Genomic DNA, 288,358 nt, shown 5'->3' on the forward strand with positions numbered 1-288,358 from the left:
ATGTGGGTGGCGTACGCACGATATTGCGCCGACTACCTTCATTTCCTTTTTGTCCCGCTACGCGCCGGTTTCCTTCTTCACGCCGTTTCTTCTCGCCAGCGCAACAGAGGGCGCTCGCGGGAGGCGTGCGCGGCGACACCTGTGGGCCGGATTGGGCGACGGGCAAGCACCGCGGTCCCGCTTCCTAATGACAGAGCCTGGAACGAGCTATAGCGCCAGCGGCCCAGAAGTGTTGGGTGTTGGACCACTTCTGTGGACAGACGGCGTCTCCGGAGGGACACTCCGCCGACCCTCGCGCGAGGCCTCTCCGAGGAGGCAAGGCGCATGCGCGGTTGTTTGCCTCAGCCCCGTGATAGAGTCGTGCGCGGGGTTCCCCTGTAATCATAACAGTCCCGGCTTTGGGAGGAGGAGGAGGAGGAGGGAAGGCAGGAATGCGACGAGAGAAAACGGCGTCGTTGTTTTCACGCTAGAATGGCGAGGGAAACGAGGTGTCGGCGGGATTCGAGGAAAACACGGGGTTTCTTCTCTATATACGCGCTTTCGAAACCGCGAGTGTCCCCCTGCCTCGTCTCCATACGTACGGTAGTGACTTTGTTATTACTGGTTGTTGGTCTCTTTCATGGTTCGCGAAATTATATTTAGAAAAGCCACTGTCTTCATCTTTTCTTTCTCTCTCCCTGTTCCAGCAACAAAAGAATTTCTTTAAAGAGAAGGAATGAAAAACTGCAGTGGCAGAATCTGGGAGAAACTAAAGAAAAGAAACAAAAAGAAAACAAAACGAAATATCCTGCTTGAAGCCGACAAAAGGTGCGCGGAAGACAAGGAGGGACGACTGCGTATATACGTCGGCGTTCCTGTGTCGGCGTCCACGAAAATTATACATTTCTCGCCTTTTTGCCGAGCGGCGCTCAATTCTGAATCCAAAGAAAGAGCGGAAAGATTTCTTTTTAAGATACAAGCGAAAGTGGGCGGGAGCATCAGGGTGGTGTATACCGACAACTTCAGCTGGCCGCTTGCGAGATAGATAACTTTAGCAATAGACGCAATAAAGAAGATTACGGTTGCCAACTGCGCGGACTTCTTTTTTTTCTGTGATTGAGTGGGCGGACTCGTCTGCGGCTTATACCAGGCGCCGTTATGGGCGGCCCAGCATTTGCGCGTGATGAGTTTGAGTGGGTTGTGGGCGATTGAGAGAGAAAAAAAAAGAACCTTTTGTTTCTTTCCTTTTTTCGTTTTCTTTGTGGACCTGGTGTTGCGTAGAATCACTGAAACCCTCCGTCATAGATCTTTCGCAGCCGTTCTGCGGTTGCGTTTTCATTTCGCCGTGATTTGCGATACACCCTCATAGTGAGACGCAGGCGATGTGCGACCGACGGCTGCAGTAACGCAAGCCGAGAGGAAAAGACAGAGCCCCCCCCCCCCCCCCCTCTTTCTATCTTTTCGGCGACCCGCATTTTTTTCCTCCCGTACTAGTTTCTCCGAGAAGAGTGATTATAGATAGCACCGTCCATGTTTCTTAAGTATATATTTTTTTTCGTATTGAATTTTAGTTGCCCTCGGCGGACGCTTCATTCCGCTTCCGCGCGCGGACTTATTTCCATTTCGTGGACTTTCTCCACGAACTCGCGCACTCTTGTCCGCGTAATAACGGTAGTCCCGCGTACGTAATTTCTTCGATGTCTCTGCGCGCAAGCGGACAGACCGGAAGTTTGTAGAGACGAGAGAGAGAGCAAACTGAAACAGAAAGAAAGAAAGAAAGAAAGAAAGAAAGAAAGAAAGAAAGGAAGAAAGAAAGAAAGAAAGAAAGAAAGAAAGAAAGAAAGAAAGAAAGAAAGGAAGAAATTGGGTCGCCCTGAAAGGACGTGTAATGAGGGCGCGGAATGAAGCTATCCCAACTCGTGCCTCTATAATCAGCGGCCGGACGGACGAACTTCGAGTGCGCGGGCGGCCGGGCGAAGTCCAATTTCAGGAAGAAATAAAAAAAAAAAACTAAATGTCTCGACAGGGACGGTCGCGCAGAAGCGGGCCCGGACTTCTAAGATCTCGCCGCGTACACCGCGGACTGGTGTAACTACGCTTCGGGAACGCTTCATTTCTTATGCATGCTGGGCCATATACTGCAGAGGGCGCTGGTTTCGCGAGTCCGAATGTACGCATAAAATCAGACACACACGCGAAAGTTCACTGTATAGTCGTACACTCATGAGCACGCCACGTGCGGTCCTGATATACAACTTCGCAACTTGTAGACGGTGAGCATTCGGTAACAAACGCTTATTATCAGAACGGCGCTTAATGCATTATCTTTAGTGTGTCGTCTGGGTAACTTCATAAGTTCTCTGCAAGCGTATGCCGTCGTGTTGACGTCCTCGAGCTATTCGACAAAGCTGAGAAGCCAGAAGCCCTGTACATGTATATATTAAACTTTGTTAAACAGTGCAGCAGACCAGCGCAGCTGGATATGTTACTTCTTGAATGTGAGGGGATTGACTTCTGCCGCACCGTCGTCGTAAACAAAAAAAAGAGAAACGAAATAAGTCGTCACGTCGCGCACACACGCACACCACTTGGTGCTTATACATTACGATGCCTTCGCGAACTGTAATAACAGGCGCCAACCTGCAGCGGTGGAAGTCTGCGTCGCCCGTCCATATGGGAAGAGCCGTGCAAATAACGACCTTCTTGGTCTCGCATAAATACGTCTTATTCTCGACCGCTCGCCCGTTAAGGGCCTCGCCCGCTGTCGAGCGATTGCGGGTCGACATGCACGCGTGCGCTCGGAGCTGCGGTCTTTGAGCGGCGCCGTACAGGTGTCAAGCATGTGTCGGGCGCCTACTTCGTCGCGCAATCATCCGCTCGCTGCTTGAGCCAAGCTTCCCGCAGGGACGCGATGTGTATCGCGTTGAAACGACCGGACACTGTCCGAAGTGGGGAAGCAAAAAAGGGGAGAGAGAAGCGACAGTATCCTGGATCTGAGAGAGTCGCGTCGAGCATGCTCCAGAGACGAAGCTCGCAGTATATATATATAGTCGCAGACTTAAGTCCCGTAATCCAGCAGTGCGTCAGCGGCGGATTATCGAAGACACTCGTCGTTAATCCTCGCGTGCCTCGCCCGTCCCCTCCCCTGCCTTCGGGTTGCAGCAGAGCAGGAAGGCTGCGCGGCGTTTAGGTTATATCACCCCGTGAGCCGGGCCATCGAAAACGTAATCTGCGACGTTGCCTTCGGGCGTATCAGTGTCTTCTTAGCCGCTTGGCCCTCTGCTCGCGACGTATTTATCGTTGCAGCTTGTCCCCCGCGCAAACGTTGGGCTTGTTCTTGCCTCCGAGAAGAAGGTGGGACGCGCGGTTCGCTGAGCAATTGTGTGTCTTATAAATGTGTGTATAGCCCGGCCGTCCTGGGCGTAGCCCCGGATTACGAGACGTATGCCTTTTCCGCCCGCTCTCCTTATCACTTCGCACTCCAGATATACCTCTTATGTTTAATGCGACGACGAGGCCGATAGAGAGGAGCACACTCCCACGGATATCGGAAAGAGGAATGAAATTGTTCTGTTATCGTTTCTTACTTAGCAAATATCTCCCAAGTTGTTGTTTCTACAACATGAACTCCGGATGTACTTATATTCTTATGTGACGGCGATGTTGATCGGCGGGGGGGGGGGGGGGGGGGGGAGGTAGGGTAGTAATACTCGCGGATATCGGCAAACGCAGTCAAGCTGTTCTGCTATTGCTCGGTCCTTGCTCCTTAAAGATATCCAGTCGTTCTCGTTACTGTAACCTAAACTGCGCAAGTCATATCGCCTTCCCGCTGCCCCCCCGCTCTCTAATAATAGCCGCTGGTAATCGTAAAAGTCCTCGAAGTCGCGTTGTCGAGCAGCATATCCTGACAGATGGCACTACACTGTGCTCCTGACGCTGTTCGGATGCTCATATAAGCTCGGTGCTGGATAAGTCAGTCCGCCAAATGAATACCGTCGACGCGCTGTTTCTGGCAGCGAGAATTTACCGTAGCCCTCCTTACAGTGCAGGCCCGAGTCCTGATGACGCGGCAATCTGTGTTGCGCCGCCGCAGCGGTTCGGATCATCCTCTTCCTTCCGCGGTTCGATACTAATGCTGTTACTCTGGAGAGCGGCGAATGAGCCCTTCTGCCACCGAGTTGCACTTCCCTATAATACCGTTCCCGAAAGTCTGGGGAAGATAAAGCAAGGAAACGACGAAAGGCAGACGAAATGGTTCGTAATCCGTTTCTGAAGGATGTCGAGTCAGCACTCGCAACTAAACGCAACGTTCACACATATCCTTCCAAGCTGCTCTCTCCTGATACTTAGCACGGCAGTATACCCCGCCGTATTCTCAGACAGCCGCGTTTGTAACGCACTTTGTTCGGTGATGCCTCGCGCCCCGGTCCAGACGGCGCCTATAAGTATCCGCCGTCTGTCGCGCTCAGCAGAAGAGCAGACGACCCGAGACGAGATGCCTATATGGCAGCCTGCATTCCTGCGCCTCGTCGGCAGGGGCGCGAATTCCCCCACGTCGTCACCGGTGCACGCCGCTGACAGACTGACGGATGTTGCATCTCGGCCGCGAGGAGTTTCTTCAAAGGGCTGAAACACAAGGCTCCCTTAAAAGCGGTATCCCCCCCCCCCCGCCCCCCCACATACTCTCTGTCTTCGTCACCTCCTTCCGAAAAAGCGAGGAAGGCCTCGCCGTCCCCCTTCAGCGCGCGGGCCCTTCAGCGCGGTCAACCGAGCCGCCATTTGTCACCGAGGCTGCAGAAGAGCGAGGAACCTGGCTGGCATCTCGACTCTGCCGGGCTGGATATGAAGGAGCACGGGCGGGAGGCAGTTTCCGATAACTTTCGGTAGCACACCAGCGGGCATCTGGCCTCGCTATAAACGGATATATATATATATATATATATATATATATATATATATATATATATATATATATATATATATATATATATATATATATATATATATATATATCAGAAGAGCCCTCTTCTGTTCTCGCGTTTCCTTCCTTCCTTCCTGGATGTTAGAAGGTGAGCGGGGAATAGAGAGAGAGAGAGAAGGACGAAGAACGGGAAGAGCAGGAAGCAAGAAAGCCATGCCCGAGACATCTGCTGTTCATGTATACGTCGCTTTCTTGCTGTGCTCCTCCTGGGATCCTGCGGGGTGCGAAGAAATCGTTGCGCAGATGAAACTGCGACGGCCGCATGCCGCCAACGGAGCGCGCTCGTACGCGCCAACGAAGTCCTCCCCGCGTCTCCGACGAAGTAATTTCCGTTTCTTCCTTCACACGCCGTGCGCACCGGGTGAGGGGGGCTTATTCAGTGGTAGCGGAGGCGGCGTGCCATCTCTCATCTTCGCGTCGTCTTCTGGCCTGCGCGTTTGTTTGTCCTTCTTCCTTTTTATTTTATTTCTGTTCCTCCTCCTCCTCCTCCTCCTCCTCCTCCTCCTCCTTCTCCTATTACTCCGTTTATCCAGAGCACTCGGTGAGGTCGCAGTACCTACCTGTGTGGCGGCTCTAGGCGCCCACGAAGTGTTGAGGTAAATGCTCTCCTTTGGCAGACGAGATGAAAAAATAAAACTATGTGAAAGAGAGAGAGAGAGAGTTAAAGTCGCGTTACAGTGGAGCTCGATTTCTTCTCTCTCTTTTTTTCCTCCGCCAGCGTCATCTGCACTATACCATCTCGCCCACCATTCCGTGTCGTCGTATTCGAGCCTTCGACTCTTATCGAAGCTCCTCGAAGTACCGAGTAACGAATCTATTTCTCGCCTTCGTCTTCTACACCTCACCCATTTCTTTATTCGCCCCCGAAAAAAAGAAAGAAAGAAAAGAATGCCTCAGCTGCACATGCAGCAGCTATCTAATGTCGCGACCACAGCGACGAGGCAGGCGACGGTGAGCCCCCACGACGACCCGCGAACCTGCCCGCAATCGCCTCTCCTTACGCGACACGAAAGTGGCGAAAAGAAAGCTGCGGCGCTTTCAAATCCTCCTTCTTCTTCTTCTTCTCTGTGCCGTCTTGCCGTGCAGTAACGCTTCTTCATCTCTCACGCGTGGAAAAAAAGTGGGTGGGTGGGGAGATCGCTCGCAACAAAGGAGATAAAAACGGTCGTGTCGAACCAGAGCGACCTCGTAGTGCCGCCGTGCGTGTAGTATGATGGTCTCATAAGACAAAGAGGAGAAGGTGAAGTATCGCTCTCTGAAACACGGCGGGCTGATAAAAAGGAGGGAAGCAGGCTCTTTTTTCAGAAGCGTGTGGCGGCCGCCTGTAAAGTGGACCGCGCCGTTCGCGCCGAGTGCTTGTAACGAAGACACGTCGCTGGGTCATAAATCAAACGCGTGGTCGCGGCTGGCCGACTCCCGCGGCGACGCGGCCAGTTGTTCCGTCTTTTTCTTTCTCTCTTTCTTTTCTCTCACTCTCGCTCGCATTCTCGCATTTTTTTTTTGTATGTCCGAAAGAGACTCGCGCAATCGACATGGAGAGAGACCCTAATCTATAACCCCTCTCTCTTGCGGTTCCTTGACCTCTAAAGAGATACGACGCAATCGTTTCGCATTTCAACTCGTCCACAGCTCGTGTGCGGCTACCAGGCACCGGGCGTTTGGAAAGAAACGATATATTCTCTCGCTCCGAGAGGCGAAAAATGAGCGTCATTTTTATGCCATTCGGGGGCCCTCTTCACCTCTGACCCCGACACCAACTTTAGGCGGCCCCTTTTTTTTTCTTCACCTGTATCACGGACCGCATACCGAGACCTCTCAAGCGACGGCAACTACGTTGGTGGGCTTGACTTGACCGCGGTTATCGAGGCTTGGTTAGCGAACGTTATTGACGTGAAAGCGCGCGCTTGCGATCACTCAGACTCGACGCGGGCTTGCGTATCCGCGCACTCGAAGGAAGCGTTTGCACCGTTTCGGTCTTTCCTTGCTCCTCGGCCGCGATCTATCCAGCGTGCATTTCTTTTCTTTAAGGCTGCGTTGCCAGTACTTCAAGGTCACGAACTTCAAGCGCACGATATCAACGTGGCGCTACGTTCCTGACAGAAGAGCAACAAGCGCAGAGTGTTAAAAATAAGGAATGCAAGCCAGACAGATTATTATGGTTAAGGGGACAATTAAAAGCCGCAAACGGTGTTTTGAACTTCACTGAAATGTGTATCTCGTCGGAAGCATTACGATTTTGATTGGAAGTTGAGTAATACAAAAAAGGTTGACGAAGCATTTTCGAGTGTCGTTTACTAACGGCGCGGTATGACGTCTGTGCATTGACCGAATAGTGAGTTCAGCTTCGGGCACCCGTAGCGCGCTGCCCGGCCACCTTACTCATTCTCGTCCTTATACTCATTCTTAGTTAGTAAGCCTGTGGCCACGATCGCGAGGGAGAAACACGGGCCCCTTTTATGGATGGCTCTCTCGCTCAGCTCAATATAGACCGTCCCATTTCTGTTTGTTTTGTCTCTAGTCACTTTTCAGCTGAGAACGGAGAGAGGAATCAGCCGGGAAAAGAAGGAAAAAGGAGGGAAGAATGCGGTTATGACTCCCACGCCCCGATAAGGCGCCCACGCGAACGCAATATATGACCCGAAGCGCCTTCTATCACTCGGTTATCTGGAGAGCCATAAATACGCTCCGTTCGCTGGGAAGGAACGCTCGAAGCGCACATAGCGTTGGCCTTAGTCACCGCAAAGTTCCAAACTCTCGGCCCTTCACAATAGATGCCCTCCTCTCCCATCCACCATATCACGCGCTCTCCTCCGCTTCTGATGCCCCCCCCTCTCTCTCTCTCTCTCTCTCTCGCTCGACTCCTTGCCTCGACTCTGTACAGTTCCGCTGGTCGAAAGGCAAAACAAGGAATGCAGAACCGCTGGCAACAAGGGCAAGAGGACGGGCCACCGTGATTATAATGGCGGGGTCCCGTATACCGGCTCCAGATGGATGAAAAACAATCGTATCCTTGCCACGGGTGCGTAATGAAATACCGGCGGAGCATGCCTGCCTCAAGCTCAGCGCGCGTATACAAATGCGCCTGATACGAGCAGCGACAGACTCCTCGCTTCGTCGCGCCGATATCCATTAACCGGTATGCACGGCATTTTCCCGAGAAAAAACAAAACAAAACCAAACAAAATAAACAGGCACAGAGGAGGCAGCAGCAGCGCATAACAAGGTATAATCGCCTATAAGATTGGTCCGGCACCACTCTCACTCACATCGGCCGCCTCCTTTCTTTTTTCTATAGCTGACCGGTGCTCCCCGAAATAATGAACGCTGCTTGGCCCATAGCCGGTGCATGGGCATAGCTGCGCGACTCAGCGGACAGCGATTCGCCGCGCGACTTTCTTTATTATCCGTGTTCCTTTGCTTCTTTCAATGGGCAGGGAGAGTGGGGGGGTGGGGAGGAAGGCGCTGCCGCTGCTGCTGCTAATTCACGCACGGTTGAGCATCAGCCATGAACCGTTGGTGCGCGCTAGAGAGAGAGAGAGAGAGAGAGAGCAAAAAGCTGTGTGTCGCGGGTCTGCGGCGATTACATGCGAAACGTGTTCGTCGGTGAAACAAGAGCCGCAGAAAAGTATCTCGGCGCGAGCGGAGTTAATGCGCCGTGCTGGCGGCACGTACGTATAACACCGCCGCGTAGTTATATACGAATGGCGAGTCAAGGGGGCTGGCGTCCCCTTTCCTCTGCGTCTCGTATCCTCCTTTCCCTCGCTGCCCTTCTCGGTCGTGCCCTTCTCTGTAACTACCGGTTGCGCCAGCGAACATGATATCTATCGAAGCTGGCAAGGAAGCAATCCCGCGCGCATGCATCCGCTGCATTATAGTATATTCTGCACGCGGCCAAGCGCCCGTAACACTACACACCACGAACAAGTTGAGAGCAGCGGATCTTCGCTTATACAAGGTGCTCGATTCCCTCTCCTTCTCCCCCCCTCCAACCTCTGTACCGACCTTCTCTTTCCTGGCCGATTCAACAGCCCTCTTTCCCTCTTCACCCCGATCTCACACCACCAGCCAGTGGAATCCCCCCAAGGGGGCCCAGCGGCGGCGGCCAGTAGAGGAAGGGGAGGGGTCCGGGGTCGGCGTGTGATTTATGAATCGATGGAACGCATCGAGAGCGCTGTCGAGCATCCCCTTCCCCTTGCTCCTTCCCGCATCCATCTGTACGCGCGCGCGCGTTCGTGTGTGTGTGTGTGTGTCCGGCGCTTTCGGCCTGCCGCCTATGCGGTGCTCTCTTTAGATCTCTCTCTCTTTCTCTCGTCAACTCCCCTCCTCTCCCTGAGATCGACGCCGCTGCCTGTTGCGGCGCCCGCAGCATTGCTCGGATCGTTTCCCTGCTCGCGTTATAAATAATTTGTACCGATCAACCCGTAACACCCCCTCGCGCTACCTCGTTTAACTAGCATTTCGCGCATGGGGTCTCCCTTGTACGCGCATCTGCGCGTGTCGATCCTACAGCTCGCGCAGCTAGCTGCTCTCGCCTTTGCAGCCTCCGCTCATCCCCCTCCCCTCTCCCCCGTGTTGTTCTTATTTAATAACTCGTTCTCTATAGCGGCGCGTAATCGATGACCGCCGATCGGTGCAACAGGCGGCCGTGACCCCTTCCCGCTCGCATGCTACGCAGAAAGCGCGCGCTCGGGAGCGCTACGCAAACGACGGCGCGTGTGTATATGTTTATACACGGCGTGGCACGACGAGCCGGCTGGCTTCGGGACTCGGAAATCGAGACGATGCAGAGCGGAGTGCGCGTGGAGCCGCTATACGCGGAGAGCCGGCTGCCGCGCGCGTGGTTGGGCGCAGCTGGCGCCACTGAATTGAACCTATGTGCTCTGAGAAACGTTGCAACAGGGTTTGAATCTGAGTTACTTGGGTACACGTAGCCGATGCTAAACTGACGCCTGAATCGAGGAACACGAGAGGGTACAAAAGGGCGCAAATATTCTTTCGTGTCCCGCGATTCCGCTGACAGTAGAAGCTGACAGCTATATATCTAACGGAGAAAGCAGTTGCGACGTTCCCCTAAACGCATTTCTAGCATTCACAAACATTTCGTAGCAAAAATGCAGATTCGCGGGCTGGTTCTTTTGTTTCTAACCAATGTTTAGTAGCATATGTGCGCGCTCATGCGAATATCTTCCGGTTATATTATGTTATGATCGTGTGTCTTTTTCACTTCAAATTCTTACCGCTCTGCCCCGAAAGAGTTGGTAGTCCACGCACCGTCGATGACAGTAAAGCGGCACCCGCTGGCTTATCATGAATTTCGGACACTGCATATTCTCGCATTGGTACGCAGCAAAACGTAGGCGAGGTGCGCACGCAATCGCACTTCGACAATGCATACCGACCGTCATGCTTTTCTTTTTTTTAGCTGCAGAGCTTCGCGGAAGAGCCACGCGAACACGTTTTCGAAAGGTGACACCTGCTGCTCTTTTGTTTGCATCTGCTACGAATATTTCCCTTCAATACATGCTCGCCCGAGGCGGTATTGCGTGCGCTTGCGCACAATATACACTATCGCTGTCGTGCGCGGCATTCCCCCGTCCACTGCTTGCGTAGCGCGGTAGCCCGCCTGTACAACAACATCAAGAGGCAGAAAGGTGATCGAACATGCATCGCCGCTGACTTGCCGCCGAGTTCGAATCACGACGCGGGCCCGTTGACGTCCCCAGTGCGCAACCATTTGTTACAGGAGGTAGCACCAGTTCCGTATAGAGAGCACTCTGTATACCCCGCCGAATCTATATAGGGTGCGGTGAGTGCGCGCTGGTGGAGAACAACGCATCATCGTGTATACCGCGCGGACGAGCGATCTCTCGTTCGAGCTTAAGCGGTTCGCGAGCGCATTTGTCACGTTGGCCCGCGTATAGTTTCCTCCCGTCGCGCCTCCCGAGGCGATGTATGGCTCCGTCGAGCGGGACCCGTTCGCGGCAGCGCCTATATAGGTCCATTCCTCACGGTAATGAACATTTGTGCCTCGTGACAGGGACGCCGTGGGGTCATTAGTTATAGACGCGCGCGACGCAAGCGGCCGCGCGGAGGACGCGATTTTTCGTTTTGTCCTCTTATACTTTTGTTTCGACGGCGCCGAAACATATGGAATCCGGACGCGGCGACCTATGTTCGTCCCCCTCCTCCTCCTCCTCCTCCTCCTCCTCCGTCAAGTGGTTGAAGGGGAAAGGGGAGGGAAATCACGGCGAAGTCGTTACGCGAAGCAGTGCTTGCTCTCCTTGTTGTGTGGCTCCGATGCTTGAACGGCGAGATTTATGCAGCGCCGCATCTCGGCTGTGCAGGGGAGAGGATGAAACGGAGAATATGCTCTTGCTCGGCGCGACGAGTCTCTCGCGGCAGTGCATTACACACTCTGATGATGACAGATGAACGCGTTTCGTATACTCTGCAAAGAAGGAGGAGCAGGTATGTAAGACTGGCATATACGCGCGTGCCGAGAGAGAGAGAGAGAGGCAAGAATTGGCGAATAGCTTTTCAGGGCGGAGTTTCCTAACGAGGTATTACTTTGGAACGCATATAGGTGTTGTATGTTCTTCTTCTGTAACGGATCACACGATCATAGGTAGACTGGATACTGTTCCGAACTATAAATGCTGACAGAAAACAATAACAAATGTTGCTGTAGTTCAGTATAGCCCCGCAAACCTGTCCTGCTTTTCTTTCTTTATTTACCGCTTTTTTTTTCCTGGCGAAAAGAAAAAGGGAAAGTAGTGCGTAACATTCTAGTTTCCCTAATTGGCTCGGTTCTCGCAAAAAAAAAAAAAAAACGAAATCAAAGCCGGTGACTCTATACAAGAAGACGGCCACCCGTATCGCCCGTCCTATAGCCGTTCCTTGATGTGAAAGATGAATGGACAGGAGCAAAGAAAGAAAAAAGAAAAGAAGAAGCGAAGATTTTATAAACTTAACATAGCTCAGGGACTTCTATTCTCTAGCAGTGGCGCGTGCCGAAGCTCCAGTTAAAAAAAAAAAAAAAGAGCGGCAACGCGAGAGGGCGCGGAGCTCCGCCCGCACACGGACGCTCCAATGCCGCCTCATTAAAACCCAGATTAGAGTTCATAATCCGTATTGAGCCCCTCCAGGCGAGTATTTTTCTATTCGATTTTTTTTTAATCACTGCCGCACCTTCTTCTGGGCTCGACTGCTTAGTTTTCCGTTCGAGCGCGTTTATTTACTCCCGCTTCGAAGCCGCACCTCGGATCTGCTTAGCGGATCGACCCACGAAATTCGGGAGCTTACTTATAAGCTTCCACCTTTCTCTTTCTCATTTCGTCTGGACTTTTTCTCTCTTCTTTTCAAAATCTCAAGACCCAAAAGCGCGTAGAAGCTTTTCTTGCCTTCTTCAGCCATATCCTGTTAGCAAAGACTGAAAAAAAGAAAAAAAAGAAAAGGAACCTCCGAGCAGCGCGAGGCTTTGCGGAATCGCGTGTATGCGTCGAACTCGCCGCAAGAGTTCTAAATAATCTTCCGGAAATCGAAGCAGCCCGTGTAGCAAGAGGTATATAGAGATTGCGCTTACGGTGCCCGATCAGTCACGAGGCTCGCAGTCAATTTCGGTCGTTGTGTAATTCCGTCGGCGTGCTGCTGCGTTCTATTACCGGCTTTGTTCCGTTCGTCCCGCGGCACGACTGCATCGTTCCCCATGTATACACACTAAACCACGCAAAGCCCCCTCCCGTGAGCGCGGATCGTTCGATACTGCGGTTTGGTTCGATGCTGAACCTGCGACCGATCCCTTGTATATTAAGGAGTCTCGGTGGATGGGGATCGAAGCGAGGGATTTGATTATACCGCTGCATACTTTCGTTTTTTCCCCCCGCTGACGCGTCCTTGTCTCAATCTCTCGCAGCTATAGGTGCATTTCGATTTGCTCCAGATTTTGTGGGGTTAGTGGGGAAGATGTGGTAGTTAGTCGAAATCTCAACGCACATGTATTCATATAAGGACCGTGTGTACTTTCTTGAAAGCCGCGTCGTCAAAAAAAAAAAAGAAGAAGAAGAAACGGCTGTTTTGAAAGCATGATGCGTTTGGTTTTAGAGGGTCGCGAGTTGAGATCCCACGTTTGGCGCCAGTACAGTTTTGAGGTTAAACTTGCACGATGCTCGCCCTTCGAACGACGGTCTGAAAAGGGCACGACGCTCTTGCAATCCTCAGCGCACGAAGGACGTGGTATACGTGTGCATACGGCTGGGTCTGTCGATTCTCCGACATATTGTGTCAAAGAGACGCTGCAGACTTAAGTGTCAGGCTGCAGGAGCAATGTTGCCATGGCGAGAACACTTCTGGACTCGCGAATAGCCTATAGTTTTACCACGAAGAGTGGTTCCCGGGATAGGCCGGAAATGACGTATAAATGAAAAGCGCGTGGCGCGATGCCGGCTTGGTGCTCTCGCGAGTCACGCTCTTTCTTCTGGATAGTTAGCTGAGTGCTCGCCAAGAAAGCAAGAATATAGACTACGTTTCATTCGAAAGCATTTAAGGAACTACTGCACTTGGGACGATTTACACGTAACAATGCGTAAAGGCCCAATAACGCGCCCAAGCACACCTCTCTCGGATTGCACCGTGGGCACACCACCGTATATACAGAGCACAAATAGTGCCTTCTCTATACTTGCCTCTGCGAAGAAACCCCGTTTATCGTTCTAGTATCTTTCACAAAACCTAAGTCACTCTGGCGGTAAAATTAAATTATGGGGTTTTACGTGCCAAAACCACTTTCTGATTATGAGACACGCCGTAGTGGAGGACTCCGGAAATTTCCACCACCTGGAGTTCTTTAACATGCACCTAAATCTAAGCACACGGGTGTTTTCGCATTTCGTCCCCATCGAAATGCGGCAGCCGTGGCCGGGATTTGATCCCGCGACGTTGTGCTCAGCAGCCTAACACCATAGCCACTGAGCAACCACGGCGGGTACTCTGGCGGTGCACTGTCGCTGCGTGCGAGGGATTATTCAGCGTCGTAATATAATGCTCAACAGAATGGAACGCAGACAACTATCCATTAGTCGCGACGTTGTTCGCGCGTGACTGTATATACACTGTTGTTCGGCGATTTCGCTACGTCTGCAACTCGGCGTATACACGTATAACGCTCTCGATCATTCAATTGTCCTTCGACGTTTCACCTTGGAACCCGGTCTCACAGTGTGTAACCACAGCGCCGTCTCTTTTTGACCCGCAGCCGGAAGCTGGGCCGTGGAGGTCACCTTCCGCGTCACCAACCGCAACTACTCCCCGGATCTGGTCGACCACTCCAGCCGGCCCTTCAAGTCCCTCGCCTCGGAGGTGGCGCGCGCGGTGAGCGGTGTTCGATCGCCCCTTTCCTTGTTCGGTACAATTGTGGTGTGTGTGTGTGTGTGTGTGTGTGTGTGTGTGTGTGTGTGTGTGTGTGTGTGTGTGTGTGTGTGTGTGTGTGTACTTGTATGCGACAAGCTCTCTCTCTCGAAAATGCGCGCCGCCGAGTGCTTCTTCAGGACGCGTGCTACGAAAACCAGCGTTGTGTGTGACTGTCTGTATACATGCGCGTATATATACGCGAGGGTCGGAACTATACACTTTCATTCTTGTCCCACATATGTTCGTAAAAGTAAGTGGAACGTATGTGAAACGAGATGAAGTAAATAATAATAATAATAACAACAACAACAACAACAACAATAATAATAATAATAATAATAATAATAATAATAATAATAATAATAATCAACTGAGTTAGCCAGGCATCAATTGCCGTCTTACATATGTGCGAATGGAAATGTCACTTTCGGCACTGTGACCGTCTTATTTTTCTGTAATGATGTTGGCGATATGTCTTTGCGGTTGACGCGATGAATATGAATTGTCTGTAAGACCTGCTTATGACGAAAGGTGCGGTTTCGACGTTAAACTATTGCTTGCCCCTGGACCGCGCGCTCAGCCCCGGCCGTCGCTTTCGCTTCGTCCCAGTGAGTTCAATTAGTCGCCGCGCACTGATCGCAATTTGCGAAGGGTGTGGATGCCACCTCAGTACGTCGCGAGCAGTTTTAGATGTGGCACCGTCGGTGGTATCCGAGAATTAAAGTCGAGGAAGCTGAGAGGCTTGGAGGCAGGCAAATGGCACAGGGCTCTCGTTTTCTTCCTCATCATCCTGGCAGCTTCGCCAAATTTTCCGGTATATATGCTGTCTATAATCAGCCGCAACCTAAAACGAGCGGGGGTAGACACAATACATGCACAGCGCCGCGATGATACTCCCTGTCAAGCGTTCACCCTATCCGCCGTGCATCGACCAACCCTTCCCTAACTCGTTCCGACGTCCCTGCGGAGAGGCGTACATCACGGCGATATACTAGGTCGAGGCGACGGAATAGAAAACGTTGGAAGATGAACTGGCGGTTCAAGTGTTAACAAGAAAAGAGCTACGCACAGGGATGGAGAAAAACGCCTGCCAGATAAATGGACGACGGTGTAGAGAAATCTGCGAAATCATCCCGCACCATACATCTTTGAGAGCGAAGTCTTTGTATCTTCTTTTCTTTTCATTTCTTTCTTTACTTCTTCCTTCTTTCTTTTTGCGCTTTTACATTTCAGTTTCTCCATCTAGAGGAGTCACCATCTGTCAAAAACGGAAGATGAGGAAACAGGAGGTTGCGGAACGTATTTTTTTTTCTCCCTTTTTCCACCCTACGTAGCTGTTTCCGGCTCGTTTTAAATTTATGATGAGAACGTTTGTTTCTTTTCACACACACACTCTCTCTCTCTCTCTTTCTTTTTTGCTTTCACATTTAATTTCCTCACCCGAAGCCGACGACTTCTGCACCGCACCCGCTTCTGAAGCAGCTCCGACGTATAGGAGCCTGTGTGCGTCTCCTCCTGCCTCCTCCTCCTCCTCCTCCTCCTCCTCCCCTAGGAGTTCTTCCCTCCGTCTTTTCGTCGCGCGTCGAGGACAGGATATATAAGGATCAAGAGGCGTTTCCGTCGTAGAGTGTGGCGACACGCAGGGAGCAGTGAACGAGAAAACACGAGAAAGAAAGAAGTGAAAAATTAAAAAATAAAATAAAGGCGGACGAGCGGAAGCTGGCGAAAGCCCCCCGAGACTGAAAGTTCGGCTTCCTGCGATCGAAAAAAATGTAAACAACGCGTTGATCCAAGTAAATCCCGAAGTCCGACGAACTTCTGTCTCCGCTTTCGTCATTTATCTCTCTCTCTCTCTGTCGTTCTGTCTCTCCTTGTTTTCAATTTTCGTGGTTTTCGTAACTGCCACACTTTTGCGGCACCGAGGTTTCGATCGCTTTTAGTATAATTTTGACACGTGGCCGTCTCCGGCGTGAGCGTGTGTATCATTGCCGCTGTGCTATATTTTAGTGTGTGGACGTTGACTCGAAACCGAGCCGCCAGAATTCTTTTTTCTTCGCTATTAGTGTGCCACCCGGCGTTGGATGTTTAAACTAAACACGTCCCGAACGTCCTTCCGCTTTTTCATGTGAAAACATTTCATGTGAATTGCTCCAAAGCGTCGCGGCCGCATCTCCGCCGCGTGTTACATTTCGGAATGCAATTCTGGAGCCGCACTTTTGCAGTAGAATCGGGTGTTGGGGCCGAGTTGGATGCCACTTATCGTAGTCAAGCAGCTCAACACTTACAAAAATTAAATGGATCGTCTACATGTAAGCTATAGTTGTATTGCAGATAGCTTCTGGGGTCTCCTAGTAGGCATATTACTTCTGCCTACATAAAGTCTATATTGCCACGCTTCGTTGTTTTACTATTCGCCGATGTTCGCTGTCACCGGTTTATCGTTGTCATCAAGCGATGCTTCGTTGATGCCAGCAAAAGTGGGCAGAAACTGGAAGACCTATAACGCGACCACGAGTAACAGAAACTGCGAAAAAAATTGGCCCTGTGATGAAGTTTGGATGCTTCTACTTCTGGAAGTGGAGTTGGAGCGATGGGTGGGTGGGAGCGAGGGCGGGAGTTGAGAGAGAAGGCAGCTGGCACAGCAGGAAGTCATCGGCGCTTTCGCACAGCTCGGTCTAGGCGCTCAGTGCTACGGAAACAAAATCCAGCAGGATACCCAAGGCGACAGAGCTCGTAACAGCGTCTCCATATCTCAGATATGCGCGCTGTCACAGGGACCGATACGAAAAAGAATCGAAAAAAGAAGAAAAAAAAAGAAGAATGCTAGCACATGGTCTTACCAGTGCGGCGGTGGACAGAACGTATGCTAAGAGAGAGATGGCGGGGAGGGGGGGGAAGAAGAGATGTGGAGGAGGAGGAGGTAAAAAAAAAGGAGAGAGACAGCGAAATAACCCAAGCTATATAGAAGAAACGAAGAGGACCGCCTGAGCGAAAGGCACGGAGTCAGACGGGACGACTTCGCGCATATTCGAAACGGACTTTGCAGCCGGGGACGATTGTCGGAAACGGCGCGACGCGTATCGGGAGAAGATCCATATGCCGTGTTCTCGCGCGTCACACACGCACACGCACTCGCACACACACATTTTCGAAGCCAAGGCGTCTTGCCACGCTCGTCTCCCTGTAGCTGCGTGCGTGAAAGGTATTTTACTCGTTTCTTTATTTCGTTTTTTCTTTTTCGCACGCGCACCATCCCTCGACTCTATACGGTTCAGTTTTCTATACCCGTTCCGATAACGTCTTCGCAGAGAAACTCCCGACGAAAGTGGGTATCGGGCGAGGCGATATTGATATTTGCTTAGACTCTGCATCGTACCCGCACTCTATCTCTCTCTCTCTCGCCGTATTCGCTTCCCGATCCGGCGGAACTTCTTCGCGATATCGGCCTCCGAGAACCTGCTATACCGTGAGCCAGAAAAGATGACAGATCGAGCCTCCTTTTGTTTGCGTATATCTGCCATTTTTGTTGTCCTCACGGTATACACGTCGGCTTCGCCCGCACACGCTCCTCCAAAAGGTATTGCGCAGACGCGCCGATTTCTTTTTAAAAGTTATTGTTATTATTTGCCCTTTTCGTGTTCCGGCGTTCACACTTCAATAAGCGAGCGTCATTTCTCGACTGATCCGCTTTAAGAAAGAAAGAAAGAAGGAAGGAAGGAAGGAAGGAAGGAAGGGAAAGACGGAACAGGTGATAGCCAAGATCAGTTTGCGAATGCAAAGCGGCATGCAGACGACAACGCGGAACACACGGTCCTCGCTTCGTCCTCAACCAGTTGCTCCTTTCCCAATCCCCCATATAGTTCAAGAAAGCCCGATGAAAGTTCCTGCGCGCTATTCACACTAGACAGGGCTCGCCCGTGCTTCAAACTTTAATTCGTTTCAGAGCTGCTGCAGTGCGAAAGCGTTAAAGAGGCCTGTGGCGTCTTCGAGCGCGTTTGTCTGAAAGGTTATTTCGAAGGAGCGCACAATATTGCTAACGACAGCGCGAACGTTAATCTGCACTCCGAAGAATTCTATTAAAGAAAAAAAAAGAAGAAAAGAAAGAAAACTGATGCAACGCGTCGCGTGAAATTGCGTATAGAAAAGCACCGAGAAGCAAGCTACGTTCTCGAAGCTTCAATCTACTTACGCCGTGGTTAGACTCAATAAAGGTGTTGGAAACGAGAGATCTGAGCACACTATATAGCGTCGCGCCAAGTGTCTGGATGCATTTAGTTGTTGCTATAGTTTTCTTGCTGCCTTTTACCGTTTCTTTCCTTCTTTCTTCTTTTTCTTCTTTTCCTCGTGTTTCCTATCATGGCGTTAGTGCTCGATTTCTGTTCAAATATTCAAATGACTGCGTTAATACTAATGCTGTTCATTTAGAAAAAGAAATGGTAGACAATGTCGCCGACATGCTAACTTCTTTTGCTGTCTCTCTTATACGCTACCGCAGAAAAGATATAACTTTTGCCTATGCCTGTAATTTACTAAAGAACAATAGGTTTCTAATTTCGCCGATGGGAGCTACCGCTGCGGTCAGCCTCGGGAAACAAAAGAACTTTTGTGGCCTACCTCAACCTGTGTCGGCACGCTGAATTAAAAAAACTGAATCTAATCAATAATGCTTCGTTCGGGGTCTCCTCGTTAACCGCGCAACTACAAGAAAAGAAGAAGAAGAAGAAAAAAAGCTCGATTACAATGGACTTTGCTTATACCCGCGCGAAAGATGGCTGCCGTGACCACCGAAGATTTTCTTTTAGGTTAATATGCTAGCGAGGGGTATGCAATGTAATTGTAGTCAGGTTCAATCTCACAACTGCGCGAATTGCGCAACTTACGCTATACGAATTGTTTCTCTCCGAGTTCTTTTTTTTTTTCCGCGAATCATTTTTGTTCTTCTTCTCTCCCTCTCCCTCCCGCGCTCTCACGCGGCGCCGACCAAAGTACGCTGGCGCGCTTGCTTCAGTTCACTCATGTCTCGCTCCAGCTATCCGGGAGTACTAGTTACACGCTACATGTTAACGCTCCAACTATCTTTCGATCACCGCATTCATTATGCACGGCGCTTGCCTCGGAAAGTAAAATCAGACGAGAGCGAGGGGAAGAGAGAGAGAGAAAGAGAAGGCCCCTGCAACAACTGTCGATGTCTTGGAACGAAGGAGCAAGCAAGTGCGGGCAAATGAGAAGCACATCCTAGTAACTGCCGTCCTCTTGCGGCACGCCGTGCGGGTACGCGCATTATTATACTATGTATATGTGTAGGTTGTCGTTCATTTGGGAACTTCGTTACAGCGCCAGGGGCTTTGCACCGAAGGACCGGCCGGCCCCAGGGTTTCTCGAGAATTCTTCGGCGCGCAAGAATTTAATGGCGCGTCCCTTTCATACCGCGCGGCCGGCTGTCCGTGCTCCGGGTACGGTCTAGTTCTGCGCAGTACGGCGGAAGCCAAGAGGGCCCAGGGCGAGCGCTTGCTCTTGCGCGACGCGAAGTAGTCCCGTAACAGCGTCAGTCTCGTGGTCATTGGTGACGGTCCGTGTGATGTGCGGTGTACATAAAGTTTCACGCTTTGCCTGTAGACATAAAAAGGCATCCCTGTCTGTAACCTCGGGAAAACTGAATGCGCGGAGTATTCGCGCGTCGGCGGATGGACACAATAAGAGGAGTCGGCCATTTGCCTTGAATTTGCGATTCGCTCGGCGGAACAGCAAATTCAGCTAATTGGTATTCGCTGAACGTTACGCACTGTGCAACGCGAAAGATGCAAGATGAAGGCAAAATATGGACGGAGGGAGAATCAGAAAGGACAGGATGGTTTCGCAGCATATCCGAGGTGCCTCAGGAGGGAGTGCGGGGGTGCGTGTCCGTGATCGCGCGATATGAAAAGTAGTTCCAAATTTGGCGATTTGCGTGGTGGAAACTGTGGACGCGTAACACACCGAATGAAATGATTGAGCGGGAGGGGGATGCACTTTATTACAATTCATAAAAGAGTACACAGGTGGTCCGCTCCGTGCCGTCTGCTCGTAATTGCGGCCCGGCTCTAGCTTTTATTGTGCTGCATGGAACTGGGTCACATAGACGACACACGGCTATGCTTGACGAAACTGCGTCGACTTATCAAGGAGCAGTGTGCGTGTCCCCGTAGCAGAGGGAGATAATTAGGCTCTCTCGCGTAGCACTTTCTTTGTGCGCCGAAATGTTGGCGCAGCAAGAAAATAAAGTAATGAAGTGAAATTAAAAATTTATGTTAAGAAACGATACATAAAGGATAGAAGAGGGGGCGGCAACCGTAGAGAGGCGACACGGGGTCAGTGAAAGTGAATGTGTATGAGGAAAAAACGGGGAGAAAAAATTTAAACGAGTGCTTGCCCTTCCTTCTATACGGGCAGGTCCGCGTCGGCGGCACCCATCGTGTTATGCAATAGGAGCGCGCCGCCCCACTAGCGATCCTACTCGGCTGTGCATGTACAAGGTTTCTTAAGAATGGCGCCCACAACGCGTACAAAAAGCGACCGGTGACGACAGCTGCGCATGCCCTGAACTGCGCGTGCGAAGTTGGGGGGGAGGGGGGGGTGCAGCGGTTACAGCATAGTGATAAGATTATGGTATAATATACGCTGTTAAGCTGAACCTTTACGTGACTTAAGATCACATGCACGACGTAGTTCGTTCTTTCGTTCCGCAAGATCTCGTTCCGTGTATTGGTTGCATGCGGATCGCGCATACAGTGCCGTCTGCTATTGATCCATGGGAACAACTCATTTCCATTGGAGCCCGCTCCTGGCCCATATTTACTCAGATTGGCTAGACAGTAATATTTCGTATATATGTATATTTACACAGTAATGCTGATTGACAGAATGTTGGAATTGCACGAAATACAGCGTTTTCTATCAGCAGGCCACGGCGACTGAACATCATCTATGCCATGCTCAAGTGGAGAGCTTCTTGGTGCATAATTAACTCTCAGGTTTGGATGAACTCGCCGGGAACCCGTATGTCGTTGCCTTGAAAACAATTTCGCCGTTCCCTCTCGCATTGCCTATACGGGCGCACGTTGAATCGAAGTCGCGAATGGGACTGCTGAGCAGCGAGGGGATCGAGAGGCCATCAGTGGCGTGGATAAAAACGCGAATGATTTACCCCCGTACTAAAACGCGCGCGGATTTCGGCATATAATGCAAGCTCGATTCCGATTTCTTCGTAATTGTGACGCGGCACCGTTATTGTTCGAGCTAAAACGGAAAGCGTGATTGCCGAGTGATGGACCGCACGCACAAAGTCGGTGCATGCGGTGGGTCCGCTTTTGTGACGAACTCGCGGTCCCCTTCATTTGCATACGCGGTGCATTATTCGCGCAAGGACGTCGTTCCTTGCGTCTCGACATTTTCGATTTCCCGTAATCACCCTGCTGCGCGACCGGATCGACGACTTACATTCGGTGACGTCGTTGCAGGTCGGAGACGCGCGCACGGTTCCTATATTGTGCGAGCCTCAGAGTGTATGCGGATGCAGTCATGCACGTTCCTCCGGCTTAAAAATTTACGAACGGCGTAAAGTATGCTTAAGTTCTGCGAAGGACGCCCGTCGTTTGAGCTCAATTAGGACGCGCTGTCTGGTTAACGATGTGCTCTCGCGAGGCTTCGATGTGTTTTCGTGTACGTGCGGCTTCTGAAGCCTCTGCTATATAAGTAATCCATTGCGCTGTAGGTTTGTACAGAGGGTAATTACTGGCATGGTCTGTTTCAGTGCGAAAGTTATTACGCCTGGTTGTGCAACGACGTCGAAAAATTCAAGGTGTACTTATAATACTGACGTTTGTTATATCGTGCACTGTCCGTTGGCACGTACCCTTTGACAGAACTTATAATAGGTCTCCCTTACTGGTGTAGAATAATTGCGTATACCACCCAGGACACACAGTCTTCGTCCCCTGTCTGTGTAGCAGTATCCATTCAATCATTGTGTATGCGGGAACTAGCTTGCTGCATCTTGCCCATGTGCCAGGACGACATAATGCCTGTATGCTGCACTGGTGCGTTCTTGCTCGTGTACCAGGCTTGCAGGATATCGGTGCACCAATTTCATACGTATTGTCAGTGCTCTGCGATAGCAGGATACAGACTTATCTGTGTACTATACGTACGATGATACACTATATCATTTTACGAGCATAGCACACTTTAATTGTGCACCAGGGCGGTCACGTGCCTTCAGCTCCCGGTGCGCACAGATGGCAAACTTGCAAGCAAGCTGTGCTCGGGGACTGCATTCAGTTCCATCCAATCACGTGGCGCTATAGGGCGGAGTTAGCATTATAACTGCAGTATATTCTTTGTGTGACAGTGACCGATTGTGATTGTGTGTCTATGCTCCTTCCTTTCCTTATCTCTACTTTGTTACCACTTTACCTCCCCCTCCCCTCTCTCCCCAGCGTAGGGTAGCCAACCAGATTTTTTTTCTCTGGTTAACCTCCCTGCCTTTCCCCTATCCCTCCCTCTCCCTCCCTCACCCCCCCCCCTCTCTCTCTCTCTGTGTGTGTGTGTGTGCGCGTGCAACCGGCGTCTACCGTGGTGATCGCTGCGTACGCCTGTGGGGTTCGTTGCCTTCGGGTTTTTTGAAGGTATAGATCAGCGTCACTGCGAGCTGGCGGCAAGAGCGCTTGCCGAGTCGCCGCCGCCCCCTGTTTTCCCTTTATACACGGCGTCGTCGATATATAACCACCGCGTGCCGGTGTCGTAGGTCGCAGTGGCCCCCCTTCCATTAGCGGACGATCGACTTGGACGACGACGACAAGCATGCGACATGACCGCAGGCCTCGTGACGATGAGTATACACGCGGGTCGCTTTTCGTCGTCGACCACGTCCAATGGGCTATAAATGGCCGCCGCCCAACCGCTGGACATGCTTATTACACACCGACCACCAGCCCGGGGGCGTCCTGTCGCGTTTCCGACGTTGGCAGCGTACGTGAGTTGCTCAATACCTGGGAGGTATACAGCCTCGCTGTTTTGACGAATTAGTCGATTCCTAAATGCGCGTATTTTCTTGTTCTCTCTCTCTCTCTGCATTTTTTTGTTTTAGTTTTCTTTACGCTGGCGGTCGTTGCTTGGGAAACGATGGCGACATCGCCCTTCCTGTCGTGTTCCCAGTCGTAATGATACCGCGCACGGCCCGCAGCCGTTGTTTCGTGGAGAAAGGGCAAGTCGGCGACGATGTTTGCGTACCGCGGAAAGATCTAAGCGCGCGTTCGACGAACGGTGCACTTTCGGACTCCTGGAACAAACTGTACGAATCCTGCCTGGGGGTGGCTGCCTAGAAAAACTGCAAAAGGCTGGCCAATCGAGCGCTGAACTGCCGTCGCATACCGTTCGCGGTTTCTCCGCCAAGAAACTTCTCTTGCGGTGCTAGCTAGTGCACGCCGCACAATAAATAAATAAATGAATGAATGAATGAATGCGTGTGGCAGTCAATAGAAAGACGCAGGTTACCGAAGGAACTAACAGCTACCGCGGACATGAAATGGGTGCCAGAGAGGGACAGAACTTAATGTGATCAAAATGGGCAGGAAAAAATTGAGTTCCCAGGAAAGGAAAACCACATCTCTTGCCCTGACTCCGAATGACGTACGAGACCACCAATTTCCCGCAGGTCAACTTGGGGCTACAATCTCATCTGCTACCGCATCCCGTGATGGTGGCATCAACGAGTCTCCTGATCGCATATAGTTGCTTGCTCCCTTACCCACTGCGGTTAAACGGAGGACGGGATATAAGACTTTAAAGAAAGCACATATCAGAGTAAAACGGAAATTGTACAAGAAAAATTAAAGTAGATTAACTAACTTTAGAGACGTTCACTTTCCCCATCCACACCACGTGGATCAATCAGGGCACGAAGCATCGTCGTCGAGTATAGAGCCAAGCTGCTCTGTCGTGCCATTTATTCGCCATTTGCGAATCTGTCGTGCTCCGGGGAAAAGAGAAAGCCGGCCGCAGAACGTCGTGCTCTTCGTGCACGCAAGGGGTGCCGGGGTCGGGACTCCATAATAAGGCTTCTCTCTCTGTGTGTGCGTGCGCGGTACGGTCGAGAAAAGAAGCGAACGTTCCTCACGAGATGCAGCGGAGATGCAGCCGCCCGAAGAATGGGACCAAATAAACTCCCGGCCGGGGCGACAAAGCCGAGAAAAAAGGAGGTTTCCGTCCCGTCCCGTCCTTCGGAGAGTCGGCGACGCGGAAGCACAAAGGAGTCGACGGTGGGCGAAGAAGCCGCCGCCGCCACTTGCGCTGCCGCAGTTCATACGGCGGTGAAGAGAAGGGGGGGGGGGGGGGCACTGCCCGAGAGAGGCCTCCACGGTTCAGAGCGCTTTGCTTTCGTTTTCGACCCCGCTCTTGTCTGCTTGCTTTTTTTCTTGCTTTTCTTTGATGATAAGAGAAAGGGAGCAAGAAATAGAGTGAGAGAACTTTCCATCTATTTCGCAGAACTCTAGGCTCCCAACGTTTCTTCTTGCCAGGTCCCCCGAAGAGAGGGGTCCCTGGATCTTGGCGTTTCCTTTTCCTCACGTCCGTACTCTGCAATGAGAATCGGAGAGGGAGGAGGCGCTTGTCACCCGCTTCAAGGCGGGGTGTGAGGGAGGCCGGGGTAGGCCGGGAGCGTTTTCTGCGGAGTCCGCGTGCGGAGTTTGTGTTGCCGCACTGTTTCGACCGTATATATACACACACGCAGCGGCAAACTGGGCCTGTCACGGGCGCGCATGTTTGCCGGCCAGAGAGGGAGACGCACAAACACAAACGCCGCGCTCCCAACAGCGCCCGGCGCGCCATCCATTCAGACACCACGCATACAACGGGGGCGTTCGCCGTCGTCTGCTACAGAATACGCGGAGCAGAAGAGAATTTGAAAGGAAAGGGCGGGCAGCAGCAGCAGAAGTCGGCGCTGGAAGAAACCGGCGGAAGTAGCCGCTTTGAGAAAGCAGCCCGCGCGGGGCGTGGGCCCTTCGTAGAGGGAGGGAGGAAGGGAGGGAGGGGGGAGTGCGCACAATCAGCTTCAAATCGCCGTCCCAAACGAATGCGTCCCGACTTTGCGTTCGTGCGTGCTCCCGGCTCCGACAGACTCGTCGCTTGCCCCCCTTGTGCTCTTCTCGGCTGCAGCGGCAGGAGCGCGGTTGCTCCAGGCTATAGCAACAACAGCGGCAACTAAGCTGTATGTACGCGTCCCTTGGCAAATCGGAAGAGACTCCAACGAGCGTTCTTTTCTGACCAGCGGGACACCGACCTCCCTCCCACCGAGAATAGCAAAACAATGAGGTCCTTAGTGGCGCCAAAGCACCGTCCAAGCTGGCGCTATAGGCCAGGCATAATAGCGGCTCCCCTGGGATGCTCACTAGCAAGCACGCTGCTTGTCGGCGAAGGGGGGGAAGAGACAAGTTTGCTTTCAAAACGTGCTCTGGACGAAGGGAGCCAGCCACGCTCGCCTGCGGCGCAACTCGGGGAGATATTAAACCGCAGCAACGAAGCGAAAGAAAGAGTCGGACGGAGCACGCCCGAACGGGAAAAAAAGAGAGAGACGACATCGAGCATCGCTCTAAACGTTGCTCTTGTTCGTGACGAGCGGCGTGCGACAGAAATTGCCGAGGATTGTGCGGGAAGAAATAAAAAAATGAGGGCGGGAAGCACGCAGCCAGGCAGCCACCTGCTCGAGTGGATCTGAAGTGGGCTTAAACGAAGAGTCCGGGTGACGAACGACGACGTTGACGGCGAAGCAAGGCTTGACGAGGCGTATTTCCGAGCGGAAAGGACAGCCCTCTGCACACGTACGCGGTATAATAGTACACGTGACTCGCTGCTATGGCAAATGAACGGGACGAGGACTGCTTTCCGCCATGCGCGCTCGGTTCGGGCGTGACTCGGCGGCGCCCGAAAGGACGTGACTTCACGAGACTGGCCGCGCGTCGCCTTCAGCGGTGACAGCCACCTGAAGTTACCACTTCACGTTATGTCCGTGCGTATTAAATGTGATGAAAAGAATAATGAAATCGAGATTCTGACGAAATATTCTGACCAGTGAGAATCACGTACAGGGAGCCACGGCCCAGTCAGGCCTGCCGCCTTTTGCCTTGGTTTCCCTTTTCGTTTGAAAGAAATAGACATCAAATCAAGTCAAATCAAGTAGAAGTGTATTTCCTATACAATAGAGAACATGAGTAGCGAGACAGGAACGAGACATACACCAATGGAGGTTCTCGGAAAGTAAATGGAACGGTGCTTTAGTGTCAAGGCGCTATGACGATTGGATCTGCGGCGCTGTACTCAACCACGAACGTCCCAGTGCTTATGCTGTGCGTTAGCATACTGCGCAACCGCTGTGTGGAGCGTCGACGAGTGTAAAGTGACAGGCAACCACGCGAAACTCATTTCTGACGCTAAGTTGCCCCGTCCATGCCACGTGATACCTGCTCGAATTCTAGTTGAAGTCCGGACATAGCCTTCGAGAGCTTAAGAGCTCGGACGCCATGTTTCGAGTGGTATTTTAGGCGGTTGTAACTTTGTTTCGTCGAATTATTGTTACGGATGTGTGAATTTTTTCTTCGCGGACTTTTTTTAGTTTCACTCATGCACGTAAGCACAAGGATGTCGAGGTGTTAAATGTGTTTCTCTTTTATCTTTCTTTCGTTTACAGCTAGACGAGCTATTCTACTTAGGACCCTTATCACAAGACTACAACATGACGCAAGTTATAGAATTCAGGTGAGTTCCTTTTTCCTTTTTTTTCTTCCAGTTGTTTCTTGTGTCCATTCGCGCTTACAGCCTCCATTGGGTTCTGTGGCTCCGAATTGACGTTATCATGCTAACATTCTGAGAGATATCTATACCTATCGTGGGACTGTATTTCAATGAAGTCTATTGGCTGCGCGGAGATTACAGCACCTAACGTCACATTCGTTCATAGCTACTTCTGTCGTCGCAGCGTTGAAAGTGAGATGTACCCGCGGAACGAGCATTTTCTCCACACCCTGCTTACGCGGAGTAGGTCTGCGAATTTTGTTCTTACCGAGAAAGCCGGTTCTAATGCCGTTGAACTACTTCGGAAAGAGGAACCGTGACATCACAGATCGAGCTGTAAGCTCTTATCACTTGCGATTGACATAACAATGTAAAATTAAGAAATGATGACACACATTTCCGAGTTCTCTTTTGCAGTCGTTTCAAACCACATCTTTGCTTTCTCTGACTTTACGGTTCTGGAAGAAGTAAAAAAAAAATTAATATCTGTTCGCGTGGCCCGCACGTTAAGTTTACAGCGCTAACGTGATTGATGCGCTCCGTCATGTAAAATGTGCTTTAGCATTACTCGTTCTCTGTGACGTCATCAATTAAAGCTGCTTTTACTTTGCCGGGATTACCTGCTGTGCCCGCAGGAAAGGTTTCACGCGCGTGTTAATGATATCCGTCACACGATATCATTCCAAAATGTCCAGTCGGGAAGCGGTTGAGAGGAAACGACATCTATAGTGCACCTCGCAAGAAAGTGAACTTGGGGCAGGTACCTGTGTGTATCTTGTGGTGGGAACGGCGCGAGAGCGTGCCCAGCTTGCATAATATGCAACGAACAACGTGGACGGTGGCAATCCCTTTCTCAGTCGACGCTTCTCTCTCTTTCTCTTCTCGTTCGTGGAAACAGCGCCAGCGACAGTAGCAGCATCGGCGTCAGCTGCCGCATCGTGCTCAACCAGCCGCTGACGAATGCAGCGCACCACGTGGGTCTCGCGTTCATCCAGGTGCTCGAACAAGGACACGGCATCCTTCCCGCTGGGAACCTCCGCGTCGACATACGATCCTTGCACTTCACGAGTGAGTATAATAGTTGGCATTCGCTTTGCCCGATGTTGTTGCTCGCCCGCTTTACGCAGTTAAAGGATTCGGCGAGGCCCGGTGCCAGTGAGAGGTCTCTTGCGAGGGTCACACGTCAATCACACGTGGCACTTTCGATCGCTATCGAGCACGATCAAGATCGAGTTTCTCAATCGCGATCGGCTCCTTTGCGTAAGCTGCGGAAGGAAGACAGTCGCGATCTAGAAATTCTATCCCGTTCGATCGCGATCGACGGTTGCCCGTGTGATTGAGGTGTTAAGCTTGCATTTGCTTTCACTGTTACACATAGCCTGAGTCAAGATAAGTTCTCGCGCGCTGCGCGTAACGGCAGCAACTGCACGAGTGCTCGCGCTTGCCGAAACCAAATTGGAGACGATCGCGGGAGTGCCGGCGTTGCGATCGCCGCATGCGTCGATCGACGTGTGCCGAAGTCAGAGTTTGCTCTTTTGCAGCCGGTCCGTGCCTAACGCCTAAATTATGTCTATTTTGCAAGCAGCGGCCTGGCATACGGCGTTTGCGACGTATGCCAATTCGTGCGTAGCGAGCTAAAGAGCGTCCGTCAAAGCAGGCTTCCTTGCAAGCACAGGCTTCGTGAGGGGAAGCCCACTTCGCTCGTTTGTTTGACTGTTCCCAGCTTGTTCAATCACAGGGAGTGTCGTATTTGTGCGTGTTTAACTGGGAGTTTTACCATGGGAATTATATGCAGCTTTTATTTTAGGAAATAAGTAGATAAACTCCTATGAGCCGATATTAGACCTGATGAACACTTTGAATGTTGAGGCCAGCGTTGATTCGTGCCATCAGCACATTGGGTACTTGCAAGGGTGAAGACGCATCCTGAGGAATGTGAACAACATTCCGGACACTGGCTATATAGTAGCGTCAAGTAGCCTGTAGTAATACGACAAGCGGGGTGCGGCATCGTTGCTGAAAGAGAACTCGCGCGTACATTAATTATATGCAAGGGTATGGTGTTACGGCTTTTAACTCCAAATGTTATTTCTTCTTAGCCGTTAAGTTTATCTGTCACTATAGCACACCACGAGCAGTACATGTATAATTTCAGCGCCTGCTTGACAAGCTGCTTTTATGCAATTACTCGGGCTTCAGCCATCGGCGCTAATTGACATGATTATGTTACTTTTGTCCAGATGTCAAGCCTGGCGCTATCCCTCCTCCAGTCATGGTGACACATGGGCCATCCTACTTTGACGGTAAGATTCCATCTCTGCAGACTTCCGCCGCCGCGATTTTGTAAAACGAAGTCGCGAAAGCAATAAACCTCGTGTCAAGCACTTCTTTCCGTGCCAATGCAATTTCATGAATGGCTACGTAAAATTATTAGGGAACGGTGGGGGGCCACTGGTGACGTCCTAAGCGGATTGCAAGGATTCCGCGTGCTTACTTGAGGCATTCAGCCCTTCTGGACATCCCTTGGCATTTGTTTGCGCGCATTATTCATCGTGTGTTTCGACCCCACCCCCCCCTCCCTCGCTTTTATTTAAATTTGCATACAGCGTCCGTTGATTGTCTTTCCTTTCACGTCATCTGAATATGGTCTGCAAGCTGTAGTAGTAAATGAACCCCGTGATGTTAGCACTGCTGGCATGTTTGGTTCTGACGTGTGTTTCTCCGCCCCCCCCCCCTCCCCCGCTTTTTTAAAATTTGCATACAGCGTCCGTTGATTGTCTTTCCGTTCACGTCATCTGAATAAAGTCTGCAAGCTGTGGTAGTAAATGAGCCCCGTGCATGTCAGCACTGCCGACACGTTTGGTTCCGACTGAAGCCTCTCTCGTCTTGCGCGCAGCGGCCTGGTCCCCGTGGTCCCCGTGGAGCGACTGCACGGGCCACGACGGCCTCTGCAACCCGAACCGGCTTCGCTCGCGAAGGCGCGAGTGCCGCTCGCACTACGGTCGCGGCAGCCTGTTGCCCGACAACCTGGCCTGCCTCGAGCAGGGCGGCAAGGAGGTCGAGTTCAAGAGCTGCCTCTGCCCGACCAGGGCGCCGCCCCACACGACCACGACCACCGGCGCGGACGCGGTCTCGGAGGACGGTGACGACGGCGGCGACGACGACGGTGGCGACGACTCGGAGACCGAGGGCGCGACGGCGGCACCGCCGTCCACGACGCGCAAGCAGGCGACGGCGGACACTGCTTCGCAGCCATCGATGCCCGATGACTGTGAGTCGAGCCTCGGAGCTCTCTTTTCTTGTTCGTAGTGTCCATATATAGTCGCGGGGCGCTGTGAATGTCGGTAGGCTTGTTGCATGACTTCGGAGATGGGGTCGGCACGGCATCCGCCGCCCGATCTGCGAGGCCATGCTTGTTAAGAGCACGAATGTATACTACGATTCCAACGCTAGCTGATTGCTCTTCTTTAAAAAAAGAATAGAAAGAAAGACGGTCACGTATGAAAGGCCGAACACATAATGCAGGCGCAGGCTCATCGCGAAACTCATTGAAAACGGGCGCTTGAACACATTATGCGAATGCATCTGCATAGGTGTTTGCTGCAGCGGACTTTGATGCTTGAAAGAGGATGTAACCGCTCTTCGCCCCCTTCTCTGGGCATTGGAGTAGCAGTAGCGCAGAGACACGGATGCGTTGTTCTTCACGGCTCTCTGACCCGTCTCCAGGCGTGCGCATGACGTATCCGCGACACGAGAGTTTTGCAAAGCAACGATTAGGTAGCCGGGCGAGCAACTAAGGCCTAGTGTTTTTACTCTCAGTGTAACGAACATGGCTTCAACGACAAACTGCCCTGTGGTGGGCGCGGTCTTGCAATGATGGCTTTCACGTTTCACCTGCGCGTACCACTGTGCCGTGCGTGAGCGCTGTGGCGGTGCGGATCGAACGCAGAGCTGCGTGTTCGGTTTACGTCTACTTCACGTAGCAAAGTGCCGTGTGCTCAACAGGTCGGGCATAAGCCAAGTTTCTTGGTCGGCGGAATGACAACTGTATACGGGGACAGGTGCAGTTGCGGCGTTAACCTAGAGCTTTCCTTCTGACCGGTTCGCAGGGAGGCCGTGCCACCAGTGCCAGCCGGGCGAGATATGCTTCATGAGCGGCGAGGAGACCAAGCCGCACTGCGTGACGCCAAAGGACCCGAAGGATCCCCGGGGATGCGGCGGATGGTGCTCGGGTCCCAACGAGCTTTGCCGACGCCTCGACAACGCCACCGTCCACTGCGTCGACGACTCCGGTGAGTGGCGCGACGCCCGAACGCGGCGCTCGCGAGTCGAATATTCCCGATGCCATATCAGGCAGCGTCACGACGTGTTTGTTCCGTGTTGGACCTAGCTGACCTGGGATGAAAATTGTGGTGGGCATGGATCTGAAAACAGAGCACCCAGAGTGATTTTGGTTTTCCTGGGTGTGCGTCATGCGCGTATGTCTGAGTGCTTGTTATTCTTCCATCACTGCTGATTAGCGATTATTTCATTTTTAGTAAATTGGTCTCCGCTATGCGGGTACCACACGGCACGTTTTCGATCGCGATCAAGCCCGATCTGGGCGGTACATCTCTGTCGCGATTGACTCCTTTGCGCGAGCTGCGGAAGGTAGCCAATCGCGGTTGAAAATTTCGGTTCGGATCGGGCTTAATTGATTGCTATCGAAAGTGGCCGCGTGACACCGGTGACACGAAAGCCTGAAGGCAAGAATTGGAATACTGTTACGCAATACGAAAACGTCCGTCGGCTGGGGTGCTGTATTTGACGTTTGGCTTTCGTATATGTAGGCGTTTAGTCCTTTCTATATTTAGATTACCCCGGATGTCTACAAGTCAGTAGAACCAAGTCTCAGAGACCAACAAACTCTATGCACATAGACCGCCTCGCTTGCTTCGACGATTAACTTATCTTTGCTTCTTCTGTATCATTTCAGAGTGCCTCCACGACGAGTGGCGCTGCAAGAACGGTCTCTGCATCCCCGAAAAACGCCGCTGCGACGGGCATTTCAACTGCTACGACATGACGGACGAATACAACTGCGGTGAGTGTAAGCTACGACGGCCTACAGAGCGGCGAGCGGCATAATTCAAATTGATGTGACACTCCAATAACCGAGAGCTTTTTTTTAAGCCGGTGGTGAAATAGCCGAGTGTCAAAATGCAGATGGTGGGACTTTATTAGTGAGAGACTTTATTATTATTAGACTTTATTATTAGAGAGTCGTAGAAGAGGGGCCCCTAAAGAAATAGCGCCAAAGCCACTGTGCATGCGCGAGACGCAAGCCGCATTTGGGTTTTGCGTCCAGCATGCTATTTCACTGATTTAGCGGAAGGCCCGAACACTGCCCCAAAAGATTTGTGCCAAAAAACATGGCATCACCGATTGAAACGACGGCTCTAACTTAGCACCAAACTGGACTCGATTCGTGTTAATTTGTGAAGTTCGCAAGCTAGGGGAACTGTGCTTATCGCTCTCTCTCAACTAGCATGTGTTATGAAGGTTGATTGATTAGATGTCGTTGATTCTGAATTCGGTTGTCGATTTCATGGTTCACAGGTCTGACAAGCCTTAACTTGGTTGGCGAAGGCACATAAAGTTAGTTATTCAGAACTAAGTGCAACTAATTGCTTGCTGCTAATAGAATAGCCTCTAAATTGTAATGAAATGCCGAAACACGACTGTCAAAATTACTCTTGTCATGAAATTGCATATCTTATTTAATTATTTCTAATTGCTTTTATTTGACGCCACAGTGGCGCTGCAAGCGCAAGACGGTATCCGCAAATGCAAAGCCCTGTTCTAAAACTCTACACTCCTGCGTGCCCCAACGCTAACACCCGCAAATCTCATTGCGGCCCCAAAAGTATTGTAAAACTCTATATTAATGTGACAGCATTAAGAGCCCTGTGTCGCAGAAAGTCGCCGTCCAGTGTCGACCGTTGTTTTGGTAGAGTCATTTCAAACCACGGATACTCAACCAAACAAACCCTCCATGTAGCTCAAGGAAGTTACTGAACTAATTGAATTTCTCAAAGTAGAATCCATCAGAAAAATCGTAAAGTATGACTTACACACAAACTACAGACATGATAACGTCGGATTGTAAGTTTAATGCGCGAGAAAACGTAATTCTGTCATGCGGAAACTCAAAACACAAGCCCCCTTTCCAGCATTTCTATCATTGATAGAAAGACCGTGGCCTCCAAGATTTGCAGGGGGTGGTCCTTCTTTTACACATAGTGGCTTCACCTGTGACTGTTGTCTAATGCAGTAAAGTTAGTTTTTGGATGCAGGCACTATGGCCAAGGTAATTGCTCTCAAGAAGATTTCCACTGCTAGATGAAAATAGAAAGACAATCTTCGTGCCTTTACTTAAGCGTTCACATAAGTTGAAAAGAGCCTTCATATGAAGATCTCAGTGGCAACTGTAGCTAGCATGACACCGCATTTTTGTTGCACCTAATCTGTAAGGAAAAGTAGGTCCATGTTCCTTTTTTGTTAGCTGAAACATTTCTTGAACAAGCATGTTTTGAATGTGCAAACCGTTTTCCGTGTTGCAGAATGCGGAAGCGACGGATTTCACTGTAGTAACAACACTTCGTGCCTCCCACTTGATCGCCGCTGTAATGGATTTGTTGACTGCTGGGATGGAAGCGACGAGGCCAATTGCACAACTCGTAAGTATGCGCTCTGCTGTGCGCTATACTCTCACTTGTAGTAGGTTACATGAAAGGATGGCTCAGGCAATTGTAGTGTCAATATCTGTGCAGCGTTTCCAACACAGCCTCACGAAATCAAATTAAGATGGTCTCAATTAATGCTGACCATACTGAAGTGCAGTTCACGACACATTGGTCGCTGAGGCTGCAACGGAGTAGTGACTGTGCCACCGTGGCTTACGTTGTAACACCAGGCTGTTCGTGGTGCAGAAAATAGACTCCAAGTAAAGGAAACGGAAGTTGCTGAAGGATTTCACTGTGACAGTGACCTGTTGCGACAATTCACTGCGGGTGGCAGTGTCGGTCTCACTTTCTGTCAGTTATCTTACTTATTCTGCCTGGCAGGTTTATACGAGTTAGTAGAATATTCTTGCACAAGAGTTATCAGGCAATCTGGATTACTTACTTTTGTGTGCGTGTGTTTCCCTTCAATGCTTTAAAGTAACTACGCAAATACTGTTTTAAGGGAGCTATTATTGTCGTGGTATATAGCTCTAAATCAAAGGGACTCTACTTTTAGTGGGACAATAATTTTTTTACATAGCAACCTGTTAAATGACTTTAGTGTTCCATGAATGTATTCGAGCTTCAGGTTTGATCATCTGATGGACCTTCTCGTCCTGCCATTTCTTTTCTTTTCGCAGTCTGTCCCACCTCTCAGCACACCTGTAACAGTGGCCAGTGCATCCCGATGGACAACTTCTGCGACAGCTACCGTGACTGCGATGATGGATCAGACGAGCCGCCTGGCTGTGATTCGCCCTGTCTGGCACACCAGCGCCAGTGCCAGAATGGCCGCTGCGTGCCAGGTTCTGTCTGGTGCGACGGGTTTGACTCATGTGGCGACGGCAGTGACGAGGCCAATTGTGGAAGTGCAGCACCATCTCGAGATCGCAGCTCTGTGGTGCCAGCTCTCCCACCTGGCCATTTGCTTGGCAGGCTACTGCCGAATACGCACAGGAAGGCGGCACATCCGCAGACGCCAGTGGCCAGAAGTCGCAGGTGATAGGCTTGCTGTTATGACAACAATGGACAGTGTGGCACAAACTCTGGTGCAAGCATGGACACTTTGTGAACTTGTTGGTGGGAACAAAGAAAAGAAGAGGAGGCCTTCCTGAGCATCCTGTGGCCTCTTTTTGGCTGGTTGCGAGGTCCTCATGTGACGCTTTGGCAGAAAGGCAAAACGTCTGTTGCTTTGAGCATAATTGCCAACTTACAAAACAGTCTGCCAAGCCAGAAGACACGGCAGGCAGAACATGAACAGGTGCACAGGGACCTGCTGGGATTTGTCATGGGAACAAAGAAGTATGCTTTGCAGCGCCTTGCTGCATTTCCTGTGGCTCTCTGTGTGGCAGGTCATAATGTCCCTGTCCCAGACAGAAAGAAACAGGGACTCAGATTAGCGTTTAGAACCCTTGCTGGTGCACTTATGAATGTAGAATTTGTACATAAGCCAAGCAAAAGGCTGCATTCTGCATCGAGTGCGTACCAGTACTTACCAGTGCTTGATAGGATGGAATAGACAGTGCATGACATTTGCCTGGAGTTTCCTTCACCCTAAAGGCACTGGTCCAATGTCAATGCTTTAACGGAGACTTGCCTAAGCCTCCTCTCCAACATCGCAGCAGTTGAGTGGTCTGCTTTGTTGTTACGTATGAAGTTTATGTTCCTTTTACTATTGTACAGAGCACCTTACCTGATATATATACCTGACACTTGCCCTGGAAGTGATGCACCTTGTGGCCAGCCAGCAGTCAGTCACAATCCTGCATTCCAGTGATCTTCAGAAAAGCTGCAACTCACCATACAGGGAGAAGAGGCACGTGCGTCACATTAGGAACTGCTGTTTCATCTAGTGAAAGGACCTCACCTCCAAGTGTAGCCTGCATCAAAAGTTAACTTCTACAGGGAGTCCCATCTGAGTGACGGCAAGGAGCAAAGTTGTCTGCAAACAATGTGTGACTGTGGTAGATGTGTTTTGATATAAGGACAATGCACACGGACAAGTGTCAGCTTTCACGTGACAGCGCTTCAAACTGTTCTGCTGAGCAGGTGCATTGTCTGGACACATGATGTGCTAGTGTGTGTTATGAATTGTGTACAGGTTTTGGACTAATTATTTAAGACAAGAGACACTTCTATGGCATTATGTACTACTGTGGCTCCTAAGGAGGCCGCCTTCAGCAACAGCTTACAGAAACTAGTTTTTGTTTACCATGTTTAAGAGCCTGCCACCTTAGTGTATGTAATGCTTGTTCATAAGACTATCCAATGTTCATGATTCCTCTTAGTATAATATGACAAGGTTGGTGTGTTCCAAAACTAGACAATGTCATGAATCTTGGTCATTTACGTTTCATTACTGAAACATTCCACATTTAATCTTGCTTTGCCTTTTAGCAAGCTCAAAAGGTTTGAGCTGAGATGCTATTAGGTTCATTACTTCAGTAGAACAGCTGAATCGTTTTTACTTATATAACCCTTAAATTTTCTACTGTTCTGTGTGGTCACATTATACATGAGCAGCCTACCTTAATGTCACAGCACAGTAAAACTTAAGCACTGTTCTGCCTGCTGCCACTAGTATGCTAGTCAAGTTTTTCAGCAAGCAGAGTTTGATCCACAAACATGTTTAGGGCGTCTTGTCACACATGTCAGTTTGCAAGTCTGCCACAGCTGCATTTGGTGCTAATGAACACAGATTGTTATTGCTGAAAGCTTAAAGCTAAGCAATGTTCTTCAAGATACCTTTGGAACTGAGTTGAGGATACCAAGATACGCTGGTTGTTTTGAGGCACAACCGTTAAACTGAAGCAAAATTATATTTAGCAAAAGCAATAAGTTCAAGTGACGGGGCACAAATGGTGCAGATATGTGTCATATCTCTGTTACATGAGCAATTTCAAGCGGGCATGAGTTGATGCGTATTGAACTTGAATCAGGTTGAGTACCACTGGCACTGGCATTTTCAAGCATGGTTAACTTAGATCCTACTATAGTCACTTACGCTTCATGCTCCAAATATTCAGTGTAGATTGACTCTGTGTATTGGAAGTGCCCATGGAACAGCGGTATTAACTATCTGCTTTCTGTCCCCACACAATACTTGACAATGCCGAACATGTATATGTGTAATATAATAGTTGTCGTGCTACACTGAAGCACTTGCACATAGTTGAAGCCAGAGTCTCACATTCTAAAAGCACAGCTGCTTGAAAGACGATGTGTCCGTCCCTTGGTGCCACTTGCACTGGCAGTTGATGCATTGAAAGCACAATTCACTTTCAAGGGAAACGAGTCTCGTTCCAAAATGTAGTTCACGTTGGAGTTTTAGGGTATGTAGCAAAAAAGGTTCCTATGCAAGAGTGCTTGAGCAGCTTTTTTTGCCACACACACATACACACATACAGAGATACGCCACTCCCCCCTCTCCCGACTTTCAAACCCAGAAATTTTTGTTTGTGCAGTGTTGTTACCATGTTGCTGAAGATGATGCTGAGAGAGTTAATTTATTTTTATTGTATCTCCCTATCGGCCACTATGGTGTAATAAATGCTATTATGAAAGCGAAATCTGTGCTGACCTCTTGGTGAAATTGCTGCCTTGCATGACAAGTGATTCAAGAGCAGGGCATGCAGTGATTGTTTCTCGGTGATGTTTCTTCCATGGCAGGGCAAGTACAATTCTTGAGTATCGTGTAATTATACCATGCTAAAGAACAGAAGCCTGGAGGCCGATCCCGAAGTGCGTGCCGCGAACCGGCCGAAACACATCGGCAGCGCCGGGAGGCCAACTCCGAGCTGTGCGCCAGAGAAGACCAGCAAAACACAGACAGAAACCTTACGCGCAAAAAAGAAAGGGGAGAACCGAAAAAAAAAGAAGCACTTCTAAAGCATGATTACCACGCGAAGCATGCAAAAGCGAAAATGAGGTGAAAGAATGGTCCATCAATGTAGATATTTGGGCTTGTTGGTGTAACAGATGTAGCACCATGTGTGTTTTTTGCACAAGAAAAACTTCAGAAATAATGGTGAAACAAAACATTTACAATATGAACTGCTTGTGAAGTTTGACTTGCATGGTGTAACACTCAGTGTAACTAACACAGCTTCACTATTCGACCATCTTCACGGACTGAAAAAGGATTTTTTTTTTACTGTGGCAAACTCGCATCCGCCACAGGGCAAGATATTCAACTTAAAAAGGAAACAACTTTGCCTCCCAGATGAGGGTTAATAATTTCCTGGAAATATTCACAAGAGAATTCTCCCCTGCACTCCTCTCAAGGCTGACTTGCATCCATATACAGGAGAAAGCAGTGGGGGGGTATTCTGTAAGAGTCCACCTAGCGGACATGTCCGTTTCGTCTTCGGATGAAGTTCTGATTGGCTGCGCTGCGCATCCGCTGGAGCGAGGCACCACAGCCAATCAGCACTCCAGCAGCAGACGAAAGAGAGAGAGAGAGACAAAAGGGAAGGAAAGACAGGGAGGTTAGCCAGCGTAAATACTGGCTGGCTACCCTGTGCTGGGGAAAGGGATAAAGGGAATAAAAAGAGAAGGAAGACAGAAGAAAAAGAAAGAGAAAAAAATGCACACAGTAACGCGATGTTGCGCGCAACAATAGTCAAAGGCGTTCGCACAAGTCACATGTCCTTGAGAACTTGAGCAAAGCCCTTAAGGCCTTGAGTGCCGAAACCCGTCTGGACCAGTGTCCTAGAAACCGTGTTCAAGCAGCAGACGAAAGTGACATGTCCATTAGGTGGACTCTTACAGAATACCTCTCCAGGAAGCTGCAGGCACCACAGTGCCAGCAAAGGCCGTTCACATGTGCTTTGAACGTAACGAGATTCGCCTGTTTACCTTCCATGCTATTAAACACGATCCTTGACCATTTCAATTGATTTTTGGCTTGATCACAGAAGCTGCACGTAAAGACAGCAAAATGCAGTAGAGTTTCGTTGATACAGACTTGTATAATACGGTTTTCGGGATAATACGTTTCCCCCACCAACGTCCCATACGAGCAATGTATTTTAGTACGGTTATTGCGATCGCGTTTTCACCTAAAATTGGATGATGCGACAGCAAAGTGGGCTTTTACTGGTACTTCTAAAAGTTGGCTTTATATTTCTGTACCCGCGAACAACGTGTTAAGCCTCAGCCACACTGGAGGAAAAAAAACGCGCGCGGCGCGCCACCGGCGGTAAAACGCTGCTGCTCGCGGGCAAGTAAGCGTGTTGAGACGCTTGGCGCCTTTCGATCTGGCCACCCCGACAGGCTGAACCGCTGCAATTGGCAATTGTGTGTGTTCGAAGAGAATAATAATAATTTTTCTTTAATATATGGGGTTTTACGTGCCAAAACCACTTTCTGATTATGAGGCACGCCGTAGTGGGGGACTCCGGAAATTTTGACCACCTGGGGTTCTTTAACGTGCACCTAAATCTAAGTACACGGGTGTTTTCGCATTTCGCCCCCATCGAAATGCGGCCGCCATGGCCGGGATTCGATCCCGCGACCTCGTGCTCAGCTGTTCGAAGAGAATGTGCCCGTAGTTGCGAGTATGCCGATCAGTGTATCATAGCGACCACAAAGCCATTGTGACCGTTGTTACTAAGTGCACAATGAGTGATGTAATAAAGCCTTACCACAAATTTTCTTGCCAAGACATCCACAGCTCCGCTGGTCATCCACCTTCGCAGGGCGGGATGGCCTTGAAAATTTTGGTGATGGACTTGCAAGTCCATCACCAAAAGGTCAAGGGCATGCAGTGAGCCATGTAATGGTTGTGCAAAAGCTCAACTGCCTGAGAAACGGTGACACCCACAATCAAACAGATTGCGCTGGGTGCAAACATGCTGCAAGTTATATGCTCTGCGTTCTGCTCAGTACTGTATGTAGTAATCAGCGGCTTGTGTATAACGACGTTATTTGGCAATAAACCACCGCAACCCCTGTAAATATATGCAGAACCTATCGACGATGATTGACAATTAAGCGAATCGCCTGAAGAACTAAGGCATGGAACTCTATGACCCGAACAAACGAAGCGACGAGCGAGTGAGGCGACAGGCTACCGTCCTTGCCGCCAATCCCTGCAACTCGGTTGGCCGAGATCACGCACCCTTTTTCCCTCGGGGCCTTCCATCGCCTTCCCGGAGTTCCTTCGTGGTAGCGATGGAGAGCGGCGCGTGGACTCGTCCACCGCATCGTCCACGATGGCCTGGCCACCACCAATTTAATTTCCAGCGATACGGGTGACGAACGAACCGCCCAAGACTACGCGCCTACCGCTGACAGACGAGGGCTACCCGCCGTGGTGGCGTAGCGGCTTCGGCGTCGCGCCGCTAAGCCCGAGGGCGCGGGATCGAATCCCGGCCGTGGCTGCTGCATTATGATGGGGACGAAAGGCAAGAAAACGCCTGTGTACCGCGCATTGGGTGCACATTAAAATACCGCAGACGGTCAAAATTTGTGTGGAGTCGCCCATTACGGCGCGTGCCACATAATCGCATCCTGGTTTTGGCACGTAACACACCAGAATTATTATTTTTTCTCGGACAGGTGTCATAAGGGCCCTCTCACCAATTCGTCCTTCTCTCTCTTTGTGTCCCCCTTCCCCAATGCTCCCTAAAAACAGTGCCTCTTCCTCTTCACAGTCTTTCTCTCCCTCGCCTTGCCGTGGCGAAATAGTTAGCGAGCTTACAAGGCGACAGCGCGTCCCTCCCACTTTCTTCCCTCCCCGTCACTTGTTGGGCGAGAGCTCACTAGCGACGATCACCCCCCCCCCCCCCTCCTCTTCCCAACTCGGTTGCCTGACAGCAGCGCGCTTCCCGCCGGCGCATTTCCTCGCCTTTCCTTGTTCAAGTCCGGCCACCGTCGTACCTCCGACATACCCCGAAAACGGCCGAAAGAGCAAAACAAAGCTGTTTGCTTTAAAACCAAGTTGTCGAACCGAACCCGAACCAACATTTCTTGAACATGCCTATAAACCCGAACCGAACCTGACCCCACAAAAATTTCAGTGGCGATTTAGCGGTAAATGCGAAAGAAATGCGTCGCACCTCCTTTGAGGTACCGAATCTACGATTTAAACAACGTTCACCACGTTGTAAAGTGTTGTTCAGGAGTTGAGTGGTTGTAGGCTACTGGTGGGATTAGCCTTGCAGTTGCTGCCGGCAATTGCTCCACCGTAACGACACTTAAGATAAATAAATCACATAAATCAAACACAGACCTCGCAATTACAAATAGTCACTCCTAGGTCACCATGTGGAGGCCAAATCCGTGTCCTGCAGGTAATTTAAAAGAAGGCGAGGAACCTCCTTCCTACACAACTGGTTCGCGCGCGGGAAAACAATGTCCTGAAGAGAACTGTGAGGAACTCCTGTCTTCTTGAGGGACCCGAATAACGCACTCCTTTCCGCGTTATACAGAGTACAGCACATAAGGCAATGTCCTATGTCCCCGCACACACCACACGTTGAACATAACGGAGACAACGCCAGGCCAGTCTTATACATCCACGCAGGGGTACGAGCAGAGCCCGTGCGAATGCGGAGCAATAAAGTGGCTTGGTTTCTTTTTGACCCTTGGTCACACATGGCTTGTGAGGTGAGCCCCACAAAGAACTGAAGTGGCACAACACCGCTTCTCTGAACAGTCTCTTGTCCTCTTGAGGCACTTTTCTCAATGTATTCCCAGACGGCGCTCTATGGGCGAGGCTGTCCGCCATCTCGTCGCCTATGATACTTATGTGCGAGGGCACCCATTGGAAACGTATGGAGAAGCGTTTGGTATGGAGCACCGAGCGTAGGGAGTTAAGACATAAGGCATAAATAGGGAACCCATGCTCTAACCTTTGAAGGGCAAATTTTGAATCTAAGAATGACAACAGGTTGAGGCGTACAAAACCGTAGCTTCTTTAGAGCTACCTCAATGGCTACGCTTTCGGCCGTTGTGGAGGACACGACTGCAGTGAAGCGAACAGACCAATAATACTTCAAAGAGGGAATGTGAAAAGCAGCTCCACTAGATCTTCTGTCCTTGTCCACAGAGCCATCGGTACAGGAGCTCAATCGACACACGTCCTGCCTCTTCGAAGACCCAAGTGAAAATGACGGCGGTCTTGAACAGTACGCCAGTTCAATATATATATATATATATATATATATATATATATATATATATATATATATATATATATATATATATATATATATATATATATATATATATATATATATATATGTATATGTATACACACACACGCACGCACTTCCTCTACCACGTGACGTGACCGGTTTCCATCACTTCATGCACATGCAGTTCCTTTTTTTTTTACAATTTGGCACTCCCGATGCTAATACAGTAAAAATAATAAGTAAATTACCGGTTCAGCACCAAACGGTTCAAGCATATGAGGTGACTACAGGTGCTCAATAGTTTGCACCATTTGGTCGTAAGGTCAAGGTATTACTAAAACAAATTATATAAATACGGCAAACAGAAAAATGACGACCATTCCACTCTGTGAAGATGGAACGGCAGCGAAAGCTGGCGACAGTCAAAGCTCTCAAACGAAAAGCAAACTGCTTTCGTTGCCATTCCATCTTCACAAAGTGGAATGGTTGTCATTTTTCGCGTTGCGAGTCTGGCGCCGTTGCTCGTTCGGAGGTGCTCGGGCTCGCGATTGTCGTTTTCGTTAAGCATCGCGCGAACGTTCTTCGTCGGTGGTCGTTTCGCGCCGGTGCCCCTTACATTCCCGCTGCTGTTCCCTCCGGCGCTCCTCGTACGCATGTTGTTCTTCGGGTGTGCGAACTATACGTGTCCGGCCCATCGATAACACAGCAGTCGTTAGCGCCGATACCTTTCCTGCTTAAACACTGCGATAACCGTGAAGTCACGCTATTGTTCACGGTGAGCGTTCTAATCTGTTCCACATTCTGACATCTGCGCCGCCACACTGCACCCGTATGGGTTTGTTAGAAATCGCTTGTTCCGTTTCTGCTGCCAGACGCCGAAAAAGTTAATGAGGGTTAGTCATATATAGAGCTTTCTCTGTAAAAATAAAAACCCCTTACTTAAAGAAAGGTGGTTGAATACGTAGCTTTCCCCCAATGCAAACTGAATCAAAGTCAAAGTCCAAAGCCAACGACTACGCAGCGAACCCATGAAATGCTCAGCGACCCGATGCTATGCATATGCGATTTGATAGCTTGTTTAGGATTGTATTTTTTTGAACGTTGAAGTTGAACAAGGTACATTTCGTTAAGTTGCATAGACTTTATTTTATATCATGTAGCCGTTGCCGACACACGGGATCGGCCTTACGGTGCATGATCGTGCTCGCGCTTGTGTTCGCGTACGGCAGCCTCTTCTGCCGTGCGCTGCACCCGTGGCCGACCCATGGTGACGGCAGAGAATGCACTGCGTGACGCGCGTAATGTAATGCAGACATGCACAGTTCGTCTGGGTAGCGTGGCGTTCAACCATCTTTCTTTAAGAAAGAGGATTTGATATATTTCTTTTTGCAGATCCTCAGACAGCCCGTGTTCACGCACGCGCACTTGCTGCATCGGATAAGCAGGGAAGCTCAGTTAATCGCGACAGGGGTGGTGTCATGCTTATATCAGACACAACTTGCGCTTCCAGTGAGCTTTGTGCGTATGCGCTACTCTTGCTGATCTCCTCGCTTCGCGCCGCTATCAGGCACTGACCGGCCGGCCAGTCGACGCGGGCGCGGTACTGGCGGTACTGCGAATGTAAACTGTAGCCTTCTACGTAGATGTGTAAGTTAGCTTAGGTACACTGCGTTTTCGACGCTCACGGACGAATCAGTGGGACATATATAAAGCTTCGCCTCAAAAGACGATGTCCTCGAGGAGGGTTCTGGAGTTCAACTGCATGACTTATAGTAACAATAACGCTGCAATCACTAATGAGTGCCGTCACCGTCTCAGTGCGAGGAAACGACGGCTGTAAACGGCCTGCGAAACGTGCCACGGCTCGACACGTTTGGTGCTTAGCAAAGCAGAGTGCAACACTCTCAGTTTTAGAAATTACTCATGGGGCCCAATGTGCGTGCTTTCGACTTCTTTGTCCGCCCTTAGCCAGTGCAAGACTGCATGCAACGCGCACATGCGCAAGAAAGCTCCACATGTGCTTCAGCACAAACCGTCCTTGTTCACCATTTAGAAGCATCGATGTCTTCACCTGCTTCGAATACAGGAGGAAACTGAGCGATGTCAAATGCTATATAGCTTCGTTCTTTTCTACAGACTAACTACTTTGAAGCTGCAATTTGTGTAATGCAATATGAATTTGCGGTTTTCGGCACCCATAGATCGTATACATGCGACAGTTCACTCACCACTGGTCCTGTAGTAAAAATCTGAATGAAAACGAAAATACTCGACTCTGCTACTGTGCTGCTGTCAATGTAACGAGCGTGGAAGCCATGCATACTTTATGATGAGGCAGGAACTCTCGCTAATCAACTGTCTTTAATACGTTCATGAAAATTCCCCCATATCGGTGCAATTCCTTCGTAAATTTCTGCCCTCTCTGGATGAAAGTTGTGCGTGCGCCATGCGGACAAGTCGATAGTACTATGCAGCATATCGCCGTGCGGCAGAATAAAACGGCCTGTGCGGAACTGATTCGCAAACCGTTATAGACTTTTCTTTCTCCGAACTGGAATCAAATAAAAGCACGTTGAACCCGAACCGAACCGCTTTTTTTTCAGTTCGACATCCTGTTTAAAGCTCACAAAGATCTCAAAAGCCATGTTCGCATATAATTGTATCCAGGGTAGTTGTTGTTGTAGCCTGTGATGCGTGTGGCTCCTACCCACGATGGGGGATATCCAGGGTATGTCGCCCAACCACAACATCCTACCAAAAGCCACCTGGCTGTGGTGTCCTACTGCTGAAGAAGCTGTGGATCATCCAAGGGGGGAAAATGCCACGGTGTAGGGAGAATGAAGTCTCTTGCTTAAGGAGCATATATGGGGCACTATCTGGGATGGATGGATGGAAACAACTTTATTCTGAATCCGGCAAATTTGACGACCCGGGCTCAGGTCTCCCATGAGGGGACTTCGAGGCCTTGCCTCGTCGCCGCCTCTCGGGCTTGCTGGATAGCCCACTCTTGTGTCTTGAGGTTAGAGCTGCGCAGAGCGGCGGCCCACTTCGACGCAAGAGCCTCCGGAGCTACTGCCATTGTAGCTGATGTAACCCGACACTCCCACAACATGTGTGACAGCGTCGCTCTAGTTGCCTGACATAATTTGCAAAGAGCAGTCGGGTATTGCGCGGGGAAAATGTGCTGCAATCGCACCGGACTGGGGAAGGTTTGTGTTTGCAATTGTCGCCAGATGACTGCCTGGCGACGTTTCAGCATGGGGTGAGGTGGGGGCAGCAACCGCCTGCCTAGCTGGTAGTGCTTGGTGATGTCATTGTACCTGACCAGGCGTTCTCGCGTGTTTTGAGCCAGCAGTTCTGAACTCGAAGAGGCGGTCTCCGATTCTGCGCGGCGGGTCAGTTCTCGCGCAGAGCGGTGTGCTACCTCGTTCAAGTTAATGAGGCCCTCATCGGTGGGGGTGGCGACGTGCGCTGGAAACCATATGATGGCGGTGTTATCTAAGTGCTGTCGACCAGCTTTCCTTAGAATCCGGAGAGCTTCGGAGGAAATGCGCCCCCGCGCGTAGTTGCGAACTGCGGATTGTGAGTCGCTAAAAACTACCTCGCAGAGGGGGTCGGTAAGCGCAAGCGCAATTGCTACCTCTTCTGCTGTTTCGGGGTACTCTGTTGCGACACTACACGCGTGCGTAAGCCGGGAGCTAACGTTTACGACTACCGCCGTGAACCGGTGTTCTCGTGTGTATTCTGCGGCGTCTACAAAGCGCGTAGTCCTCTTTCCACCCAAGGAGCGCAGCAGTGCCTTGGCACGGGCCTGGCGTCGGCCCCGATTAAATTCGGGGTGCATGTTTCGAGGTATAGGGGCGACAATCAGCGTGTCGCTGAGGTCAGGTGGAATGACCTGTTTCTGACCGTGTTGGACGTGGTAGTTGAAGCCGAGTTTCTGCAGGATGTAGCGGCCCGTGGCTGTCAGAGACATGCGTTCGAGTTGAGAGGTTCTTTGCGCATCCACAATTTCCTCAAGCGTGTTGCATACCCCCAGCTGTAGCAGACGAGCAGTGCTTGTGGACTCCGGTAGGCCAAGGGCGATCTTGTAAGTCTTGCGTATAAGGGTGTTGATTTTCTCCCTTTCAGTGACATTCCAGTTGTGGAAGGCAGCCACATAAGTGATGTGACTGATTGCGAAAGAGTGTGTGAGGCGCATGACACTGTCCTCCTTCATGCCCGTGTGCTTGTTTGTAATGCGTTTGATCAGGCGGGTAGCCGCTGTAACCTTGCCTTCGATTTTGCGAATAGCTTCTATGTTTGACCCGTTGGCTGTTATATGCATGCCTAGGATGCGTATCTTCGGGACTCGGGGAATGCAGGAGCCGTCTTGTGTATAGAGGATTATGTCGTCACATTGGCGCGATTCGGCTGTAGGCTTGGGCCGGTGGCGCGAGCGGTAGACGAGCAGCTCCGATTTCAGTGGAGATAGTCGGAGACCTGTGTCTTGGAGGTAGGTTTCGACTGCAGAGACCGCTGCTTGTAAGGTGCATTCTATCTGACCACCACTGCCCTTGTTGACCCACAGGGTGATGTCATCTGCGTACAAGGCGTGATGGAGGCCATCGATCTGGTCGAGGTAGGCCGGGAGACCCAGCATAACGAGGTTGAAAAGGAGCGGCGATATGACCGATCCTTGAGGAGTGCCGGTGCTTCCTAGTGTATGTTCGTCGGATGTCATACTGCCGACCGCGAGGGTGACTGTGCGGCGCGACAGGAAGTCTCTGACGTAGTTGTAGCTTCGCTCACCCAAGTTGAGCTTGTTTATGCGGCTCAGGATTGCTGCATGTGCTACATTGTCAAATGCCTTTTCCAAATCTAGACCGAGGATGGCCCGGTTGCCACTAGTTGGGTCATTGATAATCTGGTGGTAGAGCTGGTAGAGCACTATCTGGGCAAGAGTTTCTCAAAGTGACGCGGTATGCCCTTGACGTGACGGGATCATTACAGGCATAATGTTGCGTTCTGCAGGGTAGCGTACTCCACCTCTGCCGAGTTGTTGCGACGTCTGTTTATCGAAGCTCGACCGACGTTACTATTGGGTAGCGTGGCGTTGTCGGCGGGCTGCAGGCATCCGGCAGACCATGGCGACCAGGCAAGGACGAGACGATTTCTAGTGCGAAACTTGCACGGTTTATTCAATGGTTGGTGATAGATGAGAAGAAGGGAACAAAGTTCAAAAGTACATTGCGAGGCCCTTTAAATAGGCCCACTAAAGTCGTAGGCGGGATCTTGCGCACGTCAACGTCACGTGATATGCAGAGAGTTCTACGGTGCTTGGCGACGGCACACACCCATCCGGCGACCTTTCACGAGCCCACCTCTGCAGGGGCAACCCGCAGGTCCGGGATAGTAGGCGCTTATCGTTTCTTCTAGGCGACGTTGGTTGGCGGAAGTTCTCCTGTAGAGCTTTACAGTTCAGAGGATAGGGTTCCTCTAAAGTTGCACGGACACAAAGGGGCCTGTAACCACTGCGGGGCGCCCGTCAGACCGGCAACCCCTCGAGACAACCACGACAAATGGGGAATTCACGCTTCGTTTCGATGCGGCATGGTGGTCGAGCATGCTTGCTGCACGGGATGCTACACGTCAACCGTAACAATGGGTAACCTTACGAGGTGATACAAGGGAGAGGCAGAATACTAGATTATGATTTAAGACTACTTTGCTCGAACAGGGTGGCGCCTATTTGCTGCCCCCTCAGCTCAAAGGGGATGCTATTACAGGTAATCATCATAAGGGTCATAAGAGCTGCACCACTTCTCTTCCTCTCCTCCCTTTCTTCCACATTAGGTCAAAGGGAATGTGAACGATGGGAATGTGATCATTCTCAATAAACATATTGTTAATTCATGACAATGATGACAATAGACAATACAAGGAATGATTAATACAGACTCATTCACACAAAGCGAGAACAGTTTTTTTGGTTGCGTACCTTTGATGACAGCAACAACCTTCGCTTCATGTTTTTGCCTTAAATACCAATTTTTATTGAAAGGAAAAAAAAAGTCACAGCATTTCACCGCCCCAGTGGCAAGAACGGCTACGATGAGCAGACAATCCTCTTCGTCGTGACTATAAAGACAGCAACTAGCAGACCCCAGATTATATGATATGGGCACTGTAAAAGAGAGAGAGAGAAAAGAAGAGCGCAGTAATGAGCACCTGCTTGTATCAAGCAAGTCAATGTCATGTAGATCATAAATTGGGCTGAACATGTAACATGAACATGAACAAGTAACAATAATTTCAGTAGTGTATTCACAACGGATGACGGTTGTCTGCCTTCTTTTTACATGTATTTACCTTCCATTCCCGATATTGTTATTTCTGAGAATGGTATACGTCACTTACTGTTAAAAATTGATGAAAAAAATATTCCGGTCCAGATGGCATACCAAATACATTCTTAAAACTTTATGCCGAGTGGTGTGCGAAATATTTGGAAATATGGTTTAGTAAATCGCTTCAGGACGGCATGCTACCGGATGACTGGAAAACAGCAATAATCAAACCCTTACACAAATCCGGAAGCAAGAATTGCATAAAAAATTATCGACCAATTTCTCTGACTTCGACAACATGCAAAATATTTGAACACATAGTCTATAAGCATGTAATCGGTTTCCTTGATGAGCATTGCGTATTGACAAACACTGAGCATGGATTTCGGCAGGGCTTTTCCACAACCACTCAGTTAGTAGAAATAATTCACGATTTTGCCAACACAATAAATGATAGAAAACAAACCGACGCTATATTGATGGATTTCAGTAAAGCATTCGACAAAGTAGCCCACAGCAAATTACTTCATAAATACAGTTTTATACTTAGAAATGATAAGCTATCATAATGGATACAGGTGTACCGAACCAACCGTTTCCAATTCGTTAGAATAAACCAGACTTCCTCCAACACATTACCTGTTGCCTCTGGTGTTCCGCAGGGATCCGTGCTGGGTCCTCTTTTATTCTTGCTTTATATTAATGACATTGGCAATAATCTATCTGTAAAAATTAAACTTTACGCGGATGACTGTGTACTATATTGCGAAATTTACTCACCCCAAAATCAAATCAGGCTAAATAGTGACTTTGGCAAAAGTGTTGCATGGTGCCATCAATGGCAAATGGCTATTAACTATGAAAAAAACCGTCTTTATGAGAATAACACTAAGAAAAAAGCCCCTTCTCTTCCACTATTTTGCCCAAAACACTTATATCGCCGAAGTATCTCACTATAAATATCTCGGTATACACATATCCCACAATCTTTCCTGGTCAAAACATACTGATACTGTAATGGCTAATTGTCTTCGCAAATTGTTCACCCTCAGACGGTCGCTAAAATTCTCCACACCAACTTTCCACCTCCTGGCATATAATACAATAGTTCGTACTACTTTAGAATATGCAATAATCATTTGGGACCCCTGCACAAAATAAATATTGAGAAATTAGAAATAATTCAAAGGAAAGGTGTCCGATTCACCTACAATTCTTACGGTCGAACTTCTATAACAGATCTCCTTAAACGTAGTGGCTTCGATTACAGAACAAAATCGTGTTTCCCGATTAAAATTCTTTTTTCAGCTAATGAATGGCCATTACCATATTGACACCTCACACATATTAACACCTTTAACTGGTTATGCTACTCGTCATAAACACCCCTTAGCAGTAACCCCGTTAACAACGCAAAACAACTGCTTAAAATACTCTTATTTTACAAGAACAATAGTTGATTGGAATAAACTTCCTGATGAAGTCGTTACACAAAATTCTTTATCCCGTTTTCAGGCGCACCTGCATTCATGACTCAACCGCACGTACTTTATTTGCTCCTTTCTTCATGCATTTTGTCCTTTTGCCATTTTGAATTCAAGCGTCGGCATGATTGCTTGAACTGTATGTTTGTATGAATATACTTATATGTTCCCACCCTGCTAAGATCTTGTAAAAGATCGCAGTATCTATAAATAAATAAATAAATAAATAAATAAATAAATAAATAAATAAATAAATAAATAAATAAATAAATAAATAAATAAAGCATGCGATACAATTAGAGAGCAGGCAAAATCTCCCTCAATGTCACTCGTCCCCTGTGAGGTTTCCATGGAAAACGCATTGCCAGCAGAACCACTGAACAGTGCCAGCTGTAAAAGATCTGTTTAAACACACGAAATCCGATTCATAGCTCATTTTGTATCCCACTGGTTTACATAGAGCATGTTATTTTCTTTATTTTTTTCACATTACCAAAAGAGGAGTTATTGTGCTAGTCAACCTCGGGAGAGTTCATGGTTTCAGATGGTGGTTTCAGATAGGTCTGCTAAACAGAAGATGATAGCTCTACCTTGCTTTGCCATGATGACCAGAATAAAGTCAGAAGCCAAGGGTACGTGCGTAACCAACATTGAAATGGAATGTCTGTCTCATTTTAGTTCAGCGCTTTAAAGACCCAATGGTGCACAATGTTTGGCTTCTATTGGTCGTTGTGTTTTACTGCTGAATAAAGGTATGCTCTTAGCGGTGAGACCAGTTTGAGTAGCATATTGAGTACATCAAGCAGATCAGCCAACATGAATTCACGGCAATGAAATAATCTAATGCTTTAGCTACTGCAATGACCTGGGAGAAGTTGGAAACATTCATCATTATTGCGATAGCAATTCGACAGCGATTCTGGCAGTGTCTCTCAACAGTGACACAACTCCTTGAAACAGCTGATGATTTCGCAAACTCATTAAATGATAAGAAACAAATCGACGCCATTTGTATATATCCATCAAAGGCCTTTGATACGAGTGCCTCATAGTGAATTGTTTATAAAATTAAGAGATGTCGGAATTAACAGAAGAATCGTTAAATTGATGAACGCATACCTCCGGGGCAGGACCCCATCCGTCAAAAGTGATGGTAAAAAATCATCACCTTGAAAGTAACGTCAGGAGTACCGCAAGGATCAGTGTTGGGCCCTTTGCTGTTCTTAGTCGATATCAATGACATTTCTTCTAGCATTAACAAAGGAATCGCTGTGCGGCCTTTCGCTGATGATTGTTTATTGTACAAAGTAATAAATAGCAAAGAAGACCAACAATCGCTTAATGAAGCCTTAACAAATATTGAAAAGTGGTGCAAAAGATGGAAAATGAAAATCATTGATGACAGAACTTTTGTATTACGCATAACAAATAAATTGAAGTATGTGCTAGAGTTCGCACGTCCAGGTAGCTTGGTCTAAAAATAACAAAAAAACAAACGTAGCTTGGAAATACCACATCATGGACGTCTGATAGAACGCAGAAAGATCTGATTCCTTCGACGGAAACTGCAATCAGCATCTGCAGTCAACTAAGCTAACGGCACATTTAACATATGTGAGGCCAACGCTAGAATATGCCAGCATTATATGGACCCTATTCAGATTGGATTTACCGACAAATTAAGAAACGTACAATACAGAGCAGCCAGGTGTATACTTTCCAGGTAGGCTCAAGCAAACTCAGTGTCCGAAATGCTAAGACAGCTAAACTTGCCTGCGCCAGCCGAAAGACGGCGTGCAGCTCCACTAAAACTTTTTTCCTCCACACTAGACAGCGATTCGCCATTCGACAGTACGCCAACATCGACAGTACGCCACGTTTAACAGCACAAGGTCAACAGTGAAGGAGAGACAAGGATGGCCTTTTTAAACAAGTGCAATCGCATCTAGCAACCTACGTGTGCGCTTTCTTTCCAAAAACGATCAAAGAATGGAATGATTTACCTGCACCGGTGGGTGAAAGCTCCACCATAGAAATGTTTGAATCTACAGGTTATCCCGCTCAGTTTAATCTAGGTGCCAGCCAATTTAATCTCAGCGCTGGCACTTTTAATCCAAGTGCCAATAATTTAATCCAGGCGCCACCATATTTAATCCCAGTGCCATCCAAATTAATCTGCGTGCCAACTGATTTAATCCTTGCAAGCAGTCATATTAATCCAAGTGCCACACATATTAATCCCAGTGCCAGTCAATTTATTCCTTTGTGGAATTGACTGAGGAACGAATGATTGTTGCAGAAGAGCTAGTAACATGCGTCAGGAATGCCGTCTGTTAATTGTTGTCATCACTGTATTGGTGTCAGCAGTATAGGAGCACCGTTTGCACGCTACCAGTGCCCTGATGGCTGCTTCAGAAACAGGTCCGTGCGGTATATCGTTCATCCCCTCCTTTTTGAGTCACGTTTCCGTGTGACAAAAGTGACTCATATAAGTGAGTCACAATCATGACGTATTACACGACTTGGGTTGCGACCATGACATGCGATTTCGTTCCCTATCGTCATGCATGTCGATCGACATGGTTGGCAAGGGTAAAAACTTGCCGACCGTTACTCAGGCACTTGACAAAATCACTAAGCGATTCATTGTAGCTCACTAAGCTTGTATCTTGCATGTACTCCTATGCTTCCAACATTCATATCAAACGAAACGGTTCTGAGAGTGTTATAGCTTATTCTTGAATGACATGATTAGGTCACCAGTGGCTCACTCAGCGTCACCACCGTCACACCTTTCCTAACCTGCCTACTAGCATATCAAACGAAAGGGCTTTGAAAGCTAAAAACCTGCTCACTATCACTTACTCAAATGACTTGTCCACTAGTGACTCTCATGACGTCACCATGCTTCTCACGCATGTACTCTCCGAACCTGCCGACATGCATATAAAACGAAGTCGCTTACAAAGGGGAACAACCGGCTCACTATCACTCAGTCGAATTAGGTGATCACTAGTGACTCACGTGACGTCATAACGATTCTTACCCAACCATGCACTCTACTAACGTGCCGACATGCACATCAAACGAAATGGCTTTCAATGGGTAACAACACCAGCTCACTATCACTCAGTCCCAGGATGTGACCACTAGTAACTCCTGTAGCGTCACCGCGGCCCTCACCGACGCATGCGTGGTCCCGATCTGCCAACATGCATATCTAACAAAATGGATTTCAAAGGGCACCAGCCGGCTCACTATCACTCAGTCCCATGAGGTGATCACTAGTAACTCATGAGACGTCACCACAGTCGCACGCGAGCATCAACTCCCTTACCCGCCGACACGTATATCAACAGAAATGGTTTTGAAAGTAACAACCTGCTCACTGTCCCAAAGTCAAATGAGGTGATCACTAGTTACTTGCATGACGTCCTCATGGTTCCGCACGCATGTACTGTTCTTACCTACCGACGTACACATTAAACAGAATGGTTTTCAAGGGGTAATAACCGGCTCACTATCATTCAGTCCTATGATGTGATCTCTAGTGACTCACGTGACATCACCACACTTTTTACCCAGCCATGCACTCCCCTAACCTGCCGACATGCATATCAAACGAAATGGCTCTCAAAGAGTAACAACGCGCTCATTATCACAAATTCGAATGAGGTCATCACTAGTGACTAACGTGACGTCAACGCAGACGCACGCGAGCTTCAACTGGCCTTACCTGCCGATACACATATCAAAAGAAATGGTTTTGAAAGTGTCTATTGGAAAGTATTCAATGAGTTTGTCGCCGACGTTTCCGCCCAGGTTGACTCTAAGGTGCCGGATACAGAGGCCTTCACTTTCGTCAAGCTCCCACTCACGCGCGCAGAACAGGCAAATCTGGCCAGCTTGAACGATTCCATCAAGCGCCTGCCGCCATACATTCCTTTCTTTAATTCAATCGAGCAAGTTTTCTCGAAGTTCAAATGTCAACTTAAAGAGTACTTCCGTCAGCGGCGCGACGTAGTTCTGGTGACTCCACAAGGAGTCACACAAAAGTTGCAGAGGCGCTCGTTGCTTGTGAATGCTGCACAACACGCAATGCCATATTTTTCAACGCGTGGATTGCGCGGTATTCGATAGGCACAACTTTTCTGTGGTTGAGGCTGCGCTCAGAGAGGAGGACATGTAGTCGTTCTTGGTTTGTTTCGATAGTCCCATTCTCTTGTGAAATCAAATACCGCATCGAATAAGTTACAGCTTTTCGTTCACGAGATCTTATCGTATTTTTTTACATCTGGTGTCGAGCGAAATGTCTCATTAAACACATTACGACGCTGTCTTTCAGGTTGCTCTTCTTGCAGGCCCCATGCTCGACCTTTTTCAGGAAAGAATGCGTCCTCAATCCCACGCATCCGAGATTCAGCTAGCCTTCAATTTTCCATTTATATTTGACTAACGAGCGGCAATCATCAAAGTGTAAGTCAAAGTGGCAGTTATATTTTATTATGAGGTCAGCAGCATAGAAAGATTGCTGGTCATATTAGAACAATGATTATATTATGACCAATTCAGTTCATTCGTAAGAAAAAAGTGTGACTAAATTCGTATATCTCGCCCTTTCAAAATAATTTATTTTGTACCACTGCTGCCCCCACTGGAGAGTGCGGACTAAGTATTCTTCAAGGTGACGTCGTGTGAGTCACCATGGTAATACGGATTGCGCCTGTCAATTTGCGTCTTCTCTAGCACGGTACCTTGGACGAGTTCCTCGGAATAACGCAGCGTGAGCCACTAGTGATCACGTGATGTTAATGAGCGACCGTGAGCAGCTACCTGCTCTTTCAAAACCATTTATTTTGACATACTTGAGTCACTACATACGTGAGACCTACAGACCTGACATACGTGAGTCACTAGTGATCACCTCATTTGACTTTGTGATAATAAGCAGGTTGATACTCGTTGAAAGCCATTTCGTTTGATATGCATGTCGGGAAGTTAGGGGAGTGCATAGTTGGGTAAAACGCATGGTGACGTCACGTGAGTCACTAGTGATCACATCGTGGGACTGAGTGATGGTAAGCCGGTTGTTATCCCTTATCCATTTTGTTTGATATGCACGTCAGCAGGTCGGAACAGCACATGCGTGCGAGAGAACCATGGTCACGTTACGCGTCACTAGTAATCACATCATTTGATTTTGTGGTAGTGAGCAGGTTGTTGCTCTTTGAATACCATTTCTTTTGATACACGTGTCGACAGGTAATGGGAGTTGATGCTCGCGTGCGACTGTGGTGACGTCACGTGAGTCACTAGGGATCAACGAACACGACTTTCTGATAATGAGCAGGTTGTTACTCTTTGAAAGCCATTTCCTTTGATATGCATGTCGGCAGGTTAGGAGAGTGCATGGTCGGGTAAAACGCGTGGTGACGTCACATGAGTCACTAGTGATCACCTCATTCGACTTTGACATAATGAGCAGATGGTTACTCTTTGAAAGCCATTGCGTTTTATATGCATGTCGGCAGGTTAGGAGAGTGCATGGTTGGGTAAAAAGCGTGGTGACGTTACGTGAGTCGCTAGTGACCACCTCATTTGACTTTGTGATAATAAGCAGGCTGATACTCGTTGATAGCCATTTCGTTTGATATGCATGTCGGCAGGTTAGGGGAGTGCATAGTTGGGTAAAACGCGTGGTGACGTCACGTAAGTCACCACGTGGACTGAGTGATAAGAAGCCGGTCGTTATCCCTTGGAAACAATTTTGTTTGATATGCATGTCAGCAGGTCGGAACAGTGCATGCGTGCGCGAGAACCATGGTCACGTTACGCGTCACTAGTAATCACCTCATTTGATTTTGTAGTAGTCAGCAGGTTGTTACTCTTTCAACACCATTTCTTTTGATATACGTGTCGGCAGGTAAGGGGAGTTGATGCTTGCGTGCGACTGTGGTGACGTCACGTGAGTCACTAGGGATCAACGAACACGACTTTCTGATAAAGAGCAGATAGTTACTCTTTGAAAGTCATTTCGTTTCATATGCATGTCGGCAGGTTAGGAGAGCGCATGGTCGGGTAAAAAGAGTGGTGACGTTACGCGAGTAACTAGTGATCACCTTATTTGACTTTGTGATAGTGAACGGGTTGTCACCCATTGAAAGATATTTCGTTTGACATACATGTCGGCAAGTTAGGGGAGTGCATGGTTAGGTAAGAAGCGTGGTGACGTCACGTAAGTCACTAATGATAACATCATGGGACTGAGTGATAGTGAGCCGGTTGTTGCTCTTTGAAATCGATTTTGTTAGATATGCATGTCGGCAGGTCGGGACTATGAATGCGTCGGTGAGAACCGCGGTGACGCCACATGAATCACTAGTGATCACATCATCGGACTGAGTGATAGTGAGCCGGTGTTGTTACCCATTGAAAGCCATTTCGTTTGATATGCATGTCGGCACGTTAGTCGAGTGCATGATTGGGTAAGAACCCTGATGACGTCACGTGAGTCACTAGTGATCACCTCATTTGGCTGAGTGATATTGAGCGGGTTGTTACCCTTTGTAAGCCACTTCGTTTGATACGCATGTCGGCAGGTTAGGAGAGTACATGCGTGAGAAGCATGGTGACGTCATGAGTCACTAGTGGTCACGTCATTTGAGTAAGTGATAGTGAGCAGATTTTTAGCTTTCAAAGCCATTTCGTTTGATATGCTAGTAGGCAGGTTAGGAAAGGTGTGACTTCGGTGACGCTAGGTGAGCCACTAGTGACCTGACCTACCATATTTTCGCGATTCTGAGCACCCCCCGATTCTAAGCACCCCCCCCCCCTTCTATTCTCGCGAAAAAATTGGGAAAAAAGTTTGCATGCGAATCTAAGCACCCCCCTATTGGTTAGGAAGAGCGCGTAGCCAAGGCCGCCAAACGCGTTTGCTCACTCTGTCATCGAGCCGGAGCCGTCGGAGTCCCGAGGTGGTCCGGCATCCGCGGCGCGATCTCGCCGCACAGCCCGACTGTACGGCTGTACGGCGAAACCTGCAGAAAGCGTCCCCATCAACCATCCCAAGTGGATTCGGACGCTTGGAAGCGGGTCCAAGTGGACGTTGTGGTCAAATCATTTAAGTGCTCAATCACAAACCACTTCGACGAAACGGAAGACGACCTGCTGTGGGATACAGAGAGCGGCGGTTCAAGCTGTGCGACGAACTCGAGTGGCAGTGATTGTAACTGAGCATCCGACACAAGCGGTGGGTTCACTGTCTGCACCGATTTTCTTTTGAATGTTTACAAAATAAAATGTTATTTCTCGCACTCACGTGGTCCCGATGTCGCAGCGAAAAGAGGGAAGGGGGGTCATTCTAGATTTTTTCGAATCTAAGCACCCCCCCCCCCCCTCACTTTGGGCATCGCGATCGTGAAGAAAAGGGGGTGCTTAGAATCGAGTAAATACGGTAATCATGTCATTCAAGAATAAGCTGTTACATTCTCAGAACCATTTCGTTTGATATGCATGTTAGAAGCATAGGAGTACATGCAAGATACAAGCTTAGTGAGCTACAATGTGTCGCTTATTGATTTTGTCAAGTGCCTGAGTAACGGTGGGCAAGTTTTTACCCTTGCCAACCATGTCGATCGATATGCATGACGATAGGGAACGAAATCGCATGTCATGATCGCAACCCAAGTCGTGTAATATGCGTCACGATTGTGATTAACTTATATAAGTCACTCGTTTGTCACTCGGCAACGCGACTCAAAAAGGAAGAAATAAACGATATGCCACACGGAAGTGTTTCTGAAGCAGTCATGACGTAGCTGTAGAATGAATACGTTGTGAACGCACTGTGCTATATATGTTATGCTGCTCTTTCCCTAATTTTATTACCGGTATACGCTCGAGAGCGGTTATGTGTTTCTATGTATGTATGTACGCGTACCCTTGCTGCATTGCGCGATTAATATATCTTTTCTCTTTATGCATTTGTGTATCTTTCTCATTTATTTTTATCTATTATTATTGGATTACTTACGAATTGTATTGTTATTCTACGTGCTGCTATCTGGCCACGCAGTAACGGCCGTATATGTAAATAATAATAATAATAATAATAATAATAATAATAATAATAATAATAATAATAATAATAATAATAATAATATGGATACCCCCGGACAAACTTTTGCTGTTGTGATATTACGCACCTTACATATATACACAAATATTCTATATTCTCATATATGCCGTGCATGCAACGTAGATGCTAATTATTCAACCGCCAATGTTGCTGAAACCAGGGGTGCTACGCAGGATGCGCTGAGTTTGACGAAACTGGGGATCTTCACGAGCTCTGGCGACGCCCCAAGATGAAAGAACTAATGGTAGTAAGACAATGTTTGTCCCTCGGCACGCATCCAGCTTCATCGATTTATCTAGATTCACTCTGGGTGGTGTTATGAAGTGGGGGGGGGGGGGGGGGGGGGTCCGTGCGGCCACGACGGTTCATTGGATTGTGCCGTGCCAGGTACCGGGAGAAAGAAAGGTTCCGAGCGACGTTCAAAAGAACAAAAAAAAGTTTATATTCAAAAGTACATGATTCAGTTTTACAAACACAGCTCCAACTATCGGAGCACACTATACGTTAAAGTATTCGCATGTCCGAACCTCCCTTCTCACAGCCGTCCGGATCCATTTCTTAAGTCGTTTATTTCCCCCTTTCCCTCGTCGAGACAATCCACTGGCCAATCACAAACGTCGACCTTCCACTTGTCTCTAACGTCCCGTCTCCAATGTCCCATTCGTCTCCAACGTAGCCCAATGCGAGGCAACCACGTGGCAAGCTGTGAACTCGCCGTTGACGTCTTTTCGCAGGGAGTCCTCGACAATGACCTTGTCATCGATTAGCGGACTCTTCGTGATGGTCAGGAGGGGCGACGTAGTTGTCTTGAAGTGAGCCGTTATTTCTGGGCGTTCGAAATGCCGAACATCCGGAACGCGACTGCTTGTCCGTAAGACTTAGCTGCCTTGAGTCAACGATGAGGCGTGATCAGTAACCGTGACAGCTGCATGTCTGCCGGTGAAGCATCCTTCGTTCCGAGGGATCGCCAGGCGCAACAGAACCTCCGCCGCCAGATGGTGCATCGGGAGGTCGAGTTGTTCGATGCAGCTCGGCCGGCTTGATGCCTGCATTGCTCAGAGCCATCGGGCCGCAGCTTCTGAGAACTGAGATCTTCTGGCAAAACCTTCGTGGCCGCACGGACCCCCCGACTTCATAACACCACCCAGAATGAATCTAGATATATGAATGAAGCTGGATGCGTGCCGAGGGACAAACATTGTCTTACTGCCATTAGTTCTTTCATCTTGGGGCGTCGCAAGAGCTCGTGAAGATCCTATCAAGACGCCTTAAGCGTCTTGATAGGTGGGCTCTTACTGGACTGCATAAGTGCAAGATGACAAGCTCCAAGGCGCAAACCTTTGTCAGCCACACACAATGCCGCAAGCGCCACATGTAAGCCACTCTCATCGCCAGACTTCAATAAAAAAAATTTGACTCCTATCTAAAATAAAAGCTTAAAATGCAACGTGCGCGTTAATCCGGACAAGTACCAAGAAATTATGTGTTCGCGCAAATAGACACAAACGGGGTTTATGTAATGAAGCTAAGTAATCATGAATTAGAGCTTCCACAGATCAGGAAGGCGATGGTAGAAATGACCTAGATTAATTCATATCTGCAACACTTAGCACAAGAGAGCTCCGAAATTATTACATAATGCCACATTGCGAAGCAAACAAAAGGAAAAACCATCTACAACCCATATCACGTTCCTAAATTAGCTCAAAAGGCCCGACTTATTCCGCCTTTCTTCTAGCGCACTTCTAAATTGTTGTACTGTAAAGCTATGCTCCATCCAAGCATGTGGTCGTAATTATGTGACGTACCTTTACATAATACGACGCAGTGTGATTGGAATAAATCACCAAGTCCGACGAATAATAAAATACCTTAGGAAAAGTCGTGCGAACAAGTCGCAATCAAACTTACTCTGAGGCTTTTTATCTTCAGCCTACGCTCCGCGTAACTAAAGAAAACGAAAACACTGTCGATTTCCTTTCTCAGCGCTCAGCTGTCACGTTTTCATGAAAGTAAACATAAAACTACCGAGAAAGATCTGCCATACCACGAGCACAAAAGATCAATGATGCCCTCTGTCTAATAAAAGCTCGTAAAACTTAAACGGTAAAAAAATGTAATATAGGAGCCCTTGTCCTTTGCTTCCCTTTGTCCCTCTGCTTACAACGAGAAGTACGCAATGCGGTTAGGCGACGGTTACTACGCCTGAGTCGTCGCAAAACTTCTTTTCGCGACGTGCGTCACGCCTATCCCCGATATCCGCATGAACACCTAAGCTTGGCATTTACCTTCTATCGCTTTTTCACAGACTCCGGCAGGTTCCTGACTTTCACGCATTTGCCTCTGTCGCCTTGTCGCTTCGCGCTTTGATTCTAGAAGCATCGACCGCGTCCGCCTTTCTCATCTTGGGCCTATGCCTTTTGTTTACCATCTGTTCTGAGCTATTCCAACAGCCCTAGGGACTTTTTGGTCTAATGAGCCCTCTGTTTGTTGTGATTTTTCTGGCAGGCTGGGCAAACCTACCACGTCCGTAGACACTTTGCCTAACGGGACTTCCGTTTCTTATGCTTTTTTGGCAGGCTGGCCGAACTTGCCACCTCCATAAACACTTGGCCTAACGGGCCATCCGTTTCTTGTGCTTTTTCTGGCAGGCTGGGCAAACCTGCCACCTCAGTACAGACTTGGCCTAACGGGACCTCCGTTTCTCGTGCTTTTTCTGACAGGCTTGCCGAACTTGCCTCCTTCGTACACACTTGGCCTAACGGGCCATCCGTTTCTTGTGCTTTTTCTGTCAGGCTGGTCGAACTTGCCACCTCCGCGTATACTTGGCCAAACGGGCCCTCCGCTCGTGCTTTTTTTAGCAGGCTGGCCGAACGTTCCACCTCCGCGCATACTTGGCCAAACGGGCCCTCCGCTCATGCTTTTTTTAGCAGGCTGGCCGAACTTTCCACCTCCACACACACTTCACTTAACGGGCGCTCCGTTTATTGTGCTTTTTCTGTCAGGCTGGTCGAACCCGCCACCTCCGTACACACTTGGCCTGACGGACCCACCGTTTCTTATGCTTTTTTGGCAGGCTGGCCGAACTTGCCACCTCCGTACACACTTGGCCTAACGGGCCATCCGTTTCTTGTGCTTTTTCTGGCAGGCTGGCCGATCTTGCCACTCCGTACACACTTGGCCTAACAGGCCCTCCTTTTCTTGTGCTTTTTCTGGCAGGCTGACCGAACTTGCCACCTCCGTACACACTTGGCCTAACAGGCCCTCCTTTTCTTGTGCTTTTTCTGTCAGGCTGGCCGAGCTTGCCAGCTCCGTGCACACTTGGCCTAACGGGCCCTCCTTTTCTTGTGCTTTTTCTGTCCGGCTGGCCGAGCTTGCCACCTCCGTGCACACTTGGCCTAACGGGCCATCCGTTTCTTGTGCTTTTTCTGTCCGGCTGGCCGAGCTTGCCACCTCCGTACACACTTGGCCTAACGGGCCCTCCTTTTCTTGTGCTTTTTCTGTCAGGCTGGCCGAGCTTGCCACCTCCGTGCACACTTGGCCTAACGGGCCATCCGTTTCTTGTGCTTTTTCTGGCAGGCTGGCCGATCTTGCCACTCCGTACACACTTGGCCTAACAGGCCCTCCTTTTCTTGTGCTTTTTCTGGCAGGGTGACCGAACTTGCCACCTCCGTACACACTTGGCCTAACAGGCCCTCCTTTTCTTGTGCTTTTTCTGTCAGGCTGGCCGAGCTTGCCACCTCCGTGCACACTTGGCCTAACGGGCCCTCCTTTTCTTGTGCTTTTTCTGTCCGGCTGGCCGAGCTTGCCACCTCCGTGCACACTTGGCCTAACGGGCCATCCGTTTCTTGTGCTTTTTCTGTCCGGCTGGCCGAGCTTGCCACCTCCGTACACACTTGGCCTGACGGACCCACCGTTTCTTATGCTTTTTTGGCAGGCTGGCCGAACTTGCCACCTCCGTACACACTTGGCCTAACGGGCCATCCGTTTCTTGTGCTTTTTCTGGCAGGCTGGCCGATCTTGCCACTCCGTACACACTTGGCCTAACAGGCCCTCCTTTTCTTGTGCTTTTTCTGGCAGGCTGACCGAACTTGCCACCTCCGTACACACTTGGCCTAACAGGCCCTCCTTTTCTTGTGCTTTTTCTGTCAGGCTGGCCGAGCTTGCCACCTCCGTGCACACTTGGCCTAACGGGCCCTCCTTTTCTTGTGCTTTTTCTGTCCGGCTGGCCGAGCTTGCCACCTCCGTGCACACTTGGCCTAACGGGCCATCCGTTTCTTGTGCTTTTTCTGTCAGGCTGGCCAAACTTGCCACCTCCGTACACACTTGGCCTAACGGGCCCTCCTTTTCTTGTGCTTTTTCTGTCAGGCTGGCCGAGCTTGCCACCTCCGTGCACACTTGGCCTAACGGGCCATCCGTTTCTTGTGCTTTTTCTGTCAGGCTGGCCGAGCTTGCCACCTCCGTGCACACTTGGCCTAACGGGCCATCCGTTTCTTGTGCTTTTTCTGGCAGGCTGGCCGAACTTGCCACCTCCGTACACACTTGGCCTAACGGGCCATCCGTTTCTTCTGCTTTTTCTGGCCGGCTGGCCAAACTTGCCACCTCCGTACACACTTGGCCTAACGGGCCATCCGTTTCTTGTGCTTTTTCTGGCCGGCTGGCCGAACTTGCCACCTCCGTACACACTTGGCCTAACAGGCCCTCCTTTTCTTGTGCTTTTTCTGTCAGGCTGGCCGAGCTTGCCACCTCCGTGCACACTTGGCCTAACAGGCCCTCCTTTTCTTGTGCTTTTTCTGTCAGGCTGGCCAAACTTGCCACCTCCGTACACACTTGGCCTAACGGGCCATCCGTTTCTTGTGCTTTTTCTGGCAGGCTGGCCGAACTTGCCACCTCCATACACACTTGCCCTGACGGAACCACCGTTTCTTGTGCTTTTTCTGGCAGGCTGGCCGAACTTGCCAACTCCGTACACACTTGGCCTAACAGGCCCTCCTTTTCTTGTGCTTTTTCTGTCATGCTGGCCGAGCTTGCCACCTCCGTGCACACTTGGCCTAACAGGCCCTCCGTTTCTTGTGCTTTTTTCTGCCAGGATGGCCGAACTAGCCACCTCCACACATTTGGCCTAACGGGCCCTCCGTTAATTTCTTGTGCTTTTTTGTCAGGCTGGTAGAACCTGCCACCTCCGCACACACTTGGCTAACGGGCCCACTGTTTTTTGTACTTTTTATAGCAGGCTGGCTTAAGGGGCCCTCCGTTTCTTGTGCTTTTTCTGGCAGACTGGCCGAACTAGCCACCTACGCACACTTGGCCTAACGAGCCCTCCGTTTCTTATGCTTTTTTGTGAGGTTGGTGGAACCTGCCACCTCCGTACATACTTGGCCTAACGGACCCACTGCTTTTTGTGCTTTTTATAGCAGGCTGGCTTAACGGGACCTTCGTTTCTTGTGCTTCTTCTGGCAGGCTGGCAGAATTTGCCAACTCCGCACACACTTGGCCTAACGGGCACTTCGTTTCTTGTGCTTTTTCTGTCAGGCTGGTCGAAACTGCTACCTCTGTATACACACTCGGCCTAACGGACTGACAGTTTCTTGTGCTTTTTCTAGCAGGCTGGCCGAACTTGCCACCTCCGCACACACTCGACCTGACGGGCCCTCCGTTTCTTGTGCTTTTTCTAGCAGGCTGGCCGAACTTGCCACCTCCGCACACACTTGCCCTAACGGGCCCTCCGCTTCTTGTGCTTTGTCTGTCAGGCTGGTGGAACCTGCCACCTTCGTACACACTTGGCCTAACGGACCCACCGTTTCCTGTGCTTCTTCTAGCAGGCTGGCCTAACGGGCCCTCCATTTCTTGTGCTTTTTCTGGCTGGCTGGCCGAACTTGCCACCTCCGCACACTTGGCCTAACGGGCCCTCAGTTTCTTGTGCTTTTTATGTCCGGCTGGTGGAACCTGCCACCTTCGTACACACTTGGCCTAACGGACCCACCGTTTCCTGTGATTCTTCTAGCAGGCTGGCCTAACGGGCCCTCCGTTTCTTGTGCTTTTTCTGTCAGGCTGGTTGAACCTGCCACCTCCGTACACACTTGGCCTGACGGACCCACCGTTTCCTGTGCTTCTTCGAGCAGGCTGGCCTAACGGGCCCTCCGTTTCTTGTGCTTTTTCTAGCAGGCTGGCCGAACTTTCCACCTCTATACATACTTGGCCTAACGGGCCCACGTTGCTTGTGCTATTTCTGTCAAGCTGGTCGAACCTGCGACTTCCGTACACACTTGGCTTAACGGCCCTCCATTTCTTGTGCGGAAATACCATTCCTCTCTACTGCATTTCCCTCCCTTCCAGCTACTAATGCGTTTGAATCGTCACTAAACACAGCTGCCTCGAAAATCGTTCCATGGTTATCTAACCTCTGCTCAATATACGCCTGTCAGTCACCGAGTCTCCTACCGTGTTTTTGCTTTGAAAGCTCCCAGATTGGAGAATTCTCCTCGTTACGTCAGCGTTTGCTCCGACTTGTTCGAAGAGCCATAGCTGACTTGCCCTCGCAGGCTGGCAGAAATTGCCGCATCCGGACACACCTGGCCGTTCATGAAAGCTGTAGCATATACGGCTTCAACAGCTTCAGGTTGTTATCAGAGTCCTGAATCGTGGCAAATACCACCCGCTTCTCACAGCTTCTGGCCATGTGACCTTTTTCCCCGCAGTTGTAACACACAACTCTCTTCCGCGCCTCTACAGCACGTACACCGTCAGCGGGCGCCTTCGTTTGTTGCGCTACTTTAGGTGCATCACCCTCTTTCTCCTGACGCGTGCCGGAGGAATTTGGAGTCTCCAGTTTAAAATTCCTACGGAAAGACTTGTAACCCTTTTGCTTCCCGGAACCAAGTACCGCTTTGTCGCTTCTCTCTGCTCGTTGCGGAGTACTGGGGAAATTTCGGTGCGTGCAGTAATCCTCGTCGAATTCCGCCATTTTCTTTTTTTTATTCTTCTAAGTCGACGTGAAATGCTAGATCGAAGTGTCTAACAAAACCTTCTTAGCCCTGTCGTAGTCTCAAGCTTTCTTCTTGCACAAGGAGTTCATGAAACATTTAGCAATACTAAACGGGATTAGCGCTGGTAATCTCTCGGTCCAAAAGTCCCGGCTAACACCCTTTCTTTCACACTCGTTCAAAACCGGCGAGGAAATTACCTCTTCGTCTGCCCTGAAAGTGTGGAGCTGGCATCGCGCTATGTGCCAACTAAGCATCTGACTTTTCCGTTCAAGCTCTTCCATCCTGAGAGCGTGCCGTTGCGCTGCCTCCTGCTTTCGCCTCTCGTGCTCCTCTCCTTCACGCTTGCGGAATTCTGCCTCTTCACGCTTGCGCCTATCTGCCTCGTCTCGCTCGGGCCTCACACGCCTCGCTACTGCTTCACGCTCGCGCCTCTCGCACTCCTCTGACTTTTGCTTTCTTTCAACAATGGTTCCCCAATCCTCGTCAGCTTCCTCAACAGTCACATCTTCTGTCCTCATGACGTCAAGAACTGCTTCTTTCGTTCTTGCGAAGACAGCGGAAATGACCAATTCCTCGCAAATTAGAAGGTGGTCCTGCACTTCGAATTTCTCCATAGCAAATTTGTTTGCTTTCAAAATTCAGCCTTCCTTAAAGCTGAAATTCGCTATCTTAAAGGTGAATTTCCAAAGCAGTGCCTACCAGAAAACACAAACGTACTCTCCTAGCATCTGCTTACTTGTACTAGAGTTCTGGCGACATGAAGAGCAAAAATCAGGCACTAGCTAGCCCGTCCTTATAGCTAAGATCAGGAGACTGCAGAATTTCTCGTTCTTCGCGCTCTTTCCTTATGCAATATTTTTTCTGTCCTCACCAGCTTCCTCCAAATTCCCCTCCTCATTCTGCTAAAGTTCTAATTGTTACCTTTTTCCTGTCTCAGGGACAACCGAAATGCCAATCTGCTCAGACTTTCGAGGAGTTCTTACATTTTAAACTCATCCATGCTTACAGTGCACCCTGTGTTTCTTTCCTATTAGTATTTTAGCTTATGAGACACTCAATTCTTGGTCTACGAGACAAATTCACCAACGCCACCAAACACCATTACCGACTGCCTGCGCTAATGAGTCTGGCGAAAAGAGAAACAAAAACGTAACATTCACCACACCGATGCAGCCAACGCCGACTGATCCCATAAGCTGCCAGCCACTGTTGTGAAACTGGGGGGGGGGGGGGGTCCACGAGGCTACGGAGGTTCATTGGATGGTGCCGTGCCAGGCGCCGGGAGAAAGAAAGGTCCCTAGCGACGTTTAAGAGGACAAAAGAAGGTTTATATTCAAAGGTACATGGTTCAGTTTTACAAACACGGCTCCAACTATCGGAGCACACTACATGCTAGTCTTTGCATGTCCGAGCCTCCCTTCTCGCAGCCGTCCGGATTTGCTTTTATGCTGTTTATCTCCTTCTTTCCCTCGTCGATGAAATTCACTGGTCAATCACAAACGTCGAACCCCCCCTTGTCTCCAACGTGGCACACTACGAGGTTACCACGTGGCAAACCGTGAACCCGCCGTTGACGTCCTTTCCCCAGCAGTCCTTGAAAATCACCCTGTCATCGATTAGTGGCCTTTTCGTGACGGTGGCTTTTCGTTGTTGGCTTGAAGTGAACTGTCATTTTTGTGTGTTCGAAAAGGCGAAGATCTGGAACATGACTTCTTGTCCCTAAGACTCAGGTGACGCTGATTGAGTTGCCTTGAGTTAACGATGAGGCGTGATCAGCGCCCGTGACAGCTGCATGTATGTCGGTGAAGCGTCCTTTGTTTCGAGGGATCGCCAGGCACAACAGTGGCTATCGGCCCTTGGGCATTGCCTTATGGGCAGTTGACAAACTGGGGCTTGTTGCGTACTCCAAGGTAGCGTATCGTACTGCTGCCGAGTTGTAGCGACGCCTGTTTATCGAAGCTCGACTGACGTTACTATTGGGTAGCGTGGCGCTGTCGGCGGGCTGCAGGCATCCGGAAGACCATGGCGACCAGGCAAGGACGAGACGATTTCTAGTGCGAAACTTGCACGGTTTATTCAAAGGTTGGTGAAAGATGATGAGAAGAGAATGAAGTGATGAAAAGTACATGTCGGAGCCCCTTAATAGGCTCTCTACAATCGTGGGAGGGATCTCGCTCCCGTCGACGTCACGTGACAGGCACAGAGTCTCGTTTGTCGATGGGCGTCCGCCTCCGTAGATACCAAGTCGCTGCAAAGGAAAAGCGCGTCCCGCCTCCGGTTATACCAAGCCTCAGGTCCGGGAATTGTAGACGCTTGTCCTCTTTTGCGCGTTGCTGGCTCGCGGAAGTTCTCCGGCATAGCTTGACAGTTCGAGGAAAGGGTCCCTCTAAAGTCTCACACACACAAAAGGGGCCTGTAAACCCTGCGGGGCTTCCGCCAGATCGGCATACACTCGCGACAACCATGGCGAATTAGGAAGTCACACTTCGTTTCGGTGGGGCATGGTGGGCGAGAGTTCTTTTTGCACGGTGTGCTATACGCCGACCGTAACAGGCTCACGTGACCACTGTCGGTACATGGTCGGTGGCTTCTGTCCCTTATTTGTCTTTCCACGAGTGCATTACATAAAATAAATGCATTTATTACAATATTATTGGTCACCTTAATGTTATTTCAAAGTATTTTAATGTTTACAAGATGTACTTCACTGAATGCGTTTTAGACTACTTTGTAATTTATAACGTTTCGCGTTATGCCACGTGGAAACGCCCCACCACCTTTCCTCTGCATTGGATTGGCGCGGCTCGCTAAGTGCTTGCGTTCGCATTTCCGAGCAGAGATTGGTGTGCGCCTGGTTTCCGCCCTGGGCTTTCAACAGATCGCTCGTTGCTCGCGCTAAAGGCTGCGAGACGAAGTGAGCGTCGGCTAGCGCAGGAGTGGTTTCCCACGCGCTTAAGCACGCCGGAATGCCGGAAAACACTCATACAAGCAAAGGGTGAGAAAACGTTTTCTTTTACTTTGTGGTGCACTCTAATACCGGGTAGCGCCGAGCGATGGCTTCGGACAACCACAGGTAAGAGTCCTTATACTGAGTAGACCAAGCGACCCATGGCTTCTAACAAACGCAGGAATGGGTCTTTGCAGCGCACGTGGCCGTTAATTGACTTCCACCACATCCATGTCAGGTGGAACTCCAGCAGCGGCTCAGTTACCCTGTACCCGCCACTGACGAGTTGGCGCGTCGCTTTTTGACAATAACTTCTATTTTCTTTTTGCGTGTGAGCGTCCGTGATGGGCCCACAAAATTCACGCTGTGGATGACTTTCTCCCAATGCAGACTGAGGCTCGCCCCAATAGGGTCCACTAAATCTCGGACAGATTTGTATGCGGCCCATTCGTCACTGTGAATAATGGTCGCCGGTTGAACATTGGCTGCAGTAATGGGGCCTAGCGTCGCCGCGCCTCGTCGGTCGACCTTGAAAAGCCGCAGCGGCGCTCTGCTCACGCAGGCCATGCCAAAGACCCCATGGTCCACGATCTGCAACACCGCCGTAATTTCGGCGGCTCGGCGGAAGCTTGTCGCCCATCATCAGGCGGCCTCAATTGTGCTTTTGCTTGCCGCGAAATTCGCACTATCTTGCCGGGGCCACCGAGTGGAGGTCGCGCCAGCAGCTCGTTCCTCACGACCATGGCACACGGGCGTAGTTCCCCCGGTCGGCGATAGCGGGTTCCGACAGATCTGGGAAACAAGTCGCGAGTGATGTCCTTCAACAGCAATACATTTACGCTCTTGCTGACGCAGTACGTGAGCCAAATCATTTGCCGCCTGGAGATGTGGAGGTTCGGACGGCCGAGGCCGTCCGTGTTGGCGGAGTAACTTCCTTCGCCTCTCGGCACATGAAGTGAAGAGGTAACGTGTAATTTGCGAAAACTGCTTTCGCTATTTGTTGCACTGGAAGGCAGATCGACGCCCATTCTGAGTCTTCCGATATAATGTGATGACTTCGCAGGTTGGTTAGTCCGGATTGAACCTCAGGCATTTGCAGGTGCCCCAGCACTCCCATGACGCCGCCGGACCTCCCCTGGCGCTGGGTCGCAGTGGACGCATAGCGCTTGAAGCCGGAGGGAGCGGAAGCGATCGCACGAACTCTTCCTCGAGCCCAGTCACACAAATCTGTGCTCGGAAAGCGTAATTTGCCCGCCGCACTGCCTCCGCAGGCGAGGGTCTCCGTAGACACAGCCAGCGCACTGACTTTTGGAAAGGCGAAAATGGCGCTGAAGCTCTATGTCGGTCACGCATAGGTGAACGGGTCCAGACAGTTATACTGACGTTTGCTGCCGCTGGATGCGATGACACAGGCTGCTGCTGCCGCCGCCGCCATGTTCCCGAGTTCAACTCGTGAGGGTTTCGCGATGTACGAGTTTGGCACGAGTTCGCCTATCAGTCAAAACCATAGGCGACGCACCGCGAGAGGCGTGTAGCCCTTGAGCGCCTACCTACCACGGTTGGGTCACGCCCAACTTATTTTTCGGCAACAGCGACGCAGTGCTGAGCTCAGAGGCATCAACAATCTTGACCGCCGAAATGAAACACGGACAACGCACTGTCATCGGTGGTGTGCCGAGCACCGCTATCAGTGCCTGCGGTAACAGCCAATAGCCATGCCGCGGCGCTGCGTACGTTGCCATTCCCCTAATAAATGGAGAATGGTCAGATTGTTGGTCATGACTGACTTTATCGAAAATTAGGGTGCCTGAATGGTCTCTCCCTCACCGCCACTCCGTGCAGAGTGGGGACAACCGGCGTCTTTCGTCTGCTTCCACAGCTGGCTCGTTGGCGCCCCTCGGCGCTACCGTGCGGAGGCGCCCGTGCTGCCGCGTTCATCGTCGTAATTAATTATTTATTTAGAAACACAAAGATGCAACCAATTTTACAGTGAAGCGGTTAAGGGCTAGTTCTCCCAGAATCGTGCCCGTGTGTAGCCACAAAGCTCCCCATACGTGGGCCGATCCCGAAGATTGTGCAATGCCGGACCGACCCGCGGCGGAGGTGCAGTTCGCCATTAAGGGGCCCACATACACAACTTCGCTGGTCATCCTTCTTCAAAGAGTGGAAGGGCACCGAGTTTTTACAGCGAAAAGCTGTACAGCAACCGCCCCAGAATGGCGTCGGTTCCAGGTTCGACCCCTAGACCAGGACGAACTTTTTGACAACTGCGAAGTTTTGCTTTCTGAGAAACCTGTTTGTGTTTCCTCCGTAGCTTCATGATACAGTCGAGTAGAGCAAAGTTATTTGTGGCATTATCCTAGGCATACGGCACAATGAGTATTCAACCCACCCATCAACCTACTATTGAAGCTTTTGGCACAGGAGGACTCCACTTCTTGTCCTGCAGTGGTTGCTCAGACATCGGACAGCGACCCAAGTAGTCCATCATGACATACAGGTTGACCCACCAGGGAACCCCCAGTGTTGTCCTGTACCTGGGAAAAAAGTGAACAGTTAATCTCGGCTCGACAGTGCCAAGGGCACTCAAGCAAGGCTAGGCTAAACAATTCATGCAGACTTTACAACTACAGCTTGCTATTGCTAATTTTTTTATAAGACTCATTTTGGACTCTCGATCTCAATATGTCGACATTGTCAGAGTGCAGCCTTAATGTTGACATGGCAACTGACAGGTGGCCACAGGTAAAAAAACTGTTACAAGCAATAGCTTATACGTACATACTTTTCTGCTATCAGTATCAATTTTCAATTTTTTGCACCTGTGTGTTTGATATGGTAAGTCGCAAATATTATGCAACTGCAACCAAAGACCCGTACTACACTAGGCATAGCCAACTGCCACAAGGTGAAGATGAAATCAGTTCTGTAAAAATAAGATTAAGTCGACATACAGCAAGCTTAAGAACTTCTGCAATTGAAACAACATGCAATGCCCCGTGACGAGCTGGAAAGTGTTTGCTCCTACCTGTGTGTAAATTGTTCAAAGACTGTAGCTTCACTCAACTCATCACTCCTGCTTGGCAACTGGTGTTCTTGGTGCCGTCCACCTGCTCATGCGGTTCCACTAGCTGACTAACGAAGCAAAGCTTCAAGACCAACAGTGCATGAAAAGTGTGATGGAATCACAAGCAAATAGAAAAAAAAGAATAGCGAGATTCAGCACACAATTCAAGTTTATTACCACAAAATCATCGGTCAAACACAGTCTGGGAGACAAGCCACTGCTGTCTGTGTAAAATAAGTGTACTAGGCATTAACGCATTAAATATAATCTTTTATAGTCCAGGTTCTCAAGATCCCTTGAAAACTATAACCATACAATAAAATATGTAGTAATTTCCGTATTCATGCACCTAATGCGTACTGATGACAAGGGATCATTGACCCTAGCAGTAAAGCAAGGTTATACTGACGGAATATCTACAACCAAACTTGTGCTTGTACTCCTTTTTGCTGTCTGTGCTCTTAACTGTTTGCCAAAGACCTTTGATATGTCAGCTGCCTTATTCCTTTCAATAACAGCTCAAATACACTAAATAAAAAAATATGTTTCTCATAGAAGGTGCTTTCATGTAATCATAAGGTGAATCACTGCAGTGCATATGAGGCTTCCATTACTTTTTTTTGCTTCAAGAATACCACTATGAACACAATGACCATAGAAAGCACACTTACAAAAGCAACGTCTCACTTACAAAAGCGACGTCTATTCTTCATACAAGACAGTCTCACTTTAGAAACAAATAGATGTCGTAGTGGGTGACTACATTTTGCAGCACCAATATGTGTGCGCATAAAAATGCCAGAAAATTTTGGTGCCTGCAAGCCCGTAATGCAACAGTGTAGCGCATTTCTATATACTACTGTAGCCTTTTTTTTTTGCAAGTCTCCATGCCTGTCAATACATCAGCAAACTGATTGGAAAGTGCCAATTCCAGTTGCAGTGTGCTACCCCCAAGTGCCAATAAATAAGTTCTTGCTAAGTTGTTTCTTATTCACGAACCTCCCACTAAAGATTTCCAAAGAGACCCACCAAGTTGGACGTAAACCTTTCTCAACTAAGGACGAGCCAGGATAGTCGTTGAAATTTGTACTGCTTCTGCAGAGGACATGCTGGGCTCGTCCATACTAAAAACTTGCACAAATTTGATTTCACCATGAATTACATACTTTTGGTTCAATGCACGCGTTTTTCGATGTTGCGCAAGTGGTGACAGCAGAAAAAATTATATATCTACAATACATCTAATTGTAAGACCAGCATGTTCTTGTGCCAAACAGAGGTGGCTGCGGATTCGAACAACACAATATGGTGTCCACAAAACCATTCAGTACCTCACTTGATACCCATCAGCGTAATGTCATCAGAATGGTTTTAGTAAAAAAAAAAATTCCTTGCGCATATTACATTTTGCCCTTTTTCAATGTCTTTGTGTACAACAGGACGACTGGTAAGAATGATACCCATTTAGAGTTCCACCTGAGCCTCGTAGAGGCTCTGATTGACGAAAACTCCTTTACCTCAACCTTACGGCAAGAGATAAAAGACCTCAGCTGCTCAAATATGTCACAGCTTGTCCCTGGCCACTTCACCAAGTCTATTTCGTTAACTGCTAAATCTCAAAAGCTAACGCGATGCTTCGTGTGCTGGAAACAATCGTCTGATTGGAAGAACAAGGTACTGGTGCCGAGGCTGCAGCCTGGCACTGTGCGCTATTGCTTACTTTGAAATGTATCACACAGAAGCCAGCTTTCAGAGTAGTAGAAGACAAGTTATACGAGTTTTCATCAAAGTGATAGCATTGCTCTAATTTAGTGCAAAGAACACAGCTTCTCAGCTAAATTGAGAATTTTGAAGCTCTGCAGTGAAGCTTTTATTAGTACTGCAGTTAAGAAAACTGTTTTTTCCGTATTTTTCAAAATACCTTCTTTCCGAGGCTTTCTGATGAAATAAATATGTTCAATAGTACTTTTATTGGCTCTTTTACTGCATATACATTTTTTTGCACAAATAAGAACAATAAGTATATTTGGATCAATTTGGAAAGAAGTGCATGGTACTGAGAGGGTTAATCATGTTTTCTTTCTGAGCACAAAGGTCAAGAGTTCAGTTTCTAACCACTGCAGCTACTTTCCTATGAGTACAAAAGTGAAAATTCTCATGCACTGAGCTTTTGAATTGCGTCGTCTTCGTACTGAGCTGTCTCTTTCTTTAGCCAAGTATGATATACCTTGAACTTCCTGAGCTTTATAGCTGCCACAAATATTTTTGATTCTGATGCTTCTTCGTGCAAGTTGTGACCAGGGCGCTCCGAGAGCCTGGGCTGTATTGTGTAAAGCTACACATAGCGTCTGAGGAACATTGTCATACTCGTGATTGATTACAAGTACATTGTTCCCCACATGTAGTTCCTTGGTGTCTACAAAAACCTCAATTAACAGCCTCTTCCCTTCTTTTTCTGTTACATATCTTAACTTATGACCCCATACTCCGAAGTGGGATGTCATACAAGCTGTAAAACTAGGGGAAGTCAGTCACAAGGACCGGTTAATTTTACGCTCTAAATGAAGAGGCTTTGTACTGTGCATGTAGGACCCTGTAGAGAAAAGCATTTGGGCTCATTTGACAACCCACATTAAAAGGCTCTAATGCTGCACAACATGTAATCTTAACTCTTTCTGGACTATTTGGGGCATAATATCATATCAGCTCCAAGATTACATGACGTTGCATTTTAAGGACAGAACAGGACCTCAACAACACCTTTTAACAAGTTCATTTTTAGTACAGAAACTGTTTATACAATGTAGAAGTGTTAAATATATGTTAGGTGATTTAGCAGTTTCTGTATACAGATGTAGATAGTCGTGTGTGTTATATTTCCGTCCCTTCAAAAGCATGTGTACCTATGATGCAAGAAAAGGTTACAGTAGAAAACACATTGTGTGACAATCAACAATGCTGTGTACAATACACATTCTTGCAACATCCAATATGGCAAAGAAGTGCAACCAAATGTTCATATATAGAAGAGGTGAGAATTTGCAACATATTGATTCAAGCAGCAAGGTTTGAAGGAGGCAAAAGAATCTACAATATTACAAATGGTTTGCTTTTGTTTTGCATATAAGGCTATACAACACATGAACTATGCTTCAGCAGTCTATGGCACTATTTCATTTCCATGAAACAAAAAATTATCAGCATATGAGAAAGTGACATGTGGACCTAGCACCCAACCCGAGAGCTTAAGACAATTTTCTCGAGTAATGAAATCTAGATGTAAAATTTTCTAAAATAAAATATAAGTGTCTATGTAATATATCACCAAAGCCTGGAAGAACACAAAATGCTAACAAGGCAGAAAATAAGCTCTTGTGCACATTGCTTCTGAATAGAACATAGAATGGAATGTAAAATGCGCATATGAAAGGACAAAAATACAGACTTCTTGGCTTTTCCTTGTTACTATTAAGTTTGCATCTCTAGTAAAATCTCACTGGTCATAAAGCATTCCTTTGCATTGATGAAAGATCACACATATCTGCTTTTAGGTAGGCATCGTCTTCACACAAGCAATTGGGCGAGCAAATCACAGCAGTCTTCTCAGCACAGCAACCATACAAAATGTAATGTCCTAAACAAGGTTTCCATGCGGCATATCTCTACAACTCAATTAATGAGAACTGTCACAGTTATACAAGTTACAACAACAGCTTGACAGTTTACAGCTGGCAAATTCCAAGGATTGAGAGCAGATTAAAATGGTAGCAGTAAATGAGTATAAAGTAACATCACACTACATCACAAATTTCAAAGCCATTTTTTAAATCAGTGGAACATATTTTTTAAAAACATAAAAGAAAGGATGTATCTCAAATAATCCAATTTTGCCTTTGCAGCTGAGATGTATCGAAAAGCGGACACAGTCTGCATGATCCAATAGTAAATTGGCATGTCAGGAAATTCACCAATCAGCCTCTTAATTAAGGCCGACTTTTATATAGCAGATTTGAAGCCTGTTATTCTCCAAGGCACAAAGGCTTTATAAAATTTGACAGCAAACAGCAGCTAATGATTTTTTTTGGCATGAGCAACGTCTTCCGCTGCACTGAGAATTTGCAAATAGATGCCTTCCTAGCAACCTGCCCCTTTCTGCCTGTGCTATGATGCATGACAGTGGGGAAAGCGGCAGCGCTACGCTTAGAATATGCCACCAGATGTCACCAACTTCACATGTTGCGGTGGCAGTGGATCAGAGCGCCAGGTTTCTGTCCTGCAGTGGATTTCACTGAAATTCTGTCTAGTCTACTACTGGTGCTGTATAACATCTTATGAACAAAGAACTACCAATAACTCCTTCAGCTGCAAACTAAAATAGACTGCAGGAAAATATTTCAGAGCTATGTCATCTTATGTTACAGCAATATAAACTTGATGAAAAATATTCAAGGCCATAGACTGATTATTTTTGCACAAATAACCACATATATGTAAAAGATTAATCACCTGTGCTACCACTGCATCTATAGCCCAGCAACTGTTTACGATCTATGAGGCAAGGCTGCTGACAGTCATGCAGATCTCCCAGAATTCTTGCTTAGTGATATCGATAATCAAAGGCAACACTTTATCTGCTATCTTCAAGCGCACGTGGCCTGAATCGCCAGAGCACAATGATTGATGTGGTGTCAAGATCCAAACTTAAGGAATAAGGTACGAGTCGAAGCATATTAAAGGGCTTTGCAACAAATTTGACCACCTGTGTTCTCAAAGGGACTGACAAGTGGCCAGTGTGTTGCGAGACATTAATGGAAATAAACGGACCATGCTTTATAGTGATAGAATCCAGCACGCGGTTTGCAATTTAAGTAGGAATTAAAACTTTAAACTGGCAAACAATGTCTAAAAAACCAGTATAAGCGATGAGGCCCGGTGGTGAAATCTTGGTACTTCGGACACAGTCTATGAAATTACTGCACACAAGTCGCTGTTATTAAGCACATAATTATTGCTTAAAATTGCAGTTGCCATATTATTAGACATTTTAGCTTTATTCTATGCTTCGCAAATCAAAAGCGCACGCATGGCTAAGGCAACATGCTGAACTGCACATCACGGGTAAAAGTGTCATTTCGTCTTCGATCTTATTGGTTTCCTTCTGACTGGTTAAATACCAAAGCAGTTGGACAGGAAAACATGAAAACACGTAGCTATTATCGCAGAAATACCTTAACATTTCGGAAAACATGAATCATAGAAACATCGATTTCATAAACAAAATAACATTTTCTCACAGTTACGGCCGCACTTGTCATCTGCCTCCCACTAATGCTGGCATATAGACGCCATCGCGCTCACCTATCACCATTTTGAGCATGCTTCCAGTGAACGACATCCTCACTGCAGATAAAAAAAAATTCGGATAAAAATGTTCCACAGCGTTTCCGCGTTACTACTACATGATTGGACACTGACCAGTAAGCTTTCCATTGCACTAAAAAGGTAGGTACCATGAAAATTGGTTTCAGTCTTTTTATATGTCCACTTATATCCACAAACAAGCATTTCCCATTCTACCCCAACAGGCCCATGTTCCCAGGCTCCCATGTTCGAAAATGAAACCCACAGCCTAGTTTTTAGATTCACTGCAGAAAGCACCTCATTTAATATCCCAGTGGAAACACTTCCGTCCATAGGACATCCAAATCATGTGTCAATGTCCATGAAGTGTTTTGGATACAAATAGGACATCCGCTGAACGTCCAGTTTTTGAATATCTTACCACATATGTCCCAAGGATATCGCACATGGACCCGCTTTGGATATCCTACCATGGATGACCCAAGGTTACCCCACATGGGCCTTTTTTGAGATGGAAGGAAGGAAATCAACTTTATTCAGGTCCTGCAGGCCACGAGAGCTTTGGGCTCTCATGGAGTGGGCGTCTCCCACGACGGAACCGGGAGGTTGAGTTTCCTGGCGGCGTCGTGGACCTGCTGGACGGCCCAGAGTTGGGGAGCGAGTTCGCTCCGGATTGCTTCTTCAAACTTGCGCTTGTCCTGTTCGTAGTTTACGTAAGCTTGCGAGCACGGCCAGAGTAAATGATATACGTTAAGGGATGTATTGCAATTGGTGCAATGAGACTTGTCGTAGAGCTCAGGCATGTAATGGTGTAATCTGTTTTGAGTGGGGTATGTGTCTGTTTGTAGCATTCTGAGTGTAACCCCTTGAGCTCGAATGAGCGTGCGGTGTGGCGTGCTATACTGTCTGCGTTGTAGGTAGTAGTGTTTAGTGATTTCATTGTACGTAGTGGGCGCGTCCTTATTCTCCGAGTGGTTGGGTGAAGCCGCGCGGTCTGTAAGCGCGCGCGTAGCCTCGTGTGCCGCCTCGTTAAGGTTGGGGACGTCGCCGATCTTTGGTCCTAAGTGTGCCGGGAACCAGTATATGAAGTGGTTCTTAATCTCTTTATTTGAAACAATTCTGAGAGCCTGTGCGCAGACCGTGCCCTTTTGGAAAGCTCTGATAGCGGCTATGGAGTCGCTGTAGATATGGGAAAGATTGTCGTCGGTGAGCGCAACAGCGATCGCAACCTGTTCGGCCTGTTCAGGCTTCCTTGCAATTACCGTGGCTTCATATTTTGTGGATCCGCGGCCGTCCACAACCGCCACTGCGAAAGCTTTGTTTCCCGTGTATGCCGCTGCGTCCACAAAAGCTGAGCGTTCACGGTTCACCAAGGCTTGGTTAAGAAGGAATTGTCCTCTCGCTTGTCGTCTGCCTCTGTTGTTTTCGGGGTGTACGTTTCTGGGTATAGGGCGGACCGTGATCTTGGCGCGGATGTCCCGCGGGACGTCCGCAAAGTCTTTTTCTATGTCTCCTTGTGCAAAGCCTAGCTTCTCTAGGATCGTGCGCCCCGGAGGCGTCGTCGAAAGCCTAGCAAGCTGGGCGCGCTGCTGGGCTTCGGCAATTTCTTCCAGGGTGTTGTGCATGCCCAGGTGCCCTAGCTTCTCGTTGCTGGTGCTGGTTGGAATGCCGAAAGCTTGCTTGGTGACCTTTCTGATTAGGGCATTCAGTCTGTCTCTTTCAGATCGTGTCCAATTGAGCATTGCCGCAACGTATGCGAAGTGACAGGTGACGAACGCGTGTATGAGTTTGATGAGATTATGTTCCTTGAGGCCCCTGTGTCTATTGGCAATTCTTCTGATGAGCCCAATAGCGTTGTTGGTTTTGGCGATGAGCTTCTGAACCGTAGAGGCATTGACGTCTTTAGTCTCTACGATCATACCCAGGACTCTGATTTTGTCGACGCACGGTATGGCGTGTCCCGAAGTGGTTCGTACGGTAATTTCTTGACTATAATCGAAGTCTGACGAGTATGGCCTGCGGCCCTTCTGCGTGGGTCTGCGTACGAGCAGCTCCGACTTGGTAGGCGAGCATCTGAGTCCTGTGGGAATTAGAAATTCTTCTATGGCGTTCACTGCTTCTTGCAAGATGTCCAGCACCATGCCCGGGGTTCCTTTGGACACCCACATGGTGCTGTCATCTGCGTATATGGTATGCTCGAGCCCATGGATCTGCCCTAGTTTCTCAGCAAGTCCCGCCATGGCAAGGTTGAAAAGCATAGGGGAGATGACCGAGCCTTGGGGAGTGCCCCTGCTCCCCAGCGAGAGTGTCTCCGTGGAGAAGTCGGCAAATCGGAGCGTAGCCGTTCTGTTATCCAAGAATGACTTGACGTACGAGTGGAACCTAGCTCCGAGGTTGAGTTCGGAAATGGTGTCCACAATGTATTGGTGAGAGAGGTTATCGAACGCTTTCTCTAGATCCAACCCAAGAATGGCCTTGGCGTTTCTAATGGAGTCATCAATGATTTGGTGCTTGATTAAAATCATGGTGTCTTGAGTTGATAGACCGGGTCTAAATCCAATGAGGGTGTGTGGTAACAGTCCCTTGGTTTCGAGGAATCTGGAGATTCTGTTCTGAATGGCATGTTCCGCCGCCTTACCCACGCATGACGTGAGTGATATGGGTCTGAGGTTCTCGACGCCCGAGGGCTTATTGGGCTTTGGAATGAGAACCGTGGTGGCGTTCTTCCATTCCGGTGGGACCCTGCCTCCAGTTAAGGCTTTGTCTTCGAGTTTCCTCCCAAAACAATTGTTTTCTCGCATCTTTGAATTACAATCCGAAGTTATGGGTGCAGCTCGTGTGTACGTCGTACTTAACAAATCTTCTGACACAATCTTCTTTGAAAACTTCAGTTATATCAATGAGCCACTTGTGCATGGCGGAAGGCCTAAGAATGAGGAGTATGTTGCACCTCCACACACATGCACATAACGTGTACACAAAACGTATGTGTTCTTGATGCATGGGCGCTCTGCTCCTTACATCGGTCAAACAGCGTGTGCTACGTCTGTAGCAGACATTATGGCAAACACTGTGCAAAGGGCCCTGGCTATATAGTGTACTAGAATAACGTTCTAGGGACATTATTCTAGTACACTATAGCCCTGGCATATGTCTGTAAAACGTACGCAGCACACCCCCATGATGTCCCTCATGGACATGAAAAGGATGTCCGCAGGACACGGAAAGTGTAGCCAAAATATTGTGTGGGGATGTCCGAAGGGTATATTCGACACAGCTATAGGATATCCATGTCCTGGCAGTGGATATCCATGAGAACCATAGGATGTCACTGTTGTCACTGAGGTGATAGAGGTGGCCAATATGGTAACACCAACGCTGCAGTATGTGCAAATTTGCTTCACCTCATGTGACTGTTTTAAATGGTGTAACATAAACAAGGACACAAAACAAAGAAGTCAATGTTACATGCACTGATCAACTCTGTCCTATATGTTTGTTGTCTCCCGCAGATTGGCTGCTGTCTGCTATCAGTAATTGTGCCTGGTAAGAAGGAAGACAAGAATGTCCCTAGGGAATGAGAGATGAGACAATATGCACAGACAGTGTGCAAAAAAAAAGAGAAGGTGATGGATCAAACTGCTTGTCTTTATGCTTGAAGGCCTTCGTCCACCCTTATGAAGAAGCCGGCCCCACTTCCACTGAGGATTCTCGCCTTTTCAGTGCCCTCATCTCTTACACACTTTAGTTTATGGCCATGTCCAATCAACTAGCCGACCAACTTGCACTGAGTTGACCATGTCAGCCGCTCAACTAAAGTAATGTGGACAGCCTGCACATTGGTCAAGTAAAAAGGGGCACCAGGGCAGCTTTCCCTTTTTAAGAAACACAAATGGCCGATTTTGATTGCAATTTAACAATAGGTGCCTTGACGAACAATGACATAAAGAATTCTACAAAATGAATTGGCAAAGGGAACTGATTGGCTTCAAATCTGCAACACAAAAATGTGTCCCAAGCCAACTTATCAAAACTTAATATCTGTTAATTAGCTAATCTGTTTTTGCAAATTGCTTAGTATGTTGTGTCCGCCTTTCTAACTAGCACACAAATAAGAAATTGTGCCATGTACCTTGGGTAGATTTACAAAAACTCAGCGTTTGGATAGCACAGATTTCTCAGAGGAATTGAATACTGAATATCTTCTCTTCATGAAGGATAAAAAGAAACACAAAATGTGGCAAAATAACAATTTCAAGCAATGTACAATACGGTCTACAGTTAAAGGGAACACAAAATTAGTAGTTAAAAATTATTACAGCTCAGTTTTGGCATGAAGCCTAGACAAAAACTTCTTTTTACTATTACAGATTTATCTAAAGTGTAGCATCAGGCACCTCTTATAAATTTCATATGCTCAAGTTACTTAAAATACTAATTAGATGTTCCTTTTAAAAGTAGACTGCTGTCATGCTATTTGGCAGTCCATTAAAGAGGACAACTTGTACGTGAGTGAAAAGTGACAAACAACTTCACTTTTCAGTTACTTTACATCAAGCACTTGAAGTGGCTAGCAGAGCATGTGTGCGGCCTTTTATCATGACAGCCAATGTCCAATAACTGCAGTAACCACTTATATCAAGTCGTAAGAAATATAGGAAAAAGAAACTCAAATATTACTCATTGAAATATTTCAATTCAAAAACAAGTATTCGATTTGCATCCTAAAGCTTGAAATACTTGTGCATACATAATATCAATTTGTTAATATTAAACAAAAAAGGCTACATAGCACAAACGCAGCTTGTCAAAAGTTGCTGATAAAATGATCTAACAACATGTCCACTTGCGAGTCATAACAGCTACAACCTTGTCTCTAAAGATGTTAAAGAGGAGCACAAGGCTAAGGTGGATTGGCAAATAACTTCTGATGTATCAAAAACAGCAGGCTTGCTGTAAGTGGAATCTATTCAAAACTATTTAAAACAAAAGACTCAAAACTTGTGCGTTACTACCACATTTTACATGCAGTACAGCCCGAGCATGTAAAACTGCATTGAAATTTGTGATGTCACACTAACATACTGGCGGTGCATTTTGGGCATGTAATTCAAATAGAGAAATTTGGCCCTGACTTTGCTCACTAGTGACTGAACGTTTGGTGCCAAATAAATGCGATTAGATCCTAAGAGAGAATATCCTTACCATCTAATCTGCTTTGGTGCTGCTCTTTAGCGTGTATTTTTAACACAAAGTAGTGATAACACAGCACAATTATACATGCTCGCTCACAGGGGCCATAAACTCGGATCATTCGCTCTCAGCAATATTAACCTTCAGCGCAGGCTGATTGACTAAACTAGCAGAAGTGAGCGCAGCGAAAAAAAAATAACTTTCAGGCAAACCCACTCTTCCTCACCTGTTTGCCAGCACGTTAGACTGGAACCACAGAAAAGGACACACACAGCACTGTGTGTGTCCTTTTCTGCCGTCCTTGTCTAATGCGCTGGGAAACATATTATGCAGCACCAATTAGCCCGATGTTCAACCTTGGTGACACTTCTCATCATTGCTTCAGCTAGCATAGTTGCCAAGTTCACTGACAAGACTATGATCTCCATAAATGTTGAGTACTTTGGCAAGGCAACATGTAGGGGTGCCGAGTCAAGATACCAGGGTGAAAGCATTGCCGAAAGTAAGTGATCGAGGGTATGGCTTCGAACTAGCGCTGACTGTCAGCCACATCATCTTGAGCTTTCAAGCGTTCTCTTGATAACAGCTGTGCAGGATGTGTAATCCACGCTGTGGTGAGCAAAGATCTTTAGCAGGTCACGAATATTCCTAAGCCACCACTCCTCTTTGGCGATTCTGTGCCTGAGATGGAAAAGGCAGAAGGGGACAAGTAAACAACACTGAACTTAAACTTCCTTGTGTTCCGTATGAGCAAGGCATGCAAGAAGTTTGAATTTGCTGAGCAGGACATATGGCCTAAAAACTTCAGTACTATTAATACAATAACAAAATACAGGGGCTTTTACTCTGAACTGTAAGAGAAAAATTATAATGACTTGCAAGCAATGCAGTGACCTGTGCTTTAGTCCACTGACTTCAAGAGAATGAGCAGATTATTCTGCTTGGTTTTCACTATTAGTGGTCTTCATAGTTCAATAAAATATTTATTACAGTCATGATTCGTCTCCACTTTCGATTGCTGACAGGCTGCGAAAAGAGTCCACACCTCTGCAGCAACTTATTCTTCTAAATGATTAAGTGAGAGCAACATTTTTTTTTTCAGATGAACAAAACGAATTCAGCAGTCAAGTGTGCACTGAATGAAACAGACCAAAAAATGGGATTGTCTTACAAAGCTTTAACGCTTCAACAATGCAGCACCAAGCATGAAATCCTCTCTTAAGGTTGCTATAATAAAAATGAAGGTTACTTTATAGCAAATATGTGAAGTACTTAAAGCAGAATACAAAATTTGTGAGATCCATAAGATGCATTATCACAGCATAGGAAACACCACAGCCACAATGTGCTAAACAACTTTAGCAGCAGGTCACTATAGGATGACAAGGCAGTGCCACTTCCACAAAACTCTACTAAAAGTGCTCAGCCATCACTTCGGCTTATCCAGGCTGAATAGTAAAGGCATCCTGAACTACCTCTCGAGCTAGGCAAAAAAAAAATCATTCCATGAATAGCACACACTGCTGTGAACATGTCAGCCAAATTTTGCCCTTGTGCATGGCAGGTTAGGCTCACAAGTGGAGCGCGGAGTCACTTAAAAACTTTCAACAGAACCCTTCTCCTCACACTCTTTAGGGCTGCAATATTTAGGGCTGCTACTGGCCAGTAACGGATATCAAGCAAAAACTATGGGCCGTTGGCTCAAGCTCGGCCATGGCCGCCCAGGTAGGAATAAAGCTCTCAGTAAATACACTTAGTCTGTAGGACACCCAAATCATGTCCCAATGTCCATGCACCAATTCAAAAAGAAATAGGACACCCACTAGATGTCCAGTTTTGGATATCCTACCATGGATGATTGAAGGATATTGCACATACACCTTTTTTCGGCAAGCACATGAGTATTTGTCCTCCTACAGGCTTTGCCTGAGTTTTCTCGTAACAGAATTAGGTTTTTTCGCATGTTCGAATTAGAATTGGAGGCGATCATGTGTGTAGCTCGTGTGTACTTTGCACTTTGCAAATGTTGTGATATAATTTAGTTTGAAAAGTTCAGTTCAATAAGCCACTGGCGCATGAAAAAAGGCCCAGAAAAACGAGGAGTATCATGCACTTTTGGTCGCGTGCGTGCACTAGGGTTGCCAATTTTCAAGTGAGCGACGTTGAGACGGAAAGGGAAAGGGGTGACGACGACCTACCCTGTCGAGGCCAGGAACCACCAGTTTGTACTTGCAACAAAGGTAACATTTAAAAAAAAATCTTACCATGTTGCGATTTACAAGGTGCAGCATAGCTGCCTGACTAACACGGCTACCAACATGGATAGAGGTACTGTGAACGGTTAGGGCCTACAACAGAACCATGACAATATCACTTTTACGTTCATGACAAAACAACATAACACAAAAAAGAATGTGCAAACAAGCTGTCAGGATTTATTAAAAGGAAATCTATTCAATTTCTGTTATCGACCAGAAAAATAAAGTCAAGACATTTGGCTGTCCCAATTGGGTCAAGTCGGGACACGAAACATTTTCTCAAAAGTAGTGGCAACTCAGTGTGCTTGCATAATGTGCGCACATCATGTATCTGTTCTTGATGCATAGGTGCTGTACCCGTAGCATCTCTCACACAGCGTGTGCTGCGAACATGAAAAAGGCCCTGGCATATGTCTGTAAAATGTGCGCAGCATGTCTCTATGCTGTCCCTCGAGGACTTGTAAGGGATGTCTGCAGGACACGGAAAGTGAGGCCAAACGATCATGTGAGGGATATCCACATGATGTATTTGACACATCCCTAGGATGTCCTGGCTGTGGATGTTCACACGATATCCATTGGATGTCATCGTTGTCAGTGGGCTTTGGCTGTGCCATGAGGCTATAAAATTCCTAACTGATGTTGCGGGGAAACAAGTAAGTGTCACTTCCATTCAGGCCACAGCAGCCTTATAATATAATCATCTTTACAGGCATGGTTGAAGATTGGCATAAACAATGAAGTGCAAGGCAAACTATTTAACAGGAAATTAACTATTTTATGAAAGCAAAGTTTAGGGATCCTTAATATATAGCTTACTGATCATTTATCAGAATATTCCTGAAGACAAAATGAAACAAGAGGTCAGGGTAATGTAGAACATCAGGTAGTAAATACTAAATCAAGATAACAACCAACAAAGAAAATTTCCAGACAAAATAAATATGTACGAGTGCTAACTGAGCAAGAACTGTGAAGTAGTTTGTTCAGGTTTATAAATGCGGGAAAATGTTAACTACTCTAAAGTATGGCCTGTCCATGTGAACAGGTATATAATCAATTGTTTGCTTACTAAATGGATTTGGTCAGCCTAGCAAAACAATACACACTGCAATGCAAACACACATTAAACGTATCCCATTTGAAAAGTCACCTGAAAAAATCTTAATTATGCAGATGGATTTTCTAATTAGTAATGTCTGTTTACCCATAATACAAGCTAAATTTTACTCCATAATGCCCCACGTGTAATCTTAACTATGCCCATAACTCTAACATATAAGCAGAAGAAAGGGGGTTAACCGAGGGGCCCGATTTTTAATAGTCATATCATAAGAAGCCAATAAACACTGACACCAAGGACAACATAGGGGAAATTACTTGTGCTTAAAAAATGAAATAAAGAAACGAAAAAATAATGGAAATTGAAGTGGATGAAAAAACAACTTGCCGCAGGTGGGAACCGAACCCACAATCTTCGCATTTCGCGAAATGCGAAGGTTGTGGGTTGGCTTCTTATGACTTATAAGCAGGAAATTTAACACAAGTTATAGCAGCTTTACTGATATTCTGGAGCAAATTTTCAGTTCTAGATAGTTTGGAAACCAAGTGCTAAATAACTGCTATACTAATTTCTTACTCAAATTCCATTTCATTGTTGTTTTGTAGAAATATGTTTTCCGTGGGCAGAAATAAAGGCAAGCAAGTTGTGCTAATTTTTCTTGATCTGTAATTGTGCTTGGGCTTTACAGGGTGTAAGATCAACCCAAATAAAGAAAGACAGACCGACACACAGAAAGAAAAAAAATCTGTGTTGTCTGGGATAAGCACAGCACTGCAGCTTTTGTAGATGTATTTGACACAAAGCTTAGAGATTTGTACCAATTAAAAACACGACTACACATCACAAAAATTGGTGTTTAAGATTTTATTTTATTCTTGAAGTGCTATTACACAGTCACATACAATTACAGCAGAAGTATAGATCTTGTCGATTAAAAAAATTATATCGGACCAAAACCACGATCTGAGGCACATCGTAGTGGGAAACTCCAGAAAGTTGGACCACCTGGGGTTCTTTAACGTGCGCCTAAAGCTAACCAGATGGGTGTTTTCACATTTTGCGCCCATCGAGACGCGGCTGCTATGGCCGTGATTTGGTTCCGCGACCTCGCGCTCAGCAGTCCAACACCATAGCCACTAAGCAACCACGGTGGGTTCATTTACCTTTACCTTTAAGATGCAATTGTTTTATATGCAAGTTTAGCCATATTTTATCATCCATAAAGTTTATTTAATGCCAAAGGTGCACCTAGGCTAACAGAGGCACTCGCAGTGGAGACTTGAAATTAAATTTGACCACACAGGATGACAGGTGGTAATAAATTGTTGCACAGACACTTTAGAATTAACATGTCCTTATCTGAATGCAGCAACCAAGGCTGGAAACCAAACCGTGGCCTTATCCTTCACAGCAGAATGCTCTAGCCACTAGGTCACCATATCAGGCATATATGTGCAAGACTAAACACAAGAATGTACGTAAACCTGAAGCCCGATGACACTATCAACATGCACATAAAACACTGCTATTGACAATGTAATTGACCTAAAATAATTAAAAGTGCTAAAAAGTTTGAGAAACATTCCGTAAATAGATTAAATTCTCTCTCCCAATGAGCCTTCAGGACACTGGCTAGTAACGAATTTTGTGATGTTTTTCATTATAACACACTTGCTGCAGTAAAACTTTTTCAAAGAACTGGCACCTTGAAATTATAACAGATAGATATAGCAGTAAAACCCTGACTGAATATATTTATGCGAACGCAAGTCCTGGTTGCAGAATAGAAGAAAATAACTTCAAGTTTTTTTATAAATAAGGGAGGCACGTATTAATTGCTATTCTAACAAAACTCATCTCTGCTTGAATTTCATACAGAAATGGCATTTTGCGGTGTATTTTGTCTAATACCAATACCAAATCAATGTGGATGTTCTGAGGAAAGTTGAAGTAAAGCTTCAGATTTATTTTTACCATCCGGCGTTCTCAAACATGCACACGAAGCTCAGTGCGCATGCATTCAAATTCAAAATCAAGTTTATTTACCAGACAATATGGTGGAAGGTTCACTGGGCTAAGAGCCGTAAAAACGGCTTGACGGGGCCAAGGTGGCCGTTACTTCGATGCTTCTTAGCAGCAGAATGTGGCTACCACTGCTGGGAATCTAACCCACAACCTATGCTTGGGAGCAGAACCCCACTGACGCTTAGCCACTACAACTTGCCTGTTTTGTTCAGAATAGATGAAAAGTGTGAGTTGTCTCCAACAATGCTGACTCAAAAAATGTCGATTTTTCTCAGCAACAGAATGGTGGCATCATCACTGTTCGGCAAGAAACAGCACTGGCCATGTTCAGCCCTTACGCTAACAGGTGAGACCAGTTCCTTTCGGTGAGGCACTGTTTTGGTTCTTGCATCACTGCACCTGACAAATAGTTGTCACCTTCAGGGCGAAGCTATTAAGAAAATTTCCACAATGGTTTTCATGAAGCAGCGGCGAGAGCCTATGGTGGCGTGCAGCAGCATGGTCGGAATCAAATTCAAATCAAAGAGCAACAGGCAATGCAGCCTGTGCCGGATCCTCGGAGTGGCCACATGACTAGGGCACTACTGTAAAAGCACAGCCAGATGCTGGCGTCGGCACTGAGCTGTCACTAAAGAGAGGCAGCAACGCTGCTCTACCAGGCCACCTGAACACGCAGTCAGACGGCACCATTGGCAGAGCCAGTGTAGCACGCAGGAACATGCATCTAGCATAACAGAGACAATAGAAGTACTAAGTTTGGATATAGTAAAGCATCTGAATAGGCTAGGGTATAGTGAAGGAACTGCACCATGTCCAGTGAAGCCTTCGCAAAGCCTTGGGTAGATTTTGGGCAGAGGCAAAAGAGACCCCTAGGACTTTGAGAACATTGAAAGGCTCCAAGAACTTCCACATACAGCTTCGCTGTCTCTGGTGTATGAGTCGCTTGTATTGGCATACATCTGCGAATTTGTTTTTCTAGAAGAGCAGTTTATACGTGACTTCCTTACTTTTGCAACATTCAGTAGCGAACATTTGTCAAAGGGAAATATGTACGAAATGCCTTGGGCAACGAAAAGGTTCTAAACATACAGCATCGCTGGGGTTTGCTTGCCATGTTTACCATGGAAAGACCAGCGCAGAGTTGATTCATGTACAGACACATGAAAGACTATGGCCACAGCTCACTGGCAGCTCTATGCACAATAACAATCTAACCGACAGGAAGTCACCACAACTTGCATTATTAGTATAGAAAAAAAAAACATCACAGTACACAGTGGCACAGGCTGATATGAGGGCACACGTACACTTCATTCTACAATGTAAAAGCAGTGCTTAAAATTTAAAAGGAGAAAAATAAGGTGGCAGTGACTAGAGACATAGGCAAAAGAAAATGGAGAGGGGTTGTTATGAACTTGCAAAAAATAAATAGTAATAATAGCACATTCTTTATGTGTCATACATACTGGCAGTCCACGTCTGGAACTGGAACTAAGGGAAGTAACGCAATATGAGCCGCTGCCACTGATAAAAACATTATTTTTCTTCAAAATAAAAAAATACTGAGGTGTTGCATCTTTTGGCATAATTGTGTTCTTATGCAGGCAAATACAGATATAAAGAATTATTTAATACAAATAAGCTAGATTTTTTTGGCATGTACCAGGTATACGTACACTCATAACGAATATAGGATATAAAAGTTATTTTTATGTTGAACGTAACTCCATTATAACGAAAAATGAACTGTATCAGAGCTTGAGTGAAAACAGTATGTAGATTCCCTGATGCATGTAGAAAAAATAAGCATGAAAACAACACTTGCCAATAACATGTGACAGGAAAGGCCAAGCACAGCAAGAACGTCAGAGTTCTCATTTAACCTAATTTTCTCTTGCCATAAAACGTCAATACCAGTTCATCAGTCACTCCATTTTTCCGTTTGGCAAGTAAGCACTTTTGCACCAGTATGACCGGCACCGATGGCCCTCTGTAGAAAGCCAGAAAGAATGCTTCTTAGCACCATCAACATCAATGCCAATTATTAAAAAAAATGCAACTTTAGTGATCCAGACAGAACTCACAGGGCCCTTGAAATTAGGTGTATGTGTATCATTCAATACTATAGTTCTGACTAATATATCAATAACTTAACTTATTCTGATACATGTCTATGGCTTCATAAGAAAACAAAAGGTTAAAGCATAGTTACAAATTTTATCAACCAGCCAGCACTTTATATGATTATACGTGTAATGGACATACATGCCTTACAGCAAACTGGTAAGTGAGACAAGTGTACTGCTTCTGGGTCATTTGAGAAAGAAGCTCACTACCATTACACACTATCAGAATTAGTTACAAACGTGCATACAGCATTGGATAAAGCCTTCACTGCATAAATCTAATAAATAATAATTTGACAGCATGAAAGTAATCTCTGCAGCAATTCTAATCTTTTTCTGAACGTTCCAGAACACTGGCAAAAAATAATTTTGCTGAGCCTTGCACAAGCAGCCACTTTAAGTGCCACGGTTGTTCTTCAACAAAGCTTGTGAGGAAGCGATCACTCCATAAGAGTGCTTAAAGACACTTTCCAGCCACCAGAAGAAGACAGATCATTGTAATAGTTGGTTTTGTGCTAAAGCAAAAAAGTGGCCAAAGAGATTGTACATTACAGTTACGACATCTCAGGAACCAAAGAAGCCTCTAAAGACACAAACCGTGCTTAAAAGTTGCTTAAAAGCAAAGGGAGTGATGTTGGACTCCTGAAAAGTTTAGGAATAAGTGATAACGCAGTCACTTGGTTAGTGAAATCAGTAAGTGTTTTGGTAACATTGCAACAGATATTTTTAAAGACAAAACAATTGTATGATAACAATTCCTACCTGCCTTAGACACAACATACTATAATACTTAATGTTCACTTAGTTTAAACATACATTTGGGAAAGAGATTGGTGGAAGTCATCTATGACCACAATGGAAGCAACAACAGCATCCTCAAAAGCCTAACATGGTGTAGTTGCCGTGCCTGCTGCTACAAATGTAAAGGACAACTGGTTCACAACTCTGCATTGATCTGTCTGCATGACCTGTTTGTTCAAGTACGACATACAATAACAAGCATACACAGACAGAAACTTACATAAATGAAGTCTTGAATACAGCAATAAAATGAGCAACATCTCATGTGTGGAGTTTTCTTTTAAGTGCCAAACAGACATGAAAATAAATAAGGCAAAGTAACACGAATACCCTCAACATCATTCTCATGTTACCCATGAGACAACCTGTGATTCAACCCGCTGCAACACTCAACTGTAGTGTATATAGCTATAGTACATTTGGCTAGTGAGGGTGAAGAAAATAAGGATGGGTACGCAGCATGTGGCTGCATTCTCAATTGATTGCTTTGGTAATGCCTTCAGCTTTGCATGCCACAACTATTATGCCTTAGTTTGATGCCGGCCCCATTTTTAAAGCAGCAGAACGACATCACTGCAGCAACAGGTAGTATTCACTGATGATGCCATGTTCATGCTTCCAGAGTCACTGATGCACTCAACTATGCAGCAGGGAAGTGACAGTGACATAAAACACATTTGACTTCAGTGGTTGAGCCAACCGATGTGCAGAAAGATGACATCTGCGAAAGTGGTTAGCCAAAAATAGGCTTCTGCTTACGTGCAGGCTTATTTGGACAGCAACAAAAGCTGGGAGCAAGTACACCTCAACAACAGCCCAGCAATTATAAAATAGCTGCACAAGACAGCAACAGCACCATTAGGGGAGGTGATTCCACCCCGTTGTGCTCCCAACATTGGCATCAATCCAAGGAAAACTGGGAAAAAAAGAGCCTAAGACATAACAATGGGAAGGGCAAGGACAGGATTATTAGATGCAGTAGGCCACTTCATCGATGTCCTCAGAGATGGACTGCTCTATGAGCAGGGGGTGCTTTCCGGCCATTTCACGCAAGTAGCGGTCGGAAGTTGCCAGCATGTTCAGCATAGGCCGCAGGTCAAGCCACCACATGTTCTTGGGCAGGCGATGTCTGAAAGGTCGTACAATGTAATTATGTACTGTGCTCAGCTGATGTTGAATGTTAAAAGCATAGCTTTACCTCTTAAGAAAGCAGCTGTTTTTTCCTGGGTTCACTATTAAGCTTTGGGCAAGTTATCAACGAGCCCTGTTATATAACATTGTTAGCATGAACGAACACAAAGTAGAAAAGCAAGATGCACAGCGTGCCCTCCTACATGTCACTTCAAGTTCTCTGTTTATGTTGGTCATGTTTTGTCACATGCTACACTAATGGATTCTCACAGTAGCCAGATAACCTCAAGTCGTGTTTCATCCATGGCTTTGCACATCAAATGCCACATTCGTCTGACTGAAACACCTATACCCTATTCTTGTGGTCAAGAAAAAGAACAATAATATTTGTGCAGTTTCAGCATTGCACCTGATTTTAATGCACATGCCATATTTAGATATGCGTATATTTCACACTACAGAATACAGTCAAACGCCTAATGGCCTGTATAATGAAGGAATAATTCCATTCTAGTCCTATTGTGAGCTGTGTGGTGTGTGACATTTACCGTGAGTGACCTTTATAATGAATGAATTCAGAGGTCCCAAGAACTTCATTATAAAGGTGTTCGACTATATGTACATTAGAATCAGGTAAGTAAATACTAATTCTCATATGCATGCTTTTGAAAGTTGGTGACCAGGAAGAAACAAGGTCATATCATCATGTTCATTAAGCAATGGATGCTATGCATGTGGCTAGTGGGCAGTCCAGCAAAAAAGGGCATAATTTTTACACCACTGCTCAATTAAAATGGCTGCAAAGATCAAGATGATGCAGTGTTACGAAGAAAAAAACAAGCTTCACAATTAAAAGCATAAATTTCAGTTATTTTATATAACTAAGGCGCACGTGACACACATACGCAGTGGTGGGAATGCCCATCAGCATCTTGGAATAGCCATTGGAGCAGGCAAAATCAAATTTTTGAGCACTTATCCTGTGTTTGGAGCATTTGGAGCCTGTGTTACCCTTGCATTCCTTGTCCATGCAAGCTCTCGCCTGCATTCTAATGCTGCTTCAGCAAGGCCAAATCAAAACTGATCAAGTATCTCAACACACTCGCTCGACTGTGAGGAGTTCATAACTCGAACGACACTCAACGGTACTCAATGGGATGTAATGCTTTTGCATTAACAACTCGTAAGAAGTGCTTAGGTGTCCTCAGAATTTTTTTTGTAGCGAGGCATTTGTGGCTCAATAAAAGCTTTTGAAATTTGCTAAATTGATTCTTTGACTCTTTTAGAATACATTACAGCCAAACTCTGTCAAAAAGCAGTTAACAATTGCCATCAAAAGCCATGATGTCATGTCGAGCTGACGCAGAAACATTAAGGTGGCTTTGCCATGCATCTTGTGTTCTTGCATCTTTTCTGGCTTACCAAGCCTCTTCTCACAGTAAGAGTGGCTTTACTGGTACTGTATGTGTACAATTTACTATTGCATCTCAAATTATTTCTCTTTACTGTCCCTTTATGACAGGACCTCTTTGCAAGCTTGACATTCAGCACATTATGAATCATAATCAGCAGTGCGAGCACATAATATTCCTTATTCCACCCCTGATATACACTTTCAGGACAAAGTGCAAGGGTGAGGCCGCTTGCTTGTTCGTGTTCAATTTCTTTACCATGAGATTTACCAAATTTGTATGTACAGTAGAACCTCGTTTATACGTTCCCGTTACGTACGTTTTCCCGGCGCCAACGTTTGCGATCGAGAACACACACAAAAATATGACCCAATAGAGTTACACTCATTTGTTACCAGTTCATACATTCCTGGAAAACGCGATTTTTCGGCACCAACGTTCAGTACGTTATCAAACTGCAATCGTATGATACATTTTCCAGCTGCTAGATCCCATGTAAAAAAGGAAATGCGCGAGGCGTGTGCGGATCGAGCACAGCGCGTAGCTGTCTACCGTGGCAGCTTCACTACAATACTCGCCTGCCCGCCTCTCATGAAAACGCCGGCACACACTCAGTTTCTCATTTGGGTACCAGTAAATCTTCTCTGGGGTCGCCGCATAAGGCATTCACAGGTATCACCGCCAATCCTATTGCAGTAAGCATCTTGAGATATGTTTCACAGCATGTGGTGCCGTCTGAAGCGTAGCGTATGCTTTTAATAGGCGATAACCGAAATGCGCCACCGTTTCCTGCTACAGACTGCAATCGTATAGGTTTTCCAGCCACTAGATCTCATGTGAACAAGAAAAAAAATTTGGAGGACGCTTAAGCTTTGCCTTTAAGAGTGGAATGCGATAGCATTCAAAGATCCCTGACTGCTTCTCACGCTTCCTGGCAACTGCAGTGTATGTGACCGCAATGTTTACCGGGGAACGCTCGCAGCGAACGCTACGTATGAACGTGGGCTTTCTGGTAGAAACGTGGCCTCTTGCGTGGGCCACAATGCGACGGAGACGAGCACCATCTGAGAGTGTTTCAAGGAAGCGGGCGTGCCACTACGTGGACTCCGAGATATTCATGCGCCAGCATGCACGAATGACTGATGCAGGCGGCTGTCTATGGATTGTAGAAACGCTGGAAAAGAGGTTTGTTTGAGTTTTCGCATAACAGAATTGTCTTTTCTCGTATATTCAAATTACAATCCGAAAGCTATCATGTTTGTAGGTTGTGCGTAAGTCGCACTTTACGATTTTTCTACGTATTTTAGCTTGAGAAATACAATTAGTTCAATAAGTTCCTCGCGCCATGTGGAGGGATTGGGTATGGATGATTTGAAAATCTTTTTGCTGAAATGACGTCCGATGCCGAATTTTCTGTGACACGAAGTCCTTAATGCTATCGCATTAAAAGGCGCAAGGTGCGCACGATCGAGAACGGTATATAGCCGCCCGTCTCACGTAAAAACAATGGCGCGTGCAGTTTTTTTTATTCCGGCACCAGCAGATCTCCACCTGGGTCGTCGCGCGCCGCATTCACAGCTGTCACCACCAAACATATTGCGTTAAGCATCTTCACCTATCTGTTTTACAGCATGTGGTGCGTAGTGTCATGTATGAAACCTTATGCGTAGTGCCATTGGTAGCATGCTGCATGCTTTGAGTAGGTGATAATCCAAACGCAGCGTCGTTCCCTGCTGCAGGCGGCATCACGTAGGCATCACGTGTCACTTCAGCGGCATCCGGCGTCGGCCTCTTAAAACACCACGTAATAAGAAAACAACAAAGCACATCTCTGGCCACCGGAGCACTACCAGCTAGATGCACACAGGCGGCAATAGTTGAGTCTGTCAGTTTCTTTAGTTACTTCAGATCGTACCTTTTCCCAGTTAGTACGTTTTTCTCACGGCTTTCTTCCAAAATGCATGAACGAGGTTCTACTGTATTACCAAAGGCAGTTGACAAAGCGTGAACCCTGGTGTGGTACCCGATCACCAAGCGCACATTTATAAATCCCAATGCTAGAACCAACGACCTCGAATTCTTTTGAAAAGTCGCACAGTACAACGAACAAAGTCGCAAGCAAGCAACAGGGATAAGTACACTGTGCAAGAATGCATCAGCCCTCTATCTGTAAAACTACTGCATTAATAATACAGCATGGCCACTAAACCCATTGTAGCCTCATGACTAGCACATAAAAATAATGTTGAAATGAATTCTATTGGCTGTCACAACAGCCGTCTCACTGGCTGTAACACCATGAACCAATGCAGGCAATGAATGCAAGTGTCACGCTTTGTATGCATTGCGTGGTAGATTCCCAACTTTTGCACCACCAAAACTATGTTGTGGCACAACAATCGTGCAATTTAGGTAAAAAAGACACTTCTGGAGCAGTATGCAGCAATAAATGCCATTCACTGCAGATTGGCGCAATTGGCCCCGCATTCCCACCACTGCACACAAAATGTTGAATCGATAAGGGCGTCTAGCATAAATGACTCTTCTAGCTAGTGCTAACTTGTTTGCAGACAAATTTTAGACGGATGTTGCATTTCAGTGTGCGCTTTGCTTGATACAGTGGGTGGATGCAATGCTTGCGTGTTTCATGCAGAACAAATGAGAGGTATGTATATACATAGCAGTGCCAGAGAAAAAAAAATGTCTTTCTCTGCAGAAGGAAAACAGTAGGGTGAAACTATTCCACATTTCAATGTCCATGCAGTGGGTGTTTCAACATGCCAGGACAGAAGCATCACCATTCATTTCAGTAAGATGATTACTTTTCTTCAGCACTGCTGCGGACAAGCTGTAGTGCTGATTTTTTTTTCTGGGAAGAACATACAAAGAAACGAAGCTTCTAGGGCATGGTATGACTGTTTTGCCTATTGCAGTTAAACATTTGACAAACATGCAAACGAAGACAAGCAGTGTGGTGACTTTGATGATCCTTAATGGTAAGACCACATAACGGAAAAGGAATGTCAAGGCTGTTTCAGGTGTTCTGCATGTCAAGTAGATAGTCGCCAAGTTGAAAGGGAGAATTGGCGCATGAACAGTGGCCTGAACACCTCAGTCCTTCCCGCTGAGAATTTTAACATATAGAAGTTTCGAGTAAAGGGAATGAAAAATTTGACGTGGATTTGTTAGGCAATAAAAACACAAAGTGACTATTCGAGAGACAGCCAAGGTCGCAGACTTTCAAGCAAATATTTAAGAGTCTTGCCACATTAAAACAAGCAACAAGAAAGCAATGATGACTGAAGTTGCACAGAAGATGAAGCAAGCTTAGCCTGAGGAAAGCTGGCAAGACATTGCTGAGTCTGATCCCCAGCCACGAAGCTAAAAGCTAAAATCCTGCCCTATTATGGGCAAATAAGATGTGCACAAGTAAGTGACAACAAATGCTCCTTTACCACTTTTAGCTATGTTGTGCGACACTGTCATGACTTCCACTTACTTTAAAGCCTGCACCATTTCTTTAAACTGGATACACAGCAATTTGAAATCACTCTCTTTGCGGCCAACCTCGTAAACTATATGAAAAATTTAGAAAAGTTGGCAGGTATGATGATGCCTTTACATAGAGACAGTGTAGTACAGTCTACTGAAAACTCTCCACGTCACTGTAAAACCTGCTTTTATGGTTATTGTGAGCCAACCAACCAAAAGGATGCCGACAGGATGCATTTTGGGAAAGTTATCTGCTAACTGCTCTAAGATCAATCGCTGACTAAAAAACTGTTTAGGCAAGCTTTGTGCATGTGTTAAGTAACTCATGCCAAGTTTCTTCCATTATGCCTGATCATAGCTTGCATTCAATTCTGAGCATCTGGTGCTTAAGGGTTAGAAATACTGCAGAAGGCCGAAAGTGCCACTATTTAGTCATCGGACACAGTGGTTCGAAGATCTGGCCTCTGCAACTACTATGTTACTGCATCCTTCCGTTATACTGGCAAAGGCAGCCATATAGATGCAACTAATATTCCCATCACTATTACCTGGGCAACAAGGTTTTTTACGAGTCATATGTGCAAGAAACTTGGGCACTTCAAGGCATTTGCATTACATTGTATTCAAAATAAAGTGGCTAGTAAAAAGACAACTGAACTGCGCCACATATTGCTCCATATGTTGCCAAGTTTTGCATAAGGCTCCTCGTCATGTAATACTGACAATGCTGCTGATCTCTCCCAATGACGATGATTTAACCTATGATGCAAGTTAAGCATTATAATGGTTAGCGTATAATTTCCATAATAAAATGCCCTTTGCTGGGATGCTTTTTTTTTTCTATCCTCACTATTCAGTTGGATTTGCACTGGCTCTATGTGTAGTAGACTCAGTTTGATTCTCATTATCTGTATAATTCTAGTTATTCAGTCTAGTTATTCTCATTAATTATTCAATGACAACTGTGCATGTATTCATTTTGTTCTCCAGTTCATTAAAACATATCAAGCACATGCGCTGTTTTGATGAAAAATGTATGAAAGCTATCATAATCACAAACCATCATCATAAAAGGAATGCATTAGTCATTAGTACTTGTAGCGAAGATCAGATAACAAGCAGTAACTTATGAATTTCTGAACAATTCAGAAAATTCACAGAAAAGAAATGTGTTCAATGCATGCCACTTAAAAAAATTACAGAGGCACAAAATGTTTGTTCAGTGCACTAATATCTAGCCAACTTATTTTGTCATTTACCAAATCTTGTGCTAAAAGAAAGAAAATACTTTTATGCAAGGTACTTTGGTATTTGTTAGTGTGGCACATGCTTACTCGTGATACATGTTTACCTTGAAATTTGTCATGATATATGCTCATGTTACACTAAATTCATAGTTCAATGTATCGCTAACCATTAACAAATGTGTCAAACACAAATACACGGGCGGATCAATATAATTTTCAAAGGTTTACATTTCCTGTAATTTGCTTTCAAATGTTTAGAACTAGGCCTGATGTTACAAACACAGCAAGAATAGACAAATGAAGTAGTTATCTGCCCATAATTCTTATCCTGTTAGCAAAAGAGTTAACTATCTTACATTTGTAGCTGTAAGATCTTGCATATCTTGCAGTTACAAACGTGCAGGCGCCAGATAAACAATGAAGGTTTTGTGTACAGGTGTCAATAGCTAACAATGCTAATGCTAATATCTACTTGAACAATAAATGTAAAATAGTACAAAATTAAACACTGAAAACTGACTAAAGAAACACTGCAAAACCACATAAAGCATCATGAGTGCATAATTTAAACCAAGAAGGCACCACACATTTTTTTCCCTTTCCATTTGCAGATTTGCAATGTCACTGAGGTTTCACTACTAAAGAAAGAAATGGCAGTGGAGCTGAGTTGCATAGGGTGCAGACACTTCTAGGGGAAAAAATGCAAGAAAGGCAAGCACGTGCCACTTGCTAGTAGGTGTTCAGGCACCAGCCATCTACCAAACCAGCAGAAACAAACATAGCAGCTGGCAAGAACATGCACACACAAAAAGAAATGTAAAGTGTATGAGAGCATTCAGGAACTTAAAACTAACATACACATGTGCAAAAGGAAACAGAAGACAAAAAAAAAAGTTAGAAAAGTATTTACATGCAGACAGGCAGCAGGAAACGTGTGGAGCTCAGCAATCTTCATCTCTCCGGTGGCTTCTCTCGGCGACGCGCACATCATGTGCTGGCCAAATTTCTCTTCGCATTTCAACCACCGTCTTCGGTAGAACCTATGAGTCTAACCTGGACTAGCAAGTGGCTTGCAGCTGCTTCTGTTTGGCAAGAAGGTGTACAACTAACTTCCAACTTTTCAAAAACTATCATGAGGCACTGAAACACGACTGCGGCAGCCATAAGTAACCATTCCAATACAACATGACGTTGGTATTGTTGGTGATAGTCATAATAGAGCCTGTTGAGAGCAAATTAAACAGCATGATGAAAGCACAACAACCATGCAGTGCCCCGTTGTCTGTCATCTGCTCTGAACATGTCCCATTAGTATAAGAAAAACTCATGTTCGACTAATAAAAAATATGCCATGTAACCCTTTAAATCTGTTTGGAAGTGCAATATTAAGCTTTCTGGCTCTCTGAAGTTTCAACAAGAATTAGTCCACATTGTGACAATATTTTCTTTTTTAGCAGCCAATAGCCTGGTCCCCTCTGTCTAAAAAACAGTGAGCTCTGTCTTTCTTTGGTATAGTTGTACACCATATATAAGTATTAAACTGTCTAGAAGGACAAAACTGAAGTTCAGTACAATTAAGGTATACAAATGAGATAAAGTAGCGAGCTACAAAGCACTACCGGAAAGTAAGACCTGTTTATCATGAAGGCATTTGCGTAAAGGGGGAGATAGAAAAAAAAAATGCATGCAGTTCAGTTCTGAATACAGATGTACAGGTACCATGCATATGTGCTATTTTAAGATAAACCTACAGAAAATGAGAAAAGAAAGGTAACTTGCCTTGGTAATGTGGTTTTACAAAAAATGAAAGTAACAAAATGTGGTAAATGCAGCGGCTGAGTATCTACCAGAGTATTCTTATACAGTTAAATCTCGTTAATTCGAACATGCTTAATTTGAACTTTCGGTTTATTCAAGCTGACGCTATGGCCCCGTCAGTCATGTGTATTCCAATGGCTGAAAACGCCCAGTTATTCGAACATGCAAGCATTTGCGATTATTCATTCGAACATACTGTGCTCTGACAATGCTCTTAGCAGCACGCCAAATCACGTGGTGGTGCCTCCAACCAGCATTCATTTGAACCTGCCATAGAGGAAGGGTGTAGGAGGAATCCGTCAAAGCTGCGTGCAAAGAAAAAGCTACACAAAAATCTGAGAATTGTCTACTAATGCATAAGCATTATTAGGTTTGGCTGCGACTTTGTTTTTGCTTAGTTGCTTTTCCTAGCTTATGAGCATCTACCCATGGCCTTTTTGGTGGCAAAGAATGCTTAGGGCTTAGTAGAAAACTCAGATTTTCTCGCCGCATTCAATCCCTTCAATGAAATCGTATCAGTTGAGCTGGAACGCTGGCCACGAGCGCACTTCAACGTAGCAGATCGGTCGAAAGGGAACAGCAGCTGCTGCAGTAGAACTGAGGTGTTGCGTGAGGGAACAGTGCATCACTGCGATGCCATGTCACTCTCGCTGTTGCTCTCACAAGCCTGTGCAACGCGCGCGTTTCTTTTCCACGCAAGTTCTCACCTACGGTCTGACTGCGCCTTCGTAAGGCCCAATGAAAATGCGCCAAGTGTCCTAACGTGCTCGCTTGCCGATAAGGTTTTCATAACTGGAAAGACGTTTAGCATCACTCAATTGGACATTGGGCTACCCCAAAAACTCTAGTTGGCCCAACCCCCAAATTTCAAGCTGGTCCAACCCCCAAATTTCAAGTTGGCCCAACCCCACATTTCAGTTGGGCCACCCCTACCCCTATACTTCAATTTGACCCACCCATAAATTTGAACTGGCCCACATGCAAACTTCAATTTGGCGTACCCCCTAATTTCACTTAGCCCATCTCCAAATTTCACTTGAATCACTCCCAAATTTAACTTGACCCACCCCCAAATTTCCAGTTAACCCAACCCCAAATAGTTAGCCCACTTCCAAATTTAAGTTGGGCCACCCTCAAATATCTGGTTGGCCCACCCCCAAATTTAAGTTAGCCCACTTCTAAATTTCAAGTTGCCCAACCCCAACTTTCAAGTTGGTCCACACTGAAACTTCAAGTTGACCCACTCCTACTATAAGCTTCCCACGCATTTTCTAAAGAGCTCTATGTATCTCTATCGGTATGCTCTCATTTTATTTTTTGCTTGAGATTGTTCCTTATCGCTCAAAAGCTACCAGTCATCTACATTTACACTATCATAATGATTACCGTATTTACTCACATAATGATTGCACTCGCGCAGCCCTGAATTTTGTCGTCAAAATTCAATTTTTTTCTTTCCCGTGTAATGATCGCACCCTGAACTTGTCGCAGCGATATGTCGTGTGCCAAGTCTAGCTAATGATGATCATGCTTACAATCTGTCGAATGCTACGCAAATGACTCTTGAAGACATACCAGGCAGTCTCACGCACCCAACATTCTTAAGCAGATGCTCCATTTCATTCCTTTCATCACTTCCGCCCTTCCATGAAAAAAAAAAAACTACAACCAAACTTGCCTCGGCTTTATTATTTGTAGGCTTCATAACGGTTTTGGTCAACAACAACAACATAAAGGGCACCTTTCAATTTTTCTCGTCTGCACTCGTGGACACGTAACAAATCACAAGTGGCAACGATAGTGGCCATGTTTACATGGATACGTTAGAAGTGTACCGTATTCATACACCGACGCTTGTAACACAGCTAAGATAGTTGTCCACCCTTAGCGGAAACATGCTGTATTAGGATAGCAGTGAAGACAAATGCCGCAGTTTCCGCAGCATGCTCACCGTATGTTTCTATGTCACTGGCAGCTAAGTGTGCCCATCTCTGTTTCTGTCCCCTCAAAGTGGACATGGCTACGTTATTGTCACAAACTTGCCAATATTAATGATATTATTCATTACTTATACGGAAGAAACTGTCTGAATGCGCGTAGTGTACTCACGAGAAGAAAAATAATCGTGTGTGGCGCATTCAGCTTGCTCTGCTGGCCGCCATTTTTGTTTTGGTGTCTCGCACTGACAGCGGCAGCCATCTGCTTGTCGTCCCACAGCAAATGCAGGATGAAAAATGAAAATGTTTCTTTTCTTGTGAAATTTAACCCGCATAATGATTGCACCCCTGAATTCGCATCAATATTTTTTTACATAGAAGGGCGATCATTGTGCGAGTAAATACAGTAAGTGTCTTAACTTTGCAAATTACACATATTGTGCAGATACAAGGCATTACACTTTTGATGTGACAGGGCTGGGGAGCTCGCCAAAGAATTCTTCCGCATTAAAAATAAAACCATGGTGGAAATTTGTGCGCAGGTGTGTGCAAGCATGCATCGCCGATTACTTCTGTTAGTGAGAGGTGTACTGTACAGTCAATGACCGATTTTCCGGACTCCCAATTTTTCAGGCATGCCCGATAATTTGGATACTTTCGCGGCAATGCTATGCACCCCACATTTCGGACGCAAAAAACCTTCGCCGTCTGATTTCCCCCACTTTTTGGCATGACCTCAGGTCCGAAACGGCATTAATCGAAACGTTAATCAAGGCATTAACTACCCCCGCCATTTTGATTACCTCGCTGCCTCGAGCCGGCGCTCTCGCACGCAGAACCGCTGGCAGCCGTAGCCACACCGCGGCAACGCTAGGCCTAGCTACTTCGACGTTCGCTACCAAGCTTCTTGCTGTTTGGTGCCGTGGGTTTCATTGAAACAATTCACCGCTGTTAGCAATGGCGCCGACTCCACCTTTGTACTCCTCGCCAATGGCTCCGGAGCGCGGAATGCATGGCCCGTGGCCCGGTTCCCGAAAGTCAGCTTCGCCCAATACAGTAGTGTTTTGCGGTGAAGCATACCAAAAGTTAGAAGGGGCAATTGTCACGGGAGATGGTACGCTTCCTTTAATTATACACGCGTGCAACCACCGTCTCCTGTCACAGTCCGAGCACCAATACGCCTAATAAGTGTACTGGCAGGCCTTTAGAGTTATTTCGGATGTGCCTGTGGCAATTTGAGCCCTTGGAGGCCGTAAAAAGCACGCATTCATTTTTTTCGGACCGCCTGGTTTTTTGGAAGTTTTCGCGGCTCTAGGGAGGGCGAAAAACCGGACGTTGACGGTAATTTGTAAATATGTGTGAATAAATTTTCTGGAACTTCCCACTCGTGTGTTAGCTCAGTGCACTTGCGCCACTGCAGGTAAGTCCTCCATTCAATTAGCTTCCTTTACTTCGAACTTCTTTTAATTTGAACAAATTTTCGGGCCCCTTCGAGTTCGAATTATTGAGATTCGACTGTACTAGGTGTTTTACGCTGCCTTAAGTTCCTGCAAGGATACCAGTAAAAACAGATATGTTGGCTCTTAACTCTAAAAGCACGAGAAAAGATAAAGATGAGGTTTTTTTTTAAATGTGCACAAGTATTGCTTACACTGCGTTTTACGCTACAATTTTTCACCTATACTACAAGGCCTGTTAAAGTGATAATGTTACAACGCATTTCGTAATAGCAATGACTGTTGCTATCGCCAAAACAAAGGGTTAACACTTTTGAAGATATATAAACATGAAAGTAAAACAAAAAACACTATTTGAAATGGGAAAGGTGTACAAAAAATTGCAGATCAAAGCATAAAGGATTGTGTTGATGAGATTCATTTTTTTAATCTGTCATATTCTTCTCATATATGCATGGTACGCTGATCAAAGCACGAAATAAGCTGACCAATCCTAAATAATTTTGGTACTGTACTATGATAGCGGTGCACAGTTAAGACTGCCGCTATAAAGAGCTAGGCGTGTAGATTCCAAAGGCAATTCACACACAAGCCACAAGTGACTGCAGTTACTTCCAGATGTGTGCACAATGTAGCACTAATTGCATGCGGAGTGATCCAAACCTCTTGTGTACGAATGCGTGAGCTCTCGCTTTACAATATGTTTAACTACAGCTATATGGAATATGTCTCTAACATTTTTCCAGTGTAGAACTTCTATGCCTGTTTTATAGCATTCAATGCACATGCTACAGTCGCATCTGAATGGCTTTCCATGTAGTGCTAAGTTAAAGCAACAACCTCAAGGTGTGCATTTCAGTCACAAACACAGCACGAGATTGATGGAGTGGCGTCACAAGAGAAACACATTCCACGTGGTTGCCACCTTTAAAGAGAGCTTGATACAAGATAACTCGGATTGATCTTTGGTCACGTGAGACGTGGTCTGTATAGAAGCACAACAAAATAATGTAGGCTTTTTTGTTGTTTTCGTTGTATGAACTGCACATGCTTCCAGGTTTGAAGGGCAATTACTTTGCTCAGTGCTTGCTAAGTGAATGCTCCACACGCAATCCACACAGAGGAAGGGAAGAGAGATGAAATTAGGCCACTTAGGCGTGGTTGGTACAGGCTGCAAGCAGTATAGTGTGCATCTGCTAAGAATCATATTTCATCCAATGAAATGCCTCAGAAGGTTTTCAGGATGGGTAGGAATGAGTGCAAATGATTATGACAAATGAGAAGCACGCAACACAAGAAACTGACAAAAACAATCCACCTTGCCGACTATGTACAAACTGGGGTTCTTAAAAGAAGTTATTGGAAGAGGAAGAGTAGAAAAGACTAAACAAGTGATGACAAGCGGCCATATGTGCACTGTTTCGAACGAGGTTCACTTGAGAGTTATTCTGAAATTCTTTTATTTAGCCGCAGTGTGAACTTGGCCGCAACTAAATTTAGGAGCAATTACCAAGCAATGCTGTGCCAGCTGCAGTGTGACCGATGGTGTTGCACAATGACAGAGAGTTTTTTTAAAGTCAGCTTCACCGCAATACAGCCATATCGTGCGGTAAAGCATACGAACGCCGCAAAGCACTTTGTGAGCTCTACGAAAGCATCGCACTTAGAGAGCTACAATTATCACTGTGCTAGCAATTATATAGACCCTCCAGGTGCATTTCTGCCATCATCATAGCCATTTGTGTGATGTTCCGTATAAAGTCCAAGTGCAATAATATCATGGCCAAGCACAGTATACTGTGTGTGCGAGTGAAAGCGTGCGAGGATGAGCCGACGATGGCAGCTCCATCTCGCACTTGCAAGGGAGGAAAGTGGGGAGGAAGTGTGCCGTCTTCCATTGCGTGCAAGGCACCATGGGAAAGGAGGGGGGAGGGGCGTTCTGCTCCAGCAGCTGCTGCACATGGCGCAGGCCCTATCTTGAAAGAAATCTGCGATGGGGACAATGCGCCAAGTGCTGATAGATTCGTGTACAGTGTGTTTTCACTGCTTAGTTTGCGTAGAAGCGAGAGGCAGCATGAAGGTCACTTCACTTGCTGCTGCTGCCGTGCTTACTCGCTCCAACGTTTTGACAGCGCGTTTCCGCAGTCATCGAGCGAAATGTGTTCATGTTCGCTTGTACGCGCATCACACCATGCTTGTTAAATTAGTTCGCGAATGTTTACAAATTCATATGGCCAATAAGAATACTATCCTTACTTCATATAGCTGTCTACTAATTTGCTATTACAATCGACGCTTCACCCTTTGGGTGGAACTGCGACATTTTGTTTAAACATCTTCCTAGAGAAGGCCAAAAATTGACGTTTTCCCTGAAAGATTTATGTGAGTTCAACACATTCACTGTCCCCTAAGCGTCATAGAGACAGACGCTGTCACTAAAGGGGTAGCTATTGGGGTCACCATAGGGGTCAGGCATGTGCGTCCACACTGGTCAAATTCGAATCATCAAGCGAATGCCAACTTTAGGATCGAAATAACGAAAAATTTGGGCCTATAGAGAAGCATGGTTGCCAGCCAAGACTTTTGGCTGAGATTGAATTAACTGAAAAATTAAATTAACCACAGCCGAATTAACAAAAGTCTACTATATCTGTTACACGCCGATATCAGTGAGAAACATATTATACTGACTCCGTTATGGTGCATGATTAGTTATATCCATGTTTGTTAGCATGAGGTTCAACTACCAGGCTGCACACCCAGGCTGCAAACATATTCAGCTTTTTCTTAGACCCCATGGATTGTAAACTTTTGATGCCAACTGCATGTTCTGCATCTGCAAACACCACGTGCAGCACTTCTGCTTGACCAGCTAGATGTGCATAGTTCATGTGCACATGAGTACCATGTGAGTGTACGTACTTCCAGTCGGTCCGCGACTTGAGATCCTGCACGGGTGTGAAGTAGTACTGCCGCCGGATGAGACCCAGCAGGCATGCGGTCTCAGGAGTGGTGGCGTTCACAACGCCATTTGGCTGCATGTGGCCCTTTAGCTGCATCACAAGCCACTCAAAGGCCCGAGTGGCCGTCTTGGTGCCAAAGTTGCGATCAAACGGCGACGGTGTGCCACCCTGCACGCAGACGGGGAACACGAAGGAGTCAGCCATTAGCACTGTATGCAATTAAGCCCTTCCACTTGCCGTCTCTAAAGCACGCGTGGTAAGAAAGGTATGTTTTCTTTCCTTTCTGCCACAACGCGACCTTTCTGTTTATATAACTGGCATATGTGTCGCCTTTTTCATCTCTTTTGAGTCGACATAAGTATCCTTTTTGTCAACAAGTGTCATGTGACTGAGGAGGACTTCCAGAAAAACTCTCCTCATAGTCAACTTTGAAGTATCGTAACCCTTGTTCTATAGTAGACAGAGCAATAAGGTTGGCCTTATTGAGTTCTGTCAGGATACAGAAGCCACTGATACACGAAATCTTCAGCGAAATCTGAAGAACCAATTCACAGCAAATTAATGCAGTGATATAAGCCGAGTATGATGCTAGAAAAATGGATAATCATTGTATTTGGGAACAAAGAACTAAAGAGAAAGGTTCTGTTGAAGTTAAGATAATATTAAGTAAAAGAAACTTGCATAAAATTAGGATCAATTGAAGTAAATAAGTATGGACTTCATATTTGAAATAGGCACGTAACATTTCATATCTACAAGGCCTCAGTACCATAATTCATATTTGAAAGATCTTGAAAATTTTTTGGCCTATAATTTCACTCCTCCCTTAGAAACATGGACAAAAGACATCTGCTTTATGTTGTGTTCTCCCTTCATTGTGCCGAGTTTCAAGGTGACTTATGGTCCCTAATTCACCCAGCTTTCAGCTCCACCAACCAGAATAATATCTTGGGATGATGGGAAAGCATACACAGAACACTTAACGTAAAAATGTAAAGCCACTTACCTGTTGCATGTGACCCAGAATGTTTTGCCTGGCAGTGAATACATCTTTTCCTTCCTCGCTGTACAGTCGGTAAATGAAGTCTGTTGTGTAATTTTCATTGGCTTTTTCATTTCTGAAAGGTAGAGAGAATGCAACGACTGACACGCCTCAATCAAGTGAGTATGGAGGAAGCACTGTTTTGCAACAAAACGTCAAGGTGAACATAGTATTCCGATATGAAGGTAGGAGCAACACATAAGAAATCTCTGTCCAACACACACCCATTTCGCAAACATTCTTACGATAAGAATCTGCCAAAAGGATATCCATCAAAGATCCCAGAATCAAAATTCAATGCACACACAAGAATAAAAAAAGGGGTTAAACTGTATAATAGGCTCAAAGAACTAGCAGCACCTGCATGAAACTATATAGTCAGCAATTTACATGGCATGAAAGAGCATTTAGGTACTACAAGAAACCTCACACTATTTTAGCCACTATGATTGGTGTGTGCTCAATAATAGCTCACACTTCATGAGTGTGTGTGTGTGCAGGTGCATGTGTGTGCGTGTGCAAGTGCATTCACATGTGCACCATAGGATGTGATACACAAATTGCCTAACCATGACTTGTGACAGTTATAGACCATTTTATTCTGCCACAATTTGTTCACAGTCTATAGTGCTCTCACTGGAGAGCACACTAGACAGATGCACATCTTATTACCCGATTTAAATAAAGAGAGAAAATGTGGATGTGGCAACTAGTTTCAATCTCGCTGATAGGAGAATGCGAAGAAAACATTTTTAAGGGCCTAGCTTGATTACATATTGTTCCCACACTGTCAACACACTAAAATGTATTCTTGATTGGCAATCCCTCTGAAATAGCATTAATTACATACTACAAGAATGTGGAATGTATGACGTTTTCTTTAAAATCACTTTGCATTCTGAGGAAGACTGCCTCACACTAACAGCAACACCAGCAAGTAATTTCATTTTCACTCGAACTCTAAAAGACCATTCTGGATGTTGTCCTTTCGTCGCCCTTGTAAGACAAATACAACTTTACAGACTGGAATTTAAACCGTCCATAGTTTAGCCTGCGAGACTGCTGCCCGCTTAAAAAAAAAAAACGGAAAAAAAAAATGAGGAAAACGAAAAATTAAGACAGCGCCAACTACATGACAAAGACTAGCTTATTAACAAGACTTTTGTCAAGGCCCTTAGCCATGACAAAATGCATTATGTATGTTACACTGAATTTGATGCTTCAAAATGGCAATTTAAACATAGGAAGCTTAGTGCACTTGTCCTGTGCCTTGTCCTGTCTTCATCTTGTCCTGTCGTGTTTGAGCTAAAGTTTATTATGAATATGCACGAAGCTTGCAGGGACACCAAAGAGAAACACAAAAATCAGTTTAGACTAAGAAAGCATTCTTTGAAAACAGTATTTTAGTAATTTTGCTATAATGAGTTGACTATTAGACGAGAAAGAAAATTGAAAATTAAAGTTCATAAAAAAAAAAGAAATTTTTGCACCAGAACCCCAGCATCGGTAAGCCAGTGTGAATCCACAGATTTCAAAACATTTCTTTGCAATTAGGCCGTCCACAGTTGGTTCAATAAAAGTTCTTGAAACTTGCCATGTTCAATCATTGGCTCTTTTAGAACACAATGTAGTTCATTTTTACTGATAAAGAATCAACTAGGCCCATGAAGGCGTCGTCAAAATCCATGATGTCAGTGCAAGCTGATGTGGGAACTTCAAGGTGGCATTGACGCCCATCTTTTCTTTTTGCGCCTTCTTTAGCTCAACAAGCCTCTTCTCACAGCAAGAGTAGTGCTTTTTGTTATTGTAGAAGGGCAATCCAAAAATACATGTGAAATAATTTTTCTATTTTGTGTCCCATAAATGAAAAGCCCACAGTTGCCCTTTTGACATGCTGGAGTGAAGCTTCCAGCTGTGGAGAGTTCAAATGAATTACCAATTGCTATGCTAATTATGTTTCAATTAAAGTAACATTGCGATGTCTTTTTTATTTACAAATGTACTCTCCATGGCAAGAAATAAAAGTACACAAGTTGTTTCAACTTGCCTTGACGCTGAACTGCGTTTAGGCATTATAGGATTGAATAAAAGGTTGCTCCCACCGTGCTCATAGAAAACGTGTTCTGGTACTCACTGACATTACACGAAGAAGGACAAAGAATGCAGTGATATAACCCAAGTATGATGCTAGAAAAATGGATAATCATTGTATTCTGGAACAAAGAACTAAAGAGAAAGGTTCTGTTGAAGTTAAGACAAAATAGCAGATGAAAGCCGTCTCTCTGAAGCCTTGCCTACTGGCTAGATTTGTGCATGGCAAGATGACCAAAACATTGCGACTATTACTTCGAACTTGAAGACGTTAATTATCTACTCCTGCAAAGAGCAGACACTTGCAGAGGTGTGTATAGCCTTCTTCAATTCAAGCGCTGAGTAGCAGCACCACTGTCGGAACGTACTTGCATCGTCAGAACCATGCATCGTCTTTGCCATAACACAAGGGACACCATCATAATGTGTTAAGTAAGCCCTGTCGCATGCACGCACCTGAGGATGAGACCTCGTTGGACACCCTCGGACATCTTGACCTGCATGTGCAGCACATCGTTCATGAGGTCCTTGATGCCAAAGTTCTCCTCAAAGATGTACGCTGCATCGGCACCTCCAGCTAACCCTGCCAGTGTTGCCAGGTAACCACAGTAGCCACCCATGGTCTCCACGACAAACACGCGCCTCTTGGTTCCCTGAGCCGACTGGCGGATCCGGTCGCAAATCTGCAGTTCGGCAACAGGTCAGCATTGTGCAAGATCAGTTTTGAAGAAAAGCTCGAAGCAATAGACACCCTTGGCTTATCGTTACAGTACGCTTCGCTCAGAGCTGTGCACTTTATACTGACAAGTTGCACACAGCTGCTCAGCGGGAATGCCAGTATGCGTGCACCCAAAGCTCATTCTGGCAACAGGAAGTAGGACAGAGCCCTTGCTCCTCAGCTAAACCGACTTAGCAGAATGTGATGGTGCAGTCAGTGGGCTTGTCATTTTTCAGCTAAGCTGAGCTCAGGTCGTTTGAGTCTCTGCATAAACACTCGTAAAAATTTGTGAAACAAACGTCGTTCTTTGCAACACCAGAGCGCTGAAATGGGACTGGAGTGAGGTGACGCTCAGACAAAACTTTCCAATAGTACTACAAACTGCATTACTGATGCCAGTGTAACTATTATGCAGTTATTATGAACAAAGCTAGGCAAATTTGATGTGACATTCGTCAGAGAAGTAATAAGGTGAATTTTCAAGTAAACAAAAGTGTGCATTTTCACTTCAGTGTACACAAGAGACACTTAGGTACTACTATTGGGTAACAATTATAACTACAGCTCAGACTGTAAGAGCCATTAACCGTTCAAGTTTGATTCTGAAGGTTTTGTGCATGACGAACTGATGTGTAGCGGCTAGTGACACAAACGTGAAAATGACGTGATGCATTTTTCCACTGTGAAATGCATGGAGGGAGACTTGTATCACCACACTACTTCGTAGGTTCTGCAGAGTGTATGAAACAGAGTCTTTCCAAAGCCTATTATTCCCTGTCACTTAGTATCCTATATCCATATGAGCATTCAGAGTTCAGCTACTTCTCCTTTAGCTGATAAACCTTGCCTGCCAATGTGATCGCCAGCTGTTATTTAAAGATGCTAACTGATAACCTTTTGACATGGAAACAGATTTCAGATTTGGTGCTTGGGGAATTCAGAAGTGATGTGCCAGCAGCAGCAAATCACACAAAAAAATTTCTTCATGTAGTGGGGCCTTGTGGGGTTCGAAATGCTATATTTAATGAGCCAAAATCTTTTAAAAAAGTGTAACAAAATATTTCATTTCCTTAACTACTTTTATTTGGTTGTTGTCATTCCACCATAAGCAGATTCTGAAAGCAACAAGTCTGCATGTTGCCATGTGTTGTTCGCGAAAGTTCAATACACGTATTTTCTAATGTGACTAAACACTGAGTCTGCACTATGAGGCTGCATCCATTAACACGTGTCAATAATAACATGAACCTGCAACATGAACTGTTTTCTGTGATAAGGCACGAGGTTATGTTCTTTCCAAATTGAAATAAATACCGTGAGAGGAGGTGCGAATAGAAAGTCATTTTTCTTTTTGCAACTGTCATCTGTTCTTGGTTTCAGAAGCAGGTCAAAAATTTCAACTTGAGGCAACACATGACGAAAAAGCATTTTTTAGATATTATCAGAACAATAACAAACACCTTAAAACGCAATTCAAGTGTATTTTTAAGATTATGTTAGGTCATAACACAAAATGCAAATTTGTTGTATGCCAAATGGCTCAACGAAGGCTTGCCTTATAGCAAGGCATGCAAAAGAAAGAGGGGAGGGGTGGCAGAACAAAAGTACAGCTGTGCACCAACTAAACGAGCAAGGACATGCGCTCAGCATGTCCGTGGGTTTGCGATGCGACAGCAAATTGCAATTCTCAGAAAGTATTTTCTGTAGTTGTGGACATCAATCTTTTGAAGAGTTTTAATGTATGTTCTCGTCACAGACATATCTTTTCAATTTTTTTTTCACAGCTCAAACAACCTTAAAATAAAAGTTCCTACAAAACATCTGTACATGAATATGAGGCCATCAGCTTTAGATTAGATTGTAGCTGCAACTTGAAAAACAAAATACCGGAGAGGGTGACTCGGCGACAATGGTGCAAAGTCTCACAGGTGACTCACCTCGGTGATCTCGTTAAGTGCAGTGTCAGCACCCAGGGAGAACTCTGTGCCTGGGACATTGTTGCTGATCGTGGCGGGGATCACACACATGGGGATGCGCAACTCGGGGTACCTCTCCCGGGCTTCAGCAAACTGCAGCACTGCGTGGTAGCCCTAAAAAATCATGCAAGAATTAGGCGTTGCATATAACATCAAGCTCTAACGACATTAACCTTGTATAATGCTCTGGTTAATGTTCTGGATACTATAGACAAACCACTGAAGAACAGAAGGACACCAGCAGACAAGAACAACAGAGTGCAATATTACCAAATGTGCCACTAAAGATTCGGTTAAAAAGATGAGGGCAGCATGTCAGCTACAATAGAGAGGGAGTTTCCACTCCGTCATTCTTCACTGGTGTGTCCATCCATGTTTCGGTGAGCAGATATGCCAACTAGCTGAATTTTTCACTACACTTTATCTATGGTGACCTACATTTCTACCATCAAAACTTTTGAAAAAGATGCGTTGTAGTGGGCCAGTTGGTTCTCAGAATGGTGGAACACTGTGGTGCGAAGCAGGGCTGTGAACAAGGATTTGATGAACTGAGACGCTAGACACACACGAAGCATATACTGTCACCTGTTCAATGAAAATGACGAAAAAAGCATAAATAGCGAGAATAAGCAACTAGCACTTAGTCACATGGCCTTTCCTATCTGCATCAAGTTTGTGTACATGTGCAGCAGCAAGCACAACATATTTTTAAAAACATGTGCTTACTGCTGTACTGCTTAAACTTTGCATCAATATTTCATGTTTATGGCCTGGATTGTTTAATATAATACTTGGCATGGTTACTTGTCTGGTTTGTAAAGAAAAAAAAAACTGTGCAGTTGCTATTGTCTGCATCCTTTGTGGTGTCCACATCACACCCGACAAGCCCCGTCAGAGTAAAGGGAACCAATTTCGAATGCCCTGCTTTGCTGTAATGCAGGCATCAAAAGCAACCATAGACATCACGACTGCCATTTCTCAGCCACCACTTATGGGAAGGGGCATAGATAAAGGTGAATGCATATATATATATATATATACGTATATATATTTTTCCAGACAAACAGGACAAATAATAATTCCAAGAGTTATAGTGAACAATCCAGACGATACAATGTAACCTTGCTATGAAATTTAATGGAAGTAAAGCAGCGTTAACTCTGTCACACACAGAGGTAAAGGCCTGGGAAAATATTTTTTTAAGGTAATGTTATTCAACCTATACATTGTGTGAATACATATATTTTTTATGCACATTGCATCCATAAGCTTGTGTGTGTTGTAAATATGTGTTCATGTATGTATATGTTGGGTACGTATATAATGTTTGGCAGGTGTTGCCAATTACCATTAGGGGACACAGACCCAATCAAGCTGAACCAGCAGCATTTTGTCTGTGCAGCCCCATTATTGGGGGCAAGATCCACCACTTGAAATGCTAGCACCGCCATCGGCATGACATGGTTTGAGGGATCACGTGGATACAGCGGTCTTCTGATCTTCTGCAGCCGTGTCTTCTGCCTCGGAAGCGCTGAAGCGAGCTGAAAACAAAAGTTTAAAGTACCACCTGCGTTGCGGTTCTGATTAGGTGGGAAGGATTCTCCCACTTCGGGTGTCTGCTTAACAACACTGGCACTATAATAGGTAGTGGCTGCCTTTTAAGGCATCCAGCATGGTAGGCTACTACTTGCTGCTGCAGTGCCGGATGTATAGAACGGAGCTCAATGTCAGCCTTCACCTGTACCCACAGTACAAGAAGCTACGAGAAGCTTGAATAGTGAAACTTAGAATCGGCAAGCAGCCATTAGCTACAACTTGGGTGTGCAGTAAGCACTTCCACAAAGAAGCTTCTGCTACGACGTTGCGGGCAGCGATGTTCGTGGTGGGTAGCAGAAAGCACGCGTGGACACCCGCGCCTACTGGCTGGCTAATGTCACGACGATTTGGTCTATGAACTTAATGATGCTAGACACTGACAAGTTCACTGGAATGGAAAGGGAACACTAAAAAGCACATTAAAGAAAGGCATAGCATATGCTCATGCTTGTGTTAGCATGAAACAATGAATGTACTGGATTAAGAAAAATAAGCAGCGGGAAATTGCTCACTGAGAAGACCGATAAACATACAGTGCGATGTAATTAAAGAAATCGTATTAGAACGTCCAAGAATTTAGAAGAAAAAAGATTGAATCGTTGCGACGGCGCAACACAAGTCACCATAGACGTTGAAGACGTTAGTTATAATGATTTTTGAACAGCTCTGATGGTCCATGTAACAATGGTTGCTTGTGTACTGTCAAATGCTCATATGGTGCGACCTAAAGCTCACGGCACGAAGTGAATCATTGTGCGCGGACATCCATGAAGACACGCTGTTGGTCGCTGCGAACCCGTGTGATCGCTGCATTGGGGCTTTCTTCTTTATGCCCCATTTGGTTATACAGACAGCCCACTATAAGAACATATTCTGCATGGTTTGCTTTCATCGAGTGCCAACCTTTCATGCAGAATCCAGCAGTTCAGGGTACTCCATCGTGGCGACCGCACACAGTGGGCGTTCACTGTACGTATTCGGCAAAGAGAGGGTGTCTGCAAACCATTCTGTACTTTCTGGTTGCCTAAGATTATTTTGACAGTAAAAAGCTTTGCTCGTTTCGAGAATACTTACAGAAATCTCCCAGAGGTCTCCCGCATGGTGTTTTCATTAAGCAGCGACAACCAAACCTATGAGGAGCACGCCACATTATCCCTCACACTACGCAAACGAGGCGATACCGACAGACAGCGACTCCGTAAGCCCTCACCCCCAATAGGTATGTTATTTGGTGGCGAAATAACTTTCAACTTCAAAGCTAAAACTTTTCATTTGGAGTTGAGAATGTAGATGCTACCGAACTCAGCTTGTACGATAAAATCCATGCCAGCAGACTGCGGTAGACTGCGACACAAAAAAAAAGGTCACTTACCTCAAAGCCACCGATGATGAGCAGCGCCTGAATCCTGAACTCCTTTAGCTTGGCCACAACTTGCTCCATTACTTCACCTGGAAGTGTCCTACAGAAATGGGGAAAACGTGAAAAGGCACATGCATTACATTACAGTGCCCAGTGATAAAACAGCGAGCGAGCAAGAAAAGCTTAAGCAGGAGCCAATCATTTCAACAAGGAGATTTATCTTCACTAGGGCAAAAACTGCTTTCCTTGGCTGCCATTTATACACGGTGATTTATTTATTTAGACTACACCGAATTTTCAAACTGCCTATAGCCCAATTCTGGTCCTTGAGCTGGGTGAAGAGAGCTGCAGGCTTTATAGAATGTTGAGGTGATGGGAGGAAATAAACAAACATGCCATACTGGCACCACCTGCTTACATGTTAGCACTCTTTAGCATTCTTTTTCTTATTTTCTATTTCTTCTTGTGGCAGTGTTTTGCGCTGTTGTGTTCATTATGTTCGCTATGCTTCTTGAAAAGCAAGCATAGTGGTTCATGTGAAACCTCTCCCCAAGCAGTGCATGCCTGAAAAGCCAGATGCCTGGTTGGGGTGCTGCTTGTACCAGGCTTGCAGAATGCATTTTGCACCAACCGTACAATGTTTCAAAATTTTGATTCAGCTTTAATTTTAACAAGCTTCAAAACACATGCTGGTGCATTCATATGTGCTAGCTTGAGATTAGCCTAAAATGTTATGCACCGGCAAACAAACCGAAAAACAGAATTTGTGCCCACCGCTTTGTTCCAAGGAAGGCGCCACCTTGGCCAACCCAGCCGGCGACGTCATGCCAAGAGAAGGGCTGGATCTGTTGAGGGACACAAAGGACACAAACAAACATTTTTCTTTTGATGGCCTAGCCGTGTCTCGCGGTAGTGTACAGAACACACTTTTTACATTCCGTTAGAGGGCCGTGCACTCATTTGGATGCCTATTACCTAAGTAGTGTCAAATTCCAAATTTATGGTACCGATAATACAAACTTTTATGAATGCCCCTCGTATGTGTGTGCCCTTGAGCACCGACCATGTGCAACTCCTGTGTGTTCTCAAGAACACACAGGAGTTGCAATATGTTGCACAGGAGTTGCAATAAGTATCAATATGAATATGTTCTCAAGACATGCAAAATACCTTATTATAGAACTTAAAAACAACTCACGTTGCCCTCAACAAGGCCTTCAACACCATCGTGGATTCCATAAACAGTATCTCCACGGGTCAAGCAGTTCCGGACGAATGACCGGACAGCTGCATTCATGCCACAGCACGGAGCGCCAACGTGCATCACCGCCATCCGATAGCCATCCTAGAAATGGTGTCAAAATAAAGAAACAAAAAGGAAAGCAATGAGCACGCAAATGGTATGGAAAGGGGTATTTGTTTCTTGTTTGTATTAATGATTTGGTAGTAGGCCTTAAATCAACCATTAGACTGTATGCCGACGACGGTGTCATGTATCATACAGTGAGCATGTTAAATACCTCGGAGTTACGTATTCTGGGATGCTGTACTGGACTAATCATGTTAACTCAATTAGTGCGAAAGCTTACCGTCTTCTTCACTTTTTTCCGACGAAATTTTAAGCATTCTTCTTCATCACTGAAGGCAACCTTGTATTTAACAAACGTCGGGCCTATTCTAGAATATGCATGTGTTAGCTGGGATCCGTACACTAAAAACCTGGCAGACAAAATAGAATGCGTCCAGAAGCAAGCAGCACGCTTCGTAACAGAAAATTATATATTTATTATCAGAGGATCCGGAATACAGGAATGGTTGGGTTGGAAAAATCTCTCTTCATGCAGGAAAATCCTAAGATTGATATTCCTTTACAATATATACAAAAGTGAAACTGGTATCGACAAAACACTGTTCATTAAGGAGCCGCATTACCTTTCATCTAGGAGAGACCACGCAAACAAAATTAGACCTTATCAGTGTCACACCAATGTGTTTAAGTATTCATTTTTTCCTAACACGATTAACGATTGGAATGAGCTCCTTAATGAAGTTATGGCAGTGTCTAGTATTGAAAATGCTATTGAGAGCCATAGTCTTTGAGTGTTTTGTTATTCAGCTCTGCACACACGCTACTGTCTTTTTGTTAGTTACTTTGTTACTTACTTTGTTTGGTACTTTATTAGTTTTTCTTATGCTTCTGCGAGTTTCAGAGCTTAAACAATGTTGCATTTACTGATTTATTCTTTCGAGGTTGCTGAATATTTTTCTATTGTGACCCCCTGTATTTTAACCCCCCTACGATAATGTCATGCAGGCGATGTAGGTATACCGAATAAATAAATAAATAAAGTGTGGTGAACAAACCAGACACACCTCTCGCAATAAACATCAGTGGTGTCCGCAATGTTCTTTTGTGGCAGCAATGCACACATGCCCAGCTAAAGTAATCTACAAAACGACAGCCAAGCTCACGGCACTAACCACGAACATGCCTCCATGCATAGCAGTGTCTGCCTAGCAAATCTTATTTTTATCTTGTAGCTGGTATGCCTCACTGCTACCATTGGCAAGGTAGCAGCAAGCCACAGCTAAGCCAGAACAGGAAGGAGTTCTTTAATTTGGCTTTACTGTCACCAGGTGCTTGGTAAACACCTGTAAAAGAATGCCCCACCATGAGCAGCACAGAGTGCTTTTGTGGTTTTATTGCAAACGGATTGCAAGGAAATGTAGGCAGGTGCTTCTGATTGCAGTGTGTGCTGTGTTATGCAAGCATGCAGAACAAGCATGCTGCAGACTCCTGCAAGCTGCCATCAATAACCTTGAAGTTCTTGGTTTACATATTCTCTTCGCTGTGTCAACCTAAACTGAGAAGTCAGTTGGCTTAAAGGTGCTTTTACATTCGTCCAACAAGACAGAAGTTCAAGATAGAGGTCTGAAGTCATTAGCAGTGGTTGAACAAGGAAGGTCGCTGGCGCCAAGATTCCGACAGGTGGACTCCTCTTCGTCGAGGCAGAAATGCTGCTAAGGAAAGCAGTTGCTGCCTTGTCATCAAAACCTTGGCTCCAGCAACATTTTTTCTTCAACCACTGTTGATGACTTTTGCATTCATGTAATTTGTTCCTTTTTCCCTCTGGTAAGGCAATTTTATTTGGCTCAAGTGCTGTGATGACTCGGCCTAAAATAAATGTCCCACTATAGCGAGAACTCAGTCCAGACAAAATCCTATCTAATATAATGTTTTACTGTATCAGGATTCAGTTGCAGAAAGAATCCATTAATCAGACTGTTTTGTACACATGACTAAGCCTGCTGAAACATAATGTATAAATGACAGCATGACAACGAAAGCAATGAGGTGAGTTCTAAGTAAACTGCCGTGCAACAGAGAATCCTAGGCTCTTTGTTTTGGCTTGGCAACTCTACCAAGCTCAAAAAGCTACAGCACAGAAGAAAAAAAGGCCCTTAAACAAGTTACTGCGTGGTAATAGCAATAAAAAGAGAACAAGTATCACTCAGAAGTGTATAAGCTGTACCAAAAACAGTACACAAAACCGCTAACACCGTAATTAAAAGACAAACAACATTCACTCACATTTTTACCCTATATGAGAAGGCTACTAGTTCCTTTCTTTTTTTAATTGGAAGATACATCTGCTTTCTTTAAAGCAATTTCAACATGCTTATTATCGACACTCAGGGATAGTTTCAATACAGCTGCAACATGCACTCTTTTCTTGTGATAGTTATTTGTACCAGTCAACCAGTCAAGGTTAAGAATGCTTTCATAGGTGTCTTCATAGGGGAGATCAAGATTAGCTATAAAGTAGCCTAAAACACACTCCAAGCTGCCACTAGCCTTTGTAATAAAGTATTCCAAAAGCGCTCCCAAGCATAAATAATATTTTACATCAATACTATCTAATGTTATCAAGCAATGAGTGCCTTATAATAGCGTTCCTGGAGGTACCAAGGGTCACACATTTCCACAATAGAAACTGGACATGCTAGTTAACGCAAAAGTAAGCCCTCAATTCAACGTCACCATAACAGCCTGTTTGCACCCTAGATGTATCATATGCAGACATCTTGAAAATTATATTAAAATTCGGAGAATGCAAGTGACTGTGTGCACAAAATTAAATCCAGTTTTACTGGCACAAGTTCTAAATTCATTTATTTGCTGGAACGTTCATTCTATCGCAAGCAATAGATCAACAAAACAGGACAACAAATGAAGGTTAGATTAAACAGACATCGCATAGATACAACTAAGACACTTCCGAAAGCAGTAACAAAGAGTTTTAACCTGCCAGGTCACTGTTTTGAGGAACTTAAACTTCATATCCCACAGTCACACCTTAGTTTGTCCAGAGACAGAAAACATAGAGAATCTTATCTCATATACAAGTTCAATATACTGCAACCAACAGGTATTAATTTTAGATTTTGAAAAGCATTAGCTCTCAAAAAGATCTGTACAGTAGACTTCCGATAATTTGCCGCCGATTAATTCAATCTTTTGATTAACTTGATCTCGACTAAAGGTCCAGGCAAGCGCCCATGCATTTCTATGGGCCCTAACTTTAATTATTTCAATCCCGAAATTGGCTTCAGACCCCTATGGCAACCCCTATGGTGACCCCTTCCGACCCATATGTTGACTACAACAGTGACCCCTTTAGTGGCAATACGTTTCGGTGGAACTTAGGGGACAGTAAATGCACTGAACACACATCCTCTCCCGTCAAGAACGCCTATTTTCAGCCTGTCGTAGAAAGATTTTCAAGCAATAACTGCAGCTTACTATGTCTGATTACGGTGTTTACGATCAAGGCCTTTTTATTTTTCTTTCTTTCAGGAAGAATGGGCCGCAAATTGCCAGTGCAGGTCAATCAGATACAAAACCAAAACTGCCTCTGCAGCATTTGTATGCTTTAGCGCATAACATAAATGTAGAACGCTGACTAAAATGGTGATGCTGACTTTAAAAACTGTGCGGAAAAATTGATGTTAGGAAACTGGTTGCCATTATGCAATGCGTAATTTTCCTGATAAAAAATCAGGTGCGTGCTAGACTTCTACATTGTTCAGGAGCTTCAATGTAATTTCTACACTAGTTTCCTACATTAGAAACATAGAAAATAGGCATGCATTTGATTTAGGGGTCTGTTAGATTCTGGAAAATACTGCCAAATGAATTGGTGCTGTGTTTCGAGTTTTATGCATCTTGCTTAATTAGACTCGCCAGATAATTTGATCAATTTTGTCAGTCCCGTTAGGATCAAATCAATAGAAGTCGACTGTATTCGTATGTTTAAACATAACTGAAGACATCTTTCTAAAACTTTGTTTTTTGTACTAATTTTTGCTTCCTCTAACTTCACTTTTATTAATTCTTTTTTTACGTGTTCAAACAGCATATCTTATTTCCCGTTTCGCACAAAGATGGGTTCGTCGTATTGTCAGTGCTGCTTGCATGTCTGGATCTGTTTACAATTTTCTCAGCCCTGCTATTAAGCCAACAATAGTTCCCCTACCTATTGCCTCTTTGTAACGAAATGCAGCCCCCACACCTTTTTTCCTTTTCTCCCCCCAACCCTTTTCATTTTGAATAATTTAACTTCTCCTTGCTACCTACACCAGCTTATTCTCCTCCTTCCACACTGAGGGTGGGGAAGAGTGAGCTACGCGTACATAAAGACACTGCTAAGGAAAGTAGTTTCTGCCCTGATGAAGACATCCTTTTGTCGAAAAGTTGGTTTCAGGAACAACCCTAGAGCAACATACTGCTCATCACTTCAAGCCTCTGGCCATCTTCCTGTAAACCACTCTTGCTTTGGGCATGTAGGTGTATACAATACGAAGATGTCATACGAAGATGTTAAGGAAAAAAAAAAGAAGAATGGGCTAACTGACCATAGGGCCCAGAGCTATGTAGACAGTGCACAATGAAGTCAGTTTGGGGATTAAAAATGTATATGGCCTTGTTTTCTATCTGTGCTGTCAAAGCATTTTCTAGTAGTGAAAAAAGAAATAAGCCCATAAATTAAAAAGTCACGATGCCCATTGTTCCATAATAGAAGCGAAATGCGGGGCAGGAGAACATGCATTGATCTGGATGCTTGTGCAACCGAACAATGACACTTTTGAGAACTTCAAAGTTCCCTGGAACAAGCCCATGAACTACTGGGACGCAGAGTGACTTTGGTTCACATGCTGTGAGCCACTGATGTCTTTTCTGACATTTCACAGACCTTTTTGTACATTTGTTTATTCATTCTCATGCTTTCAATCATCTGGAGACATTACGGATAGAAGAGCCCAAATAGAGACATGCGTGCCAGCAACAGTCTCTATACTGAAACCGCACTAAGTTTTCAACACAGCATGCAGCAGGGAGAGGGTCACCATTTAATGCAGGGATGGAACTTTAATAGATCAAAAAGTTACAACGATAATGCACAGGTAACATGCTGCATTATATTTCACTCACCCTTTTTGGCACCTAATCCCAGTATGCATTGAAGTCAAAAGGATTTTTTTAGCTGTCAACTGAGACATCTACGTACAGGTTGCTCAAACAACACAGAAGATCTGAGAAAGACAACCTACCAAGAGAGGCTTGTCCATGGCAGACTTTGGGGGATTCGACCTTGTCAGCATGCGATATGTCTGAACATTCCGCTCAAAGCTCCTGAAAAAAGCATGTTATACACACAAGTGCTGTGTGATCATGACATAACAGTATGCACAAAATCAGTTATTTATTTATTGACTGATTGGGTTTAACATCTTTAAGCAACAAGGGGGGCCATGAGAGTAGTGCAGAACTTTGTATGAACTTTAACCACCGGGCATTCTTTACAGGAGTCCTAAAAATCGACACCAAACCAGAGTATGATAGCCAAGTATATATTTAAACATAAATTTTCCTACATTTGGCAAAAAATAAACATTCTTTATAAATAGAAAAAAAAATGAAGGCTATGTTTTAATTTCTTGAACTTTTCATCAAAATCACGATGTTTGTATATAAATGTGGCACCCCGAATTTCATTGGCGTAGCCACGAGGAGGGGGAGTCAAACCCCCACCTTCCTTGAAGTTTTCTGATGAATCGCCTTCCCCCTTTCCTAAAAGAACAGAAAGTTTCAGGAAGTGGGCTCCAAAAGAGTGACATGGATGAAAGAGTAAGCTTGAACGTGAAAGCAAGGTGAGGGTTAGTGGCGGTACGAAGGGGGAGGGGGTGTCATGCAAGAGATATCCTCTCCTATGCACAGAATATTGCGGCCCTACAGTGCGCCTCTACCTCACCCCAGACTGTGTTAACCATAACTGCTGAGAGGGGATCAATGCTAAAAATTCCACACACAGATCAATATGGGCGAGCATGTGCACAAAAAGCTTGGGGGCATTGTTGCTCCCCACCAGGCCTTCGTGTTGTTGAAGAGCTTCTCATTTCTGGTACTGGACCAAATCATTGACCATGCTGCATGGAAGAAAAGCATTCCGAAAATAATTTGACATGCTTGTCTAGGAGACGAATAATAAGCATCTCCCCCCCACCTTTTTTCTTCTTTCTCTTTCCTTTGTCTCGGACTTCCATTATGTTAATAAACTTGAGAAGTGCTTGCTGTTAGGCTAGTTTGTACCCCCGCTGGTAAAAATGAAAACATGGCAAAAAAGCAGGACAAGAAAGGAAGACCACAAGAACGTTGAGTTGCACACGGCAAAAGATATCAAGGACGGGGGGTGCTGGGTCAGGGAACCTAGGAAACTGCCATAACAAACAGGTGGGAAAGTAAGTGAATGACCTCAAAGTCCACACAGAAACATAAACATAGGACTGTTAAGAGCCACTGCGCCATTCGACAACCCAGTGGGTGTTGAAGAGTGTGACTGATTAACGGAAAATAATTTTAAGAAGGGCAGTGTGGCGATGGATACAAGGAAGGGGGGGGGGGGGGTTGCACAAAACAAGGCGTCAAGGACAAAGCTGGCAGATGATTATGGACGTAAGGAGAACCTCTTGTCCCTCTCCGATCGTTCAACACCAGACGGACGGCCATGGCTAGTCGCCTGGCTTAGGCTCACCTATCCCATCGTAACACGTGCTGCTTGCTGCGGAGAGTCCATCCTAACCAAACATCTCTGCAATTTTCAGATTAGACGGGTGTCAGGAGACATGATGCTTTCAAATCACTCGGAGCTACTGGCCCTTATTTTACTGTCATCTACAGACGCCGTAATTTTCACAAACGCTTCAACCAGGATGCAGCCGTGCTGTGGACCATCTGCCTCCTTTCCGAGTGTTATTAAATAACAATATGCATCGCGTGATGACTACAACATTATTATGGCAACTTACTTCCAAACGTCTCCAAGAAAAGTTGGACAGCAGGTAATCGAAAGTGAGTGAAACTTGCATCATATGATACTATCCGAAGTTTTAGTGTAAAAAATCGTTCCTGTATTTTTAAATCTAGAGTAATATAGCATTCCCACAATGCCAAAAGCGCAATTGGGAGATAGGAGACCTGCAAAATAGTAGCTGTGGCCGTAACACTCACTAGAAGATCTGGCTGGAAAACAATGGTGATCTCTACTGTTACTTGGGCTGCAACGAGTCTGGCCTGCAAATAACAAGACACAAGACAGTGTGCTGTCTTGTTTTTGTTTGGACCCGTTTCTAGCACTGTTCGTTTTTTCAGGTCATCTACCAGCTAGGTAATTGACCTACATTGTATATAAATGCATAGATTTGTAAACAAGATGTTACTTTTTTAATCTCATCATTTTAAGGGGGGATATGGGGATCAAAACTAACTTTTTTATTTACCAGCCGATCTTGATGAAATTTTGCACAGGGGTTAATAATACTACATAAACAAAACTGTGAAAATATGGTGAAAATATGGCTGCAATATCTGAAGTGCTTTAGTGTTTACAAAATTTTTCTGCTTTCATTTTTGCAAAATGCCTGCACACCTGTATATTGATGCTAGGAGTTCAAGCAAACATTGATAACACTCCTATATGTATTCTCCACACAGTGACATTCCTGTAATTTTTTTAGCCTAACAGAATTTTTTTATATTTTCATTCTTTGGCATCTACTTCAGTTGCATGAAAATCTCGACTGTGAAAACAAAAGATAACAAATTATCGAAGCAAGTATTTTGAAAACAAAACATGTCACTGTGTGCAGTGGTGCACTATGAGTGTAACAAAACAAACGGTGTAAAAATATTCATAACGGTGGCTGAGATATTGGCTTTGCAAGTTGACCTTGGTGGCAGAAAAAAGTTTTGAGAAAAAGGCGTTTGAAGTTCTGGGCCATATTTATTCGACTAGAAACCACCGGCCTTGTAGGTGCAGGTGTCAGGTTGATCTCTTGGCTTCTTGGATCTTTTATGCTTGCTTTCATGTGCTTTTTGTGCCCTCTTCTTGCACAAGGCATCTTTCTTAGCCGCTCGACTCGCTTGAGTCCATCGCCACCGAGCATGCCACTCCAGCCGTAAACCCCATCTTCCGTTCGTTTGCCGGCACAGAACCAAGTGACGCGCGGACAGTGGCGGCTGTCATATTCAACACCTCCGACAAGATTACTTGTGACTAAAGATGCGACTGTATGGTGCGACCGTTGCCGATGCACGGTTCGTCTTCACGGCCGGCAGACGCACGCGCTTGGACCGCACTTTCGTCGTTCATCTCGGTGACGGCGGTGGCACAATCGGGGTACGTCGCGGAGCATTTGCGGGGCGTTGCAGGCCCGGAAGCATCGCAAAAGGCCGTTATTAGTTCGGTATAATCACCACTGGAACTCAAGTATGCAACAGTCTGCGAACTGCCCGGCAATGCGTCGATAGTCTAAGCTCGCGCGTGGACGCATCTCTGCTAGGACTACTTATCCTTCGGAAGTTCGGCGGCTTGCGCTTGCGGCTGCCGAAGCGGTGCTTGGTCGCGTATTTCGTCGTCCACGTCCGCCCAGTGATGCTCGAAACCACAAAATGAAAATAGAAAACTCAAATCCGAATAAAGCGATGAAGCGGCGGCGCACCTCGAATATCCAACACGTATACAAAGGGGCAGCAGCCAGCGCGCGAAGAAACGGGAGAAGCAGACGCCGCAGCAGCTCGCCTCCGGAACCGGCCAATGGGGCGGCTCATACAACGCACGTGACGGAGCAAGCCAATCGGCGGCCGCGACAAGCAGCTACGCGACCTTCAGACTTTTTGCTTTTTTATGCTTGCTCTTCTCTCTATCAGGAAACGAAAGAGAGGCGTCAAAAGGCGAAGAGGCGCGCTTTTCAACGGTACCAGCATGGCCGCGCCGCGCACTGCCGTTCCGGAGCTAGGGACGCTTGAAAACAGCGACTTTTCCACCGATTTTCACGAAATTTTCGCTGTATTGCCTTATGTATATATTTATTTATGGTACTTAGCAGTCGTTTTCAGCGGAAATACTTGGAAAACTTATAGAAAAGGGGTCAAAGATTCAATATCTGCAACTTTCTAAAAAGTGATTTTTGGGTCGTTTTTCAAGATTTGATCCCCGCGTCCCCCCTTAAAAAACAACATAAGGATGATAGCATAATTTGACGTGAAGTGGCTGCACACTTCAGCAATGAAAACATTTGTCAGAAGTGTGTGTCATTAGTTTGTCATTAGTGTGTGTTTCGGCAATGCAAAAACGTGCATCCTCGTTAAAGCATTCATGTCCGGGGAGTGCAAGGAGTTTGTCTTTTAGAGAAAGGTGAAGGTGTTGGAGAAGTGGCACTTGTCAGCTGAGAGCCCCCCCACCAAAAAGAAATGTTTGGCTATGCCACTGCCGAGTGTGAAAGCATATTTTTTTAGTTATTTAGGCCATTTTAGTACAGGAGAAACCTTCAAAACCCCTCACGTCGAGTTGTTCGCTCCTTTAGAATGCAGCGTAGTTCTTGTTTACCAACGAACGGTTAACTAGCCAATATAGCAGGTGCAGTCAATGTCCATGATGTCACAGATAGCTTGTGTGGAAATTTTAGAACTGGAATCACCACCAGTGTTTCATTTTAGCATTTCTTCTGGTGTATTGAGTCTTCTCCTAGTAAACAGCGGCCATATCGCTATTGTAGAAGCACTGTTTACAAATAAAGCTGAGCTTAGCTTGATACAGTTAGGTCTTGACATAACGAACTTCAATATAACGAAATTCTTGATATAATGAAGTATTTACCTTTATATAGGTTCTTATCTATAGAACACTATGTATTTAGGACCTCAATGTAACAAAGTGTGTTTCAACACGATTTCAATATAAGGAAATTTCACTGCCACCAAAGAAGAATACCAAGACGATAAATGGAGACTTCCACAGATGCAGATGGTCAAATGGTTGAATTACACATGGCTGCTTGCAAACGCACCTCTCAAATCGTGTGCGATGTGACCAAAAGCGACCGTCGAAGCAGAGCAATGTCTTAATCCGTATAAAGTCCGAGAGCGATAAGATCCTGTCACACCCTGCACACTGTACGCTTTGAGTGCGAGCGAACGTGGTGAGCTGAAAAGGATGGTGATTTGATGAGCTTCATCTTTCTGTGCGAGCACAGGGAAATGGGGGAGGGCAGTGAGCTCGCAGTACCGCTATCAAGCATGCGTGAGGAGGGGGCAGGTTGCTGTGCATCTTTTTTCTTAATTTTGCTTGACTTTGCATGGATGTCAGCATGGCTGATTGTGTATGCAGCCTGCCTGCCCTGTTTTAGAGCTAATCTGCTGCGTCTGCAAAGAGTGGGTGTGCTGAGATGGCATGGCATCATGTGCATTGTCTTCCTGCATGTTTAGTACTGGAGTATGAACGCCGCCCCCTACCACTCTGTAGTGTATGCGGTTTGGTCGTGCTCATCTCTCTTTCTATCTCCCCTTTCCTCTCTCTCTTTCTCCTTTTATCCCCCCTTCACCCTTCCCCCGTGCAGGGTAGTCAACCGGAACTGCCTCTGGTTAACCTCCCTGCCTTTCTATGCATCCTTTTCTCTCTCTCTTTAGTACTGGAGGCATAATGTCGAGTTTCAGAGACTCGTTCAAGCGAGAGGCAGATGAAGCATTTGCTCTGGCACTTTTCATGATAACATCGTCCCACTGTGAGTGACACTACAAGTCACGGGAGCGAAGTGGATGTGAAAGTGCGGATGGCTCTTCTTCATACCGTCAGTGTGAAGATATCGTCGACATGGCATGAAACCATATCTTTCGTCGCCGACTTTCAAATTCAATAGAATGAATTATTTCCTCATTCAAATTTGCTTTTCCCAATTGTGTGATAATTCTGAAAATTTTGTGGCCCCTTCCCTGTAAGAAAAGTCCATCATTGACTGTACTTACTTGCATGAAAGGTTGAATTTCAACGTAATGACATTTTGATATAATGAAATAAATTGCCAGTTTTATTGACTTTGTTATATAGACCAAACCAAAGCCAGCATGCAAGCATTTCTGCATCAATTCCTATCGAAATTGAATCATTTGATTTATTTATTTCAATACCTAAAGAAAGAAAGTATGCATCTATAAGCAGTATCCACAATACCTTCCAATGGTAGGTTCAAATGTGGAAGTAAATGAGAATGGTGACGACTGAGGTGGGCAAGTGGTTCCATTCACTGGCTGCCTTCAGAATGAATGAGTAAAAAAACAAATGTGTGTACCAAAAAGGAATGCAAACCTTGCTGTGGTAATCAATGGAAGATTACACATAACTTGGCTCACTAGAAAGTTAATTTTTCAGGTCTGTAATTACAAAATAACTTGTGGAACAATGATAAATAGGACATTTTCCTGCACAATGAGAGGTTAAGTGCAAAGTGAGTTTCATAAAAGATACACCACAGGAGTGGGAATAATCTGACATCCAATTGATTAATTGAGAAATGTGTACATCGTTAAGAGAAATCAAGTTTCTGACATTGTTCTGAGTACCAGAATGCCATAGTCACTGAACTATTAAGGCAGGTAAAAACTGTGGTGGAAAGCTATGGTTTAATTTTAGTGATCTGGGCTTCTTTTTAATGTGCAGCCAAAGCATAGTGCACGAGTGCTTTTGCACTGCCCCTACAGCAAATAGGGTTGAGATGTCACGGAATCAAATCCGCAATCTCATGCTAATGGCAAACCAGTTCTGCGGAAATCCATAAAGTTGAGAAGCTTTGCAAAACAGAAAAATTGCTATCGGCCGAGAGTAGCACACTCAGTAGCAGGACATCATAGCTGCTGCAGCCATTGCAGCAGGTTTTTTTCAGTAAAGTGCACAAAGCTTTTGATACCCTTTTTTGACGTTGGAAGCGTTAATCTTGGAATCTACAAGATGCTCTAAAGTGTGTACCTGCCAGCCTGTGAACATTATAAGTAAAAACTGCAATGACACAAGACTGAAGAGGTGGGGGAAGCGGGAGATAACAGGCATTTTCTTCTACAAGCAACCCCTTGATCTTAGATTAGTAACATTTTAAGTGACATTGCTGCTGCCGATATTGCCTTGCATAAAATTTTTTGCATAACTTGTTTGCATAAAATTGCTTGAAGCAAGTTCCAAGAGGAGGTGTGGTGACCAGTGAGAAATATTTTTTCACAAGATTACTTTTTGCAAAACTTGAAGCAACATTCGTAAAATGAGCCAAAATTTGTAAACTCTGTGAAAAAAATTGGAGGACGCTTAAGCTTCACCTTTAAGAGTGGAATGCAATAGCATCCAAAGATTCCAGATTGCTTCTCAAGCTTCCCGCCAACTGCAGCTTGTGTAACCGTAATGCTTTCCTGGAAACGATGGTGGCGAACGCTATGCACGAGGGTGAGCTTTCTGGTTATTTTTGTAACACCCACCCCCCTGCATGGCAGGTGCCGCTGCTGCCACGAATTCATGTAGGCGATCTCCATCTGGATGATGTTGCAAGGAATAGAGCGGGGTGCGCCGCTCCTACTAAGAAAGACTTAATGGCGCAGCGGGAAAAAAAAGAGTTTGTGTTCGAGTTTCCATGTAACAGAATTATGTTTTCTTCTATATTCAAATTACAATCTGATGCTATCATGTCTGTAGGCTGCGTGTAAGTCGTATCTTATGAATATTCTGATGCATTCTGGGTAATTCAATTAGTTCAGTGACTCCCATGTGCCATGTGGAGGGCCTGCATGGTTCGGGATTATTTTTATTTAATGGACAATGTTGCAGACACCGATACTGGATTTTCTGTGACAAGGGGCCCTTAATGCTATTGCATTAAAATGCTGCAGAGTTGGTAGGCACGAAAATGGTGTTGGCCGCTATAACTTACCTGCCCCGCAACTGCACTGCCTTCTGCCACTCCTTGTTGGCCATGCACTTGGCAACAGCTTGAGTCTGCACAGCAAGATATTGCGCAAAGTTTGACTCTGCTGGCTGCTGCTGCACGAGGCAAAGCAGGTAATCTTCTGCAAATTAAAGCCACTCTGCAGCACCTCTTACCATGGTGGCCATTTTTGCATCCCCCTCTCCACCCAACTTCCCCACCTTACCAAATGCACTTGGTCTACCACAGTGCAGTATGTGTGGCCCGTATGGTACTCTGTTGGTTCCGTGCAGTGCTCCTCAGTGTTCTACAGTAAAGACCTGCTTTCACCGCACTCTGAACTGATCTTGTCTGCCTTTTATGCATGCTTTGAAATTTTTATGAGGAGTCTGGAACTTCTTCACTCACTTTTTACTGCAGATAAAGCATAAGTGGTGTACAGCTTATGTGGCATTGCACCATGTGTAGAGCTGCCATCAGAATTAATTTGAACAAAGATGACACATCTATAGTGACTTGACTTTGTTTGTTTGTTAAAGTATGGGCTGTAAATAGCAAACATTGAATGCTTTGGAAGGCACATTCAAGGCGCCCCAACCAGAAATCGTTAGCACATCCTGCAGGAGAAGCAAAAAAAGTGCCCGATTAAATTTTGTTTTGCCCTAACCCTATGGCACAGCATTGTAAAGCTTTTTAGAGACTCTCTTCCGAGCAAAGCGTCAGGAAACAATGGTGTTGGTACCCACCTTCTCTACACACTGCATAAGCGGCACTCGCACGGCTTGATTGCCATCCAGAGACACGACACAAGCCTCAGAGTCTGGTTTAGCCTCGAACAGGGCCAGGACGGCCTCTGCACCCATTCGGCAGCCCTGCATTGAGAAAACGCCGGTTAATGTTAATGAGTGCGCATTAGCATGTCGGATAGCAAATGCACCTTGTACGATATAGGACATATTCTCCAAAACTCTTAGCAAAAGGCACTTTTGAGAACCACTACTAGGAGCGAAAGAGACCATAAAGTTTTCATTAAAGGTAACAGCATTCGAGAGTGGTAATGCAACAAGTGGTGTCTGGTGTCTTGATACAAGCAAAGGTGTAAGAGCTGTTCGCAGAATAGAAAGTGTTTGGGCAACGCTGACTTAAAACTGAACAGTTAGTGTTTGAAATGGTAGAGGCCAGCTAGGTGGTTCTGGTTCATGCTCCTTAGCATGAAGGCCTGGAATACCATTTCACAGAACGTTTTCATATAGCTACTTTTAATGAATGGTAACATTACATTTATTTACGCTGTTCATAATGCCAATGCAATATTTTCTTGTGCTTCATGCTTAAAGGGGTCTTGAATCACTCTTTATTGAAGTTGAGAAATGCATTTGACATTAAAACAGACTATTTCAGAAATACTTTGCCAAAAAAGAGTTCTTCAATGTGTTCAGCAAAGTGGAGTTACTGGCAATCAAAGATCACTTGCTATTCCATTTGCAGTGCTCTTGATCTTTCTTCAATGCCTTGCACTGTGAAGGCAACAAAAAAGCAGTGCAATGCTCACAAGGCTCCGCCTACTGAATGTCACCGTGGCGTGCAGTTCTAATTTTTTTGGATGTTCACGTAGATGCCACTATTTCTGTTTTGGCGCCTACGACATGCCAAACTTAGAGGCTATCGATCTAGCTAGCTTACGGCTACGGCGATCTAACTAGCTTACGGCTACGGCGATCTAGCTATCGGCTAGCTTATGGTGTCTCATCCCTTTGCTGTGCTACAGAGTATGCAATTCCTATCAAAATTCAAAATCCAGATTTTCACTTACTTTAGCCTTTTTATTAAACGGTGTGAATAAATATACGCAGCAGCAGTAGGAAGAAGTGCTGTTACAATCTCGCCTGGCTGAGGTGGGTCTTCACTGCAGGAACCGGGAAACAACGACGAAGTCGGGCATAGTGATGATGAAAAAAAGTAGAAAAGATTGTATTCTCTTCATTGGTACATGGATGTGACTCTTATCTGAGTCTCAAGCGGTTCTGATCAACATGGGGGCCAGCACGGCCTTTGTGGTTGCTGACGTATTCTTCGGGAGCCTGCGGAAGTATTAGTGCTTTCGTTGTTCATCCTTTTGTGTCAGCTCGTGGAGAAAGGGGTGGCGCCATCTTGACCTTGTGGTCGGCGATCTCAATCCTGATCTTCTTTTTGCCCTCCTTTGGCACATCCTTTTGTGTCGGCTCATGGAGTGGGGGGGACAGGTGATGTCGTCTTGACGTTGTGGTTGGCGATCTCGATCCTGATCTTCTTTTTGCCCTCCCTTGGCACATCCTTTTGCGTCAGCTCATGGAGGGGGGGGGGGGGGGGGGCAGGTGATGTGGTCTTGACCTTGTGGTTGGCAATCTCCTGATCTTCTTTTTGCCCTCCCTTTGAACATCCTTTTGTGTCAGCTTGGAGGGGGGAGACGGCGGGGGGGTGACACCGTCTTGGAGAAAAGGGCAATTATGTTGACATGGGAACACCCGTTTGAACAATTCTCACACCTGACAGGTCGATCATAACAGCGCACTGATCCAAACACCCTTCTTGATTGGTGTCAGCTATTGGCCAATAGCAGCAGCATATGTGAATCTGTTATATGATGAAATATAGCAGACTGAAAAGAGTGCACAGGAGAAGGCTCCGGTTGAAAAGAGAGTGTTTGAGAAATGGGTGACTCCGTGCTCCCCTTTCGAGCTCCACGCACTGTGCATGACTGCATAATTTGGCTGAGATGTTCACAGCAGCGTATGCTGTCTGTGGACTGTGTTATTTTACCAAGCCGGCGGGGTGCTTCAGGACCCCTTTAAAAAATTTACCACCAGGATTTTAGTGACTGGTGAGCTCTGTAGAAGCTGCCAAGCTTCCTCTTTCTGTGATGGTACATACAGCAAAATTCGGCTCATATTCGCATAGAGAAACACACAACAAAGTCTCATATGGCATCTAAAACCGGAAAACGAAAACAAAAAACAAACACTCTTCCATAAAACGTTTACAACAGACAAACTTTCCAGCAGTAAGCTGAAAAGCAAGGTGTGTGATGACGCTTCAGCATGTGACCAAACTTAAGCCATTCAGGCAATGGTGTTAGGCGGTGCCACAACATGTCTTTGTGCCCAATACATACACTATGAAATATGCTGCAGTTGTAGGCACTCACCAAGATTCTGTCAAAAGCAGACGGGCTCCCTCCTCTTTGGACGTGGCCCAGGACTGTGATGCGAGTGTCCTGCTTCAGATTATCAACTACCACCTGAAAGAGACAGAATGAAATGCAACAAGTCCCAGCTGTTACGACTGCAGCATAAACAAACAGCATGGGCACAAGCATATACAGTATTGGTACGTATTTTTAAATTTATCTCAATAAACCAATTTGTTACCCACAAGATGGTGACTTGATATTGCTCTCGCAAAATGAATCCGCCTGCTTCCTGTTTTATAATAAACTCTTTGTATGCCTGTGTTAATTCATCATTTAATGGATAGGACCAGACAACAACATACGCTTTGTTTACGCCATCAGTCATGAGTTCCTGACGTTATCAGGCTGCTGATTTGGGAACCCACTGGAACAAAGACAATCAAAACGAACAGCATAACACAAGACTGAAAAAGAACCACAGGAATGAAGGAATAAAGTGATGTGTCCATCTGGTTCCTTCTTTGCTCTGTGTTGCATTGTTTGTTCTACCTTATGCCTACTTTTCTCACATACGTGCATGCATACACACACACGCACACACATGCACAAATACAATAAAAACTTCAGCTTTCAAAACCTTTGTGCACCCTGGTACATTGCTCCCTCCTGATGCCTCCAATAACCTTTTACAACAGCTTTTGGTTCATCTTTGGCAACCTTTGAATTGCTTTCAATATGCCTAAAGGGACCCCGAAACAATACTGTCAGTTTCATACAAACCTTCTGAACATTAAGTGACACATTTAGGCGTTCTGCATAAAATTATGTGCGCCAGCTGCCTCCTGCATCCGTCCAGTTGTTTATTGCTACCTGCGAAAGATAGCGGCAGTGAAGTGGGCAACTTTGGCTCACAAGGCACGTGCAATCGAAGCAACGTGTCATCATCAAGGCATCAAGCTACTCATAGAGAAAGTGGCTGCGACCTCAGCAAGCCCGGGAGTTAGCTGCAGCACGTCAGCATATAAGACGCTCGGCTGGCGCAGTAGTGGCGATTGGGGCTGCGCACTGAGCTGTGGTTCCCAGACCTTCCCAGAGTGGGCATTACCTCTTCATGAACCACGTCTGCCAGCGAAGAGAGCGTTGGAGTGTTCTGTTCAAGTCATATCCTCTGAAGCTCTTCTTGCACTACAGGTTGCACAAGCTCCCGTATGACCTCCACACTGTTTCCGAAGACGGCTGGAACTGCGTCTAAAGAAATGATGTTCATTTCCTGGTTGTACATCTTTGATCGCTGTTGCAACGTGCTTTCCATTGTTGTCGCTTCGGAACGAAACTTGGTGACGGTGCGCAGCGGGCGCCGAACCAACCCTGCAAACAGTTTCTGTTTTACGCCCCACATTAGATGGCGCAGTGTCTTGTCCTCGCTCATGTTCGGACCAGCTTGGCGGAATACGTGGGACATGTGTTCTACATACATGGCCACGCTTTCATTGTTCCGCTGGTTTCTTGCTTGCAGGGCAGCTTCGGTCCTCTCCCTGCGGTTGGTACTCAAGTAAGTTGCCAGCAACTCCCGTCGGAAAGCATCCCATGACGCAAATGTTGCTTCGTGGTTTTCAAACCTCAGTTGTGCACTGTTCTCTAATGTGAAGTAAATGTTTTGTATCTTGCACTCTCCATTCCATCCATTGAACTCAGCGACGCGCTCAAAACGTTCCAGCCAGTCCTCTGCGTCTTCAGATGTGTCGCCGTGGAAAGGCTCTGGCGTCATTGGCGAGTTCACAATGAGGTCAGTTGGCATGATTGGAATTGTCATCTCGGTAGCATTTCCATTAGCAGCTGCAGACCCTCTGATACAATCCCGCAAGGGAAAAACTAGGGAGGGCTCAGCACGTAGGCGACGACTGCTGCGTTGGTGAACAGGAGTCAATTCGATGGGTCCAAGTCGCTGCGAGACCGGGCTCCTTTCTCTGACTCGAGAAGGGCTTGAAATCGTTTGCCGGCACCTCCACCACCACCAGAATTGCAACGTACGGTTGAGTGACAGTACATTATTCACTTTATATTGGCAATTGAGCGATGGTACTTTAATCACTTTACGTTGGGCAAACCTATGCCTGACAAACAGCTAAGCGAGAGCCTCCCTAAAACGTCCAAACTCTTTTCGCAAGAGTTCCCCACATCTTCTTCCCTCGTGTCCCGTGCTGATGACACGTTGCTCTGATTGCGCGTGCCTTATGAGCCCGTGTTGCCCACTTCAATGCCGCTATCTTTCGGAGGTAGCAGTAAACAACTGGATGGACGCAGGAGGCGGCTGGCGCACGTAATTTGAAATCACATTGCATCAATACGTATAAAAAAATTCAAGCTGCACTTAGTTATTCCTATGTGGATGAATGTGAAAGCATTGTGACCACTGCGCGATGCTTAGACATTATACCACAATGCAAGGTCGTGGGTTCGATTCCCACCAAAACTCATGCATTTGAGTATTTTAATTAATTAACTATGTTAAGTCACTGTTCATTAATTACCTTCACTTTAATTAACATCCGAAGCCATGGGTTTGACTCCCACCAAAGGTCGAGGGTTCGAGTGCCTTAAGTAACTATATCTTAATGAGAAATTTCTTAATTAACTTTGCCTTAATTAACATCAAGGCTTGTAGGTTCGACACCCACCAATGGTCGTGGTTTCAACTCCCACCAAAGGTTGAGAATTTGATCACTTTTAGGACCATCGGTGGTCATGCCCACGCCGACAACTGCACCGGATTTTGTGCCTCATGAGCCATATAAAGCTTTCGAATTAAAAGTAACAGAAAGAGAATTTCTAACAGTGACTTATCACTACACTCAAGCACTTCTGGCACACAGCAAGTGTCGTCTGCCTGTGTTACAATGTGCTCTGTGTTGACGCGAGCTGCAAGGCTAGTGTTGGTCTCAAGGTTTCTTTTCGCGAGGACTGCAAATATAGCAATTGGCAACATGTCAAGTTGCGACATTGTGTCCCTCTACAAGGCAACAAGTGTGTGGAGTGGCTGCAGTGCATCGAGCTGTCGGGATCTGATCAGCGCCAGGATCTACTCGTTTGCAATCATCACTTCATGCCACAATATTGCTATCACAGCAGAGAGCTTTAGCATGTCTAGTGTTTCGATAAACGCCGGTGAACTGGGCATTTTCCTGAATGGGCGGAGGTGCAAACATGAGTGACCTGCAGGGTGAAGCCACCTGGTGGCGCAGGGCTCAACTTCTACATTGTATTCTGCTTTGCTGCTGGTGTAAATTTTCAGCAGCAGTGTAATTGTGAACACATCTTTTTATATGTTTAAAATGTTTTATGCTTGGTTACAGCAATATTAGCTCTGTGTTTCGCTGGTTGAGCTCTGCACCATGCAGGCTGCTCACATTTACGCCTGCAATTATCCATCAAAACGCCCAGCTCACCTATGTTTACTAGAATTTTGGACATGCTCGGCACTGTGACAGAATGCTCGCAACGCACTTTTTTTTTTGTTGTCAGTGCGATCGTGACGCCTCGAAGGCTTTTTGTAGGGACCTCTGTGTATTCTCTGTCCCGCATGTGCATTGAGAAGCTTACTAAGAAGGCTGGGGTGCAAATACTTTGAAATATGTGGTGTCTCTGTGCAATCCTGTGTCCAAATTGCTGACAGTGTATGTGTGCCAACAGCGCTGTGTGGCACAGCGGAACAACCAACCAGCTCGTACACCCTGTCGACGACTTCGTGCCGCTGGTGAATGGGTGACAAGCTGCGACAATCACAAATGCATCTTAACTTGATGCCCATGCTTGACTTGATTTAAATGACACCTGTCGTGAATGCACTAAAGGAAATGCAATGAGCGCCTTGGGCACATTTGCACCAGGCGTCATTTATAGCAAGTCAAGCATGGGCTTGAAGTTAAGATGCATTACTGAATACGGGGGTTAGTTTGCAAGAAAGTTGCATCTGAAAAGTCTGCATACGTTTAGTGCAATTGGAATCATCTGTCTTGAGCAGGGACTGGTGACATTGCGTACACCATGACCACCCTTTACTGCCATCGGTGAGTGAAATACCGCCTGACCAACAGCGTTACAATTTTAAGTGTGAAATGCAAATGCGCGACCATGGAGGAACCAAGCCAATACAGAGCTTTTGATTTGCCACTGGTGCTGCTCTTGGTCAAGTGGCATTGACCATTTGGGAATCCTGTGATATCGTATGGATGTGGTATTCTCTGCTACTTGCAGTTTGTGTGAATTTCGTGAGCCAGCAAAAATGGCAAAGCACTACATGATAGCAAACCTTCTGAAATGTGGGTGGCACACAGTCAAGCAAAATGAAAGCTTTCGACCACCTACATCGTTGTCAAGGGTGATGTCATGGAGTTCTTTTTTTTCCTAAAAATCAACTAGAACTGGACAACAGGGGCGGAGCCAAGGGGGGCGGGGGGGGGCTTATGGGGCTTCAGCCCCTGCCCCCACGCAATTTTTTTCATGCTGTCATGCGCCGCCGACCAAAATAACCCTCGGCGCCGGAAATAATGCTCGATTTTGTCTAGAATGTCCTTTTCATGCTCAAAAGGACATTTTAAAGCGAACATTGCGAAATCAGGCTGGATTGTATGGCAACGCCCATGCACCGAGAGTCACATATCGTAACGCAAGGAGCTCCATCCGAGCACGAAGTTTCAAAGGCCTTTGGATGGCGAGTGGGCTCGTCACGGCATCTTGCGGAGGCCGCGGAATCTAGGGAGCGCTTGGATTTAAATTCTGAAACTTTATTGGTATAAAGTTCTCATAAACTTTTGATGCAAAAGGTGCACTGACATTACCAAAGTCGTGCTTTAGATTTTCAATGCTGAAAACACGTGGGTTTAATGGTGTTACAAACATGTGACGCCAAAAGTGCATTGACTTTTCTAAAGACATACATCGTACCATACTACGAGAGAAGCCAAATCAACACACTATCAGACAAGTTGACAAAGCACACAGTGAGGTCTGATGAGACGAAGCGTTGTGGTGGTTCACTTGTGCCGTCATGCCACAGAAAAGAATATCCACCTCTCTTTATCCTGTGCCAAAGCATCCATGTCAAGACACTAAAGCCAGCAAAGGTAACTACGTTCTTATTTATTTTTCTACTTGGCCTTCTATTTGCAAAGACAGATTGAGCCTCTCTCTCTCTCTCTCTCTCTCTTTTTTTTTTTGTTCGAGCTACTTGCGGGCTGCCGAACCAGCCAGACCACATGCGTTTTTCTCGGGCTGCATCGACCACCGTGCGGTGTACTTCGATGCGCGTTCGTTTTTCTCTGGCCGAGTGCATTTTTTCCTGGCGGAGTTTTGGACGCTTTCTGGCTAGCAGACGGTAAAAATAAACAATGCGTGGTCGCTCGCCGCCATCACTACGGGGACTCGGCAGATTGCAACGTGTTCACTTGAGCGCAACCTCTCCGGAAAATTTTGTCTCGCTAGTGCAGGATATAGAGCAGTATGCGTATAGTTCTCCGTGGGCCATGCTACTCACGTTTTCTTCAATATTCCTTTGGTAGCCACACTAGGTGCTCAAAGTAGGTATTCGATTGTAGCCAACATGCTTTCTTTGCGTTATTTCATTTTGGCGCCCCCCACGCCACAATGGAAAAAAAAAAAAGACTGCCGCAGCGCAGCGAATTGTCGCATGGTGAAAGTTCGATTTTATTACTTCTTTTGCGGAAGGTAATGGGCCACGGGACGCTTCAGTTGCTGGATACTCTTATTATATTATTGCAAAAGCAGTGATATGGACACTCCAGGCACATTCCGCCGTCGCCATCGCCCTCATGTTCCGTATAAAGTCCAGGGGCGGTAACATCAAGACTGCACACCGCATGCTGTATGTGCGAGTGAAAGCATAGGGGGGGGGGGGGGGAATGGGTGAGCAGACGATGGTGGCTCACTCTTGTGTGCGCAAGGGAGAAAAGCGGGTAGGAAGCGGGCCACCTTTCATCACGTGCCATACATTGGGGTAGTGGATGGGGGGGGGGCTGTGATCTGTGCATCTGTGGTTGCGCAACATGTTTATTTGCCTTGTTTGACGCATCATATATAGTGACTTTTTCTTATATATGTAGATATATTGCTTACACGTATATTTAATTATCTTGTTGCGACATTTTGTGTATACGTGCAGTGAACTTTCTTTCCAGTGACATGTTTTTGCCCTTAATCAAGCTGTATCTTTGCATTTGTATGTTACATTGTATCTTCGCATTTCTTATGCACAAAGGCGAGTCAAAGGAAAGTGAGCCAACCCACCCTGTACAGTAATGGTTCGGTTCATTATCTGCAAGACATGCACGTGGCACAGAGGCATCTCTTATTTACAAAAGGGACACGCAGGTGTGAGGATCAAGGTTCTTTAATGCTCGCATACACAGGGTTGAACATGGTTGTGCGACATAATGGAAACTCCAAAAGTTTAACAGCGTGATGTTGTGAGGTTTTTGAGAGATGAAGATGTTTCCCAAAAAGAAATTATAATAGTCAGTGATTCTAAAACCGCCATTTTAAATTACGCAAAGGGGCGCATTTCGCCGGAATCACAACGTATCCTGGCAAACTTCTGCGATGAGCGGGTTGTCCATATCATCTGGGCGCCTGCGCACTCCTCCCTCCCCGGCAATGAGGCGACCGACACCGTGGCTCGAGGACTCACAAGCCGAGCCACCGGGGTGCCGCGGCTGGGGCTGACAGGGGACCGGATGGTTGGCTACAGGGAAATAACTAATCATTACAGATTGGGAAGGGTGCGTTTTCCTCCCGCACACCCATCACTTAATAAGCAGCAGGTGGTGGCATGGCACCTCCTTCAAACAAATACATATCCAAATCCGGTGACTTATAATCATTATTACCCAGAACAATATTCGCTCAATTGTAAATTTTGTCAAGAAAGGGCGGACCTGGATCACATTATGTGGGCCTGCCCTCGGGCGCCCCGAGAGGGCCAAAAAATTCAGGATCGGAAGCAGTGGGAGACCGTGTTGCTCAGCTCGGCCCCCAAAGACCAACTTTTGGCTGTCCAGCAGGCCGAAGATGCCGCTAGAGCTCAAGGGCTTCTGGCCGCCATCCAGGCGGGGTTGGCCCCCCCACCAATCTGCCAGCTATATAAATAAAGGTTATTTCTCTCTCTCTCTCTCTCGCCGTATGGCTGCCGTGTATGTTGAACAGCGCATTTCATTGGCCACTGTGAACCGTTGCAGCAAACTGTTCAAAGAACGACGTGAAAGTTGCAGAGACGATCCAAGACCGGGCCAAAGCCACCGAGCAATCACACCCAACAAAATTGCAAAGGCTGGTTAGACAAGAACGGAGGATAAGCATCCATGAATTGGCAGGGCGTGTGAACATCAATCACAGTTCAGGTCACACCACAATTCTGGAACATCTTGGTTTTCAGCTCTTGTGTGCGAAATGGATGCCCAAGATTTTGAACCGCCGCCAGAAGGAGAGGTTCGGTGCTGCCTTGACTCATCTAATCAATCCGGTATCACGATGAGGTTGAGGAATTTTTGACTGCACTTGTGACTGGGGACGAATCATGGTGCCACTAGTATGAGCCTGAAACACGACGGCAAACCTTAAAGTGGAAACATTTGAATTCACCACCCCCAAGAAAAGCAAAGGCCGTCATTTCTGCTGGAAAGATGTTGACTTTTTTTTTTCGATCATCAAGGGCCATTACTGATTGAATTTGCTAAGCCTGGAGAGACTATCAATAGTTTCCGATATTGTAAAACGTCGGATGGGCTGCGTGTCGCAATCAAGTAGAAACGACGTGGAGAATTGAGGAATGGGGTCATCTTGCTCCACGACAATGCCCGTCCCCGCGTCGCTGATGTCATTAATACAAAACTGGCAAAGTTCAAGTGGGAAACGCTGCAACATCCGCCAACATCCGCCATATCGTGTCTCACATCCCATATATATTTCTTCAGACATTCCTTGGTCAAGTAGGAGTCACCATAACCTTAATATTAGGCCTTACTTTGCTCGATCTAATAAATTTAAATACAGCTTTTTCCCACGTACTATTGAATTTTGGAACTTAATTCCCGGAACAATTAGGTCATTGCCATTAAACAATTTCCTGTTAAAAGTTAACCACAGCTGATTTTATGTATTTTCTTGTTGTTACAGTGTATTGACTCATTCTCGTTTTTGTACTGACTCTCAGCGTTGTTGTTATTTTGTGTTTCATTTGTGTCATCTGCTTTATTCCTTGTGAGTTTTTAATATGTTATTGTCATGTCACCCAATGCTGACACTCTCTAACAAGTATGTTAAAAAATATAAAAATGACTTAATTCAGTTTGAATAGTAAGGAGTACTGTTTACTCAAAAAGAAAACAGAAGGGTAGAGTTAGAATGGTAGAATGCACAGCGAACAAAATATCTTCAAAAAAAAAAAAAGAAGTAAAGCCCATTGCAAATCGAGTCGAACATTCTCAAATACGAATAAAACGGAGATGCATACAGAAGCAAATATTTTCAAATATGAGCTATTTCTATCAACTGATAGCAAGCTCATTGGTATGAGGCCTGAACTTTTGTTACAAGTGCGATTCTCTCTCAAAAGTTGGCAAGTTAACCTCAACTGTCCCGACATACTCTCAGCCCATAAACAACACCTGTCTTGCATTTCACTGCTTTAAATAGTTTACTTTGGTTTGGATGATGGACACCTGATCTCGGCATCAGCCAATATGTTGCTTTTTGAGCTCAAGCTCCTTCAAAGAAGTGGCGGCATGTTTCCATTCCCGTTCATTCCTCAATGCATAAGTCATTTCTTTTTTTGTCCTCTTTCAGCCATGTGTTCACACCACAGACCATCTGAGGCATACTGTTAGTCAGTTGTTTGATTTTGAGGACTCCTTAGGGGACGCGAAAACGTCCAAAAAATGGGTAGTTCGAAAAAATGAATGCATGTCTCTTACTGCCCTTAAAGGCCCAAATCGCCACAGGGACATCCGAAAAAGCTCTGAAGGCCTGCCAGTACACTTATTAGGCATATCAGTGCTTGTACTGTGACAGGAGACGGCGGGTGTACGCGCATATAATTGAGGAATGCATACTGTGTCCCGTGACAATTGCCCCTAGTTTTCATTAGAAAGCTTTCTTGGGGTGCGATATGGACATCACCTATTTGATACATCCATAAATGTACTACTGTGCATACTTCATTCTAACGCACCCTTGATTCTAAATCAGTCACAGTTTTCACAGCCAGAAATTTTCAGGCAGCGCAAGTTGCCACTTTATAATAGGCTTTACAGCAGCATGCACTGCATTGCCACCAAGCCACACCGTAAGGTAATATTCGCATTGCCATGGAATCACACATGAAGGCGAAATTTGCATATAGACAACACCCTGCATTCACTGTTAAATTTTCCTCGTTTACAGTGTGTGCTATACATGCAAAAATACGGTACTGATTTAGCTTGCCAAGACATACTGGTTGCCACAATTTATGCTGCCGTCTAAACTCTGGTTTGCCGGAAATGTGACGCTGATGCCATAATACTGAAATAGTAACTGAATTTAGCAGCCTTGCACATAAGGTGGGGGGTGACATTGAGGCTAAGGATTCTGGGAAAAAAAACCTCGCCTTATATTCGAAAAAGTCGACAGTCACTTTAGCATACGCTAAAGAGGATGAAGGCAAAAGCATGCGCGCTCATGAGCCATTCATTAAATTATTTGACATTCTCATTCGAATGCATTGTTACTTGCTATTACTTTCTCCTACCGAAGGTCATGGGTATGAGTGCCTTAATTAATTATATTTTAATTAACTATGCCTTAATTAACACCAAAGGTCAAGAATTTGACTCCCAGTAAAGGTCGTGGGTTTGAGTGCCATAACTCAAACCAAGTTACGTGGGTTCAACCATCAATGGTGGCACGATCAATTTTGGTGTCATTGAGTTTTGACCCCACCAAAGTTCGATGGTTTAACTCCCACCAAAGGTCCCACGTTCGAGTGCCTTAATTAACCTTGCCTTAATTAGCACCAATGGTCGAGGGTTCGAGTGCCTTAGTTAACTTTGCCTCAAAGGGACCCTGAAATGATTTTGACAATTTCGTACAAATGTAGTGAGTCGTTAGAGTAGGTCCTTCTGATCATTAATTGACACATATAAGTGCTCCGCATAAAGCGTGTAATTTATTATAAGGTTTTAAAAATGTACATCGCTGCCGATCGCAGCACACTGCTCGGCTCAATTTTCAGCTGCCCCTACCCATTTGGCGTAAATTGCCCTAATGACATCAGTAGGGAGAGCTATCCGATTGGCAGCCCAGAGCGCATCATCGATAATTTTTCCAACTTCATGGTGAACAAATGTTGTTCATAATAGTTGGAATGTTAGTTAATTTGTTTCTATAAAAAGAAAGTAACAGAAAGAGAATGCACAGGAACAATTTTTCAGTACACTTTATCCCTTCCAGCACACACAACATGCTCTGTCTTTACGTGAGCTCCGTGGTCAGTGTCGATCTGTCTTTTCATGAGCACCATGAATCGCCTTTGTTGCATTGTGGGCTGCAAACGTAGCAACTAGCAATATGTCAAGCTGTGACATCTTATCCCTCTGCAAGGCAGCAGACAAGCAGAGTGGCTGCAGCGCATCAGACTATCATATCCAATCGACGCCAGGATTTGTGCATTTGCGGCCGTCACTTTACACCGGAGGATTACTACCATAGTAGTGTTTCGCGAGTCTGGTATCCGAGTAAATGCAAGCGCGAGGGAAATGGGCCTGGCTGTTTGACCAGCGGTAGCACACTCTCAAGTTCAGCAAATGGCCACAGAGGGCGAAAAAATCGACCGCGCGGCGCTGCTAAAGAAACAGGCATAGTACACCAATTAAAAAGGTTCCCCGTTGAGCACATTATCTCCCGCTAGAGGCGCCGTAGTAAGCGCAATTTTAACCTACAAACTTTCTTCTACAGTAAACGAAGCGTTTTTATTGCATGATAAAGACTACAAAATTATGATTCCTAATTTTACATTGTACTTTTTATTACCAACTTTGTTGTTTTTTGTCATTTTAAACGCAAAATAGCGTTCAGCATCATCGACCTCCCACGTGACCTCCGGCCTGGATTTAAAATTTTTACCGGTATGTTCGCCTGCACGGCAGGTACAGATTTCTTGGTTCGTACATTGGTTGGTTATTTTGTGCTAACACCAGTTTATTGCGCTTCGATATCTCGCGTTATTTAACTTGGAGTGTAAGCCTGAAAGCTAGGTTTCAGTCGTGAGCCATGTGGAACATGTCTGCATCGAAATGGGAGCCGGGTCTTGCTGCGACTGGGGACAGCCATACCGGTGAGTCATTTAACATCACTGCTTCAATCGCTATGTAATTTATTCGTCTCGTTAACTTACAGGCGGAGGTAAGTTAACGAACTAGATGCTGCATTACATAAGGGCAGTCAGGACCCTCCGTTGCTGTTTGCGAAATAAACTTTCAGTTGCGAGGCCATCATTCTGCACACATTCACGAAAGAGAAACGATATCGGAACGCGCGTCACATTTTTCATCTCGTTGTAGCCGTAGCCATAAGTGACTGAGTTGCCTTATCAATATATTTTTTTTCGAGTCCGCTGGCAACTTCTTTCGTTCACAGAACCGAATAACCTTTTGATAAACTGACGCTAAAGTACTGAATTTAATGTATTAAACAGTTGCACACATGATAATTCACCCATATTTCGTACCTGTTGCTTCCAAATGTTCTTGATGTTCAGTTTGGCTTACCTCAGGACATCTATTTTTGCAGTAGTGAAGTGGTGCATCACGTTCATGCACAAAAAGAATGTATCAATTCTAATACCTTCATGTCTTTCATCTATTTGCTTGTGAAATCAGCAGTGTGATCTATTCTAGGGTATAAACGAGCGCACAAATGTTCTTATTTGTGATCTGAATTTTACTTAAGCTGTTGACATGCATTGTAGTTACGCAGACATCAATTTTACGGAGAGTAACCATATTTATTTACCACCGCTGCTTAAGCACCCTAGAATAAACAGTGTACATTTGCATGTGTTCTGTAGTCACAAACCATTGCAATGTATATGTCGCACCATTTCGCGTTTTATATTGCAAAATTGTGCCTATTCAATTTCTGATGCAGTCAAAATTTCTGTTCCAGACATGCAGTAATGAGGATGGCACCAGTATAAAGCAACACACTCCATGCACTAAACAGAAGCTGCTGCCTGCTACAACAAGGTCATTGTGTGGACTTTGGCTGCTACTACAAGGTAAGCAACACCTGGTTCAGAAATAAATATGCTTGATATATGCTGTATTGGCTTGCTAGTCTTGAGATACATGTCATTTGTTTGTAGCAGATGATATGAACATTTGTTCATGTTTACAGTTCAGCACAATTAGTTCGAACATAAAAGAAAACACTACATGAGTTTGGATAATCTCTGCTGTATCTCATGTGCCATTGTTCTGCCCCAACAGAGTCTGTGCCAAGTACATCTTGGTCATCATGGGAGCCCCCATCTACACCAACAGGAAGGGGCTGGAGCTGAATTCGCAAGACCACGAACAAAGAAGCCATTCCAGAATTATTTGGGTGAGATATCAAGTCTATGGACGACTGTTTCAAGAGTGAAAAGAGCCTACGCCATCATTCCACCAGCACGGATATTGGCCGAGTCATCCAGGTACCTCAACAACAAAAATTATTTGTCTTCAGATGTACCTGCAACCTCTGAACAAGCACAGACGACGCTGGCTAAGAGTGTTCTGTCAGCTTGCCCTCCCTTAGTGAGCTTCCTGGCCTCGCCAATTCTTGCCAAGTATAATTTTGTTTCAATGAATGCAAGCTTCTTCATTCCACATTTTTGTTAGAGATCATTCCTATTCCTCATACAAACAATAAAGGTCAACCGATTCTTTGCTCATACTTAATGCCAGTCACTGTCTAGTAGCATAACATATGTGTAGCAGTTCTTTCTAGTGTATGTTGCCATGTGCAATTCCTCTCCTGAAATAGCTGATGCGGCATTGGCGTGTGTCTTGCATTAGCCTTTACACCGTGTGCTATGTAGCATTTAACTTTTGTTAATGTTTTTGGCTTTCAATGCTTGCAAAGTAGAGTGGCTTCTTTCTTGAATGCAAGCTTTCTCAGTCCCATATTGAATTCCTAGTCTCATTCAGGATTGCTATTCTTGCTCGACAGCCTGTGTTTTTGTGAAGCTACATTGAAGAGATTGATTGCAGAATCTGGTTTCGGCGCTGTCCAACTTGGTACTTGTCACCGTGTTACGTTTCTCATATGTGGGAGCCTGGTAAGTTGCACTGGGAAACAGTCTCTCGAGGCAAGCACCTGCTCCTACAGTCCGCACAGGGACATAGACTGCGAATTTACACGCACCGTGGTTGGTGCTCCCCGTTCCGTCCTTTCCTGCTGCTGCTGCCGTGTGCCAATTTTGCTTGTGGCCTTCCTCGGCCATGATTTGGCGTCAACGGAGACTCTCATACATAATTACATGGTTCTAAGTGTATGAAGTTGATATCCACATGTGTGGAAAGGCCTGCAAAAGTGACTGCAAAATAGTGATGTCCACAAAACCGACCATGTCCATATATAGAGAATGTGGCGGACCAAGTGTGAGTTACACATTAGTGGCATGCAAAAGAACAAAAAGAAACATGCAGATTGGAAAGGCGGTAACGCTAAAATGCCGGGCACTCCATGTCGCTGTTGGCTGTGGCAGCAGATGCTTGCGTCACCCGATTGCTTTGCAATGCAAGTTGCTCATATTCAACGCCGACTGTCGGTGCAAACACGTGGGACACACTGTCCAATCTGCTTGCGCTGCTGGTTGTTGCTTGTTACCAGACTGCAGTGTGCAACGAAGGCAAGCGCTATGCCTACAGTCGGACGGTTCAATGTGCTGCAGGCAACCCGTGTGCGTGTATGCTCACTGTTGTCATGTAGATCGTAGCCAATGCATAGTGCCAATGTATAGATTGAGCGTTATGTTAGAGTATGCTGAAGTGATTTGATTGCATAATCTTGTTTCAATGTTTTCCCACTTGGTCATGGTTGCCGTGTTACATTTCTGGGATGTGGCAGCCTGTTCAGTTGTATTGGCCAACGGCCTCTCGAGGTAAGCACCTGCTCCTGCAGTCCACACAGTGACACAAACTCCCTGTTTACATGTACTGTGATTGGTGCTCCCTGTTTGTCCTTTCCTGCTGCAGCCGTGGGTAAAGTGTGCTTGTGGCCTTCTTTGGCCATGATTTGGTGTGAACAGAGACTATCATACATGATTACATGGTTTGAAGTGTATGAAGTTGATATCCACATGGGTGGAAAGACCTGTAAAAGTGGCTGCGAATTGGCGATTCCCACAAAACAGACCACAGCCATATGGAGAGCAGGTGGGGCACCAAGTGTGAGCGACACATTAGTGGCCACCGAAAGAACAAAAAGAAACGTGCATGTAGGAAAGGAGGTAACACTAGGTTGCCGGGTAGTTCATGTCACTGTGTTGGCTATGGCAGCAGGTGCCTGCGTCTCCCGATTGATTCGCAGTGCAAGTTACGGTGACTGTCAGTGCAAACAGGTGGGGCACTGTCCAATCTGCTTGTGCTGCTGGTTGTCACTCGTTACTAGACCACCATGTGCGACATAGGCAAGCACTGTGCCTGAAGTCGGATAGCTGAATGTGCTGTATGCAACTTGTAGTGCATGAATGCCCACTGTTGTCATGTGAATCTTAGCCAATGTACGGTGCATTGTCTGAACCTTATGCGGTGATTGAATGTAGTCTAATTTGATAATGGTCGCCGTCTTATGTTTCTTCGATGTGGCGACTTGGTAAGCTGCATGGGCTACAGTCTCCCGAGGTAACCATCTGCTCCTGCAGTCCACACAGCGACAAAGACTCCCAATTTACATGCACCGTAATTGGTGCTCTCCCCATTCGACATTTCTTGCTGCAGCCGCCGGCAAATTATGCTTGTGGGCCTTCATCGGCCGTGATGTGGTGTGAGCGGAGACAGCACACGTTATTACATGGTCAGAAGTTGATAGCCACATGGGTGGAAAGGCCTGCAAAAGTGGATGCAAAATGATGATGCCCACATTGAGAATGTGGGGCACCAACTATGAGTTAAACATTAGCGGCCCCCGAAAGAACAAAAAGAAACGTGCAGGTTGGAAAGGCGGGAACGCTAAAATGCCATTCAGTCCATGTCGCTGTGTTGGTTGCGGCAGCAGATGCCTTGCGTCACCGGATTGCTTCGCAATGCAAGTTACGGTGACTGCCAATGCAAACAGGTGGTGCACTGCCTAATTTGCTTGCGCTACTGATTGTCGCTCATTACCAGATCGCCATGTGCGGCGACGAAAGTGAGCAGTTTCCGAGCTCGTGTTAATGATTTCAGCGCATCTCGACATGCAAATTTTATTTCTGATCTTGTATGAGAAGGTGCACTGGTTTTCTTCTGCCAATAAAGGCGCACGTCCTGTTCACTCACTTGTGGCTTGTTTGTATGGGCGTCAGTAGAGGCTCTTTAGTCTCCTGGCCATTAAAACGCGGCAGCTGGGGCATGCCGCAAAGCCAGCGAGGCGAGCAGGGCGCGTAGCCAGCGTACGCCACCGGTATAAAGCGGCCATATTGAATAGTGTATTAAAAAAAAACATTTCCGCTTCCTGTTTAAGTAGCGCCATCTGTCGGGTCCCCCACTAAGTTCCATGCGCTGCCGCTTCTTATTTTCGAACCACTGTGGAAGGTACAGTTTCCCTTCTCTAGAGTTGTTCTTTATTCTATGGTTTGACCGTGCCATTTTCCGGGATGAGCAGAAGTGCAAATGTGAATGGTCTGCATGGTGCAGCCACCTGGTGGCACAGAGCTCAACCACACACAGTAGCAGTAACGAAATATATTCTTCTTTGCTGCTGGTGTAAATTTTTCGCAGGAGTGTAATCGTTAATAGGTTGTTTTTGTAAATGTTTAAAATGCTTTACTCTTGGTTAGAGCAATATTAGCTCTTTGTTTGGCTGGTTAAACTCTGCGCCACCAGGTGGCTGGACCACGCAGACCGATCAGGCCACTCACGTACGTCTACGCTAAAGTTTCATCAGCTTGAGTTTTATGCCTCCACCCATCTGTCGAACCGCCCAGCTTGCCTGTGGTTACCCGAATACCAGACACATTCGGTGCGGCAACAGAATGCTCGCAACGCATGCTGCTTCGATAGCTCTTGCTTGGGGTCGACTGCCAAGCAGCTGGCAGAGGGGCTTTGCGTGCTCGCTCGTGGAGAACCGGAAGTAGAAGACATGACATGCCACCATGACGCAGAGCCAGTGAAGGTGGAGCTTAGTGCCAATCACTCGGCGAGCAAGTTAAGGAGAAAATGCATGACTATGAAGGTGGGTAACCTGTAAAGGTCTGTAGCTCTCTTAATACGAGATGCCTCACACAAATTGTGGTGCGAAAGGTTAACTCTAGCTGTACACTACGCATCTACAACATTTGCCCGAGCCATTACAGGGGCACTTTAATTAACATCAAAAGTTGTGGATTTGACCATCACTGATGGCACCATCAATTTTGGTGCCACTGAATTTTGGTCCTGCCAAAGGTCAAGGGTTTGACTGCCACTAAAGGTCGTGAGTTTGAGTGCCTTAATTAACTTGGTCTTAAAGGGCCCCTCACCAGGCCACATAGCAAATTTTGGTTATACAATGGAACTTGTTATGTACCCTCTAAGGAGCATTCAACCACAAGAATTTTCTAAATTGTTTCATTAATAGCTGAGATAGAAATATTTCAGTGCCGTGAACCCATGATTTCAGGAGGCGAGCGCCACTGCCAAGAGAGACACTCTTTCAAGCGAAATTCCTTCCCTATGTTCTCCCGTACCGAAGCTTGAGGACTGCGTGACGCATAAGTCATGGGCTGCACCTACTTTTTTTCCTCGCTTTTTTGCTGCGTGGTGCACTTCTACTGATGGTGTCGGACACAAGCTGTTGTGTAAGTCTCATTTTGCACAGCTTATGATTTGGCACGCTGTGTCCGAGAACACCTGACTAGCGGTATAAGTCAGTACTACATGCATGAACACTGAGGCAGACACAAGCGGATCACAAAGCATGATCGTGCACTGGAACACAGTAAAACGTGACATAGTTTCGGTGTCTGCATGCGTGACTGCACGACGTGAGAACAAGCAGTCGAAATGGAAGTGCATCTCTCTTGCTGCGGTACAAAGTAAAACAAAAACACTCAGACATTCGGTTTGTGAGTTTTATTATTCCTCTAAAACTTAATTTGTCTATCGATGCAACAGATTACACAAATAACAGATGTTGCCTTGAATAATTCTCGAAGTCACGAGTCCCTTAGAGCGACGCCATAGCAAAGACACGTGTACATAGGCGCACTAGCATGTATACATCATCCTTCCGGCTTTGAGCGCGGCGCCTATCAGGAGAAGGGCAAACGGCGTTGGTTTGAAATTTCAGCTCTTTTGGTGGCGCATAGTGATATACTTAGCAGACACAATCACTAGTGCACACTGTATGCACAGCGCTTGTCAGCTCAACATGGCCAGACCTGGTGAGGGGCCTTTAATTAAAACCAAAGGTGATGGGTTCGAATTCCACCAATGATCTTGGGGTTGACTATCAATGATGGCACCATCAATGGTGGTGCCATTGAATTTTGGTGCCACCAAAGGTCGTGGATTCGACCCCCAACAAAGGTTATGGATTCGACTCCCATCAAAAGTCGTGGGCTCGAGTGCCTTAATCAACTAAATCTTAATTAACTATGCCTTAACTTTGCCTTAATTAACACCAAAGGTCGCGGGTTCACCTCTGACAAATGGTCCTGGGTTCTACCATGGATGGTGGCTCTATCAATTTTCGCTCTATCAATTTCGGTACCACCAAAGGTGGAGGATTCGACTGCCCATGAATTTTGGTGCCACGGCGTAATGACAGACATAAGATTTTTCATCCCATGAGCTGTCTAAGGCTTTTGCCTTAATAAATATGCCATTTCTCCCTTCAGTATTCCATCAAAGTGAAGCATTCAAGCAAGAAGACAAAGCAATTGACAAGACAAGACAAGACAAGACAAGACAATTGGAATGAAAGGGTAACATGAGACAAATACCAAACAAGGCATAAGCAGCATCCACTTACCTTCCTGACCATCTCAGCCGTGATGGGGTTCCCATCCTTATCTTGCGCACCTTCAGCCAGGATGACGATGTTCAGTCTCCGGCCGTGTTCTCTCTCCTGAAGACGTCAAGATTAGAGGAATGATATCAGGGCTTCAATATCACTCCCATAACTTTTAAAGTGAAGCTTTCTTTGCCATGTTTGGCTTTTGCCAGTGCTTCCTTGCACCAGTAGAAAACAACTTGTGCTGTATGGTTTACAGCTCTTGCTAAGTGCTACTGGGTATGTGCCCAGATAAACAACTTGTACCAGCGGGTACCTGCCTATTGGCTGATCGCCAAGATTGGGTATGTATGTGCCACTTTGACACAATGAGTATAAAAGCCTTAGATGTATTTACATATCTGCAGTCCTTATCTGTGCGCACACCTCTCATCAACATTCTTCCTCAGAAAGCATTGTTCAGTGCCTTCGTCCTCGTGACAGAGCGAGCTGACAGCTACAGGCGATGAGGCCGTGCAAGTCATTCACTATCGCTGTTACCTCGCTAACTCAAACAAGCTTTGTGTCATTTCGATTCCAACATTGCACTGGGTCTGCATTTTTCTGTTTACACGGTTACAAAGGTCTCTATCTGAGATTTATATAATTTTCTTATTCATGTCTTTGTTTCTCTCTCGGTTTCTCACATAATTTTTTATTCAAGAAATTTCATACTATTCAAGTCACTACAGACTGTTTCAGATGTAGCAGGTCACGCTACAAAAACTAGACTTCTCGCCCTGCTTGCATTTGCGAACAGCAGTCGCAGTGCACTGCTTGCACGGTACATTGCGCACTGTAGGTACAGAAGTGCCCAAATAATATGCGGAGTAGTTATTCAGTAGAAAGCGTCACAGGTCAATAAAGACAGCACGGTGAAATGCACTGAGTGAGTCTTTTACAGCCATACTACTTGCATAGCCTCTGCAGCATTGCCTGCCAAGTATGAAATGGAATATAGAATGCAACTTTTTCTTCTAAATGCAACAAATTTATTTCAAATCAGGTCAGTGCTTGCCTAAGGACATTATTTCATTATTTGAACTATGGAGAGTAAGAGCTGAAGCTTTCTTTTAATGCAAGTTGTCCCGTGTACATATCCGAGGCTACTGAGGTTTACAACCAGCACTGTGTTATGTACCACAGTACTTTCCTGACCTTTTCACACATCCCACCACTCAGATTACTGGCAAGACTTCATGCACTTTTCCAAAGTTTTCGGTTACTACATTACATGGACTGCGTAAGCTAGCACCACGACTCAATAAGATTCAAGAAAAGAATGCTCTGCTGGTTCTCCCAAGTGACCCACTGACTGCTGGTCTAGAACACTTCGTATTTTGGTGCTACCTGCTAACAAGTGAATCACAAATGCAATGTGCCAAGATTTCAGAAATATAGAATTATCTCTTAGATGGCTTTTGAATCATAATTCTTTTCTCATATTGTCTGCCCCCTCACACAGAAGGTCTTCGAGGGGAGGGGAAGAGAAATAGTTAGGCCTTGTACAGTGCACTACAAATGTTTACAGTACACGGGTACCACGACAAATGCTCATTTACGCTGTGTTCATGCATGGTACTTTTAATATAATGGATCACTGTGTAGGTCATAGAAACTCCCACAGGTTGAAACTTTGTATTTGAGGCTATGTGCCCAGGCATAATGGGAATTCAGCTTCCTTGCAAATGCCATGTCTTCTAACTTTTGTGGCCAACTGCACATGCTGTAGGCCCAAAAAAATAAAGAAGGAAAAGGAAGGCAGTTTTACTTCTGTGCTTAACATTAGAAAGGAGTCGTGAAGAGTGCTAGCAAAACTACTGACCAATCAGCTTTCAATGCTGTGCACTTTATCTGAATGCACAAATGACGTTACTAATGAGGTTTTAGGTGCACATTTATGGCCACATCTTGCTGTGACTTGAATGATAGACATTCATGATGTTTTCACAAGGAAAACAGGTTCTTGCATCACTGCGACTATTCTGTGCTAGTAAAAATTACTCTGGCAGTGCGTGGCGACTAGAGCAGCACTGTTCCCATCGTGCTGCTACGCGCTGCCATTTGTGACGTGCACGTGCTGTATGCAGCAGTAGCAAGAAGCCCACAGTATGCGCATTGCAATTTTGCATGAAAAAAACATTTATGTGAGGCAGATATTATCAAGGAAACGATATCAAAATGAACAATTTTCAATTTTCTTTACCGTAAACACACAAACTGAACAATTTCTTGAACCTTAGAACCATAGGTCGGCACAGTAACACAGTAAGTCTTACAGTCTTACTGTAACACACAGTCGACTTAATTAGACCATGATGGAACCAACAAAATTGATCAAATTATCCAATGGGCTGAATTAAACAAAAAGCAAAAAAAAAATGCCAGAATGTGCAGCCTATACGTTTGGCTGTATTTGTTTGAGTCTAAGAAAACCCTGAATTAAAAGAGTGCCCACTTTCCATGTGTCCAAAGAGAAAACTAATGTAGAAATGACATTGTGAAACACGAAACCTTTCAAACGTTTATCAGACAGACCGATCGACCGGGCTGACTCTGTCCAATGCTCATTGTGAACACAGAATGGAGCAAGTATGAATCGGAGTGCTCATAAGTGAGTATGCCGACCTATGCTCAGAATATACCACTGAAGTTCAACCCTGCTATACTGAGAGGCAAGGAATGAAAGTTCACCTGATGCAGCTTGCTGCAGAGGACCTTAGGCCAATCACTGTCTGGCGGGCACTCAGGAAAGAACACAAAGTCGGCTTCACTGGCCAAGGCAGCCACAACAGCCAGGTACCTTCGTTTTATAAAGCACAAAAATGCACAAAAAGACAATACAGCATTAAAAAATTTAACAGAGGGCTTTTGATTAATATCAACCCCTTGAGTTTTCTTAATGCGCACCAAAATCAATGTACCGGCTGGGAGGGAACCCCCGATCATGTGCACAGCAACAGAACACGACAGTCAGTAAGCCACCAGGTGGCTTTGACTATCATATGCACATTTCCAATTTATAACACAACATCCCCAAAAACCCTGGAGTGTCATATCCGTGATGCATTTCACATTTTTTCCTGACGTTATAACGTCCGGAAAAAAGGGAGCTCTAGAATCAATTCATCATGCTAAATTCCAAGCTATAGGCAACAATGCTTATTTTGGTTGCTTAGTGTTTTTTCCCCTCCTTTTCTTTTATATATAGATTTATTCCATTTCCCTATTTAAAAAAAAAAATTTTCACAAGCATCGTTTTCTGCCGCTTCTTTTATCTCTTTCAGAGATACAATAGCCCACGACCTCCAGCGAAGCAGATAATACTAGAGGGATGCTGTGCACACGCCCATTGAAACGCCAGCTGACAAACGGCCATGTCACCGGCTTTGCACACAACTCTCCTTTATTCTAAATTCTGCACCTTTGGTCATTGCCATACCCATTTGCCTTACCCCCTCTTCCCTTTAGAAGAACCCTGCCTACATCTACAGTGCCAAGGAAAGCCTATGTTGCCTTGAAAAAAAAAAAAAAAACAAAAAAACAAGTCCACTTGTCGAAACGTTGGCTCCCGCTTGTACCTTGTTCTCATTTTGCTCATCATATCATCTAGGCCATGGTGCAAGATATATACTCCTTAGATGGGGACACTGCATGGCTTGCTCGCAAGGCCCCATCGACCAGGTAATGTAGTAATGGGTCGCACCCATTTGTCCTCTGACAGCGCCGACTATCCATCGGCAGGACAACGCAACTTTAAAGCTGAAAACGTTTTACTGCTTGTTGCTATAGCAACCGCCCCATTGTGGCAAAGTCAAAATGACTGGGCTGCGTAGCGAAGTAGGTCAGTGGCGGAGAGAGAAAGGTACTCCGTTTGCAGTAGGAGCCCCCATCTATCAGTGAATTCAGATTTCCCGTAAAGCGCCGGCTGATACAGCAGCAGGAGATAAAACCTTTTATGTCTTGAAGTTGAGCCCCTCCACCAAAAGATGGTTGCTATCGTCAGAGGACTGACGGGCATGCACCACTGGTACTTGATTTGGTTGATTGTGCCTTGCGAGTGTCCTTACGTAAATAGTATATATCTTGCACCATGGTCTAGAGTGATGGTATGAAAAAGCAGGCATAGAAAACACGGACACAGAAGAAAGAGAATAACAACAGAAATGCGGATTATCAATTGAAAGCTGCATGGCAGGGCCAACACATCAATCGTGGATGTGTGTGGGCATTTACTGAAGATAACTGCTTAGGCACGACAATTACTCTTTAAGCAAGATAACTGAGGGCCGACATAAGCACTTGCTGCCGCTATTAGGTAATAATGTGCTTTACCTCAACGATAAGGCACGCTTCTTAATGCCCATGTCTGAACAGAACTTTACTGAGTGCATAAATGGGGGGGAGGCACACTTGCAACGGGACAGTGCATCAAAAGGTTCGATAGTGTTCCACCGGGGAAGGGTCATTTATGCTCAATAATTTTCTGGTTGATGCAGCAGACTTTCTGCTCTATATAAAATGACCAACAGCTAAAAGGAACTTAGTAAAGTACACATACGCAGCATTCTGCAAACTTCAAAAATTACTCTATACTCTTATGCTAGCATTCCTTTTCAGAAATGCAGGTTCTTATGAAGTGCCAAAGGCATACAAGAATTCATACAGGTCGATGCTAAAGTAAGCAATGTGGCCAACTTGGACATCAACTACACCATCTCAAGGATAGCGCAGCAAAAACATGGTGATCACAGAGTTGTGTTTATCAGTGCATTCTTTTGGCAATATTTGCCAATTTGTCAGGGCAAACCTTGCTTTTTGACACACCCAAATGTTCCAAATACAGTAAAGCTAATGATGCAATGAGGTCTCTTGCACGAAAGTATTAAATATGCATATGACTTCAACTATCCTCGAGTAGACACCTGCATATTACCTTAGTAGAGTTGCAACAGATTTCACCAATAAGAAATCTGGTCGGCACTAAAGCCCACTGACAAAAACGCGATGAGGGTAAACTTGCCCGAAGTAGCACAGGGGTATTCCTTCAACAAAAACACTACTGAAATGAAAAGGCCATAATGAGTACATCCCCTAGAGGATAACAAAAATACTACAGTTAAGCCTTGTTACAATTGAACAGGTTACAACAAACTAATGGTTATAAAGAAAGAATCGCAAATCCCCTTAAAATTTTTGTAGAAACCCATCCATTTATTCTCGTTTTAACGGAGCAAAAATTTTCATTAAAGCTGCAGTCAAGTGGCACAGCAAGTAGAACTGCAAGAATAAACTGTTTATGCCAGAAGAATAAATTAACACATGTTCACTCTTTCCTTCATTTTTCTCGTGATTCTTCAGCAGTGCACAATGAGCGGTTACATTGGCATCAGCTTGCCCAGCGCTGGCCTCCCCCAGTGGGCAATAATGGTAGAAACACGTTGGTGGGTTCCTTGGTTTGAATCCATGATAGAATGTGTAAGCGCAACTGAACGAGGACGTAGAAAAAAAAACAGATATAGAGACCAGCGCTGTCTCTGTATCTGTTTCTTTCTATGTCCTTGTTCAGCGGTGCTTACATTCTATCATGGGCAATATTGGTAGTTAGGGTAGCAACGGCGATATAATCAAGTGATTGTTATGACAAAGCAACGCCAGCTCTCCCTTCAACTTATGGTGCTTTCGACTGGGTGATCTAGAGCGGCCGCTGAAATCCTGGAGCGGGCGCTCAGAATCCATCAATCTGAGACTGCTAGCAGACAGCAAGAATGCTCCAAGGCTGATCATATGAGATGTCATTGCGTACACATCACACAAACAATTTCTGGAAATGGTGCCCGACTTCCACTCTGCACATTACCATCTAACAACGAGAACAATGTTGCATACTTTTTTACATGAAAATGGGATTGATAAATGCTTCCCATTCCAATTTATGCCTAAGCTCACACCTCAGTGGTGGTGCAAGTGAGAGCAGTCTAGCGTGGAGCAAGTTGATCCGCAATGATCAGAAGAAAGCACAAACCTCCTGCAGATCGGCCAGCAGTAACTGTATTCGCTGCCTCGAAGCAAAAAAATCCTGCTCTAGATTTATCAGTCGAAGACACCATTACTTATAGCAAGGTTTTACTGTATTAAGCATGCGGGGCATTTCACGTACTCTGCAAGAGTGTGTTGATAACATAAGACTTGATGAAAGCTCACAAAAAAAAAAGCTAACTTGGCTTAAGTTGACAATGGGGAGTATTCACGCAACGTTCAGTAGTACTACTACTCCATTTCGTTGTCCTAGTCACAGCTTCCATTGTGCTGCTGGAAATATGGGGATCGAGATAAAGTGGAGCTTTTCACCATGGTGGCTCTACAATAATACGGCGGCCTCGATGACGTGAGTGCACACCCCCATATACTACAAATGCAGGAGGCTCCGCAGCAACCACAGCCCTCTAGAACTTACCCACAGTGTCTTCCCATTACTTCAAGGATGAAGGTCCTCCGATGGCTAGACAGCGAAAAGACAAGAAATGACAGTACACTCTATGAAGAGCAGTGTAATGCACCTGCATTCAGCAAGACATTTAAAGCTTTGCATATCTGAATGTAATTCTACGTGTAGACAAACAAGGTGTTGACGCAGAGGCCAAAAAACAATGTTTCCTCTATTTTGAATGCAAGAAAATTTGTAAATATCCGTGGGTCATGCAATTAGCCGTTTTTCAATTTGCTTTTATATTGTGGCTTTGCACCTGTAGTGTGGTGTGCATTCTTATAAGTTAAATTGTGGGGTTTAATGTCTTTCAACTGCACAGTGGTTTATAAAGGATGTCGAAGTGGAGGGCTCGGGATTAGTTTTGATTTCACAACCCGTGGTTCTTTAACATGCTCCCAAAGCACGGTAAACCATTTTTGCATTATTCCCTCATTAGACTGTGGCTGCCATGGCCGATTGTGCTCAGCAGCGCAACATCACTGCAACTGAGCCACTATGGCAGGTACATTCTTACGAATAAAGAAACGTTGCCACTCCTTCAGAAATAGTACATCTTGAAGTGCAGAGTTGCAGCGCATCTTTGTAAGAGGAGCTTGTACTTAATTCTAAGGGTGTCACCAGAATAATTACACTTCACGTCAACTTGAGAAGAAAGAAAGAGAGATACTGAGTTTGGCTAATCTTTCTGAATTTTCCTAAAGAAGAACTCGTCGGCACTATCCTTTAACCCTGTGAGCGTCAATGCCATAAATATACAGTGCCATGAAGAAGTCCCAAACGGTTGATGTTGTATATTTACAGTGCCACCTGTATGCTTGTAAAACAAGCATATTTTTCAATGGTTTGTTGCCCCGCAAGTGCTGCCACCCTGTGTAGATACAATTAACTTTTGTTTTTCTCTGTAGTCTCTTGGTTTTCGTTCCATGAAATTTTTATACTTGCGTTTAAGCGACCGCTTGCGCATCCACAAGTGTGATAGTGCACAACGGTTAGTATTGGTTCCGTCTAGCAGGCTGTTTCCATTCATTGCGCTCCTAAAACTGATGTCTATCTGGTTTCAAACCCCTCAGAGGGTCACCACTAGATGCTCGTACATCAGTTGCTCACAGGCGTGCGATTACATATGTTCGCAGGTGGGTGCTGTTATATACAAACAATGCCGCCATGTACAAACCATGCTGCCCTGCCTGCATTTTTTCGCTCAAGATGTGGCTTGCGAAAACTGATTGCCCCTCATTGGTGATGGAATGAAGGATTACTGACTGTTTCTGACTCATTTGGTTTTTTCGACGGGTGCACGACCATTGAGTTTTCTTGCGTGCGTGCACGTACACAGTTTGATTACGTTATGGGTGTGCATGCTAGTTGCTGTGGTGTAAGAGTTGAGCGGCGCTTCCTCCTATGTGGAATAATACTCAAAATACCACATCGGAATATATCTATTTCAGTTAATCTAAATCGTTATACTTACTATAAGCACTTATGAAAGCCTATCTGTATTCATGAATAAACAATGTGTGTTTACTTACAGAAAGTATCTTTTGTCACTTAATGGCCACTCTAAAAAAACCGTGGTAAATTTTTTTTTTGCAATAGGTCAGCCTGAATATTTTAAAATCTACAACAACAATAAAAATTCTGCCCTTGAGGGGTCACATTTGGCGAGAAAACGTGGCTCTCAGAGCGTTGATGCTACTATGTTTGCAGTAATTAAGAGGACTGTGGTGCCCTCTGTGTGAAATCCTCCGACTCATACCAAGCAGTCGAACCTAGCATATCGTGACTGCAATGCACAGCTAACATGAACTCCTGTTCATTGTGGATTATTTGACTAGCTGAAGAATGGTGCAGGCTCTCCAGATGCAATTTTCTCCCCAACCAACATGCGAGTCAGATGGACGAATTCAGCGTCATTTGGAGCGAGTACACTTCCCTCGACTGAGTGCCATTTCAGCTTTCTTGTGCAACACATACACGCACACATAAATGAAGTGTCATTTGGAATTGATCGAGGTAGCATATCGGTGGTATAAAATGCACTTGGCTGCACAAATGCACAGTGCTGTGAAATGGGCAACTGACATTGCATTTTTATTATGAAAAGGGGGAAAAACACATTAAGTGGCTTTTACAAAGACTGCAACGACAACTACGCAATTGCACATATCAACTATTTCGTAATTTGATGCAGTAACATAAGGTAGAGGACAACTGCATGATAGATGCAATAGTGGCACTCGCTGATATTGATCACTGAAAGCACAAAGAGAAGACAGTTAATGAACACAATTGAAGTAATGTGTGTGCAAAAATACCAATATTTTGTTTTTGTTGTTCTCACTGATATTTACAATGGATATTGTTGGGGCTATGCACTTTGGAGGAGCTGAGTGAAGGTTTGCTGTCGATTGCACTCTGGAAAGTGTGCCAACGCACTTTCTCATGTGAAAGTCTCTGAAAAACAGCCTTTTATGCGACAGACTTTTGCTCAACGTGACACTAAATTTGCCCGACTGACAGAGACTTAGGTTATTTGTTATTTAAAACAAACACTGTCGTGTTTCTAGAAAACTAATCTAACAATTTGGATTTATTCAATGTCTCTTGAAAACAGTAATGCATACTAGATGAATGAGTTAATAAATGAAGCCAATTAGTGCAATTACAGTAGAACCTCGTTCATAAATTTTGAAAAAAGAAATGCAAGAAAAAAATGTGCTAAGCAAATGTAAGATTCGAAACAACAACAAAATTTCACAGCCTCAACTGTGGTTGACATCTACGTAATGCAAAGCATTGCACGAATCATGGTGCACGAGGCACGAGACGCCGACGCACGTCGAGCTGGTGGGGTTCCGGCAGCTGGAGACACGTTCTGCTGTTTTCGTATTGCATGGTGTTTTAAGATGGCAACGGAAAACCGAAACGAAATAGAGCCGGTGGCGACACCAGATGTCACTGAAATGAAACGTGGTGCTCACATCGTGCTGCCTGCAGCAGCGAATGACGGTGCGTTTGAATTATCAATAACTAAAAGCATGCAGTATGTAGCACTACCAAAGGCACTCCACCTTGCGTGCTGTAAAACAGATATGTGAAGATGCTTATTGCAATAGGTTCAGCAGCGATAACTATGAATGCAGCATGCGACAACATGGGAGGAGATTTGCTCATACCGGGAATAAGGAACTGAGTGCGCGCCGCTGTTTTGACACAACGTGGGCGGGTGAGCATCGCAGGAAAGCTGATACGACGAGCAGCTATATACTGTTCTCGATCGCATGCGCCTTGTGCATTTTCTTGTTTACACGGGATATAGTGGCCAGAAAACATATCATATGGTCGCAGTTTGGCAATGTACTAAATGTTGGTGCCAAAAAATCATGTTTTCCGGGAACGTACGAACCAGTAAAAAAATAAGCGCAACTCTATTGGGTCATATTTTGTGTTCTCAAATGCGTACGTCGGCGCCAGGAAATCACATGTAATGGGATCGTATGAATGAGGTTCTGTTGTATAGTGATTTCTGCCTTTACTAATTTGTACCATTATACTTTAACTAAGCTGAAGACATTTTTGCAAACTGTTCATCATTCAATGAAGTTGCTTTGCTCAGCTCCAGTACTAATATTAAAGCCTGTTCAGCATCAATGAACTCAAAGCAGCAGCAAGAACAATGTGCAAATAAAATGAGGAAACGTTAAAGACGGAGACAGCGAGAGGTTACAAAAGTTGCAAAAGCTATTGCTATGCACAATGCATCAATCACAAACACAAAGGAAGAGCTGACCTCGATGCAGTGGTGGCGATAGCATCGACAGCTTCCATGATGCGATGGAGCGCTGAGTCAGTTCCAATCGTCATGTCAGTGCCGCAAAAATCATTGTCAATAGAACCAACCATGCCCACAATGTTGAGGTGACCACAATTGGTCCTTTGATCCTGGGTGATACTGCCTACAAAAATCAAACCAACGAAAAAAAAAAGAGAGAGGTTTTAGATATGAGCACAGCAGGTATTACCAGCCCAGATCTAAGTGAACAGCATACCAGGAGGAAGCCAAATACACTCGTTAAAGTAGGAAGAAAAGATGTGCTGATGTGAAAGAAAAGTAAGAAATGCAGATGTGGTCTTGTCAGCAAAGTATGAAAGTTGGGATCAATGTTCTATGCGTGCAACGCAGCTCTACATTCATACGTTTAATCATTACAGTTTATGATAATTGTATCATGCTGAAAACTCAATTGATACAATACAAAGATACCATGTTTAATGCAGTACTCCTCACACAGACAAGAAAACCCTATCATTATGCCACCCACCCCCTTTGAAAAGCCTTTAGAGGTATTCCTGAATAAAATAAGAAATATAAAATATAAATAACATGCCTTCTAGTACCTTCTAGTTTCTCCTTGAGATGATCATTGTTGAGAGCAAGCTCTCAACAAACAATACAGAGGCCTTATTAGGTGCCAGTTTAGTGTATGGCTCTTAAAGTTCTTATTTGCCCTTGTTAAGTGAGATAGGAATGAAGATAACATTTAATTTTGCACACTACACTTGTGTGATTAGGCAGTCTAATCTAACTGTCTAGATTAACTCAATCTACTCAATCTTTGCCTAACAGTGTTGTGCCTTTTGTATTCATGTTGTCATTCATGGTTTTGCCTCAGCTGGAAATAGGTTAATAACTACTCAGTTCCAGCCAGAGTACAATGGATCACAACACTTAGCCTGGATGGAATACAGAAGGATGGTTTAAAGAAGGATGGTTTGCTGGGTGAATTGCTATTCCATTCTTGAAGCGAGTAGTGTGAAAAATAATATGACAGAAAAAAGACTGCTGTGAACAGAAGGGTTGCGAGTGGCACGCATGACCGGCATGCTTGCAGCATTAAGCACCTTGATAGAACAGCAGCTTGAAAGATGGGTGTTGTCTATGATATTAATGTTAAGCTTTCTTTAAATACCCTACCATGTTTTCTCGATGGTTGTCTGGTGCATCTTGAGTACAGCGCATACAAAAAATGCTGACTCTCCTGTAATACAGTTGAACCTCTATGTAACAAATTCCTGGATTTTACGAAATTTTTCAATTCCCCAACACATCCCTCATTGAGGCCCATGTATAGGCGACCTCCATGTAATGAATGTGTTGCGGCGGTTGACCTTGATGTAACGAATTCACGGCGCAGATCATTGAACTGTATCTTGTAATGTTTTGCCCAAAATTCGACCGAGCAGTGCACAACTTTAATGAATATTTTTAAGTAAGTTTTTATATCAAAAGGTAAAGTAGAGTGCGAGCAGAACGCTTGCAACCACAACAAACAAGCAAACCTCGGTGATGATGATGACGTTGAGCGCCGCTCCGTGGCAAGCATAGCAACTTTAAGCTTTCATTTTGTAGCCTGACACTAGGTGGCACTACTATGACAAATTCTTTGTGGTGTCTTGCAGTGCATTTATAATAGGCTTTCTTTGTCAGCGTGTTGACGTGCATGTGCAGGTATGTGTTTACGGTGTTGGTTCGTTGCGATGAGTTCCACTGTGAGGAAACGCAAAGTTTTCTAGCTTGAAGATAAGCTCTTGATTTTTAATGCGGTTACCACCGGTGAAAAAAAGAAGGATGTCGGTGCCCGCTTCAATATACCAGCCAGCTCCCTGTCAACCATTCTTGGTGCAGAACAAAGCATCTGCACTGCGATGGGGTCGGGCAGAAGTGCCAAGAAGTAAAGAATGAAGACGTCGACGTATGCTGATATGGACAACGCCGTGTTTGCATGGCTTTTGGACAGACGAGTACAAAACATGCCCATAAGTGGCATGATTTTGCAGTAGAAAGCCATAGATTTTGCTTGCATCCTGGGCCACGACGACTTCAAAGCGAGTAACGGCTGGCTACTATCAGGCCATTCAAGCTGCAGTCCCTGAAGACGAACCTTCAAGCCCACGTGAGGTCGCAGAAGTCTGGGATGAACTACGCATGCACGGTGGGGTGCCCGACAGTGTCGTGTCTATGGAAGAGATGACTGATGCGGCACTTGTGGAAACTGTTAAAGATAGCCTTGAAGGTTACGGTTCGTTAGAGCCCGATACGTTTTGTGAGGTGCCTACCGCAAGAAAACTGATGGACGAGGTGAACATGCTGTGCCGTTTCGTCAGCTCGCAGCACGATGAAGCAGCCCTGGATGCCTTAGTTTCCTTGGAGCGCCGAGTAGTGGCTTCGATCGGGAAAAAACAGCAAGCGAAAATTACACAGTTTTTCTCTATTAAATAAATTCTTTAAATCGCGGGTTCACTTCAATTGATCTCTGTCGCATTTTTATTTCGTTTTGGCATGATCCTTACCAGTCTTAACGCGAAACTGCATGTAACGAAAACCTGGATATAACGAAAAATTGTGAACTTTTTTCAATTTTGGTATATCCAGGTTTGACTGTAGAGAGTAGATGGAAGCACAAAATGGCTACCGGCAAAGCAGAATGGTTGGAGACGATACTGGCCACAACCTTAAAATGGATGTAGTGCATGTTTGCTATGGCATAGCCCACCACACCACGCCATACTGTGCACTGTTCCATATGGACACAATTGTTTCCTGTTGGAGACAGAACCTCACTGCAAGTCTCACCTCGACTAAACAGCCATCCGCGGCGTGTCGGACGCACGGCAGAACTCATGGACCGGTGGTGTTGAAAAGAGCACAGGCAAGCCTCTCTCAGTGCCAAAAGATGACAATAAAGTGTATAGTGGCCTTTTGCATGTTGCTATTGGAAATGACAATAAAACTTCAGCGTACTAGAAGTTATAGCTTGAGTGATATTGTGAACAATCCTTAGGAAGAACTTAGATGCAATATCTTTTGTAACTTGTTTGTGCAATAACTAGCATGTGTAAGGTGGTCCTGTACAAAGGGCTGGGGGCCAAAGGCAGCATTTTCTTAATTAAGTTTGCCTGGTTCCCCAGAATGATGTTCTCGTTCCGTTCTTATCTTGAATGCCCGGACAGCGGCTCAGGATTTTGGCTCAAGGTCTTTTGGCTCAAGGTCTCTCGAAGGTTGCCGACAACGGAAGCTAAAAGCATTTCATGCTTTAAAAAAAATTGACTGCCCTTCCACTACTGTGAAGAGACGTGCAAGCGAAGCTCGAGATCCGCAGCTCTTCGTTGTCGTAATGCCTCAGCTTTGTGTTCCCTCACGGCGAAGTTGGCATGTCGACAACGAGCCCTTTCTCGAGCAAGTTCTCGATGGCGTTCATGAAACGCCACCGCTTCTTCAGCTGAACGCATGACACATGGCCCGCTCCTGCTGCCGTTCCTTCAACACAGCCTGCTCTTCAGCAGAACAAAACGCGTCCTCCCAACGGAAAGCCAAAAGAAAACATCAGCACCATGCAGCAAACCATGTCACGCACGCCTGCGGAAACAGCTCGAAAGCTTCACATTCTCATGGTTCCACCACAAGTGTCAGACTTGTGCAAGTTTTCCTCTATCGTGCAGGAAATACTAACATTGCCCAGACCAGGTGCAGCCTGAAAAATATGTCACTGGGTCATAAAGCTTCCCTGGAGGGCCTGCCGTCATCTAATCTGTCTCTGCACTGTAAAGAATACAGCTGTGCCCAGATGCTTTCAGATGCAGCAGGACTCCACTACAATGAATGTCGCTTCAACGAAATTTCCACTACAATGAAGTATTTTCGATTACCCATAGGGGTAAGTTCTTGCCACAATGAACACTTTTTCATGAGCTGCGCAGCTTCAATGAAATTTTATGAAGTACAGTCAAGCCTTTTTATAACAATACTGGTTTTAACAATATGTCCGTTATAACAATTAGAAGCTGCTGTACCATCAACTTTTGTATGTTTTCTATGACAAAATAACCAGCTTACTACAATGACCCTACACCCGATTATCGGTTATAACGATGAAGTCTGGCTGCTGGGTTCCACCCTGAAAGGTAATTAAATGCAAAGTCCTTGAAAAAAAAAAAGTAATGAGAAAGTTGAGCCACTGCACCATTGCCCGACGCCACAACGGCTACTGCAAGCTCATTTTCCAGCCTTCTCCACACCGCCAGCCTCGCGTGCCTCTCTCTTGTTGCCTTCCCACACTACGAAACATGAATGGACTGCGCCAACTGTGCTGCGTATGGCTGCGTTGATTCCAATTTGCTCGCTGGCCCATGGCTGGCCCCTCATTCTGCGCTGTTCTGCTAACGGATTAAGTTGCCCAGGCTCGTCTTTGTTGGTTGCGTCGAAGTCGTTCCTGGCCATGAGGTTTCTCAGCCTCGTTTGACTCATTGCTGAAATGGAAGATGGCTGATCCAACTGCTGGCCATTGGCAATTCACGATGTTGCTGGTGAAAAGAAAGCATGCTGCTATAGATTTGGAAACGAAGTCCTTCTAACCGATGAGACGATTGTCGTAAATGCACTTGCATCAGATAGTGACGACGACAACAATGATGTGGTAGGGCAGCCTCAACATTTTCCTCATAGTAGGCCCTGCAGATGATTAAGTCCCTCCAAGGCGTCGTTTTCGTGAGGGACCTTTTAATGCACTACATGGAGCACCTGGATGCCTTGGAGAAGGATGTTGGCAAGCTTGGCATAACGCAAGCAAGTCTGATGGAATCGGGTTTTCTCGTGCAAGCCAGTGACAAGTACATGGCGAGATGCTTCGGGCGATCTCGCCCCAGCGTTTCTTCTGGCATTTGCAAGCTGATGGGCAACCATGACAACATTCTCGCATTGTTTAAAAGGCCCCTTTCGGGATCACCAAAGTGATGCCTTGTCAGAGGTCACATGTCGCTTGCTGCTCGTAACCCCTCTTTGCAGTTGTTATAGCAGTGCCATACTTGAACGCAGACAGCCGCAGCTTGTTACACGCGATCGGAGTGTGCTAGATAGCAGAGTTAAGCAGTTAAGAGAGAGAACACAATGAGCAGCCGGATGGAGGAAAGTGGTGAGGAAGGGCACTGGCCTCCCTGCCATTACATTTTTCTCATAACTACTCTGCCATCCCCTATTTTGATTTTCTTCATGCAACCCGGTTATAACAATTATTATTTATAACAATAAAATTTTCATGGCGTCTGAATATTGTTAAAGTGGGTTTAACTGTGGTGCTCAGCTTGAGAATTCTTTATTGCACAGGACACACAGTAAAAAAAACTCGTATGTTTTGGCACACAAAAAGACATCCATGAAGTTTAAATCATGGTTCAGCATAACCAGAACCTGCCGCCAATATCTGAATCTCACTGCACTGCCTTGATTTAGTTAGCATGGAAGTCACCATTGCTCAATAGCGATGGAGATGAGGATGGCCCCCCATTGCCATTTGCTGAAGCGGCCGCCAGTTATTTCTTCCAAGCTGCAGCCAGATAGAACTTGTACAAGACCACATGACAGCGCTCGTTCATGCTTTGTTGGTTTTGCGCTGCTGAAGTTGCATGTGTGTTTTTGTTCTCTTGACAGCAACTTCGGGTAGAAAGCAGAAGTTTCCTTCTTTCAAAAACAAGGCACGTAGTATTAGGCAAACCTCAAGTTGCAGAAAGAAAGGCAGCATTGCATTATAATTTGGCATCCCACCCATACTCCCCAGTCCCACATCGATCTGCTAGGCCTAACTAGCACCCCTTCGTTGGAGCTTGAGACCAAGGTCGCGGTTTGATACAGAGTTGATTGTTTTCACAGCCGCTGCACAGCATTCCAAAAGCAGAGGAATCACCTTACAACAAACGTAAGGGCATGGGAAACAGTCTGAATGGCGGCAACCTTATTCATGGGCACCATGTTTGTGACATCACATGCACATTGGTCTGCAAAATCGAACGATGTTACAGTGTGGCATCCAAAATTTCGGTCGCCATTATAGATTGTCTCTGTGTAGAAGGTAGTGGTGCTGTGAGAAAGTCTAAATAATCAAGCAAATCCAAAAAATCGTGCCTACACAAATTGGTTGGCAATTGTGCAGCGTTTGTCCGTAAAGTAATGAGACTGGGTGTGGTAAAAAGAATTTATTGATCCGATCGATACACATTATTAAAACTCTTCAAAATAGTTTTTTTGGGCATCGCTAGATCGCTGCCGACGCAATTCCCATGCTGCAAAGGCTCTCTGGAAGTCAGCTGCCGTAAACACTTTTACAAACTCTGTGACAGCCCAATGGATGGCGAGAACATTGTCAAAACGGTGACCTTTCAGGCTTTGCTTGAGCTTTGAGAACAGGAAGAAGCCTGCTGGGCTTGCATCATGGCTGTGCGGTGGGTGCGGCAAGGTTGCAATCCCCATCCAGGCCAGCTAGGCAGTCGCAATGAAAGTGGTGTGGGCTGGAGTGTTGGAGCTTCCAGCGATCGGCAATCTCCGGTCATTACCGTTTGACGGCTCCGTGAAGGTGCTAAAGTATTTCTTTGTATAACATGGCATTGACAGTCTATACCGGAGGTACAAATTCTTTGTGGACCACCCCATGCTTATCAAAAAAGGCAATGAGCATTGCCTTCACCTTTTGACATTCTCGCTTTCTTGGGCTGCGGTGTGCCACACCAAACTTTGACGCTTGGTTTCAGAATCGTACTGGAACATGATTTGTCGCCTGTTATTATGCCATCTGAAAAGTCCCATTCACTTTCTAACTGCCCCAACATCTCACGGGAAACGTCAACTGATTGTCGTTTTTGTTCATCACTTAACACTTTCGGCATCCACTTCAAACTGACCTTCTGCATGTTACAGTTTCACAAATTTTGTGAACCATTGTTTTGTACATGTTGAGGTCATTGGCAATTAATCTGAAACTCAAACGAAGGTTGCAGTGCAGGAGATTTTTTAATTTGGTCACGTTTTTGTCCAAACCACTCAATGAAGGGCGTCTAGATCCTTCCACGTCTTCTACGGTCTCCCAGCTGTTCTTGAACTCACTGAACCACCGGAAAACCTGGGCCCTTGACGGGGCCCAGGCAAGTGTCTCTGAAGCAGTTTTCCCCAGGTGAAAGCAAAATTTAATTGCGTGCCACTGCTCCAGTGAACGCTCCGTTTTTGACATTTTCTGCCGTGACAGAAACTCGAAAAAACAGCTTTTTCACCCTTTCAGATCCTCATTGCATCAGAGCTTGGACGCCACTGCTGCCCAGTGCATTACTTAGCTTAGAACCCCTACCACAAATCCCGTCTCTGGAGAGCGCGCTACTGGCGACTGCAGTGCCGCGCGGCAGGCAGTCTCATTACTTTACCCCAAGGCAAGCCTTGTACTACTAATTTCACATCCAAATATTGATTCCAACAAGCCTTTTTGGTGTCCTGTGAATTTCATAAGGGTGGGGATTGACCTCTAGGTCAATCCTCTCTCTCTGATCTCTCTGATCTCTCTGATCCTGATTGCTCTCTAGGTCGAAAGACAAGGCAGTACGCAAGATTGAGGAACCGTTTTCTTGCGCACAGGTTGGGTCAACTGTGTGTCGCTAGGCCATCTGTCATGCTAAATGGTTGTGAGACAGATCATCTGTATGCACATCATTAAGTGGTGGTTGGTTGCCTTCCCCTTTTTTTGCCATGTGTATGATCGTAAAATAAAATACTTCATTTGAAGATCAGCGCCGTCTCTATCTCTTCTTTCTACCGTGCTATTTTTCATGCCGTTTGCCTCAAGACTAAACAATAAAAGATCATACACAGAGCTACACGACAGAGAAGACGCAGTTGTACTCTGTTAATGGGACACCCATGAAGACTGCTGGCAGGAAGAGCCTGGGCAGCTTCACAGAAGATCAGAACCCACATCTAGACCATCGGGACGTGTAGGTAGAATCCAAATTTTGGCAAGTAAGCACATACCATTCTGGAGCAGCTCATCAAGCAGGGATGCCCACTCTTGGCGGAACAGGTTGGCTCCAGTCAAGGAACCGTCTCCGCCAATCACAACGAGGTTTGTGATGCCGTGCTGGACCAAGTTTTTGGCGGCCTTCAGGCGGCCCGGACGCTCACGAAATTCCGTGCATCGGGCACTGCCGATCACTGTGCCACCCTGCAAGCAAAGGAATTGAGCTAGATGCAACACTCGAGTCGATTTCACCGACGCTGTAAGCGAAATTTCACAAAGACACAAGGTGGCTATTTTGTAGACATCGTCTTTCCTTTAGAGCACATTTTAAGGTACCTTTTTAAACACCCGTTTGCAAGGGTACTACTGGGGGAAACAGAGTGATTAAAGTACAATTCTACAAGGGTGTAACAGTGGGCTAAATGGTTCCTCTTAAAAGGCATGGGAAACAGACCAAGAATGTGGACAGCAGGGTGTCAAACCAAAATCTTTTCGGGTTTGGTTCGGGCTCAAACTTTTTTTTTAACCGTTTCGGAACTTACCAAATCGCTTCACTCAGGCTCAAATGGGTTCAGAAAGAAAACATTTGAATGCTTCCAGTTGAAAAACACGTGATACTTTCAGAGAAACGTACAAGTTCCCTTGGCTACTAGCTGTGTAAAACTACTCTAGAACATTTTCTTTTGCACTTTATGAACTTCAGAAAAGATTATTACCAAAACGAAGTGCCATGTTTCTAGGGGTGAAAATCCACACAGCCTTCGTGGTGCATTGTGAACCTATGAAATGCTTTGCCATGTTAGCCTCCTCAAATTTTCCTTTCTTTTTCTTTTTTTTCTCACTGGATTCTTAATGTTGCCCACACTTGTTGTCTATAGTGTACAAAATGAAGCAAGATACCTAATCTAATGCTAACTACCCAGGTATTATGAGTTCATTTTATTGTAATGAAAGAAAATACCTAGCTCTAAGAGCACATGAAATATAGCAAAACAAACTGCCGTGCTAGTTGGTATATGTTCAGAGCCAAATACCAAGCCAGAAAATAACACTGGACAGGAGAGTAGACTGAACAAGTGCTCGACTCAGAATTATAGGTGCATTCCACATGAGTTGTGTGGAAGGTGCCTGTGATGGTGAGTAGGAGTGGGCGCTGCATGGAAGTAACCTTTGAAGAAACAGAGGTCAGAAATGCTGGCCACCAAGCAGGTGATGTATATGATATAAAAGGTGGATGTCAACTGGAGATACACAGTAATGCATTTTGAAAAATCTTCAAAAGCAATTCAATGTCTAGTCTACATCAATAAAAAACCTTTGTCTTTTTGAGTGATATGGGAGTGAGAATGGAATGGAGTCACTATGCACAGCACTCTATAATGCACCCCACTCAAGTAAGGGAAGTAGAAGCAGCATCGGACTGCTTAAATTATTTAGTGCAATACCTCTGAGAGCCAATGAAATAGGCTAGAAACACATCTACCTGGGAATAAAGAATTCATGACTTTGCCCATTAGTACTTTAAATGTTAATTACAAGTTAAGTACTAATTAAAAAATTAGGCCGAGAATTTTTATTTTAGTGTGAAGCTTTCTTGGTTTCTTGCCCCTGATTTGGTGTCTATTTTAAACTGTTCACAATCGTTTCTAATCACAATCGACTACCTACGAGTGCACTCCATTTGGATTCCACACCTATCACTCTTTCCCCGCCCCTAGGTCTCACACATATCTAATCAGCCGTGGTCGACTGTGGCATTTGACTACAGTTGTGGGCTACATGTGCTCTTCGTTCCCTCACATAATTTTATGATGCATGTGCATGCATATGTAGTAGCAAGCGATTTAAATGAATGAAAATTGTCAGCACAAGGTCTTTCGGCAGTAGCAAGAGCAATTGTATTTCACATGCAACAGGAAAAGGGTACTCTGAACTACTAACCAATTAGGAAAAGGCAATTAATGTCATCAGAGGTGGCTATAAAAGAGACTTTTTCTCAGTTGTGAATGGTGCCCTTTCAGAAGACCCAGACAGCTGTGGAACAAGAAGAAATGGAATGACCCGAAATGTCGAACGTGTTGTAATTTGTAAATAAAGAGACCTGCATATTGTACAAACTATGTGCTGTGTTTCAGTGCACCATTGCCCAAAAATAAGAAAGCCCCACTTATGTGAACTGACAGCAGGTTTGGTAAGCCTAATTTTTTTTTTTTTGCTGGCGTTTCAAGGCGACATGATTTAAACAAACAGTGGTGTTGTGAATTCAGGTTGAATCATTGGCATGGTTATTGGGGAACCCTAGGAAGCATGATTTTTCTGTGCAGAGTGTGACTTTTGTACGACACACCCAGCTGAAGATAACACTGAGTATTCTGCGTGCCCTTGCTCCTAGACCCGATTGGTTGGTCACGGAAATGACAACAGCTATGTTGTCGGCATATGCCTGTGCTGACACATCAGATGAGAAGGGGAGATATAAATATATATGAATAATAATATTCTTTAGCAGGGGACTTAATGGTGAGTTTTGAGGACTTACAATTGAAGGCACGGCAGACGCCTCGCCGGCGATGGAGAGGCATCATAATAGAATATATAGAAATGATAATGAGAAATTATGGACATTCTTTTGAATGAAGCAGAGTTTGTTGAACCAATTTGAAAAAATCAGAACTTGAGAGAGATTTCAGAATTTCTTGTGTTCTACGAGGTGTGACACAAAAGAAACGAGACCAAGTGTGTAGCTTGAAAAAAGAGTGGAGTTGGCAACAACTGTTCTGCTGACGTAGTCCCACATACGTCCTCTATTCATGCCTTCAGTTTCGACGGAACCGATCACACCAGTTGGAAGTGCTGCGTCATTGAGTGAACATGTGCAACTGCATTCTGCCGGAAAAATGTCTGATGTAAAAACCGAACAGCGAATCACCATCAAGTTTCTTGTGAAACTTATGAAATCAGCCGCGGAAACATTTAAAATAATAACCGAGGCTTATATGGAGATGTAACCTTGTCTCGTGCACGTGTGTTTGAATGGCATAAGCGCTTTTCAGGAGGAAGGGACAGTGTGGAAGATGATGAACGCGCTGAGCGCCCAAGGTCAGCGATTACAGACCAAAACATTGCCAAAGTTCGTGATGTGACCAGTGGTAACCAAAGATTAAGTGTTCGTGCAGTGGCGGAGTTGGTTCACTTGGATAGGGAAGCTGCTCGACGCATTTTAATGGACGAATTACACATGACGAAGATTTGCGCGAAGGTTGTTCCAAAAGTTCTGTCGATTGACCAAAAACAGTGCCGTAACGATGTGTGTGCGGACATGTTAGAACGCATTGCAAACAAGCCAAATTTGTTGGAATCTGTTGTAACATGTGATGAGACATGTATTTTTACCTATGACCCAGAAAGTAAGCACCAGTCAATGGTGTACCCTCATATTGTACCCTCATGTGCTCTGAGAATGAGTCTCAACTAGCCTGCAGTCGAGTGGGAGGGATCAAAACACGTTGCCAACTTTTTCACGTTACCGCTTTGTTATAGATAAAGATTGACTGAAAGATTGACAACGGCCAGCAGAGCCAGTGGTGACTCACCTTGTGGATAATGCCCGAGACGCTGACCCAGGTGGCCTCTTGAATGGAGTCGCCGCCATCGACCATGCCCTGGTAGCCCTCCTGAATGAAGTACACTTTGGAACCCAGATAGAGGCCCATGCGCACCACGGCGCGCACGGCCGCATTCATGCCTGCATTGAAGCAGCACAGTTAGCGGTTAACAGCAACACACCACAATCTTGTTCCATGAAACAAACGTTGCCCAAATTTATGTACGGGGGTTTGTTTTTGCCAGTTCAGTCCAGTAGCAGTAAGGAAACAAAAGCACGGCCATTTAACTGTGGGCCAACTGGACTTCCGGTTAACCTTCAGACTACAGACAACAGGCTAAACACACCAAACTACACTAGAGCCACAACTATGCTTAATGGCATATTTGATCTGCCGTGTTTCGTAAGCAATAGCGAAGGAATAGTGTTTTTCTTTTCTCATAATGCCTGCAGCCAATAATTAACTTGTGTATGTGCTTTGAGCTGGCGATTCAAACATTTTTATCTTAAAAAAATATGATGTAACTGAGTGTACACTTCATCAAAATTGAATTAATCTGTAGTTATAAGGACTCGCTATAAAATGCATACAGATACCACCCTGACTTTTCGTCAGTGGAGTCTGCTGCACAATGGGACAATGTAATTCCCTTCAGGAGCCGTATGCACAATTGTGCATGCCAGTATAGTGCATCAAGAGAAAAAGTACCGATTAAAATAATGGTATTTAAAATGCACTGTATACATCTTGAAACAGTTCTGGTTTGAGATGCGCTGCAAGGTTGAATATTGTGTGTTAGGTGCTTTAGAAAAATTTGTTGGAAGGCAGCGCACGTTTGCGCACAGTGTCAGCATGCCGTCTTATAGCGGGCTTAGTTATTTTTATCATTTTTCACAAGGTAAAAAGGTTTTCACAAGGTGCGCTTGGTGTGTCGTCTTCTTTCACGTCCGTGTCGTTTTTTATGTCGCGCAATATCATTTAAGCAATGGATTACCAACTTGCCCGGAATGCTGCTCTCATTAAAAAATGAGACATTTTTCAGTAGTTGGATAGGCTTCTTTTCAAGCATGCTAGACATGAAATAGTAGATATTCTCATATCTGATGTTCCTGTAGAGTTCTTACAAGGAAGCCACAGTCTGTAAGTTTGACGAAACTCACTGAGGAAATGAAAATACTGAATTCTTTCTACAGCTGTGTTCTTTTCGTGATTCTGAAGATGCAAGAAATGTACTGAAATGAGATTTTGAATGTACAGAAAATACTGGGGTTATGTAACCTTTACACACTTAGTGACAGCACATCATAATTCCTCACAGAAGGCAATGCACAAGAGAGAGAGATATAGAGAAGTGCACAAAGCTAACTTTTTCAAAGTGAATTATAACTGAAGGCACTGAATAGCAACCAAGTAGTGATGACACTAAATTGAACACAGATAAAGACAGAACCACTTTAAATGATGTTCTAATAGCTTACACATACTATTTTTTAGCAGTAAAGCGCAACAGGTCAGTAAGAAATTGGTCAAACAAAAACAAAAAGCAAATTGTCACATGTCAATTGATAACATAACTATATTTTCGTGTGGAAATAAAAAGAATCCAGATGCGACAATAAATCCTGTTGCCTACAGATTAGAACACATAATGACACATAGCCCAGAAAAGAAAATGTCCATTATAATAAACAATTTTTAATTGCACCCATATAAGCGCACATTCGAAAATTGCTTAGTTGTGAATGGTAGCTATTTAATTTGGGGGTCTAACTGACAAGTAGGTACAACATTTTTTGTGGACTTCATGTATGGCTACATAAAGTACAGATTCATTAAATTGATGAGGGCACCCCAACGCAAATGAGGATCTATGAGAAATGCTGCAGTGGATAGCTCCACATTAATTTTGAGCATTTCAAGTCATTTAATGTGCACCCAAAGCTTGGCACGTGAAATCCTTTCTTTCTTTTTTTTTCCATATTACTCTCATTGACCTTTGGCACCTGTTGCCAGGAATTGAACCTGCAACACCGAATAAAAATTTCCCAATAGAAATCAATTGGGATTTATTTGCTGCACCTGCCTGCACAGCTACAATTTATAGAAGCGAAAAAGATAACACTAATCAGCTAATGCATACAGCAAACAGGCGGCTAGTTGGTGGATTTCTTTTATCTTTTATTGCATCGCTTGTTGGTAACAACATCGTCCAAAGTCTTTGATGAGACACCACTGCTCACACCAGGTTTACAGAAAACTTCTATGAGAAAATGGCCAGACACGATGGCAAACAAAGAACTGTCTCCAGCCTGATTCTCTCTAATTTGGTGTCATTCAGAAACCCTGGAGGCTGCTCTCTCCTTCGAGTCTGCCACTGTTTATGGCACTTAAGTACCAAAAATGTTTCCTAGGAGGAGCCAGCAAAGTTGGCAAAAGATAAAAGGCAATCACAGAGATTTGAAGCAACGCCTACAATAAACAAAAAATGATAAGCCTCTATGGTTTTGCTATAAGCAATCAGCATGTGAAGGGACTAAGCACATGCTAGGGCAAAGCAGTCTACATTGCAATGGCGAAACGTGCCAATCACTCTACCACAGCCCAAACGTCACGCATACAAAATTAATGCAAATGGATACGTGCAGTTCTGATTGCAATTAATTTGCGCCTGACAATAGCTTGGAAGACAGAATAAATATAGCCATGATTTAATACACCAAATGGCAGGAAATAATCTGACCCTCAGAGCAGTGAAGCAAGAGTCAACATTCGTTGCATCACAAAAGCTTAGAGGGTGCCCCAATTCTTCGGGTGGCACCATTAGTTTTGGAAACCATTTCCCGTATCTGCAGCTATAGCCACGTGCAAAACTGGCTAACAATCTTGGGATGTCACAGCTTCAACTCATCATGAGCGATCGTCACATTTTGGCTTACAACAAGCCACACTCACAACATAGCTGACGGTAGATATTCTGTCACTGCTTTTATCGAATTAAATTTTCCACAATATTTGTGTATATATTTCTTTGTTCTAACCATGTTTTAAGGCATATCATGTGCCAAAAAAAGAATGCTTTTGAGAAGTTAGGCTAGGTCAACACAGATGTATAGCCTACTATCAAAATGTAAAGACCAGATGGCCTTTGCTGGCAGCGTCCATCTGGTCTTTACACTGTTGCATTCACTCAGACTTCAGAAGTCTGAGTGAATGCATCATGAAAAGTTACAAAAGTAGGCATTTTCAACACCAATACTGGGGCAACAACAACACAACAACCCCAGTACCACTTGCCGGAAATTATGCAGAACCTAGAACATTAAGAACCAATGCAGCTCTTTGGCATGACCTCCAAGATTAAGCGGTGCCCGGGGCGTGCCGTAAATCTCGTGCTCAATTTATGATTTCCGTCACATCCACCACCCGCTAGGTGCATGCATTCTCTGCTTAGTGCTGTTTAAATGCTGCTAATAAAATAATTAGATGATTAGCTGCAGCTTTGTCAAAATTACTTCGATAGTATGTACCACTCATTTACAGCCAAAGTGAAACTTTGCTGCAGCTGGCCTTTAAAGTTGCTTTATGCAGACACGTACGGCCTATCGCAAAACAAAAGACCAGTCGACCGTAACTTAATAGGCTCTATACATGAACATACAATAAGCTATCCTAAGCCATCCTTGGGCAATTGTTTTCTTTTTTTTTCATTTAACTGTTCTACATAGATGCGTACTGATATACATGTATACTGTATCGCCCAACTTCCACACTCTCAAATGAGAGTAGCAGTATTTTAAATAAATAAATAAATATAGTTAGCTGACAATGCAGCCGAATTAATAGAACACCATGCATGCCATGAAAAAGTTGTGGGTTTGGATCCCCATGGTACTGTTCCGTATGCTATATCCTGTTTTATTACTTTAATTATTGAAGCACAAACACACACACAAAAAGGAATGCCCCCCAGAAATAAATGCACTTCAATTCCTCTATGCATTACTTGGCTCTGGTACAAAAAAGACCAGCTAACTCCACTACACGGGTAGCACACAATAAGAAACAGAAATTACAACAAGCACAATTGCTGACTTCTTTTTTCCTGCTGTTTTCTTCCTTGTCTTTATTTAACCACACAACGCCCATAAGGAAAATATAACTATGTGTATCAATTAACCAATGCATGAAAAAAGCTGCAGAACTATATTGCTACTTTTTAATGATGTTAAATGTGATTTTACTACACAGTATTACATATTACACTGCCCACATTAGCAAACAAGCTGAAAGCCTATATTAATCAAATAACACTTTCATTGGATGATAGCCATGATTTTCCTACACAGATTGCATTGTGTTGCAAAAAATGAAGATGAGTGGGCAATCATAGGATTTGCAAAATGTTTACTTTCTGCAAAGAAGTGGTACATTATATGGCACAAGGCACCAGGAAGCACAGATAATGACTCATTGTTTTTTTTTCAATAATAAACTGATTAAGACATATGATATGGCAAACATCATTGATTCAAGCGGGACTACTATTAACAATAAACTTACCAGCTTCCTTTGCAATCAGAAATTGAGCCAAGTTGCATAAAATTTAATGTGTCAAGAGTGTGTGCTTAAAAAGGACTTAATAATGTAGTTTTATTGTGAGTGAGAATAAAGTTAGCCGGCTTTTTTTTATCTAGTTAGAAAATTGTTTTTTTTTTCTCCTTATAGAACACACAGTCTTTAGGGAGGTGCAGTACTTAAATAAGTAATATTGGTGTCACATTGGGCACTTTCGATCCCGATCGGGCTCTATCGTGATTGAAAGTGCCCCAATTGGGATTGACAGTGCCCAACGTGGCAGGATTCTAGAGGTTTATACAGCAAGATTAAGCTCTGTCAGGACGTCACATATATAAAGCCACCAGCCCATAAAGAACAACATAGAAGCTCAAAAACAAACAATGAGCCAGGAATGACAGACGAACGAGACCTGACTCAGGCTCCAAGGCCACATCTATAGAGGAAGAAGAAGGTCACTCTATTGGAGGAATGGGATGTTGGACAGGAGCCATTTTTATGGTCTACTCAGCCTGAGACTTGCCCTGAGGGAATTAAGACAATTTCTCGCAATGAGCTTTTTTATATATATACATAAAAGAATGATTCCATTGAATGTGTGCTTTCTAAGCAATATAATATATAAGATCGATAGACCATTTGGGTTGCTGTAAGTAGCCCTCATCTGAAAGATGTGAAAAATAACGTACTTTGCACATAATTTGTGCGCAACGCCGAAGTGTAATTACGTCATTCTTGCAAACACATACAATAACTGACAGGTTTACGCAGGTTTGTGTGGCAAATTGACAAGAAAGTGCACCGCTTCATACAATAAGCACCGCAGCAAACACAATTTAAGGATAACGGAAGATGCAGGTTTGGAAGCAGGGGGTGGGAGGGTGTGGGGGCATGGTGATTGATGACTGACAGCCGCAATTAAATGGCGGAAGCCGCAGCGCGATACACAGCTATATAGCCAGGAGCTGAAAGCCAGAAGCGGGACGCCCGACAAATTTGGAAGCGCAGGAGCGCCAAAAGGTCACCGGCAAGGTGAATCCTGTCAGTGGGTGCCAAAGACAGAACTGTGTAAAACGCGCACCGCTTCCCCTCGGATGACAGCTAGCTGCAGCGATCGGGGAGTTCAACTCATGCCTCTTAAGAATCACTGCCCGCGCCTTTTCCCTACGACGAGCTCCTCAAGCTGAAAGCCCAGTGTTTATACATGCAACCGGGGGAAGCGGACGCGGTGCCAAGATTGGGCCCTGAGATATTACACTGGCCGGCGCGCGCGTCGTCTGCTACTGCGCGGCACACGATCTGAAACAATAAAACACTCTAGAGTCTCGCAAAATAATACAGCCGAGGCCCGAGATAGCAAAACTTGCACCACTATTGGAAACGAGCCGCATATCGTTACTTTGCCGGCGCGAATGTGTAGAAGCTCAGAATGGGATGCGAAACGGATATATTCAGTGACGGTAGTTCGGATGCAGTTTTCATCGATTACCTTAAATTAGACCCGCAAGAAAAGACTAAGTTGGAGTTAAACATTTCCGCACCCTTCACAAGCTCAGCGAGATGACCGCCGCACGTTTAATCAGTCTAATACATGACCAGATGCAAATGGAAGATATATACGCGCGCGCCAAAGAATTATTCATGACAGCTGATCACTCAAGATCAAAGGTATAACGCCACACCTCTTTTACTGGCAAACAGACGATCTGCAAACGGCGAGCTTATCACGAACAGCCATCCAGATATAGAAAGAACGAACTACAATTGGCACATCCGTACAGAACCGCGCGCTACCGACCGGCGTGTAATGTACGCGTAGCCTGTCACGTCGCGCAACATAAAGGACCGCCGCATTAGGCGCGGTAGATACCCATCCCGAAAAAAAAAAAAAGAAAAATACGAAGCCGCGACATACCAGTACCCCCGAGTGCACAAACAATAAGAGAGAAAGCTTTGCGTTACCTTGCGAGTCACCGCCGCTGGTGAAAACGGCGATCACTTTTCCTTTCTGCGATCCCTGGGCGACTCGGGTCTCGCGGATAGTCGGGCCCAGGTCGGCCCCGGAGGCGAACCTCTCCTGAGACACGTTTGCGGACATTGCTAGCGCCGTAGCTCCGAGGAGCTTAGGAGATGCGAGTTATGAGAGACGGAGATACAAGCGAGGCGGTATGCGGCTGTACTCTGCACCCAGTATCCGCTGTCCCTACGACCTTCACTACTCCACCGCGCAGGCTATGAGGGGAAGATGCCACTACAGCCGCTGCGACCGCTGCGTTCGAAATCACCTAGATGATGATGATAATGATAAACTATTTGTTTAGTGTGAATAAAAAACAAGGCTATTCATTTCAGTCTCAAATAAACAACTTTTTACACAAAACGTTTTTGAAAAACACACAATAATTGTTTGAATAGTAACTGTGCGCTTACCTTGTCATTTTTAGGCAAAACACAAGCGTGTACGAACACAAAACCGGACCTCTGGCCGCACTTTCAACAAACATTTTCTGTATAGTCAACCACAACAAAATGTGCTGCACCCTTCAGGAATTTGTAGTTAGTAAAGTTTATGAGGTTTATTATTACTCGAACTTCTGCGTGTAACGTTTGTTTAGTCAAAAAAATATAAGAACTACATTTTAGGCGGAGGACTACTTTCTGATCAGATCGGTGCTCAGTCCTTTCACACTGCGCGTGGTTCTGCTGCAAGCATGAGGTGAGTTGTCTGTACATTTTGCGCATTAAATACTAGTAAAGGTGCTGTTTCATGTCATAGCACACATTCTCAATATCAAAGTTGTGTTCGCCCACAGCCTCTCGGGGCCTCGCTTGGCGAATCTGCGTAAATTAAACATGTTTTGTCGAAAAGCCGGAGGCACATGATGTGGCGCTAGGCTTAGCTCTAAGCCCTAGCACATTTCCCGTGCGCAAATGCGTGCGTGCGTGCGTGCTGCCTTACTGAAGCGCACTGAATTATCGTAAAACACGTAATTTTGTAACATGCTCTTTATTTTTCTGCAGTACTCTGCGCTTACAGAAGCGGCTGGCCGCCGCCGTCCTCAAGTGCGGCCGCAAGAAAGTCTGGCTGGATCCCAATGAGACGAACGAGATCGCTAACTCAAACTCTCGTGAGTGGTCATCACTGGCGCTGGCGTTGCTGCTTGAAGTGTGTGATTGACGTATGGCGTAATTCCGAGGATTTGCAAGGATAGCTGTGCGCATAGGAAGTTTTCGCTTGTACTGCTTGTACCTTTGTATAAACCTGTTGACATGTGCGCCGTTTTCTGTTCGAACTGGCTTTATCACGCCAGCCAACTTTAAAGAAGCCCTGTTGTAAGGAATTGTGTTTTAAAGCAATATGCTATGCTATCGTTAGCAGCTGCCATCACAGTTCTTTTTGTAATCAAAACTTGGCACCATGCTTACGAATTCGGAGATGTAAAGATAGCGCGCATTTTTTTTTTTTTTTTTGCATGTGCCAATTCTCACTGTGTGTCACGTAAATGTACCGGGAACTTGTTGTTGCCTTGCACGCCTGTTAACCGTCGAAGCATGAATTACATTTCTAGAATTGACCCTCGACGCCATAAATTTGGTTTGACATAGTTTGTCGTTTGCTTATCTGGCAGTATGAACCGTCGTTAATGCCAGCATGAGCCAGTAGGCGTTGCAAGCTCGTTGAGTACCATTAACTTGATGCAATAGATTCGCTGGCCAAGTATTGACAACGGGAATGTTTTCGCTGATGCTCAATATCAACAGTCCCCTTCGATGCTATGGAGGCTACAGGCAGCCTCAGCCAATAGGAATGTAAATGCATGCCCGGGTGTTCTGCTTGAATTGTCTGCTTCTCATCAGAACCACATTTTTCATGGCAGCTGCAGACACATCAATAAAGAAGCGCTAATTGCACTGTTTGTCACTGTTAAATTGTTATGAGTGTGAACCTTGTAGAATATAATCACGTTGAGATAACCTGCATGCCGTGGTTTGGACCTGTGAAAGTAATGCTGATGTCATATGCGTAGAGACTGAACAATAATTGTGAAAAATAATTCAGCACATTGAGAATGCAGAACATGGTAAAGCGCATATTAATATTAAAGTGAGCAGGAAGCACTTCCCCATATTCCTTGCTGTGATCGGTGGTGTCTGTGTTCACATTGTAGTGCTTGGAAAGCGTTCCTAAAATTTTTTAATTTGTGCGAGGTTGCATTATTTTAGAAAAAAAAAGGTTCTTGTACTTTTGCCTCCTGTGACATATAAGAGAGCAGTAGACCTTATTTCACTAATATGCCGGCCTGAGTGGAACAGAAAAGTTTTTACTGCTGTTCTGGCCTTACAGATGTTGTGGCTCAAGAGTTTTACACTAAATGCTCTGGTGATGCTAGGCTTGCAGTGTGGTAGAACCTGGCCGATGCAGCGTTATTACAGATGTTATTGGATTTCACAGTTTGGAGGTAATGTAGTGTTTTGAGTGAAGGCTTGCATGTTGCTTCTATGCATGCAGTCAAGTAAAAGATCACTAAAAGCTGCCATAGCTTTGTCTTGCACGTTGACCGGTAAAGCACGCTTATGGTATTTTCTAGGCACTGTTTTGGAGTTCAATTGTTCCCGAGAGTGCCGTCACTTATCAGCTGTGTCCTGAGCTGCTGTTATTTGCTTTGACCGACCCTTGCAGGCCAGAATATACGGAAGCTCATTAAGGATGGCTTGATCATCCGCAAGCCTGTGGCGGTGCACTCGCGTGCCCGCGTTCGCAAGAACCAGGAGGCCCGGCGCAAGGGTCGGCACACTGGTCCTGGCAAGAGGAAAGGTACGGCCAATGCCCGTATGCCCCGCAAGGTCATCTGGATCCGCAGGATGCGTGTCCTCAGGCGGCTGCTCAAGAAGTACCGCGAGGCTAAGAAGATCGACAAGCACCTGTGAGTACCATGTACTCCAAAGTGTGGCCCTGCTGGGGGACTCCTCTAGCATGCTGTGGCTAGCGTGTGTGCTGTTTCATGTAGTTCTAACGAGATGGGTAAACTGTAGTGCAAGTGCTTAGCCTGAACAATGTTCTAAAAAATGGCCTATGAGAAAATAGGTTCATTCTACAGTGAAGTTAGTGCTGAACATCTAATTTTCAAAATTAGCATAAAATCTTGAGCAAGCGTACCTATCTCTGTAAGGCCATAGCCAGGTATGTGCACAGCCAGCCATAGCCTTTGTCAGTTGCCGTTTTGGTCAAACATGCGAAGTGCCACATGTGAATTAAGCATGAGACACATGGTGCGATAGTGTGTGGGATCTGCTGTACGACGCGTCGAAGCACGACTTGCCGCATATGCCGATTCGGGATACATGGTGTGAACAAGCGGCATGTAGCTCCAACCATTACTGGCACCCCTGCATGGACGCTCGGAATACTGCGTAACTTCACAAATAAAGTGAAAACAGACCTGTTTGCACAGCCCTCTCATTTTAAACAAAGGATGTCAATATAAACACTACTATGCAAGCAGCATAGACATGTTTCCGCAAGGCCACATTTGCAGTGCTGGCTCCGTTGACAGCTGCCAATAACTAGAAGCCGGCAGGCCTAGCTTGCTGGGCCGTCGAAACGGAGACCTGCAGCACTTGCAATGCATCCGCGTGCAGCTAGTAATGAAGCGCTTATGTTGGTCAGCACAACGTGCACACAATTACTTCGCACATAAATTGCAATACATCTGATTTTATAGACACTGACGGAAGTGAACGAGCAAGCAAGGCGAGCTTGCGATCTCAAGGAGAGCAGTATAGGCCTAGGTCACTGGCCACTGGATCCACGGCCGACAGCCTTCGAATTTTGTCCACGAAAGAGCAAGGAGCCCCCCCCCCCCTGCAAATCTTGTATTATCTTTCACCTATTGGGGGGAGTGGGGGTGACTTGCTCGGGGATCTTATGGTAGGGACAAAAAATTGGTGTCTGCAGGTTTTAGAGCTAGCACTTTCTCTGCTTAAATGTTGCTGCATGAAAATTGGTAATAGCAGCTCGTGTGACCTGTAGTAATATGTATTTGGAAACATGCTGAATTCAGTCTGTTTCAAAGACTCAATTCTTAAGACGATTACACATAGAAGGGCTGTTAAACAGCTTTAATGTCACCTGAAAAGGATGTCAATGGCTCACATGGGCGGAAGATATTTCACCATATAATTTTAGAACCGAAACAGAAAGGTGTATTCACACCTTGGTTGTCTTAGTTCTAGCCATGGTTATTTCATGTTGCCGATTTCTTGACACTAACTTAAAAACAGTGCCACAAGCTCGTTATGGATCAGTGGCTATGGTGCTCTGCTGCTAAGCATGAGGTCACACAGGTTTGGCTCCTGGCCTTGGCGGCCACATTTCGGCAAGGTTGGAACGAAAAGAATGCTCGTATGCATAGTAGGACCGCATATCCTCCACGGCTTCCCCTGCGTTTGGACGTCATGTGTACGCATCTTGCACTGAGTGAACGAAACCACTGCTTGCTGCACATGAGTCCATGGTTGTTACCGACAACCCGTTGTGGTTGCTTACTGGCTATGGTGTCGGGCTGCTAAGCACGAGGTCAGTGATTGAATCCCAGCCGCAGCGGCCGCATTTTGATGGTTGCAAAATAAGAAAACTCCCATGTTCTTAGGTTTAGGTGTACGTTAAAGAACCCCAGGTGATCCACTTCTGAAGTCCCCTACTATGGCATGCCTCATTATCAAATCGCGGTTTAGGCATGTAAACCCCTCCCTTTTTTTTCTTTATTTTTTGTTTTGCTTTGTTACCGACGCGATCATAGTGATCGCATACTTTTAAATGGCGCTCTGCCAATTTGGTGTCATGCATAGCAGTACATGAAAAATTAGCAGGTGCGATGCAGGCTTTGCTGCTTTGTTTTGAGTGGATGCTAGTGCCACTTTTGTTTCTTTCACATGAAGTAGATTAGACTGGCGAGCCAGCTGATTTGGGGTTCAAATCATAGATTGCACAAGAACTTGTTCACTAGCGCCCACAGCCAAACTAGCAAGTATATTGCTTGTCGCCTGCCAAAGTTTGTGGGATATTTCGTTGCTTTTAAATGCAGGAAAATTCGCCAGTGTCGTGGTACTGGCTGTTAAACAATCTTAATTTTGTATGTCAGTATGTTTTTACTGAAGCTGTATTTGTTAATACTAAACTGAAATAAAAAACGGTTAACTGCCTCACATTTATGGGCATTCAGAATATAACTGAGAGGGAATTTGATGCATAGCTCTGCTTGCTAGGGCATGTTTTCATATCTTGTCTGTGTCCGTGATTTTCAATTTACGGTATGTTTGGGCATTCAACCTTAACTTGTCGCAGCGTTATGTTGTGTGCCAAGTCTAGCTAAGGATGATCGCGCTTACCGCCTGTCAAATGCTACGTGATGACTGAAGACCTACCAAGCAGTCTGCATGCACCCGACATTCTTAATAAGCAGATGCCCCATTTCATTCCTTTAAACATTTTTTGCACTTCCATGAAAAAAGCTACAACCAAACTTGCTGCGACTTTACTATTTGTAGGCTTCGTAATGGTTTTGGTCAACAACATAAAGGGCGGCTTTCGATTCTTCTCATGTGTACGCAACAAATCGCGAGCGGCAACGATAGTGGCCACGTTTACACTGATACATTAGAAGTGTACCCTATTCGTATGCCGACGCTTGTAACGCAGTCAAGATATTTGCCCACCCTTAGCGGAAGCATGCCGTATTACATGTGTTTCTATGTCCCTGGCAGCTAAGCGCACCCACATCTGTTTCTGTCCTCTCAAAGTGGACATGGCCACATTATTGTCGCAAACTTGCCGATACTAACCATATTATTCATTACTGATACGGAAGAAACTGCTTCAATTCGCGTAATGTACTCGCGAGAAGAAAAATAATCGCATTCGGCTTGCTCCACCGACTGCCATTTTTGTTTTGGTGTCCCGCACTGACAGCGGCAGCCGCCTGCTTGTCGACCCATTGTCATCCCTCACCAAATGCAGGATGAAAAAAATGTTCATTTTCATGGGTAATTTAACCCGCGTAATGATTGCACCCCTGAATTCGCGTCAATTTTTGCGGCACAAAAATGCGATCGTTATGCGAGTAAATGCGGTATGTGGTTGTGTTCAAGAAATTTCTTCAGTGCTGGCTGTACATGGAGCTTGCCACTGGTGCAGGTTGTTGCAAGTAGTAACTGGCACAAAATGGTTGACAAGTGCCTGTGGTGCTCCCGCTAAGCTGCTGCTTTGTTCACAAGCTCGGAGTGCTCACTGTGGTATATTGGGCTGCACCTTGCGCAGGTACCACGACCTGTACCTTAAGGCCAAGGGCAACGTGTTCAAGAACAAGCGTGTCCTGATGGAGTACATCCACAAGAAGAAGGCTGAAAAGGCCAGGACCAAACAACTCAAGTGGGTGGCTTTTCCTGCCCTTTTTAATTTGTTGTACTTCATGTACGCAGTAGCTCAGCTTCTGCAATGATGCACCGCCAAGCGCATGGTCGTGGGTTTGATCCTGGCCGCGGCGGCCGCATCCCAATGAGGACAGAATAGAAAAACACCAGTGTACCTTGCATTCGGCGCTCGTTGAAGAACCCCAGGTGGTCAAAATTTGAAGTCCGCAACTATGGTGTGCCTCATAATCAGATAGGGGTTTCGGCACGTAAAAGCATGGAACTTTATTATGTTTAATTTTGTGCAGCAGGTGGCCAGCAGAAAGCAGGGTTTAGGCTTAGTCATGCATGTTTGTGAAATTTGAACAGTGAGAAATGGGGGGAACTGAGCTTAATTTTCATTTACAGCTGTATGGAAGCATTGAAAAGTTAGCTTCGTTTTTTTTTTTTCTTTATTTTGTAAAATTGATTATGGATGACAGTGAGACTTGTCCTAAGCGATGTATTCTTAATAAAGGAAAATGAAAGTGGAAGAGAAACAACTTGCCATCGGTGGGAGTTGAACTCACCACCTTTATATGTATTTAAATTTTTATTTAGAGAGACCTCACGGGCCTATGAAGAGGCATAGGGTGAGGGGATATATGGTACAATCTATCGCAAAATACAATTGGCAAAAAGATATTGGTGCATACAAGGATTCAAATATTGGCTCAAAGTGAAGAAATCTTGCATATTGCAGAAACCAGACAGATGTGAAAAAGAGAAAAAAAAAAGCTAAGCATTGTATAAAAAGAGCAATAACAGCACGACGCATTGCATAAAGGCAGTTACTTTGCGTTGGGACGTTATACATTGCGTAATGTTTAAAAAAAGTATGTAATACTGTTGGAAGTGAGCCACGATCAATCTTAGTGTGCACCATAACTTAGCCTGGGGATTGTTAGCTAGCCTGAGATTCCTAAGGCTAGATTATAGATATATTTGTGAAAGCCCAAGAAAGTGGATGGAGGAAGAGCCATTATTAGCTCAATTGTTAGGCACTGCAAGTGTCATGCAGAGGATGTTGTTCAGCTCCCGCTGGTGTTCTTACACTTTCAGTTCCCTTGAAAACAATTTAGTCCTCATTCATAACTGATGTTTTAGTTAATGAGACGGCTCATATACTGTTTGTTTTCCATGGCTTTAATTTTTATTTCATATTTTATATTCAGAGCATGCCACTTGTTTATCCAAGCACTGAAAAAGTTCTACAAATGCTGATGGTTGTCTTGCATGAAAGTGAGAACAATGAGAGGCTTAATAGTGGTGGTGGACAGAGAAATTAGATATATTTTGCTACATCTTCTGGTAAACTGCCACAGAAACTTGTACTTTCAGTTTGTTCACAGAAAAACAAGCAAATTTTTGCATGCAAGCGTAATATAAACACACAATGAAGTCTGACTGCTGTGCAGGTGCAAACAAATTGATGGTGTAGCCTGGAGTGTTCCTGTACAGGGCTGGCTCATTCATTACACATCAAAATGAGATTGGGTACACTCTAAAAAAAGTTTGCGCCCTTTGGGTTGTATAGCTGCCACACGACAATAATCGTCATATGCCTTGATGCGTTTCCTTTCCTTGACGCTGCGAGCCCGGTACTTTCCAGTAACGAACGGCATGACATAGCATTCCCGACAGGAAAGTAGCGGGTGTGGCATTTTCAAGAAAGGAAATGTATCGAGGCAGATGACAATTATCGTGTGGCAGATATACGCCCCAAAGGGTGCAAACTTTTTTTAGAATGTATGATGAGTATGCATGTTCCCCTTCAAGAAATGTCTTAGCTCTGATAAACTGACATTTGGTTCATATTCTCATTGTCAAGATAGTCTACTGACAACTCCAATCACTTCTCCCTTTATTTTTTCTTAAGCCTTTAGAGGTTGCTGTGAATGGTGCCTTACTGTTGTGCTGCAGCTTTTGCCCGGTATTCTGTGCTTACGTGTGTGTGCCTTGTCTTTGTGCAGCGACCAAGCGGAGGCCAGGAGGCAGAAGGTTCGCGAGGCCCGCAACCGCCGTGCCGAGAGGATACAGCAGAAGAGGGCAGAGATGCTGCTTTCCCTCCAGAAAGAAGAGGCTGCAGCCGTCAAGAAGTGAAACTGCCGCACTGGTGTGGAGGAGAAATAAAAATGTGGACTGTTCATACTGTACACCACACTGCGATTCGGGTCTTCCCTGTTTTCAGCCAATGGCCTGTGCTTTGCACACTTGTGCTTCATGCAGATAAGCGTTGCAATGCTGTTGTATTTCTGTTCTTTCAGGTAATTTTTGTGTGTGCAGCCAACTAGGAGCTCATATTGCTTGGTTCATGTGATGTCACCGCGCTTTAGAATGGTTTTGGGAATAGCTATGTGTAAACTAGGTCTTGGAGACACAGTGTGCACTCTAGTTACTGTCTTCAAGATTATAATGTGCACTGCTGGCTGGTAAATTTGGTCGTATTTTTGCTTGAAAAGATGAAACTTGCATCTACAGAGAATTCATCGAGGCTTCATGTAGGAAAAGCAAGCATTCTTAGCATTGCGGTGCTATGTGATAGAAGCAGGTTGTTCATGTTGTAGCTGATCACGTGTGGGAAAAGATGGATTGCTTCATGCAATCCAAGAGCCACAAGTCGTTCAGAATCTCTTGGTTTCCTACATAATCTCATACTCTTGCCTATGGGGGATCGGCATGCAAGTTCTTTAGAAAAAAAAAAAAAGATGTCCATAGCATTGTGCTCATGTTTCATTGAGTGGTCGGGTGGCCGGTGGTTGCTGAAATATATTTGTCTGCACTCAGTGTTACAGACACTATTTGTGTGGGTTAAAACTACTGTGTAGAAGTCAAAATTTCATGATCATCTTGACATGATCATGGAAAGCTAGCTTGGCAGCTAGAAAAGAGTTCGTAGGACGGTTTGATGAAAAAACGTACCTGCGTGGAAGCAGAGCAATACGTAGATGAATATCTTCAATCCCAGCGGCTGCCTGGTTTGCTCTAAAGAGATACCCGTCCTCCGTCGATTTTGCTCTTTATAGGGGCCGCATGGCGCCACAGGTCAGTACCACGTAGGCGTGGTTGGCTGCAAGCTTGGGCCGATAGCGGCGACATATGCTGTAATCCGTGAAGCATGCAAAAATGGTGTCGCAGGAACCGACGTCGATATGGTCGCCAAGCACTTGACAGCAGGAAAAACTGCGTGGAAGCAGGGCAATACGTAGGTATTGCTCTGTTCAATCTCAGCGGCTGCCTGGTTCGCTCCAAAGTGATCAACTAAAGAACAAAAAGCAAAAGACACTATCCCCGATTTAATTCGGAAGACATTTCTAGCCCACACTTATAGTACAAACGCCGTTGGACACTGCGTAATGAGATCCAAAAGCGCTTGCATGTCCACTGTAGCTCTGGCCAAAGATTCATGTCTTCCACCTAGTCAGCGTCTACGATGTCCGCAAGAATAGACGTTTGCTGAGCCGCAAAGAGCCGTCGTGCACATAAAATGCAAACACGGAGGCAGCCGAGGCAAGTAATGGGCGCGTCACCATTTCAAACGGCTGCGCTGACGGGATCACCGGGAAGAGGGTCTTTAGTGCGCGTGCGCGCAACGCTGCCTACAGCGGAAATACAATGAAACTAGAAGGCTTTACCTCGTCATACATATTCAGTGTTTTTACAGCGAAGCTGTATTTTTCTACCGTCCAAGGAAATTTCGTGTCGTAAGCAAAAGACTCCCCATACGTGGGCCGATACCGAAGATAGTGCAACGCCGGGCCGACCTTGGCTGAGGTGAAGCAGGCACTCCCCATGCGTGGGCCGATCCCGAAGATAGATAGTGAAATGCCGACACGACCTGCGGAGGAGGTGAAGCAGGCGTTGAGCGCTCCCCATACGTGGGCCGATCCCGAAGATAGTGCAGCGCCTAGCCGACTCACGAGTTCGCCATTCAGGGGGCCCACGTGCACAGCTTCGCTGGTCGCCCTTCTTCACAGAGGGTCAGGGAACAGATTTTTTATACAGCGAGTAATACGGAGCATTCTTTGATTAAAAAGATATTTGTATCACCGGCTCAATCCACACGTGTCCATGATCATCATCATCTTTTTATGTCCACTGCAGGACGAAGGCCTCTCCCAACGATTTCTTCCCTTGTCTTGCGTTAGCCGATGCCAACTTGCGCTTGCGAATTCCCTAATTTCATCGTCTAACCTTATTTTCTGCCGTCCTCGATTACACTTTCCTTCCCTTGGCACGCATTTTGTAACTCTAAAATGGTCCACCAAGTATCTGGCCTACGCCTTACACGTGAGCCACACACGTAAGCAGCAACGCGTGTACGAGATAATTAGTGGCTTCGGGCATAACGAGAAACGAAAAGTATATTCTACTATAGTATAGTTTACTACTACTTCAATCTAAGTATAGTTTGCTATGTACTTCGATCACCACTGCTGACGGAATAGGCTATACGTCGAACACCCCGCCAACCATGGCGGTGTCTTTATTAAAGTGGCCGCCAATTATCCACCTACGCATTACACGTGAGCCAATTATCTGGCCTACGCATTACACGTGAGCCACACACGTACGCAGCAACGCGTGTACGAGATAATTAGTGGCTTCGGGCATAACGAGAAACGAAAAGCTATATTCTACTACAGTATAGTTTACTACTACTTCAATCTAAGTATAGTTTGCTATGTACTTCGATCACCACTGCTGACGGAATAGGCTATACGTCGAACACCCCGCCAACCATGGCGGTGTCTTTATTAAAGTGGCCGAGTGTATGAGTACTCCACTCTGAAGCGAGCTTGAATGAAATTGGATAAATAGAGGGATCAATATAGAGACGCAGTTACATTTCTGTGTGTTTGTTTTTCTTTCTTACCACTACTGGACAGAATAGGGGGAAAGAAAATGCAACAGATCCTACGAGTTGGAATCTCGTATTATATACAGCAAATACAGCGAAGCTTTGCGTGAGCGCACAGAGAGTGAGAGAGAGAGAGAAGGGAAGACGGAAAGGCAGGGAGAACACAGAGAGTGAAAAATGAGCTTGTGTTTATTGGAATGTCTGCACAAAGTGACACGGAAGGCTTTGTTCAGGCATTGTAGAGAGGCTAACGCTATTCCGCCGCCGAGGCGAGCGCCTGCAAAGAACTCAGCGGTGGTGACGTCGCGCGCGTCCTCCGTTGTGATTGGTTGGCCTATTCGGCTATAGAGAACTGCCACGCAGCACCTATGGTCACGAGAACCCGGCGAGTTTCGCAAACGAAAAGCTTCGCTTTTAAAATCGCGTCTCCAAATTTTGAAGGGGTCACACAGCGACGTATGATATGCGCCAACATGCCTTGCTATCAAAGTTGTGTATACTCCAGCGTAATCTCAAGTCATATCTTCAATGAGCCTCCAGAGTGCAGACCCGCTTTTGAAGGTAGCTTCAAACTTGCCGCTCCGAAGACTGGGAACCCGTGTTCCGGGTGCACAGACGTATTGGTGCTGCACCACTGGTCTTTCATAAAATTACGATTATCCCCACAGGAGGTTTACGGACGGTCTGTGGAGTGTACCGAAATGGGATGATCAAAACGCTCGCCGCTATGCATTTCATTCCGATGTCGCTTGGTGTGATGGTTCTCGTCACACATATTTCAAACCGAATTGTTTCTATTATGTCATCGGAAAACATTTGGCCTGCAATACCTTAATGGGGAACACATTACGAATGTAGAAAGAACTGGCTTGAAATGCGTACAACGGGGAGATAATATGAATGGTCGTCGGAATAAAACGCAGAAGAACGTTCTAAATGAAACAAAAAAGAAATCCAACTCCGGTTGTTATTCAGGGATGCCTTTATCATGCTTTAGGGAGGTGGTTATGCACTACGTGATGTGGCTGGGGCTCCCTTTACCACCGTGCCTTGCTTGTACGCGGGAGCCAAACTGTACTTCGAGAGCCACTTCCTCAAGTACCAGTTCGAAACTCGGAGCAGCGTCTGCAACCGCCTCTGGTGGCCACAGCGCAGCGTCTCACACGGCAGCGCTTGCGTCTTCGTCCAGAGGCGCGGCGACTTTGCGACAGCGTCTCAGTACGTTAGCTGTCAGGAGGGAAGAATGTGGGAACGCTTCCCTTACCGGAGATACCAGAGGTACCAGTGGTACCACCGGTGCCACCGCACGATGGTACAGAATCACCGTGTGAGTTTTTTTTTACGACGCTTTAGACTGCACAATCTTCGGGATCGGCCTACGAAAACGGTTAGACCCTCACAAGAAATCGAGGGTAGTTCCCAATGAATGCTAAGTGCATTAGAAAGACTTCGTGAGCATTTTCATAACGACAAGGTCGTCCAAACTACCAACATCATTAGAAACAAGGAATCTACTCGCAGTGCAGAGGCGAGTAGATTCCTGTAAGGGAGCTATACCTATGCGGGTATAATTCGTTATCTAGCGGTACCTTTAGAGGCCTGCGTCTTATGGCAAAAGCTGCTGAACGAGCCGTTTCGTTTCTGTGTCTTTCTTTTTTTTTTCGATACTGACTTACCGCAGACGTATGCTAAAACTGTTTTACTGCCAAAATAGTCTCGTTGCTCTTTGTGTTATTATCCTTTACCAACTGAATACTTGGTGCAGAAGCTAAGAAAGAAATGGGTAGTACCTACGTTTATAACTGCATCAAATAAATAAATCGATCGATCGAGCGGCACCCTTGAGCTTCTGTGTTTCAGTGCGCGGTTCTCTTACTCGGGCAGAATCCGTCGCCTGGCGAGAGCTACAAATTAACACCTATTCCCACTTCGACTTCGCGGTCTCCGGTTGTCACGCCGTGCACCCAACTATTTACACGTACAGGTGCCTCTATATGCACCGGAATACGCTTCACTTTACCACACCGCTTGGGAGTGCCCCTGCACACCGACCTTTTCCTCTATACCACACCTTATATCCAAAGGCAATACGAAGCCACACCGTACAGCTCTAACCTGCGTAACCAGCAACAGCTGCTGTGGCGGTCGCGAAAGGCAGCCTGCGCTACTGGGATCCTGGACCGTCGACCCCACAATTGCGGAGCGTCGGCTGGACAACATCCGGACGACGACATCCTAGTCAAATACGAATAAAGTCCCACTATCTCTCTCTCTCTCTCTCTCTCTCTCTCTCTCTCTCTCTATAAGTGCTGTAATGCATTCGTTCGTTAATTAAACATTTTCTGACTGGTAACATATTGCCGTTGTCACTCACGTAAAACACTCGTAATTCTCTATCATCGATCATCCGGCTCCTCGCGAGTTTCCTGGTGATGAAGCCTCCCTCCTCTGCTTCCCAGAGACCATAAACTTTGGCAAGCCTCTTTAAAGTTGCGAGCTCTTATTGCCAAGTGAGGGAGGCTTTTTCCAGGTTAGTTGATGGGGCGTTTGTCCGGTCTAGGTGGAGAGAGAGAGAGAGGAAAGGCAGGTAAATGCAAACTGTGAATTCGAGATCTAAACAACCTGTCGCCTCTTCGTCGCATAGCCGTGAATTTATTGAAGCTTCTGTACTTACTTACCTTGTGCGTTTCTACATTCGTCCCATCTTATGGCGTATGATTAAACTATGATGACTTATCGTGACGGCCTCCCGGACATCACGCTGCAGAAACGCAGTCAAGGTGAAAAGGTCTCGAATCTTTTTTTTTTTTTCTCTGCTGGACTGCCAATGAAGATATCAGCGGGACGTCAGAATTAATACTGTCACTTGACATACAAACCGCTTGTGTCACCATGACGTAAGGTTGTGCGAGTTGGATTTTCATTTTAAGCTATCAGAGCAACGAAACGGAGAGGAGGAGGAAGATAAGGGCGAGAAGTTCTGTTTAATAATATAACGTGCACAATTCGTGTGTTAATTGGTCATGGGAATGGATCACATACGGGTAATAAATAAATAACGAGACAGTGTAGAGAGACACTCAACAACAAGCGGCCCCAGTCCTGACGTGTACAATGAGTGTAACGTGACATTAATACGCACTAAAACAGCATCAACTCAAATAAACAACGCTAGTATTACTGCATCTGATCAAGGTATTGAGTCAACCCTTTATCGACGAAAGAAACACCCGAAAAAAAGTAACGATAAGCAGCAGCAAACAGAAAATACTCGATCGGGTAACAAAGTTTGTCTAAAACATTTTTTTTTTCATGGAAGACAATTGAGCGGTGCTTATACAGACAATCGAAATGCTTAATTGAACTAAACGAAATGTGCTTGCTCTTATTCATTTGCAAGTGCCAATAAGTCATAGGCGAAATCGTCAAATCAGACTAGAAGTAAGGACGCCTGTATAAGGACACAAGTGAATTGCCTAGCGCGACAATTAAACATTGTGTTTTTGCTCTTAGATGACTTATGCTCACATTACCCGTGGCGCTGCTAATTAGCTCAAGGTTGCGGCTTCGATATCCCATGGAGGTGCGGCAGCCGCATTATGTTGGGGCGAAATACAAAAAAACACTCGTGTACTTAGATTTAGGTGCCCGTTAACCCAGATGGCCAAAACTAAACCGGAATCCCTAACTATGCGGCGTTGTTGTGCCATTACCACAAGCCCGGATTCCGAATCTGCAAGATGCGGAATCTATCCTGCGAGCGCCATAATTCTCCCTTCACAAGTCAAGATGCTGCGCCTTCGTGCGGGAGAAGCCTCGGCGGAGCAGCGTGTTTTGACGTGTCCGCGTGTGCCCGACGGCCCGGCGCCGCACCTCCCTTGCCTGGAGGTCACCGCGCGCGCGAACTTTGAACCGAGTGGCCAGCGCGGTCGCTGGTTGGACCCCTCGGACGACCGTCGTGTGCTGACTTTGTATTGGGCCGTTTGAGTGACAATGGGCCTCGGGGATTATAAAAGCAGCGACACGCCGCTCGAAAACAGGATCCGCCGACCCCACCTGGAGAGAGGATCGCTCCCGACTGGGGTGAGATGTGTCACGCGTTTTCGCCGGACGCCGTCGTGCGAGAACAGTCGCGTTTGTGTGAGCTCTCGGCCCCAGTGCCGATCCGTTCATGTCCTGTATGATAACCTGTATATAATGTATAAAGTCCCTTTTGTTATTCTCATCGACGCCAGGCTCGGAGTCTTCGCTACCAACGCTCTGTCACGAAACGGGTGACGAGCGCTACGGGACCACAAAGCCGTTATCGTGGTGCAGCGGTTGAAGTTCGTAACACTGGTGGCAGCGGTGGGATGTTCGTAACACTGGTGGCAGCGGTGGGATGACGTAACACTGGCGGCACCGGTTGGAAGTTCGTAACAGCGTGCCCTCTGTTTTACAGCCGTGCATTATCACATTTTTTTGCACTCGTAGTTTATTTTCCTTTTCCAGAATGCACCCGTGCAATCTGTTTTCTTTTTTTTTTGGAACTTCAAGTGTTTCTTTTTCTTCCCCCAGAATACGCCAGTGTGTGCTCAGAAAACCGGCGAGCGATCAAGCATCGGAGAGGAGCACAGTTTATACGAGAACGCCGTACGACGCTTTAAAACGCTCGTGTACTTGGATGAACTTAGACGTTAAAGAACCTCAAGATTGATCCGTAGTCGCACCCTACACGGCGTGTCTCATAATCAGATCGCCATTTTGACACGCTAATTGTCTTCTTGGTTCACCCATTCTCGGCGTATATCGTTTCCCTGCGATCAAGGCAGAAAGCTGGGCTAGTTGGTGTGTCATCATTATTCAAAAGACTAGCGCGAAATAGCAGGGACAAAGACAGAGAAGACGACAGGACGAGCGCTAATTAATGATGATGATGATGATGTCCTTGATGAGTGTGGCGCTTACCCACTCGCGGGGATTGGCCAAGAGTCGGGCAGACTTTGCTTATGAGTTCAGAAAATGGAGGTAAAAATCTAAAATTTTGTTACCTGAATTTAGGCGAGGGAAAATTAGCGCTCGTCCTGTCGTCTTCTCTGTCTTTGTCCCTGCTATTTCGCGCTAGTCTTTTGAATAATGATCGTTTCCCTCCGCGGCGTGCTTTGGAGCTGCACGCGTCGCTCGCTGCCGCGAAGGCACAGAGAAAGAATCCGCGGCTGCGTGATCAAGTTCTCGCTGCACGTGATTCGGTAGCGAGTTCCGAGAACTGTATACATAGAAAAGCCGTATATCTTCCTCTCACGTCAGAGGAAAGGAGCGTAAACGAGAAAGAACCCCGCCCTTTTGGCGGCCTCGTCAGTCGATTATTCAGGATTTTTTTTTTTCTGCACGTGGAAAAGATTTATCGCCGTTTTTTCCTGCGACATCACTGTCGGTGTTGATAATTGTGTGTTTTATTAGTCGTTTCCAGGGGCGCATATAGAGGCTGGAGAAAACTGGGCTCCGGTGTCGAGGGCGTTCTGTAGTATACCTATACCATATGGACTATTGGGCCTCAGTGAAATTGGGCTTGCTGTTTATTTCATACTGTACAGATTCTGAGCTCGCTGTAAAATACGTTGTAGTGAAAAAGTCCGGCAAACTCGAAGAATCAGTGTAAGCGGCTCCTGCTTCTGGAGAAAAGACGAAGACGATTTAGCCGCTGAGGAATTACGCTGCTCCTGCCTCTGGGAAGAAGAAGATTCAGCCTGAAGAAGAAGAAGATTCAGGCGCTGAAGAATTGTGTTGGAAATGAAAGAGGCTGAGCTCGTAGTAAAATACGTTGTAGTGAAGAAGGTCAGCACAACACGAAGACTCAGTGTTAGCTCCTCCTGCCTCTGGGGAGAGGACGAAGACAATTCAACCGCTGGAGGATTATGTTGGAAATGAAAATACATTGCATTAAAGAAGATCAGTACAACTCGAAGAATCAGTGTTAGCTGCTCCTGCCTCTGGGAAAAAGACGAAGACGATTCAACCGCTGGAGGATTGTGTTGGAAATGAAAATACATTGCATTAAAGAAGATCAGTACAACTCGAAGAATCAGTGTTAGCTGCTCCTGCCTCTGGGAAAAAGACGAAGACGATTCAACCGCTGGAGGATTGTGTTGGAAATGAAAATACATTGCATTAAAGAAGATCAGTACAACTCGAAGAATCAGTGTTAGCTGCTCTTGCCTCTGGGAAAAAGACGAAGACGATTCAACCGCTGGAGGATTGTGTTGGAAATGAAAATACATTGCATTAAAGAAGATCAGTACAACTCGAAGAATCAGTGTTAGCTGCTCCTGCCTCTGGGAAAAAGACGAAGACGATTCAACCGCTGGAGGATTGTGTTGGAAATGAAAATACATTGCATTAAAGAAGACCAGTACAACTCGAAGAATCAGTGTTAGCTGCTCCTGCCTCTGGGAAAAAGACGAAGACGATTCAACCGCTGGAGGATTGTGTTGGAAATGAAAATACATTGCATTAAAGAAGATCAGTACAACTCGAAGAATCAGTGTTAGCTGCTCCTGCCTCTGGGAAAAAGACGAAGACGATTCAACCGCTGGAGGATTGTGTTGGAAATGAAAATACATTGTATTTAAGAATATCAACACAACTCGAAGAATCAGTGTTAGCTGCTCCTGCCTCTGCGGAAAAGACGAATATGGTTCAGCCGCTAGAGAATGCGAGTAGCGCCTGTTCCTGCCTCTGGGAAAAAGATGAAGGCGATTCAGCCGCTTGAGGATTGTGTTGGAAATGAAAATACATTGTATTAAAGAATATCAACACAACTCGAATAATCAGCGTTGGCTGCTCCTGCCTCTGCGGAAAAAACGAAGATGGTTCAGCCGCTAGAGAATGCGAGTAGCGCCTGTTCCTGCCTCTGGGAAAAAGATGAAGGCGATTCAGCCGCTTGAGGATTGTGTTGGAAATGAAAATACATTGTATTAAAGAATATCAACACAACTCGAATAATCAGCGTTGGCTGCTCCTGCCTCTGCGGAAAAAACGAAGATGGTTCAGCCGCTAGAGAATGCGAGTAGCGCCTGTTCCTGCCTCTGGGAAAAAGATGAAGGCGATTCAGCCGCTTGAGGATTGTGTTGGAAATGAAAATACATTGTACTGAAGAAGATCAGCACAACTCGAAGCCTCAGTGTACGCTGTTCCTGCGTCTGGGAAAAAGACGAAGAGCCAGACATAATTATTTTACAGAAATCTTGGCTGAAACCTGTCGAATAATTTTATTTTAATAATTTTCGCGTCTTTAGAGTAGACCGAATTTATGGCCGTGGCGGAGGTTTAATTACTATGGTGTCATCAAAAGTTTTTTACAGGGCTGTTATACATCAAGAAATCATGAATTCTAAATGTGAACTGTTGGCTATTGGTTTTTGCTCCCTTTACCACAGTAATTACGTTTACTTTCCTACAGGTGTCCGTAGAACCGACTACTTTGATGGTTTATTGAGTAAATCGGACAGCGTTGTCACTACGGGGGACCTTAATTCACTTCATAGCAAGTGGGTTACCACTCAGAAACGAGTGGTGATCTCCTGTGGTCATGGTTGTCGTCAAAAAATGTTCGCTACTTTAATAGACGGGCTGTAACTTTTATGCGCCGAGATTCAAGGTCCGCGAGTGACCAAACTCTAGCAGCTGCTGGAGGCAGCGTGACATCGTGGACATCTCTAGATAGTGGGACTTCCAGTGATCATTTCCTTATTCTTTTTTCTATCATGTGTTCCCCACTAAAAGTCAGTGATAAAACGTTGAAATTTGTTAAAAGCGTACATATTAAAAGATTGCGAATTCTGCGGTTAACTCACTAACTTCGCCTGATAAGGCAAAGCGCGAGGAGCAGGCTCTAAAGTGCCTGACTGACCCATAATAATTATGGGGTTTTACGTGCCAAAACCACTTTATGATTACGAGGCACTCCGTAGTGGAGGACTCCGGAAATTTCGACCAACTGGGGTTCTTTAACGTGCACCTAAATCTAAGTACACGGGTGTTTTCGCAGTTCGCCCCCATCGAAATTTGGCCGCCGTGGCCGGGATTCGATCCCGCGACCTCGTGCTCAGCAGCCTAACACCATAGCCACTGAGCAACCGCGGCGGGTCTGATTGACCCAACAGAACAGTCCACATTCACTATAAGAGTTTCTACTAAAAACAAAAAAGGTTCCCGGTGGTGGAATGAAGAATGTGAGAGGGCATATCGTTTTAGGAAAGCTTTGTGGAAGAGCCTTCTTTATAACCAGATCTCCCTAAATTGGATTAACCACAAATTTTATGCGGCCTCCTTCAAGCGGACAACTGCGAAAGCTATAGGGATAATTATAACGCCAATGCAAACACTTGCTTATCTGACCCAAAAAACAGGAAAGCCCTACACAGATCCATGGAGCACAACAAAAAACCTTGGGTCAGCCATATTTTGAACTCCGTTGTATTGACCACAGTGGAAGCTAAGACTAATCTTGAGCTTCGGGTACACATTGAAGAACCAAGACTAATCTTGATTGCATAGCACGTGGCCTGGCAGTGTGATTCCAGGGACAGTGCTCAGATGTATTCAGAATGCCAACACCGTGCAACGACTTTGAAGAAGTCAACTCGCTGGAACCTCTATCTGTCGTAGCTTGTATGATATCAGCAGCTCCGGGTTATGATGCTATATATGATAGTATGCTCAAATTCTTGGCAAATAACTTTACAGGAGAGTTGCTAAAGATTGTGAACATTTTTCTTGAGAAGATATGGCTACTTGACGAGTGGAAGATCGCTAAAATAATCTTGTTTCTAAAGAACACCGTAAAAGGGCTTGATTTGGATAACATTCGCCCAATCTCTGTAGCTTCTAATATGATAAAATTAATTGAAAGAGTTGTTTATAGTCGCGTGTTAGGACACATTTCTGAAATAAATGGATAAAGCCCCGCTGAGATTGTATTCCGCAGTGGTTGTTCTATTTGGTCCACGCATATTGATTTAGAAAGAAAGATACGGCTACCTAAAGGAAACTTAGAAGTTTCGGCCCTCGTAAGATTAGATGTTGCAAAAGCTTATGACAGCGTAGGGTATAGCATTCTACTGAACAAACTTGTTGCCTTAAACAGTCCATCATATATCATCGCTTGGATTGAGAAGAAAGAGGGTAAACTGAGGGGCCCGATTTTTATTAATCATATCATGAGAAGCCACCAAACAAAGACATCAAGGAAAACATAGAGGGAATTACTTGTACTTACCAATTGAATTAAAGAAACGATAAATTAATGGGAATGAAATTTGACGAAAAAACAACTTACCGCAGTTGGGAAACGATCCCACATCTTTGCATTACGCGTGCGATGCTCTTCTTGCTTCTCTTTAGTTCAATTGGTAATTACAAGTAATTCGCCCTATGTTTTCCTTGGTTTATTTGTTGGCTTCTCATGATATCGCTTGAATCAAGGATTGGTTGCGCGGAAGAACATTTTTCTGCACAGACTGAAAGCATCATTGAGTGGTTCTCCCAGACCAGAAGTGTACCTCAGGGTTCAATGCTTTCCCCGCTATTGTTTAATATACTACTACACGGTATTCCAATAATGCAGAATGTTACGGTGTACGTGTATGCGGATGACATTGCATTCTTTGATTGATCTAAAGATATTCACACGCTTTACCAAACGTTGCAAGCGTATTTAAATATTCTTGTGGTCTGCTTGGATAATTGGCGCATTGTCCTTAATGTTAACAAAAGTGCCCTTCTTGTACTCCCTACGCATAAATCGGTTTCCTTATTCCTTGTGTGTCAGAATCAACTGATTCCGCAGGTTAGGCACTATAAGGTAGTTGGGAGTCATTTACGATCCTGACCTAGACTGGCGTCCTCATAAAAAAACGTTGTGAGACAAGGTGAAATCGCTCTTGGTCGGTTGACGAGAGAATGCAACATGAAGTTTGGTACGCGTAGGGATACTCTACTGTACAATTATCGCGCTTATGTGAGACCCGTTCTGGAATTTGGTTGTGTGCTGATATCTGGCTCTCCAAATTAAAAGTTGCAACCTTTAAAGTCAGTGTCTTGGAGTTCCTAAGTATGTTGCGAACTCAGCGCTGTATTTAGAAGCAAACATGCCAGATTTTGCGTCGAGATTTCAGCTGCTAACGGTAAAAACTTATCTCAGAGCAAGCGAAAAGGTTCCCGGAACAAGTTGCCCATTGTCTGTCGCACAACCGGCACTATATTTTGAGTTTATGACGCCAAGATACAAGCTCCCCCAAGTCGCGTTTACGCAGTCTTTTAGCAAATATAAATGTTAATCTAGGATCAGTTCAATGTGTCACTTTGATAAAAACTTGTAATACTTGTAAGTTTGATAACGTCTTTCCAAACAATGCTAAATACATAGCCAAACAGACGCTAGTCGGACTTTTGACTGAGTATCTGGAAGAGTTTCCCTCATACAATCTAGTGTTCATGGACGCCTCACTAAAAGATGAGAAATCAGCAATAGGCATTTGCTCTCAAACGTTATCATGGAACTTTGCTATCTGTCCTCCCGATTACGCTCCAGTTAGTAACTGAATTCATGGAGATGTGTTTCGCTGTGTACCAAATTCCGAAAACTGTGTCACGCATAATATTGCTGCCTGTCGGTTCTATGTCGCCACAAAGCACAAGTAATTCACTACTGCACCGATCGCTACACTTTTTAATTCCACGTCATGTTAAAGAAATTCGGTTTTTGCGCATATATGGACATTGTGGACTGTCACTTAATGAGATGGCAGACCGCTTGGCAAAGTGAGTTTCTTTACACCCAGCCTTACTCTGTTGGTGGTAACAAGATTTCGAAGGCGACAAGTCCTATAGGCAGAAAAGATGAGCCCCTCCTTGCTGCATCGGATTACGAACATTTAGCGTTCCCCTGGAATGTCCGCTCTTGTCCAACTCGGCAATGCGAAGTTTCCATAACCCTATTACGATGTCGAATACCCCAACTAAATCTGTGCATGAGTAGGTGTGGGTTCGCACCATCGAACTGTTGCACATCATGTGGGGATATAGAATCACTAGACCATTTCCTTCTAGTTTGCCGAAAAGATAATTCCGAAAGAAACATGTACTTAGAGCGACCCATATCGCGTATGAGCCTTCCTCTATCGGTGGATAACATTTTATCTTTGGGGGCAGGTACCCTTGGCCGAGCCCAAAAGGAAGTGTGTCAGACAGTATACTAGTGCCCGAGTAGTTCATTGCGAGTGGGAGACTCTAATGTTAACCACATTTTCTTCATTATTAACACTGAATCGCGTTATTTTCATAATATAGCATCTTCGTCATAACTGGCATGACCACTATTCAAGAATGGGAAACAGAAGATAGTTTATATCTACTAATAATTGAATGTGAATAGTATTGATCAATAAATTACCAGGAAGCAAGAAGTTCATATTATGTTTTCACTAATAACCATGGACAATCCCCCCTTCGTGGGTACGTGCCAGAATTTGAAGGAAGAAGAAGAAGAAGAAACAGGCGGTCAGCGACTGTCACGTCACAGGACAATTTATATTTACTAATCGTTAAATATGAATAATACAGATAAATAAATTAACAATAAGTTCATATTATGCCAAAACCAGGTGCCAAAATTAAGTCGTGAGAAAGAAAAAGGAACAGACGGGCAGCGACTGTCACGTCTCAGGTTGATCCCATACCTTTCAACCGCCATGATTACTCAAAGCAAATATTATCTTCTAGACAAAATTATTCCTCAAACTTCTTTGACGATTGCAGCGCGCAAAAAACGTTTACACAACATTGCATCCGCAACGTGTGCCTTTTATCCTAAATATTCTCATAGTGCATTAAAGAAGTGCAAAACAATATTGGAGTCAAGGATCTGAAAGTGATGTAATTTTACTGGTGCCGCTCTTTACAGGTAGCGTAATGGCACCTGTGCGATAACATTACAGGCCTTAAAGCGTTTAAGGATGCCGGAAATGGGGGCGCAGCTGCATACGTCGAATATAAAGTCGTACCTGCGTATGCTAAGGGCACCTTCCTCGGAGTTCAGTTAAGTGCGACGCTAAACGTTGTTGTCGCTGTCAGTCTCCACTATAACGCACGTGTGTTCCTGCGTTCTGTGCCCGCTCTACCGACACTAGCGTCCGGCTGCGCGTTCAGAAGTCCTCTCCATGGTCGTACGGCCGCTTCGGGGCCGCGTTGCAGGTTGCGTTGCTAGCTGCATGTTCTCTGACCGACGTTTGATAACGACCAAGCCGTCAAATGCTCCACGATAATGGATCTTCGCTGTAAAATAGTGAAGTAGATTTATCAAAATGACATTTACGCTCGTTGGCTTGTGGATGTTGACTTCAATCAGAATCGCGCTGATCAGGAACCATGGTTATATCGTATATATGCCGCTCTGTCAATTTTTACGCGAGGAGCGCAGGCATAATTTCGTTTAGAGACCTTGATATGCCCCGGTGCAACTTGTTCGAATAATAATAATAATAATAATAATAATAATAATAATAATAATAATAATAATAATAATAATAATAATAATAATAATAATAATAATAATAATAATAATAATAATAATAATAATAATAATAATAATGATAATAATAATAATAAAACGTGCGCAGCTTGCACTAGTGGCGCAAGGCTGGAGTCAACAGCGGAGCTTGTGATCACCTATAGCTTTTACTTGGATTGCCTAATTTGTTTGCAGGTTTTGCGAGGTTATGCTAGGTTTCGCTAAGTTGTTGGTAGGCTTGGCTATGTCGTTTCTAGGTTTCTCGAAGTTATGGTAGGCTTGGCTAACTTGCTCTAAGGTTTTGCTAGGTTATGCTAGGTTTTGGTAAGTTGTTGTATCGGCGGGCTTGACGCTGGAAGTTTTCGAGCAGTCGCAGGCCGGTATCGCTTTCTCGGTGATGTCGAGCGTTCAGGCGCCGACTCTCGCGTTCCCTGGACTGGAACTCGGGGTTCTCGACTCAGCGTCACCTCTTTTCAGCCTCAGCTTCGGCGTGGTGCTCCGGAACAGCTCGGCAGCGACGCATCGCTTCTCGCTTGGCGATGAGGCGCTCTCCCTAATAAGCCGCCTCTTTTTCGGGCGTCTGGACTTTCTTCGGTCTTTCCATGGCAGCAGCACGCACGCACGGAGTAGAGGAGGCGAGAGCTGTGTCGTCGCGCCGGCTTTACCGAGCTTTGATGATGATGATAGCAACTTTATTGTACCGCCGGATAAGGAAGCCCTTACTCCCGGTCCCCGGCACACAGGCCTTGGGGACGGGGGCCGGAACCTCCGCGATTAGAAGCAAGCAAAGAGGTCTTGACTCTTCGTGGCTTCTTCCGCCAGGCAGATGGCGTGTTGCTGTGGAGTAGGGTCCTCGCTCCGCAGCAGGGCTTTACTCGCCTGCGACGTCATGGCTCCACCCTACGCGCGCGGGGTGCGAGGAGGTTACGTGGCTCGGTGCTCTCGCAGGTGGTTACTAGGCAACGCGAGGCAGCGCACAGCTGCGCTGAATTTTCTGGTAACGCTCCACGGCGGAACTAAAAGCTTAAACAGCTTCGCTGTTATAAGAAGTGAGTGAAGCCTTGTCATTAGATAACCGACGCACTTGCCTTGGACGACGAGGTGAACTTCTGCTACCAGACAGCATGATATTCATTATACAGTATACCTGGGGGCGATCAAGGTCGATTGCTCTTGAACACGCTGTGACTAAAATCCACGGCTGCTATCGCTCCGAGCAGGTAATTTACCCTGTAACGAGCAGGTAATTGCCGTAGTACCAGACTAAGGCAAATGTCGGGAATGTCGCAGATACTATACGCACTGAGCGAATTCCCCGAGGCTGTATAGATGAGTGGGTGCACATGTAACGGCACTGCACACAGCGCAAAGCACGTAGAGCAAGGCAAAAAAATTAGAACCAAACGCCACGTGGCAGTGAGCCATGTGGCCGCCGCTTCGTATGTGCACAGGCTTCTGAAGATGTGCTCCAGTACTCCGAGATCGGCGTCAGGACAGAATTGATCCTGCTGCACAAGAATGAAAACAGGACGGCAGGTGCTATCCGTTTCCTGATCGGAGTGTCTGGTTCAGAAACGTGGATATCACATCAAAGCCAGAAGCCTTTCATTCTGAGCCTTGACGAAGGTTGCAGTTATGGCGTTTTTCACTGGTCGAACTGGAGCGGCCGCCGAAATCCTCGAGCGAGCGCTCGGGTTTCACAAATCCGAATCGGCCAGCGAAGCGTGGCGGATCACACAGGAAGTCTGCGTACACGTCGCACGAACCGGTTCCGAAAACCATGCCCTACTTCCGTTCTGTACGTTTCCGCGGCAACCAAACTCGCCGTCCCCCTTGTGTAGTTTGACCGTGACAGTCGCATAGTCCTTCATTTCCATGTCGCGCCCGCAAGGGTTGTGCATGGACAACGTGCATAGCCTTCGTACAGCACCTGCGTCACTTCGTAATCGCTTTCGTCCGCGCTCTTATCGCTATACGCGAGCGCTGCAGCAGCACCGAACGCAGCCATTTTGCGAAGCAACACAATGTTGTGCGTACCAACCGGGTACCGATTTCGCTTGAAGGCGGAAGTGACGCGAGCTGTTTCCGCCCGAATCCGCGCCTCGGCGGCGGAGCAAGTGAGAGAGATCCGGCGCGGAGCGAGTTGATCCGAAACGACCAGTGGAACGCGCGAACCCGCTCCAGATCGACCAGTGAAATTTGGATTCGTTGCCATGGAGCAAGAAATCCTGCTCCGAATCGACCAGTGAAAAACGCCATTAGTTGGGACATTTGCGGGCAGACAGGACACCGAAACCGCGTCGCGTCCTTCTGGAAATGCATGTCCTTCTGGAACCACCGACACCCTCGGAGCCAGTGGCGTAGCTAGGTCGTCTGGCTCCCGGGGCCCTCAGCCCTTCTGTCAGCCCCCCACCCCCCCGGGTGTAGTCAACGAAGGCGAGGATATCGACAATTTTCGGGTGTCTTCAGACGTAAATGACACCCCCCCCCCCCCCGCCTCCCTACTGGCCCCGTGCACCTGGGGCCCACGGCCCCCCGGCCCCCCCCCCCCCCCCCCCCCCTGTTGCTACGCCACTGCTCGGGGCCATGCTGTGCCGGCCGATGCCTTCTCAATGATCCCGACCTCGTGCTGCCTTCGATAGTGTGACGTTGCCCCAGCTATAGCTCCGGCATTCAGGCTGTTCTTCAGGCTGTTCCGAAGGCATGTCGCCTGTGCTCGCGGGTCAACCAACTTCGAACCACGGTGTGACGAAAGAGAGCGCGCCACCATAAATCAGTTTCTCATTACAGGGCGACAGCATACGCAACCCACGAACAACTTGGACGCAACTCCTCGCGCTCTTGCTCGGACTCCCCATAACTTCGCTCTGAACGTGGGAAGGTGGAACCCACGGTTGTGAGGCCGGCTATATGCACGGCCTCACAACCTGGAGGGAAAACACGCCAAGACGCAGATATATTGCGCTAAGCAGCCTAGAGGTGCACCTTCACGTTCGTTTCTTTTCCGTAGCGCCTTGCTCTCTTTGTCATTTTGTTTCTCAATTTCTCTCTCATTTGCGCGGGACTTGCATGCATACAGCACGGAGGCGCGTGAGTGGAGGCTTCCATGGTTTCCCCTCCCTTTGCTCGGACCTTCTTTCCTCTTTTCTTTGAAACACACACACCCGCGATTTCTATTCCTCCTGTGTCTTTCCTTCTTTTTTTTTTTACTTTCTTTTACGCGGTTAGTTCGTGCGACTCACGGCGCGAGTTACGAGCCCACCGACAGCTGTTTTGAGCGCTTTTCTATATGCAAGCCGGTGTTGGCCGCGTCGTTATGGAGGAAACAGCGCATAGCTTGCTTGCTGCGCGGGTCAACTTTTCGCATCTCCCCTTGACTTCGCGAAGCCGCCTTTTGTTTCCCTCATCTGCTGACTTTGCTTTTCGGTTGTGGCTGGGAGGCGAATGAGATGAGTAAGTCTGTGCCTTTGAATTGCGTCTCACTGTGGTCAGGCGGTCGCGTCGGACATCGCGCCTGCGGGTCGACGTGGTGTTCTACGCGATTTTTTTGTAGCTGGGAGGAAGCCACTCGTTGCCTGCTGTACACGTACGTATAGTGTCGTAGATATCGGTTTGCGAAATGCAAGTAACCGGGGTATCTGAATTTGAGTACTCAAAGTGTACAGAAGCGAGCCATGGCTATAGGCTTTACAAGGCTGTGTAAATAAGCGAGGAGGCGCAAATTGACACACAGTGCACTGAGAAAGACAGACAAGACGACAGCAGCGTGTTGATTTGGACTAGTTCACGTGCGTCTTGTCGAACAGCGGAATTTCGAACAGCGCGACACAGCACACTATTGAAAAGAGGCACAGGAGAGAGCACGTCTGTCAGGTGCTTCTTTTCGATCTCCTGTGTAGCACTGTTCAGCATTCTGCTGTTCGACAAGACAAGCACACCGGTCAGGGACTAGCCGGCGCATTGTGGCTTCTCAGACGTCGAAATGATAGAAGTATGCAAGAACGTGCTAGCGAGGGAAAGTTTAGAAGCCTACCACAGAATGAAGAACGTGAATAGGTGCATCGGTGGCACCGTATATTATTGTACCGGAGCGCTTTGCTGGAACTTGAGACATGAGGCCGAATTAAAAAAATACATATGTTTTTTCTTCTTTTCCGTATCATCCAGTGTCTTGCGGTTCTACGCCTGTGCGCAGGTCTTTGAGGTATTTGGGATGCGCAACACATAGGCCCCTTTCGACGTTATAATAAAACAGCAATAAAAGATATGTGTGCGTGTGTCAATTTGTGCCCCTCTTCAAATAGCTACGTCTCCCCAACTATAGCCCAACAAGATATACTTCTAGGGCTCTATTATAACGCGACGTATGAGCTCAAGAAGTACTCAAGACAAAATAGAAACTCTTCTGCAAGGCATGTGTTATTTGGGCGCACAGTCTTACTTAAAGGTATACCGCGCTTCAATGGGGAATCCCCGTCATATTGGATGGTAGTGGGCGCAAACGTAATGCTTGATTTTGTAAGCGTGTACAATGTTAATATTATCACGTGCATGCAAGTATGAAGGATTTGGCTTATTGATGTTGCAACTGGGCTACAAATGAAGCGAAAACATAAAGCGAAAACGTTGTACAACACGACTATATAGGTGCATCAAATGTCGCGTTCTTTAACTCTCTCGATGTACCGGGTGTTTCGGCGAACACTTTCAGAAATGTTGAAAAAATTGCCTGTGGCAGATAGATCAGTTCTAGACCATGAGCTGGTCCACTCGAAGAGGCGGACATTACACGCATAAAAAAAATTCGACTAATTAACAAAACATAACTAATTACATTTTAAACTGATTACCTTATGGTACATTGCAATTTACGTATTCCAGCCGGAGAGTTCGCAAGACGGATCCACTCGGAACGCATTCTCAGGAAGGCTCCAGTTTCGAGATATTAATCCCCGAACATTGCGTTCCATTTGCTTTTCTGCTTCAATGCATGAAAGGACGTTTTGTGAAGAGAGTAATTGGAACGACGGTGCATTTCTGGCGCAAAGTCCGAGGGCGCATCTCTCGTACATGGTGTCATCCACACTATTCTTTTCAAGTGAATACGCCTTGCACTCTCACCCGCTAGAATTCGCAAATTGCCAAATGTGCCATAAGGTAATTATAGTTCAAATATAGTTATTGACTTTTTTTTTGTTATTTAGTGGATCATGCATTTCAACATTTTGTGCAAGTATTGCCCGCCTCTCTTCGAGTAGACTAGCTCATGGACTAGAATTGTGCTATCTACCACAGGCAATTAAAAAAAAAGAGTGTTATAACGTTTTTCTGAGACGCTCTGTTCGCGTCTGTGTGCGTTGAGCTTTATTTATGTAAGCGTGGTACGCAATCAGTTTTCGCTCACCACGCTGGCAGTGTGGAACGCACAAGTGGGAAAACCTTATTTAGGAGCCACTCGCTTCTGTTCACGCTTTCCGAGAGCTGCAGTGGTGTAGCAGTGGGCTTGTCTTTATATGGCGATCGTCAGAAACTTTGACAAGGATCTCAGGCCGCCGGCTGTCGTAGCGCTTGCTCTACCACGGGTTTATTTCGAATGTTCTGATTAAATACTGGCTTTGGGATTTTACCATCCACGGTCCATAAGGCCTGCAATACGTCCGCGAAGTCTGCCTTAATGTCTATGTGACAGATAGAGCGGCGGCTGTGGCGTAGTCCATGAATTGCAAGAATCATCACAGCGATCATAATGGGTGTAGGTGCTGGGTGAGCACACTGCTCAGTCAAACCTTTTTTTTATCTTCTTTGTATGCGAACGCTCGACGCAGTCGCGGCGCCTAAGAGAAGCCACAATCAAGGCTGCAGTGACAGACCACGGACGGGTCACAACATGCCCGAGACGGGACACGTCTCGCTTCCTCATTAGCATCGCCTTTTCGCGTCGCCGTTTAATTGTTGCGATAGCGCCGTACCCCAACACGTTTCGAGTGTGACACCGACCACTGTCGCTGACGGGGGAAGGGAGCAGAACAATGCCTTCTCGTTGTGTGTTCAGTTTCGCAGGTTGTCATTGTTCCTCACTACGCTGTCCGATGTCGATAGTACGCTTTAGCATACTGCTCAGAGAGTGATCCGTGCAGTCTAAGGGCCACCTGCAGATTGGAGGCCCCGCCATTGAACATCCACCTGCATCCCCTTCCGCTACACCTACCACCGAGGAGGTGACAGGAGCAAAAGGAAGGTGACCCTTTCATTTCAAAGGGCGCGGCATGCACATGGAGCCAACTTTGTACGGCCCTCTGCAAGGTTTCTCGCTTTGTCGTTCAAATCTTCCAACGCACAAATTCAAGGTTAGTACCGTATTCGTTTACAGGCTACTTGAAATTTCGTGATGGTCCAGGCTGTGGGAGCATTTCGCAATCGTAGAATCGCGGCGGCGTAAATGCTCCGAAGCGCAAAAGCTTTTATAGCATGGAGTTCACGAAATACGAAAGTCTTCACGGATAAATTGTGTCTCCCGCAGGAGTAAATAGGGTAATGCATATTCCTCATGGCTTCGGTGCCTCCGAAGCTTCAGGTCAAGTGTCGAAGATGCGACAAAATTATGCTGCGATTTAAAGCGATTAGAATTCTTTGCGAGCTTCATCAAGTTTCCGCTATGTTTGGTTGTTTGTTTGTCCGCATCAAACTTTTTTCACGCCAACTCTCCTCACTGGTATAGTCTATTGTCTAGTATGGGTATATCATCGGGCTGTTGTGCTGAAGGAACCGGGTTCGACAGCAACTGTCGGACTGACTGGGACACTGATCTTCAATGAATATATTTCACATAGGCCTCTTCGACGCCAACTTGGCTCACTGGATACCTGCCACGGGGCATGTGCAACTAAGTATGTGCAGCTCTTCAATGGGCCTGTTTGACGCCAACTTCGGTCACGGGGTTTGCGCCAAAGAGTATTGCCACCCTTCGAACATGGAAGAAAATCTGCTTTTCTTACCGCACTCGTGGCCTAGTGTATAGGGCGCCAGCCACGGCTGCGGTAGGCGGCTAGTTCGAAACCCACCGCTCGTACCCACTGGGAAAAAAAAATGTGGGTACAGGCGCTCCCGAAACCCGGCGCCGGGTAGTGTTTGGGGTGCATCGCCTGGGGAGTGCACCATAATGCCCTGCGGGGCGCCTATAGTTTCGAACTGTAGCCCGTAAGGGTGGATATGTTGACTGAGCGTAATGCGGACACAGCTGCCTTTGTCTGCTTTTCTTTTATGCGAAGCATATTACTAGAGCTCAACCCAGCTCCTCAGGCGCGGCGGTGTCGCCTTCAATACCACGTGACACCGTGACGTCACGACAGAGGAGAAACGGGGCTCCAACTCGCGCCGTCGCTCGCGGCGTCGCCTTCAAGGCTGACCACGTGACACCGTGACGTCATGACAGAGGAGAAACGGGGCTCCAACTCGCGCCGTCGCTCGCGGCGTCGCGGCGGTATATAAGCACCTGCGCTTGCCTCTGCTAGACACTCACGAGGTGAGATGCCTCCTGGAGACAGAGCTTCTCGTTGGAATGAGAAGCGAAGGTTGCGGCGTGCTACAGGGACTGTTTCTAGGTGGCTTTGCTACGGCGCAGCGACTACGCGCCCCGCATCGGACGCGGTGAGCGTCGAGCAACGCAGCGTTCGGCGCGACAACGAAATGTACGCCTGAGCAAGCGCCGCACGCCTGAGCCGACGCCGACGACACCGGCTTTTCTGCGACACGAGCTCCTTAACGCTGTCGCGTTAAAATAAAGGCTAGTATGCTTCGCATCCTGGGCTTAACCTTAGCTAAGCCACAGCCAGTTTTTGGTGCAGGGAGGCGGAATGAAACCAACGCCATACAACCTTGGCCTAGACCTCTAGACAACCTTGGCTGAATATATTTTCACACACGCACCGGTTGAGGCTTTCGCGGCGGCCTCGCTAGATCGTGCAGCTTGAATGGAGGAAAGCGCGAGAGAGGAGCCCGCCTGCAGTAAACGCGTCATACGTGAGGCGTATCATCGGTTGTAACACGGTGTGCCGCTACATTGCTGCAATGCTGATAGCATTAACGTCAACAGTCATGCTGAAGTGGTCTCTCTTGGATTTTCTTTTTAATTCAATGCTAACGCATTAAAAAAGGAACATCTAGCATATATATATATAAACGAGAAGAAAGGGGGTTAACCGAGGGTCCCGATTTTTATTAGTCATATCATGAGAAGCCAACAAACACTGACACCAAGAAAAACATAGGGGAAATTACTTGTGCTTAATAAATGGGATGAAGAAACTATAAATTAATGGAAATTAAAGTGGATGAAAAAACAACTTGCCGCAGGTGGGAACCGAACCCACAACCTTCGCATTTCGCGTGCGATGCTCTACCAATTGAGCTACCGTGGCGCTGTTTCCCCATCTACTTTCTTGGGTATTTATGTGTACTAGTAGAACCCTGGGAGTGTTAGCCAGCGCCACCACTCACAGACCTTTTTTTTCATCCACTTTAATTTCCATTAATTTATCGTTTCTTCATCCCATTTATTAAGCACAACTAATTTCCCCTATGTTGTCCTTGGTGTCAGTGTTTGTTGGCTTCTCACGATATTGATTATATTATATATATATATATATATATATATATATATATATATATATATATATATATATATATATATATATATATATATATATATATATATATATATATATATATATATATATATATATATATATATATATATATATATATATATATATATATATATATATATATATATATATTACGCCTACTGCAGGGCAAAGGCGCCTCTTCCATACATCTCCAACTACCCCGGCCATGTACTAATTGTGGCCATGTTGTCCCTGCCAAATCTCATCCGCTCTCCTAACTTTCTGCCGCCCCCTGCTACGCTTCCCTTCCCTTGGGATCGAGTCCGTAACCCTTAATGTCTATCGGTTATCTTCCCTCCTCATTACATGTCCTGCCCATGCCCATTTCGTTTTCTTGGTTTCAACTAAGATGTCATTAACTCGCATTTGTTCCCTCACCCAATCTGCTCTTTTCTTATCCCTTAATGTTACACCCATAATTCTTCTTTCCATAGCTCGTTGCGTTGTCCTCAATTTGAGTAGAACCCTTTTCGTAAGCCTCCAGGTTTCTGCCCCGTACGTGAGTACTGGTAAGACACAGCTGTTATACACTTTTATCTTGAGGGATAATGGCAACCTGCTGTTGATGATCTGAGAATGCCTGCCAAATGCACCCCAGCCCGTTCTTATTCTTCTGATTATTTCAGTCTCATGATCTGGATCCGCGGTCATTACCAGCCCTAAGTAGATGTATTCCCTTACCACTTCCAGTGCCTCGCTGCCTATAAAACTGCTGTTCTCTTCCGAGACTGTTAAACATTAGTTTTCTGCAGATTAATTTTTTAGACCCACCCGTCTGCTTTGCCTCTTCAGGTATGTGAGCATGCATTGCAATTGGTCCCCCGAGTTACCAAGCAAGGCAATATCATCAGCGAATCGCAAGTTACTAAGGTATTCTCCATTAACTTTTATCCCCAATTTCTCCCAATCCAGGTCTCTAAATACCTCCTGTAAACACGCTGTGAATAGCATTGGAGAGACCGTATCTCCCTGCCTGACGCCTTTAATTCCATTTATTTACTATTCTTTAAATTCAATTAGTAAATAAGAGTAATTTCCCCTATGCTGTCCTTGATGTCTTTGCTTGCTTCTTACTACGACTCATAAAAATCGAGCCTTTCGGTTTCTTTTCTTCTAGATCACACAGACATACGCTATATATATATATATATATATATATATATATATATATATATATATATATATATATATATATATATATATATATATATATATATATATATATATATATATATATATATATATATATATATACAGTGTTTCAGCGAACACTTAAAAAAATTTTTTTAAAGGCGGCCTTTAGCAATCAGCACAATTTTTGCTCATGAGGTGGGCTACTTGAAGAGGTGGACACTACTTGCACAAGAAGTTGAAGCGCATAGTTAGCTAATTAACAAAAATTCAACAATTACATTTTTAACTAAAAACCTTATGGCCCATATTACAATTTACAAATTTTAGCCGTGGTGTTTGCAAGGCGGATCAACTTGGAACAAATTCTCAGGATCACACCAGTTTCGAGATATTAATTCCCGAACTTTACGAAGAAATGCATCGGCGTTCCAGTTACTTTCGTAGCAAAACGTTGTTTTCTGCATTCAAGCAGAAACGAAACGTCGTAACAAAACGTCGTAACAAAACGTCATATTCTGCATTCAAGCACAAAAGTAGCTGGAACGCCAATGCATTTCTCCGCAAAGTTCGGGAATTAATATCTCGAAACTTGTGTCACCCTGAAGATTCGTTCCAAGTGGATCCGCCTTGCGAACTCCACGGCTAGAATTTGTAAATTGAAATATAGGCCATAGGGTAATTAGGTTAAAAGTTAATTAACGCATTTTTGTTAATTAGTCGATTATGCATTTCACTTTTAGCTGCAAGTAGTGTCCGCCGCTTCGAGTAGACCACCTCACGAACAAGAATTGTACCATCTGTTACAGGCAACCTCTAAAAAAATTTTGAAAGTGTTCGATGAAACACCCTGTATATCGAAAGGACTCGTCTGGACTCCCTCTTCCTTTGTGGTGGGTGACTGCCGCTAGTCGTTGAAGTTCGCTCGTGTGCTTGTGACTTGCAATTTGTACTCGCGTGTCTGCAGATCGACACACGTGTATACCGTGAGGCCTGTTAGTGTATTCTTCTTGTTTGCTTTTCCCGCCACGGTAGTTCAGTGGCTATGACGCTGCGCTTTTTAGCGCGAGGTCGCGGTTCGATCCAGGTTGCAGCGGTTCTATTTTGACGGAGGTGAATTTCAAGAACGCTCGTGTACTTAGACCCATAGTGCACGTTAAGGGGACCCAGGGGAGTCAAAATTATTCCGCATCCCTCACCACTGCGTATGCCTCATAATCAGATCGTTGTTTTGGCACGTAGAACCTCAGTCAGTCAAGAACTTTCTTGAGGTCCTGAGGGGTCTAAGCCGTTGGAGATCGCACGCGGGGAGCTCCTTGGGCCGAAACCGTAGGCGACGCCCAAGTCAGCACGGGAACGTGGTGACGCTCCGCCAGTTCTTGGGCCCTCTGGACGGCCCTAAAATATTTTTTTTGTTCGATAATATCGAAAACTATCGGTCAATTTATATTTTGCCGGTTATTGTTCTCAGTTCATAGAAAAATTTGCTTTCCGCACTATGTCTTCTTTTCTTAACAAATTTTTCTATTCTGTCTGATCGACGGTTTGGCTTCGTTTCTGGTCGTGGTATACTGTCGCACTGCCTGAGGAATTTCCAGATGAACTGTTCTCGGCATTCGATCGGAATCTTTTCACGTGTGCTCTCTTTTCAAAGGTGTAGCGAAAGCCTTCGACACCCTGAACCACCAAATCTTGTCAAGCAAACTGTATCTTTGGGGAATTTCGTGGGCCTTTTTACAACATTCTCGAACATTACTTGAGCAATCGTTTTCAAGCTGTCACCACCGATGATACGGGCGTTTTCAGTTCTAAGTCGTTGCTGGAGGCTGGTGTTCCTCAGGGGTCAGTTTTATCGACATTGTTGTTTAGCCCCTTCGTTAATGACCTTCTTTTGGCCATTTCCAAATGTTCGGTGTTCCAGTATGCTGACGACACTGTGTTCCTGGCAAAACATCTTTCTTATAAAACGTCCACCTAAATGTTGCAAAATGACGTGGGCAATGCAATGCTTTGGTTCAATAACGATGGAATTGTTGTCAATGCCCGGAAAACGCAGCTTGTTTGTTTTCGGTCTACACTAAAGACTACTGTAATTGGCGTGCCTGTGTACTTACATAAGTCGAACTGTGTTTCTTGTAAATGCGCACCTATTCCATACGTTGATTGTGTGAAATATCTTGGAATATCTTTCGATAGTAACTTATCTTGGCAACATCACTGATCACTTATTTGTTCAAAACTGAGGTCAGTCCCATGGCTGTTGTTTAAAAGAAAACGTTTTGCGCCCGTTTGTAAAAAAAAAAATGATTGTACATGCGCTGGGTTACAGTGTGTTGAGATATGGCATTGCAGTCTTCTGCTTCGGTTCGGATCATCGGAGGTGCAGCGTAGACAGGATTACAAAAAAAATATATATGTTCCTAAAGCTGTTTCCTACAATTCTCCAATAGTAACAGCTGCAAATATTTTCCGTGAACTTGGGCTACCAAATTTTCAGTCATTGCTCGTTGAAACAGTTGTAGTCAAACAATATTGAAATTCCGCCCTCAAAAAAAAGAAGAAGAAGAAGAAGAAGAAGTGCTGCAAAGGAATTTCGAAAACACGTCCGTTATGTGGTTCCTCGTTCAGCCACAAGCTGTGGTGCGGCCAGACGCTGTGCATAAGTGTCGGACATTTTTAACAAGTTACCGGATGAAATATTTGCCGCGACTACGAAAAGCACGCTGAAAGAATTACTGAAGGAGCAATGGTGAAATTAGTCGACTTCCAGAACATTTTGGCATCGTAATATTTACTTCTTCATTCTTTTTATTTCAGTAGAATGACCAGATGTTATCTTGCTATTAATTTCCATTTCTTGTCATTAATTTTTTTCTTTGTTCTCCATGTCCCATCAATTTATGTATATTATTCACCATATCTATCATGTTCATAAGCACGGTCCTATAAGCCAATGAGCCTTAGACCGGCCTGTTCGTGTTGTTTTGCACTTTTTGAGCGGAAATAAACATTATTATTATTATTATTATTATTGTTGTTGTTATTCTTCTTATTATTATTACAACTGTTCGTCCCCAACTCGCCAAGAAAGACATACCCTTTTACTGTTTACAAACATAAGCCCTGGAGGGCTTACGGTTTTGCTCACTGACGTAGCCGGCTACATTACCGCGAGCAGAAAAAAAGGCATCGGAGACGATACCGGGAACCAGGAGCGTGTTAAGCCCGCAAATTTTAAACACTTTTCCTCAATACATAACGACGACTTTACAAGTCTAGGTTGCCGTAAGTTATACGAAAAATTATACGTATTAGTCTTGAAACGTAATGCGCACGTCTTTTACCTCAAAACTTAAAAATATCCTTTCCGCAGAGTCAGACAATCTAAAAACGGGCTTTGTGTTTCGGCGCAGAAGACGGGTGAGGCCCGTGACCGGAAGTTTCTTGGGGCCGCACTCTCGCTCCCGTTACTGCGCGAGCAAAACAAACAAACAAACAAACAAACAAACAAACAAAAAACGCGTGCCCATTCGGCACAGTAAGCACGCGCGCTCTTGCACGCAGAAATGAGACTTTAGTCGAGGAGAAAGACAAAGCGCTGGCGTAGCTCACGCGCACCTGTGAGAACGGCACATCCTGTTTAAGCGGCTTGAAAAAAGAAATCAGCATTCGTAGCAGAACACGGCGCCTGGAAACGCTGAAATAACCTCGTTTCAGCCTGTATCTTCAGTCGAGTGAGTTTGCACTTCACCTTGCTACTCTTTATTCGCAACTTAGCGTGCCACGGCAACCGATCGATTGATTAGCAGATTGAACGATCCATCGAACGCGTGATTGGTTTTTAACGTTTGGATTCTACCCATAAGCTATTAAATGTGCTTAGGTGGTTCGCGGCATGCGGAATTCCAAAATTTTAGACACGATAAAGGCCGTGGTCTAAAGCAGAGAAAAAATGACAAACCATTCCACTCCGTGAAGATGGAACGGCAGCGAAAGCTGACGACAGTCAAAGCTCTCAAACGAAAAGCAAAGTGCTTTCGCTGCCATTCCATCTTCACAGAGTTGAATGGTTGTCATTTTTCGCGTTGCGAGTCTGGCGTCGTTGCTCGTTCATAGCTGCGCGTGCTCGCGATTGTCGTTTTCGTTCAGCATCGCGGAAACGTTCTTCGTCGGTGGTCGTTTCGCGCCGGCGCCGTTTACATTCTAGTTATGTTCCCTCCGGCGCTCCTCGTACGCATCTTGTTCTTCGGGTGTACGAACTGTACGTGTCCGCCCCAATGATAACGCAGTTGTTTTCAGCGCCGATAGCTCTCCTGTTCATATGTACTGCGATAACATTGACGTCACCCTATTGTTTACGGCGAGAGTTCCCATTTGTTCCCCCCTTTGACATCTGCGCCGCCGCACTGCACCCGTATGGGTTTGTTCATCATCATCATCAGTCTGGCTACGTCCACTGCAGGAAAAAGGCCTCTCCCCTACTTCTCCAACTACCCCGGTCATGTAATAATTGTGGCCATGCAGTCCCTGCAAACTTCTTAATCTCATCCGTCCACCTTTTGTTAGGAATTGCCAAATCCATTGCTGTTGCCGGACGCCGAAAAAACTACGGAAGGTACAGCTTTCGCTGTAAAAGAAATGATACATTATAAAGCTCTAATTGCGCCTATAGTCTTAGAATTACTGTTTATACTTTCATATTCGGTAACTCTACCTTGCGTTGGAGAGTGGCCGGCGCCTGCTAACGGGGAATATATAGAGCCCTCAACTTCGTCAGCTTCGTCGCTGAAATCGCACAAGCAGAGGAATACGCGTGGACCTTGGCCAAGAACAACTGGCTAATCAAGTGCGACTCACTGAGAGGCGGGCTTGGCGTCAAGTCCACGTGGAGCCTCCTGCGATGCCTCATCGAGCCCAGCAAGACGAGCGGAGAGCAGCAGCGGAACCTCAAGAGAGCACTCCACGGTTAGGGGGATACGGATGAGCAGCTGTTGGCAGCCCTGACGCGCAAGTACATCTGTACGACCAAAGACGACGAGCCTGTGTTGCAGTATCAAGGCAAAGATAATTCAGAACTCGACAGAGACTTCGAAGTAGAAGAAATACAGGCGGCGCTACTAACCATGAAAAGAGGTACGACGCCAGGACATGACAAAATTACAGTCGGCTTGCTCGCCAACATGAGCAAGAAGATGCTAGGCCAGCTGGCGGATTACATCAATGAGTGCTGGAGAGCTGGCAAACAGCCCCTGGCGTGGAAATCGGCAGACGTCAGCTTTATCCCTAAGGAGTGCAAAGAGGTAAATATTAACAACCTCCATCCGGTTTTGCTCACTTCATGTGCCGGGAAGCTGATGGAGAAAGCAGTGCATGCCAGACTTTCAGCGTATTGGGAGAAAAAGGATTACATGCCCGCACCATGTTTGGCGTCAGGGAGCGCCTGTCCACGCAAGACTTACTGCTGCAGCTCAATATGGAAGTTATTGATCCACCCAACAAACGCAATAGCAGAGCCGTCTTAGCCGTGGATCCCAAGGGTGCTTTCGGTAATGTGAAGCACTCAAAAGATCCTGGAGAAACGGTGGAAGACACAGTATGGAAGAAGGACTTTTGAATACATCAGATACTTCCTACTAGACAGACAAGCTCATGTAAACATCGGAGATGTTAGGTCCCAGCCAGTCCTTATGGGCACTATACGGGTACGCCACAAGGAGCAATCCTTTCCCCTCTGCTCTTCAATATTGCCCTTATAAATTTGCCTAAACAAGAATTCGGCACGCCCTCTATGCAGATGACATCTCGGTCTGGGTGACGAAAGGCAGTATGGGGCAGATGGAAGAGGCGCTCCAAGAGGCTGCTTCGACAGTCCAAAAATATGCCGAGCAGTGCGGACTGCGCTGCTCTCCGGGAAAATCGGCACTGCTAATCATGCGCAGACGAGAAGAGGAAGCCCCGGTCCAAATTAGGGTGCACGGCACTGCGATCCCTGAAGTGGAGACAGTGCGTATCCTGTGACTACTGGTTGTCAACACAGGATGTCAACGCAGCAATGATTACTCAACTCCGTACGTCATGCGAAGAAGTAATGCGAATGATCTATCAGATGGATCAGATCTGTCACCAATAAGACGAGAGGGATGATGTTGAACGACACTCTTCGGTTGGTCCAAGCCTTTATACTCAGCCGAATCGTGTGCGTAGCTCCGTACCTTCGAATGAAGAGGTGCGATTTAAATCGCTTCAATGTCATGTTTGTAACAGCATATAAGAAGGCACTAGGACTGTCGGTCTAAACATCTACAGAGCGGTTGTTGCAGCTGGGGGTGCACAATACAACAGATGAGATAATTGAGGCCCAAATATTAGGTCAATATGCCAGATTGGTAGGAACGAAAACGGGACGCAAGATACTGCATGGAGAACTTGAATATCAGCTGTCCTTACTATACGGCAACAAGACAAGACATTCCGAAGGAGCGGAGGAGCAAATTTGCGACACTCCCCCATCTTAAAAACATGCACCCAGAACGTCATCAAGCAAGGAGAAGGGTAAGAGGCAAGAAGATGAACCAGATCTGTTCTAAATTAGAGGGAGTCTTCGTGGATGCTGCGGGCCCGGTGGGAGGAGTCTCTACAATATTGTTGGTGCGTAAAGGGCAGACGGTCAATGGACTTTCTGTTCGGCACGGGGAAATTGCAGAATTGGAAGAGGCGGTGATCGCCATGGCAGCTTCGCATCATTACAGACTTCAAACTGCATACAGAAATTACACGCGAGGCCGCCTTGCACCGCTGGCTTGCAGCATCCTGAAACAATCTGGGGTCTTCGCTCCAAGCAAAGAGCTCATTTGGGTGCCAGGTCACGAGGGCGTAGAGGGAAATGAGTGTGCACACGCTGCCGCCCGAGCTTCTCTCCCCCAGGGTCCCTCCTCCTCCCTCCCCGAAGACTCGGACTTCCCATTGCCATTAGTAACTTACGCAGATGTATTACAGCATTTACGCTTATCTCGGCGAAAATACCCGGGCCCGACCAAGGGATTAGATAAATCAGAAGAATGTCATTTACGGAGATTACAAACCATGTCATTCAATAACCCATTCAAGCTGCATGATATCGAGCCACAATCCTTTTCAGCCGAGTGTAAGTTCTGCGGGCAGAAAGCAGATTTGTAACATATGGTATGGGCCTACCAGGCTAATAGGGCCCTATATACACTATAATACAGCCAACGGGGGAAGGATGGGAGGCAGCCCTGTCCAGCGCAACCCTCGAGGACCAGCAAGCCTTCGTGGAAAGAGCCAAGGCAGCGGCCTTAGCCAACGAAATTCCGGAATAAGATTCCGACCACCCTTCTAACTCCCCTCCCCTTTTCCTGTCAATAAAACGTTTTCTTCATCATCATCATCATCATCATCATCATCATCATCATCATCATCATCATCGCACGAGTGAAACAATCTATAAACAAAACAAACAAAAAATTGCGTGCCCATTCGGCACAGTAAGCACGCGCGCTCTTGCATGCAGAAAGACACTTTAGTCGACGAGAAAGACAAAACGCTGGCGTAGCTCTCGCGCGCACGTGTGAGAACGGCACGTCCTGATTAATCGGCGTGAAAAAGAAAATCCGCACTTGCAGCGGAACACGGCGTGTGGAAACGCTGAAGCTTGTGACCTCGTGTCAGCCTGTATCTTCAGTCGAACACTTCAGTCGAGTGAGTTTGCACTTCACCTTGCTACTCTTTATTCGCAACTGGACGTGCCACGGCAACCGATCGATTGATTGGCAGAGTGAACGATCCATCGAACGCGCGATTGGTTCTTAGCGTTTGGATTCTGCGCATAAGCTATTAAAGGGGCTTAGATGGTTCGCGTCATGCGAAATTCCAGAATTTTACACATGCTAAAGGCCGCGGTCTAAAAGTACAGAAAAAGAAATATTATGCATTATAAAGCTCAAATTGTGCCTACGTGTTAGAATTGCTGTTTATGCTCTCATATTCAGTAACTCTATAGCTTGCGTTCGAGAGCGGCCGGCGCCTGCTGACGGGGCATATGCAGAGCCCTCAACTTGGTCGACACCCCGCGGCGCTTCGTAAATGTTTGGATTCGTTCGCTGCTGTGCACGTGCGATATTACTGAAGCGTCGAGGTCGTCTTCCAGAGCACGTCGCGTGACTGCGACTTACTGGTAATTCATACTGTACATAACAGCTTACCGCCGGTCTCAAGATATGGACACTAAGCACTACATGAATGAATAAATGTGCGGTGTTTAGTGGCGCAAGAGCCAGCTATGGCCAAAGAACGCCAAGCCAGTCTGTAGAAGTCATGTAGCCGCCAAGCGCTACATGACTTCCAACTAAATGTTTATTTTCCTAGAAGCACATATGTATTATAGACAATCGCACACATGATCTGCAACATCAATATCCCGCATCACCAACTTGCGTAACCAGATACATAACCACAACCCTTCTCGATCCTTAGATAAGGCAAGTTAGATTAGGAGAGCGTAGCGCATCCCACTCATTTGAGGTATGCACGCCAGTCCCTCATTGGACAAGAAGACTGAAGCTATATATACAATCATAATCAACATTGGATGTGCAATGGAATGCAATAAAGCCCCCCTTATCCCTTCTCACATTTATACTGTGTATGTACAGCCTTTGTCAAAAGCATACTGGCCTTCGAGGCCTCAGCGACATATGTCTGACGGCTGTGTTATGCGGTTTCTGTGGCGCTCCTGACGGCCCGGTGCCTCCGAGATCGTAAGACTCGTATGAGAGTTCTTCTCTAGGCTACGACTGCCGCATTTCGATGGGACGGGTGAAATGCAAGAACGCTCGTGTGCCGTGCATTGGGTGCACGTGAAAGAAACCCAGATGGTTGAAATTAATTCGAAGTCCTCCCTCCCCTGTGCGGGGTACCTCACAATCAGATCGTGCTTTTGGCACGTAAAACCTCAAATATCTTTTTATAGACATTTTCCAGGCCGTCGCGGCTTGTCGCATACCGCAGCGACTCCCTTAGACAACCTGTATGGTCAGCTTCGCTGTTGCACGCAACGTACAGCCCGTATACTTTTGACACACACACAAAAAAAAAGGTACGCGGTAATGTGTGCCCTGCGCCGACTCCGCTTCGTTGTGCAGCCTGCGGAACCAACGTGCTGCTGCCGCATGGCGTCGTCCCGTCGCCGGCTGTTGGTGCGCCACGCGGGCGGCCTTCGGCGCTGCGTCCTGGCCGCGGTGCTGGCCAGTGGGTTCACGCTGGTCGTTTTCCAGCTCAACGTGGCCTCCAAGCAGAGCACGCCGCTGCCATGGATGTCGGCCAGCCAGGACGGGAACGGCACTGAGAGCAGGACGGAGCGAGCCCGCCGCATCATGGAGCGCCAGATATTCAGGTCGGTTTCGCCATCACGTCAAGCGTCCGGCGACGTTCTTTGAAGCTTGAAAACGTGAGCATATGAATGGTCACGTCCTGGTCAGCCCTGACTAATCAACCTGAAGAAAGCATACCGGGATTCACCTTCGAAACTGCAAGTTTATTTACCCTGCTTATGCATATGCTCTATTTATGATTTCCGATTATATTTGGCAACGGTTTGCTGAACCGCAGGTTCCCATCACTGTTAGCCCGAATACACCTCTCACAGGTCATACGTGAGTTCTGGGGGTCCCAACTGTATATATTCACTCGTATGCCTGTCATGAAAGAATCAAATAATTTCTTATCTTTCACACAGAGAGCGGTGCGTAACAGAGAAGCACCAGGTCCACCAGGACTATTTTTTTTTCCAGTTTGCTGGCGTTACTCGTACAACCATCTAGAACCTCCAAACTACGACCCACGGGCCGAATTCGGCCCGCGGAGCCCTCCTCTAGCCCGCGGCTGTCACCGCGGAACATTCGATGATGGCTGGCACGCAGGCGGGCCGTTCTTCTTTGCAAAGCCTCCGCTGCACCTTCACTTGAAAACGGGTCTTCTTCACAAAACCATGATTTGTTGCGCTTGTTTCTGGTAGCCGGCATCAGTGCAGTTATGAGATTCTCAGAAGACGTTAGTATCGTCCGAGGCAATGCTGACGAATGCTGCAATGCTGACGAGCCTCGGGTGACCATCGCGTGTCGAAAGTCGAAACGTGGCACTCCGGTTGACTTGTCCCAGCCACCGCGTCCGAAGAAGCACCGAGAGAGAGAGAGAGAGAAACTTTATTGTGATTGTAAAGATTTGAAGGAGGGGTGGTCGGAGCCTCTCAGTCCAGGGCCCCACTGGCCTCTGCCGCCTGCCTGACCTGGCTAATTAAGGACTTTTGTCCTGCCAGATCGGAGCGGGTGAGCTGTGCCTCCCACTGCTCCATTGTCCTACTGGTGTTTGGCCTATGAGGGTGCTTAGTGCACTCCCAGGTTATGTGCATTAGGGTAGGTATGCCACCGCACCAAGGACAGTTGGCCCTATAACGAGTGGGATACATGGCGTTTAGCAATTTTAAATGGGGGAACACCCCGGTCTGTATTTTACGCCAATCGGCGGCCTCTTCCCCGTTAAGTTGTGGGTGAGGCGGCGGGTATTTTCTTCGGACTCCACGCTGATGAGCAAGGATGTCTGTGGCATTTAAATTGGTGGAATTTTGTGATGGGTAGTGCGGGTGGTTGGGGTTAGAAGAGGACGCCGTCGCTCGGTTAGTGAACCCTCGAGCTAACGCGTTAGCCTTTTCGTTCCCCTGTACCCCCGCGTGGCCCGGGCACCAGAGTAGGCGATGGTGGTGGTTGAAGGATTTCGGGATTATCGCGAGGCTAGCCGCAGTCACGTGCCCCTTGAGAAACATGCGACATGTCTCCTGGGAGTCCGTGACCACGACCGAGTCCCTTTGCTAACGCTCCGCGTGAGCGAGTGCGATCGCCACTGCTAATATTTCAGCCGAGGTTGGGGATCCCGCCGCGGCCGACGCGGTAATTTGCTGTTGGCTGACAGCGTTCACGACTGCCAGGGCGTACCTCCTTTGGTAGCGCTGCCCGGTCGTCTCTGCATACAGAGCTGCGTCCGTGTAGTACGTGTTGTACCTATGGTTGTTCGAGTAGGCTGATTGAATGTGTTGTGCACGCGCTTTGCGCCTTTCTTTGTTGTACTCTGGATGCATATTCTTTGGAATTGGGGCTACTGTAATTTTGGATCTCATCGAAGGAGGGAGAGGTACGGCCTGCTCTGTGAGATAAATGGGGTATGCTGGGATATTGAGTCAAGCCAATATTGCCCTACCAGTTTTTGTGAAGCTGAGGCGCTCTCTCTGTCGCATCAGGGTGGCTTGCCTCAGTTCGTCGAAAGTATTGTGCACTCCCAAAGCTAACATGCGCTCCGTTGAAGTACATTTAGGCAGGCCCAGAGCAGCTTTGAAAGCGGTTCGGATTATTGTGTCAGCCTGCTTTTCCTCCTCCCTGTTCAGGATTTGGTACGGTAAGCCATAGGTTATTCGACTGACCACTAAGGCCTGTACGAGCCTTAGGGTATCGTCTTCTCGCATTCCCGCTTTTCGATACGTCACGCGACGTATCATTTGGGCTATGTTGTTGGCTGTGGATTTGAGGGTCTTGAGTGTCTGTAGTGCTCTCCCGTCGCTCTGAAGCCACAAACCCAGGACTCGCATCGTGGGTACCTCTCGGACTGATTGGCCCTCAACCACGATGTTAATCGATCCTCTGGATTTGTAGCCTTTCGCGTGTATCCGGATAACCTCAGATTTTTCGGGTGCGCACTTCAGGCCACTCCATCTAGAAAATTTCTCCACCGCTAATACTGCACTTTGGAGCGTATATTCCTTATCCCCTAGTAAACCTCTGCTCGTCCACAGCGGTAACAGGGCATGACATATATAAAGAATTAAGGAAAGGCTGTATTCGCGCATTGCTTATAGTAGAGCAAAATAAGACCTGTTACGATAAAAGCTGCCGAAGTGTGTGGATTCTAAAGGCAACGATTCTGCACTGCATGATTCAGGAACAGGTTCTCGATTGGAATTACGTGGGTGCGACCTGTGCTTTGAAACCTGTCGTTTCAGTTGGAAACCTGTCGTTTCAGTTGGTCACATGGGCTGAACCGCCACCAGTTCCGTGAATTTCTAAAAGGTGTTGTTTCGAGGCTTGTCATGCGTGCTGCTTTTATCTGTGTCGTCATCGCTTTTGCGTTGATGTCATTATAAACTACTAAAGGCGATGGAATCTGAGTTCGTAGACATGACGGCAGTTTGATGGCTGAGCTGCGGTAAAGTTTGGTGACGTTTCTTTAATCTTTGTCAAGAAATAGAGTTCGTTGCACAGGAGAATCGTTCTGAGCCACTACTGCCGACTCATGGCATGGCTCTAGAAATCGGCCTTTTGTGTCGACTTGACGGACCGTACAAGTGAGCTCAATGCGAGACAACAAAAAAAAAAAGGCATACATAATTCATTACCTTGGAGATAAGAGCCTGCGGGTCAAAAGTACGGTTTTCTTAAAGAAAGGTACAAAATCGGAAGTGCGAGATTTCCGCAGCTGTTCAACAATTAGAGCAGAGACTAATGCATCATTTCTGTCCCTATTTGCGACGAGACTCTTCGGCAACCTGCCCACACAAATTTGCCAAAGATTCCTTGACCTTAATAAAAGGACGGAGGAACTACAACTGTTCAGACATCCATCTAGCTGCAATATAGATTAACTGCCAGGATCCTTCAAAGTATACGTAATTGAACTGCAGTCACGTGACATGTAAACACAAGTACAAAGAATAAAATCTAATAAATTTCTACAAATCACTAGGCTCTGAACACTTCCTAAACTGAAAGCAATGTGCCCGCGGGTGCATGTCCATTTCTGGCACAACCTAACTTGTAAGCAAACCTTCTCTGGATTGAAAAATACGAACACGAGATACACGGCTAACTTATATGACGAACAACTCTGTTCTCTGGTTATTATTGGCTCATCAGGTTTATACCGACACAATTCACTGAAATAACAAAGTCAAAGCATCACGTCCACCCCGTAAATTAGCCTGCGTGCTGCTTCTTGGCAATGGGGCGCAATTCACATGCATTTAGATAAGCTAATTCTGCTTAGTGCTACGTGTGCGGTATTTTGCTGTCTTCACATGCTCCCCAAGTTGTACATCGTAATATAGCAATTTTGCGAAGATTTTGATCTAAACATTTTCTTTCCTTCTAAAGCTTTTGGTGAGAATTCACTCCACATTTATGTAATGGTACAATTATTACCTTTCATATTCACGTTGATCAGCTGCTTCTGCTTTAATTTGTCCGAATTTGAAAGTTAAAGAGAAATATAGATGTTTACGTGCCAAAACCATGATCTGATTAGAGGCACACCGTAGTGGGACTCCACAAATTTGGACCACCTGGAGTTGCTCAACACGCACTTAAATCTAAGTACGTGGGTGTTTTCGCATTTCGCTCCCATCGAAATGGGGCCGCCATGGCCGGGATTCGATTCCGCGACCTCATGTTTACAGGTTCGAATTTGGATTGCTGCCATTTGATAGTACATTGACAGCTGAACGTTGTATTCAGTGGCCACTATCGTTCTTAGTCGAAAATTGAAAGCCTCCGTAATTATGTCAAATTTACTTTTCGACCTCTTCCATATTGCAATTTGTTTCTTGTTTCGGTGCTGCTGCACGTTGTAGTTGCGGTATGGACTATTTTATTATTTTCCTCTTCCCTTTAAATATTGTAAGTCTCTCACGCGCTCTAGAAGGCCTTTAATTATGCTGAATGTGTTTTGTGTCACGGCTATATAATGTCGTTATTGTGCAAATAGGGAGTCTCCACATAAATCACTCATAGCCACCTGCCCCAGATCGCTTTATTAACCTGAATTTAAAACCTTTGATGAACGGCTTACTAAATATCGAGTATTTAGTTAGTCGCGCAGTCACGGTCAATTTTTCAACGAGCTTGGCACTGCCACGGGTAACCAAATCGACTCTCTGGCCAAAACGTTTGAAGACCCCTGGTCTATATCCTTCGAGCTGAGTAAAGCAGTGAGGGGCACATTTTCAAAATTTCCGCGCAGGGAGCATCACGAGACGTCACACGTGCCCAAAACCATGTTGCGCTGCCCCCAACCATGCATCTTTATAGAAAACGCTAAATATGTATAGGAGGTCTCGTTCACCCTCTCAACGTCGCGCAGCAGCTTCACTTGTCACATTTTTAGCATTCGTTTTGTACGCAAAGCTTCTACGTGCAGCTGTCGTCGGTAGTTCTCCGGAGGCTTTCTTCAAAGTGTACACGTGGCAACGGGCCACGAATGACGTCACACCGTTATCAGCAAAGTGGTGCACGTGTGTATGTATGCGTGCGTGTGTCAAGTTTTGTACGCGAGAAACGAAGTTTCGTCTAGAGTTCTAGAAAGCCGTTCCTTCATAAAGATTGCTTTGGTTTTAGTATAGCAAGGTGAAGAACATTTAAACTTTCGTTGTGCCACCCCTCCCCGATTTTATGTGCCACAGCCGTTTAGACGAATTCGCTGAGGGCTCCTTCTTCGCCCACTCAAAGTACCCTCGACTTGCAGCACCTCCGTTTGCACGAATGGAACGACCTTGAAAGAGGGTGCGGGCCGCTTGCGTCAAAATCATGCAAACGCCGCTGTTATGTCAAGTGCAAGTAAACTTCGTTTTGTGGTTGAACGCGGAGATCCAGGTTCTTCAGCGGGTGCCAGTCGTATGCGTTGCTGCGCCTACGTGCAGGGACAACGAGCGAGCCGACCACCGACACGACGACCCGGCCCCGTCGTGGTCGCGCAGCAAGTTGCCCTGGTTCTTCACCAACGGCACCGAATGGCCTCGTCCGTCGAGCAGGCTGTCGAGGCTCCCCAACGTGTGGCCCGACCCGCAGTCGCCGCACGACGACCGCATCGTGTCGCAGCTCATGTACCTGCCGCCCGGTTACAAGGGCCAGCCCAAGAGCATCAGTGAGTCATCGCTTGCTGCATCCGTCATCAGTTTTTTGAAGAAGCGACGCGTTCCAGCGAGGTGAAAGGACGGGAGCACGAGTGTAGGAGGAGGAGGAGGAGACGGGATGAGCGCTGGACTTACGTTTTAATTCCAAGAAAATCTCACAGATACCGCTGCCGCCGTATGCGCTAAATTTAGAAATGTATAGCTCACCTTGGGACAGGCTGAAACTGCGATGGCACTGACACACACCCTGGCGGGTTCCGTAGAACCAGAAACACGTAAAAAAATATGTATATTATGGGGTTTTACATGCCAAAACCACTTTCTGATTATGAGGCACGCCGTAGTGGGAGACTCCGGAAATTTCGACCACCTGGAGTTCTTTAACGTGCACCTAAATCTAAGTACACGGGTGTTTTCGCATTTCGCCCCCGTCGAAATGCGGCCGCCGTGGCCGGGTTTCGATCCCGCGACCTGGTGATCAGCAGCCCAACACCATAGCCACTGAGCAACCACGGCGGGTCAGAAACACGTAAAAAGCCTACCGTAGAAGGAACGCATGCTCGGGGCAGAGATTGGTCGTATTTTCTTCGAATCAGCACTTAGTTGCAAGTCCAGCGTTCGTCTCGTTTGCCCCTTCTGTACTTGTGCTCTTGTATACTTTCACCTTGCTGAAACCACGTACAAATAGTTTCAGTTTTGTATAGAGAAATTCTTAGAGTTCAGATCGGCTCGTAGAGGGATTAGGGTATACCCAATTTAGCTTGTTTGTTTGAGCGAGGGGAGGGGGTATCTTTGTTACGAAATCGTTATTTCCTTGTAGTGCTTAAACTTAGAAAATAAATTATTGGGTCTTGCGGGCCAAAACCACGATCTGATTATGAGGCACGCCATACTGGGGAACGCCGGAAAAGTTTTGACCACCTGGGGTTCTTTACCGCGTACCTAAATTTAAGTAGGCTAGAGTTTTTATATCCTATGGTGCTTTGGGGCTATAGGACAAGGCAATACCAGCGCGAACTGTCCAGACAAAGATTTATTTGTAAAGAAGGTTGATCTTTCCGTCTTCTTCTTTCCCTGTTTTCAAGGGTCGCGACACAATATTTTAGAGCTTGAAATGTGTATTGCATGTTAAATTATAAAGATCATTTAAGCGAAGAGCGAAGCAGTCATGTGACCAAGGTTGCTGTCGCTCAAGTCTGTCCGTTGCGGAAAACCATGTACGAGCAACGGCTGCCGGCGACGTGAAGGAGATTTGATCATCTGCTTCGGTTGGTAAGCATTAGTGCAGTAACTACTGCTGGCAGTTGTGACGCGATCTCTTCTGCGCTCATTCCTCAAACGGCGCGATTTCGGTGATTCGATATCGGTGACCGCATATCGCCGCCAAAACAGCGCCCTGCACAAATAACCGCATGTAGTCCTAATACGTCATAATAGCGTTTTTTTTTCTTATGGTGCGCGCAATTGAAAACAATTTAGGTCGATTTTCAACCGTGCATACAAGCCAAAGAACCAGCAACCGTGTTTTGTTGGTACATATTTCGCCTGGAGTTTCAGTGCCAATAGGCACCAAAATCGCACCAAATCACTGGGCAGGTCCGGAAGCAGGCGTCTGTTCTCATTGTTCGGCGAACTCATGAGTCGACTCGCTCACACTCAGGCGAGCCCGCGCATCCGAGTTTGAAGCGAGCACGGGTGAGTCCTATACAGGATGCGAGTCTGAACGAATCTATATATGTGTGAGTCCAAGTGGACCGGAGTTTGAACAGAAGTGAGTCAGTGTATACGTGCGGGTCGTATACACAAGTTCGAGTCAATTCCCGTGACTGCGTGCATGAGTTCACTAATCTTGTCGACAAGACTGAATAGCAAGTTATCGAGCACTAAATTACATTAGGACGGCTTCATACCGTCTTTAGATACTACATGGCCAAGCACGGTGAGGTGGCTTGCGCCAAAGCAGGATTTCTTCAGATTGATCTGAAGGCCGGCACCAATTAGAAACTGTCACACTTTATCTAGACTACAGAGATGGGTGGGAAAATCGGGTGAAAAAAGAATAACCCCATCATCTAAGTAGCACAGGCACGTTTTCCACTTGAGACCACGCGAAAGGTTGTTCATCATACGTTAAAATGTTGCGGGGGCGTAGCAAAGCCCGAAAGGCATGACATATAGGCCATCTGGTGTATACAAAAGCCGTTTTATGTAGGTCGTCTGGTGCCATGGGGACTCAACGCTAGCTTTTTTAGCTTAGCGGCAGTGCACGTCTTGATGGAAAAATTTTTTGCGACAGTTTCCCTCGCTTTCTGCCGAAATAACGAATTAGGTAGAACGGTAAAGCGACCTTCTTTATCAGAAATCATTAAAGCCAGATCATTCTGCTTGAGGTACTGACAGTTCGCTTAACATCTCGCTGCTGGTTCTGCTTGGACCGCTTCAAGTAGAACCAGCAGTCGGTGGACTCGTCGCGGCACCCCGCGGCGTCCCGCAGTATTACACTACGTAACAGACCGCAGCTACATGCAACTGCAGGGTTTGCTTCGTGCACAGCATGGCCAAGTTGGTTCTTTTTTCTGACATGGCTAGAGTGCGCGCTGGCGCTCATATGCTTAACATATGCTCCAGTCTGGCGGTGCTACGTGGTGCGGACCGGCTTTGTCCTGCACCAGCTTGACCGAACGGACAGTAGCCACTTCCAACTTTGCGCATTCCGAAGCGCTATCAATGGCTCGATACGAAGCGAAGTCTGCCAAGGCGTCTAACCAGGAGCGGTCGGGGGTGAGCGCGCGCGGGCAAGCGTGCGTGTCGTCTGACGTTAAATTTCGCGCGGTTCGAGGCTAGTTGAGCGTTCAAAACTATAGTCTAAATGAGCGACACCTGCTGATGGCTACGACACGGATAAGCTAGGTGGTCAAAGTTTATTTCCTACGCGGGCAGTCGCAGCCGAGCGTGAGCAGACGATAGTCAGCGTTTTACGGAATTGCGTAAATGTTATCGAAATTCGAAAGCAGATTTTCGCTTATTTGGGCCTCTTTATTAAACTGCGTCAACAAACATACGCGCAGCAACAGTAGGAAGAAGCGCACGGATACAAACGCCATCCTTGATTGACGCCAGCTCTTGGCCAATAGCAGCCGCGTATGGGAATCTGCTATATTACGAAATAAAGCGTCCAGAAAAGATTGAGGAGCGGGCTTCTGTTGGAAGGAGAACGTTTCAGAGAAAGGTGGCTCCGCGCTCCGCGTGCGAGGCCCACGCGCCGCGCACGACTGTAAAAACTTCACAGCCGCGTATGCTAATCACGTACTGTGTTTTTTCACCAAGACCGAGGAGTAGTTCAGGGTCCCTTTAGGTGAATATATCACCGAACGTGATCAGTCGGGAATTGTCTATAGAAGCACTCCGAGAGGCACTAGTCTTTATATAATTGCATTGTTTTCTTAGCAGTGAGTCTTTTCCAGCTACTGCGAGTCTTTTTTTGTGTGTGTTTTGTTTTTTAATCCGCCCTTGTGATCCTATCTCACTTCCTCCGCCCGCCTCGCCGTGCCATAGATCCACAGCTGTTCCGCCGGCGCTATTGAGTGCGTGAGCTCCTAATTAACGCTCCTAATTATCGCTCCTAAGCGTGCCAACATGTATACATTTAAGAACGTTTTGTTCTAAGCCTGTAATGCATAATGCATACCAGAGCAATGGTTCAAGCAGATGTGTCGAAACGCTAGCATACGGAAATAACCCTCGAAGGTTATTCACGAAGCTTGATAAAAGCATGAGAAGGCAGTTAGCAAAATAGGTATAGGTGTATTTAGACAATCTAGAAATTCAATATTTCTCCGGCGCATTCCCCACGACGCATACTTCGTTTCGGCTAAGTTTCAAGTCGATGCGCCGAGAGATCCCAAGCAGCAAAATCCGTAACTCCTCCAAAAACAGATATCGCAGTTCTGTAAAGTGCATCAGCTGGAGTATCTAAAGCGCACAAATTTTGATATTAAGTAACATCTTGCGTGGACTGTTTAAAACGCTTACGAGTGTTTTGCAAAAGTCCTACTCACATATTATTGGCGTACTTGAGAGTGGAGTATAATAAATTTCGTCCACTTTAAATTTACTGTTCCATTCAGTTGACATAGTTGTGATGTATTTTTTATTGTTGAGTTAGAATTGTAAACTTGCTAGTCTCGTTTTCTTTTACCTTACGGGATTTTGAAGTTTTCTCCTTTTCTTTTTGTTAAAGTGACAACCGAAATAAAAAAAATCTCCTTCGTGCAGTCATTGGATTCTGACATTTTCTTTTAAATGCAACACGCCTTATCAAATTAGGTGCAGTGGTTGCCGAGAAAAACGACTTCTTCCTTCCCATGTATTTGTTCTCTTCGTTCTCAGCCTACAAACATACAAAGCTTTGCTTCACTAAGATTCCAATGTGTGCGTTAAATCTGCCTAACTATTTCTTTACTCATCTCTGGCTGCCTGTCTGACGAATATGTAGGTGATTGATTATCGACTGAGCAACCGATTATTTGATCGATTGATTTTCAGACACGACTTATATACCGGAAAATGAGGAGCTGGATCAGATCCGTAATGGTAAGTGCTAAAAACGTTCCTACTTTGATGTTTTGAGACGAAATTTGTGCATCGAATGTTTCATATTGAAACGGGCTGAGACACAAGGTTAAATGGGACCGTTTTTACGATTTTAGAAGATATCGCCGGTGCAGCCACTATGGCGGAACGTTAGGCTAGCCCCACTATACGTCCTCTCGTTCTTCTTGTTATTGATCGTCCTCTCTGTCGCCCTCGTGGCACCGTGACAATATTTTATACTTTCCAAATACAGAGATACAGGAGTTTCTTTTTTTCTATCCCATAACATGCCAGAAAGGGACATCCATCCACCTTGCGAGATTCCGCAGAAACGATGATTCTTTAACGTGCGCCCAATGCAGGCAGGGTACATCATCATAAACATTATCATCGTCGTCGCCGTCCTATCTTTATGTCCACTGCAGGACGAAGGCCTCTCCCAGTGATTTCCAATTACCCCTGTACTGCGCCAACTGATTTCAACTTGCGTCAGCGAATTTCCTAATTTAATCACGCCACCTATAGTTTTCTGCCGTCATTGACTACACTTCCCTTCTCTTGGCACCCATTCTGTAACCCTAATGGTCCACCGGTTATCCATCCTACGCATTACGTGGCCTGCCCAGTTCTTTTTTTTTTTCTCTCCCTTAATGTCAATTAGAATATCGGCTATCCCTATTTGCTCTCTAATCCATACCGCTATCTCCCTGTCTCTTAACGTTACCCCTAACAATTTTCGTTTCATCGCTCTTTGTGCGGTCCTCGTTCTCGAGATTTTTTTGCCAACCTCCAAGTTTCTGCCCCATATGTTAGCACTGATATAGAATACAGTGATTATGCCCCTTTCTTTTCAATTAGAGAGGCAAGCTCGCAGTCAGGATCGCGCAATGCCTGCCGTATGTCCTCCTACCCATTTCTTTCTCTTTTAGGGGTTTTACGTGCCAAAACCACTTTCTGATTATGAGTCACGCCGTAGAGGGGGACTCTGGAAATTTCGTCCACCAAGGGTTGTTTAACGCGCACCTAAATCTAAGCACACGGCTGTTTTCGCATTTCGCCCCCATCGAAATGCGGCCGCCGTGGTCGTGATTCGATCCCGCGCCCATCGGGCTTAGCCGCGCAACGCCAAAAATCACTACACGCCAACACGGCGGGCCCCTTTCGTAGTCGGTTCCTATTATGCTGGTTCTTCTCGTGCATTGCGTATATATTGTCAGATTAAATTATTCTGATACTGTGTGAAATGATACATTGCCAAGGGGCTAACAGCAACGTATGACAAACGCTCTGCAGTTCGTGAAAACCGTGTAGCACATCAAAATGAGGTATGAGCGCGAGCTAGGTTATATGTTCGACTCCCTGACACTGGGGTCGCATGCTGATGAAGTCGGCCTGCAAAAGCGCATCTGTACTGTGCTTCAGGTTGTTCGTCAAAGAACGCCACGTGATCAAATTTAATCCGGAGCCCTCCGCTGCTCAGCTTTGCAAGCTCATGTGTTACATTGGCACGTTAGACAAAATGAGAACTCAGAAATAAAAAAAAAGAAAGAAAGCTTCCGTGAAAGCAAGGTGCCTAAATGTGGCTTGACTTCAGGATATTGATGGTAAAGGGGGTCGTCAATATTTATGGGAAATAATTAGGATTCAATTCACTGTAACATCATGTGCCACGAGCAATTCTTCCACTTCATGGGGTAAATGTGCCTTATATACGACCCCTCATCCGGACATTTAATAATGAAAGATTAGCCTACTGAATTGTGGGCAAAATTCAGGCAGTTATGGGGGTCGGAAATTTAATTATGTATGTATGTATGTATGTATGTATGTATGTATGTATGTATGTATGTATGTATGTATGTATGTATGTATGTATGTATGTATGTATGTATGTATGTATGTATGTATGTATGCGTGCGTGTATGCGTGCGTGTGTGCGTGTGTGTGTATGCGTGCGTGTGTGCGTGTGTGTGTGTATGCGTGCGTGTGTGCGTGTGTGTGTGTATGCGTGCGTGTATGCGTGTGTGTGTGTATGCGTGTGCGTGCGTGCGTGCGTGCGTGCGTGCGTGCGTGCGTGCGTGCGTGCGTGCGTGCGTGCGTGCGTGCGTGCGTGCGTGCGTGCGTGCGTGCGTGCGTGCGTGCGTGCGTGTGTGTGTGTGTGTGTGTGTGTGTGTGTGTGTGTGTGTGTGTGTGTGTGTGTGTGTGTGTGTGTGTGTGTGTGTGTGTGTGTGTGTGTGTGTGTGTGTGTGTGTGTGTGTGTGTGTGTGTGTGTGTGTGTGTGTGTGTGTGTGTGTGTGTGTGTGTGTGTGTGTGTGTGTGTGTGTGTGTGTGTGTGTGTGTGTGTGTGTGTGTGTGTGTGTGTGTGTGTGTGTGTGTGTGTGTGTGTGTGTGTGTGTGTGTGTGTGTGTGTGTGTGTGTGTGTGTGTGTGTGTGTGTGTGTGTGTGTGTGTGTGTGTGTGTGTGTGTGTGTGTGTGTGTGTGTGTGTGTGTGTGTGTGTGTGTGTGTGTGTGTGTGTGTGTGTGTGTGTGTGTGTGTGTGTGTGTGTGTGTGTGTGTGTGTGTGTGTGTGTGTGTGTGTGTGTGTGTGTGTGTGTGTGTGTGTGTGTGTGTGTGTGTGTGTGTGTGTGTGTGTGTGTGTGTGTGTGTGTGTGTGTGTGTGTGTGTGTGTGTGTGTGTGTGTGTGTGTGTGTGTGTGTGTGTGTGTGTGTGTGTGTGTGTGTGTGTGTGTGTGTGTGTGTGTGTGTGTGTGTGTGTGTGTGTGTGTGTGTGTGTGTGTGTGTGTGTGTGTGTACGCCTTGAGGTGCTCGAGTCTGAGGGGTTAAACCAACAAATATAAAAAACAGGCTTATCTGAAGCATGAACGTGTGTAACGAGGATCTGTGTGAAGAAATTAATGGTTCATTAGTACACTGTATAGGCAGAAAACAAACAAGGATGTGCGTCGAAGGTAAACACGAGCTCAGGTCAATAAAATATCATTAGCGTGCTCTGAACCGGCGGAATACAACACTGACAAAATGCAGGTTTATTACGGCTCAACAAGTTTTAATGTTTTCTGCTAAAGGTGTAGGCGTCTCCCTTTCAATGACGCATACGCGTTTCTATGCGGACATGTTTCTCTTGAAAGAGAACGATCCTGTACAAATAGGCAAATGGAGCATCGAAGTCGCGGGCAGCTGCAACAGCATGAGTGCGCCACGCAGACTCGTCCATGAAGACCATTCTTCTGGACGGCAGCTGGTACGACTTCCTGAGTGGTCAGACGCTGTTCCTGCGTGACCGGTGTCCCGTGGACAAGTGCCGCGTCTACCGGAAGAGGGCCTCCCAAGGCTACTTCGCGTCGGCGGACGCCATCATATTCAAGGACGGCTTCGGCGTGGGACCCGACACGAGCAAAGGGAACCAGGTGTGGATACTGTACCTGCTCGAGAATCCCTTGCACTCGTACGTCGCGCAGGAGTCGAGCGGCATCGACTGGACGGCCACCTACAGGTATGGTACACGTGGACCTTTCATATGTAGCCCTTTGTAGTCGCCATGTTGGACGACCGTTAGCGCGGTACACAGTTTTCAACGGCGCAGCTACGTCAACACCGTCTGCAGGCGATCCGGATGCCTACAAACAAACGGGGGCGCCCGGTCGTGGTGCGGCAAAGGTGCAGACGAAGAGAGCAGACGACATGTACAAATCACTCTGCGCTTGTTCCTCGCTGTCTCCCCCCCTCTCCCATTTGAATCGTGTTCTTCGGAAGAAAACTTGTCCTAATGCGTTCACCTTGCCTATGCGTAGCCAGCAGTGCTATTTGTGACTTCGCTTGCGAATTCATACGCAAGACAAAAGGCCGCCTTTTCGCAATGAGCGTGGCTGCACAACTGAAGCCGGGAGTTTTCCGGAGCCTCGGGCTTTTTCGTGTTTTTTTTGTTTTTTTCCTGAATGCGATCGCGGCGTGCGTGGAAATGACGTGCGCGGAAATGACGTGCGCCTGCTCCCTGCGGCCATTACAGCAGCATATTCTTGTCGTAATCCAGCCTCGAACGTGACCAGGTGATCATCCAGCTTTCTCTAAGGGTAACTGACGGAAATCCGCGTGCGCCGCGTGGCAGAAGATGAAAGTGGAGGCGCGCATGGAGTTCGGCTTTCAAAACTCGAGTATTATAATGATGATTTCCGTATTAGTGCGCATTCCCTCTAGTCGTTATGTAAAGCCCGCAGAGGTGCTTTCCAAACGACGTTTTGTCGTTTGGCCGAAACCCGGGATCGAACAATGGAACCCTTATTGCAAGCTTTATCGGCGACTCTTTTATTAAGCAAACTTGTACCCAGAAAGGCCAGCAGCACCGCAGAATCACGTTTACAGTGGCGAGCATAGTCGCCTGTTGTCGAATCTAACCTAACGAGTCTGTGGTTCACGTCTGTCATCTATTTAGGCGTTTCTCTCACCGTGTATACACTCCAGAGTAATCGCAGGTATAGTTAAACCTGTTGCGCAAGGTGACGAAATCTACCGCAACACCGTTCGCGAGGCGCGATCAATCTGATTTTTTACTATGGAACTGGCGGCAACGTTCGCGAAATTTAGGATGCAGCATATACCGTGTTGACGCGTCGAGCGATAACCTGTTAACAACGAGAATCCCGTGAGAACGGACGCCTACATAGAGTAAAACAGCACTGCGTGGCCGCATATATAATGTGTGTGTAACTGGCGGAGTGACGTGTAGGGAGCGCGTTTACAGAAGACAACGGGGCAGCTGTGACAAACGGCTGGTTAATCACGCGCGTCGCGGCTGCAGTCACACGTGCCATTGCGATAGGGGTTGACAATATATAAAGGTGACGTTGTAGACGCGTACCGAGTTGTCGTTAGAAGATCGTAAAGGTCATATAACTGACGCGTCCGTATGATGTAGAGAAAAAAAAATGAGTCATGAGGATATGTCGACAGATAATAATCGAATAACATAGCTCTTCACAATTATCTTTCATTACAGCTGCTCTATAGCGAACCATGATGACTCCCGAGTTTTTGTGGAAAATGTGGATATGTATATAGTGTCGACCGTTTCCAGCACGTTAGATCAGCAAGCAATACATGCGAAGGCAAAACTTGCAAAACGCCAGCCGTATTCGGTCGGTATATATATACGCAGATATACCGTCGCTGAGGTTCGATTCCAGATCCTGGAGGCCGCTTACCAATGGGGGCCGAAGGCATGCAGCATAGCTAGCGCCTTGATAACCAAGAGCCCCCCCCCCCCCCCCCCCCCCCGGTGATCAACATTTATCCGTAGGGCCCCACTAGGCTGTCTCTCGTGGTCATTAACTGTTCCTTTCGGACATAGATGCATATCGCTTATGATAGAATCCTATCATGTCCGTAAAGTATGTATTACCTATTACCGTTTACGGATTACCGGGTTATCGGGCTCGTGTACGGCAATAACTTCACTTTAGCACTAGCCTGCTTTCCAAATGCACATGTTAGAAATATTTTTGTTATGTCAGTGTACTCATCGGAGGAAAAAAAAAGAAAGCGGACTGCATGTTAATGAATACGTCGCTGCACGAACGTTAAACCTACATGTAGAATGTGGTGTTTTACTCCAGTGATAACGATGTAGCCTCCACGGTTTTAACCTGTGTACCACCAGATGGCGTCGCCAACGCGGCCGCTATTGCAAAGGTCTCCCGTAAACTCACGTACGCTTACAGTCACGTGCTGCGTAAAACCGTATAATGTTGAACCTAACCTAACCAAACAAAACGTCGGACCAATCCGGTGATGACAAACCGTGACGTGGGGGCTTGAACCATTAAACCTCCTCAGACCCCGCATCCCATCTTCGTTGATACTAGTCCTTAACCTTTCCAAATTAAGCGGGAAGCTCCGATTTTCTTATTCATATATGCATGTGAAGTGCTTAAATCTCTCATTAAACATCCACTAAACCAATCTACAAGAGAAACAATAGAACTTCATTGAGAAAAGCTGAATTTTACCCACTCTAGGAAACAATATTTGGATTTCTGGCCTCAATATCTTTCAAAAGAAGAAATCGCCGAATATCGGCTCCTTAAAATATGATGCGCATAGCTTCTTCCAAATCTATAACTAATTAGTAGAATGAAAAAAAAAGACAGATACTGCAGTTCTGTTAACTGCTTCTGTTAAAGCATCTCTAGCGGATAATGTGATAGTTGATTTTGCACCTCACGCAAAATCGTTACAGTGATTGCGAGAGTTATGCAGACGTTCTTCTCGCAGAGTATACATCAATTATGTCCGCTTTAGATGTCGCAATGGGTGACGTTCACAGAATTGGTACCGTTTTTTGTTCCTGGGCTACAGAGCTGCAAACTTGATACTATAATTTTAGGAAATTTTGCGCTTTCAATATGTTTGAGAAATAATTGATGGCCTAAATTAAAATACGGTCATCTCATTTAAATATCTTATTTTAAATGCAGATGAGCTTCATTAAATTCGGATAGTGGACGGCGAGCGAAATGGTTTCTCCGTGCCTGTGTATTTAGATAGGAGGTGCTGAAGTTAGAAGTCATAGGCAGGCGGGAAAGAAAGAAAGAAACACTGTTGTGATTTTAAACCAGGTGCATGCATGCGTTTTTGAAAATATTGATACTACTTTGCGTGAGACATCACGGACGACAAGTAAGGCCCGTGGAGTGCTTATCAAATGTCACGAGATGACGCAGCGAACCAGGATGGAAAGTCTGCACTGCTCTGCTAATATGTTCTCAGGCAAAAGGGGAGCGTTTTCGCCTGAGCAAACTTGAGACGGTCACTTTGTCTAAGGATCCGGAAGTGGGATTTTTTGGACGTACTGCAGTCTAATTTTATCGAAAGAATAGATATTTTTCAGCTTCGTGAGAGTCCATATTGAATAGGAACCGATTACGAAATGAATTAGAAGATTACAAGAGATATTACAAGATTACAAGATACGAAAACGCTCGTGCACCACGCCTTGGGTGCACGTTAACTGGACATTAAAGAGAAACAACAAAGTCCGTTTATGTCGATAAAAATCGCGGAAGAAACCATCTCGGTGGGTGTCAACGGTAGTGCGTTGGCATTGAATAAATGTAGCGAGGCAATACACTGCCACCGTGGGAACGAGTTACATGTGTGAGGCATGCACTGCAGCAGGACTTTTCCTTCGTGCTTCCCTAAGAGCACAGCGCGCCGTCTAGCGCCACCGCCACGAAGCCTGCATGTGGCCTCCGAGATGCATGGGGTGGTGGTGCGTGCGAACGCTGAGAAACGCGTTGTGCGACAGCCGCTCTCTTCTCTCGCGCGTCTTCCTGGACACGTTGCGGCACCTATTAGCACCGACGAGAAGTCCGCGCGTCGCCTCCGAGACTAGAGGCGTGGCGCGCCGGTGGTGGCTGCCACGCGCCGAGGACCGTTCCCATCGCTTGCCGCACACTCAGTGGCACATTCCGAGTGACTCAGGTTCGCGAGAGGTTCATTGAAGAGTGGCACATAGCGAGTGCATGTGTGGCGCAGACTGATAAGGCGTCGGGTTCCTATCCTTGAGGAGTCCTCGCAACGTGGGCTTGATTCCGCTGAGCATCGGAGACATGTAAGAAATCTTTTTTTGTCGTTGTAGAGCGACACATTCTCAGTGGCACAAACCTATAGTTATCCAAGCTGGCGTCAAAGACGTTCATTGAAGACCAGCGCTGACTGAGTGGCACATACTGAGTGCTCCAAGCAGGGGTCGAACAGTTTCTTCGAACGAACATAACTCAGTTCCGCACCTAGAGTGACCCATATTGGCGCGAAAGAGCTTCGTTGAAGAGCGGCACGTATGTACACATTGGCACATACTCGGCGATCCGAGTTGGTCCAATGGTTGGTTTCGAACCCTGCTACCTCAGCACAGCAGCCCGACGCTCTAACCATTCGAATTCGACCACAGATTACCCCCAGTGACCCAGGTATTCGGAAGAACGGTCAGATACAAACATATATATATATATATATATATATATATATATATATATATATATATATATATATATATATATATATATATATATATATATATATATATATATATATATTGCCGCTAGGTGTCACGAGCCAGCGCTGAAAGAAAGAAGTTGGGACTGGAACACGCGCTCAGCAAGAGACGGGCGCTGAGGTAGAAGAGGTAGAAGCTGAGGACGACGGCTTAAATTATTGCACGCCATCTTGTACAACCGTCTCCCTCGCCGACGCCGGGTACATCGTCCATTGTCTTTCCGTGACAAGATATATATATATATATATATATATATATATATATATATATATATATATATATATATATATATATATATATATATATATATATATATATATATATATATATCCCCTGGAAAGTAGGTGAATTATCCTAAGAATTCCAACAGGCTTTAGTATCCAAAATCAAGAAGGGGGCTGACAGATGGAGTAGCACGCAGTAGTATAAAGGATATAAACAGGAATAAGGTGCCTCAGAAAGGCTGGCCAAGGTTTCGATAGGGGGACCTTTGACGAAGATAGGTCTTCCTGTCGAAACGTTGACCAGCCTTTTGGAGACACCTCATCCCTGTTTATACCCTCCATACCACAGAACGCATTAGAATGTGCTTCCAAAGCTGTATGTTCATTTATTTCGCTTTATGCGATTGACTAGCAGGCAAAATGAAGGCCATCCTTCCATAAAACTCCATGGTGAATCACTCGTGTCCGTTCGTCACAGTTGTGTCATGGATTTCAAAGTATATTCCCGCGTTCGGGACACTGTAGCTTCACACAGGCTCTGGAAATATGCGCTACACTTAGTCTTCTGTTGCTTTAGGAAATGACGTAGCCTGCCGTTTACGGGTAACAAATTCTACGTTAAACGCTTTTGGGGAAGGCCACTGGTCAACAAACCCACACAGGCTAAATGAAGGTGTCAGTGCTGCCGGATTCGAAGCGCCCGCAATGTAATGAACGAGAAGAAAGAAAACGTGGGGCCCGATTTTTATTAATCGTATCATAAGGAGGCAAGAAAATATGACACCAAGCACAGCATAGGGCAAGTTATCCGTAGTTCTTCATTAAATTAAAGCAATGATGAATAAACGGAGATGTTCCACATCCGACGCACGGGCAGTGAGTGGTGGCGCTCGCTAGCACTCCCAAGGTTAGTCTTAGCAGATAAACAAATACCCCTGAAAGTGGACGGGAAAACGGTGCCGGCGGTAGCTCATTCGATAAGAGCATCGCACGCGTAATGCGAAGACTTGGGTTCGTATGCCACCTGCTGCCAGTTGTCGCTTTTTTTTTCATCCACTTTCGTTTCCATTCGTTTACCGTTTACTTAATTCAACAAGGCACCACGGATAATTCCCCCTGTGCTGTCCTTGGTGTCATTGTTGGCTTCATATGATGTGACTAACATATGTACAAACGAGAAGAAAGGAAACCGAGGGGCCCGCTATTTGTTCGTCATATCATATGAAGCCAACAATGACACCAAGGACAGCAATGGGGGAATTATCCGTAGTTTCTAGTTGAATTAAGTAAACGAGAAACAAATGGAAACGAAAGTGGATGAATATATATATATGTACACACGTTCTGCCATTCCCGCTCCTCTACCACATGACCGGCTTCCCTCCCTCCCCCACCACACACACACACACCGTGACACCACTAATGCTAACGAACGAAAAACTGACTACAGAAGGTGTTATACCACGTGATGAGCTCTCTATGGTTCTCAATAGGTTGGCTCGAGGATTCATTCGAGTTACATACGCAACTCAGCATGATCTCTTTCTTTCCTTTTAATGCGCAGGAAGGACTCGGATATCGTGACGCCGTACGAAAAGTTCGTGCTCTTCGACCCGCTGGTGAAGACGATAAAGCGCGACTACGACTACGCCCAGAACAAAACCAAGATGGTCGCCTGGTTCGTCTCCAACTGCGCGGCGGCCAACGGGCGCTTGGAGTACGCGAAGAAACTGGGCCAGTACATACAGGTGCGCAACATAAGTTGGTCCCCGTATTCATAAACGACATGTTTATAATGCCAGCGTTTATAATGCCAGCGTTTATAATGCCAGATAATGTACCGCGCTACCCCATCGTCTGTGGTGTGCAATTGTTCGAAATATCGAACGCGAATGAAACAGGCTTTGCTCTACGATTTGCATTCAGATCGAGAATTCGCTATGCGAAGTTGTCGAATATTCATTTCTGTTCGAATATGAGAAATCGATCAATCAATCAATCAATCAATCAATCAATCAAGTTTATTTTTCGCGCTATGTACAGAGAAAAAAAGGTGCTTGGAGAAAAAAGCTGCACTTTCGCAGCTTGACAAAGCTCCAGCCACCCGTACACAGCAGTGGTAGCGTGCGGAGAAGACAAAATAGAGAAAAAAAATTCTTATGCAACTTAGAGAAGTCGTAGAAAAATATACTTGCATGTTGTCTTCATACACTTGGTATTAGTAACGCCATGTCGCACTCCTCCGGCTCTGGGGCGGTTTCGCCGTTTTGTTGGTCAGTGCACGCACTGCTTTTGTTTTTATACTTTTGTGTTACTGACTATGAGCAAAAATGCGAGTTTCGCTCGTAACTGATGCTATATACAAGACTCGGTGCCATGCAATAAGCTGCGACTCCTCGGCTGACTTCCTGATAGTGGTGTCACACGGCGCATTTTTGATCCCGATCGAGTATGATCCGGATCCAATTTCTCGGTCGCGCGATTGGCTGCTTTGTTCAATCGATCGCGGTCGAGAAGTTTGATCCACATCAGGCTCTATCGCGATCGAAAACGCGCCATGTGACACCAGTAATGAGACTCTTTCGTGCGGTGTCTGTTGAAGCGAACATTCGCAGATGCCAGCGAGCGATCTCCTTTCGAGTTATTTTCGAGAAGTAAAAAAAGTGCGAGTCGTATTCGTTTTTGGAAGTTTCGCCTCCTGGTGCGGAAGTGCGCAGAGTCGGCTTTCCTTCCACCTATTCAGGCTTGGCCACTGGTCTCTACTAAAACAACCCGTTAGCTTCTTACAGCTGGATTCGTTTGGATTACTACAAAAATTGGAGGACGCTTAAGCTTCGCCTTCAAGAGTCGAACGCGATAGCGTTATCGCATCCCGTTCGCACCGCCTACTCAAACGCGCTACGTCAGCCAAATGTCGCGATCGGCAGAGATAGCCGGGCCCCGACGCGCCATGAAGGCGGACGCGGTCATGGGGCGAGTGGCGCGCCACGTGTCGGGGCATCGCCGTACATTGCGAGGAGGGGGTCTGCTATGTTTGCCGCAAGATGGCTCTGCATGTGCGCAGAGCGCAGAAGAAATTTAGCGGAAACGTACTTCGCTACTCGTGAAACTGCGACTTCTGTAAGTTACATGGTCATAATTACCGATACACACCGCAGTATAACTTTCTACGGCACGTTTCTAAGGCAACACCGCATTCACTACCGGCGATTTTGTCCCGTTTTGAAGGAACGAACTCGTGGCTGAGTGGTAGCGTCTCCGTCTCACACTCCGGAGACCCTGGTTCGATTCCCACCAGCCCAACTTGCAAGATGTTTTTTATTGATAAAGTGCCTTCTGGGATTTGTCGCTCACGGCCAACGCCGCCGACACCGACGACACCGGTTTTTCTGCGACACGAGCTCCTTAACGCTATCGCGTTAAAATTGTGTTTGAGCTACCGGCCAATAAAAGGCTTCATGCTGTTCTTGAACAAAAAAAGACTACGCCAGTGCCATCCACCAAACGTGAGAAGAAGCCGAGCGCTAGAAGAAGGCTATATTAGAGACGAAGCAGACACGCTCAAACTTTGTGATTGCAAATACGTAGAAGGGGGGGAATACTTAACCGAGGACCACCTGCACGACTGGAAAGGTAAAGCGCCGGAACACGAACAAGGCGCGACGCCACCTCTGTCCAGTACACAAGCGTTGAGTGAACTCTAGACAGCATTCTCCACTGATGTAGCATATAGGCAGAGAATAGTCGGTGGTAAAATCCTAGATTGCCAATCTTTTGGTTGTAATTTGGAATTCTAGCGGCGCATGGGCACAGTTTTCGCTTTATTTCTGTGTACTTTCACGGAAAGCAGTTCTGGATTCCACCGATGGACGGCGGCGGACGTCAAAAACAACCGCGGGAGTGAGCCCATAGTAACAACTGTCGTTATAGTACGACAGCGCCAAAATACCTTGAGGCTAAAGCTGCCTATAGGTGTCACGTAAGGGAACTGTTTTCGCTCCCCTGTCTATGCAATACCGTCACTAGTACGTAGTAATAATCGTCTTCAGTATATGGATGAGTCACGCAGTTGGTCTTATGCTATAATAGGATAAGCGGGTCGCTCTGGAATGAAGATATTCCCAGCTGGAATGCTTGTCACAGTTTCTTACATATTTTACTGCCATATGTGCGTTTCTTTCTTCATATGAAATTCGGGTGAAACTGTCGCTCTATAAACGCTGCAGCTTTTCATAAAGCGTCTTTGTTTGCTTTCTTCTAAATATATATTTGCGCTAGACGTCAAGGCTGCTTTTTCAAAATATATTTTCCTTGTTCTTCTCTTCTTTTTGTTGTTGTTGTCGTGATTGTTGTCGTCGTCGTTATTCTTTTCACTTGGAGCTTGCTTCGCTAGATTATTTCGTCATAAGTGTCCAGACTGCTCAGGAAATATGGTGGTCATTTCACTTGCATACGCACAAATGTGACAATTTCCGATTGTACAACTTGTTCTAAAATCTGAGGTGTCGCCTCTCTTTTAAAAATCTCCAGTGTTTCATCTAGAGCGGTTTCTTCCCCTATTTCATCAACGTGAGTCCGCTAAGAACCTATTTCGTCCGATCGCTCCGCAGGTGGACATCTACGGCTCGTGCGGGCCCCTCTCGTGCCCGCGAGACCAGAGTGAAAGGTGCTACCAGATGCTGGACATGGAGTACTTATTCTACCTGTCTTTCGAGAACGCCAACTGCAAGGACTACATCACCGAGAAGTTCTTCAACGCTCTGCGGTGCGTCAGTTCTCTGTGCACATATCATAGCCTTCTGCGCGTTTGGGCAAAGAAATTGTAAGACATGAGTAGGCTTGTCAAAGCGTCCTGGGCTTTGCGAACTTTCTTACATCTATCTATCTATCTATCTATCTATCTATCTATCTATCTATCTATCTATCTATCTATCTATCTATCTATCTATCTATCTATCTATCTATCTATCTATCTATCTATCTATCTATCTATCTATCTATCTATCTATCTATCTATCTATCTATCTATCTATCTATCTATCTATCTATCTATCTATCTATCTATCTATCTATCTATCTATCTATCTATCTATCTATCTATCTATCTGTCTATCTGTCTGTCTATCTGTCTGTCTATCTGTCTATCTGTCTGTCTATCTGTCTATCTGTCTGTCTATCTGTCTATCTGTCTATCTGTCTATCCGTCCGTCCGTCCGTCCGTCCGTCCGTCCGTCCGTCCGTCCGTCCGTCCGTCTGTCCGTCTGTCTGTCTGTCTGTCTGTCTGTCTGTCTGTCTGTCTGTCTGTCTGTCTGTCTGTCTGTCTGTCTGTCTGTCTGTCTGTCTGTCTGTCTGTCTGTCTGTCTGTCTGTCTGTCTAATGCCCTTTGGCCTCCCGCAGGCACAACGTGGTACCCGTGGTGATGGGCGCTTCCCGCGAGGATTACCTGGCCGCGGCTCCGTACCACTCGTACATCCACGTGGACGACTTCGGGTCGCCCAAAGAGCTGGCCGAGTACCTGCAGCTGCTCAGCCGCAACCGGACGCTGTACAACCAGTACTTCGAGTGGAAGGGCACCGGGGAGTTCGTCAACACGTACTTCTGGTGCCGCCTGTGCGCCATGCTGCACGCGCCGCCAGCCCCGGCGAAGCGGCGCACGCAAAGCGTTCGTGACTGGTGGCGAAAAGACGCCTGCGCGAGTACGATCGAGCAAGAGTGAACGATGCACCCTAAGCCAAACTTCACTCCAGGCTCGACGCGCATTTTCACAGGACATTACAGAGACTTGGCGGTGGGACTAATCCGTTCGGGCCATTCGCCAACCATCCATTTCTGTTTTCATATGACTCGTTGGTGCGTGCCATGCGGAGACTGAAACTGTACATGAAACTGTGTGCGGCAGCCGAGCGGGGCATGGGAGTCACTACATTTTCGTTGTCTCTTTTCGTTATGTCGCGTTGTCCGTGCCTCGATCCCGGCCCTTTTACTCCTTTCTTCTTTCTTAAAGTCGCACCAAGTCAAGCTGTGCCACTTTGGTCTCTGCGCAGCGCAAAAGAAAGCGCAGAAAAAGAACAGCGTAGAACAACAAGCAGGGCGCACAGAGAGGCGAAGCAGCTCATGTGCCCGATCTGCGTGCATGCTGATGTCTGTCACTGCATTTGCGTTCACATTTTTTTCGCATTTGTTATTCCCTCTTCGATAAATTTGTTACCATTTGTTTGTTTGTTTAATGTTACAACATGTCTTCGTGCTTTTTTGAGTGTCATTTCAGGCTTTCAGTAGGGAGAGTGTGACAGTATTTCATCATGTCGATGCGCACGTATTAGCTAATTTTGGTGTACGCACCAATGAATGCCCATCACAGGCGTCGCTAATCATTCCGAGCTATTTATACACCGTTGTTCATTTCCGTCGTGTCGCGACTTCAGATGGTGCACATAGCAGGTGCAATCTGTGAATAAATTTTATCAAAGTTATCGTTACTCTTGGCCAGTGAAGTGTTACTTGCACATAGGACACATTCAACTTAAATTAAAGATAAGAATAGCACCTTAACACGCATAAAACCACTCCCGAACCTTATGTGATAAACTAAATGTTATAAAGCGCTGTCCGGGAAGCGTCTTATCGAAAAAAAATTGCTATAAAAAGATCTTATGACAGTCTAGATAAAAGGGAATGAAATGTTGGGATACTATGGTGCTAGGAGGCTTGCTACCCTTACCACACTATTCTCCTGATCTCTTTCTCCTGATCTGATCACTAGCATCGGCAAGGGACATTTCGATCCTAGCCTGCCTTCTCTCATGTTGGAGCAGGGCATCCACGTGACGTACGTGATGAGCTCCGCCTACCCCCATTTTAAAGCGAAACTTCATTTGCCTCTTCCCCTTACTCTGTGGATGCTGCTGCTGTTCTGAACGATTTGTCAGTACCGGACTTAGTGCAACTTAGTGCGAACTTAGTGCGCCTCGCCTGTCAATCACGATATAGCACCCCCCTCTCCTATTAAAGAGCTTTCTTTAAAATAATAATAATAAAAAAAACGATGTTCACCCACGTATCAACACTATATACGCACTTCACAGATAAAATGTTCCAGTGCGCAATCGTTCCCTATTATGCCACTAAATCTAACATTTCCCAATCCAATGCAATGTGTATATCACTATGCACTACACAGGTACGTCACAGAAACACGAAAACAACGGTATTTAAACTCGAAATTAACCTCTGATAGTCTTTGCACTTCACCTACAGAACTACAGAACAAAGTTTTCGCACTGCTCTCTTACGAGAAGCCATCGCTGCACAATCTGCACCAACAAACACTACACATCGCAAATTATTATCCTTTGATTACGCTCTCACTTCCAGTGAAGCCCTTTGCTTTCTCATAGGCAATTGTCGTTGTCATTAAATCATGCCATCGTGGTCCTGCGTTGGTCATACCACCGTCGTCATGCCACCGTGGTCGTTCCATTCCAGCTTCGCCATCCTGTTTTCGCCACGCCGTTGTAACGTGCCAATGTCATCACGTCATCGTTGTCGTTGCGTCTTCATGCAGTCGTAATCATGTCGTCGTCAGGCCATAGGGGTCATTGTGTCGTCTTCGTACAGTCGCAGTCACCTCATGGCCACCGTGCCGTCGTTGTCCCCGCCTTCGTCGTGCCATCCCAGTAATTGCGTCGTCGCCCCACAGTCATCGTCATGAAGTCGTGGTCGTCCCACATTTGTCGCTCCGTCGTTTTCAAACCGTCGTCGTCATTACCTCGTCATCATCCGATCGTGGTCACGTGAGGGATCCGCGCGTTCGAGTCTGTTATTAGAGGAATCTGTTTCTCGTCAGCTGGTGAACGGAACAAAGTGGGCGGGCAGGTCCCATATGTTTCCTGGACTGAAGAAACCATCCGCAGGGAGAGCTTTGCCGGCTCTCGGTAACGTTCAATAATAATAATAATAATAATAATAATAATAATAATAATAATAATAATAATAATAATAATAATAATAATAATAATAATAATGAAAAATTGGCTGAAGGCTTAGCTTGGTTAAGCCTGGAAGATTGCGAAAGCAATACCCTTCGCTGCCCCTTGCTTCGGCTGATGGTGTGGACATGCTTTGTTAAACTTATGGCTATACATCATCCGACATAGCGCAAGGCAGCGCGCCGACCACTGCGGGGAGCCGAGCCATCGATGCCGCGAGCTGGGGCCCCGTTTCTCGGTCTGGCGTGACGTCACACGGTTACGTGACGCGCAGCTGTGTAAGGAAGCGCCACGACCACCGATGGGCCGAAAGTGCGAGCAATATTGCTTTCGCAATAATAATCCCACCCCTTCTTGGGCGGTTCCCTTCTTGGGCGGTTCTGCGGCCCTCAGCACTTCACTAGAACCCACGAATTTGCTTTGCCGCTGGCTGTTTGTACGTTGCGCGGTATGCGCGTGACGGCGTCTCTGACTATCTGCTTTCGGGGAGCATTAAGGAAAGAAAGAAATCGGCTCTCCGTGAAGCTATCCCCGCGAAAAGTCGCCCCAACTCGCGAGCCCGGAACTCGGCGGACTCGACTCAGCATGGTTGGTTCCCGTAAGCATGCAACACTACCGGAAATTTTGAGCGGGAGGAAAAAAATGCACGTTTTCTTTTTCTTCTTCTTTCCGTGCGGATTTGGAAATCTTGAGGAAATTTGAAACTCCAATAAAAATACCTCATATATATTATTCCAGCAATAAACTACAATTATCTTTAAATAGGCGCAATAAGTGCGCAGAGAACACGAAGGCAACAGAATGAACGTCTTGTCTTCGACGAAAGATTGCTAATCAGTTAACTCAGAAAAAGGTCACTGAGCGTTCGATTTACTCTAGCTGGACCCATTGGCGGCCAGCGGCACCGACGCCCGCATCGAACAACAGCTGCAAGCGGCGGTTACCGCCATCGAGCAGCACCTTGACGGCACAGGCCAAATGTGCTCGCCTGCCAAATCCGAGCTGTTCGTTCTCACACCGCTTCGACCGGGACGGAAGCGCGCTCCCCTTCGGGAGTGTGATCACATCAAGATTGTGATTGCATCGGGGCAACGCATCCCCAAAGTTCCCAAGATCAGAGTCCTAGGCCTGCTGCTCAACAAGAGCGGCCGCAACGACGAGACCATCAACAAGCTTACCACCAAGGCAATGGACGCCATCCGGCTCATACATCGAGTCTCTGCACGACGGGCGGGCATGCGTGAAGGCAGTCTCATGCGCCTTGTCCAGTCGTTCGTGATCAGTCACATCGCCTACGTTGCGGCCTACCTCAACTGGCGAGTCACTGGCAGGACCAAGATCAATGCGCTGATCAGACGGGCTTACAAGATGGCGCTGGGTTTAATGGAGGCCACGAGTGCGGCTCGGCTCTTGCAGCTCAGCGTCCATAACACCCTAGAAGAAATAGCCGAGGTGAAGCTCACCGCGCAATTCGAGCGCCTGTCTACCACCAAGACGGGCCGCAGTATACTGACGTCCCTGGGTTACAACCCCCAAGCTCCCAGCCGGCAACCGTGCGAGATCACAGATGAGGCGTGGGCCCACATTTACGTGGACCCCATCCCGAAGAACATGCACCCAGAGTACAACCAAGAACGGCGGCAGGCGCGGGCCAAGGCCCTAGGTCACCGAACAACACGCCCAAGACCCGCACGCCCGGTACGTGGACGCCGCGGAATACAAGCGGGAAGGCTTCGCGGCAGTGGTCGTTGCGGCGGCTACCGGCACCAAGACAACGACAGCAAGCGTGCGGTGCACGAACGCCAGAGACGCTGAGCAGGTTGCCATCGCTCTGGCATCACCGAGGCCGAGTGTCGCACCGTGCTCAGCGACTCGAGGAATGCCGTGCGCAACTTTGCCAAGGGGCGAATATGCGCGCCGACGGCCGCCATCATCGGCAAGCTCCAACTTCAAGACCGCGGCTGCACCATCCGTATCAAGTGGTTCCCGGCGCACGCCGGCGGGTGTGCTTCCTCACCGAACCACAACGAGAGGCCCATTCGGCGACGCGAGCGCTTACTTTCCGCGCCCCCGAGAGTGACCGTTCCGTGTGGTGGTTCGAAACCAAGGACAGATTGACTAGTTATGCCGAAGTAACCAAGTTTTACCGCTCAGCTCGACGGACAATGCCGCCCCCCCACCCGGCACTCAGTCGGGAGGAGGCCGTAATCTTATAGGGCAAATACAGACCGCGTCACTCCTCGCCCCCGCAATGCTGCACGTGCTTCACCCAGAGCTCTATCCGAGTGGGCTGTGCGGTGTTTGTGCAGCGGGTCCGGCGGACAAATGGCACATCATGTGGGACTGTGCAAGGTTCCCGACGGAAGCTACCTCCAGGACTTACCCGCCCGAACTTCAAGGTGCACTGCAGTCTGCAGACAAGGGCTCACAACTATCGGCCGTCCAGCAGGCCCGGGGTGCGCTCGAAAAGCACAAGCCTCATGACCCACTACAAACGGGCCCAACTGGGCTAGTGCAGAGTAGGGTATAACCCCGGGTCGACGCTTGGCCAGCGTCACGACGCGTTAAACCGTCGTTTGCCGGCACTTTATTAAAGTTATCCCTATCCTATCCTATCCTGTTGCATAGCTTGTTACGAACATTTCCGAACAGAGACCAATTTCGTTCGTAACTGGCAGATGGCGAAAGCATCTGCAGCAGGCTAGAAGCTGTAGGTGTCAGCGGCTGATTAATGCAAAGGCCTAGCTTGTCACCAGGCTGGCGGTTTCACGTGCTTCGCGGAGTCCCAGACGCCAGTCCTGGACTCGGAGCGTGTCCTTGTATTCTCCGCTACGTTTTGGACATTAGACATTAGTTATTCCAGCATAAAATTCTGCATGAACATAAGCAAACAACTGTTGGGTGCATAGCCGAGGTTAGTGTAGGCCCATATGGTATACGTGCGTAATGTGCAACAACGATCAATGCAGTGTTGAACAATCGGGCATTGGTGGTACATAATTAATCGGGATGAGAAACGAAAGAGGAAGAAACACACATCAGTGCAGCAATAAGATACTATGATTACAGAAACAATATCCCCATAAAGACGGTGCAACATTCCTGACTGATCTTTGAAAGATATAATCTTTTTTATGGAGAACACAAAGCTACTGGCGTTGAAGACATGTAATGAAGACAGTTGAACACTGTGCTTGCCTTATTCCCAAACACTAGCGCGTACCCACTATGGGGGATTGACCAGAAACAGGTGGTTTCGATCAGTATGTTTAGAATTAAAACAAAACTAAATTGCTTTGACTGCTTAGCGAGACAGCAGTTTGCTTTTGTTCGCCGTTTTCGCTTATATAGAATCGTATGCTGCACAGCAGAGAATGGCAATTATTGCTGTATGTGGAGATATTACTGGAATTTTCTTTCCCTTTTTCTATGTGCTGAAAAACATTCTGTTTTTTTTTCGCTCATTCTTTCTGAGTTTTTTTCCGACTCTTGCATCTCTAGTTCCCGGTGGGTTCTAGTCGACGCGCTCCTATCCAGGTGGTCTGATGACCGCTCTGCCCGCATTCGTCTCCCAGTATGCTGGAGCAACTACGGTCGTTTGTTGAAACGTACTTGCATTTACCGTCTTCGTCGCAACGTGAAACCGCGACAGCCGCGCGTTTTTGTCTAACCCGTTCTCGGGAGAGCGTGCTCTGAGCGCACGGTTAGTAGAGCGGCGGTCCAAGACCACGTGACGTGATCACGTGTTGGGCCGACTTGCATTTCTGGCTTCACTTTTTTTCCCGTGACGATGCCTCATTGTTCTTCTTTCGTGGCAGAGAGATAGAGCGGCTGCTTCTTGAAGAAGGAGGCGTAGGCTTTTCCTTTGAATTTCCAGCTGTTTTCGCGGCGTGCGTACGGGCGCAGGCACGATTTTCATTGGCTGAACTGAGCTCCGCGCTCGTTTGCCATGCTAGTTGTAGTAACTCCATTTGGTTTGCAATGCTGCCCAAACCTGGTGAGGGGCCCTCCAGAAAGACGCTGAAGAGGAATGCGCGAAATTGGGTTCGTAGATTAAGCTATTGGAATACCAGGGAGAGAGAGATAGAGGGGGAGAGAGTGAGAGAGAGAGAGATGAAATTTTTAATATATATTAATGGTGCCAGAAACGTCAGCTTCAACTCAAGTGAAGCCTTAGTAAACAAGAAAAGACTCCAAATTAAAAGACGAACTTGGAACTCCAGCGCCACATTTTTTGACGTCATGAAAGCTGGACATCGTCACGTCAAAAGTATAACTGATTGTTTATCGATAAACAACGACTAGATTGCATTAGAAAAAAAAAACACGGACACTTGTACCCTGAGAGTTATTTCCTATGTGGAATTGACCGATATGCCCTGTACCCCAATCTTATAGGATCGTACAGGTTTATATGGGAACGTGCAGATTTTTATACAGGATCCTATAGGATCGTATAGGACTGTGGATACAGGGAAGCCGTAGCGTAATGTTTAGGACGCCAGCCTCGGCATCTATGGAGGTCGCTGGCTCGAATCCCAGTACCGCCTGTAGGCCACTGGTAAAATGGGTAAAAATGTCTCCCCTGGCGAGAGCATGTCTCCAACTCGTAGAATGTGCACTTGGCAGTTGCTGTTAACACCACTGCGGCATTCTTCAAACTGCCTTCAGAGATGCCCGAAACAGGACGCTCTGTGGCCAACGTGACTCAATAGGTTGCGAACCTGAGTGGCACGTCTGGCAAGTCACGACTATGAATTACAGGAAGTATAGGGCGTACATGATTTTTCAATAGGGCGAGAAGTCTTTCCTGAACGAAGCGTAAAGCTTTGAAATTAGTGACATCGTAATAATATGTGTGCTAATTACTAGCAATGCACAACTGATGACGGTTTGAACTTTGTCGAGCGATTCACCGCTTTTATTGCGGCCCGTTTCATAAAGTGTGTAGGCAACGATGGGAAGTAATAATAAACCGCTTTGGGCGCGATATTCGAGGGAAAGCTTGGTCTTAACTTTCACCGCTAATGACCAATCTATTTTCGTCAAATGAATGCGAATCGAGATTTTATTGATTATAGTTACACAGCAATGTTTGTGAAGGACACAAGAACCTTCCCCAGAGTTGTGTAAAGGTTCATATGATAACATTAAAAAAATAACTGTATATATCGGTCGTTCATCTTAGAGAAAACGCAATACGGGTGCATAGTAAACCTAGAAAAATAATCGAAACCAGTGTTCTTTAGGTGCTTCGCTGGTTGATCCTACGCGATAAAGTGCAGCCCATTACGGGGGACATACGATGAATCAGGTAATAGTAGAAACAACACTGAAGAAAAGTAATTTTGCAAATAAAACGAAGTTATTAAAGATATAAATAAATAAAATACAGGAGATTATTCTTTGCACTTTGTTATATCAGCTTTTAGAATATATTCAATTCAATTCAGGTTTATTCAACATTTGTAAGATGTTTAGAGCACGAACAAATCCGTAAGCCAAAGCATGACATACCGTTAATATATTTAAAAAGACGTTGTTAATATTCCTATGATGAGGAGCAGTCGAACTATTAATATTACTACTTATTTACGGGGAGAAATAAGGAAATTAGCACGGCATAGACTATAGAGCCCCTTTAATTTGAGGTGGTGCTGTAATCGCCTTTGTTCAGGAACTACACAACGACCTCTCGGCCTAATTAATGTTGGTCTCACATACAGGCCAGAGTCCCATTAGTGGAGCGAAATAGAATGGAGACCATGAACCAACGCCGCTGAATTATAGCGTTCAGTATAGGTGAGATGAGCCTCCATGATGGGACGACCATAGGTAAGAGGATCCCTAAAGGAAGGTGCCTTCTTCGGATATATTTTGCATAATGCGCAACTGATGCAAATGTGCGGCGTCGACCGATACGTCATACGCCATAATGCCACCTATACTGCGTCTGTAAGCCAGCTCGTACCCCAAGGGCCCGGAACACTCGCGAAAAAGGACAACGCGAACAGATGTTTGGCAGCTGGCGACCAGTCGAGACCTTCGTTCAACAATCGCCTAACTGCAGCTGGCGGATAGGTGTGACGGCTTGTCGATCGCGATCAGCGAGTAGGAATCGACAAGCGGCAAGATAGAGATTTGCCTCCATGTAAGGGCTGAGCAAGCTCAAGGTGTGTCGCACAACGTGCGACAAACTTCCGCTAATCTTCATCTCATCGCCAATCACATGCAATTAGTTTTCGCGATTGTCGAAAAGAAAAAAAGGAAAGAAGAAGCAATGGAAACGCATGCACGGCGGCATCCTTCCTATGCGCAACCCTGTGAGCACTAAACGAGCGAGAAAGCATTATTAGAAAAACTAGCGCAAAATAACAGGGACACAGACAGAGAAGACGACAGGATTAGCGCTCGTCCTGTCGTCTTCTCTGTCCGTGTCCCTGTTATTTCGCGCTAGTTTTTTTTAATAATGATGACACCCCAACTAGTCGAGCTTTCTGCCTTGAGCGAGAAAGAGGTGGATTGCCCTTTGAGTGATTAGCAACGAGATAGCCATCAGTTTTGCAAGCGCAAGAAGCCGAAACCGCCCGCGGTACAAAACCCGAACCGCCGCCCGCCCGGGCGCGCGAGCGGTAGTATATATATACGCGCCGGAGCAAACTAGCTTTAAAATAAACCATGCAACGAAAACCGAGAGAGGGAGGTGTGCGAAAAAAATTCCCTGCATTCCCACATAGTGCCGGCACATGATAGAAAAGAAAAGGTTATGAAATTGGCGTGCTTTTAAAACGTATACAGACGGCGCCGTAAATATACGGCATCGACCATTTTTGGACTTGTTCGCGGCGCCGTATATTTAGATCATTGGCCCTCAAAGGGTAAAGAAAAATAAACATATTGTGATGGCATTGCTTACAACCAATGCCGAAGACGTTCGTTTACGTTATGAAATAGGGCCAGTGTTGCAGAAATTTCGGGAACGGTTTCGGCCACAGTTTGAATGTTGGTACGTTTGCCATTTTCCGGCATTAGCTGCATTTGGAAAGTTTTGTGAACCGGAGTGTCCCCTTGAGCCTATAAATACAGATTTTCACGACATAAGATCAATTTGTGTGCCACGCAAGATAAACTTGCTTCGAAACTGTCCCAGACGCTGGATTCAGGCCGCTGATGGGGCAGCCTGTAATAACGTTTAGGATTAGCACAATGATCAATATTTTTGGGGGTTTAAACGCCCTCTAACTGAATACAGTCTGCTGTGAGGGACCACGTAGTTGAGGATTATGGATTAGTTATGACAACTTGTGGTTTTTTAACGGGCACGCAGGGCACGGCACACGAGCTTTGCTGCATTGCACCCCCGTCGAAAGGCGTTCTCCGTAGCAAGGAATGGAACCCCGCTACCTCAGCATTAGCGTTAAATAAAGATCCAGCCACCGCGCCATGTGTAGGGTGCTTAAATAACAATTTCTAAACTTACTTGGATACCCGAAAATCAATTTCTTTTGCTCGCGACACCTGTGGCACTTTGTTAGATACTCGTGAACGCCTTCATTGCCCCATATGACATTGAAACCGCACGAGCTTTTGCGCGCATGGTGAGGGAATCGTTGAAGTAAGCTTGTTGAACACGTCCGTTCCTTCTCTAAGTCTGGGTCCTTCGCCGCGCTGTTTACGTGTCACCAAGCAACATTCTATCGACCCGCGCAACTTGTCGCACTTGCACGCGACTTTATTCGCAACATGGGAAGGGGCTTTATTATACCATACATTTTCAACCTTACATGGAAGGCACACGACCAAAGAAGTAACGGAACAAAACGCTTTTGAATGTTTTTCCGATGCGCTCATTACTGAATTTCTTTCTTTCTTTCTTTCTTTCTTTCTTTCTTTCTTTCTTTCTTTCTTTCTTTCTTTCTTTCTTTCTTTCTTTCTTTCTTTCTTTCTTTCTTTCTTTCTTTCTTTCTTTCTCTCTCTCTTTCTTTCTTTCTTTCTTTCTTTCTTTCTTTCTTCTCGTGGGTCGGTTATTGCGCCGTAGTAAGAAACAAGAACATTGTTCGATCCTCCTACAACTACAAAAGCACTTCTCCCCGTCCTGCCAATCAGAACTACATGCGGTTAACTTGCCTGCCTTTACACATATCCTTATACATATTATCTCTCTCTCTCTCTCTCTCTCGTCGTCGTCGTCCTGTTCCAGCTTCTTTCTGCCCACGTGACGCATGCGTTCCATGTCATGGCAAAAAGACAACTTTTTGTTTGGTTTCACTGTAAAAAAAAAAAAAACTCTTTTTTCTTACTACGACGTCCGAGCATTGAGGGGCGGTTGCGTCTCACAAGCTTACCATAACAAGTTTTGCCAAGTTTGCAGATTGTCGTTTCTATGATGCGAACGTCCAAGCTGGGTTCTTATGGTAAATTACCATTGCTACCATGTGTGAGGCACGAGCTCCTAATTCATTTTCGCGAAGCTGTAGCATCAGCAAGCGAAGTTCACTGTGGGTGGTGTGCTGTGCATTGAAGAGACAGCATGAATGATAGTATCGCAAGAAAGGGAAGAGAGGCGCCTGCTGAGACACATTGGTTTACCTTGACTTGTTATCGCCACCGACGCAACGTCTTATCTTTTTGCATTTGGAAGCACAGGTTCTTATATTACCTGCGACACATCGATACGGCCAGTGTGTTCTCGAAGCTAAGCTGTTATCGCCTTATCTGAGTACGTCTCCAACTCGAAACTTCCTGCTCCTTCACGAACATTATGCATACAAGTAGCTGCCGAGTAAGAGCCACTTCAGTTCTGATTCGTCGAAAGATACTGGCTGAGCATGACAAGACCGTTGCCGCCGAGTCAGTACTTTTCCTGCGCGGGCATGCAATCGCCTAATAAATTATTCTTCTTTTTACTCATTTAGTTTGCTTTATGGTCGCCATATTCCCGAATACAAACACGACGCACGTTCACGGAGTGAAAGTTCGCAAGACGTAAAAGCAGGGCAAAGCAATTCAATTCGTTTTTGAGTTGAAGGGAAGTAACGGAAAGTGCTAAAACATAGTAAGCTATTTGTATCTAGGGAAAACGTGCAAAATAGATATCCTATGAACTAGCTCACAGCTCAGACACAAAGTGACAGTTTCTATAGCTAAGGTCGTCAACGCTGAATACAGATACAGTAAATTCTCGTTATAACAAAATTGATTCGTTCAAAATATTACTTTATTCCAAGTTCCGCCAGCGCCCGACTGCGGTCGGTGCAATCTATCCCGGATTGTCCGAAGTGTACGGCAAGGGCGTGCGAATATTCGAACAACGAATCTCATAGTTTCCTGTTCCAATCGGTGTTCGAATCGAATATACATTATCTGTAAATGCAAATATTTTTCGAATGTTTCAGACATCAGGCGCGCCCAACAGAACACGAAATTGGAGAAAAGGTACGGTATATTTTCAACCTCGCGGGCATAGCATAACCACAAAATATGAGAACTTGCATAGTGGAACAGGCTATGTCGCCTAGGTAGCCATATACAGCGATCATTAGCCCTCTCTGAAGAGTTTCGTGCATGCGAAGGGACTATATCCCATCATATATCGTCCATTATGTGTAGCCTGCTGAAAGTTCCACACACGAGTACACATGTTCTCAAGCGAATTATCATGGGTGTTCCACCGGTATACGGCCAGCGAGGGAACAATTCTCAGCATTAGCAAGCACCGACGCGCCATTCGCCTCTTCTCGAAGGCCACGCACGGACTTCCCGGCATAGCATACCTAGATCGAACCTTCGCCCGATCCTGGTCATCAGCCTGATAGTCTGAAGGCTCTCAACAATTTTTTTTTTTGCATTAGAGAGGAGGGGACAAGACACTTTGAAGAGTCTTGGAGCCGTGCAAGATCTTCACCACCATCTTCATCCTCATAATCAACGTCTTCCATATTTTTTTTTCTTTCTGCACCCTTTCCCCTTCCCCGACGCCGAGCAGCAGGTCAGAACATTGATTCAGGCCGACCTCTTAACTTTTTCTCGCATAATAAGGCGCAGCGTGCCTAGAAACAAGGCATGACAGAGGAGCGCGGCTGCCACGTGATGCGTTTCTCAACGTTCGCACGCACATGAGCGAAACGTACGAGAGCTAATCAGAAAGTCTTAGACCCTAGTTTTTTTTTTAGACAAATTTCAGCTGCACATGCGAAGCCGACATATCCATTCCCAGTGGTGGGCCTTTCTTAAGTCGACCCGGCCTTATCTGCCGGTAGCTCCGCGGCACGGCGCTGAGGTCGGTTGTTGAAGATTTGGTTAATTTGGTTGTGGGAGTTAATATTGTGCTTTTTTTCTTTTTTTCGTTCATAACTTAGGTAGGATATTAGCCAGTATAATAGCAAGAGCTTGGTGGCGCAACCCACCGTCCCGATCCAAAGGGGTCGCTCATAACACCATCCATCCACCCACCCACACGTCCACGGCGCACGAGCAGCGAAGTGGGATATGAAGGGGATATGTATTACCCCATGAAGAAAAACAGCATGATAAATAACTGTTAATATAAGCATGATACAACGAGCTAATAACAGGAGGTTGGAAAAATGCACGTGTTTTAATAACAATGAGGATACCAAATAAAACCATTTTTTTTTAACAGCGAGTTGGCACGGCCATTGAACTTAAGGTGTTTGTTGAGAGTAGCACCCAGGAACTTAACGGTATCAGATGTCGGTATGACGTAATTATTTAGCAAGATATTTATGGAAGAAGAAATCACAGTTTGTGGGTTATGATAAAGTATAAACGTTGTTTCTAAAGAATTGATTTGAAGTTGATTATTTTTGCACCAAGAATACACATTAAGATCGGTGTTTAGTGTGTCTCGCAGCGCGGTAAGCGATTTCTGCAATGAAAAAATTGTCGTGTCATCAGCAAATAACAAACACTTAGAAGTATTAAGTGCATCAGCTAGATCATTTATCAATAATAAGAACAACAATGGACCCAGTATAGAGCCTTGGGGAACGCCACAGTTAATTTAATAAAAGAGAACTGGTCATTAAGATACACTACGTGAGGCCTGTTAGACAAGTAGTTACGAATGAGATTTAAAGGTGGGCCAGTAATACCGAAAGACTCGAGCTTATACAGAAGAATAGAATGATCTAAGTGTCAAATGCTTTCGTTAGATTGATGAATATGGCTCCTGAATAAACCCTTCGTCAATAAATCGTTTGATGTTATTTTTGAAGTTAACGCCAATTCCGTGTAATAGTCATGCCTAAAACCAAACTAGAATGGATAATTGAGGTTAAGTTTACTTAGACAGTGCATTAGACGACTGTAAATAAGTTTTTCAATGGCCTTACTAAAAAGGTAAAAGGCAAAGTGGGCGGTAGTTATTAATGTTGGCACGAGAACCCTTTTTGAATACCAGGACTACCTTACCCCATTTCGGCAAATCAGGAAATATACCTGTTCTAAAAATTTTATTAATGATAGCTGCAAAAACAAATGATGTGTCTGCCGCAACCAGTTCTATTGTAGAAGGCTGGATAGAATCTGGGCCAGGTCCAGTAACTTTAAGAGAAGAAATTACTTTTAAGACTTCTGAAGAAACCGAACGAAAGAAAAATGACTGAGGGCTACGTGGGAGATGGCGTAGAACACTGGGCGATAGCGTATTCTCGCAAGCTGCAACATGACCACGAAAAGCATTTATATGTCACTCTCATTAGTTCATTCCACATTGCTGTAAATTAATTAGTCAGACCAGCAACATTAAACATTGTTTAATAAGCTCCCAATTACGCCTGCTATTCATTCCATTCTGAATTATTCATCTTTCATAATAATCAGACGTTTATGGATGCCAGAAAGAATAGTGCTAGAATTCCTAAATCTAGTTCGCAAAGCTGTGTTGAAAGGCTGCAATTTCACCTATTTGAGAAGATCATTCTTTTTTTATTACAGAGCGCAGCAAAGCATTTGTAATCCATGAATATTTATAGGAGACGAGAATCTATGCTTAAAGTACGCGTGAGTTGTGCAGTCAGTAATATAGTTTGTTGTTGTTCATAAAAATATCGAATATGTGCTCTCAGCACGTGCTTTCTTGAATAAACTGTTCCAACAAGTGCCTTCCACCATGCGTATAAATAAGGTTTAATTGAAATAACATCTGGTGTAATGGCGACACTGTGTGCATTCTCCGACGCCCAGAGGATAGTGGTCAGTAATGGAATAATCTACTACTCCAGTAGTATAACCAGAAGACGAGAAAAATACATAGTCTATCAAAGTGCAAGAACCAAAAGTGTCACACCTTGTTGGGACATCGATTAAGGAATAGAAACCGTAGCTAAATTAAGCAGTTGATATAAACAGAGCATGACTGACAGTTGGGATTAAGTATGTTTATGTTAATGTCACCACAAATGGTGATGTTCTTGCTTTCATTGGTTAAGACACTGAGTATTTCTTCTAGGTGTGTACAAAAGTCCGAATACGATGATGACGGGGAACGATAAATGGATTGTGTTCAAGATAGTGTTCCGGTTATTGAATGACAGGACGTTCCGGTCGAACTACAACCAGACAGACTCGCACAACAAATTGCGGAACAAAACACCATGACGACGAATGTACGCAATCGACGAATTGACAAAAATGGCAGATCCACAACTTCGCTGAACCTCATGTTAACTATATTCACTGATATATCCTGGCAGATCAAATAGATTGTCATCTACTGGTGTTAGCCATGTTTCAGACAGGCATAATGAAGAAAAATTATGTTTAACTATAGAAAGAATGTTCAAAAGGTCATCATGATGCTTGCGGATACTTCGAATATGGCAGTGAATGAATAAAAATTTCAGTGAATTGGCATGTAGCAAAGCTTTAATCTTATCACACGAAAACATGCCTCTCTTCATGGTGAGGATGGAACATGAAAAAAATTCAGAGCCATTCCACTCTGTGAAGGTGGATGACCAGTGAAACTGTATATAACTGTAAATAAAGCAAAACAACAATACAATATAACACAAATATGCACGCTGTTATGCTTATCTTTATTTACGTTTATCTCATGACCACCTTAATTGCGGCTTCGTGGTCGCTATGATAGACGACTATGGGCTCTGTGACGACGCCGGAGGTCGTTACGAGCGAACGTTAGGTCTATGCACCACCGATGGCGCCTCGTGGAGACATTGGTCTTGGTGTAACCTTGAAGGCCGAACCTTTCCAAGAGAAACGGCAAGAACCGCTTTACGTCGGGACGAGGGACACATCGACGTTAATGTCACCCACGATGACGATGGGATTGGGGTCCACCGGGAGGAGCCACCCAAACGTGTCGATCGTAAAGTCTTCGAGCTCCCTCTGTGACGTACCGGGATGAACGTACACGGTGGCGACAACGATTCCGTCCCCATTCTGTAGGGCGCACGCGGCGGCATATTCCACGGTAAGGTTCCCGCCCGTCGTCGGCAAGGCACACGGTGCAATGGCCGCGCTGTCGTTCTTTGCGTAGATCGCAACGCATCGAACCATCATCCGTCACTGGTTTTGACACATCTGGCCTCAAACGCAGCTGCGGCACACACGCTGATACGATTTCACCGCATGCTTAGGCTATTTTAGCTTTATAGACTCCGCCATCGTCTCTGCATGCGCACATCACGAAAGGCTGGAAACTATAGCCTATAAGCATGTTCCGCTGTAAAAAAATGAAGTGCAGGCGCACTGATTACACAAAGACGGCCACATTGTTAACGCTCGAGATGCGATAAACGCGACTGTTCTCAGCCTTTCTGGCTTTGATCGCGCAGTTTTCGGTACGAGGAATCGCCATCCTTTATATTCTTTTTCAATTTGACAGCTTGCGCGAAACGTCGCTTGTTCTCTGGTGTCAGGTGATCATTCGCGAAAAACGGGGAGTCACTGTTTCTCGAAATTCCAATCGCTGATGTGGCGAGCTTAGCCCTTTTACCTTTATTAATGAATTTCGCTTGCTTCGATTTAGAACAGAAACGCGCGATAATGTTCTTGTCTCTTTTTTTTTTTTTTTGCGGGGACACGACGTGCATTGTCAATTTCGGAGGGGACTAACAGGACAACCAGCCTTTTCATCAATGGTTTGCATTGCAGCCAGGCAGTTTCCACCTTCCGTGACGGGAATGCCTTTTACTTCTACGTTATTCAGGCGAGAATACTACTCGAGAGGCATAAAACACTGAGACAGCTTTGCGTTGTCGTCCTTCAACAACTTGTTTTCCTTCAAGCTTGTCTCATTCTGGACATTCACGGATTCATACAGTCCATCAAACATGTTAAAAACATTCTTGCGTTGATTGCATTTCGGCACGTTGTGTTGCTATTTCTTTCGATAGCTAAGCACACCCTCAAGCAAGCACAACAGATACTTGTGGTAACAGGGCAGCGGCAAAGATCGATTAGGAAACGAACAAGTTTATAGGAGACAAACCTGTGCGAATCATCGGGACGAAGTTGCTTGCTCGCTGCCGCAACCCTTGCTGCCAAGCGACGGGCTCGCGCACGGACACTCCTTCTAGTAGGCGATCCCGTAAATGAGCTCACCGCAGTAATCTCGCGTTATTTCACGCGAGTGTAGATAACAGCAGGCGTGAATAGTCACATGAACCGGCAGATGACGTCACTCCAGTAGATGCCGCTTGAGTCCACCCGACCGTCGATAAGAAGGCGTGAATTGCAACCTGTACGAAGTGTGGGGACGAAGTTAGTTACTTGCTCGCTGCCGCAACCCTTGCTGCCAGGGTGAGGTGGTGGTGCTGCGTGTTCGCAAGAGGCCGCGAAGACTTGCGAGAGAATGAGCGTTCGGGGGGAGGCCACGTGCGTCGCTGTCTGACGACTGCGATGGGACAAATTTACAGCTGCGATGGGGCAAATGTCTGAACCGGTGTGGGGACTATGTGGAAAAATAGTGCAAGTTACCTAGAATAGTAGCTATATTTGTAATTACCTGAATGTACTTTATTTTAGCTAATAGGGTCAAAGACTTTCTCATTCGCCCTCGTATTTCGAAGGCTGCGTGCAGGCTTCGAGGCGGCGCCGCTAGGTGACGCGGAGCGTTCATAGGGAAGCAGGAGAGAGGAGTCCTGCTGCAGTCCGCGCCTTATACATAAGGCGTTTCGACGGTGGCAATACGTTAACGTATTAAATATTAACGTAGACAGTCGTCATGAGATGGGTTCTGCCGAATTCCTTTTACCCGATGATTCCTTACGTATATTATAACTGGTATCATGGGTATCACGCGGGTTAACTTGCACTTGGTAGAGTTGAGTCAGAGGTCAGCCTGACTCAATAGACGAGTAAGGTGACCATCAAAGGTTGGCGGAAACACAATGACGTCGTCGAGGTAATAAAGGCAGATGGAGCACTTATAGCCACGAAGTAAAAAAGCCCCTCATGCATTCGAACGTGGCCAAGGCGTTACACGGTTCAAAAGGCTTAACGTTATATTGATAGCGGCCAAACGGCGTAATAAACGCAATCTTCTCTTTATCCACGTATTCATCCATCACTCACTCACTCACTCACTCACTCACTCACTCACTCACTCACTCACTCACTCACTCACTCACTCACTCACTCACTCACTCACTCACTCACTCACTCACTCACTCACTCACTCACTGGGATCACACGGGGGTACAACGGATAAGAGAACGCATCTACAATGTAATACAAGGCTGGCTGTCAAAACAGCTCGCCCAGCGTCTTATCTCACATCATATTCGCGCTGCCAGGTACTGCTGCAATATCGGCGCGTTGATACACAAACGCCTAGTAAGAATATAACCAAATTTTAGAACTGCGCCGGCTATTTGGTGTCCGCTGCTGTATGTTCTCGTGCGCACACGAGGTGGCCAGGGTCATTCAAGTGGATTTTTAATTAGATAAGTATTCTTTGCCTACTTCAAGCGTTTGAGCCTATCTATCTGTCTGTCTGTCTGTCTGTCTGTCTGTCTGTCTGTCTGTCTGTCTGTCTGTCTGTCTGTCTGTCCGTCCGTCCGTCCGTCCGTCCGTCCGTCTATCTATCTATCTATCTATCTATCTATCTATCTATCTATCTATCTATCTATCTATCTATCTATCTATCTATCTATCTATCTATCTATCTATCTATCTATCTATCTATCTATCTATCTATCTATCTATCTATCTATCTATCTATCTATCTATCTATCTATCTATCTATCTATCTATCTATCTATCTATCTATCTAACTATCTTAGCTAGCTAGCTAGCTACGTCCTTCCGCCGACACAGTCACCCAAGTTGTATGACGACGATTTGGACCACCATGCTCGTGATGTCTTCGTCATCGTTCCATCGTCGTCAATGCCAGCTTCGTGATCTGACTCTCGTCGTGCCGTCGTCGTCACGCCTTCTGCGCCGACCTAGTGGCCCAACTTCTGCATTAGCTTGGGCCGTTACACGTATGTGCTTGTGGTCGTGATGCCGTAGTGGTCCTTGCCTTGTCGTCATTCCAGCTTTTTCATCCGACTTTCATCCTGCCGTTGTCGTCACGCCATCATCGTCGTACAGCCGTCGTGCATTTGTTTTCACACCACGGTCGCGATGCAGCCGTAGTCGTTGCATCACGGTCACACAGTCTTCATACCGCTTTCGTCACGCCGTCGTTAACATACTGTTAATACTGTATGTTAATACGTTAACATACTGTTAACATACTGTCGAAACGACGGCATTCTTTGGTCATTCCATCGTCACCACTGCGTCGCCATGCCGCCATGCTCATGGGCGACGTTGGCAAGTGAGCGTCATGGCAAAGTGGCAAGATACCGGTGTACGTCGCATATAGCCGACGTAACCGAGGTCTCACAATGACCACTACATATGTTAAAACGTTCGGCTGCATGTTACACTCCTGTGGCACGTGAAGGCGACAGCCTGCTGCACACTTGGTAATGCGCCGTCTCGCATGGTCGCGCTGCTGTTTTCGCGGTTGGGCTTCTTGGGGCTCGTTTTCGGCGCCGAGCTGCGCTTTCGCGCGCTCGTATAGCGAAGTCAGGCTGGCGCCAACGACATTTCTCTTCGACTTTACGTTGCATCCTCTCAGCAGTGCAAAGGAGCGCGCGCGGTAGAACGCCTTGCTCCCGTCGCTTCGCACGTCGCTCTGCGTTTCTCGCTTGGCGAGCACTTCCGAGGGAGGTACGCAGTGCTTTAGTGAAGGTTCGGATGCTTGTTCTTTATTGAAACGTATGCTGTTCTGCGTGTTGTATGGGTGATTTCAATGAATGTATGCACTGTTCGCTTCACTTTGCCGAGTGCTCGTACCCTCTGCCTTAAGAAGTATGAGCCATTGCATTTTTTGCTTGCTTACGGGGCTATGAGCCATTGCTGATGATGATATTTTTGTACCACTCGACTAGACGCCACGTTTTTTAGGTATGAGCCATTTAAACGAGCCAGTTCAGGCTTTCGCCTTAATAAGGCGACTTCCCTAATACGGTGTTGTAATACATTGTTCGAATGCCAATGATGGAATGCTAATGCTTATGCTAATGCGAATGCGAATGCGAATGCTGGGCGGCCCCAACTCTGGGCCGTCCAGCAGGTCCACGACGCCGCCAGGAAACTCAACCTACCGGTTCCGTCGTGGGAGACGCCCACTCCATGAGAGCCCGAAACTCTCGTGGCCTGCAGGACCTGAATAGAGTTGATTTCCTTCCTTCCTTCGAATGCTAATCGAATTACCGTCAATAGTCACCGTGAGACGAGTTCTGACGTAAATTTTCTTTCTGGTTCTCCTCGCAGAATTTTCGTCACAAATAATCTCATTGATTGATTGTAGCTGATTAATCAACTCATTATGAATCCTTATTTAACGTCGGCAGCTCGACACGCCATCATGACAATACTACTGAAAATGAGCGATTCGGAAAGGCTGTAGTTACACTCAATCGTCTGCATCTCGAAAGCTACGCCCGAGTGACAACGTCGAATACTATACTTTCAAGCGCACCCTGTTAGTAGCGTTGAACAGTGAGGAGAGCGAATCAGTGACGAGTGACAGTTTATTCGACATCGGTATAACGCGAAATCGTGGCCCGCGACGCGCCTCGCGAGGCATGCGGGCGCATTCTGCGGTGGGATGACAGGATCTGCTGAGACGCGTCTCGGGGCTTCATGGTGAACAATGACAACTGCGCGATGGGAGTGGCGGCGACAAACCGGGCCTCAGCAAAACGACGATGACGACGACGACGACAACGACAACGACGACAACGACGACAACGACGACGACGACGAAGATGATGATGATGATGATGACGACGACGTCGTCGTCGTCGTCGTCGTCTATCTGATGGAGTTTAGCGAGTAGCGCGACCGGTTGCCTTCCTCGTCCTCCGGCCGCTGGTCGCGCAGCAGGATGCACACCAAGGACGTGAAGGCCGTGAACACGATCGCGGTCGACGTGAGGATGACCAGCATGTCCTTGAGCTCGATAGCCGCCGCCGCCTGGCACGTCCCGTTCACGGCCACGTGGTCCTGCGAGCAAACAGCACAAGCTATGGGTTCAGATCGAGTTTCTAAACAACAAAAAGGCACGATTCTCGTAAAATATTCCAGTAGTAGTAGTATAAACTTCTATTAGAAAAAAAAAATCACATTCAGGTCCAGTGGGTGGGTCCCTCAGTCCAGGGCCCCACTGGCGATCGCGGCACGCCGGGCTTGGTCGAGAAGGGCCAATTGGTCCTCCAGCACCGTGCTGGCGAGCCCCACCTCCCACTGCCTACTGTTGGAGTTTTGCCCCATAAGGGGCGATTGGATTTCTTGTGGCCGACTCTGGCACGACCATGTGATATGGTCAAGAGATGGCCGCCCTCCGCACCAAGGGCAAGTGTTGGGATACCGGGTGGGGTGTATATAATTCGAACCTGAACGTAATACCCAAGGCACAGTGTTGGTGCCTCGAAATAAGAAGAACATTACCAACGTGCATGACCACCGACAACACGTGGTTTTCAGTCATTAAGAGATAAAACGCGATTCAGAACATATGCGAAGCTTTCGAGTTTCTTTAATCAGTCATGGCCTCGGATGTCTTCAACGTGCAAGCTAAATACATCGGTAGCTATGTTGCTACACAGACAGCGAACAGCTGCCTGTGTAGCACGAAACTTTTTACTTCGTTCCTTCTTCCTTTACACAGTGCCGACTCGCGTGCCGCGGACCGACGCGGGAAAAGCTGTGCTAACATCGCCAGTGAAAAAGGCGAGGGCCCTGGCGAAGCGCCGGCTGCGTTGCAGTTATTTCGCTTGCCTTCCATCATCTCACGGCAGGTTTAAAGCTGCAGCCTTCCCTGTGGCGATAAGTGCGACACACGCCAAATCTGAAAACGGGAATCCGAAGTCGCCAAATGGAGATGAGCTTGAGACAGTAAACTTGAATCGGAGGCATGGAGTGCTTGTCAAGAGCCATTGTCTTGGTGCATTCTTCTTTCGGGTCAGTCAAGGGGATTCGCCTCAGAGCTTTTGGTTTTCGACAGGACGCACAGGCGACGGGAAAGAAACAACAATGACATCTAGTAGCGCAGCCAAAAACACTTCTCTGATAGGGTAGGGGGAGGGGGGGGGGAGATGAGCACGCACTTGGGGAGGGTCACGTGCCCGGTGTGAGGGGAGCTATAGTGAAGGGAACGCGGATACAGACTTGACTTAGCAGCGTCACATTATGCGTTGCTGCAAGCATATGAATTGCAAAATTTCGCAACACTTGCACTCGCGTCGTTTTCGCTGCACAAGCAATCTTTTTGTTCGTAAACGCACCGGCTCCAGAAAGACAACGGTAAGATTTGTCTATGGTATACCCATCTGGACTCTTGTATTTGCCGCAGAAAGCATGTTTCTTAGCGACCTCCTTGGGGTAGGGAGCACAAATACATGCCAGAGTTGGCCAGACAAGGTGCCAATGCCGGCAACTGATTCTGTAATGAGTTAATTGCGTCTTTGTTCAAGGACACACGTACTGTTGCGGGTAACGGCGCGAAAAGCAAATAGACACGCATTGTAGCCTTTAGTTCATAGCGTATTGACGTCGTTCAACTTAAGTTGCTCTGAACCAGCGTTAGAGCAGCGAGACTCCACCCACGAGTTGTCGTGAGCCGCGTACATGGCAACGAGGCGGCAAATTCCATCGCTCGCGAGATGACAGGCCAAGCTGGCCCCCTCCACTCCGGGATGGACACGCGTGATACCTCCTCACCTTCCATGACATCGCCCTTCATTACCGCAACTCTCGCCTATCCCTCCCTCCCCCTCACAAGACCCTGTCGAAGCTCCAACAGAGCACGTGGCTGCCATTTACAGGCCCACACTCTCCTCTCTCCTGCCCGACCAATAGCCCTCATTCGCCCCGGTGCCTTCTCACCCGAATGCACGCTCCACAGACACCCACGAGCAGGCTATGCTCATATTCTCCATTCATACCCGAAACACTCTCCCCCTGCCTCTTGGCATGTATCCAGTCAACACCTCTCTAGAGGGTGTTGATCCAATCCGCGGCTGTGGGAGGCTGCTTTGGCCAGCTCGGCGCCGGATTTCCAGCTACGGCTAATGATCTGGGCAGCCGAGGTCACCGCCAGGCATGATTTGGTGGTCACGACCGGGCAGCCTGAATGCTTCCCACGGAACGGCGGCATCTTAATTTTCTTTTCGTTTTTTTTTTGCCTTCACAAAATATAGTTTGTACCACCACCACCACCACATGTTCAGCATAGCGTTATCCACATTACCCATCGTTCCTGACGTGCAGCGCATGCGACAAAGCCTTCCGTGCACGCAATTCTTCAAAATATACCTACTGCAGCTCTGGCGGATAGGTGTATACCGTGGTTCCGTGCTTTCATTACCTGTTAGAGGCCATAGCAGAGGCTCGAATTTTGTGCCACCCGAGACCGAAAGATGCCGTGCATGAAGGGCGCTCCTGAGTGGCGTTTTCGTATCGCCGGCTGAGCAGCGGCAACAGGCCGGTAACCTTTTGAACTTAACGCAATACCGCAACACTGCAGGCATAGAAGGCAGCAGCAGATATAGCAGCGACAACTCGCAGTCGTTTGTTGAACAACAGAGAATAAGAAACTCGCGTTTCCTGCTCGTCTAGTCGGAGGAAAGGAAAACAGCCACTGTAGATTTGTTATTCTGTTGCCGCCGACACCTTCACGCTATTGGCTAGGCTGCACGTAAATTCATTATGCGCTGTAGTTGAGCACAGCGTCGCAAGATGGCGCCATTGGCGTTTGTGTTGGTGTCTATCTCTCCGGCATATTTCGGCATTCAGACCGTTCGGATCGTTGAATGAGCCCGTGCACAGGAGTGTTATGCATGACTCAGCTACAACGAACCGCACGGCAGCCAGCTCGTCACCTTGTGCTAGGCGTGATTCGACGGTACTGAACCACGCCATGCTCATCCGCCTACAAAACCGGAGATCAGATCTTGTGAACGCAGCACAAATGGTATCGCGTCGCGCGGATTACCTTAAAATTACATTCCGCGCGATTTGTTGACGCCGCACAGAAGCGGAAAGCCGCGCACGCACCTCCGGGCAAACGCAGGCGTGCTTGACGCAGGTGGCCTGCGGCGTGGAGCAGTAGGTTCCGGGCCCGCAGAGATAGCCCAGCCCGACCAGGGGCTGGCAGCCGTCGGGCTTGATGTCGTGCCGGGGCTGGCACTTGCACACCCTGAGCTCGCACCGGGAGCGCGGATCGGACTGCGTGCACTGGTGCCGGAACACGCACGACTGGCCGATCTGGCGAGGGTCGAAGCACAGGTGGTAGAAGCTGTCGAAGCCCATGCCTGCCTGGCACTGGCTGCAGCTGCAAGAGGACGTGCGCCCCGCTTATCACACGAACCTGCTGAACGATTCGTAACGGACCCGCCGCGGTGACTCGGATGAGCTTTAACCCGCCCGCAAGCTATATTGCAGTTCGCGAAATAGCAGGAACACAGACGAGCATGTGTGGGTGAATGGACTGGATATTGTGAAAAATCCCGGGCCTATCATTCAGAGTAATGGCTGATGCCTAAAAGTCTTCATTGTTACCGCTCTTCTGCGTTTTTCATCGTCTGATGATGATGATGATGATGATGATTTGTGGTTATCTCCTTCGAAACGGAGGAGCGGCCGTACAGCCCCTGAACCTCCTCGTGACGCTGATGTTAACAATAGATCACGCAAGACTAATTGCAACGACGATGCTCTTCCTATCCACTGGCGTTGGCAGCAGCAATCATTAGCCTTGAACTTCTTTTCTTTTTCCTCCCCGCTAGCGAAAATTACCATGCAACTCGAAAATGTTCCTCAATGAAGGAAAGCTCCTTGGTAGCTCTTGGAGACGCTGCGTCATGATCGGCCCACGCTATATGCTCTTCTACTCTTCGCGCACTCATAGCGCGAGATAATTTGTTACGATTTGGCTTCATGATATTCACGTATCGATCATTACATGCTAGCGTGTTTCCTTTCTCCACGAGTTTTTCGAATAGCGCATGACAGAAGAAACGCTCCAGTTCTGCAGAGAGCACACTGGCCAGTGTCGAATGAAGAACCTTGGAGTACCGGGGCTAAATTTACCTCGCTGCACCAATAATGATGGCGACGAGGACAGTAATCGGTTAACATATCTGTAGGTCGTTACAGGTTTCACCTACTGTTTACAACTAAAATAATGCTCGTATTCGGATAAAGGTCAACACTCCTATGAATATAAGTACGAGCGTATCTTTTATATTGGCAGCTACGCCTGTTCGCAGCCTTTCTACTTTAAGGAAATGCGTTTCCTTGCTTTGTTAGGTTCTGCAATGCTTATCGTCTAACGAGCACGTAGCTATCATTTAACTGTACAGTTTTCACAAACATACACGAACCGCTTCATAGACATAAGTCAGGGAGACGGAGAACGGCGTGTTGTAAGGCAACCAAACACATCTTAACGCGAATAGATTTTTTGGCTCTATTTCTCTCTTCTTTTTTTTCTTTTCTTTTTTTGTACAGCGAAGGTGTATAGCTCTACCCTCCAAGGAAATTTTCTTGTCGAAAGCAAAAAAAAAACTCTCCGTACGTGGGCCGATCCCGGAGATAGTGAAATGCCGGGCAGACCCGCGGCGGAGGTGAAGCAGGCGTTAAGCACTCCCCATACGTGGGCACACCCGGAAGATAGTGCAATGCCGGGCCGACACGCGGCGGAGGTGCAGTTCGTCATTAAGGAGCCCACATTCACAGTTTCGCTGGTCATCCTTCTTCACAGAGTGGAAGGTCACTGAGTTCTTTCCCCTAGTTTTTTTTTTTCGCCCGTAGAGAACGGAGATAATTAACATCTCTGCTCACTACGGAATTGCACAGTGAAACAACAAGCGCTACCTAAACTTTCTTCCATATTCCTGAGCCATCCTTCATAATCATTTTACGCCGCGCTTCCCTTGCTTCAAAACTTGTCCATCCCATATGACCCTGCACAGCTTCATTTGCACGGATGGATGGATGGATGGAAGGTAGGATCGTCCCCTTTGAAACGGGGTGATGGCAGTTGCCACCATGCTCAGACTTTTATTTTTATCTGTGTTGTGTGTTATTGAATTTCGCGATTTTCATTAAGTACGTCTTCCTACCCTTTTAACCTTATGTCACCTCTCTGCTTTTGAGCCACCAATCCTCCAATCGCCTTTTGCTGATTTCCACCGCATATTTATTCACATGACTATTATTGTCTCTGAACCCTAGGGCCTCAGGAAGGGTGACTGTGGCCGCATCGACATCGGGCTTTACACGCCTCTTACAGGGCGGCGCCCTCTGGATTTAAAATTCGGATCTTAAAGGCCTTTGCTGGTTGAATGCGGCGGAAGCGATTTGGGGAGCCCGAAACAGCGTTATATATATATATATGTCGGGTGTTGCACACCGTTCGAGACGCACGTGCTGCAGCGCGCGAGCATCGTGGCGTCTGAATGTAGATACTGTGGCCGAGTATCCCTACGTGCATGAATTCGAAAGCACTCCTACCACCACGCGACATTTAGATTAGACATCATGCCACAACGCAAGGTCGTGAGTTCGACTCCCACGAAAAGTCGAGGGCATCGACTCACACGTAAGGTACAGGGCTCGACTCCCAACAAAGGTCGTGGGTTTGAGTGTCCCAATTAACTCTATTTTCATCACCAGTGCCTTAATTAACGTCACATAAATTAGCTTAATTAACTTCGCCTTAACAACAAATGTCGGGGGTTCGAGTCCCGAAAGAGGTCGAGGATTCCTAGCCTTTTTGGGCTATCGTGCGGTCACGCCAACAACGCCGGATTTTCCGCCTCATGAGCCATTTAAATGCCTTCGCATTAATACCTACAATTTTCGTTCGCTGTAGCACTTTCAGCACAACCCATAAGCGCAACGTAAGCTTTTCAACTTCCGTGTAGATATCTGATAACAGATGGCTCGAGTTGTGTGGTGAAACGCGTTCGTGCTTCGCGTACATCTTCGATGAGAAAACATACTACAGTGAGCTGTATCTACACCTCACAGGATTTCTCTGTGTGCCGGGACGCGTAAAATCACAGGACACTTGAGCCTGTGGCACGGGATACAATCAGCTGTCGATGAATAACGCGGTGCTCGCGAGTGAACCATAATGACTAAACATAACAGAATGCCCAGGACAAACAACAGAGCAAAACACAAACGGAAGAGCCACCTATGGCATGCGTGTCTTATAACATGAAGGGCCCTCAGAAAGTTGTCGTTTGTGCCTTCGCTGTCTCCGCCGGAGGAGAGGGAGGAGGGTCGCGTTTCGGTAGTGCATAGCATTGCCACGCCGTTATTCTTCAAAGAAAAACGTTGGCAGGGCGCGGAAATTATTTCTTAAATGTGTTGCAGGGGCACGTCAGGGAGTCACTTCGGTCGGGGCTCCGCGGCCAGCCCCGTTGAGGCCCACTGGTTAATGCAGAAGAAGAATAGAATTTATTGATAGGAAAGACAGAGAGGTCGACCTGAGCTAGTGCGCTATAGTCTGCTACTCTGCACTGGGGAAGAGGGAAGGGGAGTGAAAGTATTGGGATGGATGATGATGATAAGAGAAGTGGTGAGTGCTTATGTACATGAGACAGTTGTCTCGCTAGAGCCGCTCGTCGAGTTTGGTGTCCTGCAGGAACTTCAAGAATACTTTTGTTGCACACTTGACACGGACGCGTATACTGACTTGGCGTGGTTGAGACCGGCACAGTGGCTCTCTTCGAGGCGGCAGCCTTGCTGGAGCACGCAGAGCGGCAGGGCGTTCACGTCGTTCGGGAGGAGGTGCCGGCTGATGTTGAAGAAGCCGTACAGGTTGGCCAGCACGTCTCCGCGCGCGTTCTCGAAGGCGCACGACACCGTCCCTTCGACGGGAACAGTGGAGCCAAACTCCAGCTGCGGCGGGAAACGCGCACTCGAGTTAACCCGACGTCGCCCGAGCGAGACGTAAAGGTAAACCGTAAATAAATTACGGGGTTTCACGCGCCAAAACCGCGATTTGATTGCGAGGCACGCCGTGTAGTGGGGGACTCGGGAATAATCTGGACCACCAAGGGGGGGTTCTTTAACGTGCACCTAAACCTAAGTACACGGGCGTTTTCGCATTTCGCCCTCGTAAAATAATGCGGGCCGTCGTGGCCGGGATTCGATCCTGCGATCTCGTGCTTAGTTAGCAGCCCAACACCGTAGCCAGCACGCGAGCACGACGGGTCTTCTAAAGGTATACTCCTTGGTGTGTGTGTGTGTGTGTGTGTGTGTGTGTGTGTGTGTGTGTGTGTGCGTGCGTGCGTGCGTGCGTGCGTGCGTGCGTGCGTGCGTGCGTGCGTGCGTGCGTGCGTGCGTGCGTGCGAGATAGATAGATAGATAGATAGATAGATAGATAGATAGATAGATAGATAGATAGATAGATAGATTTTAGCTTCCGCCTCGAGCCGAGCGTTGAAACACACGTTTCAAGCAACATCGTCTGCAACGCCACGCGTCGAAGAAGAAGAAATTGGACTGCGTGCGCAAGGTCACGCAACACGCGTGAAGTTATTATCCCGAACCGCGCAGGCCCTTCGCGTGGCGCAGAGGCGTTACTGAACTAACTGGTTTTTTCAAAGTAAAATGCGCCAGGAAATTCGCAAAGCACGACTTACACGCAACCTACAGACTTGATAGCGTCGGACTGTAATCTGAATATGCGAGAAAACACGATTCTGTTAAAGGGAAACTCAAACGCAAACCCCTTTTCCAGCTGCCATTTGAGGTCTGTCTTAGTAGAAACGACGGGCCCCGCTCGGTTGCTTGCAACACCATCCAGATGGCGCTCGTTCGCCTTCGCGCATAGCGTTCGCCGCCAGCGCTTCCCGGTAAACATTACGGTTACATAAGCTGCAGTTGCCGGGAAGCGTGAGAATCAGTCAGGGATGTTTGAATGCTATCGTGTTGCACTCTTAAGGGCGAAGTTTAAAGGGACACTAAAGTGAAGAAATGATTTATTCTGCATCAGTAAATTACCGTTCCACAATACCAAAAACACCACTCTTACAACGATAAGACGTTTGGTAAGCCAGAAAAAGCGCAAGAACGAAATCGGGTGGCGACGCCTACTTGAGTTCCCGCACCTGGAGGCTGCGACGTCTTGGATTTTGATGGCATCTTCTAGGGCCTACTAGTTATATATAGCGGTACAGATTGACTACATTGTGTTCTAAAGGAACCAAATTTTAAACATGGTAAGTTTCGGGAACCTTTATTCAGCCAACGCGGCCGAAATGCGAAAACATACTTTGGAATCCCTGACGTCACGCTGACGTACCGGCGCTGGGGGTTTCGGCGCGAAATTCAAATACTGATACTTGTACCTTCATTTTCTCATCTAATAATCAAACTATTTTTTTATATGACTGCCTGCAGGGTTCTCAAGCAATGCGTCATTAGTCTAAACTGATTTATTGTTTCGATTTAGTGTCCCTTTAAGCGTCCTCCAACTCTTCGGCGGTGTTCCCAGCGCATACATACGAAAAAAAAAAAACACATACTAATCGTTACGCGATACAGACGAGAGCTTTTTTTTCGTATTTGCCCGACCCTAAAAGACCCTTGAGAAAAAATGTGTGGAAACGTTTTGCTGAGGAATGTTGCCTCTGTGGCCCCTCAAAATATGACTTTGGATCACAGTGATTGACACAATCGCCGACTACGGCTGGGCTCCGGGGCCGAAGCCCCCTCCGAAGCCTGCCCCCCCCCCCCCCCCCGCTATGCGGAAGCCTACTTCCCCTTTTCCCATTAAAGTGTCACTACCAGAGTGATGTGTTACCCACATCACTTGACTTTTTTTTTTAGTTACGTCTGCCTTTTCACTTAAAATTTTAGTGCGGCTAGAAATTTACTGCATCATTGTTGGCGCGGACATGCACGGCTGGTATTCATGTTTTCGCTTTATTTCTGCAAATCCTGGCAACAGGGGGACAAGCGCATTAAAGCACCAGCGACGGCTACCTCACCGTATTTTCTCCCTTCAACATTTTTTTTTTAAATTTCGACTGTCCACTGTCCGATCAACTTACACTGTCCTCCATGCACAGACACAATATATGTATAAATGTGCAGGATGTCCCAACTATCATGCCCAATATTTAAGATATGCAAATGCTACCTATCTGGTCAGAATCCAGGCAATGTTGTTTGCTATCGCTTGTAGATACTCATTACTTTTTTTTTGCGTTCCACCTAGTTACATGATTAGTCTTAATACATTTTTCAGATATTATAATTAGACGAAAATTGCCAATGAGAAAATTGTAGAGCAACACGAAAAGCTCCCGGTACAGCATTCTGTTGCTCAATACGTGCTACATAGTAGCGTTTTTCCGAGCGTGAATGAAGTCCCCGAATGCACGGAAAATGCCTCGAGCGGCCAGTCGCGCGGCAATTGCAGGCGACGCATAACTCTGCGTGCGCGCCGCCTGGAGCGATAAACAAGAACTTCGGCGTAACGTGCAAAATGGATATTTTACTATAAAACGAATTCGCAGTAACAGCGTGTCATTATGCATTGGTCTGTGGACGCTTTGCAATTGGTCCCAGCCTTATCCCTCCCCACCCCTCACCTTCCCTGTCACTGGTCAAGTGCGTGCACACTGTTAGGAATGGCCTGCCGAGGTGGCAACGTGCAAGTTATTTCAGCCCGCTGCACGTGTTTCGATCCACCCGCGGTGGGGGCGCCCTTCAGAGAACCAGCGAGGACAGCGTTAACCAACCGTGAACTTCCTTTGGAGAACTTGACTACGGCGGCATTAATCCACCAATGGCCTCGTTCGGAGGACAGGAGAAAGGCAACTCTGGAATTTAGAGGCGCCGGCTGGGGTCGGGCGTGACCACCTGGCTACGGGGACGCAGGAAAATGGACACTACGACGACTGCGCTGCAAAGGTCGTCTACCCACGGAGGGGGGCACTGAAACCTGTGTGTGCGTGTGTGTGTTTGTAAACCGTCCCGCAGAAAGGCGGCTTGTTTACGATGACGTCCAACGTTTTGCCTCACCTAGGGATCTAAAGAACACGAAGTGGATATAACCAGCTGTTGTCGGCGGCTAGAGGGTGCTCGTCGTCGTGCTCTGTGCTCGTCAATGTACTCGTGAGCTGTGTGCTCGTTTGCTGTATGCTTCGTCTTGCGGGCTCCATTTGGGAGTCACGCGAGACTGTGTAAATGTATCCCATGTTAACTGTAAATACTCTAAATAAATCCTGCTCGCCTAGTCCTGTCGCCCCAAGTTCCTCCGATCGTCCTACGAGCCCGACTCCAAATCTTACATATGGTGGCAGCGGCGAGATCATCCGGTAAATCTTACCCTCGCCCCTCCCGACCTCCCCCCCCCCGTTCCAAATAAAATTCTGGATACGCCACTGGAGGAGACCATGTTGAAGGATTTCAGAGTGGAAGTCAAACATCGCTGACGCATGTGCGACGCAATGCCTTGGCGCAGTTGGTGCGCGCATACCTGCGCGTCGTAGATGACCAGGGGCCCTCGGACGACGTTGGAGCGCGAGCGCGTGATGGGCGGCACCTTGCACTTGAGCCCGTCCATGCAGAAGTCGGTCAGGTTGCGGAAGTTGATCAGGAAGCGGATGGCGAGTGCCTGCGGGTCCGACGAGGCCGCCGAGCACGTGTACAGGATCGAGTCGCGCACCGAGGCCAGAGGCTTGACCGCCATCATGCGGAAGTCGGGCACCTGCGGTCCAGCGAGCCCAGAGCGCACGATTAAAATGGAAACGTGGTACTCGAAGCCTTAGTTCTACCGTCACGCACTCGTCGCATTTGAAAAGGTTACATTTAGCGATAAGGGTGTGCGAATAGCAATTTTTTCGGGGACCGAATCGAATGCGGATCGAACAGCGCCAGGAATGAATCGAATGTCGAATACTTTTAGATTAGTTTTCGGATGGTGAGTAGCCGTTCTCACTGTTGCAAGTTTCGCTCGAAAGGCGAAGCATCGATTGCGATAGCAAATTAGTAGGTAGCCATAAATGGAGCATTACGATCAAGCAAGCAGTTTCTTCACATGCACAGGGCCTTTCGGAGAGAGTGAACAATAGCTGTACAGTCTAGTTTCCTAAGCGGCCTAGCCCACGGTAATGTATCATGTTTTATGCGCATAGTATTCCAAGGGAATAAAACTTATCGTAGTTTTGCTCCAATTTTCTGCTTAATTTGTCACTGTTGACGTTTTCTTTACTAATGGGAAGCTATTAACATCTACAAATGGTGACTATTCGGTTTGAAGACCAAATAGAATATGACTTTATATGAGTCATTTTTTAAAGAGTTTCGAATATTCAGACACCCCTACTTAGCAAGCATGGAGGTCAGACATCTTAATTTGAAATTCAAGTTAGTCTCGAAATGCAGTACCTGACGTCATCAAAATTATCATGAAGTCATAAGACACAGAGCAACGTTTGCTGGCGTTCTGTAGAAATAAAGCCAGGTAAGGTGATGTTGGTCATAAAAAAATTAAACAAGAATGGTACTTGTAGAGGGCGCTACGCCCTCTACAAGTACCATTATACGTGGTACTTGTAGTACCAATACAGTACAATAGAGTACAGCATTACCATTATATGTGGTACTACAGTACCAATATACGTGGTTGTCGAATAAAGGTGTGCGGCATTCGTTCGGTCAATTCGACTCCGAGTCACTTGAGTAGACGCGGTTAACGTGTGTCAGCACCCCACATCGCACATGGTGTCAGAAGTGGCTGCCGTTCGCTCTCTCTAATGGCGAACAAGCCGGACGCTGCGTTTCCCGGGGCACCTGGACTCCAACAGCCATCGAGCTTCGACTTCTCCGACCCAAGTGCATCGTCTACCTAGATTGAGCAGCTTGAGGACTATGCCTACGCTACAGGATTGCACCAAGCTACCTACGAGGTTCGGGTACGAACGCTTCTTCATTGCATGGTTGTTAAAGCTCCACGCGTGCTGGCGTCTTTCAACTTGTCGGCCGAAGAAGTTCAGTCGTACAGCGTTGTTAAAAGCAAGTTCACCTCGTATTTCGTGCACCCCCTAAACGAAGTTCACGAAAGTTATCGTTTCACAAGCGGACGCAGCAAGGAGACGAAAGCGTCGACGCTTTTCATTCCGCGTTGCGAACAATGGTAAAAAGATGCAACTACAGCTCAACGTCTATCGAGGACAGGCTCGTTCGAGACGGATTTATTGTTGGTCTGCTGGACAGCACGTTATCGGAACAACTCTGCCGCACTTCCGGCTTGACGCTTGATAAAGCGCTTCTGCGTGCACGGCTGCACGAAGATGCCGAACAGGAAAAACGTGAACGAGAAAGCCAGTTATCTGCAGGGCCAGTCGCCGTTGATGTAGCGAAACACAGGCCAACAAGAAGCCAGTCACGTAATCAAGCGTCGGGATCAAGAGAAACGCTCCTCGCCGGCGCGCACAGATCGTGTCACTTCTGCGGACGAGATGAGCACCAGCTGAAATTTTGTCCTGCCAACAAAGCTGTTTGCAAGCTTTGCAAAAAGAAAGGACACTTCGAAGCAGTTTGCTTAGCCACACAACGCTCGCAAAGCCGACAGTCATATGCCATCGAGATGCACGCGGTCAAGAGCAGTCACGAGGCAAAAGCCAAATTTGTTTCGGTCCACATGAATGGAGTCCCACTCAAGTTCAAGGTCGACTCAGGAGCGGAAGTTACCGTCGTTCCAAGCACTTTTTCAGGAGTACCGTCGCGACTCGAAAACCCGGAGGGTCATCTCACCGGTCCAGGAAATTGTCCTTTGAAAGTAACTGACCAACAGTTACGTTGGAGTGCAGGAGCCGCACCTGGGTACAGTCAGTATACGTCATGCCTTCGCAGTCTACACCTCTACTAGGCTACCCTGCTATCCTAGCATTGGCAGTCGTGAAATTCATCGACACCGCACAGCGACCTGAAAAGCAAGCTAGCTCTGCAAGCGACGCAAACCCTAGCCACGACATCTTCGAAGGGCATGGTACCGTAGGGGAGGAGTTCATGCACTATTCGACTCAAGCCGAATGCCAGTCCATTTGCTCTCAGTGTACCTCGCAGAATTCCCATTCCTCTGTACAACCAGGTAAAGGAGGAGCTGGACCAGATGGAAAAACAAGGTGCCATCAGGCGCATTACGAAGCCGACGCCATGGGGTGCCAGTCTGGTCGCAGTACCGAAGGCAACAGGCGGCATCCGAATGTGCGTGGACTTAACGAAGCTCAACAACGGAGTTCTCCGTGAAAAGCATATGCATCCAACGGTCGAATGGGTGCTCGGGAAACTGGGTGACGCCAAATTGTTCTCGAAGCTGGACGCGACAGCAGGATTTCACCAAGTGCGATTGTCCCAAGAATGCCAACGTATACCCTATTCATCACACCATTTGGACGCTATTGCTACTGTCGTCTACCTTTTGGCTTGGCTTCAGCACCGGAATATTTTCAGAGAGGAATGGCTCGAATTCTGGAGGGGCAACCGAACGTCGTTAACATGATAGATGACATCTTGGTTTTTGGCAAAGATCGAGAAGAGCACGACAACCGTCTTGTGGATGTACTTGAACATCTGAAGACAGCCAGAATTAAACTCAACAAGTCAAAATGCTGCTTCGGTCAAGACAGTGTTTCTGGGTGTGGTGATCTACACCAACGGTATCTCGCCAAGTTCCAGCAAACTCGAAGCACTGCGCAACTTGGAGCCACCCAAGGACGATGCTGGGGTTAGGCGATTTCTCGGCATGGCTCATCATATTGGTCGCTTCCTGCCCAACCTTTCCATGCGAACGCCCCTATTCGCGCCTTGCTATGTGAGCAGAGTGCATGGCAATCGGGACCGCTTCAAGAGACCGCTTTTAATCGGGTAAAAGCGATGCTCACCTCAGACCTATGCGTCGCTAAGTATCATCCCGGTCGTAATACCATTGTCTCATGTGACGCGAGCTCATTTGGATTGGGGACGGTTCTTCTGCAGGAACAACCATCAGGCGAGCGACGCGCGGTAGCGTTCGTATCCAGGTCGCTTACTGAAACGGAACAGCGCTACAGCCAAACAGAGAAAGAAGCGCTGGCGGTAGCATGGGCAGTGCACCGTTTTGACCAATACGTGCGTGGCCTAAATTCCACGGTAGAAACCGATCACCAGCCGCTGGTAACACTACTTGGAAACGCTGACTTGGACACGATGCCCCCGCGTATTCAAAGGTTTCGTATCAAACTTATGCGCCACCAATTTAGCGTGGTCTACGTTCCTGGCAAACAGCTAGCCACTGCGGATACCCTTTCAAGGGCTCCGGATGAGAAGCCGTTGATCAGTCCGGTGGACGTCGCAGAGGAGTTTGTGGAATTTCAAGTTGCTACGGTCACAGAGACGAAGCTGGTTACTGTAGACGATGTTCGCAGGCACCAAGAACTGGACTTGGAATCCAACCGGCTCGTCAAATACTGCAATCAAGCCTGGCCTCGTCAAGAAAAGCTTCCGGAGCTCATCAAGAAGTACTGGAGCCATCGAGGTGATCTCTCTTTGTGCAACGGTATCCCGCTAAAAGGCAATCGCTTTGTCATCCCGGCTTTCCTGCAAAAGGATACGCTCGAACTTATCCATGAAGGCCACCAGAGAATTACTCGATGCCGCCTAAGGGCCCAGGATTCTTTGTGGTGGTATGGACTTTCGCAGCAAATACGTGACAGAGGCACTCGCTGCAAACAGTGTACAGTCAAGAGCACAAAGAAATGAACCATTGGTGGTAACGAAGACTCCAGAACAACCGTGGCAAGAAGTAGGAATGGACTCGTTTAGTTACAAGAGACACAACTATCTACTAATAGTTGATTATCGTTCTCACTATCCTGAAGACATCATCTACATGCGAAGCACAAACTCTGAGGTGGTCATCAATGCAGTCAAAAGAATTTTGGTCGTTTTGGCATTCCCGCAGTAGACGAAGCGATAACCGACCACAATTTGCTTCACATGCCTTTGCAGCTTTTGCGAAGTGCTATGGCTTCCAACACATCACCTCAAGTCCAAACTACCCGCAGTGAAATGGGGGAAGTGGAAAGGATGGTGTGTACGATCAAAGAATTGTTTGCGAAAGCAGACGATCCTTATCTGGCTCTTCTGCCGTACAGAGACACTGCAGGCGTCACAGGGTACAGCCCAGTGCAGCTACTGTTGGGTCGCAGCTTGCGAACCAGACTTCCCAAGACAATGGACCACCTGGAACCGAAGTGGCCTGCGCAAGACGATGTCAAGTGCCAAGACAGAGGTGAGAAGGCGGCAGAAGAAAGACTTCGATCGCCGTCATGCCGCGGCCGTCCTTCCTCCGCTGCAGCCGGGAGATACGGTGTGGGTTCGAGACATCAAGGATACGGCATGTGTTTTCGGCCCAGCCTCCTAGCCCCGCTCGTACGTCGTGGAAACACCCAACGCGGTGCTTGTGCGTGATAGGATACATCTAATGCCCTGTTCAGACACAACGATGAGCCAGCTCAACGATTCAGCTCGGAGTGAAAACCGCGAGGAGCACCAAGAGCAGACCACGGCAACAGACGCCACGGCAACAGCAACACCACAAGTATCGAATGATTGTGGAGTGACAGTCACCAGGTTTGGGCGTCGAGTCAAGACTCTGAGAAGGCTTTACTTGTGAAGTGTTTGGTGTTTCTTGTGTGCATATCTCGGGGGAGAGATGTAGAGGGCGCTACGTTCCATGCATTCCATATATATGATGTTGTCCAATGAAGGCGTAGGCATTCGTTCGGTCAACTCGGCTCCCAGTCACTTGGGCAGACGCGGCTAGCGTCGGTCAGCACGCCACATCGTACAGTACTCGTCTTGTTTCAGCTTGCTATGTATGCGTGTATGTGTTTGTACTGTAATAAAACCACGCGAATTCTATGTTTCAACGTCGTCTTAGCCGCTGCTGCCGCTCCTTGGAAGCGCGGTCGCTTGACGGAACGTTACAATGGTCAAACCCTATCAGCCTCCAGAAAAGGCCATGATCAATGTAGTAATGTTGTTCCACTGCACGTCTCTATTGCGCGCTGACCGAACAAACCAATTTTTTTGAAACAACAAATCAGACTGGAGATTCAGAAGGCAAGCCTAATGCTAGCTCTTAACGACACTGAACCCGATTATCCGCTCAAATTACGAACACCTAACCATCTGCCAACTTGTCAAATTGCCGAACTTGCCTTCTCGACGCCGAAGTACCAATCCTTGAAGCTGGAGGCGGGCTGCAATAAGCCGAGTAACGCCAGGCTCAGTACGACGACGTCGACCCTGCGGCTTGTGGTTATCATCCCTGAGGCCTCTCAAAAATCTGAAAAGGAGCAATGTGAGAAAATAGAGAGAGATTAGTAAGTGTGCTATCAATAAGTACGATTCCACACGACCCCATTTAATCGTTCGTGGCTGGCCGGACAAATTTATGAGATAGTCTGGCCCGCATGCTCTCGACCACAGATGCCACTTAAAACTTGTCCAGACAATGGGTCTCTGCAGCGAAAGATGACGGTCTTACTTTTAGTATTCACCCCTTAACAAGTCTTGAGGGTGGCAAGAGGCCGAGATTTCACGCTGAGGCTGAGCAGGTGAGACAGAATACTGGTAACGGCCACAGCGAACGCCAGAGTCCGTGCCACGCGTCACGAGGTAGCGCTTCTTAATGATGATGGTGACGATCATGTTGATGACGTCGAAGCTGGTTGGTTGGTTGGTTGGTTTTCCTCTGGTAGTGGTCCATACCCACTATGGCGAATTGGCCAAGAATTGGGTGAGTTAGGTTAGTGGGATATAAAATGAAACGCTAAATTCCTAATAAATAAAGACAAAAAAAATGAAGTCAGATAGAGATTTAGGAATTTAGCAAGGAAATCGTCCTGGTTCAATAATAAACCTCACAACAGCTGCACCGGCATCATTGAATGAATGAATTCTGGGGTTTTATGTGCCAAAACCACGATTTATGAGGCACGCCGTAGTTTGACCACCAGGAGCCTTTAACGTCATAGAGTACTGGAGGGAACTCTGGCGCTGCGATCGCCCAGCCACCATGGCAGTGATGGGAAGTACATGTATTTGTCTGATTTACGTGCTTGTGGCTTCAGGCTTTCTTGCGATTTCGTTTATTACGCTTTCACTGCCTTCATTGCCCTAAATTCCAGAGCAATGAATACTTTTCTAAGTGCAGAAGACTCTTCGAACGCACACTAAAACTATCACTACTAATTTCAGCGGTTCAGCCTGTCGAGGTGGCCAAATCGAAAAGCACCAAGCGCCTCAACGCGCTGAAGCAATTCATAGGGGCGTTTTATGGCGCTTGTCGGCGTATGCGTCCGCGGCGCAATGGTTTTGATATCAGGCCACTGTGCTAGAGGTCTTGGGTTCGAATCCTGTGGTTGGGCAATTATAATCATCATTATCAGCCTCGTTACGCCCACTGCAGGGCAAAGGCCTCTCCCATACTTCTCCAACTACCCCGGTCATGTACTAATTGTGGCCATGTTGTCCCTGCAAACTTCTTCATCTCATCCGCCTACCTAACTTTCTGCCGCCCCCTGCTACGCTTCCCTTCCCTTGGAATCCAGTCCGTAACCCTTAATGACCATCGGTGATCTTCCGTCCTCATTACATGTCCTGCCCATTTCTTTTTTTTTATTTTAACTAAGATGTCATTAACTCGCATTTGTTCCCTCCCCCAATCTGCTCTTTTCTTATCCCTTAACGTTACACCCATCATTCTTCTTTTCATAGCTAATACGTTTTAATATGCTTTTCCATAGCGAGTACGTTTTATTAATTATGAGAATCATGATAATAACAAATGCTCTAGCATCTAATGCTCACCACCATGTGAGCACATGGAAGGGTGCGCCAGACCAGATCTAGTCAGATTATGGTTTAAGGTACCTCGAAGCCAATGGCCCATACACTAAGGACGATTTACCAAGATCTATTTTTTTAATCTTCCTTTAAAAAAAGAAAGAAACAGTGCAAGCTATGGGTCGCCTCCTCTGGCAATGTCCATAATTTGCTTTTTTTTAATGTACGGCAACTTAGCCTAGGATAGGAATAACTTTAATGAAGTGCCGGCAAACGACGATTTAACGTGTCGTGACGCTGGCCAAGCGTCGACCCGGGGTTATGCCCTACTCTGCACTAGCCCAGTTGGGCCCGTTTGTAGTGGGTCATGAGGCTTGTGCTTCTCGAGCGCACCCCGGGCCTGCTGGACGGCCCATAGTTGTGATTCCTTGTCTGCAGACTGCAGTGCACCTTGTAGTTCTGGCGGATAAGTCCTGGAGGTAGCTGCCGTCGGGAACCTGGCACAGTCCCACATGATATGCCATTGGTCCGCCGGACCCGCTGCACAAACACCGCACAGCCCACTCGGATAGAGCTCTGGGTGAAGCACGTGCAGCGTTGCGGGGGCGAGGAGTGACGCGGTCTGTAGTTGTCTTAGGATTACGGCCTCCTCCCGACTGAGTGCCGGGTGGGGAGGCGGCATTGTCCGTCGAGCTAAGCGGTAACACTTAGTTACTTCGGCATAACTGGTCACTCTGTCCTTGGTTTCGAACCACCACACGGAACGGTCACTCTCGGGGGCACGGAAAGTAAGCGCTCGTGCCGCCGAATGAGCCGTCTCGTTGTGGTTCGGTGAGGATGCACACTCGCCAGCGTGCGCCGGGAACCACTTGATACGGACGGTGCTGCCGCGGTCTTGAAATTGGAGCTTGCCGATGATGGCGGCCGCCGGCGCGCATATTCGCCCCTTGGCAAAGTTGCGCACGGCATTCCTCGAGTCGCTGAGCACGGTGCGACACTCGGCCTCGGTGATCGCCAGAGCGATGGCAACCTCCTCAGCGTCTGTGGCGTTCGTGCACCGCACGCTCGCCGCCGTTGTCTTGGTGCCGGTAGCCGCCGCAACGACCACCGCCGCGAAGCCTTCCCGCTTGTATTCCGCGGCGTCCACATACCGGGCGTGCGGGTCTTGGGCGTGTTGTTCAGTGAGGGCCTTGGCCCGCGCCTGCCGCCGTTCTTGGTTGTATTCTGGGTGCATGTTCTTCGGGATGGGGTCCACGTAAATGTGGGCCCGCGCCTCATCTGTAATCTCGCACGGTTGCCGGCTGGGAGCTTGGGGGCTGTAACCCAGGGACGTCAGTATACTGCGGCCCGTCTTGGTGGTAGAGAGGCGCTCGAATTGCGCGCTGAGCTGCGCCTCGGCTATTTCTTCTAGGGTATTATGGACGCCGAGCTGCAAGAGCCGAGCCGTACTCGTGGTCTCCATTAAACCCAGCGCCGCCTTGTAAGCCCGTCTGATCAGCGTGTTGATCTTGGTCCTGTCAGTGACGTGCCAATTAAGGTAGGCCGCAACGTAGGCGATGTGACTAATCACGAACGACTGGACAAGGCGCACGAGACTGTCCTCACGCATGCCTGCCCGTCGTGCAGAGACTCGATGTATGAGCCGGATGGCGTCCATTGCCTTGGTGGTAAGCTTGTTGATGGTCTCGTCGTTGCGGCCGCTCTTGTTGAGCAGCAGGCCCAGGACCCTGATCTTGGGAACTTCGGGGATGCGTTGCCCCGATGCAGTCACAATTTTGATGTGATCACACTCGCGAAGAGGAGCGCGCTTCCGTCCCGGTCGAAGCGGTGTGAGGACGAACAGCTCGGATTTGGCGGGCGAGCACATGAGGCCTGTGCCATCAAGGTGCTGCTCGATGGCGGTAACCGCCGCTTGCAGCTGTTGCTCGATGCTGGCGTCGGTGCCGCCGGCCGCCCACAGGGTAATGTCGTCGGCGTAGATCGTATGCCGGACGCCGGTCCCCGCTACTTCCCTCGCTACCCCGATCATGACGAGGTTAAAGAGCAACGGCGATATAACCGAACCCTGTGGAGTACCCGTACTGCCGAGCTTGTGTTCGGGGAGCTTGAGGTCTCCGGCGTGCAGTTCCACCGTGCGATTGGTCAAGAAGTCTTGAATGTAATTGTAGCTCGTTACCCCCATGTTGAGCCTTGATACTTGTCCTAATATGGCTGAGTGTTTGACTTTGTCGAATGCACTTTGTAAATCGAGACCCAGAATTACTTTGCTGTCTTGTGTCTTGTTGTCGACGATTTCTTGTTTGAGCTGTAACATGGCATCTTGTGTGCTGAGTCTGCGCCGGAAGCCGATCATCGTGTCAGGATAGAGGCCTTCCTTCTCTAGGTATTCCTGCCAACGGTTTGTGACCACGTGCTCCAGCACCTTGCCCACGCAGGACGTCAGCGAGATGGGACGTAGGTTGCAGATGTCCAGTGGTTTGCCCGGTTTCGGAATCAGGATCGTTCTAGCCGTTTTCCACTGTCGAGGGAGCTTGCCCGAATGCCAGCATTCATTGAAGTAGTCTGTTAGGGCCTCTATCGAAGCGTCGTCCAGGTTGCGTAGCATCTTGTTTGTAACGAGATCTGGGCCGGCTGCTGAGCGGGTGTTGAGCTCGTGCAGCGCTACCCGTACCTCTGATATGGTAATGTCTCGGTCTAGCCACGCGTTGGGCAGCCCCCCGTACGGCGGGTGGGTTTCTGTTGGCGTGTCTGGCAGATACTTGGCTTCCAGGCTCCTGATAACAGCGTCTTTTCCTTGTTGTTGTGTGATGGTGTGCATGAGGCGGGCCAGGCGGTCTCGCTGGGTTGACTTGGTCTTTGTTTCGTCTAGGAGGTGCCGAAATAGATTCCATGTACAACTGCGGTGCAATTCCCTGTCAGCTCGGTTGCAGATCTCGTTCCACTGTTGACGGCACAGGAGCATGCAGTGTTCTTCAATGGCCCTATTTAAGTCAGCCACCTTCTTCCTCAATTTGCGATTCAGCCGGTGCTGCTTCCAACGCGCCTGTATCGAACGTTTGGCTTCTATCAGATGGGCCAGGCGGCTGTCCATGATGATGACGTCTTCGTCTGTTTCTATGGTCTTTGTGGCTGAGCGCACTGCATCGCGGAGTTCCGCAGTCCAGGTTTCGATCTCTGTGATGTTTTGTGCTGTGGTGAGGCGCCCTTTACGGAATTCGTCCCAGTCCGTCCACTTATGTATAATGGTATTGCTCCGTAATTGGTTGGGTATCGTAATTTCGAGGATGTAGTGGTCACTGCCCAGGTCGACGCCCGTGTTGTGCCATGTTACTTTGCCCGTGTGGTCATTTTTTATGAACGTAAGGTCTGGTGTGGTGTCTCGTGCTACGGAGTTGCCGATGCGCGTAGGATGCGCGGGGTCCGTGATTAGGACACATTTGTGGTCCAGGGTATCCTGTAATAAGTCCCGTCCCTTGGCCGTGTCCTTCACATAACCCCACGCTCGATGGGCGGCGTTGAAGTCCCCTCCGATCAGCAACGTGTTGTCTCTGGCTTGGGTGCTGGCTGTGTGTAGTAGGGTCTTGAATTTCTGTGTTTGGTGCTTGGGGTTACTGTAGATGTTGGCGATTAACAGGCTGCCTTTCCGTTGTTTGCTTGGGATGATTTCGGTGAAGGCGTATTCCACCCTGCTGCGGCCTTGTTTGAGTTGGTGCTCGATGAACGTGAGCCCTTTGCGGACGAACGTGCAGACGCCCCGTCCCTCCGCTTGGCTGACGTGAGCGCGATACCCAGGGAGGGTGGGGGTCACCGTCGCCGTTTCTTGCAGTAGGATAATGTCGGGTTTCTTGTTTACTGTGGTAATATGTTGTCGCAGCACGGCTTTCTTGTTGTTGTAACTGCGGCAGTTCCACTGCCAGACCGTAAGGCCCGGTAGTGATGCTATTGTGGATTTGTGCTGGGACATAGTTGTGGCGAGGGTGGGGCTTGCGTCTGGTCTTGGAGGTCACCAAGACCTTGGAGGTCACCAAGACCATGGGTGTTTTGCGAATTCCGCTGAAAAGATGGGGCTGCGGACTATGGGCTTGAGGGTGTGTTCAATGAATTCGAAACGCTCTT

General features: G+C 46.4%; 5 protein-coding genes across 20 annotated transcripts in view; 3 read left to right on the forward strand and 2 right to left on the reverse strand.

Annotated features, from left to right (window-relative positions):
- Positions 1–37,520, forward strand: part of LOC135908477 (uncharacterized) — a 463,787-nt gene extending 426,267 nt beyond the window's left edge. For all 7 annotated transcript variants that reach the window (XM_065440258.1, XM_065440259.1, XM_065440260.1 and 4 more), the window contains 9 exons: positions 14,211–14,326; positions 27,084–27,151; positions 28,086–28,255; positions 29,428–29,490; positions 30,084–30,458; positions 31,297–31,479; positions 32,163–32,270; positions 33,790–33,906; positions 34,593–37,520. In XM_065440258.1, coding sequence (XP_065296330.1) covers positions 14,211–14,326; positions 27,084–27,151; positions 28,086–28,255; positions 29,428–29,490; positions 30,084–30,458; positions 31,297–31,479; positions 32,163–32,270; positions 33,790–33,906; positions 34,593–34,954 — 1,562 coding nt within the window. In that variant the 3' untranslated portion in view covers positions 34,955–37,520. The remainder of the gene's footprint in view (positions 1–14,210; positions 14,327–27,083; positions 27,152–28,085; positions 28,256–29,427; positions 29,491–30,083; positions 30,459–31,296; positions 31,480–32,162; positions 32,271–33,789; positions 33,907–34,592) is intronic.
- Positions 37,521–48,101: 10,581 nt separating this feature from the next.
- Pfk (ATP-dependent 6-phosphofructokinase) lies at positions 48,102–178,604 on the reverse strand. Of its 6 annotated transcripts, none has more exons than XM_065440266.1 (21): positions 178,301–178,604; positions 171,752–171,903; positions 168,173–168,362; positions 160,121–160,286; positions 156,298–156,342; positions 152,535–152,643; positions 149,820–149,915; positions 131,592–131,684; positions 129,154–129,279; positions 128,414–128,478; positions 120,722–120,803; positions 115,308–115,454; positions 114,884–114,954; positions 114,122–114,209; positions 111,115–111,267; positions 108,916–109,142; positions 106,333–106,444; positions 105,286–105,494; positions 70,380–70,512; positions 56,846–56,942; positions 48,102–48,258 (listed from the first exon to the last, which is right to left on the reverse strand). In XM_065440266.1, exons 1-20 carry the CDS (start codon positions 178,434–178,436, stop codon positions 56,850–56,852), a joined length of 2,493 nt encoding a protein of 830 aa, XP_065296338.1. In that variant the 5' UTR covers positions 178,437–178,604; the 3' UTR covers positions 48,102–48,258; positions 56,846–56,849. The 6 variants fall into 6 exon arrangements, with proteins under 6 accessions (XP_065296338.1, XP_065296341.1, XP_065296339.1 ...); XM_065440269.1 differs by lacking the exon at positions 56,846–56,942 and adding an exon at positions 59,954–59,990 and having other exon boundaries at positions 178,301–178,603; XM_065440267.2 differs by lacking the exon at positions 56,846–56,942.
- Positions 178,605–178,889: 285 nt separating this feature from the next.
- RpL19 (ribosomal protein L19) lies at positions 178,890–186,942 on the forward strand. The gene is made up of 5 exons (XM_065440273.1): positions 178,890–179,054; positions 179,360–179,466; positions 181,020–181,263; positions 184,656–184,766; positions 186,760–186,942. The coding sequence occupies exons 1-5, from the start codon at positions 179,050–179,052 to the stop codon at positions 186,887–186,889; spliced, it is 597 nt and encodes a 198-aa protein (XP_065296345.1). The 5' UTR covers positions 178,890–179,049; the 3' UTR covers positions 186,890–186,942.
- Positions 186,943–205,503: 18,561 nt separating this feature from the next.
- LOC135908480 (glycoprotein 3-alpha-L-fucosyltransferase A-like) lies at positions 205,504–246,319 on the forward strand. Of its 4 annotated transcripts, none has more exons than XM_065440276.1 (8): positions 205,504–205,647; positions 221,171–221,421; positions 226,762–226,985; positions 231,520–231,567; positions 234,771–235,059; positions 241,405–241,588; positions 244,451–244,605; positions 245,238–246,319. In XM_065440276.1, exons 2-8 carry the CDS (start codon positions 221,198–221,200, stop codon positions 245,554–245,556), a joined length of 1,443 nt encoding a protein of 480 aa, XP_065296348.1. In that variant the 5' UTR covers positions 205,504–205,647; positions 221,171–221,197; the 3' UTR covers positions 245,557–246,319. The 4 variants fall into 4 exon arrangements, with proteins under 4 accessions (XP_065296348.1, XP_065296350.1, XP_065296346.1 ...); XM_065440278.1 differs by lacking the exon at positions 205,504–205,647 and adding an exon at positions 205,670–205,780; XM_065440274.1 differs by lacking the exon at positions 205,504–205,647 and adding an exon at positions 215,605–215,743.
- Positions 246,320–265,900: 19,581 nt separating this feature from the next.
- LOC135908514 (uncharacterized) lies at positions 265,901–283,097 on the reverse strand. 2 transcript variants are annotated; one of them, XM_065440324.1, is made up of 6 exons: positions 282,942–283,097; positions 282,613–282,740; positions 276,885–277,115; positions 273,087–273,292; positions 269,435–269,711; positions 266,048–266,383 (listed from the first exon to the last, which is right to left on the reverse strand). In XM_065440324.1, exons 2-6 carry the CDS (start codon positions 282,718–282,720, stop codon positions 266,192–266,194), a joined length of 1,014 nt encoding a protein of 337 aa, XP_065296396.1. In that variant the 5' UTR covers positions 282,721–282,740; positions 282,942–283,097; the 3' UTR covers positions 266,048–266,191. The 2 variants fall into 2 exon arrangements, with proteins under 2 accessions (XP_065296397.1, XP_065296396.1); XM_065440325.1 differs by lacking the exon at positions 273,087–273,292 and having other exon boundaries at positions 265,901–266,383.
- Between the last annotated feature and the right edge of the window lie 5,261 nt (positions 283,098–288,358).

This window comes from Dermacentor albipictus, chromosome 3 (genome assembly GCF_038994185.2).
Source record: "Dermacentor albipictus isolate Rhodes 1998 colony chromosome 3, USDA_Dalb.pri_finalv2, whole genome shotgun sequence".
NCBI lineage: Eukaryota > Metazoa > Arthropoda > Arachnida > Ixodida > Ixodidae > Dermacentor > Dermacentor albipictus.

What these genes read in the sequence shown, in the direction of transcription:
- LOC135908480 (XM_065440276.1), top strand. Translation starts at nt 221,198, where the DNA reads ATGGCGTCGTCCCGTCGCCGGCTGTTGGTGCGCCACGCGGGCGGCCTT. An exon ending in GCTGGATCAGATCCGTAATG is followed by an intron (nt 231,568 to 234,770) that starts GTAAGTGCTAAA and finishes TGCGCCACGCAG; the next exon opens with ACTCGTCCATGAAGACCATT. An exon ending in AAGTTCTTCAACGCTCTGCG is followed by an intron (nt 244,606 to 245,237) that starts GTGCGTCAGTTC and finishes GGCCTCCCGCAG; the next exon opens with GCACAACGTGGTACCCGTGG.
- RpL19 (XM_065440273.1), top strand. An exon ending in GATCGCTAACTCAAACTCTC is followed by an intron (nt 179,467 to 181,019) that starts GTGAGTGGTCAT and finishes CGACCCTTGCAG; the next exon opens with GCCAGAATATACGGAAGCTC. An exon ending in AAGAAGATCGACAAGCACCT is followed by an intron (nt 181,264 to 184,655) that starts GTGAGTACCATG and finishes CACCTTGCGCAG; the next exon opens with GTACCACGACCTGTACCTTA.
- LOC135908514 (XM_065440324.1), bottom strand. Translation starts at nt 282,720, where the DNA reads ATGATAACCACAAGCCGCAGGGTCGACGTCGTCGTACTGAGCCTGGCG. An exon ending in GGTACTTCGGCGTCGAGAAG is followed by an intron (nt 277,116 to 282,612) that starts GCAAGTTCGGCA and finishes GCTGGACCGCAG; the next exon opens with GTGCCCGACTTCCGCATGAT. An exon ending in GCCGGTCTCAACCACGCCAA is followed by an intron (nt 269,712 to 273,086) that starts GTCAGTATACGC and finishes GTCCTCTTGCAG; the next exon opens with CTGCAGCCAGTGCCAGGCAG.
- Pfk (XM_065440266.1), bottom strand. Translation starts at nt 178,436, where the DNA reads ATGTCCGCAAACGTGTCTCAGGAGAGGTTCGCCTCCGGGGCCGACCTG. An exon ending in GCCTTCCTTGGAACAAAGCG is followed by an intron (nt 114,210 to 114,883) that starts GTGGGCACAAAT and finishes CCATTTCTGTAG; the next exon opens with GACACTTCCAGGTGAAGTAA. An exon ending in AAGTCGCGGACCGACTGGAA is followed by an intron (nt 70,513 to 105,285) that starts GTACGTACACTC and finishes CTTTTTTCCCAG; the next exon opens with GTACAGGACAACACTGGGGG.